At 42.4% G+C, this 288,358-nt stretch overlaps 2 protein-coding genes and 1 long non-coding RNA gene across 6 annotated transcripts; 2 read left to right on the top strand and 1 right to left on the bottom strand.

The window, feature by feature from the left end:
• Positions 1-33,766: 33,766 nt before the first annotated feature.
• Positions 33,767-36,984, top strand: AVPR1A (arginine vasopressin receptor 1A). The gene is made up of 2 exons (XM_055712156.1): positions 33,767-34,770; positions 36,562-36,984. The coding sequence occupies exons 1-2, from the start codon at positions 33,768-33,770 to the stop codon at positions 36,843-36,845; spliced, it is 1,287 nt and encodes a 428-aa protein (XP_055568131.1). The 5' UTR covers position 33,767; the 3' UTR covers positions 36,846-36,984.
• Positions 36,985-130,055: 93,071 nt separating this feature from the next.
• PPM1H (protein phosphatase, Mg2+/Mn2+ dependent 1H) lies at positions 130,056-274,560 on the top strand. 3 transcript variants are annotated; one of them, XM_055711691.1, is made up of 10 exons: positions 130,056-130,606; positions 196,330-196,495; positions 205,240-205,584; positions 213,597-213,709; positions 229,301-229,385; positions 236,470-236,588; positions 249,690-249,753; positions 251,719-251,826; positions 259,432-259,583; positions 271,209-274,560. In XM_055711691.1, the coding sequence occupies exons 1-10, from the start codon at positions 130,371-130,373 to the stop codon at positions 271,228-271,230; spliced, it is 1,410 nt and encodes a 469-aa protein (XP_055567666.1). In that variant the 5' UTR covers positions 130,056-130,370; the 3' UTR covers positions 271,231-274,560. The 3 variants fall into 3 exon arrangements, with proteins under 3 accessions (XP_055567666.1, XP_055567665.1, XP_055567663.1); XM_055711690.1 differs by lacking the exon at positions 271,209-274,560 and adding an exon at positions 263,288-263,747; XM_055711688.1 differs by lacking the exon at positions 271,209-274,560 and adding an exon at positions 265,726-267,981 and having other exon boundaries at positions 130,059-130,606.
• On the bottom strand, positions 268,126-285,857 carry LOC114017228 (uncharacterized). Of its 2 annotated transcripts, XR_003562140.2 has the most exons (4): positions 280,803-285,857; positions 280,403-280,520; positions 275,523-275,702; positions 268,126-269,736 (listed from the first exon to the last, which is right to left on the bottom strand). It is a non-coding gene; the product is annotated as an uncharacterized LOC114017228 (long non-coding RNA). The 2 variants fall into 2 exon arrangements; XR_003562139.2 differs by having other exon boundaries at positions 280,403-285,857.
• Positions 285,858-288,358: the final 2,501 nt, after the last annotated feature.

The following is a 288,358-nucleotide window of genomic DNA, read 5'->3' as shown; positions in this document are numbered from 1 at the left end:
CATCAAGAAGTGTCTAGCAAGTGCCTGAGATTTGAAAGTTGCAAGCAAGGGTATGGAAAGGCATTGTTCACATGCTCGCCATGGCATCTTTACTGCCATGGTAGATAAAAAAAATCTTACCTGTCCTTTCATTTAGGACAGATTTTTTTATGCTGAGTGATTTTCTGTAAAATTCACTATAACTTGTAAAAGTTGTTCCTTTCCATTTCCCCACAACAGCTTATGATCAGAGATATTACGGCTGCTGTCTTATCTTAGTCTTTAATTATAAAGATAACAGCAATCTAAATCTGCTGTAATGAGGAACAGGAACAAAATATTTTCAGCATGAAGATTTAGGGAAAGAAGGGAAGGGAGAGCTCCTTTTTTTTTAAATTTTTAAATGTGCTTTTTTAAATGGAGCATACTGTGTCATCCTGAAGCATGTCAGTGTTCTGCAGGGCAGGTGATGCTTGTGCATATTCAGTATGGAGCTGTAACAAGTTCATTTGCCCTGTATAAGAGATTTTTTAAAACCCTTCTAAAATCTCTAACATACAGTCCCATACAGATGGAAGGTAGGTTTTACCTGTGAAATGAAATTAAGACTTTTGGCTTTTTACATGGTTTGTGGTTTAATAAAGAAGCCTGATTCAGTATTAATATATTCGGTGATACTACTAACAAATACATTTGTATCTCTATAGTCTGACATCTAACAATGTCTAGACAAACTTTTATGTCCTGATTAACTTTCTCTCATATAATGACTGGAATTTTATATTTATACTGTATTAATTTTAAACTAGTTGTAGCCTGTCATAACTCAGCTGTATTTGCTGATAGCTTCTTGTACGATACATACCATCATTTTTTATTGCTTCTAATAAAACTTCTAATTTCCACTTTTAATAGTTCTGAGTGACTAGCTGGTTTTGCCTGGGCCAAGGAGAGAGAGATGCCTGGGGGATACTGAGGACGGCTTGGAGTCTGAATAGTTCTGGGGTCCTGCAGCAAGCGAGGGGGGGCCTGAGGCTGACTCAGATATCTACCAGGGGTGCAGCACAACCAGGAGGAGACAGGACCATGGGACCAGCTCTTCCCTGTGCACTGGTTAATGGGATGCTTACTGGCACGGTGCAGCTCATGCTATTGTCATTGACTGTTGTCAAAGGGATGGGAGAAAGGATGAGGAGGGGCAGGTGAATAGTCTCTGATGCTTCCTTTAAGCTCCCATCAGCATTTCAGATTTCAGTGTTCTGCTTGTCTCCCATCTGTCAAAAGCCAGGTGGGAGTTTGCTGAACAAGGGAGATGACAGGAGCAAACCCAGTTTGCTTCTTCCACTTGAATACAACGTGTACTGCAGGAGCTGATATTTTGTCATGTTTCTGCAAGCTGTGGCAGCTCTGGAGGAGTGTACATGCTGGTGTACTTCTTGCCTCCATGGCCGAAACCTGAATTCAGTGCAGGCAAGGCAGACTGGGCTAACGCTGGCAGCCCAGACCATCATGGCATCTTGCAGTGGGTGCTTTCTCCCTGGCATTTCCCAGGAAACAGATGTCAGAAGGATTATCAATTCAGCCACACAACTACAGTCCAAGTTCTGAGTCTTGACAAACTTAATGACTAATCCATAGGGCTTCCCAATGGCTTCTGGCTGGGAGTCATCTGCCCTAACTTAGGTACTCAGAGATGGCTCCTTTAAACTGGTCCTCTGCATTTCTCTGCTGTGTGCCCTGGGATCAACAGCAATTCCTCCACGTGTTCACAGAGACCCGTCCCAGATCCTCATGCCTCTGACACAACTCCCTTCAGCATTATCTGGGCCAAGCTAACCTATTATGCCTGCAAGTGATACTACTCACAGTTCATGATAGTATAGGTCAGCAAAAGCTGCTCTTCACCCAGACCAAAGATACTTGCTTCACAGAAAAATCAGGGAGGGGTTGAATTCTTGGAGAGGACCAGCAGCCTAGGCTGTATCAGTGTAGTGCAGTCTTGGGAAGTGCTCAGGAGATACTTCTGCAGCATCACAGACTGCAATTCATCATTAAAACCCTTGTTGTGTGATTGAGGTTGGACACAAGAGTAGTTGAGGCAAAGGATATGAGCCTTGTCTAGCTTCAACTAATTGCATGAAACTCTTTCCAGAATAAAACATAACCGGTTCATTGTTTGTGTCTGCACTTGCCTTCTTACAGCTACTGCTCTAAAACTGCCAGCAGCAAAGTGAGCCTCTTTCCTTGGATGATGGCAGCCTGCTTGGTTTTGCGACCCTGGATATCTTCTTAGGGGTTTTTCCATTCAGAAGGTTTGACTCTCGGGACCCCACCTCTCTCTCAGTGGTCTCCATTCTCATTTTCCTTTTGTCCCTTGGTATTGTCCATGGACAGAGGGATTTCCCAGATGCCCCACAGAGTGTTTGTTGTTTGTTGTACGCCTATGTCTTGGCTGAGGATGTGACTGAGCTCTTTGTGGCAGCTACATCACACCCTGTGGTATTGGTCATGCCCTCAGGGCACTAGCCACAAACCTGCCTGTTCATAGATCTCTATAAGAGGTCTCCATTTGCACTGAAGTACTACAGTAAGTAGAATCTTAATTACGCAAGTAAAACTTGCATGAAAGTTGCTTACCTTAGAGTCTGAGTATTCCCATTACTCCTAGATGTCGGTGGGAATACAGAAGGCACTGTCTGGGAAAGATGATCTCTGAGAAAGCATTTGCTAATTGACAGTGCCATGCTGTTGTTTGGTTTGATTAAATTACACTGTTTGGTGCTAAGATGGTTGAGCCAGGTAATTGGAAAGCAAGTAAAGACATGCTCAACTGTGGTGAACACTGAAATTAAAGAGTTTGTATGTAGCCCGTAATCGTGTATGAGAAATTATAGTAGCATTCAGGGAAGGAAGCTGGCATGGAGACTCACAGATCAGCTAAGGGAGGTTGAGTCAAAAAGCAGGGAGGATGTTCAGTACCTATTTTGGTATGAACCACATTGGACTAATTATCTCCCTTCAAAATGAGAGCTTCTACTCTGTATTACGACACTGAACTCATAAAAATCTTGGTACAACCTCATGCCCTGGTTCCACTACTGGCAGCTTTATGAGAACACTCCTTTCTTCCTTGCATCAACTTCAATATTTCTTGGATGATTTAGGGAGGTGGTCAGTGCTCCAGTGATTGTTTGAACTTCTACATGCTGTATGACGACTGTGCAATGGCATCTATTTTTAAACTGCATTTCTCATACATTTCGCAGGAAAGCAGTATTCTGTGGCTATCTGCCCCATTCAGAAACACTTTGGTGGCGTTAGCTGCAGTAATTCCTGTGTTACCTAGGTGATTTGTACACAGACTGCTCTGCTACCATAAGTGGGAGATCCTTGGCTAGAAGGACCGGAGAGGGTGAAGCTGCCCCTTTTGATGGCAGACTGTTTCAAGACAGGGTACAGTTTCATCATTTCCCTAAGCTTAATTGCACACATGAGAAGAGCAGACTTACCGTCTTTGGCATAATTTATTCCATCATTCATAGTTGAAGCATGAGAGGATTTCTTTGACATTCTGCTCTATAGACATAAAAATAATGTGCACAATTTTTTTGTTCTTTTTGTCTACCAGGACTTCAAGTAGAAATCAATTTTATTATAATCAGCATGATCGATGTAATAGCTTGATATTCTTCTGCCTTGGTCTATGTCCCAAAGGTTCTTGTCTGAACAAAATTCTGCATAATATAAGCATACTTTTATCTGTTTACTACTTATCACACCTGATGGAGTTCCTGTTTAATTAAATACAGTAGTTATGTCACTTAATAGACTTTAACCATTTTCCCTCTGAGGGTAGCTTTTACATTTATCTTGTGCGTAAAAAATCCTATGCTAGGTATTACGGCTATGTGATGAGAACAGACTATGTGATCATACAGACTTGTTTATATCTTATGTGTCATATAGATTTCAGTCCTTTTTTTTTAAAATATGTCAATATCTTACACTTCAGAATTTAAAATACTGGAACTGCAGCTGAATGATAAAATAGGGCAGACAAAACTGTTTGCAAATGTCTATTTTTGCATTAACATAGGCAAAAGTTTGACTCATTCATCAATGACCCGGATGAAGGGACGGAGTGTACCCCCAGCAGGTTTGCTAATGATGCAAAACTGGGAGCAGTGGCTGATACACCCGAAGGCTGCGCTGCCATTCAGTGAGACCTGGGCAGGCTGGAGAGTTGGGTGGAGAGGAACCTAAAGTTCAACAAAGTCAATTGTAAGTAAGGTCCTGCACCTGGGGAGGAACAGCCCCAGGCACCAGTACAGGCTGGGGGCTGACCTGCTGGGAGGCAGCTCTGCAGAGAAGGACCTGGGAGTTCTGGTGGACAGCAAGTTGCCCAGGAGCCAGCAGTGTGCCCGTGTGGCCACGAAGGCCAATGGGATCCTAGGGTGCATTAGGGGGAGCATGGCCAGTAGGTCGAGAGAAGTGATCCTGCCCCTCTGCTGTGCCCTGGTGAGGCCGCATCTGGAGTGCTGTGTCCAGTTCTGGGCTCCCCAGTTCAAGGAGACAGGGAACTACTGGAGAGGGTCCAGCAGAGGGCTACAAAGGTGATGAGGGGATTGGAGCATCCTTATGAGGGAAGGCTGAGAGAGCTGGGGCTGTTTAGCCTGGAGAAGACTGAGAGGGATCTTATCAACGTCTACAAATATCTTAATGGTGAGTGTCAAGAGGACGGGGCCAGGCTCTTTTCAGTGGTGCCCAGTGACAGGAAAGGGGCAACAGGCACAAGCTGCAATATAAGAAGTTCCTTCTGAATATGAGGAAAAACTTCTTTACTTTGAGTGTGACACAGCAGTGGAAGAGGCTGCCTGGAGAAGTAGCAGAGTCTCCTTCTCTGGAGATATTCAAAACCCACCTGGTCACAATTCTGTGCAACCTGCTCTAGGAGAACCTGCTTTAGCAGCGGATAGGACTAGATGATCTCCAGAGTCCCTTCCAACCCTGACCATTCTGTGAAAAGTACTTAATACTTGTCTATGTTGCTTAAAGGTGAAGGTTTGCATGATTGCCTTTTTTTACTTTCTTATAAAAGATATTCTTGTGAAAGTATTTTGTATATTGAGTTTGTATACTGTTTATTTTTCCCCAGTGTTGATTTCCTATTGTTTTTCTGAGAGAACTGACTAAAGCCACTGCTAAAGCAGAAAAAGAGAGCAAAGTTGTATGTTAGCTATTACAAAAACTTGATTTGAAGAAGAGAGTTTTTATATTTTTTAAGGCATGATTAAATTTTTTGTGACTCTTTTTCAGCCTGAAGCTTTTTAACCAGACCAATGTGGAGTCTCACTGAATGCTTTCAGTCTTTCTCCTTGTAGGATAAAATAGCATCTCTAACAAATGTGATATAGGTCATCTGGAGCCGTCCTGCCCATCTCCTGCAGAACACCTGTGTTAAACAGGAGCTGGTTTCACTGCATTGACCCAAACCCAAGATAAAGCCTTGCTATAAGGTCAAAGCCCAATTATAAATAAATTCCCTATTTTAGTAGGAAGTTATGTTTGGGAGGGAGAGTTAACTTTTATTAATTATTTTTTTTTCATGGAGGTCCTGCTAATCTAATTCCAAGCATTTTGATATAACAAGTGTTAAGAGAAGCTGTTGGCTCCAAGCTGGTTAGCCAGGATTAGTAAGCAAGGCATACACAAAGGGACAATACATATAAGCCTGAAAGACCTCTGTAGGTGAAGAACATTTTTCTAATAATTTAGCATTTTCTTGCTAATGAAGAACAGTGTTTTCCACACATCTCATTTTTCAGCCTACATGTCTGATTACCCATGGTAATCCCAAGGATCTAAGAAATTATGAAAACAAGGAATGCCTGTGTTCTGTTTCCAGTCATGCCTTAATTGAGAGATTGTATGGTTGTTTTTAAAGCTTGATTTAAGTGTATTCACAGAGGTGCACACAGTTAAATAACCAAGGTTGTTTCCAATGACCCAAAGTTTTCTTCCTCCGTAGACTGCCGCAGTTGTCTGAAAGACTTAAATGCTGAGCCATAATGATCTCCTTAAACTGTGGGAACCCTTGGCTGTTGGCTCTGCGCACTGGTGACTGGAGGAGCGGTTCTTACATACATTGCCAATGGCTACCAATTATTTGCCAGACACTGGAGTGGACAGGGAAATCAGCATGAAGGTTATGAACCAGAGGGAATATCTTGTGTATTCAGCCTGAAAGGCAACCTAGATGTGTGCAAGTTGAGTGTGTCCTCCTCTGGGTGCCATTCTTAACTTCCAAAAAAATAAGCTTGTGTATCTTCTGATAGCCACCGTAGCTTATAAACTGTTATACAGATGGAGTTCTAAGATTATGGCTGTCCAAATATACGACAAGATGTATTCTCCTGGCACTATGCACTTTGCCTGAATTACAGGTTATTGGGATGACAAGCCATCCTATGTCTGTTTTCTTTTGCACAACAAATATGTACACATTGTGCATGGTATACTTACTTCTCTGACATGCAAGATGAAATAACACTTTTTTGTTATGAGTAGTTTAAGTTTTACAGCACATCCACATAATGAGCTGTAGTTTTACATCTGTGTGAGTTTTGGCTTTACAAAGTGGAGGCCTCTCAAGCTGAGCCCATAATTGACCTAGTACTGCACTGTAGGATGTTCAGTCTTGACAATATATTGCAGAATTTCAGTGCTGCAAAGACATTAATACCTGGTGCAACAAGGATTATTTAGGCTTGAGTTCACTTAAATTCCTTTCCTTAGGGCATATCAAGGGAATGAATTTAATAACTCACTGGTAGGCAACTATCAATAAATACTAATGGAAAAATACAACAGTGATTGGAAGAACAAACAAAAGACCCTTTTTAGGAATGTGAGTTGCTAAATGACAGAATATTTTTCAATAGACAGCCAGCTTTAAAGTGATGCTGATTCCCAAGTGAAAGAGAGTGTACACGAGAGCTGCTGGATTAAATGACAGGTCTCAGCTTTAGGTCACGGTAATGCATTTGTAGCAATATAGCAGGCGTATGCATTCACACAATCTAGAATTACAGTGTTATGAAACTTTCTTGGTTTGGTTTAATTAGGAAACGTATTAGATTAAAAAAGTAAAAGACTATAGGATGCAGGATGCAGACTGCCTGCAACTATAGGTCTCCTCTCCAAAGGGACATGTCTCCAAATTCAAGGTCTCCCAGTCCTTGAAGGGGATCCTTACTGGATCCCATCTCTAGCTACAGAGGTCTTTGGCCATGCTGTCTACAACAGACTTCTACCAGATCTACCCTGTCCCTCATGGCCGTGCCTTGCCAAACTCGTTATCTCTAGGCTTCCAGTCACTATATTAAATCATCGCTGATGATGCACAGAACCCCTAACCTGGGGGCTCAAAGGGATGTAGCTATTCACTTGTTTGTTATGTAGACTTTCTGACCCAGTTGTTGCAAGAATGGATCTTACGGCTTTTAAACATACCTTGCAAGATTCTCACCAAGAGGGAAAAAGTCTCTTATAATGCTTTGCCTGCCCATGATTATGGCTGTCTTTGTACTCACCACTCAATTTTCTTTCTATAACCCAGGACCTGACCCCTTGATACAGCTGAACAAGCCAGGAACACCCTTTTTCCTTTGAGAAATCCGTCCATCACAGCTTCTTTAAATGGCTCCTAGAAGGAAGCTAACATACCAGCAGCTCCCCTCCTGTGCTTCTTGCAACGCTGATGTATTTTTCAGCTCCTCCTGCTATTCCAGTTTTGAGAGGTTGTTGCAACAGCCACAGTTGAGGTGCCTCCAGAGTCTGGGGCATTTTCATTTGGATACTCTTAGTTGCCTCTCCCTGAGCATGTCCTGACTTCACCCAAAACCATTCTTGACCAGTTACTTCCAGCCAGGTGGGAAAGAGAAAATACCTTGTACTCACTGCACTCCTCTCTAATAGCACTGCCTCATCCTTGTAGGACTCTTCCTCCTGGTGTAGCAACCCTTGCACACTGTCCCAGCCTTCTCTTGTCTCCATGAACCAGCCAAAAAAATTTCAGGAGTGTCTTCCTTCAGTGACCAGACTGTGTCTGCAGTTGTTACCACAGTAACTTGATCTGTCCTGGCATCGCATTTTCCCCAGAGTAGGCAGCAAAATGCATGGACAGGCAAAGAGGTCCACATTCCTTCATTGACAGATGAGGCCAAAGAAGGCCTTGTACATGTCACTTGAACAGCAAGGAAAATGGTTGTACACTTTTTCTTAAGAACTTTTCTCTTTCAGGTTGGTTGAGTCCCTCCTGAATAGTTGCCCTTTTATCATTAATACTTTTAGTCTTGATGATCCTTTATGATGACATACTGGAGTCTGACAAATACAGGCTCTGGAGCAACCCAGCTGGATTAGGATTTATTTGGTTCTTAGATCTGGAGGCAAACGGCTGAGGCTGGAGCTGAAGTTAAGCAAATGCCACCTGGGTGAAGATATAGTGGTTGATTCAACTAGGACTGGATTACCTGAACACTGGGGGATCACTACAGATGTTTCACCTACTTTAATCTCGGTTGGTGAGAGAAAGTCCATGCTTACCCCAGCAGGCAGAATTTTTTCTGGAATACACAAGCAGGGCAATGGCAAAGTCATTACAGTGAATACTGGTGAAAGCAAAACTGCAGAAAAAGAAAAACTCACCTGCCAGTGACAGATGGTACCAGTACACAGCACTGGGGGACTAAAAGGACTTCTGCAGTGCCTCGTGGCTTGGCTGGATCTCAACAAGATAAACATTTGTGCTGTTGCTGCATGCCTGATATAACAAAATGCTGCTGAAATGCAAAAGGGAAGAATTACTGACCAGGCAAAGAGTAAAGTGGAATATGTCTGGCTGTTCAAGGTCAGCAGACAGACACAGCAATTTCAAGTATGGCTGAGGAAAGCACTGAAAGCATCTTTAACAATGGGCCACAGAACTGACTGTTTTTCCCGGTGCCTTGTCTGGGGAGCGGGGTTTGATTTAAATACCTTTTTATGATAACCATTTACCGCCTCTTCAGAAGCTGTAGCATTCACCAATAAATCTGTTGTGAAGTTGAACATTGTTGCTGTGTACAGATAAAAGGGAAAGGAAATGGAGAGGGTAATAAGTGTTCTGGGGCATTAGGCATCATCAAAAGTGAAAGGTGCTTGTTGACTCTGTGCTTAGAACTCCTACATGTACTGTGCTTTCCATCTTTACACAGAGGATTCTTAAGGATATCTGACATGGTCCTGCCTTGTGTCAAGGAGAATGTACAGCTCTCTGAAAACTGACTTGCTCATGGGGTACAAAATGTGCTGGGAAGGGGAGGTGTTTACTCCAGTGTGGTCAGTTTTCTGTTCACACCGGTGGGCACTTGTGCAAGGGGAACTCAAAGCTCAGTCCTTTACAGAGCTATGATATGCTATGTCCTGACCATCCCTGACATCTCCAGAACATGTGAAAGAGAGCTCATGTGATACACCATGGTTCAAGCTTTCTCTTTGACGTTCCCCCCTTCTTCTGGACCTTGGTTTAAGTTTGTATCAGAGCAGACTCGTAGGGGCAGGTATAGGTTTGGGAGTGGGTTAAGTGCCATTGTTGACCCCGCTACCACCACTTCCAACAGCGGAGTTCAAGCTAGCATCACAGTGGTCATCACTTCATGAAGCAGGACATAATGGCCTGGCTGCTGAAAGGCTGTTACAACCAACATGACTAATCCTGCCCTTTCCATCCTCCACACGTGTGGCTGAGGCCTTGTGCCTTTCTAGGAGGGAGTCTTGCAGGATGTTAAAGATATTTCTACAAGCCTAAATCAGATTTATGTGTCTGCCTGTGATCACCATAGTTTCATCTATTTCCTATGCCCTTTGATGAAGATAAGGCCTGTGAAAATGCAAAAGATTCTTATATTTTTGTATGTTGCAACCCTAAAACCTAGCAATTGTTTTATAATAAAGTTACTAAAGCTTCTGTAGCTCTTACAAAATTTGTAGCTGCTGGGTGATTAGAATAATAATAAAAAATGGTTAATTTTAGCCAAAGCTTTTTCCTCATAAATTAAATAGGTTTTTTTCAATGCTATGTTTCTGTCAATCTATTTTGAGGCTTTTGTATGGTATTTTTTTAATTCAGTACCCTTTCAGCAGAAACCACTGAAAGCATTCCCCCTGCCTCCTCCAATTTCCTCATGTTTTAGGCTGATCTTCCTTTCTGAACCTTCTTTTTACTGATTGAAATAATTGAAACACTTCAGTGGGAAGCTTACTGTGTCTGTAGCTCTCACCTCCATTTCTTCCCATCACAAATATCCTTTGCATATCATATAAAAATAGACCTTTTGTCAAGAATGGCTTTAGGTAGAATATGTCACTTATAAACATAAATGCCATCAGTACATCAAAAATCCTTGTCTAGTGAGTGGAGATGGGAGGAAAAACTGTAATGAACAAAAAACTAAATGCAAAAATGTCATTTACTTTACTGAAATGGTGAATGGCATAATAATTGGACGGAAGATAAAGCAGTTGATGTAAGAATATTCCAAAGAAATGCTTCTCTTCTTTCCAGTGCCCCACACACCCACTCCAGCACTGACTTATGCAGCACCAGGTCAGGAATGACAGAGCATCCAGCTGCTGATAAACAGCATGACTCATGTCTGAGCTCATACTTCTCTTCATTTTGGTCATTTGGGTACTGCCATGCATAAGCAGTTGCAGGACAAGGACTGTGTACTCCAGATTCGGTGACAATTTTTCCTCTGTGATTTCTGTATCTTCATTGCAAACTTCAAGATTTTCCTCCCATTCTGATCAGCTTCCCACAGGCTTTTGGGGAGGTCCCCAGCTAGTGAAGAGAGAAGGGGGAAAAGAGGAAGAGTACATTAATTCATGGAATTACACCAGAACAGATGTTAAGGACAGGACTAGTTAAGGAGAAATGAGGGCTGTAGATGGGAGGTATGGGGAAAGGAAAGAACAGGAACAGGAAAGAGCTTGCGGGGAGCATCTTACCCCTGGGAGCTCCAGTAAAAAGACCAAAAGGTGCTACTCACTGGAGGTATCTCCAGAGGCCAAACCTACTACAAAGCATTGCAGCAGTGAAGGTAGGACACCGTATGAGATAGTCTGCTGGGTCCAAGTGATCACAGAAGTTTGAAGAGTTTTTGCATGCTGGGCACTTACTCAGACTACTGCTGTATGGTCCAAAGCTCCCTGGAGGAAAAATAGTGGGAACAAAGCTCAGAAAAGATGACTGTTCTGCATTCTCTGCCTTTTATTTCAATTCACCTGCCATGTGCCAGGAAGGATCTGGTCCAACCACCACAAAGGACTTGACAAATGCAGTGTCCACTTTTGATGGCCAGCTCCTCCATCCACCTAGGCTGCTGTGCCTCCCTCTTGCACAGCGGTGACCGTGGCCTTTCTTACCCCAGGCTGCGGGCCCCATCCCTCCTATGGAGGTCTTGATGACCTGAGGTCCTTCCACACCCCAGTGCTCAACTTCTGATATGATACATGCTGAGCTTTTGGGCCCCTGGCATGACCTAGAAGGGGTAAATTCCCAAATAAATGGGAAAGATTCTGAACACCTCCCTGCCCTTGTCACTTGCTTTGCAGCAAGCTGCCCTCCAGGTGCTGCTGGCAGTGGCTAGACATAGAAGTCATGGCTGGAGGTGGAGATACCTGGTGATATCTTAGCACTGTGTATCTAGTCCCAGTTTTTATATCCTATGCTGGTTGTGTTTGAATGTCATGAATTTACTACCTATTATTCTGAACACATTATTCCCTTGCTAGTCACAGAGTTTTACGTAGTTTTGTCCACTTCCTTGATTTCCAGTTTAAATGTCTAGGGGTTTTGTTAATTTCACAGCAACACAGGGAAGGTCCTGTTCCTGACCCAGCTGCACGTGCCCAGTACACATTGTCATTGGCATTCATAAAAACACACACAATCAACACGCAATTGATTGGGATAAAATCAAATCCAGAGGAAAAAATATCCTTTGCTGTTTCTGTTGAATGGCGCTATTGTCTTCTGCAGGCTGGCAGGAACTTAGTGACAAGTTGTGCTTCCAAAAGGATATAAAATTAAGACACTGAGAAATAAAAGGGGAGGTTATCACATGGGTAAGTGTTTGGTTAAAAATAAGAATCAGGGGATTGGAATAAGTAGTCAGTTTTCACAGTAAGTTACTATTGCAGGCCCATTGGTATTTTTATTGTCTCAGGTATTCACAGTGATCTAGAAAAAAATCAAAGTAGTGAAGTGGCAAAGGCCTCTGAAGACATTATACAGGACAGCCACTGCACAGAGATGGGCTAAATGTGAGGAATTACAGAAGAACATTGTGATATTGAATGACTGAGTGATAAAAAGGCAGATGAAATTCAATGTAGATGCACATAATAAAAAACAGTCATGAATTTTCATACATGGTGGTGGTCTATGAACTGGAAAAAGGTTTTGGTCTTACAGTGTTTCTAGAAAACTATTAGCTTAGCAGTCAGGAACAGTCAAAAACACTTGAATGTGTTCATTCAATCAACTAGGGGTGATTAGAAAACGAACAGAACAAAGCAGTTACATCACTATGTAAATTGATAGTGTGCTCTTCTCTGAGATGCTATGTTATGTTTCTGTTCTCCCATTTGAAAATGGGTGATACAAGTGGAAAAGCTATAGATGTAGGCCACAAGAATGATCTAAGTACAGAATACATTCTGTACAAAGAATGACCAAAGTGACTGGAAAAGAGTATCCAGGGGGATGAGATATCACAGAAATTTCTGAAATCAAGAGTAGCACTGGGGAAACAGTCCTTTAGTGTCTTAGTACAAAATCGAAAGGCACTGAAAGAAACTAGTTGGTAGTATGTTCAATATAAAAGAGAGTCCTGGGGTTTGGTTCTTCCCACATAAGCAAGTGGCAGACACCTGGCCACCTTAGAAGTTTCTGGAGTTCAAATGGCAACTGAACAAAACTCACAGAAGTCAGAACCACTGACAGCCGTTAAACATGTTCGTCCCCTCTGGGTCAGCAAGTCCTTAATCCTCAAACTGCTGGAGAGTGGAAACATGTCTGAAAAGCATGATTACATGCTTTTGCTCTTCTTTGGGTGTTGGCAACTCATGGTGATAGGGTACGGACCCAGGTAGCCCCTTGTTTTGACCAGTAGAGCCACGCTGACATTAGCTTTTTGCAAAGGGGGGCTGTGAGAGGAGCAGAAAGAGAGGACCTGGTCCATCAGGGTGCAGGATAAGCCACTGAAAAGGAAACTAGCCAGCTAGCTTGGAGTAATTTTATTTTGAGAAATCAGCAGAGGTCCTTTGGACATCCAGTGTAGGAGAAATTAATCTGGAATGAAAATGGGAAGGTATGTCCCATCTTTCCACAGAATAACCACAAATTAAAAAATAAAAAAGGTAAAAAGAGCAAGTTGCCACAAAATATGTCCTTTAACTTGAATGACTCTTCCCTTTCTCAGCTTATGTGAAAGATACAGCACTTCAGTCATGGCAGCAATCTGTTCTTTTTAGCACGATAGAAGTCTCCACTTCATAAGCTGCTTGTGCAGAGGACAAGGTGTTTTGTGAACATTAGACCATTTATCATTGCAAATGCCATGAAGAGGAATTAAAAAAAAAATCACTTAAAATTTTAATATTGTGAAAAGGAAGAGCAGAATTGTTGGGAATGATGAATGTTCAGAAGAACATTGTGTATTTGCAGAGCAACAACAAGTTATTTTATAGTTTCTGTTTAAGGTGCTTGCAAACTTTGCTTAAAATTCTTTCAGGTCTGAGTCATGTACAATGGAAATGAAAAGTAGTTACTGGGGAAAAGATTGTTACAAAATGTGCTTTTAGCCAAATGCTACCCAGCCTTGTAAGTAGTGAAGGGAACCTGAAAACAGTAAGCAAAGGCCAGCAAACCTGAAGGATAAGAGAAGACTCAATCTCTCTGTCACTAAACTGCTATCAGAAAATGTCTTTTCAGTATTAGAGTTTGGGGCTTCCAAATTTCTGGAAAAAAAGGCTGACGTTAGGTATGGTAATTAATGCTTCTTTGACCCATCATCTATATACTGCTTCTGTGTCTAGCCTGGGAACAGCAGGTGAGAAAATTTGTGACATGTTCATTGTAAGCAAAGAGAATTTGCAGCTGGCCTGACCAACACAGCAGCAGCAAATGAAAGAATTTAGCTTCTTTTTGACGCAGACCATACTTCAGCATGCTCCCTCCTATCCTGCACAGTACTGCGGCTGCACACACTCCCCACATGAAGTATTTGCAGTGAGGAAAATCTGTTGCGTTGCCTTTAATTCACAGGATTTTTACAGTCAGTGCAAAAACTGGGGGAAGAATTAGTAAGGTAAATGGGCAGACAAAGGCAGAAGGCTAAGGTATTTTAGCCTATTTTTATAATATGCCTTATAATCTGTGCAAGTGGTTACCTGGAACTCATAGACTATTGATCTGCATGAACTCCTGTTGAGCTTTCACACAGGAGAGCAGAAGCCATTGAGGGTAGACTTGGCATGACATGGGAACCTACTACCCTTCTAAATGAACTGCATGTATAATACAAATGAATCAGAAGCCTTTAGGTTGAAAGAGATCTTTTGAGATTATCTGGTCCAACCCACCCAGCCAAGCACGGTCACCTAGAGCAGGTTGCCCAGGACCATGTCCAATCAGGTTTTGAACCTCTTCAAGGATGGTGACTCCACAACCTCTCTGGGTAACCTGTTTGACCACACTCACAGTAAAAAGTGTTTTCTTATGTTCAGAACACTCTCAGATTGCAGCTCGTGGTGCCATGTCACGGGGTTCTCTGTGTTTTGTGTGTGTTTTGCTGCAATGCATTTGTTTTGTATCCAGCTGTGCCAGTGTTTCAAACATAAACACTTATGACTGCGATATATTTAGTTTTTGCATGCTTCCTCCCACAAGAAGTCAGCAGGTAACTGCTCTGCTGGCAGACAGCACAGGGAGCAGGTGTTCTTGAGAAAAGGCTTTCCGAATTTTCATGCCAGGTATATATATATACATACATACAGACATACATACAGACAGACAGACAGATAGATAGATAGATAGATAGATGGATAGATAGAGCTTACCACTGTATTTCCAAACTTCCCTTGAATCATCCCTTCAGTACAGGCAGGTATCTGAGCAGGTTCATTCCTCTGAAATGTGGATTTATTGCTCCTTTCACTCTTCTCCTTTGCCCTTCCACCCCATGAGGAGTTTCTCTGAGAGTCTCCTGGTGCTGTACACTGTCTGGGGAGAAGCATTGCCCAGCTCTTCCCCCTCAGCATGGCACAAAGACTGCCTGCTTTTGGAGGCACTCCTGGGGGTGCAGAAATCTCCATCTCCAGTCCATAGAAGTTGTAATGTTTAGTGAGATGTTTTTTACTGAGACCTCCAGCAGATTTTCTGTGCTCTGTGATTTAAACATGTCTTGTGCCTAAAATTAGATGCTGGGAGATTTCTTCTTCTGGCAGTGGTGCCAGTCACAGCTTAAGCTCCATTTTTCTTAGGGACAAGCATGAGAGCCAGCCCTTGTGCATGCTATCTCCAAATACACAAGTGATGGATTTAAACTTCTGTTTATCACTTGTTTCCTGGGCCCTAGCAAACAGTTCAGGAAAATTGTTATTACTACCTGACAGCAGAAGAACCGGCAGAAGAGGGCAATAGGTGATTTAGCCAGGATCTATAGGCCAAGGAAATACAAGGCGTGAGATATTAATTTCTCCAATAAGTATTACTAGCAGAAAACTGAAAGTTACCTCTGGTGGTGGAGGAGAAATGAGAAAGACTATTTATTGGAAGCAAATGTAAAAATTTTTGTGTGAAACAATCTGCATTTCAGTAATAAACCATTGTGTATCTGGTATTAGTACTATGAAATTTCACTCAAAATCTTGTAAGTGAAGTCATGTATGAAGTGTTAATAGTCTAGAAACTGCAGGTGCCTCTCAAACCCCAGGAATCTGGGTTGGGGGTGCTCATGCAGAACTAGAAGATGACCAGGAAGACTGATAAGGGGATTAAATTATTACTTAGTGCTTGTCTGCAAAGTTATTTGGATAATGGATGGACATGCCTCCCTTTACTGTGGCAGTTATCAATCTTTTATAACAAAGCATTTGGGTGTCATTGAATCTGTTGAAAATCTGTGTAAGAATTTGGGACATGGCAAGCATTGGCTTTGATATATTTATTGATGTCGAGAGCAGTTTCTACACACAAAGGGCAAATTTGATCTCAGCTCTTCTCTACCTAGAGCACTGACAAATATTGTTTTATTCCACGGTGCATGAGCATAACATTGATTTTAATTTAGAAAGCACTTGCTTGAAGTATTTCAGCTTATTTTGATGCTGAGAAACTATCTTAATCCTACTTGAATAGCAAAGGAAGAAGACTAAATGTCCTTGACATAAGCATGTCTCCTCTGACGTGGCAGAGTTGCTCCCTGTGAGCTGAGTGCTGCACAGATTTCCATGATCAATTGGTCAAGCAGAAGAGACAAGAACTTGAAAGAAAGTGTGTGGGTGTGTGTTATGTGCCTGTGCCCTTGCCCTTCACCTGTCATTTGCAAAGTATCTTCTTTTTTTTTTTTCTCTCTCCTCTTCTTCCTTGCTTTTCAAAGGATCTGAAAGGGTAATCCGGAGTAATGCTTTCTGCTGAGGTTGCTGCTACAGTAGTGCAACTCCATATGTACATGCATTGCTGTCACTTTCTTTCCAAGCTCTATGCTGACACAAAGGGGATATAGAGTAGAGCTCACAGTCACTACACTGTAGCTAAACTTAACCCCATTGCCACTCCTGGGGGGTCAAGGGACAAAGGTGATGAGAAGTTCAAGGCAACACTTTGTCATAGGCGATGACAGAAGTTGTGAGCCAGCAGAGTGAGCTTATATACAGGTAGATCAATGCAGGGATCTGCTGAGAGGAGCTAAAATCAGCCAGGTGGTGGAGCAGAGGGTGATTCTTCCCTAGATAAACTCAGCTGCATGTAAGGGGACCTTGTCTATAACAACATTAGTAATCAGACAGAGCCTGACAGTGATTTCTGACCATATGGCCAAGAGGCAAAGCTTGGAAGCCCCTCATAGCAGAAGCATCACTAACACCTTCCATGCCCTGTGCACCTACCCTGGCCTGGCTTTCCTCCCTTTTCTCAGCAACAGACACCACCAAGAGGTACATGAAGCCACCTGTTGCCATCACAGCCCTAGCAAACACTGTGACAGAAGCCACAATACCCTTTATGCCTTACCCTAAGAACAGTCAGGAAACAAATCTGTTTTCTCTCCCTTTATCCATAATTCCTGATGTGTGTGACCTCAACCTCTCCTCACCCTGCTGTGTCCTACTTCTGCTGCACTTTTGACAGGCAGTTTCTTGCTGCCCACCATGGTCCCTGCTACTTTTAACTGCTTCCAGCAGTTTCTCCCCCCTACTATTTGCTCTCCTCCTACACTTTCTGTGATGCCTCTCTGAACTACACAGCAAGAGCAAACTCACAAAATATTTCCTGTCCCTTCCACACAAGACATGATTTGTTTCGGCTAGTGTCATCACCAGCCTGCTGAGTTACTTTGTGCCTTCACGGCCCCCCAGGATCCTTTGAGGTCTGCACCTCTGCGATCCCTGCATTGCACCTCCTGATGGCTATTGCAGCCACCTCTTCAGCTTGTCCTACCTCAAAGGCTCTGCCACAGCAACCAACAATTTTGCATGCCCTCTGCACAGGAGTTTCAGCCGAGGGAAGGGGACAAGGGAGAAGGGCAGCAGAACAAGAACAAAGTACTCCAGACTCACTTTGTGTCCTCCATGGGTCCCTCTCCCTTGTTGGGATAGGGCACGTGAGGGCAGTAGTGCTGTCTTGCCTGCTGGTAGGAGAGTTTAACTGCCTGGTGCTGTGCAGACATGCTTCCTCTGACAGGTGGAAGTGGTCAAGCAGGAAAGGACATCAAAAGAGCTCCCTGAGAAGTTCCTGCCCCTCTTGCCTTTCCCAGCAATGCTCCCTGTCTTGCTGGAGGGCTGCTGTGTGGGCAGCCCGGCATGCCTCAGACACAGCCCAGTAAGCTCTGCTCGGGACAGGTACGCCTGGAGGAGGTACCAGTGTGGGGCTGTCATTTTTTGCCCTCTGCCATGTCTCACCAGGAAAGCTTCTGTCTAATTAGGCTGTGGCTTTCCACAAGGACCCTTTTTAGAGGCCTCTTGTAGGCAGATGTTTCCGAGGAGACATGTCACTCCAAGACAGTGTCTGTAGGCATAGAGGACAGCATGCTGAACCTTTATTTATTCTTTATTTCCCAAAGCAAAAGGGGGCCAAAGTGTCCCAGTGGATAGAGAGTGGTTCAGGGAAACCCAGTTCTAAGCCCTGTCCTCCCTGGGCTGTGAGCCTGCCACATCATCCACAGGGAACCCCATCTTGGTCCAGGATAACAGATCATGTGTAGATGTTCCCTCCTTGGTATGCCGGTCTAGATAAAGCTGATTTTGACCCTGAGTAGCATTGGAGGATAGCTGGGGCTTAGAAGAACCCCAGCCCCAACTGCAGAAGAGATGAGAAGTAATCTCCTGCCTTTGGGGTAACCCTGAGCAAAGTAGGGGTGCCTGATGGGTTCAGTCTTGTTGCACCATCTGTGTTTGTTCCCTGTATGTAGTGGGGACAGGATCTTGGTGGCATATCTGGTCGCTGTTTGAAATACTCCTCAGCAGCTGTTACTTCATCTGCTGTATTTGCTGTAAGAGACTTTGTAAAGCTGCAGTGCAGCTCCCGCCAGCGGGACCCCTATCACATCGCTCTCAGGGTATGTTTAGTGTGATTCCCCTTCCTCTACACCTTTTTCTCTTTGTCTTCTGAGGCAGTGGTAGGAAATAGTTACAAATTAGTTCAGCAGTTAGGCAATAAGAAGAGAAGCTGTTGTGAGCCAGGGCAGTTCTTTTAGGTAGAAAATATCTCCGTTGTTTCAGTGAAGTTAGTTGCTGATACTTTAATCGTTCAGCTTCATAATATTGTCATGTTCAATAACACTCAGTGGAAAATTGCATGTATTAAAATTATTCAGGAAAAGGGGACGTTAACTTTCAGTGATGTTTTTTGCTGCTAGCAGTGTTAAGTTTTCCACAGGAAAATGAAAAGTTGGAGGGGTTTTTGTTAAAGGATTTTCCACAAAATTCTGAAAAAGTAGAGGTGAACATTTCCTTCATATACTCGCAATAAACAAAAGCAAATGGAGAAAAAACCAAGCCAGCCAAACTTTCTTATGGAAAACTTTCAGCTACCTCTGGTGGTTGTCAGTACAAGAAGCCACATTGGTAGGCAAAGGTAATATAATTTATTCGACCAACTGATATAAATCATTATTAATGATATCACCTACAAATCTTGCCTCTCCTCTATCCTTTGACTGTTACTGCTACAAAAACATAGCTATTTTATCATTATGGGCAATGTCCTCTATTTGTGTTTGATCTGCCCTAATTTCCCTTAATCTTTTTGCCTCCTTCTTGCCTGTTTCTTCTCTCCTGTCACCCCTGCATTTCTTTTGCTGCAGTACTTTTCGTTCCCTCTGTGAAATGGATTTCAGCAGAAACAGCTTGTTATCCCTTGTTAAAATGATCAACAGTGAAATACTTGCATATTGCCTTTTAATGTCATAAATGGGCTTCAGATTTGGGGTTTTTAAAGAGAAAGTCTCCTCTCAACTCCACTGTTATACACTGTCTCCAGACTCAGTTTATTAGGTAACTCCCATGCCTGAATGGAATACATTCTCATACCTACAAAACCTATGATTTTTTAATTTGAAAATCAAATCCTGATTTCTGCAAACTGCACATTACAAACAGGACAGATTTTACTTGCTTATATAAGTGACACAAGTTAATGCATTAGGTACAAGAAAGGAATTAGGACATTATATTTGTAAATTTGGTTCAGTCCCCAAAATGCTAGGCATATGTCATTCTGGCAAACAGTTCACACCTCTGAAAGTGCATTTCATCTCTACAGTGTTGCTTTTCTACTGCATGGTGTTGGTTTATAAAATAAACAGCATTTATGTAGGGGTTGGCTATCAGAGTTCCTAACTTGGCAAAGCATCTCTGTTCTACAGGAGCATTTAGACACCTGCCCCACTGCCTTCATGAATCAGTGCACAAATGATAACAGATAACTATTCAAAATTCTTGGTCTGTGCTACATACTTTTCTGCAAAATGCATGCGCACAGGGAGGCTGCCTCTGTGGCACCTGCAACGCACATATAAATTGCTCCAAGCCCTTGTACTTTTTTTACAAACCCAGAAAGATAGGAAATCTATGCAAGAGAAGCAAAGGGAAAATGCTGCAGGCATTTTTTTGGAATGTTTGTACACATTTATTGATTTCATTTGTGGAGTTTAATTTCCTCGAGAGAGCTCATACAAAACATTTGGATGTGGTCACTGTATCACAAGAAAATCTGCAATGTTCCTTAGCAAATGTTAGATAGCACATACATGGGATGGCTCAGTCTGCCTAGCTTTGTATCTTGTGCAATCACCTGTTACGTGAATGTTCTCTTTGTATCCATGGATCCCAATTCTCTTAGAAAAAATTCAATTCATATTCAAGGAAGTGAAACAAAACCACCAAGACTTCATCTTATATTAAAACGTGTTCTGATTCTTCCTATTGCCCTGCATATCTGCTTGTTTCACAGCAATGTGTGATACGCACAACAGTTCCTTGGAGATTATCTTATCTTTGGTTCCAGAAAGTCTAAAAAGATCTGTATGATCCAACATAATTTTTATCTATGTTTATTCTTACTGCAGAAGAAATAGCCTCCTTCTACAGATAAACCAAATCCCTTCAGAAAAATGCTTTTGTTACTAAGCGAACCTGGTAACAGACACCTAAGAGAGAATTTTCCTCTTCATGTGGAGCAATCAGGCAATGTTTTTGCATGATGCACTTCAAAATCAAATTTCTTGCATATTGATGAACTGAACTGGATAAAAGAAAAATGCATAATAATGCTGTGGAGGACTGTATTGCTTAATTAATCTTCAAGCCAATACTAATTTGGCTATCTATCATCTTGAAAGAACATCTACAGTATAATCAAAGAAGGTAAAATTTATGAAGACTAAGTACTTCAAATTCTGAATTTATCTGGAGTTCTTCTGTGCTAATTTCAATAGGAATTGTATTAATCTGCCAGAAAGATGGGGTTGTGTTAATGCAGTGCAGAGTCATTTTATTCAAAGCACATGCAGCAGCAGCATCCAGAGAACCAAGAAAGAGCAGGCCAAATCTTAATCACCTCTCTGAATTCAGGCACATGTCTGTCACTTTGCTAGTTATAACTAATGATCTCCAAAGCATCTATGGAATTGTGTAAGGCAGTCACTCCAAAGGAGACATTCAAAGAGCTTATTCAGCAGATTAATAGCTGCTAAGAATTTCTGCTGAGTTTAGTCCATATCAGCTTTCAAAATATAATTTTGTTAATGGGCATTTCTATTCATGCTTAAATTAAAGTGGCATCTTCTACATCATACCACAGTTATTAAAGGGAGTTCTTTAACATAATTGCTGTACTGTGTTTTGGCAAACTCATCTGGGATGTTGCAGTCTGATACCTCTGAGCCAAAGAAGTAGTGCCAGCTTAGGTATTTGGCTCATCTTGATGCTCTGTAGTTGCCCTTCCTTCTTTTCCTGCCTTCCTTACAGAAACAGGTTGAGTAAAAGGGAGAAAGTGTAATGAAGAATCACTTCTTTAGCTCTGGAGTTCCTATACCTTTTCTTGTCACAGTACTTTGGGAATGGAAAGCTTGTATTGAACTTCTCACTTGGCTTAATTTTAAAAAACACCTTATTGTCCTTCTTTCCATAGTTTGGTACGTCCATGGGAAGCCCATGAATATACTGAATTACTATCTATTCACCAGACTTGTCATTTTAGCTCAGGTTAATGGTTATACTGCCTTTATCCTTGCAATAGGAAATTCCTATGATGCTTTAAGCTTCACATTTTCTTTATTTCAGTCTTTTGCAGTTCCGCTGAAAACTATTAAAACTTAATATTCTGGCTTAAATTAGTTCAAACACTTCTAGATTCTTCAGAAAATATAGTAACTGCAGAATAATCTTCCATTAGTAATCAAGTTCTCAGAGTTTTAAACTGGAGTAGTTGGTCTGAATTTGTAAAGCCTTTCAGAATGCGGCTCTGGCTCTTATGTCTTTGAGTCTGGCAAAAAACTTTGTTCCTATCATATTTTAAAATGTAAAGACTTTCCTAAAAGTCTTTCCATTCCCTATCACATTTTCTTGACATAAGCAGATAATATTATCTTAAAAAAACAGAAAAAGAGCCAGATATGCCTCTTGTCTAAGACCAAGAGTAACTACAACCTACTATTTGCAGATTGCTTTCCATTTTTCATGAAGGAAATGTTCTCTACTAATATATCTTTCTAAACAAATCATAAAGAAGTATGATATGGAAAGTAGCAACAAAATGTGTCACAAAAGCAAAGTTTTCAAGTCTGTATATATCAATGAATTTTATGGGAAAATGAAATGTTACCTCCCCACTACTTAGCCTGTCCCAGTACAATACAAAGCTAAAACTTTTTTGAATTAGTTGGAATAAAATAAGCAATCAAAAAACATGTAAATGCAAGTTATTATAATGCCCAAGCATCAGAATATTTTAGTACAGGATCATGGAAATGTAGAGCTGGGAAAATGTAAAGAGTTTATATTTCCTAGTAAATGGACCAGTCAAACCACAGAATAATGTTAAAAAAAGGTCACAGTTCCTTGCTACAGAGAGATTTTCCCAAACTGTACATGGGGATTTGCTATATCTAAATCTCTATCTTGCAATGTAGTCATGACAAACATGAATTTGCTGCAGGAAACACGCAAGTTGCAAACATTTTGGATGGTAATGTGGACAGGGTGCTATAAACCTTGAATGCTTTTTCTGATGACACTATGGAATGGCATATGAGGGTGAGGAGTAGATGGCATGATGGACCATGAAAAGCTGTGTGGTGTTTTAAGACTGATTGTTGCCAGTTCTAGAGGATGGGAAGAAACTGAGATGAAGATTTCTCAGTATTTCAGGTAGCCTTTTCCACAATTTCTTGTATCCAAACTATGTGACCAGTTTTTTGTCCAGCATCATTCACTAGTGATGAATTTCTTTGCAGCATACATACATGTGAGTTACCAATCACATCTCTAGCTAGTATTTTAGGGTCTCATTGATGAGTGAGACAGCACTGAAGCCTTGGGAGACTTCCTGAATTTAGGATTACACTCCCCTTGCCTTTTTTATTCCTGAACTTGTTGCATATACCACATAACTTGTGAGTTGGCTGATCAAACGTTTTTATGAAATTACCAGGTAAATTCGTGTGCACCTTTTGCATTTCCAGCTCTCAGTTCTTTAGTTTGCTACATTTAGCTCTAATTTCAGAGAGCTGTTCAAGGCTTCCGCCTGAGAGCTTGAAAGCTGCTCCAATTCAGTTTTTTTAAAAAATCTTCTAAAGCCCCTTCACTAACTATCAAGCCAACAGAATATAAATTTAAAAGGTTTAAGTACTTGTTGTGTGAATATTTTTTGGTTTACTAACTCAAAATTAGTTTGGGCCATGACTACTTTATTGCTTCAGTCCATAATGTGACAGCTTGACAGTTCTACATTCCTTGAAAACCATTTTGAAGCAACTTATCCTTTCTAGTTGTTGATTTTGTTATCTTCTGTACCTACCCTAAAACCTTGGAGTTTTTCTAGTGAGTGGACCAGAACAGACTTCTCTACAAAGCTTCTGATTCCTGCTGGTAGGGCACCTGCTAGTTCCATAACTCAGAAATGTTCGTTATGCAGAAGCAGCAGAAAGGGAGGGCCCATTAAAAGGATGCTGCACTAAGTCACACTCCAGCAGGAGCTGCATTCTTACAATGGCTGAAGACATCGTATCATGTCCAGGAACTGAAAATGGAGCTCTACTCATCTTAATCAATTCAAGAAATTAATAAGTAAGTGACATTAGTACAAATCAACATGAATATTAACCAGAAATACACAATAACTATTAATTGAAAGTACTAATTTAATAGACATTTTAATTACTTTACTAGCAATAGGCAAGAGAATAGGTGTGTTCTGTGGCAGCTGTAGGGATACACCTGCCCCTCGAAATAACAGTCTCAGCCTGCCAGGGAAGTGCAGATCACCTCTCTTTAACTGAATATCTTCTCAGACCAGGGCTGCTGGTGGTGACAGTGGCAGAAACAGATGAAAGATGCTGACTTGTTCAAAACAGGGACAAGCATTTCCTTGAACTCACTTGAGATAATAAGATAGTGATAACCCATATTATTCAGGGTGAAAGTAGAGAAAATCAAGATTCCCACAAGTAGGGGTATAAATATCAAAAATATAAGTCTCTAGCACAACATTGTAGACAGAAAACAAGGACTGAAATAAAGCAACAGCAGCTAGTTTAAACATGAAGTCCATAAAGTTAAAGAATTTTCTTTCATATGGCGTATTCAACTTATTCAAGCTCTGACCTTCCTAAGAACTTGAGCACAAATGTGTGTTATATCACACATTCTACTACCATTCCTGTGGTTGTAATGTCTTGAAATTAACTAGTGCAATGTTTCAAGGCTTGTTCTGGATGCTGCTGCTATGGTGTTTGTACACAAACTACCCTCTTCCTTATACATACTCTTTTGGCAATTCCCAGGGCTTCCCTGGATGAAATATGTAATGCAGTGATTCCCATCCCAGTTAGAGAAGATTCAGAGAAAATCACAACCAGTGTGAACTAGTGCCATTTACTCTTCAGAAAATGATACAGGCATTCATGAGATGCCACTGGGAGCAAACACTGATGGAAGCCTTCTGTAAGGATCAGTTCTAGGAAGATCTAATTTTTAGTTTTGGACAAATGCAATTAAAAGGTTTTTTTCTCCTTTCCTTTTGAAAAGGTTCATATATAAATCCTCCAAGAAGCCTAAGAAAATTTCAGGAAATCTCTGTGTGCTGGCTTCTAACTCCAGAATTCTGTTTCAAATTCTTTTTCCTCCTCTGCTCTATCTGTATGCAGTCTCAGTCTAGCTACTCTACTATAATCACTTCTGTTCCGCCCAGTACAGCTGTCAGAAAAATAAAATTACAAACCCTATTTTCTGTAGTCCAAACAAGCCATTTCACACGGTTTACTAATCCTGCTCTTGGCAAATTAAGCATAAGCAACGTAATGGCAAAACTTACCAAGAAACCATTATAAAATGTTTATTCACTGGACATAAAACTAGAGACTTTGGCTTATAGCTTGGCTGTATCTCCTGGGAGTGCTTTTCCTCTCTTGCCATGCTAGTCAGTTCATTAGTATCTCCTATCCCCTAAAATTTATTGCTTTATTATCTTTCTTTATCCTAGAAGCACACAAGTTTTCCTCTGGTGATAAAAGGAACAAGTAAAATGTTATGTGATGTACAGCTGCTGAATATGATGATGAGGGAAATGCAAAGGAAGACTGCTTAAAACTGTCAGGCAGACAACTTGTTTGGAATGAAAATGATAATCTGTACTAGTTTGAAGTATAAAGCCATAATACTTCAAAGGGCCCTGAAGCTGCAGTAATTAACACCAGAAAGTTCTTCCCGTCTAAGTACATGCAACAATACAATTTAAAGTACATGCAACAATACAATTTAACTTACAGCCATTTCCACACCTACACAAAAGTCTTTGTCATGTTTGACCTAGGGCTGCTAGGTACCATTCTCTACCCATATGGATTTTAAAAAGCCAAGAAAATCAGCCGCCAGGATACTCAATATATCATCTAAATTCTGATTAATCAGTCCCTCTTTTCCTCTTTGCTTCTTTCGGTCTTCTTCAACCCCCAAATCTACCTCATCAGTGTGAGAAACGAAGGTAAAGGCACGAGGGCTCTGCCGTGCCCAAAACACAGGGCTGTCTCTCACCACCCTGCTCGGATTCTCCTTTCACATTCTCACATGTCACTCTACAGACTCTGCGCCAAGATCCATCTACCTCCCTGATATGTATTTCAGCTTTCTTCTCTCTGACTTTCAATGTCTGATCCTTCTCTGCCCTCCTCACTACCACTATTTATTTTGTTTTATCTCTGGAGAGGCCTGAGCTAAGGAGACTCTGCTGTCTGCATTGCCAGCTCGTTGCTGGCTCAGATAGGGACAGCAGCTGTGATAAGAGAAGACACACTGGACCCAGGTAGGGAATGTGCCCTCTGGTTCTTCTGCATGTTGAACGTGCTGCATGCCACAGCTTGGATTAAAGAGCATACATCTGCAGCTTTCAGGATTCTAAAGCTGTGCGTTAGGGCAATGATGAAATATACTCTGTATTGCCAGGTCTCATCCATTCTGGGCATTTAGCACACAGCTGCAAGGACTAGAACAGCTTATACATTACACATTATATCTGGATTTTAAGAAGCCTGTGCCAGTCTGTGCAGTTATCAAGGTTTTGTGTAAAGCTGTGGAAATCATGGATTGGAGTCCTTTTCTTTTGGAGACCCACTAGGAGGCACAATGATCACCATGAGCAAAATCTGGGTAACATCAAGTGTGAGCACTACTGAGCCAGTTGGACTGCATGCCCTGTTCCTCCCTAGAGGTTTCCTCAGGCAGCAATGCAAAGCACCGTGCCACTAAAGTAGCATCAGAAAATTCCTCCTACAATGTGGACGTGATAAAAATTTACCCTTGGGCATATCAGTACCTCTTTCCATGTCCCTCAGCCTTTTACATTTTGACCAGCAATATGTGTTGAGATGAAGAAAATGTTTTTCCCAAAGCCTTATACAGACACCTATGAAAAATTGCGGTTTTGCAAACTGGCATTCTAATGAAAAAGCATTTTTAGGAAAACATTTTTAGCCAGCTTTGTTCCAGAGAGGACTGGGCTTTATGCAGAGAGGACAGTCCCATAGAAACTGGAACAATGAAAGTCCCATAAGCATCCATAAAGCTACCTGACATCTGGACCTCCTCCAGTCTGTTAGAAAGACTGGATCCTATTTCTTGATAATGCAATGATAGAATGATTGTGATGAGCTACCATGCTTGTGAGAATGCATCAGCCATAGTATTTTCAGTACAGAGTGGTGTTTTCTTTACATTAATGTTTGCATCAATGTTCTGCATCAATCACCAATATTCCTTATCGGCAGACTCTTCTAAATGATCACCACAAGAATACTGACATACACGGTTTTAAAACCTGCTAATTTTAAAATGCTTTAGAATGTGTTTCTTAAGGATAGCTACTAAAATAAATTTTGTCGTAATCAGAAGCATTATTCCCTTTATTCTGTAAATGTTAAGTGTCTCTGTCTTTCAATTAGAATTACAAGGCAGTAACACTCTGCCAGTGTATTCTCAAATACAGTATGCTTTCAGTTCTTGGCATAGTTCGGGGATAAATAAGGCAATTTTGTACAATGACTAGCTTTTACACAAATGGACTTTTTCCTAGAATCATTGGTAGTGTCATCGTCATTTGCAGTTAAATCCCTGAGAAAAATTATGTTGTACATAGATTGTCTGTGTTCCTTCCTACTACTTTAAACGCCTGAAGAGAACTTTTACTAGTATTAAATATTTTTGTAAAAGAGTCACATCTTACTATGTCAAATGTTTTCTAAGAAATCACATGAATAACCATAAATGTTCATTTAACTTTGTTTTTACTGATTACTCTTACCACCGAACTTTATAAAATATTTTCCTTTGGTTTGGCTTAGTGTATGTTAACTAGGAAAGAAGACAAAAATCATTATTAAATTGCCTCTAGATGAATCAAAACTTGTAAAAGGCATAAGGAAGCGTAAGGTAGGTGTTGACACGGTAATAGAAACAGTAGGTTACAGATGGAATGGAACTCTGGATAGGAGTAATTTTAAAACTGGCTTAAGGCATACTAAAGTTCATCAATGAGAGCCTTTAGCATCTCTGAAATAAGAGAACTGAGAGACAAAACCACTGAAGCAGTATGTGTAGAAGTGCAAAATGTATATTAACTCTTTCATGGGTCTGGAATGTCTGAGATTATACTATTTCACAAGGTGGATGTAACATGAGGAAGCTCAGTTCTAAATTTTTTCCTTTTCTGCCAGTGACAGCAGTGAATGAGTCTGTGGATTTATGCTCCCATGATTTTAATCCTTCAGATTAAATGAGAGATTGCTAGCTGAGGCTGTCATTAAACTGTCTCAGACAGGTTTTATTGTGCCTTGGATGTGCTGAAAGTCTGACAACATGATGCAATGGGGAAAGGCAGGAGCTTTCACCATGGGTGTTTGGTGTGTTCCTTCTGCAAGGTTATAAACATACAAAGGCCTATCGTCCCTCCAAATGCTCAATGTTTCCTTCACTGCCTTAGAATCCGGACAGGCTGGAAGCTGCCTGGTTAACATTTCTGCAAGGGAAGGGCTGAACTCCTGAAGGCCCTGATTGCTATCAACCAGGTCAGCAAGGCTGCAACAAAGGAGGCAAAGGGAGAAGAAGGGCAGCATGCTGCTGCTTCTGGTGACATGTAGCTGTGCAGGCTGCGCTGCGGTGCTGCATTGAGTATCACACTCAACTTCCATGTGCTGGTTTTGGCTCGGGTAGAGTTAATTTTCTTCCTGGTAGCTAGTATGCGGCTATGTTTTGGATTTGTGCTGAAAACAGTGTGATAACACAGGGATGTTTTCATTATCACAGAGCAGTGCTTGCACAGAGCCCAGGCCTTCTCCACCTCTCACCCCACCCCAGCAGCAAGCAGGCTGAGGGGGCACAAGCAGTTGGAAGGGGACACAGCCGGGACAGCTGCCCCCAGCTGCCCCCAGGGATATTCCAAACCATACAACATCATGCTCAGCACTACGTCTGGGGGAAGAAGAAGGAAGGGGGAGGGGAGCATTCACAGTTACAGCGTTTGTCTTCCCAAGTAATTGTTACTTGTGATGGAGCCCTGCTGGGGACGGCTGAACACCTGCCGGCCAATGGCAAGCAGTGAATGGATTCCTCGATTTGCTTTGATTGTGAGCACAGCTTTTGCTTTACCTATTAAACTGCCTTTATCTCAGCCCACAAGTTTTCTCCCTTGTACCCTTCCGGTTCTCTCCCCCATCCCACCGTGGGGGAGTGAGCAAGTGGCTGGGGGATCTGAGCTGCCAGCTGGGATTAGACCATGACAGTCCGTCATGGAAAGAAACACAGCATGACAGGGATGGTCAGACATGATTTCCTATGTGTACAAATAAGAGAATCTGGATCTGGATGTGGCTTCAGTTAATACGCAAAGGAAAACTTGGGCCATAACCTCAAGGCGCTGTGTTTCCTGGCCACTTCTAGACATTTCCAGACCATGAACCAGGCCTTTGCAAACAGAATCCTGAGGGCTAATCCTGAAGGCCTATCTCATACAGCAGGTTTCTTAATTCCATGTTTTCCAGAGTGGAAGCTTGTCCTCAGACTTAGTTGTTTCTTGGTCTCGTACTTCAGCCTTTTCAGAACCCTGAATTCAGACTTGTAATCTGTTTTGAAGGCAGTTCGGGGGCAATTCTCTGCTCACTTTTGCTCTGGTAGCTAAAAAGCTAGACCAATAGAGGTTGTAAACAAGGCATTTTTTCAAGAGGCTACCTTGAGTCCCAGATGTCCTCCAGCCTGCCTTCAGATGACATTTCCTTGCCGGCAATGGTAAATGGATGGAGCATCTGCTTGCCTCCCTGGTGACCCCAGCTTTTAGCGGTCCCTCACTCAGCACATGGGGTTTCCCCCATGCTTGGTTCCCATAGCTGTGATTTTAAAGGTTGGGAACTGCCGTATCAAAGTCTTGTGGGTCTCTGGGAAGGGCTATCAAACTCAGCCTTGCTTACTAAATAGTGTCTGTGGAAGGGAGCAGTACAGATACTTTGAACATGGAGACAGATCACAGGAGCCAGCTGTTAGTATCTATGTAGATGTTTTATGTGCTATTTAACAAGACAGCTGAGTTCTCTACAAATAAACAGGCCTCCTTTTTTTAGCAGTGCTTTAACCCTCATCCTGCATGAGGGTTTTTATTTGATAAATATATTTGATAATATTTATTTGATAAAGTAACTTCACCTTTTTTTGTTTATATTGCTTTTTTGCAACTCTAATAACTAGAGCAACTCTTTACAAAACCTGGCTATAAAAACAGATAATTGTGTTTTGACTATGAGTAGCTGAAGAAGTTTATGCTGAAAGCTCCCTACTTTTTAGTGAAAAGTTATCTTGCAGAATAAAAATTATCACCAGTTTCCCAGGATTAAAATCCTAAGCCTTTGACTTTCTCATAACATTTGTTTAGCCATGGAAGAAGAGGCTAAGGCTGTCTAAAGGCAGCAAAAGTCACCACCACAACAGCAAGGGATAAACAGAAAACAGCTGCATTTAGCAAGAAACCAGGTCATGTCCGAAGTAGGTTTTTGAGTATTTTGTGGAAGCCATTCAGTCATCAGTGAATCCAACATACAGAAGGATGGGTACCTGGCAACCTTTAAGCACTTTTACAGAAACCTGTGCACCAGCAGAATACACTAGAAACCCTTGTCATCCTTAGACATTTTTATAGAAAGCTGTGTGCCTAGCGAGAACAAAAAAAGGCTTCTTGTAACAGCAATCTCAATTTCCTTTACTGAGACTTTAGTTCTAAGCTGAGCTCCAGGTGAATCACAGGGCAAAGATGATAATTTTCTTTAACAGCCTTCCCAGTGACAACTTTTCTCTTTAGAAGTGTATTCCACAAGTTTTCTGTTAACTGCTTTTTCCCTCAGGTTGCACTCTGTGTTACAGCTTTCTGTGAGCAGAGGAACCCTCTCCATGTCTGGTCAGATGATAGGAAAGCATTACTCGTTCAGCTTGATGAAGGACAACTACTTCGAAAACTGAAAACTATACCGATTAATTTGAGCAATAGCATCTTAGCTGAGGACTTCCTCATCTACACACAAATACTGTTAGAATTAAGCAAACAAGATCAGACTAAATGCTGATTAAACTAGTATAGAAGCCTCAAGAGTCCTGGATTTACTTAATATCTAGAGCAAGAGGACATTTTTAAAGTACTAGATAAAAATAAAACTCTCCACTGAATTACCTCCGTCTGTTGAAAGAAACAAATTTGCAACAGCCTGTTTAGATATATTACCTATAAAAACATCAATATTGACTAATTTTGGGAATGTAAAAAAAAAGGCATAAAGACTAGCCCTAGGTTACTTCTGTCTGATGGAGTGCAGTGCAACAAGAATTAGTATCAATCTCATGTTTAACACTGTATATAATCACTAGGTGCAGCTTTGTGCAATGTCGTTGAGGCAAGTTTCCAGCCCTTTGCTCTGGAAACATTCCTACAAACACTATTCAGAGGATCTCAGTACAGGTTGGAAAGGAGTATTTCTGAGATGATGTGGGCTTGACGAACTCTCAGTACTCTGGACTAGCACAACCACCCTTATCTTATTGTCTAGCTGTTATAAATATGTCTTTCTCACACCTGAAGTTTCACCTCTTCTATTAATGGATGACATAGCCAGTACTGAATAGAGCTTTATGATCCTTGCATGGTTTGCTCAGCAGAAAACCTGTTAGCAGAGGTCCCTGAGTAATACTGTTCATTCACATAGTCCTGTAAAGCATATCAGAGAGACAGGCAAGGAATTCTCATGGCACAGTATGATGCTGTGGATGTGAAAGACACCATGGTAGCTCTGTGGTATTGTGAGATTTGTGACATACGGCTTTAACTTACCTGTGTATTTGACCTGAAACCTAGTCACACACACTGATGTGTTGCATGGTGCAAACGATGAACAGCTAAGACAGTATTATGGGCCTGTTGTTGAAAAGCTGGGAAAGTCTGTGTGTGTGTGTCTGTGTCTGTGTCTGTGTCTGTGTGTCTGTGTCTGTGTGTCTGTGTCTGTGTGTGAACAATGCATTTGAACTGTTCATAAAAATTAGGCTTTGGAGCAAAGGCACCTTCAAAGAAATAAGTTTACCAGAAATTTAGGACAGCCACATTTTTTGTCTGTATCCCAGGTTTTGGGGTTTTTTTTGCAGCTTTGTACAGAAAAGCTAATGCCAATTTGCACTGTTGGAGCAGGTGTCCTAGACTACTGCCACCAATCCAAGGAAGGGTAGTGGCAGGCTGGCGTGGGTGCCCATACCCTCTCACAGGCTAACAGGACCAGGAAAAGGCAAAAAGCCTGGGATAAAGCCTTGCACAATTCTAGCATGCTGGGAAGCACATCATCTTCTTGTATTTTAAGCTGGAAGACTCTTCTAGAGTAAAAACTTTTGGAAATATCTTTTTAATTGAAGAAGTCAGATTTACTCTTTGATTCTTCACCCTTTTTCCTTCTCCCTGTAAAACCAGTAGGGCAAAGTTCACATATTTTTGGCAACTAAATTTAGCTGCAGTCACATATGAGTGAAACCAGAGAGTTTTATTAAAAGCAAAGTAGGATTGGCATGTAATGCCTTATTTCTTTGTCATAATCTTACGCATTTTCGTGTGGCTTCAGGAAGGAGTTTCTAAACAAAGGGTCAAGTTCAGGTTCTGGTGAAAGCAGGGTGTAAATCCACAGACATGACAACGGGGACAGAATTTGCACAAGTCCCTCTATCAACAGGAAGAAAACTCTTCGGCTCAAACGTGTTTAAAACTGAGATTTAATGGACCTGCTGCCAGGAACCACCAAGGAAATGAGGAAATTTTGATCTGCTTGCAGAAACGTTTTTAGACCTATATGCTAAACGTCCGGATGACATTTATCATCCTAGATGAAATCCTGAAACCTTTAAAGTGATTGGGTTTAGCGCGGTGCTTTCAAACTCTGCAGTTTTTTCTCATCATTCCCTTTGCTAGGGTTTATTGCACGACCGTGAAATGCCAAAGGGCCGGCTGGGCTGGATGTCTCCCAGAGCCGAGACGGCACTGCTCACCGACCAGCTCCCCCCCCCGCCTCGGTGGCAGCGGGCTCGGGGGCCCGCAGGCTGACACCGGCAGCCCTGCCTCTGCTCTGCACGGTCACGGCAACGCTTTTATTCTCCATGAAAGTTTTCAGCGCCGCTTTATCCGGCCTTGAGGGAGCGCCCCGGGCGCGCCGCGGCGACCCCAGCAGCATTCCCCGCCGCCCCTTTTCGCCTCCCCGCCCGGCCGGGCTCCGCGCAGGCGGGGCGCGGGTGGCGGGGCGCGGGTGGCGGGGCGCGGGTGGCGGGGCGCGGGTGGCGGGGCGCGGGTGGCGGGGCGCGGGTGGCGGGGCGCGGGTGGCGGGGCGCGGGTGGCGGGGCCCGGCCCCGCTCGGAGCGACACTTGTGGGGCGGAGCGGCCCCGGCCCCGAAGCGAGCGCTCCCGGGGCGGCGGGGGCGGGCGGCGCGGGGCGCGGACGGGGCGGTGGCGGCAGCGGGGGAAGGAGGCGGCTGGCGTCAGGGGCCGGGCAGCCACTGGCACGGGAGCTCCCCCCGCCTCGCCTCCCGCGGCGGGGATAAAGGCACCTGGCCCGGCGCTCCTCGCCGCCGGAGCGGGGAGGCGGCGGCGGCTGCGGCGGCCGAGCGGGCGTGCGGGGGCCGGGCCGGGCCGGGTCGGGTCGAGTCGGGCCGGGCCGGGCCGGGCCGGGCCCCGCCGCGCAGCCCCCTCCATGCGGCTGGGCGGGAGCGCCGGCTCCCCCCGGGCGGCGCCCTCCCCCGGGAACGGCAGCCGGTGGCGGGCGGCGGAGCCCGACGGCGGCAGCAGCCCCAGCCCCGAGGCGTGGTCGGGGTCGCCCAACGGCAGCCTGGGCGGCTGGGACCCCTTCGGGCGGGACGAGGAGCTGGCGAAGCTGGAAATCGCCGTGCTGGCCGTCACCTTCGCCGTGGCGGTGGTGGGCAACGGCAGCGTGCTGCTGGCCCTGCGGCGCACGCCGCGCAAGGCGTCCCGCATGCACCTCTTCATCCGGCACCTCAGCCTGGCCGACCTGGTGGTGGCCTTCTTCCAGGTGTTGCCCCAGCTCTGCTGGGAGGTGACCCACCGCTTCCACGGCCCCGACGGGCTCTGCCGCGTCGTCAAGCACCTGCAGGTCTTCGGCATGTTCGCCTCGGCGTACATGCTGGTGGCCATGACCGCCGACCGCTACATCGCCGTCTGCCACCCGCTGAAGACGCTGCAGCAGCCCACCAAACGCTCCTACGGGATGATCGCGGCGGCCTGGGCGCTCAGCCTGCTGCTCAGCACCCCGCAGTACTTCATCTTCTCCCTCAGCGAGGTGGAGCGCGGCTCGCAGGTCTACGACTGCTGGGCGCACTTCATCATGCCCTGGGGGCCCCGCGCCTACATCACCTGGATCACAGGCGGCATCTTCGTCGCGCCCGTCTTCATCCTCGTCACCTGCTACGGCTTCATCTGCTACCACATCTGGCGCAACGTCAGGGGCAAGACGCGCCCGGGGGAGGCGGCGGCGGGCGGCGGGCGGCGGGCGGGCGGCGGCGGCCCGAGGCGGGGGCTGCTGCTCGCCCCCTGTGTCAGCAGCGTCAAGACCATCTCCCGTGCCAAGATCCGCACCGTCAAGATGACCTTCGTCATCGTCTCGGCGTACGTCGTCTGCTGGGCGCCCTTCTTCACCATCCAGATGTGGTCCGTCTGGGACCAGCGCTTCCCCTGGGTCGGTAGGTGACGGGGAGGCTCCGGCGGGCACCGAGAAGGCACCGGCTCGCACCGGCACGCGTTGGGGTCCCCCGGGGGCGCGGCCGCCGTTCGCGGGGCGCCGCGCGGTCCTGAGCCGAGCCTGGGGCAGGTGCTGGCGCTCGCTCCCCGCGGGGAACAGCGGCTCCGCCGCAGCGCAAGGAGCGAGCGGGCCCTCGGGGCCGCCCCGCCGGCACCGCCCGCGCTGCCGGGCCGCTGCCGGGCCGCTGCCGGGCCATTGCCGGGCGGGGCGGGCGGGGAGCGGCGGCGCTGGGCCCGCCCCGTCGCGGCAGCCGGCGGAGCGGCGCGGCCGCAGGTGCCGGCGGGGCCCTGGGATGGAGCAGTCGCCGCCGCGTCCTCTCCCGGAGCCAGCTCCGCCAGTGGCAGCTGACACGGACGCAGCGATCGTTTGAGCCAGCAACGCGTTCTTCCATGCGATTAATAAATCCACCGCCGATTAATAAAACTTTGGAAACGATTTGTGTTATTATTAAGCGGACGCACCTCTATGTCACGCGTAATTACACGAGCAGGGATCTTACTAAGCCTTCTTTCCTGCAACTGCCTTGCACGTTCAGTCCTTGCTGTCTAATAATGGGGCTGAGCACACCCTGAACCCTTCCTCTCAACGAGGTGGCCACCTCTCAGGAGCTCCCTTAGTCAGCCACCAGTTCCCCTGGAACAGGGGCAGTTTGGTATTTTGGAGATACCTGACCTGCCGTTCCACCTGGCTGGAAATTGTTGGTGAGCTTAAAAGTTATTACACAGGGAACGGCAGGCAACATAGTAACATGTACCCTTTTTCCTCATAACAAGAAAGCAGCAAATCAAAATACTGGAATTCATAATTTCTTAATTTTTTAAAATATCCCCAAATTATCACTTACTGTAGTGAGAGCATTGATTGGCCCTAATATGGGACCAAAGTCAAGCCTAAAATGCAGGTCCCTACAGAGAAAAAAAGGCTTGCAGTAGATAAATAGTTTTTTGGTTGTTTTTTGTTTGTTTGTTTGTTTGTTTTTTACTTCAAAAGAAATTGAACAGATGGCTATTAGCTAGGTTTGTTTGAAGAGATTCTTTAAATCTGCGGAACTTCATGACACAGCAGTTATACTTCCTTGGAGATTCAATATTTACAAGGAAAGGCCACTAATAATTGATTAGACTACATACGTATTTAGAGTATTTGATAATTTAACTAGTTGTTGGAGGTAGAAGACCATAACTATTTTATGGCATAGTGCTAACTTCCATTTTTCCTGTAAGTAAAATTTGTCTGAAATCCAGATGTGATTCACAAGCCAGTAGTTACTTGAGCATTCAATACTTCTCAGCATGCAGATGTATACAGCAAAATTCAGTACTATTGAGAGCGGTGGGAAATCAGTGGGAATTTTGCCATCGCCTCCCAGGGTAACCAGTTTTAAAACAAAAGTCTGAATAAAAACTGTTCAGTATTTAAAGCATGAACTTAGCAACATACGGATAAAACATCAGTGGAACCAGGACTAAAGCATTATTTTGGATGGATTGCCCCATAACTTCTGTCACTGCTTTTTGAAGTCTGTTCAGACAAACTCCCGTTGACTTCAATGGCAGCCTTACATAAATAAGAGCTTTTCCGATTATGTCCGTGTTACTAATTTCACATGCTGCCGCTCAACATTTAGAACTAGAATTATTCAGGCAAATAAATCCAACAGTTAATGAAGCAATTGACTGAATGGTGCAAATGTTCTTTTGATGATTAAACTGCTTTCTTCTCCTCTCCCCAGATTCTGAAAACACAGCGACTACTGTCACAGCTCTGCTGGCCAGTCTGAACAGTTGTTGTAACCCATGGATCTACATGTTCTTCAGTGGGCATCTCCTGCAAGACTGCATACAGAGCTTCCCTTGCTGCCAAAAAATAAAGCAAACACTGAGTAAAGATGATTCAAACAGCAACAGCAGGCGACAGACTTCTTTTACCAACAACAGAAGCCCAACCCACAGCCTGAACACCTGGAGAGAGTCGCCCCACTCCAAATCAACCAGCTTCATCCCCATTCCAACCTGAGACAGGCACCGGGGCAGGCAGGGCTGGCAGCCCCCTAACAGTGCTTGGGAAGGGTACGGCATAGCACTTTACGCTGCTCAAAGGCACCGGTCATGGTAACAAGGAACGACTAAGATGGCCATAAGACAAAAGACTGCATTGCTCGATAAACTAGTCTGCAGCATGTAAATTATTTTCTGAAAGGTGTTTAGGACTTGGACAACTGATCAGGAAGGCGTGACAACACGAAAGCAATTATTTTTCTAAATAGAATTTATTATAATTATAGGGGTTTTTTGTTTTTAAAATACTACGTGCATTGTTTGCTTGTGAAAGCAGTAAAAATAGTGGAGTTGGCAAGTGCTGGGGTAACTCCGCTCTCTAGTGTTAATGCCTGAAACTTCTCATGTTTGTCCAATGAAGTCACAGGGAAAGAAGATGATATGAGCAAGATCACAATTTAGTCTTGAACACGAAAAGAAAAGACTTGGGAGAAAGTTCTGACTGTCCAGATAAGGAGCATGGTTAGACAGGCTCTGAGGTATTGGGAATTTAATTGATCTACTGCTTTTTCTTGTAAAGCTCTAGCAATTTTTGGTTAATAAAATTTAACAGCCCTTGTGAAGGCAAATCCTTCAGTGCTGTCAATGTCTGTATGTGTATCGTGGGGTTTCATATTTAGGATGAGACTTTTTCTCTTCTCTTCATGTTGATGGAACGTATATAGCATATTTATTTTGTATTGTTGCACCCAGCTTGATTTTTTAAAATTAATTTTTAAAAAATGATAAGTATGATAAGCTATGACTAGCTCAGCACTGTTACAAACAGATACACCAAGAAAACCTGTAAGTACCAGAACCGCTTGCTTTATGGGTAAGAAATGTATCTTTTTTTTTTTTTTCCCTTCACTAAGACAGCTAGGATCAAGCCACATTTGGGTATCAAGCAAATAGCCCCATAAATTTGGATGAATGTGGCTGTTTGGTAAGAGCTGAAGAATCAGTATATTCCAAGACAGAGATCTAAGAATCGACTTACAGGTTTTCTGGGAACATATACAATTTATCAATGTTGTTGGTTTGGGTTGGGGCTTTTTATCAGATCATGACAATATAGTTGTTGAAATTGGCAGTAAACTGCAATAAAAAGTAATCGCAACACATTTACTAATTATAAATCAAGGTACGCTTGTTTTCACTACAATGCATGCTAAGTCAAATGTAATTTCTATAGCTGGTAAATAGTCCTGTTATATCTTTCCATGGAGTCTGTCTTCTACCTGGAGATGGATGTTTGAAGCTCCTTGAGTAAGTTTTGCTTGGTTTTAAAGTCCAGAGGATCTCTTTGAGAAGCACAGCTGCCTGCCTACACCATTTTCCTGAGCTCTCTGGGTCCTGAAATCCAGCCGTTCTGCTGGCACCATGCAGGACTTCTGGTAGTCCTGCTGGCTTGCTAGAGCAGTGGGACATGTGCACGGCTGCATAATGTGCATGCTTATGTTTGCAAGGAGGAACCTCAACAGCAGGTTTCTGTCTTTCCTGCCAAAACCAGACAAACAAGATTGTTTTTCTAATTGCTTGAGGAGAGAAGAAACTGGGGCTGCAACTGTAGCTTTCACTGAGGATGGTGCCAGCCCCATGTCTGTCACCATAACAGTAGCAAAAAATAATAGAGCTAGATGCAGGATAAGATCATATTCAACTTGTCGTCTACTCCAGAAGCTCCCAGACACATCACTGACTATTCTGGACAAAGAATAGGGAAGATTATAGCTTAAAAAAATAATTAAAAAAAAAAAAAAAAGGTTTTATTGTCACTACAGAAAATTTTAGCTCTTCTCTCTACATTTCTTGTTATTGTTTTCTGCTCTTCAGGAGAGCAATCCAGTCTAATGTTTTGTTGTTGTTCAAAACACTAGAACCCAAAGGACAGTATCGTAGAATGGCTTGTATTTAACGCACTATCTTTTTGACCACCTTTAGTACAAGATGTGACTACAACCCTCACCAGTTCTGGGTGAAGGTTTGTGAACTTGCAGTTATATTCTAGTCCCAAAAAAATGCATGCAGTGGTGTTGGGTGTGTGTGTATTTGTGCACATGATATGTACTGCATATATTTCACAAGCAGGTAATTCACGGTTACTGAAATAGCAAATGTTTTAAGTTAAGTACACTAGCCTTCGCCTATTTGTGTCACTACTTTCTTTGTACATAAAATCTATATTAAAAAGCAATTAGCTGTATGAACAGAATTTTCATTTTTGCAGAATTTAATTATTTTTCTATTATACTTTATATTCAAACAAAGAAGACAATGAGAAAACAAATGTAGAATAATGTTGGTAATAAAACTAAGCTGGGTAATGAACTATATATATAAAAAAAGTAAACAGACTAAAAATTATAATTTTAAATTTCTTCCAAATATGCTACAAAATCTAGGCTTACACTTGGGGCTTATCAGCATGAATATACCCTGTGAGTCTTCTACAGTTTCTATTATTAAATTGACAACACTATTTAGAAGTATGTGGATTCCAGCATTTTTTGGTAAATACTGAGTTTTGTTTTTTCACATAATTGTAACATTGGAAGATACAGCCCATATTTTTAAATTGTTCATCTGTGAAGATGCGGGGGTTTTTTTAACAGCTGCTTTGGGTTATCATGAGGACACACTAATGAAAAAAGAAGGAAGCAAGAAACTGTAAAACCATTGCACATTTTAAACGTGGAAACATGCTCTAATAAACCTATTTGTTTGATGAGAAGCATTTTGTTTGTTTCGCTTGACTAGATTTTGCAGGGACAGAAACATTTGGTGATACTCGACATATTTTACAAAATGTAAAGTTTCATTAATTTTAATGAATTGTTTCCATGAAAAGCTTTAAGGAGTGAACAAACTAAAATGTTTTTCTACTATACATAGTGTGTGAAGGACGCATGCGGAGAAGGAACATGCAGTCAATTTTCCTATGCTGCTAGTATTGTTAAAACATAGAACATAGCATTTAATCATGTTGTAGAGGGGTTATTGTGATATTTTTGTTTTAATTTTGGGGAACTAAATATTTAGCTTCTAATTTAAAACATATTTGGATGGATGAGCCTGCATTCTGTTGTTTGTGCTGGTGTTACTAGAATTGCAGCATTTTAAAGACGATTAGACGGCAGAAGTGGAGCACATGAGATGATACAGAAGAGGAAAGGATTTTGTTCTTTTAAATACAAAACATAAGCTGCCAAAGAGCTTTTTTTCATTAATTTAATTTTAAATGTGTAGGTAAACATGTTGGCTCAGAAAAAAGGTTTGGTTTTTTTCTGTATTACAACATCAAGACCAAAGTACACAAGAAGATACAACTTCATGTGTCCCCAATCCTGCAAAGACAAAGGTTTTGTCTACGATAAATCTCATAGTCAGTTCCAAATTGTCCACACTGAAGGACCTTATTGAAACGCATACATGTTCCTTTTCGATTTTTGTATGTGGAAACCAGGGCAGAAGAAGGAAAGGAGCTGCAGGGCTGGATGTTGTCCCAGGGCATGTACCAGTGACCCAGCTTTGGAAAGTGAACCCAGATATTAGAGTAGAGCTATCGCTGACGCGTAGTTACTTGCTGCATAGAGGAAGCTTTTACAGGGTTGTCATGGACTGAGTTCCCCACCTACAGAAAATACTAATTAAGCACAAAGTCCTCTTCTAAAAAGCGCCTGCATGAGTTTGATGGGAAGAAGTCCCTTCTGTACATGGAAGACTGGGGAAGCAGAAAGGAGTTGGTGCACTTAAACACCAGCCTGGAGCTTTAGTTACTGTTGCAGATAGTTTTTTGTGTTTTTCTTTAGAAATGGGCTTTACTGGAAAATGCAGCACTTGCTACTTGGGTAAAGGAATTACAGTGTACATAAATGAACAAGTTTCAAGGTCCATGAATAGGTCACAGCTGCTCCACAGGGAGCAGTCCCAGCTGATTCAGGTAACAGTCCGTCACACAAAGGTAGGTCCAGGTAGTCTTGAAAAAGGCATGGAACTCTCGAAGGTAATTTAAGTCACGCAGAATGGTTTGTGCAGGTATGTAAAAAGCAAGCAAACAACAGTCATGACTAGTCCCTGCTGAGCTTCGTTAGAGCCAGCCAGCATGGGTCTGCCTCTCTCAGGACTAGTCCTGCAGAAAGTCCTGGATCAGTATTGTGTTAATAGATTAATACTGTTTCGCTGTTTTGGTACAGCTGCTCAGTAATTTGCCATGTCTTAGTGTAAACTTGCTTGGAGTAACAGTTTACATGCAAATTAGCTGCAGGTCTTCATAATGACATTTTTAGCTAAATTCCTGATACAGTCCACTGGGTTACTCCATTTCAGAAAAGCCAGGCTGGGGCAGCATCGGGAGCACAAAGCTCTCTTCCCAGCTGTGTGGTGAGGAGACCAGCAAGTGTCTCTACTTCCAAGTGGACCAAAATGTTGCTGGGTAAAGGTGGACTTTCTTCTAATCAGAGAAGAACCATTTGCACATTTCCAGGATTTAGCACGTTTCCAAGCCATTGCCCATTTTCAATATTATTTCAGGGGAGTGGGTGGGGGAGGCGGATTAGGGATGTTGCACTTTCTCCACGCTCTGCAAGCAAAGGATGGTTTTCAGAAAAAAATGTCAGGCTCAGTGGAAGGACATCTATGAATTTCCTGCCTCCTCACTGGCTTAGGTTCTTTTAACTGATGAAGTGAATGCAAAAGTGCCTTCCCTTCCATTTCATGCCAAATTAAGGAATTCCCAAGAATGGTTTTGAAATGCTGTAGTTCATTATAGGTGTCTGTAAGGTGTTAACACTATTAACAATTGCATAAGCAGGAATTAAGATTTAATGCTTTCTGATTGCAGAAGTAAGGACTTCCATTTCATGACTGTCTATTGTTAAATTGATTGTGCTTCTACTTTGCAATAGGACAAAGTGCTATTGAAATCACAGTCCTCCTTCCATGGCATTATTTTATATACTTAGGACTATAACATTTTATTTTTCCTGCTCAAATGTGGTAGGCCTGTGAGACCTGCTTCACCAGATTTATGAGCTTTACTTCTGCCACTGGTCAAAAAGTACAGTCTTAGCAGAACTGAAGAAAATGAACCCACATGGTATGGATCCCATTTTGACTTATGAATGACTTGTTAGGATATGTTTCTTCTGCATTGTCCCATTTAACATGAATCATTCCAGGCTGTGGCACTTGAACGAAGGGGTTTTCAGTCTAACTCAGAAAAAAACCCCACAAACCAATAGCTGAGCCTTAGAACTGGGCTAGAGAAGATTGCTTCTGTAGGGCATGAATATCCTGGGCAATGACATCATACGGACAAAACTTTACTGCAGAAGCCATCCAGCCGTTCCTGCTCCTCTTTGTGTTCCCCTGTGTCATTCCTCTTCAGCCCGGCTGGCAGACGCAGGGAGGGAGCTGCTGCAGCCCCATGTTCACTGTTGTCTAACCCCCCTTACAAAGGCTCAGGTGCTGGCAGGACACTGAGAGACCTGGATTGTACCTCCAAGTGACAGTGGCCACATATTTAGTACGGGTCAAGTTAATTTACTGGTGCCTGATTTATCCATTCGTAGTTCAGGGTAATGATGTTTATCTTCCTCCATAAGTTCTTCTTATAGGACACATGGGTAAGAAGTGCTATGTATGAGTTCAAGCAAAGCACTGGCAATGCAGGCTGTAGCTGGCCATCAGCTTTTACACCTTTGAAGCAAAACATGACAAGACTGGCATTACAAACTACTTGGCTCTCCAGGGCATGAAGCCCATTCTGGAAGATAAGGAATAGGTAGCCAGAGACTGGCATGGTGGCTGCCCCAGCCTCTTGCACCACTACTGCTGTGATTGCTCCTGCCATAGTCTCTCCTGTCCCTGGTAACGATGGCTGCACAAAGAATGGGGACAGGAACCACAGGAGCAGCATCATACAGGGTTGTCATTAAAACATATTCATTTTAAACTCCTTCTGGAGGGAGGAATGTGGAACCTACCAAATAAACAACCCACAGTGAGTGTTGGGAGAGAGATGAACTGGTGACTCAGAGTGCAAATAAATCTTGTCTTAGCCCAAAGATGACCTGAAAGTATCAAGATGCTTTCCATTTTGCAATCGTAAGATATGCTTTATATATTTAGAAAAGGAGCCTTGTCTCATGGAACTGTAACTTGACAAAGCTCCTTACAAATCAAGTAGGTGTTTCTGCTGAGATGGCTAGCTACATGGCAATGTCTAAAAAAGGACAATGATCTCTTCAAGTTAAGCATTCAACATGTGACTTGTAGGGTCTTGGCCCCCACAATACAGACATGTCCTGTGGGAAATGTGGGCAGCCATGGAACTTTCAGGGAGGAGAAAGGAAGAAGCCTAAATACCAATCCCCTTTTTGGAAAGAGGTGATAAAGTCAGGCTAAATGTCATAATACATGCCTAAGTCTTCAAGCTGAAAGGCAACAGTCTGCCTAGTATTTGGTTGGAGATGATGTGGAAGTGAGGAGCAGTGGGTGAGGAACTGGAAGGATTAGGAGGCATTTACCATTGTAACATTCTTATCAAAAGGAGAAACTTGCTTAGGGACTGCCCAAATGTTTTTCTAAGAACAGTAACTGCACAAAATAGTGGCAAAAGTAACAAAACATTGGATAGCAAATGTCCTCTCCTGGCTCACTGTAAAGCAGGCAGAGTTATGCAGTAGACATCTGTGAACTGGAGTAGGCACAGACAAACGCATCCTCTGAAATACTGCAGGTGTGGGTCACCTCAGAGGAAACCACTGCTAAGAATTCACTCTATTGTTGGCTGAGATCAGAAAACCAAGGAACTCAAATCATCAGACTAATTTGCTATGCACTTAATCTGAATAATTATCTTCCAGAGAGGGAGCAAACATTATTAAATGTCCACCATAATATTTTCTAAACATGATACATTCCAGTGCTTCCATGGGAGCAAAGGAGGGTTTCCAGTGAGGCGCTAGAGCTAAGGTCTGAGTTCAGAAGACACTTGGGCACTCGTGTGGATTTCAGTCCTTCTGGAGTCCTGTTACATCCAGTACTCCATACATTGTGAAGGCAGTCAGGGCAATAAGTAATTATATGCAGTAAATAATAAACAAAAGATACATTTGTGTGTCTACATTTCATCTCATTTCCAAAACCAAACTGTAGTTGCCTTTTTCAAGAGAAATGAGCAGGGATTTAGTTACCTATCTCTGATCACCTAGTACACCATGAAGCTGATACTCAGAGGCTCAAGAATCCTAAGTTCTGCTGTATGGTTACAGATGTTCCTTATTAAATTGATAGGTTTGAGGCTTATCAATTAGCAACATGTTATTAAATTGAATAGAAGCTGGGAAATTAGGAAAGAGCTCTGCTTTTGTTCTCTCTCTCTTTTTTTTTCTTTTTTTTTACATCTATTATGGCAATTTCCTTAAAAATCTGTATTTTAAATATGCCATACTGGAGATGAGATGATCCAAAGCACTATGAAGAATCCCAGCTTGGCTTGCTCTTCTAGCCTAAGATTTATCATTAGCACTTGCTCCTCTGTCTCACAGAGATCACAGTATGAGGCATAGTGTAATTAGAAAACAGATTATCATTTCTTCCCAGACTTATGACCCAAGTGCCTCAATATAAGCTCTCAAAGCAGGTGAACACAAAGGTGGAATTCGTCCACATGAATGTACCAACAGTGCGGGTGTATCCATCTGAGCAAGAGTGATTATTTTTGTAGCCAAGGCAGAGCTGGTTTTTGGAGTCCAGGAAGTCATCAGATGGAGGATGTCAACATCTGATCAGAAGAACACTACCCTTATCCCCATTGATATATGCACCAGAAGACTATCCACTGGTTCTAATGGCAGGCAGACAACTAGCTCAAATTGGCACACCTGTACTGCAGATCAGATGCTGTCGGGTTTATTGTCAGATCTCAGCAGAGACTGCCATGTTAACAAGTTCAGGATTTTACTTACTTTCAGGACAACTACAAAATGTTACCATCTAATAACATCATATTAATTTGTATGGAGCTGATGGTGCTGTCTCGGTAGCTAACAAAGGGTGGCTTATATTGCAAAGGTTCTGCCAGCTGGGTGCCTTTGTTAGTTGTGTCACCACAAAGACTGAAACCAAATGAGCCTGGAGATCAATTTACCTCCTCACACCCTGGTGACATCTCTGGCCTTAGAAAGAGGGAATGATCTCTACATCTAATCTCTCCATGTGTCCCATCTGTGCATGCTGAACCTTTTCAGGTTTCACCTCCGTTGTGCTTAAAGGTGGATTTGCGAGAAAATCCTTAATTAGGCAGAACTCTCGAGATACTTGGATAATACAATCCTAAGGGTCAATGTACAACACAGAAGGATGTATCATATTACACAAAGAGTTAGGACTGGAGAAAAATGTCAGGATAATACCTAAAATTCTTCGTAATATTGTGTGGAGAAAAAAAGCAATAATAAAGAAAGTAAGAGTGGCATCTTAGGTATCTCTGCCATATACAGCATGTGAAGTCCTGCTTTCCTAAGAAACTGCAGAATTATAAAAACTTTGAGAATATAATCAGTGTAAAATAATTTGCACCTGATGCCATCAATGACTGTTTTCAGCATGAGCAGAAGCACTGTAAGAAAAAAGGAAGCAATGATTCTGGTCAACAACTTTCCCCCCTAAGTGTTTAAATGAAAAGTGAAAATGACCTAACGGTTTAAGGGAAAAACCAGATTTGACCTCTTTGATGAAAAATGTCCTTTTCCTGCTGAAGATGTCAGGTTCATGTTAAATAAGAAACAAATTCTGTGTGCCTCCGTGTACCCTGTGGTCTTCGGGGGGCGGGGGGGGGGGGAGGCGGGCAGGGATGGCTTCCTGCGTGCATTTTTGTATCTTTGTCAACATCTTTGTCCATGACATGGACAGTGGGATCAAATGCAGCCTCAGCAAGTTTGTTAATGACACCAAGCTGTGTGATATGGTTGACACAATGGTGAAAAGGGATGCCATCCAGAGGGACCTTGATAGGCTTGAGAGGTGGGCCCGTGCATATCTCATGAAGTTGAACGAGGCCAAGTGCAAGGTCTTGCAAGTTGGTCAGGGCAACCCCAAGTGCAAATACAGGCTGCGTGGAGAATGGATTGAGAGCAGCCCTGAGGAGAAGGACTTGGGGGTGCTGCTAAACAGAAAGCTCAACATTGTATGACACTGTACGTTTGCAGCCCAGAAGGCCAACTGTACCCTGGGCTGTATTAAAAGAAGTGTGACCGACAGTTCAAGGGAGGTGGTTTGAACTCTCTACTCTGCTCTCATAAGACTTGGAGTACTGTGTTCAGCTCTGGAGCCCCCAATGTCAGAATGACATAGACCTGTTGGAGCGAGTCCAGAGGAGGGCCACAAGGATGGTCAGAGGGCCGGAGCACCTCTCCTCTGAAGACAGGCTGAGAGCTGAGGTTGTTCAGCCTGGAGAAGAGAAGGCTCTGGGGAGACATTACAGCAGCCTTTCCACACTTACAGGGGGCTCATAGGAAAGATGGGGACAGACTTTTTAGTAGGGCCTGTAGCAACAGGACAAGGGGTAATGGTTTTAAACTTAAAGAGGGTAGATTTAGATTAGATATTAGGAAGAAATTATTTTCTGTGAGGGTGGTGAGGCACTAGAACAGGTTGCCCAGAGAAGCTGTGGATGCCCCATCCTGGGAAGTGTTCAAGGCCAGGTTGGATGGGGCTTTGAGCAACCTGGTCTAGTGGAAGGTGGCCCTGCCCATGGCAGGGGGGCTGGAACTGGATGATCTTTAAGGTCCTTCCAACACAACCCATTCTGTGATTCTATGGTTTTATGATTTCCTGAGTGTAGGAAAAACAGGGAGCATGAATCGGCTGCCACAGAAGCCTCCTCAGTACACTCCAGCTCTGGCTGGGAAGACACTCTGGTTTGACAGTATTAACTCTGCATATACCAACATGATTAGGTTCCTGAGTGTATCTTTCTGTTACAATTTTTAAACCCTCCTGAAGGCAAGGATACAAGGGAGCGCAGAGATTCACTGGTACACTTGCACTTGATGTCTTTCTTCATGGGCCCAGGAGGAGAGTACAAGCAGGGGTTACCTGCACAACTGCTGGGCTGGCAGCAGGGTAGACGACCCATGTTTTCTTGCACTTCTCCAGCTCCAAGTTGGCAGGATTTGGGAAACCAAGCAGGCTCTCTCCCTACGCTGGGAGTATGCTGGAGTACCTTCAAGTAAGGTCTTCCAGACCACAAATGTAGGTACCCATCCTCCCTTGCTTCTGCATGGGCCTGAAGGGAATCTAGGTGGCTTTTGGGACACAAGTGGTTAAAATCCTTTTTCATGTGCTGCTAGCTGGGATGGGAGCATTTCCAAAAATGGGGGCTGAACTTCCGCAACAATGAGAAGCCAGATCATCATGGAGAGATAGGTGTATAAAGCAGAAAAATGTCTTGGAGATGACAACTAACAGGAGTTTCTTCCTGTTTGTTTTGGTGGGTTTTTTTTCATAGCACATGTAGTAGCTGAAACTCCTTTCAGTGAGTTTGTTAGCAGGAGCTGGGAAATACAGCTGTAGTAGGTCTATCTCTTTATGTCTGGTGTTTTATGGGTAAATAGCAATTTTTCTGGTTCAAATCATAACACTAACATATCAGTATTGCTGAGCTCTGGGCTTGACCCAACACTATGATACTACCACCAGTTTCTCACATTAAAAGCTGGCTAAAAATGAGTCAATATATCTACATATATTTTGACTTTAACCTTTTTTTACCAGCTCTAATCATGACATTTTCAATGTAAAGTTTTAAAGCATCATTTTTCATGACAGAGGTTTAGAATAGAATAATTAGTTAAGACAGGAATATAAACTATTCGTTTATTAATATTTGCCTTTAGTGTTAGTGGTTTATGTCTAACCACATTTTAGTGATGTGGTTATTTCTTCCTTTATTTAGACCTCTCCAACTTGATCTGGGAGTATAGTTTCCAGCAGGTTTTGAAATGTTTCTTTGACAAAACTGCAAGATAGAATAGCTGGTGTTTTATCTGGTATGAATCTCAGATGCCTGCTTTCAGTGAAAAAGCCAGAGCAAAGGAACATATTTCTAATTAGCAGAAAAAACGATAACAGGTGCCAAACATTTGGATTAATTGGTTCTAAAACATAAATGTTTTAAAATGCACTTTCTTCAGACTCTGATTTATAGGTATTACACCACAGACAGAGGGTACTTATTTTTCAAAATTTAATTAATCTGAAATGAAAAGCATTTGACAGTGTTTATTCTTTATCTTTTTATTAATCTTCTTAACTTGAAGTTCTTTTCTGTCTTCCAGTCCTGTACTAAGCATGACAGAATACTTCCATCATATTACAGAAGTATTTTCCAAGCATAATACAATGATCTTTATGCTTATCTGTCCTGTAAATTACATAATCCTGTGTGTATTTGAGATAGTGATTATAAGAATTAAGCTGTGCAAGCATGCCTTCAATTAATTTACCTTTGATCTTTTGTGTAACTCTGTCATCAGAAAGGATTCATCGCTTCAATTCAGTGCTTTTCAGTGAAAGCATTTTCACAAAGAAGGCAACTCACGCACGAGACAGATGCAGCTCTGCTATCTCTCGTAGGCAGCCTTGTCTGCCTTCACTGCATGTCCCAACGTTACGTGCAATGAGGCAACAGCAGCGAAGGGGTGAGAAATCACAAACACACACTCTTTCTCACAAAAGGAAATGGCTGCAATTCTGTTGCTTTAATAGTGGGAGAAGAGACGTGAGACACAAATAACACCAGCTTTGACCCTTCTGCAAGGACTAGAGAAGGCCAGCATGTGGCTCTTCCCTACAGCAGGCTGTGTCCGAGGAGCCAGCCCTAGGGTTCCTGGCTTTCAGGACCTATGCTGTTCTGGTTTCAGGTAGCTCGTGTAGCTCTGGAGAGCAATACTAACCAACTAAAGCCATGGCTTTATGTAGTGATGCCTTAGGCTTCCAGGACAGGCATCTGCCACATCTCTGGGCAGGCTGTCCCAGCACAGTTTGTGGCTGTTGCTCCTTTGCTGCGAGTGTGGCAATCCTGAGATGAGCTGGGTTTCATCCTCTCTGCAGCTGCCCTTTCAAGGATGGCAGGCTGCTACTGCAGCACCCTGTGGCTCCTCTTTGCCAGAAGAAACAAAGCAAATCCCTCAGCCTTTCCTGACACCACTGAGTATCTTGGCAGCCTGCCACTGGACCCTCTCCAGTTCCTCCACGTCCCTCTTCAGCAGGGAGCCCAAACAGGACACCATTCCAGCTGTGGAAGCAGAGCAAGCAAAGTTTGATCTGCAGACCAGTCTTCCTAACTTAGCCCAGTTCCCTGTTTCTGTTTGTTCCCAGTCAGCGTGCTGTTGGCTTGTGCTGGCCTGGGCACCCCTGGTCTGCACAGGTCCTCTTGGCAGGGCTGACCACCCCAGGTAGCATTCTGCACCTCTCCCTCTTGAACTTGCCTTCTGCTTGCCAGGTTCATGGCAGCCCTGTTCCCCAGCAGGTTTAGGTAGCCATGATGGCACCTCCCAGAGACTGGACATGGCCCACCACCACAGCTGAAGGTTTCCCCATCAACACTGCTCTCCCACTGAGCAGCTTTGCCCGCTCCACAGTCACATTGTCAGCCACAACCCACAGTCGCAACCCAACTTGTCGCAAGCAGGGCTTCCTCAGCCCACCTCTGTCTTGTCTTTCATGCTGGGACATCCATGCTCTCCCACAGCTTTACTACCTGTCCTGCTTGAAGGCTGGGGGAAGGGTAAAGGGCTGCTCACCCTCACAGCAGCATGTATGGCTATGCTATAGCTTGGGGTGATGGGACAAGGAGCATGGTGTAGGTCATCTCATGCAGATTTTCACCGTGAAAGTGCTGCTGCTCAGCTCTGGTTCTACTTGGTGCCTTCAGCACTTGCAAGTCATGGTATAAGTAATGAGGTTACTGGGACTACTAGAAAAGACCAGAGATGTGGCAAGCAGGTGATCTGCTTTTCTGGCTTCCTCTGTGTCAGTTAAAAAAAAACAAAAAACAAACAAAAAACCCCAAACAAAACAGAGCAGGTATATCTCACCAGTCCTAAGCCCTGAGGCACGGTGAAGTTCATACTTGGGAGTGGGTAACACCGAGTCACTGCTCAGCCCAGGGGTGTTTCTCAGTGCAGGCTTCCCCCTCACCCCCGCCCTGCTAAGGGATACTAAATACGAATAGCTGGGGCACATAAAAGAGCGCTGCAGCACTGGGAGGAAAAGTAAGTCCTTGCCAGAAATGTGCAGAGAGTCTGTGCCTGTGCTGGAAACCAAACCAAAGCATCCACTTCCCAGTACAGTGCTTTAACCATCAGATGATCTCCCCTCCAGAGAACTAATCTGTTGCTGGAAGAGAAAATGTCCGAGAAGCTACAAATAAGCATTGAAGGATATTCTTGATGTTTTTCTCCAGAGGTTGATAATTTTATTTTTTATAAAATGCTGACACTCTGAAGACAAAATTATCTTTCTCCTGTGATGTGCACTCTCAGGGGTAAGTAAAACTTCAGTTTTGACAGCCTGACAATTAAAGGGATGTGATATCTATGGGGTTTTCATTTGTTCTCAGAACTGTTCTCAAATGGGTGTAATTTGAAGTGATGCAGTAGGTAAATATATAACTAGCAGGCCAAAGGGCTTTCCAGTCTAGTGTGTACCTACAGCAAGGACAGCATGAAAATTCATGCTTACCCGCTGACCCCTGACACTCGTGATAAAGCTGTGGCAGTGGTATGAAGCACAGCCTTCCCAACAGGGACTTCTCTGTTTCAATTTGACTGCCTGGGTGCTGTCTTTTAAAAACATTTTAAAGAATCTTTTACAGAATGCTCTTCATGTTACTTTTTATTGTCCTTATTCTTCTAGCCAGGCTTGGCTGGAGAGCTGAGTAAGAATATACAGCCAAATGCAGCATTTCACTTACTGGTTCCAGCATGATGCATTTTTATGAGCCTTTGCTCAGCTGTAGCTTTGAATTAATCACTGAATTTCGGTGTTTTTCTTAGTCATCTGAATCCAGATGTGGTTTTATATGACCTTTGGCTTACCTTACATTTAATGGGGGGTAATTTCCCTACCTATATCTTGTATGTCTGGCCTGTATGCTGTACACAGGCCTCTTCCTGAAGAGTGTTCCAAAACCAGCAAATCATTCTCATACAGGCTTCCATATTAAAGCAATTGGGGATTAAAGATAAGAGATAATAGATTAAATAAAAGAGACATTCAAAGATCACAGAAATGCTCCTTGCTTCCTGCTGATGAGTGTGTGGGAGTTTGCTCAGAATGTCCCTTCTGAAGTGAAATTTGTGGCCAGGCAGAGCTGTACTACACAGTTCCTTCATCAACCAGGGTTCACCAGGGCACAAGGCGATGTGGTGACATGCTGCAAACAGCATCTGGCTTCGGTCCTGGACAGGACATAGCAGCATTATTGCAATACTGCAATCAAGTGCATTTGTAGAGATTTGTAACAGAAATATTAAGATTGATATGAATTAATTATGGATTGAAATGTTTGTATGAAAGCCACAGGTGAAACAGTAGAACAAAAGTTTAGAAGGAGAGGTAAGATTAATAGCTCTATGTGTGTGATTTCATTCAAAGGAAGAGGAGGAACAAACTGACCTTGAGATAAGGTGACAAGAAGATGAAGAACAGGACTGGAGCCATAAAATAACCAGATGAGGAAAGCAAGACTTCTGAGGGCTTAGACCATACTGAGGTAAATGATCCCAAACAGTGTCTACTTCTAAAGGACCTGAAGGCAAACCAAGACCAGTTCCTCATTGCTAGCCCTGGACATACATGTCTTAGTTCTGAGCACATGCATGTGAACATGCGAATGGGTAAAAACCAACCTGGAGATTTTCTAAGTTAAAACCACCTTTCTTACTGACAAGATCTCACAGTGAATTAGTGTTACAGTAATTTGCTACAAATTGGCCTTGCTGAGATGCAGGAGGAAAAAGCCCAGCAAAGCATTTGATGACACAGTAGTTCTGCTTTCAGAAGGATCTCTCTGGACCTACATCACAGATGAAGGTGCAGCAAATTGACAGGTGTCACCTCAAAGGTCTGGACACTATATCGCACTGAGTTTGATACCTGTGACCTGAAATATTTGAAATAAGGTTTAAAAGACTTTTGGACAGTATCTGAATTTTCTGCTGGCTTACTGAATATTAACAGTAATGAAAGCATACTGATGTCAAAACAGGAAGAGATGCACCATACCCAGTCTTACATAAAACCAGGAACAAAACCATTTTAGACTTGAGAAATAACAAAGACACATTGACAACAGAATTTCCAGTAAACTGCAACTGTTCTGTGTCAAATTTAATTCAATTCAGCTAAGCACAGGCCAAATTCTGATTTTAGCTATATATGTTCTAATTTTGCTGAAACCTGCAATGATTTTGCTCCCTTAGCTCCAAATTTTAGGCTTGCCTTAATTTATAAGCAAACTGGAAATGTTAGGAAGCAGTCCTTTAAGTGATATCCATTGCCGAAAAGGGAAGACTCTGTGGACAGGAAGAGGCAGGGCAGGAAGATTCTGGGCCATGTGACTTACAAATAAACCCCTACAATGGAAGAAGGCCCAGAGGAGATGGTCAAGGGCAAGGTACACATGAAGTTCAGGGAATAATGTAGGATGCGACTGACCACAGCTGTTGCAAAGAAGTTGACTTTTGCAAAGGACTTCTTTGAAAAGGAGGGTGGCCTTTGTTTTACGTGAACAGCTATACGTTTCTCCCTGAGTTCATTAAAAGAGTGTGAATGTCTCCCTGACTTAGCCAGAATCACGGCTGGGGTGTGGCGGGGGGCAGGCAGTGGTGGTGAATATGTGGCTCAGCCAAACACAGAGTATAAAAACAAGACAACCAGCAAAAGTATTTTGAAAGGAACAATGGGCTTGAGCTGGTGTCAACCCCTGTGTTCCTTCCCAGTGAATGGGGATGTCTAGTGTCATGACAATGAACATATTATAGAGACTGATAATTGGGAATCACATTGGTATTGTGATTAAACTGTTTATTGCAATTGCTATATATATTTTGCTAAGTGTAACTTACAATGGTATTGTGTATTACTCCCCTAAATCAGAAATCCCATGTAATATCAATTATCTTTAAATATGTAAATTTGATATTTAAACATTACACCCTTTACATGTGGAGTATCTAAAATAGCATGGTCAGGGAATATTGGACTATTGACAGGCCATTCTTGTCTTCCCCCTGTACTGGGTTGCCCTGGGGACACTGCTGTTCTCTGAGGAAGTGATTAGAAACAACATTAGCTTGCCAAAGCTGCAGCAACTTTGCTGTGAATGCAGTCCTGCACCCTCCTCTGTCTCGATAACCCTTGTGCATGTAGCAAGTCAGAGAAATTATCATGTGCTTGCTAATGCATATATATGACTTTTAAAGGGATTTTTTTTTTTTTTGCCATTGTAATAATTCTTGCAGTACAGTAATAACAACAATAGTAATAATACAATGAAGTATTTAGTGCTTCTCTTTTCAAATTGATGACATTTAATGTTTGGGCTCCTGGGAAATCCTGGGACAGTGTATTTGGAGGTGCCTACTTCCTAAATTTTCTTGGTTGCTTTGAAAATTCCTTCTCATGAGTACACTAAAAGCAATTCTTTTGTTAAAAGTTTACTGGAATGTAATCAAACCCTTACTCCCAGGTATTTCTCCAAATCCAGAGGTTAGTGGCCCTTATAAGTTGATGACAGAGATGGAGTGCTGCATAACTTTTCTGATACCAGCCGCAGCACAGCTCGTTGCACGCTGTTCATTGCTGTATTCCTTAGGAGAAGGGGCAGACTTTTGCATGTCTGATCCTTCACATTTCAGAACAAGAGAGTTTCAAATAATGTGTTTCTTTAGAAAGGGGCCTATATACCTTTCAGACTATATAGTATTTCATTTTTTATTCTTAGCATGCACTGCAATAAACATTATGCAGCAAAGCATTATGAGTGAGTTTTGCAGTTCCTGTGATGAGTAGTGTGACTCCCATAACCTCACAGAGTGCTGAAAGGATTTGCCAGTGGAAGGCATAGGGGCTGTTTTCCTCTGTCTGTAGCTCCTTTATGACCAATTCCCTCTTCAGTGGGGATAAATTAGAGAGAAAAGACTATTTTGAATACTGTTTTCATAAAGCCTCTCAGTCCTTCTACCTCTGGGCCAAATTATGACTCCCAGTTGCACTATATCTTTGCAATATCAATAAAGTCAGTGCTCTCTTCCCGTCCATTTTTCTCTTTAGGATGCAAAAACTGGGGTAGAGTTGCTGAATTTAATCAGGTGTTTGTATGCATAAATCTAGAGGTAGGTTTTCCTTCCTTACATTTTTTAGAAGTGAGTTTCCTTTAGAAATAGCAATCCAGTAGTCCCAGTTGAACCAGCACTGTTTGACAAATTACAAATGCCATAAAAGCAAGTCATAATCCACTAGGGAACTCCCCTCTCCTCCCTGCTGTAAGGATATTTATAGCTAGAAACGAAAAATGTATACACAAAAGGACGATATAAATGGCAAATGATAAACAAATGCTCAAGAATTGAATATCAGTAGAAAATTTTAGATGACCCAAAATGATTTCCCCTTTTTTAAAAGAATGCTCTGTCCACTTCATGACTTGACCAAGGTAAGACAAAATAAAGAACGAGGCAAGTGCTTTTATGGCACGTGTCAAAAACCGGGAAAGGAATGTGTGTGAACTTTTAGGGGGTTTTGCTATTAAGAATTAATATCTCTTAGTTAAAATATGTCAGTCATGGGGGGTGGGGGTTTGAAATTTATGGCCTACAGATATCTGCTGGGGAGGGATGCAAATGAGAAATGGCCTGCAAGTCACTTAACTGCTGGTACAGAAAACACTGTAAAAAATTGAATTTAGTGACATCTATGCTCTCATGCTGTTTTTGTTAACAAGGATAAATAGATACTCCCTGTGTTGTTTGTAGTGAAGCCGGAAAAGGCTGCTTCCTAAACAAACTCAACAGTCAGGAAACTGTGGAGCAGGTATTTCTTCATTCAGCGCTAGGCACTAGGAGGATAGTTCCTCCTAGCATGTGCACGCTCTGGTTCTGAAGTTACTTCTTTGTATACACACTGTTGCATCAATATCCAATACATTTCCTAGAACAGGCGGTGCTTATGTAAATTATTTACATTGTGCACAACAGTCTCTATTGCTCATGCACAATCTTTTTTGGGTGGTTGTTCTCAAACTCCTGGTTGTCAATAGGGATGAAGGTCGTATGTCTTCCTCATCTTGATCTTTTCACCTCTACTTCCTTGAGCATGCTCTCTACTCATTTTCACTGTCGCTAAACCGCAAAACTGGTTAAGGCTGGTGCACATCCCGACAGCTGCTTCACATCCCGATAGCTGTTTCACATCCCTATAGCTGCTTTCCTTAAGCTCTCTGATTGGCTGTTCAGTTACCTATTTGCTCACAGTTACAGAACTTAAAATGTTTTTGTTTTTTTTTTTACTGAAATGAGCTTCTACTTTCCCTGTTATCAATTTACTGCAAAAAGTTTTTACTTTCTTTGTTATCAATAGGAACCAGGGACCCACGTGTTGTGCAATATCTGACAAGCTTTAGACGCCCTGGGAAGGCTCAGAGGTAGATCTGTACATGGGAAAACTGCAACACTTGGTGTAAACCCCTTAGACTTACAAAGATTTAAACGTTTAACAGCTAAGTGCTTGATTCAGAGATCAACCCTTACTGTAAGATAGTGCAGGAGGAAAGAAAAGCTCAATGCTCAGGTTGCCTCCTCCTGTCTTCTGCAGTTACTGGCATGGAAATGGAAAGAAGAAGGAAGGGAAGGAGGGACATTTGTTACCACAGCAGCACAGGCAAAGGGAAGGGCAGCAGTAGAAGGATGCAGCCCTGAAAACACACTGTGCCAGGTGTGCCAAATATTGGGGTGAAGTGAGCTTGTACCCAGTGAGTGTGGCACTACCCAGGGCACAGGGTCAGCATGGCAGCAAATGTTTTTACACTGTGCTTGGAAATAAATAGTCTCTTACATGTGTTTTAAGTGCACGCTACAGAAATCAGTGCAATTTCTTGGTGCTGTACAGCACTGAGCTGAGGACTACGCGGTGGGCAGTGCTCTGTAGTGTAGGCTGCAGCCTGCTACCTGGACTAGGGTGGCTAGGGACTGACCTGCTGCCTCTGGAGGATCTCAGGCTCTGGGAATGCCCCTGCCAGCTGTAGTCCTAGTACGAGACTTAATTTTTCCACTAGCTTCTGCCTTCTACTGCCTCCTATGATGCTGTATCCTGGTGCAGTACCAAAATATTTGAGGCAGGATCTAGTAGGAGAAAGATGGTTATGTCCTCTTTGGGTTTTACTCAGTAGAACTGTGTCTTCTCTGCAAGAAAGGGATGGCATTCACCAGCAAATGACTTGGGATACAGGTGCCATGGAGCAAGTCACTGGGGACCAGTGAAGGTTTTCTGAGAATTACCTGCTCTGTTCACTATTGGCACACCAACTGTGAGTGCGTCAAATGGTTAAGGGTTGGACATATGTACACGTGTGAAAGGGGGGAAAAAATCCCACCAGCCAGTGCTTTGCCACAGCAGGTCGTGGGGCTGCTGGCTCACTGCAGAGGTAAGCGAAGCTTATGTGCTCCCTGGTTAACAGAAGCAGCCTTTGGGCTATGAGATAATACTCTTTTCAGGGCCCTTACACAAGTGAAGAACCTTGAGGGAACAAGCCCATCCAAACAAGTGTGAGACTTAAGAGGAATTCATCTATTTTTGAAGCTGGAGATCTAAGCAAACCTAAAAGCCCTGCTCTTTTTATATCACTGTTGTATTTATTATTTTTTTTCTGTTTAGTTTCCCTTTTAATGTAAATATTAAATTAACTGACTCTCCCTTGGGTCATGACTCGTAATAGGAAGAAGACCACAGCACAAACATGAACTTTGTAAACTCTCATCATGAGCTCTCCCTCTACTCTTCACCCTAGGGACCATTCATCTCTGACTTATGAGTACAGTTCTCAGCAGACAGCTAATTTGTTCTATAAACAAACTGATTTTTATTCCCTTGGAAAAAACAACAACAAATAAATGTACAATCTATGAAATCAATGTTCCAATCCAAAGAAGAAGCAAACAGCCAACACTTGGCATTGGGTTTCTCTACTTTTATGTGCTCCTGATGACATCTCTGCAAACTACCAGCTGTTTCAACGAAAGGCCATGCACCATTTTTTTTTCCCATAAAGGAAAATGAAACCGTTACATTTGCTGTTTGAGAATCCAGGAGAGTTACAGCTTATTTAAGGGCTGCATTTATATCTATTCTAGTCAGTGGGAATGTTGGAAAGGAGCAAGGAAAACTCCATGAGTAGTACTTTTCACATGAATAAAAGACATGATTTAGTCCTACTGCATGAAAGCCAGTAGAATAATTATTTTATCAATGACTACAGCAACCAAAGTCTCCTGCGCTGAAGTCGTCCCTAGCTACAAGGACTTCTAAATTCTGTTTTGATCTGGAATTCCCCCTCACATTCTGCCACCTGCCCAAGGACTACAAACGGGGATTCAGTGGTGTCCTTTGTTGTAGAGGAATGAAGCTGGGTTGATTACCATTGATAATATACAACTGTTGGGTTGGCCGATGTAGAAAAGGTGCAGGTGTGGCTGGTTAAGTTAAGATGTTGGGCAGCCAATGAAGAGAGAGCAGCTGAGTAAGAAGCAGAGAGAGGAAGAAGTAAGAGAAGAGAGTTGGCCCTGGATAAGGTGAGAAGGCAGCAGAGGGACTGTATGAAGAGTATGATGGTATGAGATGGTAAAAGACATTGTTGCAGCTTGATAGTTTGGAGAGTGCTGTGACACTTTGTAGGTGAGATACGTCAGATAATCCCCATCAAATCATCCTTGGCACTCCACTAGCCATTTGGCTATCAAGGATGTAGGCACCCCACAGTTTCCACAAAAGCTCAGAGGTGCTGGCATGTGAGCTGCACCATCAGAACTGTTTCCACCCTCCTCACTAACTACTATAATTTTCAGGACCATAGATATTCCCCTGAACAGTATGGCTAATCCATCAATTTGGCATAATATGATCATGCTGTATTAATGTTGATATAATATTTGATATAAGATTGAGTCTGCTGAGCTAGATGAGCTGCTTTTTCTCATACAGGGAACTTTTCTGAAGCTTTCAGCCCACTACTATGCTATGCTCTTGATAATGAAGCATGATGCTAAACAAGTTTTTTGTTTAATTCATAGAAAAGGCTATGGAAAAAACTACTTTGTTAGATTTATAATTCTATTTCAGCAAAGATTAACTAAATGTAGAAAGAATACTCCATGGAAGACTATGAATCATCATACACTCATGATTATCTGGGTAGTAACCTAAGGCCTAAGGGGTTTAACCCAGTTCTTTGATCCACAGATTCTGCTATGACTCCAACACCTTCACCTGAAAAGCTGCATCAAGATCCTGGTCTTTGTCCCAGGACCACACAGTACAATTCAGTGAAAGTGACAGGATGTGATTTGTCCTGTGTAATCTCTTATGCCCCCTGCACTGAACCAGCTGTTACCAGGGCTGTAGCCCACCCCACACCCAGCACTGCGTTTCTCGCCCAGGAAGGGTGTTACAGCCTGCCTTAGAGCACAGATCAGGACCTTCCAGTAGAGGACTGGTTGCAGAACTCTAGGTCTTCCCTAGCAGTGATGGGGTGAGACATTTAACTTGGATGTGAACAGACTTGAAATGGCTTAATGATTACTCAGGTCTCAGCACCACTCCCAGAAGTCCCAAGCTCGTGTTGTATGTTTCTGAGAAGTGTGTAACATGAAGGGGGGGGAACAGATTTCCACACTATGCTACCAAGATCCTGTGTCTATGGTTCACTTCCTAGGATATCTTGCAAAGAAAATACCATGTCTGCGAATGTGCTGCTTAGGGACATGTGGATCACAGCTTCTGCCCAGCCCATGTTTGGAGGTGACAGAAGTAAATTATAGGGCCTTGTACATATGAGCCAATCTGCAGGTTCAGATGCTCAGTTTACAGAGACAGGTCTGAATATCAAGACAGAGTATATTCACCCCAAATATGCTCTATCAGATGAGAAGGTGATTCTGAGGATCTGGAGACAGTGCTGCATGTTTTGAGCTACAAACTGCATGGCCAGGGGCAGATAACAGGGTGAAAATGTTGGTCCATTTTGGAGCTAGTGACAGGTCAGTGAAATCCAGACTTACTGTCTTCTCTCTAAAATCTTTCCAATACTGGATTAGTCCTCTGCAGGTACTTTTCAAAGACTCTGGCTAGAAATATATAATGTTGTAGACAAAAAACCCTCAACAAGCTGACAAAAAAACCCCACAAACCAACAAAAAGCCAGGTCATGAGATACTGTATTTTCTATATGTGAACATTCAAGAGGAATCAGGAGGAAAGACAGAATATTTTCCTGCTAATAAAAGGAACATACTTTAAGCAACACGGAGTTTTTAATCAGAGGAGACATCAAATCTTATTTAGATTTGTTTTGAATTAAGCTGGCACAGGCTGGCCTTGAGAAAAGTTGACATATGAAACATCCCTTTCTCTATTGGCATTAAACAAATCTCTCGGGATTTTTATGTAATGGGAATGGCATGGACTAGGTGGATCTTAATTGCATGTCACTGTATCTTTGTTACAAAAACAAAAAAACAGACTGAAGGAAGGAAGAGGGATAGATAGATTAAATAGGTGGAGAAGCTTGCAAACTATCAATCTGGATTTTCAGTCATTTTCATGACACCTAAGGAGATATTTTCACAGGACAGAGAAATTTCTATTTACATGTATACTTACAACTATAAAAGTACGAAACTGTAAATTTACTGAGTAGGTCACCATTCATTTTTCTGCCTGTTTCATGAAACTGTCCCCAAGTAACCGATTTGAGCAAGGAGGGTCATCATGTGAAGATAAGAGAGCTCAATCTGGAGGGCTCCTCAGATGAAGTTCTGCATCGGTAGGAGTTAATAACCAGTCCTTTGTAAGGGGAGATTCCTGCTGTCATCCTGAGAAGAAAGTTGTCTATGCTAACCCATTTTACTGAATGTTAGCACCTGGGATTTCAAAATAGGAAAGCAAAGCTTTTACTTAGGAAGCTGATGTTATGACAGTCACAAAGTCTGTTTCTTTAGAAAGAAAGAGAGTTAATTTTCCTTTATCACCCTGCTTTATACATGTCAGATACTTTGAGGCATGGGGAATAAAATGTAGCTGTCAAGCTTCTTTTATTTGTCTTCTGCAGAGCATCCTACACCTCAGCAGCAAACAAGGAAATTTCTGTGAGTCTAACATTTTCCTCCTCTGGAGAAGGGCTTTTTATGCTCCATTTGATGATTCAGCATCAGTACTTTTTTGGGTTTTGGTTGGGGGGGGGGGGGGGGGGGGGGCGTTCAGTTCTGAATTAAATTACTACTTAGCCAAAACACAGTGATCAGAGTAATAGCTAACTGGTCCAGTAATTCTCCTCAGACTCTTACCAGCTGTTTCTCTCTTTTAAAAGCCTTGATGTTCTACTCAGGCTTTTTATGAGTTATGCCACTTCTTCAGGACCCCGATTTGCAACTAGTCTAAAGGATATTTCCTTTTAAGGTATTGAGGCTACTTCTGAAAGGGCTGCTGCTAAATCATGTGAAGCAGAGCACAGCATGGCTTTCCTCAGTTGCAGGGAGGACTGGATAGGGCACTTGAAGAGGTATTTTTCCTTTTCAGTTTAGCTGCTTGTGTTTTCTTTGAAAAGGTTCTGCTACTACATCATCTCATTTTAGAATTGTTATTTGGGCTTTTTTTTTCTAAATACGTACTGCAGCCTAATGCAGAGGGGAAAAAAGCCCTGTGCTTAATCAAAAAGCATCTGATGTGGAGCATTTTGGTCCTACACTGAGGATCATCATGGCAGCACCTGCAGAGAAAGCAAGTTGCTACTTGTATATAGCTAATTTATCAGATTTGCAACCTATGCTTTATTTCAAGTGTTTTAAAGCAGAACCATATACTCTGAGTTTCCTATGCGGGCCTTTTCATCCCAACAGAATACACATGATATTCCTGTCCTTGTGGTGCATGGACTTAAAGCTTTCTCAATATAATTCCTTTCAAAGGCAGAATCCATTAAACAAGCTATAACAGCACAATTTATCCTACTACTTAAAATCAGTTGTCCAACAGTATGAGCAATAGGTAAACCTTCCACAAAAGTGGGATTTACCAAGAATTTCTTTATGCAGAGGTTGCCAACAACTGCATCACTGCACACTGATCACAGTTGCAGTTGCTCAGTATTACAAAATACTTTTTCTGGTTTCCTTTTTAAAATTAACTTGCTTCTATCTCTGTTGCTGGACCCTGTGAGAACTAGAGAAGAGTGCAGTTCCTAACTCTGTTGATTTTCCAAAGTTTTGGGGGCAACGATTGAACACTTCTGTGACACTTGTATAAACAAAACCTTAGGAAAACAGTTGATGTGGCCACTAACAGTGAAGGAAGCCATTCACATGACTTTGCAGAACTACTTCTAGGGTACAAGCTCAGGCTTGCCTAGGAACATTGCCATGCAGTGGGATGCTGTGGCCTATGCTGGAAAACTTTCCGAAGGTACCTGGCTCTGACTGTGGCCTGTCACAGCTAACATGGCTTCACATGGCTTTCTGGCATGCTGTGGCAGGCACCGTGCCCAGCTGGGCCTTGCGGGCAGCTGCACTCTTTGCTGGTGCAGGCAGATTGCTAGCATTCCTGCAGCTTTGAAGATGGCCCAACATTAAGCAGGGGTTTGGACAAGATGCCCTCCAGGAGTCCCTCCCAATCCCTGTTTTTCTGCAGTTGTATGAGCTGAGTCTTTTCACATTCCCAGATTCAGTGCCTGGCAAACTGAATTATTAGTATGGACATACCTATGGGGCCTATGAAATAGACTAGAAACCAAGTGAGTTTTTTTCCCAACAGTTGGCCATTTTCAGCATATTCCCCTTGGGAAAGATCTTTAAGATCATCAAGTCCAACCATTAATGCAAGACTGCCAAGTCCACCACTAAACTGTGCCTCCAAGCACCATATCTATGCATTTTTTGAATACTTCCAGGGATGGTGATTCGAACATGCCCCTGGGCAGCCTGTTCCAATGCTTGACCACCATCCTGACAGCAGGCCTCCACCTGTTTTTAGACCAGCTGACACAGACTGTAGGATGTATTGGGCCTGCTGAGATCTGAGTTCCAAACAGCTGTGGAGAAGGGTCTGCTGTCCCCTGCTTTACATGGGGAGCATGGAGGCAGTGGTATGGTCCAGGCAAGCATATAATGACCTGTGCAGCAGACTGTGTATTGCAAGTAAGCCTTAGCAATGGTGAAAAAGACCATTGTCTTTTAATTTTCAATTAATTAAATCACAACTTTGTCCCTGAATGTCTTAACAAAGCTGAACAGATACTCTTTGCCCTTAAATTCTCAAGATTTTTTTCTGCTTCTGATGTTGTGTTTTAGGCTCATTGCAAAACAAATAAATGAGACGGACATGTTCTTTTTGCTTTACATAATGGTAAAGATCATACTTTAACACTTTAGTATCTTTAATTTGGAACGTAAAACAAAGGTGGTGGTACACAGAGAAAAGCTCAATACTATTTAGAGCAGTTTCATATTTGTCATTTCTGTCCATGCAAGAGTTTTTTAACTCAATTAATATCATGTGTATTCTGTTGGGATGAAAAGGCCCGTACAGGAAACTCAGAGTATATGGTTCTGCTTTAAAACACTTGAAATAAGGCATAGGTTGCAAATCTGATAAATTAGCTATATACAAGTAGCAACTTGCTTTCTCTGCAGGTGCTGCCATGATGATCCTCAGTGTAGGACCAAAATGCTCCACATCAGATGCTTTTTGATTAAGCACAGGGCTTTTTTTTCTCTGCATTAGGCTGCAGTACATATTTAGAAAAAAAAGCCCAAATAAAAATTAAAATTTTTGTAATGCCGGAGTATATGTAAATAGTCTTTGGCAGGTTTTCAAGACATGCTGGCTGTTGCCATCAGCAAAGCTGCATACTGAAACTTCACAACCTAGGGATCTTGATAGAGTAACTCATGGTTCCTCTCAGTACTTATATTATTAAAGCTTGTACCTTGGTCTAACTTAACTCACAAAGAATTTGAAAATATTTTAGCAGTTCAACATTTTGTGGATTACCCTGCTCTCACAGTCACGGTAATGCACTTCCTTGCGGGCAGAAGGTCATAACACTGTCCTTCTTTTTCCTTGGGAAACCAAACAAGTGTCTTCAAGTTTCATGCATCTGGTACAGACAAAATTTTTTGTTCTCTGAAAAGTGTATTTTTATATTTTCCTTTCAAAATGCCAGTGGTTGAGGATTTTAAACAATCTAGGTCCTTTTCACTATAAACTCTGCTAATCCAGGTTCCCAGACTGCTTTTCTGTGGTTCTGTAGTTATATGTCTCCTTCTGCCTTGTTTTCTCATGCTGTGGTGAAGTGGGAAAGCAGGTTTCCATTCAAAATGCCAAGAATGTGAAAAAGGGTCCATATTAGGAGCATGGTTTTGCTCAGATAGTTCCAAAGTTAACTGGGAGGGAAGCTAATTTCAGAGTCCAATATTTTATATCTTGGTGGTTTTGTTTACAAAATACATGGTTGTGTAAAATTGTAATAACAGTTTCTTCACCAAGTTTAAGTTTTTAATACCAGGCAGATGGCACTAACCAAAGAAGCATTGCAAAGACCAAAAAAAAAGAAATAAAATAACCATTGCTCTTATCTTTTTCATTTTCCTAGCAAATATTGAATTCTACACCACCTTTTCCAATTAAGAGACAGCCAACACAAAATAGCCAATAGTATCTAAAATTGTATGTTATGGGTGTTTTACTTCAGAACTTTGTCCCTGAATGTCTTAACAAAACTGAACAGATACTCTTTGCCCTTAAATTCTCAAGATTTTTTTCTGCTTCTGATGTTGTGTTTTAGGCTCATTGCAAAACAAATAAATGAGACGGACATGTTCTTTTTGCTTTACATAATGGTAAAGATCATACTTTAACACTTTAGTATCTTTAATTTGGAACGTAAAACAAAGGTGGTGGTACACAGAGAAAAGCTCAATACTATTTAGAGCAGTTTCATATTTGTCATTTCTGTCCATGCAAGAGTTTTTTAGCTCAAGTTCAACCTGTTCATCAGCAGCCTGAGCTGCACTTACATACCTGTGGATAAACAATACAGTCTACGAGCAGGACATTCCTGCAGCAGTTCAAGCTAGTCCAACTTGCATTCAAACAGAAATGGGACTTGAATTTGTGAACAGACTACAGCTCTATCATGTCTGAATAAACTCAAACCTCTCTCTCCAAGCAACTTTTTCAGATCCAGAATTCCATAATAATGTTCAATGTGCAGAGAATTAAGAAGGATTGGGATACATTAAGATGATGTGTTCAGATCTATGTGAGCACTATAAACATTGGTACCACAAATTGACAGCATCTCCTTTAGAACTGATCATCCTAATTTCTTATGCAACCAGATTTTCTTCTCCCTCAGTTTCTAAAGGAAATGGGAAGGAGTGAGAAAGGGTGATGTCCCCAAGGAATCATCAGGACACAACCAGGTTGAGTATCCACACCAGGGAGCTGGGACACATTCTCACATCACATAGTATAGTCATTACCACTGGTAGCCAGTTCTGTATTCTTGACTTTTTAACCTACAAATAATTTCCTTTCCAAGACTCTCAGTCAACAGGTTTTACTCAGTTTTCAGAAAACTTCTCATTTCCTTGGCAGAAGTTATTCTCACTCCAACCCTGAATTACTTAGACCTCCCACCAGTCAAGTAAGCAAGTCTGCTTAAGACTTTTCTTTTTCCCCTGAAGAAGAAAAACATTTTCCATTTTCATATGTATTTCTTTTCACCAGCGTAAAAAGCTTCTTCTTGTGGGGTGTGGAAGTGCTGACACATTAAAGACAGCATTTGGCAAAACGGAATGGCAGTTTTCACATTTTGCAAAAATAATAGCAAGGCATCTCTGCACCTTCAAGCATGTGGCGCGTAGCATCCTTTCCAACAGTTTATGAGTTATCATGACTCTGTTTTTTATTCATGGCCTCTGAAATCAAGCTGTGGATGTTTTCATGGCCAGCTGCTGCTTTCCTGATTCCCTTGCATATTGGTGCGCCTGTGGACAGGAGTCTCTGGGAAGGTTTCTGGCAGAACTTCCAGATGTTGTCCAGCAGCAGAATCAAAAGTTTTAGTGGTGTTTTTCCTTCTCTGATCTGTTCTTGTGCATGTGTGTGTGCTGTGTGAGTGTAAGGTGTGGGTGTGTATACATACATGAATGAAGCATATGAAAATATTAAAGCTGAATGGACTGCAGTGTTGCCAGAACTGCAGTGATTATCTTACTATGTATAAGTAGCCTGCAAATAAAAAAACATATAGAGTATTATAAACTGTCCAACTGGAAAGAAAACCTTCACAAGCCCTCACATTATTCACTACCCAGTCCTCAACAGAAACGGGAATGTAAAAACATTGGAACAAAATGTATCATCAGTATTTACACCTTTACAGAAATGCATGTAACTGTCTTCTTTTCCCCTCTGTTAAAGCACCCATGCACATTTCATGCATTTTACCTCTTATTATGGGTTTAGGACTAGCCTTCCTTCCAGTTTTCCTCCTCTTATTTAAATCTTTTTGTTAATAAACAGATTCATTGTGAGCCATATCAGGTTAATTTACTGTAATTTTTCAAGTAGCATCAAAATGCTTGGTAGTTTAAAAACATAATTGCAAAGTGGAGTTTCTTGTAAAGTCTGTTATGGGGAAATTTATCTGTCCTGCATGACTTACAAGAGGTCACTGGCTTTCATTGTGATGCAAAGAATTATGTAAGGCACAGATCACAATTATTAAAAGGCATGTGGCCAAAACAGAAAAATGCAGACATGCTTATTTACAGTTATAAAATAATTTATATGCACTTCAGGTCTGTAATTGCCACTCTTTCCAGGAACCCAAGGGCTTCTGAGCAGGGGGGTGGGGGGGAAGCAGTTTATTGCAATTAAACCTTAACATCACACCATCTCTTCCACCATATGCAACACGAAAAAGAACCATTTTTCAACACGATAATGAAATGAATGTTCCTCCAACAACCCTCTTACACCAACATACAACTGAATATGTACAACAATTTTTTCTTTTCCTTTCAAACCGTAGGTTTCCTTTCCTATAACTTCTAAAAGCAAACATGAAAATACAGTTTTTAGAAATGAGCCTCATGTTTTGTTCAGGTGTTGTGAGACTGGATTTTCACTGTCATCATGAGAGCTTGAATCTTTCTTTAAGAAAGGAAAATTGAGGTGCTTGAAGTCACAGGTGTCCTGAACATTTGGCAAAGGAAAAAGCCATTGATGTAAACAACACACTCTGTATCAAAATTTTAGTGGTAAAGTGGTGGCAAATGGCAGTCCAGCAGATGCTCTCTAATCACCCCTGCTAGTTACCCGGGGGGATGGCTTTGTGCTTTGAGCCATACCACAAAGCTCACAGCATCCTAATATGCCATGCAGCGTCTGTGACAATGGGTTTTACATTTCCGATCAGCAGAAGACACACTAGAAGAGATCCCTGTGTGGCTTCCATTATAGATGCAAGATGCTTCACCATCAGTCCTGGAAAAGGATTCCAAGGCCTTGTCAGACAAAGAAAAATGACAATTTAGATCAGTGATTGATGAGAACTCTTTAAATTACCAAAGCCATTAGAGTCCCTATATCTCATATGCTCACAGCTGTCTGCTTTCAGCTGGTTTTTTCCAAACATAGAATTTTAATTTCTATCAGAGTTCTTCTACAAAGATTTCAGTTCCTACTTCTGCAAAGCTCTTTCTGCACTGGAATTCCTTCATGTTACGCACACTGCTTTATTGTTAAACTGTTCTTCTTCACTTTTTCCTACAGCCAACATTCATCCATGCCTTTTATTAGGGCTGCATACAGATTTTGTTGTTTTACCACATACACCTTAATAATTTACACAATGTTACAATATTCTACCTATAATCTTCACATATTTAAGAGCCTTGATCTAAAATGTATTATCAGACCTGAGTTGTGAACGATACAGACTCATTTCTGGCAGACTTTAAATACTCAGGCATTTATTATTCCTTAAAGAAAACCTTCATGCAGCTACCCAAGTAACAAAAATATAGATAGTCATACAGTAGATGTCTTCAAGTGATGATGTATTACTGCAGACACTTTTTATTATGTTACAGCTTGCATGAATTCCTTGTTACATTACAATTTTTATTTTTATTTTTATAAACAGCTGTTTAGTTTAGAAATATGTTGCAATCTATGTCACAAATCATTAATTCTTCACATTGTACTGAGGGGTTATCAGTCTTCTGGGTTACACATCAAAAATCATGAGACTTTTAGAGACTCTTACATTACATTTAATAGGGAAATGCCATGCACTAGATATTTTGGGGCCAAGCAGACAGAGTGTATTGTGTCTGTAGTAATAACAAATGAATTTTCCAAATACACATCTGTGTGTGAGGTGGGGCAATGATTTACACTGTATAGTGAAGATCTGGGAGACAGGGGTGTAAGTCAGCCTTTGCTAGTTACTAAAGGCAACAACCTCCTAAAGACAAATAGCATTCATTAGCATTGCTTAAGGTACTGTCTACAGAGCATTATATTAGCTCAGGAAAAACAAGCTGGGACTCTTTGCTCTATGGCTGTTTAATTCACTGTCAAGGAACCTCCAGAAAAGCTCATTCAGATCTGAACACAACTTGAACGAGAAATACCAGTAAGTAATTTACCCCTAGTTTGTTCTAGTCCTCGATGCAGCAGGTTGTGACAGTCCATCCAGGCTCCATCGCCATGATTTGGCTCTACAGAAGGTTTTCTGCACCCTTAAGGACAACTTTCCTTTAGTAAAAGAAACAGAAGATGTTCTGCAGCTCCCAGGTGCCTCTCCACCTGCTTTTCCCTTTAGACCTGCTGCCAAAGTATCCTTAGGTAAAAAGTCTGTCACTGGCAGGATGCTCCTCAAACCACAGTTGAGTTTGGATTACCTGCCTGTCCACCTCATTGGGTACATGTCAGTGAAAACAGACATTGTTTTCAGACAAAACTGTGGCTTTCCACAGAAGGCCTAAACTTCTAAAAGGCAAAAGTATTTAGAAGCACATTTTGCCATCATAAAGAGAGAACTCACACCCCACTCTCCTCTGTTTCTCTTGCAGTTGCTGGTGGGAGCGAGCCTGGGGGAGGCCCGTGTGTCCATCATCTTCCATGGGTCTTGGACTCAAGCTTTCCACCGATGCTGATCCTGCTAAAGGACACTAGTACCCAGTTGAGGTGTTTGAGCCGTACTGGTCTAGGAAAACGTCACACTGGGAGAGCAGAGACAAGTGGCCCTGAAAGAGACACACCTTGAACTGTGTCAGTATTTGGACATCCTGGAGAGGAAGACTGTGTTTGCCTCAGTGTTTAAAAAAATAAATCAGGCACTGGCTCTTCTCAGAAGCTGCCGCCATTGCGCTGAGGAGGCCCAGATCGCCACTACACTGGCACCACGCTGTGGACATTTGCTACTACTGCAAAAGCACTTGTGCTTTGAGACATAATTTATCCTCTGAGGTAAAACATTTTTTTAAACCGTATTTACCCTATGGGATAAAATAATCCAGGGGTTCTGAAATGTCAGTTGCCACCTGACCCCCCCGTAACGGGCAGTGGGTGACACTTTAGGCGCCGGGCCTGGGAAGGGGTGGGAGGCCGGTGGCACCCTGCCATCGCCCGCCTTCCCCCCAGAGTGGGACAAAAGCGGGGAGGCGCTGAGAGGGGCGAGACAGCTCCAGGAATGAAGCGCTTCCTTCCCTCCCCGGTGGAGGAGCTTGTCCCGGCACCTTCCCGGGAGCGGGGCTAGCTCTGCGAGGCGGGTCCCAGCGGCGGCCGTGGCGCGCCCCGACCCGCTGCCCGCGCCCCGTGCTGCCCCGGCACCGCACAGCCGGCGGCGCAGGGCCGGGACCCGCGGTGCCGCTGCTCCCCGCCGGGAAACACGCCTGGCAGTGCCCGCGCTTTTGTGTTCACACTCCGGCAGAGCAGAGCCATGATTTCTGGAAACGAACTTGCAAAGATCTTCCTCGCCTTTTGCGATCTAAATACAGCTTTTAGGGCAGGGCATAGCAGTACATACATACATACTACATTTTCTGTCGTGTAGCTTTATGTGTGTGAAGTCTTAACTATCCCCAAAAGCACACTCGCATTTTTGACTGGGCAAATATTTGCCATCAAGCTCTTTGGGACCTATGCAGAGTGTTAGCCATTTTGCAGGTTTGAACCTTCTGCTTTCCTGGGTCAGTGTACACAGACCCTTCCTAGCAACAAATGGAGGTAGGCGCTGGTAAGCCTTGGTTCTGGAATCCTCTGCTCTGCGTGGCACGCTCTGGGAAGGCAGGCCTGAGTGTGCGTTAGCAGCTGGGTTTGAGTCACCTTGCCAGCTGGGCAGCGAGGCTGGGTGAGGTGCGGCTGGCCTCGGTCTCTCTGTCGGCCCAAGGAGCTGGGTGACAGCTGCGGCCTTCGGCATCAGCACCTGACCCCGCAGCAGCCTGCCGGGGCTGCGCTGAGCTGGGCTGCACGCTTGCTGACTCACCACTACCAACAACATTCAGGATCTCTAAAAACTTGGGCACTTATTTGGAAATATAAATATGCATTCAGACGTCAGGCTGACAAGGCTGTCTTCTTAGTTTATGTTAGTAAATAAAGAACATTAATAATGCTGATTTTTGTGAACTTTTTTTGGTAAGACGCTGTTCTTTACTCTCCAGTGTAAATTGCCACAATAGAACATTTTTGACCATAGCATGATAAGGGTAACATGAAAGAAAAATAGGAGAAGCAGATGACAGATCAAATCCCATCAAATTCTAAACATCTCACCTACCTGTGTTTAGAGCATATGGCCCCCCCTCCTTTCCCCCTCTCCCCAGGAAAGCACTCCCAAGTGCCCCAAAAGCAGCGGAGAACAACGGGCACCTTGCCAGCTGCCTCTGTGGGGCTGGCAGATGAGAGCTGGCTCAGCAGCAGCTGCAGGGGAAGCTAAAAGTAGCAAACCCCAGAGCCAGAAGTTTCCAGGAGTGTTATTCAAAAGGCCTGCAGGCAGCTGGCTTTCCAAATGAAGGTTTTCTCAATGAACAGAGAGAGAGAGCTCTTTGCCATTCATAGCATTTTCTGGGCACAGCTGGAATCACAATGATTCCTAATTCTTATGCCATGTGGCACATGCTCGCCTGCTACCATATGCACATGGCACTGGACCATGACTTCAGCTGTCCATACAATAACTGCCCACTCTCTGTAGTCTTTATGTATCTCACAAACAGCGCATGTAAATAGCATATTGATGTTATCCCACACACTACCAACAAACAATAAATCTATCAAGCATGAGCTGTTGATGAGTTTCCTTTCTGTCTAAGGCTTGTCTTCCTCAGATTCCTGTTATTGGCACTGTCCCTAGAAGAGAGTGATAGGCTCCTTAATGTCAAAGCCTGATCTTTTAAGTTCAAAGTCTTTTCTTATTTCAGTAAAATTTATTAAAATTCATTGCTGAAAACTCTTGACAGTTTAAGAAATATCAATCTATTGTAATTAAACACCAGCTGGCTGCTTGTAATTTAGAAAAATGGTAACTGTTTCAGATCACATATTGTAACTAACTGTGATTCACAGGGCCTTTTTAAACATCATTTTCCAGTGGCTGATCTTGCCAAGTGCTGCAAGAGCCTTTTTGTGAAACTGCAGGTATGTGAAACGGTATGTGAAACACTTGAAGTTTATATATGCTGTACTGCTTTCTGGTGGAGTAGATGTTTTATTGGTTAAGTTCTATACAACTGAGTTCTTATTTTCTGTAGTTCCCATTTACTCTATATTATCCAAATATTGATTTAAATAATGCAATGTAAGTAAGTATAATGATGACCCCCAGGCTGGTAACATCTGATTCACCAGCAAACCTGATATCTCTGCATTTTACGGTTGGGGGGATGGAAGTGCAACCAATGTAAAAGGACATCTCAGTGTGTGTTAGTAAATGTGTGAGCATGGACAAACATCTAATTATTTTATCAATTTATTAAGCATAAACTGAGGAATGAATTCTTGCTATTTGAGCAATTGCTGGTCAAGTTCAGGGACAAAACATGGAGAAATTTCCTAGGATGCTGCTTTTCCTTTATTGATGATTCGTTACATTTAAGGGCTGCCTTTGCAAATTTGAATGAGTCACAGATTTTTTTCAAAAGCTGAAGATTTATTTTTTTTTATGTGGACACTGAAAATGTCTGGGTTGCTTTAAAAATGAAAGCTAAATGCGTGGAATAAGCAGGTTTAGAAAGCAGGTTAAATTATATCAAGTGAAACTTGCTGTCCTCTTCAGTGATCCCTTGCTCAGCCATGTCATAGGAGCAAAAACCGAGACATGCACAGATCTGATCTACTCCAGCGCCCTGTTCTGGGCAATAGCAATGGTAGATAACTGGGATGAATGAATCAGAAGAGCAGGCAAACATGTAATGATCTCTTCCCAATGTGATCCCACAGCTTCCCTCAGCCTGTAGCTTGTGGGCCTCTTCACTTGGTCTCATTATAATGATTTATCTTTTTGCTTACACTTGTTGTCTCTTGCTAATGTGGTTATGTTCATTCGATGCACCTGGCTCATTTCAGCTCCCTGCCCCTGCCAGGCAACACTCCCACGGATTAATAAACAAACAGTAGCAGGAAGAAGACAAGGAGGAAGGAGAAGGAGGAAAAGGTCTCATAACATAATGAGGAGAAGCTTTCAACTCATAATTGTTCATTCAGAGCCCTTGTAACAGGATTTAAATATTAAAGCTCATTACAATGATATTGATAGAAAGCTGCTCCACCAAAATCCCATTCCCAAAGGGGTCTGTTGGTTATGATGAAGTACAGGGAAAACATGCATTGATTCATCTTCATGTTCTTGTTCCAGTTCCAAACTGTCCACATAATTATTATTGCTGAATCAAAAATGCTAAAAACATTTTGGAGGGGGCTATAGAGAAAAATTGTATGCGAACTATGATGAGCAGAAAGAAATAGTGGTATTTAGTTAAAGAATTATAGTTTGCTTGTCTCCAAACTACTTACTGAATTACTTCTTTCCAATTAAATACTGTCATTTGTTTCATATGGATTAGTAATAATCTTTTGTTTTTGTCTATGTGAAAATATTTGTATAAATGCAAGCAAGATCAATGAAGTTTTAGGTGATATTTCTTTGTTAATCTATAAACTGCTTTATTTGTCTGTGACACACACTGAGATAAGGCTCACAGTTGATATGGAGATGTTATACCTAAATTCAGAAAAAAAGTGGTCCCAACATGAAAATGGCTGAAATAGCAGTTCTTTACTGCTTGCTTGTATTCCTTTTTACTCAGTTATTAAAAAATCTTAAAACAGTAATAGCCAATAATGGTGTTGTTCTCACACTGTTTTTTGGGTTTGGGTTTGGTTTTTGGGTTGGTTTTTTTTTTTTGCAAGGTCATGGCATAGTAAGGACCCCATGATTAAATAAGGGAGGACACATACCTGACTTGACAAAAGGAAAAAGCAGACTTTCCCCACCATTTCTTGTTAATTATGTGATCCTGATTTAATAGTATTTGGAATAAAATGCCTTGGTGGTTTTGTTTGTAAATTCCCCTTTCTTTCTTTCTTACATAGACAATCCTTGTGCCAAAAATGTTTTGCTGCTTAAAGAAGAGCAAATGGAATCGAAGATTGTGGTCTGGAATAATTGTGTCAGTCAGCAGGGAATAGACTCCTTCTGCTCTTCCCTCTTGAGATTGCCCTTAAAAGCTGCTTATAGTCCTAACCACTTAAGTAGAAGAAAGATGTAAGTACCCTGAAAGTAATGGAAAGAGCAACAGGGATTAAGGGGCTGCAGGGATTCATCTACAAAGAACTATTTTTAAAGCATTGCACTTCATAGACAGATGATTTTGTCCTGGGTTGAAGTGCTTTACATAACCACCACCACTGTAGTCAGCCAAGGAAAACCACTTCTCTCACCATCTTCTCTAACCTGTAGGTGATCCTCCCATTAGATTTTCATCAATTTTTTTCCCTCACTTTGCTGCGTCTCTGAAGTGTATCATATTTGTAGACCATAAACATCAAGGTGAGTGACAAATTGCTGGAGCTACAGGGCAAAGTGCACACATGAAAATGTGCCTGGCTATCTCAGGAACTGCCTGGCACAGAGATTTATTAGACTGTGATACAGCCTCCCAAAGGAAGCGGTGTAAATTTTATAATTTAGGATATTTTAAATAAGACCAGACAGTGCTTGAGGGAAGGTACTCCAGCTGTTAACGTTTATATAGTATCCTTCACAGTCAAGCCTCAGAGTGCTGCACTGGTAACTAAAACATAAAATTGTTAGTACTTACTCTACAGGGAACCAGTATTTCTTCAGTTGTTTTTTTTTTTTATAAGTGCCAAGATACAGACTGAACGGTGATCTTCATAACTTAATTCAGAGCACAGAGTTGCCACATGCCTCTGTCTCCAACTGACCTGAGTTAGTAACTGAGGCAAAACAAACATGGCATCCTGCTGCTTCAGCCCTTAATGCACTGCCCTCAGGAACATAACCAAAGAACGGATTAGCTGGAGACTGCTTTGAAGCCCTGGCTCAGGACTTTGAATGTGGATGAAGCAGACTGTGAAATCAGTATGTAATCTGATGGTAAACCAATGGAAAACCAACAGGACTAATGGTACATGTCTGGTAAAAGAAAAGCTGTTGTATTTTGACTGAAGATGCATCTTAGGCACAGTGCAAAGTGGAAATACGGTAAATAAGCATTACAGCTACTTCAACATACCCCAAATAAATTCTTTTTAGGGTCACAGCTCTTCTCCTGAGAAGTTCACTCAGCACTGGATGGTTTTGTAGGCAATAAAAAAGGACTCCTTAGAAATGGACTAATGCATCAAAAATCCGAGAATCATAATCAAAAAACCCCAAACATTTTCTTCTTGGTGATGTAGGCAGTGAAACATAGTTGAACTACAGGAGAAGAGACCACCTGGCCTGAATTTATTTTATTTTTTACTAATATGAGTGATATAATGAATCTACTGTTTGACCAGTATCACTCCAGGTACATGTTTGTGTGAATGCAAGTACCTCATTGGAGCACAAAATGAAGAGACCCTGCTTTTAAATCCAGTAACTGTGGAGAGTCTGCAATAGGCAATCTCCAACATGCAGAGGCTTAGCAACCATGCCATGATCACAGGTAACCAGAGTTGGTCATTGTTTAGAAGTGTTAAAACTGCACAAAGAGCTAAAGAAAAATCATTGTTTCTGTACTATGGTACTGGTCTCCAGGTGCTGATCATCTTTTGCTTTTCATCGTGCAGCAGACTGGGACTGACCTGAAGGAAAAGAGCAGAGTGAGGAAGTACAGTGGGCTTTGTTGTGCTTGAAAACCCACACTGTTGCACATCTTGCTGTTGACCAGCTTATCATTTTGCTTCATCCAGGTCTACGTTCCCAGCACAGTAACTAAAAGGAGAGAGAAACACCGTATAGGTGTCAACTGCTGGCTTCATAAGCTTTACTCCTATGGCTCTGATTGTGTCCCATCGGCAGTATCATACAGGGAAAATTGGTACTACTGAAAACATGAAGCACTGAAATGGGCAAGCCCAGGAGAAGCTGTTTCTCTTCAGCAGTTTGACGAGCACTTTTAGAAACCATGGGCAAACTTCCACGCTGCTGACCAGAAGGAAGGTCAAGAAAATCAGCTATATTGTCTTGCCAGAAAAGAAGACCTCTTTCCCGTCAGTCTTTGAGGCTGTCAGAGGCCTTGACAGTTGGCTGAGCTGATGCCAGGCCCTGTGGTAGCACTGTTCTGCACCAGGGGGGACACGGCTTTAGTACAGTTTAAAAATGAAGTGACACATTTGGTGCTTGAGAACCCATTGCAACACCAAAAGGACATTCAACTTGTCAACACGGCATGGGGACGTGGAGACAGGCTTATTCCAGTGCAGCCATTATCACACCGCAATGTGGACATAGCAAAGGTTCAGTGCTCACAGCATGCATGGCTGGTCTTTCACCACCTCCAAACACTTGAGACTAAAAGTAGACATTTACAGAGCAGAGCTTCCCTCCCCCTCAGAGGAGCTCATGTAGTCTGTGCTACCAAACAGGTGAGAAACCTGCACTCTTTTTAGGTCAACACCTTTTGTTGACTGCAACAAAATCCTAAGGACCTGCTCAGTTACATAAGTCTGTACTGTAGGTTTTTACAAGCTCTGTGAGACACCCCCCCCCCCACCCCCCCCCCACCCCACCCCCCACCCCCATATGTTCACAAGGAAATTATAGCCCAATGAATGGCCTTGAGGGCCCTTGCTAATGAACAGGTATTAGTTTACCTGTGGGGTCTGATGTGGGTAGGCAGAGCTGTGTGAAATCACTCACATGTGAAAATCTGCTGCTCAGAGATGGGCAAAATTCAAAACACATGATCCTTTGCTCCCCTTCTTTCCATGAGGATGACAGAGGATTTCCAGAAGTACAAGGCTACCAGCATATTGCTGACTCTAGAAAGCAGTCTTAAATAACTCATAATTTGGATGTATGATGTATGATATTTTGATAAAAGCAGAGGATTTTAATCCCTGTGCTAAACTAGTTTATCATATGATCACAATTTTTGCCACTCTAACTTGTTAATATACCGATATTTTAAGACACCAGTATATTACATAGAAAAAATGAAAAAAATGTTGTTAATACTTTGAAGAGCTTTGTCATTAAAACCAGTAAAAGCACATTGATAGTTGAAGGTAATCTATGATTGATTGGCTCATTCTCACTATGCAGTTAAACCTTCAAAAGGAAACACAATGCTTTTCTTGAAAAATGATGGTACACATTAGATGGCATCCAGCAATGGTGCGTAATTTGGTATCCTATTTTCAATAATATTTATCCATCTATTTTGTAATCTTTTCTGCCTGCTTCCCTGGCAACAGGATAATATGTTACGAGCCATCACCATAAACACAGACTATAACTTGTGATTCTTTGGGCTAAGCGGCATTAGACCGCGGATGAATGGTGGTCCCATCGGTGGCTGTTTTTTTGCAGAGGGTGGAAATGGTAGACAAGGGCTGACCTGCCCTTTGCCTGACATTGATTGAGAAAATGCAGCTTGCACTCAAAGTACTCGCAGCTATCTACATCCTATAATGATATCAAGCCTTATTTTTAATCTATTTTAATCCAAGCAGGTTAAAATGCCTCCAGCCTCCCACTAGCCTTCTCCTTTGCCTGCGGCCAGGGGTCAGCGGGATGCAGGAGCTGGCAAGGCACAGCACCGAGCTGTCTGGGATTTAGTTTTGCATCTTTGGTCACCAGAGGTCAGAATAAACCAAAGTGAAGACAAATCCTGCTCATGATGCAAAACTCACCTCTTCCATTCTTTTGTGAAACAGTCCAGGAAATGTGTTTCTACAGTGAACGTAATCTGTCCATAGGTTTAGAATTGGTGAGGGAAACTGCTTCTTTCCCATTAGCAGAGCATGCAAAACTGATTAAAAACCACTAGAGACAGGCATCCCAGCTTCTTGTCTTCCCCTTATCACGCTAATTACAGGGAATGGGAAAGTGACTGATAATTTACCTACATCATCCAAAAAATGTTATTCATCCCAGTTGAAAGAATAAGTGATTCTTTACCACCAGAAGGAGGAGACGTGTTTTTGAAGCTGGAGTGTCTTGACTCAAAAAAGCAGCAGGTCCTGAATGTATTTTTTCATTTTAGTGGCGCATTTAAACAGAAGGTGGAAGATTTTAATTTAGCCGTTAGAGGTCAGTAAATCCCAGGTTATTCATCGGTTTGTTGAATTCAATTATTGGGAAAAAAAATAGAAACAAAGGAAAGATAAAAATAATTACAGCATTTCTGAAGCTTTGGGGTTAAATGCTGGGTGAAATAGAGTCCTGAAACAGAGATTTTAAGAGTAAAATTTTAATTTTCAGCTAAAAATGAGCACAGCTGAAAAATAGTCCACATCCTTCAGAATTTGTTGGTGTTCTCTTTGTAAGTATTATTTCAATCACTTAAAAACTTAAACAGATGACTATCCAATACAAGATGCAGAATCAATCCAGGGAGCAAAGGGCTGGAATTGGAGAATGCTTTTCTCATGCTGCAGAGTTACATTCTTGTATGCTGCTGCCCTCTTGGCCCAGGGATTAATCTCTCCTGCTCTACAGCTGTCCAGCTGCAGTGAGAAAAGTGCAAGGAAATACTGACTTCCACACACATGCTGGGGGAAAAGAAAGTTATATTATTCCTCTTATACTACTGCCACTATTAGGAAATTGTCTTAATCTAAATAAGGCAACTGCACATGATTTAATAATGCCTGATCCTAACTGATGCAACTTAAATAAGGTATCTGTTGACCAGCTAAAACTAAGCTTGCTTTCTGATCCCTGCCAGAGAAAAACTTGGGCTCGTTTCTCTCCTGAACCTTCTCCCTCCAATGTTTTTCTGCTGTCTAATTTCCTTTTAGCCTATCTGAAAGTAACTTGATGTATACTGCTTCTAATGATTGCTTGGATTTGCTAAACAGCTCTTCATATTTTACTGATCCTGGATGCCCAGGTGCTAACCTGCAGCCTGGAGGCATCTCCCTGCTCCATGCAAGCACATCTGTCTTGACCATACAAGGCTGCCATGCTACCTAGTATGAATCTTAACCTTGATGCCTAACTCTCCAAATATTTGAAATAGAGGGAATGTGACCGTCAGCCTGGTGAAGCACATTCCGTCATGTGTGCACTCACTGTCATTATGGGAACAAGCTGGGAGATGAGACAGAACAGGTCTCTTAATCAGTTACAGGAAGACTATTAGGTTGCCTGTGTGATGTCCCTGTCAAAAAGACAAAAGCCAACCTGAATGGAATATTCTCAATAAAAAAAGAGAAAAAGTGTTTATAACATGGTATAAGGCCAAGGTGAAACTTCTGTTGGAGTTGCTTACAGTCCCATGTCAGACAGTCTGACTTCTGGGCAAGGAAGACCACCGAAAAGACTAATGGACACGGGCAGGCCCACAGTGATGATCAACAGAAAAGCAAAGAAACTAGAACAGCAGTTTGTCTAGCCTGGAAAAATGAAGTCTGGGGATAGCTATGACAGTTGACTATAAATACATTGAGGGGTGACTGTAGAGGAGGGAGACAAGCTATTCACGATGAAGAATATACTTGGCACAAAACCAGATGGGTATAAATTGCCTGTGAATAAAATTTAGGCTGGAACTCAGGAAAAGATTTCCAGGTCTCTCAAATGCCTCTATTTCTCATGAGCAACAAATGATTCATTTAAATGTAGATCCTTGTTAATTAAAGAAATTACAAGACATGATTTGCCATAACAGGAGGGGACTAGAACTGGTGATCCAGCAGGCCTGTAAGGATTGTTAGCTAGCCAGACCCCTTTAAAAGTGCTTTACAAATAGCTCCATGGGGTCGCAGTTCTACTGCCTGTGCTTGCAGCATTTCATGGGAGTCCCTCACAGTGATGAAATTAAGGTTTCCAGATGCTAACTGACAGGTGACTGCCAAGGCCTGTATGCAAGATGATATGAGGTGACAGTCTGCAGGTCATGCAAGCTTTACGTCCACAAGGAACATCGACCTTGGATGGGTGAAGAAGTCCCTTGATTAATGACTGTCAGATATTTGCATTGAAACCTATGGCCCTTCAATGAAAAAGAAAAAAAAAAAAAAGGATGTCTTCTCTAAACTCCAAAAGCAGATAGGCACAGAGCAAGGTTTCTGCTGAGCCTGTGCTCAGCACAGAAGGGAAAGACATTGAGGATATGTTCAGCTTGTGTTCAGAAGCTTCTTCCTTTATTCTGAAGAAATAAAACTGAAGCAGTAAAGTAAAAGGAACTGAATCCTGTGGTTGGGGATTTGAACTCGGGCTGGTGAGTCAGCCCTGTGGCATCCAGAAATAGTCTTCTGCTTCGAAACAAAATGTGTGTCAGCAAGAGGTTCTCCCTTCTGAGGAGAGACTGGGCCACCCAGCTGCATTGGTGCTTGTGGTGTTGGTGAAACAAGGAAAGACTTTGCCATCACCCCAAGGGAAGCCAAAGGGAAGGTAGGAACTTCCACAGTCCTGCAATGTCAGGTTGTGCAAAGATTAGAGAATCATGTTGTTGGTCTCGCAGAGTTACTGTGCAGCCCCTGTCTCTCAAGGACAGCATGCTAACAGATTTTGTTCTTCAAAAGTGGAAGCTGAACTTAATGCTCTTCTGTCCAGGTTCAGGAACTGTTTGATTTATGCAAGTCAATTGCATAAATGAGCATTCAATATCTTCTTTTAATTTCAGTGGTGCATTTTTTGTTTTGTTTTGTTTTAATAATGCATCATTCTTTGTTAATAGAGAAGAATGGTGCAAGACTGTCAAAATAATAAACAGCTTGGTGTGTGTGACATTTTAATAATTCTCCTCCTTAAGTATCATGGCCCTTATCATCATCCTAACTCAATGACAAATGATTTGATCTCTTATTTTCTCTAATCAAGAGCTCTGGAACTAAATCATTTTACTTAATGGGAACAGCAAAGTCACTTGAATAATACAGATTCAGAACTCAAGTCAGATGTGAGTTTTAGGCAATGTGCTATCTGGGTCAAACTGTGGATAAAAAAGGAAGAGTGGAGACTAAGATGGAAAAGACAGAAAAATAACCAGAGACAAGCAAAAAATTCATCTGTTTTAGTTTAGAAGGTAACACATTGCATTAAAAGGCTAGACGATAAACACATCATCAGCTTTGTTTTCATCACTTAGAGCAGATATTTTAAGAAACTTCATCAGCTAAGTAGGAAGCTGCTATGGGGCTAATAAGGAAGATTGCATGAGATAACAACACAAACAGCCTCAGGAAAAACCCAGAGATATAAACTGATGACTACAGCTAAAAGCTGCTGTTTAAACATTTTTTTATTGATGTAAGAGCTATCATGTGTTTTTCATGCTGCAGTGTCTGCTGTGAAGGTCATATTTGAAACAGTGCATGTCGATCTGAGCCTGTGTAAGAGAGAATAACGATTTGGTCCATGCACCGTGCTCTCGTGTGCTGAGACTCTATGTACGGGCACAATGCAAACCACTTCTGACATTTCTCTGCAAACTGTCCAGCCCTTCTCCCAGCACTGTGAAATGAGGTGGGCTGATGGCCCTGCAGGAAGAAACTTTCTACTGCGGGTGTGCAGCAGATGTGATTCTCCAGGTATGGCTTGTGTTCAGCTCTCACTGTGCTGGGGTGTAAGAAGTCCCCCAGTACAATGTAAAGCAATATGAGCAGACCTTAGCAGCAAGAGCTGAAAGCTACTATTCATACCAGCCTCCCTATTGACTTAACAGCAATAATTTGCCTGAGCAAGCCCAGCTCATCTGAGAAAGGGATTACAAAGTCATGGCCAGAGGCTTCTGAAAAGCTCCTGTCAGTCCCAGATATGGGGGGCGGGCGCTCCGTTTTCATCAGGTGCTTACAGTCCTGAGTCTTTAACCAAGTCTATTGTTCCCTCCTGTTTTGAAGTTATTCTACATGGCCATAGCATTCCTTGGTGTCTTTTAGAAAGACTTGAGATGTGACTAAATTTAGCAAGCTTTCTGGGTGGTCCTGAAATACATAGCCCTGCCAAGCGTCTTTGCTACTAGCCAGCCATTGACTTGGTCTCCCTAATCCAGCTTGGACTTGAGAGGGGCTGAGGGCAGGACAGCCTTGTGTCCAGCTTGGTTGCAGTTCCCCAGAGATGGACCAGCCCTTTTCCAGAGTGCTAGAAGAGGGTCATGAGCTGAGAGGATTTCCCGTTTCTGGACTATGTGGTCTGCACCATGTATCAGAACTGCTTGAAGGTAGAGATGGAGGAGACAGCAACAGCCTGGATGCAGAGAGAGGGATTTCTAAAGAGACAGCCCATGAACTGGCTGTAATAACAGCAGCCTTCTCAGACAGACGTGTCGAAGTTGCATCCAGCTCAGCTTCTGGCCACATTTTAACCCAACTGCACTGCAGCTGGACGGCAGCTGGCTATCAGTTTGTCCATCCCTTACTGCCTACAGAGTGGAAAGGGCAACAATAAACATTTTGCTCCAAACAGTAATGAATCTTTGCTCTAAGAGGGAAAGTCCTGAGAAGCAACTTCCAGCATATGATTCCTAAAACTCTACATCTGTGGAGAGGCTGGGTGACTCAGTGGACTAAGATTATGCAGGCAATAAAAATTAATTGTATTCAGCTTCTGGTTTAGTACATAACTTTTGGTCAGCCATTTAATCTTTCCCGCTCTCCCTTATGTGTAATACTGCAGTGGTAGGCCCCAGTTCAGGGCATGCTTTGATATTCTCTGGAGCTGTAAAAGTAATATAATTGCTGAGCATCACTTGTGTCATGTCAGTTATATACCTTAGAATATGGTAGCTTAAATGGCAGCACTTAAATGGTAGTGCTGACAGACCCTTAGTAATAGCAGTGTTACAGGCATTAGCACACCTGTATAGGTAAAGCTCCTCTTCATGTTTATTTTGTCCTCAACTGGATCACCAAAATCAGTCTCTTGCTTCACACACATTAAATAACCTGTCCTGAATCTTACAAATTTGTGGCTTTCTGTAGCACAAATCCTCTGCCAGAGTTTGCAGATGGCATGAATTAAGGATGATCTGATTTGCTTTCTTTCCATTTCTTTTCAGGGGTACAGGTCTATATGTCGAAATCATGAAGCCACATTCTCCTGTTGCCCACTTTTTCCTTTTTTTCATATACTGCGTGCATTGGGTGCCATCAACATTTAAAGTACTATGAGTACATTCAGTCAGTAATGCAAGACTTCACAGCTTTCTCAGCTACTGTCCATCATCTAAGTAGTTCTGAAATACGAAGAACACATACTGCTTGAGCTTTGCCATTAGTTTTTAGAAAATGTTGGTTCTCAAACAGCGTGATGGAAAACTCTGTAGGATCTGTATCTTGGGTGATACGTAGAAAGACAACGGTCATGTGGTCCTCCAGCACCTTTTGTCCAGCTGCTGAAACTGAGATGCTGATTTTTGTCTCTATAACACAGATCATGAAAGAGGACAGAAGAAATGGCCTTGATGGTAGCAGAATAAGAGTAATAATAACAAAATCACTTAGGATTTATCTGCATTCTGGATACATTTGAGAAGCCCGTAATAAACTCTTTCCACTAGAATGCTTGGGGTTTTGTTAAGCATGAAGTGAGTGGAGATAAGGAATTTGTGGCTGATGCAAAGAAAACACTAGCTTTTCTCACAGATTAATTGCAATCCCACCACTGCAGATCATAAAAAAGCAATTAATCTGTCATCATAATGTTCTTGAACTCTATTATTTAATTCTCAACATTATGTGAAAACTAAGTATGCAATGTGATACTTTGAATTTAGGAAGGGACTTTGAGTGGTCTTTAGCAAGACCAGCTCTGTTAAATAACTGCTGACAGACATGTTTCTCATCTGCTGTTGAAAATCTTCATAAATATTCTCCACCTTTCCACTATAATCTTAGATTTGTTTTCCACAAATAGAAATTTAGCAGTCTGGACCCATTTCACTTGAACACCAACTTTCATCAGAAAAAGTTTCCTAGCAGTGGTTGGTGCTCTTTCACTCCACTTTGCTGAAGGAACTGCTTGCCTTCAAGAAATTTCCCAACCTCAAAAACCCAAATATTGTCGATCCTAGCACTGGAAAGCCTCTTGACCAAAGTAGCCACATAATCAAGAGTTATGATCTAGAAGCCTACAGCCAATCAAGATCTATACTGAATGGAACCCCAAAACAGATATTCCAGGTGTTTAGACCCCACTCCCCTCGCCAGCATGCTGTTTGTTACAAACTCAAAACACTTTTCCTCCTTTTGCTTTGTCTACAAAGGCTTTACTCCTTCCTTACTTAACTCACTCACATTGATAAAACTTCCCTTCTTCATGGTCCCCGCCCCACTGTAACCCACCTGTGATATTTCTAGATGAGATTTTGTGAAAGGCAGCTGAACACTGAGGGGGATATTCCAATGTACTCAAGTATTCCTTCGATACCTCAGAATCTCCTCTGCCTATGCAGAACATGGAGGGGTAGCAGGTTAGATATGTCCCTCTGGACATGGCATTCCTCATGACCACAGCTAGTCCAACAGTCAGACGAAGAAACTGCCTGTTCATTTTATAATTTAGGCTGACACAGTGCGATTTTTCCTCCTGTGACAGTGATTTTGCAGTGACTATCATATGCCACTGGCCCCCCAAGTCGTCTGAGAGCCAACAGATAGACCAGCCTCACTATGCTTTCGTGGAAGGAGCAGTCTGTGCCCAGCCTCTGTGAGAAGAAGCTGCTGCAATGGACCTAATCCTCACAGGCAGAGGGGTGCCAACACGTACGGGACTGCAGAGAGCCCCATTTTCAGACCATGCTTTTGCTTTCTGAATGGGAACAGCTGTCAATAGCCATTTTCTTATGTTTTTGCTTTTAGGATGTTGAAAATTCCATCCAGGAGCCCTAAAGCAGTCCATTGGTATGGCTGACTGAGAAAGCCAAAGTTTCTGAGCTCTGATGTCCATCATGCTTATTTATGAGTTGTCCCACACTAGGCCCTCGTATCTAAAATCTGGCCCACATATTGCAAGTCCTCATCATCCATTAATCCCTTGATTTTTTTTCTAGACATCAAGGCATAAGACATTTCCTCTTCTCTTATTTCTCCCCTAAGATTCATGCTGGGATGGAAAAAATGATGCATTTTCTCCTGACACGTAAGCATTACAGCTGACTCACAGGTGTTCCTGCTCCTCCAGAGCTACGGCTGCTCTGTCCTATTTTGCCTTGGAAATACAGCAAGGTTTAGGAATGAACCTTCCTTATATATTTAAGTAACATAACATGCTAACTTTAAAATTCTCACCCTTGTATCGTGTTCCCCCAACATTTATTTAATTCCTTCCCTTTTTCACTCCCACAATTTCTGTATCATGAAAGACTCGCAAACACAAATCCCTCAGGCCACATTCAAAATACTGGCCTGTATCAAGGCTATTTATTCTGCCGATACATCTTTTCTCTCATTCTGTTTCTCCTTTCCTAGCTCCTCTAGGCCAAGTCTGTGTGAAGGAGGAGGAATGCATTTTCCTCCTGTGGCCCTCTGAAGACTTTACAGATGGCCCTGGAATCACTGTGCTGTAAAACATCCTTACAGGGAGAGGGCCAGGGACCATTTTGCTTGGGACTCCCTGCGCTTCCCTCCTATTCCTCCCTATCCCCTTTCCTTAAGGCAGTCACAGTCCTTTCTGTCTCCTTTACGGTGTTTTACCTCTGCTCCCTTGCCCAGCTGATATGCCTCTGCTTTGATCTGCCTCAGACCCCCCACACCCCTCCTCTCCCTGCTTTCTCCATTAGCACTTTCTTTCCCTCACGGGCACCCAGAGAAATTCTCGGCTGCCGCTGCACTGGTAAATTTACTCAAGGCCCGGGAAGACAATGACTGTAGTTACACCGCCAGTGAAAAGCCTGCAAAAAGCACCAGTGTCCCAGGTCCGCTCCATGGGGACCCCACTGACTCCTGTGTGTTATGGTTGGCCTTGGGCCAGGCCAGCCCAGCCCGTGGGCTCACTGGCAGTGCTTGTTCTGGTTGCTGCAGCTGGATGAAGGATCCCCCTCAGGAAAACCTGGGGACTAGAGGAGCAGTGTGCCTGCGTGCCTGCGTGCACACGTGTCCATCGCTGCCCAGCAGCAGCCCTGGCTCCTTGTGCAGGCTCCCGCATAATTTTTATTGCTAAATTTCCGTTTTCCTGCTACCCTGAAAGGGCCTCCGGCTCCTGCGTATCCGGCCAGAGCTCACTGGAGTCTCCTCCGGCATTCCTCCATGTTTCCTCACTAGTTCAGGGTGAAGAATAGAGCTTACTGAATGGCCCATTCATGGCCTGGTAGAATTAGAAACCACACAGAAAACAGCGGAGGCTACGCTGCCGGGCTGGCTCGGGTGGGAGCACCCAAGTCAGCAGGAAATGCAAGGCAACCTCTGCTCCTGCTCTGGACTGAGTGGGCACCACGGAACATGGGGTGGCACAGCAGGCTGGGCTGGGGTGGCCCTGCGCCGTGATGACGCCATCGTCACCATCGCTCACTGCAGACCTGGGAGCAAATTAACAGGCGGCAATGGCCTCCAAAAGGAGGCTTGGGCTTTTCCTTCAGATCCAAGCAAGGAGCTGGATCATTTCCAAAGGCAATGTTATGTGTACTCATCTGGAGACTGTGTAAATAAATCAGTTCAAGGAATTAACAGGGGGTTCTGAGTAGCTGCAGCTTCTTCCCACTGAACCAGCTGAAGGCAGCGATCAGCTGCCCTGGCTGCGGCACCGACCGCCACGCTCCCTGTGCTGGCCCCAGCGCAGGCACAGCTCTCTGCCACCCAGGAAGAGCTGTTGGCGGGACCAGTGCTTCCAGTCATTCATGATATCTGTACCTTGTTTCATGCAGGATTCTTTTGTACTTGGTTGTATGTAAGGACTTTGCAGACTTGAGAATGGCTGGGAGTAATTTTCAGCCTCTCTAGACAAAAGTTATGTGATAGGCCTTTAATTGCATTTTCTGCTGGCACTGCTGTTGATGGCCCTGGTACCTGAGCTCTTACTGTGTTACTGGTCTCCAGAATCCATATTACCTTACATTTTAAAAGGTGCTTTGGGAAATTCCCAACATAAGAAAACAGCTGAACATAGCAATGGTGCCAGTATACTGGGCCCAGTATCCCATGCTGTACAAACAGCTGCCTTGTCGGCCTGTTTTGACAACAGAACCATTGAGGAAACATAATCCTGAGTCTGGTTGGTGTAGTGTTCATCTCCAGAGTTCTACATGTTATACTTTCATGTCACACACTATTTCTTAATTTAATTGAACTTCAACTTTTGACAAAGGAAAATAGCGGTTTAGATACGATCCATCACAAGAGTGGAATGAGGAACTTTCCTTTCCAAACCTGACTGGACTTCTGTAAATTTTAGTAAAAATCCCTTTTCACATGTTCACTTTTAAAACTGAAACAAGGTTGCTTGGGTAGCCACCTCACAAGGGATCAGGAGGTGCCTCAAAGAGCTTTTCAGACTGAAAGTACCTTCCTACTCTCCAGTTCTCATGCCCGCTTACATATTGCTTGGAGGCTCAGACCATCAGAGACATCGGGGTGACCCTTGCTACTAGCAGGGGTTAAGCTGGACAGGAGTAACCCAGGGGATCAGGGGGTGGTCCTAGGTTTATAATGCTCCTGAAGCTATCAGCAGTTAACTTCATCTTGGCTGTAACTGTTCCCTGCGCATGCAGCTCAGCAAGGGTGCGGGTGCATCCAACACACAGATTCAAGAGTTGCATGAATGACTAGCTGCATAGATATGAAAGTAAAAGGGATTTTGGCATACCCAAGATATTGCTGTTGTCCCTCTAGAGTAAAAAACAAATTAGAAGGTTCATCTTGCTGTCATTACATAGGTAAGAAATTCATTAAATCAGCGTGACTAAACCTGTGATTAAGGACTGCAGACCAGATTTGGGACTTAATCTCTTCTGACACAATCCCAGTTTAACAGGAGTAAAATGATCCTAGTATCAGGTTATGAGGCCTGGTGTTTTGAGCATGTGGAAGAAGTTATAACTAATTTTCAGTTTGGAGGGATATTTTCATGTTTAGGTAATTATATGATACATGTGAAGCAATTGTGTGTTTGACTGCAGCTGTAAAATAATGACAGTTTTTATTAGAAAATTAAGGTCATTGAACACAAGCCTTTTTCAGGAAAAAGTAATTTTGAAGCATGAAAGGAAGAACATGGTTGTTCGCAGAAAATGCAATGACAGGGAGGGGATGCAGTGTTCTTTTTCAGGAGTCACATTTAAAGGGTAAGATTAGAAGTGCATTATCTTGATGCGGGATTACAGAAAGCACACTTGCACAGCTGGTGCAACTGGCGCTGAGAGGAAGACAATCTGCCTGCTCTTCAGTTTCTAAGCAGCAATAACATCATGATGTTTTCAATGTAGGGTAACACTGGGGAAGGGTCTTACTGAATTTTAAAATAGTTGCTATATATGTCTCTGTGTATGGCTAGCCATTGTCTTTTGCTATTTCCAGTTTCTTACATATCACCAGAGCTGTTTAATTCAGTTCAACATTTTTTTAAATTTCCTTCAACTCTTATTTTTCAATGCCCTTCTTTCAGTGTGCTTTCCAGGAAGGGAGGGAAGAGAGAGCAGAATAAACATCCATAGCTAGGCCTTGTTTTCAGAGCAGTTCAGTACATTCCTGCAGGCCGGATAGAAGAGGAAGAGTGTCTGCTGTGTTTTCTCAAAGTCACAGGCAATCCAGCCATTTCAGAGGTTATTTATCTGGGGAAGGGCAGCACATTTGGCCCATCCACATATACTGAGTGGGCCCAGAAGACAACAAGCGTGCAGACAGATGCAGCCAGCACAACTTCCAGGTGGGATGGGGGGATATATGTACCGAGCCATTAGGCAGCACAGTTTGCCCCCACGGTTTTATGAGAGCATTATGTGCTACTTAAAGGCTGAGACAGAGACCTTTGCAAGTTATTTCTACAGATAGCCTGAAACTTGTAACCAAAGAGTTTATAGTCTTTGTCTCTACAACTATTGTGCTTGCAGGTACTTAAACAGCTCAAATACAAGTTGGGTCTGTGATTAAGCATTTGCAGGTTCAGAGCTTCAAAGGTCAGGTGGTACCTGAGCTAAATTCTTACCCTGGTTAGCCTGTGCCACCCATCCCTAAATATACACATAGAAAACACAAATGTTCAGAAACTAAGGAATCTGTTTTTGTAGAAATGTCCACAGTGTTGAAACCTATCTTTTTTAAATGGGTGGATTTGAAGCATTTGTTGGAGGTTTTCTAAAGCATCACTGCGCCTTTGTCACAGCGCAGGTCTCCTGTGATGCTGCAATGTCAGCAGCAAGTCCAAGCTGGCTGCTCAGGCAGAAGGACTTTTGGCCTGCTGCAGAAGGTAACTAATAAACCAGCACTGGCAAAGTAAGAGCTGGCAAGACAGTTCAGGTAGACATCTGCTCCTCCTTTTGTCATATAAAATGTTTTCCCTTTTGTAGACCCTTAGTATGTGCATTACATTATCAAGGTGGGTGTTGGTTTCTTCTACCAAGTAACAAGTGATAGGATGAGAGGAAAGAGTCTCAAGTTGCGCCAGGGAAGGTTTAGATTGGATATTAAGAAAAATTTCTTCACTGAAAGGGTTATCAAGCACTGGGACAGGCTGCCCAGGGAAGTGGTTGAGTTACCATCCCTAGAGGTATTTAAAAAATCTGTAGATGTGGCACTTAGCAACACAGTTTAGTGGGACTTTGCAGTGCTGAGTTAACAGTTGGACTCAATGATCTTAAAAGTCTTTTCCAACCTAAATGATTCTATAGTTCTGTTATTATTTTTATTCCATGCAACCAAACAATCTGAAGATACCATTAGCAGTGACAGCATGTTAGAGCTGGTAGCCTGTCACTGCTCAACTTCCTTGCTGTTGGTTGGGTTGCCCACAGACAGGGTCCCAGCACGCTTATAACCAATAAAGGGAGCTCAAAGAGATCAGAAGTCATACTCATAATCACTTATTACTTGGTGACAACTGGGAACATAATAAAAGCTGCAAAGAGGGAGGCCATTGGTTTCTTATTGCATTCAGTGAGTTACTGAGAAATCAACCCAAAAGTCGTACCCCTGTAACAGCGAATGTCTGCTGAGCTCCAAGCTTATTTCATGCTCACAATTTTGCTGAAACTGACTGGCTCAAATAATTATCTAATGAGTCAGGCCTCTGAGGAGAAGCATTTGACATCCTAGTGGGGGAAATATAGCTTTAATTGTCAACATTTCATAATCTGAAATTTCAAATGCTAAGCGATCATTTTGAAGCTGCTGATCCATCCTGATAAGATACATTTTTTCCGTATGCATGGTATTTCTTTTGATCTTTAGGTTTTCCCTGATGTATCTCTGGCTGCAATTAGCAGGGGTTATCACTCACTTGCTCTATTATTTTTTCTGGAGTGCTCCAGCTGACTTAATTCTTATCATCTTCTTTCCTCTTGAAAATATAACTTGTATTTCTTTAATTGTTGGCCCACAATAAGCTTCCTCATTATCCATCTATCACTATCATCAAGCAAAGCAGAAAAGAAAAAAACCCAAACAACCGAAATATATCTTTACTGCCATTTGATGTGTCTGAGTCTAGTTATAAATGAAGACACAAGAGGGAAATATTTTGTGTAAAGAACCTGCAAATGGCATAGCATTGCACAGATCCTATTGTATATATCTGGCAGAAATCCCTTCTCTAACTCTGGGGCTTTGTTATGGAGAAGAGGGAGTGAATTTGCTTTTCTGTATTCTGTCTCTTTTCTTCCTTAAATTAAATACTTTGGGTTGCTTTTTCTTCCCTGAGAAGAATTACTGGCTGCCCCAAACCTCCCTGATTTGTTCCACTTTACTTGACACACAATATCATTAGCATTTGTCCTTTGGCTGTTAAGCAAAATCTATCAATTACCACAAGCAGTTTTTGCTAGTTTGGGCAGAAGAAATGCCCGAGTCCTTTCGTCTCAGTTTTTAGAAGACTACCACAGAAAACATAGCTCATTTCAGTGTAAAGTATTAAAGATGAATTTTGAGCTTTTCAGCACACCCAAGGCAGGGTGAGGACCTAGCTGCACCATCCAGGAACAGGCCAGGTCAGGGAACAAAACTCATCTGTCAAATTCAGGGCAGGTTTGAAAGCAAGGCCATGTGCACCAAAGCTCATTGTGTGATGGTTGCAGAGCTGAAGGCTGGGGTCAAAGCCTCACATCCATGCTCCAGGAGAGCTGGGTTCAGGGATCTACTGGATGTGCAGGTGTCTGTTCCCAGCTCCTGTGGCACCAGCGGGACTGGCATCTGTCCAGCAGTACCAAGCACTCATCTGTTCTCCCCACAATGCCTCCAAGCTCCGCTGCAGCATGCCCTTGAGCACGTGGCTGCACACAAATGATGTAAGAGAGAAGTGGGTCAGGCTTGGCCTCACACAAGCTGCAACTTAGGTGGACATAGCTGTGACTCATCCCTTGGACTCCCCTTGCTGTAGGGCATCAAGTGCTCTGTAGCCGGCCCATAGCTGGTGCCCTGGCAAACCATTTGGGGGCATTATGGCCAATGAGAGCTATTTGAAACCTACCTAATGAAAAAATCCCGAGTCCCAGGGGACAAACTGGTTGTCACACAGCTCTCAGCAACAGTAATTGGGAGCATGCATGCTCTGCCTTCAAAAGCAAGTGCCTCTGCAGCCCCACCAAAGGGATGCTTCTTCTCTCCATGGTACCACTTACCTCTGACAACCATCAGCAGGTGCCCAGGACAAAGTAGCTACCTAAAATACTACAGTAATCGATCAGGATCCACTGAGTGGCTAGAAAAGTTAATTCATTCTAAATGTAAAGTGAAAGCATCCTTACACCTGAGCAGGAGCTCTGATTTAACATGTCATCAGAATGCAAGGCGCCATTCGAGGGGTAACCAAGCACTGACTATTTCTGGTTTTCACAATTGGAAGGAAGAGCCTTATTAGTCTGGTCACTTTAATAAGATGGCAGAGGTATTATTTCAACAAAATAAATTGCACAGGTATATAAATTTAATCCACCAGTCAGGGCACAAGAAAGCAAAAAGAAGATGCTCATAAATGATTCCTCTCTCAGAGATGTCTTAGTCCTCCTGGTGACAACAGCTGCTCATGGAAAAGGCAAGTTTTGGCCTCCTAGCTCATCACATGGACTCGCTGTGGGTAGTCTGAGGAGCAGCTAACTCCTCACAGGCATTTTACTCACTGCAATTACATTTAAAGTGTTTTATCCACTCTGCTAATGAAAAGTTCACCAGACCTGCCACTCTTGAAACATGTGTTTATTGTCCATAGGTAAATTGCAAGCTTGAACCTGGTATGACAATTCTGAGCTCTAGTCGTTCACTTCTTGCCAGTGGGCAGTCTTGTGGAAATGCTGACATCTGATGTCTTGGAAGAAACAGCGTCTATAGCTGAAATCACATTTTGGCAATAATTAACTTGAGAAGCTAAAAATTACCTCCCAGTAAGTGTGAATGGTGAGGATGTAGCCCAGAGCATGGCGCTGTAAAAAAGCATCTAGAAATGCAGCAGGATACAGTTTAATTCCAAACTGTTCATCACCATCTGTTAAGAGCTACATCTTAGAGAAGAAAAAAGGCACCACAGTGTAAATGCTTTTTATTTAGAAATACTAAATTTAGGATCTAGAAGGGATTTGTATTTCTCCCCAGAGACTTTTGTGCTTGTTTGTGTCTGGATGTGGCAGCTTTACCTCTCTGCCTTTGCAGGTGCTGCTGTGGGAGGTAAGGCGAGGAGGTCAGCGGTGCTAAATTACAGCACCCATGCTGTGCTCACCTGCATCATCTGCGCCTGCAGCAAGCAGTGTGTGGCTGTCTGCTGCCATGGTCACTCTGACATCCCTACTGTCACCGCAAATGAGGATGGAGAAAGGCATTCCTGTTTTAGCTTTAACTTCAAGTGCACCAAAGAAGTCACTCAATTCTTGTAGCTTGGCCTGAGTGTTCAGCTATGGCATGTTGAGGCAACAGCAATACTGTAATGAGAATCCTATTTTCTTATTAAAATATGGAAGAAACATCTTTCTCTGTGTAAGAAAATCTCTCCAGCTGCTTTTCTGTACTTAGTGAAACTGTTTAGAAGATTAAATACCAAACTCTAACCCAGTAGGTGTTTGCTAGTCACTGCATTAAATGACCTAGTGTTTCTGAATGTTGTATGCCAAGTGTCTTTTGAAACAAGAATCCAAATCTGAGTTGACTTTACCTATTTCCCAGTGCTATTCAGCTGTTCAGAGGTTCGACCTCGCTTTGCCAGGTGGCAACAGTTTTGACTTCCAGCGGTTTGCTCCGTATCTTTGCAAAAAAGAAGCTAGCACAGTTGTCTCCTTAACATCAGTTTGTGGTATCTCACCCTTATCCCACCTGCTTAGCATGGACACAAGTGGCTGTCAGTTCAATGCCTTAAACAGGCCTGCAATCTGCCTTGCTCAGATAAATAATTTTAAAAAGCACAGTAGATGATAAAAGAGGCAGGCTATATGGCAAATCTCAATTTTTGGTGAATATCCTGAGTTTCTGGGGACTGTCCTTGGGTCCCAGTTTCCTTCAGCCCAAACAAGAATCACCCAGTAGCAGGAGGCAGTTTTGTAACCTTCTTACTTGCACCAGCAGTGGTGAGATTCAGCTGCTGCCAGAGCAGATGCTGCACCCAAACCAGGATGTTAGTGTCAAAAGCTGTAAGAAACAACTCCACTGTCAGTGGGGACAGACCAGTGTAAAATCAATGAAAAGGTAAGAATTAGAACCCTTTGCTCATGTGAGGAATCCCAGACCGTGAGAAGTCTCCAAACACAATTTTTACAATGCAGAGCAATTGTTCTTGGGAGAGCTGGTTATCACACCAAGCTGGTGCTTCTCCTTGATTGAGTGGCTAAGTCACCATAAAAGCTACAACTTTATTAGTGAGTACTTTGTAATAGTATTATCCCACTTAAACAACTCCTGCAGCTGCCACAGAGATTTTTATAATTTTATATGATAGCTGTGCCAAGCTCTGAGCTTGCACCTGAGGGAGCCGTTGGCTGCGTCCACTTGGGAGAAGCAATTCCTCCCAGGGTTGCTCTTTGTGATCTGCTCTGCTCTGTTCCTTTTCCAGCCAAGTAGAGCAGAGATGGAAAGGACCGGCCAGTTCCTCTTTTCTGCGTCGTGCTCTTATCCAGTGGGAACAAGAGACAACCCATGAAAATGTGAACAAGTTGAGTCATCTCCCTCCACAGTCCTCCCCTGCAACTGATAGGTGCTCTTAGTGTTTATCTTGCAGACATCCAGGCCTTAGAGCTCCATATCTAGTTCATAGGTTGCCTGTTTGCTTATGAGGTCCATGTCTGTTATCACTGAAACAAAAAGGAAGCCCCTCCACCTATTAACTGGTTCCTCCTATCTCCTCAGAAAAGGAAACCTAATTTAAAGTACTGAACACCTCCACATTGCCCAAAAAGCTTTCTTCATGCAGAGCAAAAAGCAAGTGAACATCTCCGGTAGTCATTTCATCATAGTGAAACAAAGAACAAAACAAAAAACAATTAAAATTAATTTTTAAATTGTAGCTAGTTAACCCTCACTTTGAAATACTGGAGTAATATTTTGGTGCAATAGCCCTTCCCTTTGGAGATTTCTGGGACTTGGGGAAATTTAGGAACCTACCAGAGGGTCATTTTCTTTCACTTCAATATAGTGGATTACTCCTGAGCATGGCCTTTGGTTTGTGTAAGGTATGAGAAGACTGCTACTGGCTGATATAACAGTGAGCCAGGCAGCAGTAAAAATGTCTCTTTTTTATTTGACTAACAATCTAAATAACTTAATACAGTAGCTTAATACTTTCCAAGTGAGAATAAGGATGATGATGGATTATGGTGAGAAATGCTTTTCTGCAGTATATACAGTTTAATGATGGCCCCAATTCAGTGCTATGACTAATCTGAATTACTTCTGCTCATATCATTACATTAAATCCCCACTGAGGGATTCTGCTTTCACAGCCAGCTGTCCAGTAAGTGGCTACCAAGATGCATTTAGCTTCACAACACTGACATTTGGCTGGGTTATTCATTGCTCTTATTTTGTTTCTCTATTTGTCTCAGGCAGGCAGGTAAGAAAATATGACAGAAGGGGCTGCTTCAGCTCATGATCTCAATCCCGCAAACATTTGCCACACTTACTTGGTACTGTGGCAAGTCCAAATGGTTCAAAATCATTAGTCACAGAATTCTCTTTCAAATCTCAGGGTTATGAAAAAAAACCCATTAAAAAAATGACAAATCATAGCTCTTTCAACTTGCCAGTTTGCTGCTGAACTACGACGGTGCACGTTTCCAAGTCCCTCTCTGCAATCATAAGGAATTGCTCAATTTTTAATAAAATTTTGGATTCTCACATAATAGATTTCTCAGAAACAGCATCAAAAAGAAAAACTCTTCAATACTATGCAAATTGGAATGAAATTTAGACTTGGTAATAGGAAAAATTTTGTTCTCAACTGTGAGTTTCAGGGTATTTAGTGGTGCAGATTATTTTTTAATAAAAGTAATTCTACACATTGCCATTTGTCTAGACTCAGATGAACAGCAGGCATAAGTTCATCATTTAGGCATTAATTTTTGGCTTTGGTAGTTCAGTTGCAATGATTTGTGTTTGTAGTTAGACATGCTGCTGAATCAGGGACATAGAAGTGTCCCCTGTTATAAAAATACTCAAGTGACATGACCGTTGGCAAGAAAAGACTCTTGTGTTGATGAAAGCTGGAAGGATACAGTGTGGTTGTGGTGTTACTGCATTGTATTTTGATAAGGTTCTTGTGCACAATGTACATACTTATTAAGCCTCTGCCCTGGTAGAGAGTGAGTAATCATCACTAGTAAGGTTTGAGGACAGTCACATTTTTTAGTCTAAGATGTACAAAACCAGCAGTCTGCCGAGGAAAGAGGCTGAAGGGGACAGAGACGTTCGTTTGTAGATCTAACTCGACATCCCAGCAAGCACAGTGCCTGTCGAGAGCCTGAATCGGAGCTGTTAGAAAACCCTTCCCATTAAACAAGCCCCTGGAAAAGCTGAAAGCGAGCACTTTGCTGCAGGACTTGGGGAGCAGGCGTGAGGATGACTTTCCCTGGCACCTCCAGCTGAGGGCGAAGGCTGGGGCAGGAGCCAGTGTCTGTAGGGGCAAGGGGGCAGGACTCGGCAAGGACTGCAGCTTCCCAGTGTGGTGTCAAAAATACTTAAGAAAGTCTGTCTCAGGCAGAGAAGTAAGAATGTTACCAGGCACAGACTGAGCAAACTAGTAAAGAGGTGGATAATGCATGTCCTGAAAATAGGCTACTGAAGCTCTACACCCTCCCACTCCTCTTCAGCCCCAGAATGAAAAGGGACAAGAAAGAAAATAGTGGGATGGCTGCCTTGGAGGTCTGGATGCTAATATAAGAAACATGAAAAACAAATTGGAAGAATTCCATTCACAATCAGAATTATTACTTACCTAATTTGATAAGTTAAAGGACATAATATGTTTATGTTTTATTTTGGGCAGGAGGAGATGAAGAGGCATGTTTCCAAGATGTGCATGGTACCTGCTGTCAACACCAGCAGTTGGAGGCAACAGAGCTCCTGAAAGTCTTTGAGCATAAAAGGGGAGGGAAAGCAGCTCTGCTGCAATGGAAATTATTATCTGGTTCTTGGAGAAGGGAAGGCTCCTTTGGATCTTGTTTCTGCCGAGTGAAGAGGAGCTGGTCCAGAGGGTGAAGGGAGAAGGCAAACTCTGTGTCAGGGATCATAAAGAATGGTATTCCTGATATTAGCAAGGGAAGAAAGCAAAGCAGTAAAATAAAAATAAAGGATATGAAGAAAGGGAGCATCACTCCATTTGGAGAATTGAGAGAGAAGCAAGGCAGGAAGAAAAAGGGAGTTTAAAGGAAGTTCCTAAAAAGGCAGCCTCGAAAAGAAAAGCACAAATTATTCCACACAGAGGAGATACAGGAAGCGTAGTAAAAAACCACTTTTGCTAACTCAGGAGTCTTTTAGTGACCTGAAAATTATTCGGTGTGAAAAGTAGGTCAAGTTACTAAGAAGATGTATGTAAGACTAGCACAAACCTACAAGGACAAAATCAGAAAGGCCACACTATAGAATATAATAGAATTAACACAGGAGGTAACAAGAAAAAAGAACAGAAAAAAATGCCTTGATAGAACATGAAGGCAAGGGAAAAAGTGGTTTACTGCTAAGGGCAAACAAGGTTAATATCATATATAGATAGGAAATGAGGGAAGAAGCAGTAGGCTTCTTTATATTGGCTGTAGTGCTGCTTTTGACTTTGCTTCCCAGGGGAGTCTCATAAGCAAGTTAAGGAAACAGTTTTATTGAAACCACTGTGAAATTGTCGTACAACTGGCTGAAAAACCATACTTCTAGAGAAAAGGACAAGTAAAGCTGTGTTAGTATTTCTCCAGGGTCTGGTATTATTCAGTGTTTAATGGTTTGGATACTAGGCAATGCAGCTCTCTTGTACAGGACACAAGCTGGAGGACAAGACTGGAATTCAAAATTATTCTGAAAAATTGAAGTGGTCAGAAATTAATAGTTTAGGTAGTGAAATTCATTGTATGGATACATGATGGGAAATGTGGACTGAACAATTGCTTTTTAGTAAAGGCTCTGGGGTGCACAAGAGCATGTGGGGTATATGACCTTAGTGATGTTGCGCAGCTGTGAAAATGCAACTCCACAGTAAGATGCACAAAGGAGCTGTATGGAAGATATGTTCTGCCTTATTTGTTACTAGTAACGTCTCAGTTCTAGTTTAAGAAATATTGGGTTAGTTTGAGTGAAACCAGGGCAGAAGCAGACAGATTAAAGGCCAAGAGTCCGCAGTCTTGGAGGTGAGATGGAGAGCACTGGGACTACTTAGTCAAGAGAAAACTGAGAAGAAATATGATAACAGCTTCGACATTTGCAAAGTTGTTCTGCAGACCATGGATCACAGGATGAGAAGAAATGGTCTTGAAAAGTGCCACATGGAGGATTTAGGTTAAACAATACAGGTTTTGAAAAACTTAGCACCAGGGCTGGCTGTCTGCCAGGGGAACTGTGAGTTGTGGGCATGGGCATGGGAGGGTCTCAGAGGCAGGTTAGACCAAGCTCTGCCAGGGCTGAACTGGCAGAGCTGAGCCTGCCTTGGGGCAGGGAGTGGACTACATGACCTCTCAAATACCCTGCCAGGGCTGTTTTCCATTTCTGTGGTGACTTAAACATTCCCTGCAATGAGAATGGTTGTCACAGAGAGATTTCACAGAATTGATATTTTCCCTGTGAAAATCATAACTGCATCTGTAAAAGGAGTGACCAGAATGCCTAATGACTCATCCAGTTAAAAATATCCGAAGGAACAGAAAAATGAAAGCACTTAACATCATCTAATGTAGCCTTGAGAGGGCATAGGAGCAGATTTATTTTTCAAACACGACACATTAAAATGGCCGATTTCAGACACAAGCAATTCTGCTACACTGCTATTTCAAAGATGAGAAAACATTTATCAGAACATAATTTTAAAATTAAAGTATTGACTCATCAGGGTTTATTCCAATTAAGTATAGGCAATAATTAGAAAATACAATACTCAAAGTATCTGTTTGACATGGCTTTTAGATCTGTAACGATCTAAAAGTGGGGCTTCTGACTCTGCTGCATCAAACCCACCTCAAAACAGCGCTGCCTTTGAGCACTGAGCCAGGCCTGTCTCTTGTTTAGGACCAGGTGGGATGGTGGTAGGCAAGTACCAGAAATGAGCTAGTTGGTTTTGTGCTTTGTTTTTGACTGAAATTATATTTTACTCTCATATTGAAGATTGACTGGAGTAAGATATTTGTTCTGATGTCCTGTTTACTATCTATATGAGAAAGGAAAAAAATCCCCTCTGCCTCTTCCCAGTTATGCAGTATATATGCACATATTGGCACTTAAATGCTAACACAAAATATTTTCACAACTCTGTAATAAAGATTCACCCGAGTGTAGGGAAGACAAGCGACTGAATGATCAAAATCAGTAAACTAAAGCTGAAAATGTGTCTTGGACTTCATTCGTGTGAGTGGCTACTATCTGAAAGAAGGGATTTTTTTTTTTTTTTTGTAAAAAAAGGCTGAGAAAGACAGATGGAAATCATGTTCCTGCCTTACTACAGCATTTTGCTACAGGCAGATATTATTATCATGATTATCTATACCAAAGCAAAATGGAATAGCTTATGTAGTTGCAAGAACTCGGCCAGAATTCCTCATTAGGAAATTATCTGGAGAGTTATTTTAGGAGATGAAAGCCATCATCTTCACCATTTATCCTCATTCTCTTTTTCTTGTCAGCTGTGTAGATGGATAACTTCAAAGATAATCTCTTGAACTCTATCTCCTGCAAGTCCAGATCTGTTAAAGGCACGATGCATTTGTAAGTTTAGGCACAGCAAGTATTCCCATTGATTTCAGTGGACTGTCTAGTATATAAGGATAAGCATAACAAACATGACTCCTGGTATGATGAGAGGCATATAATGGTCCTCAGCCTTACTGGAAAGGAGAATAAGGCATTTTCGTCCCAAAGGGTTTATCACTGGCCATAAATAACAAGTTAGCCTTTTATTGCCTTCTAGATTCCCTGGCAAAAGATATGATCAAAGGCTAACAAAGGGCCAGGAGGCACTATTTATAGCCATGGACATTATTTATAACGTACACACGTGAGTAACCTAACAAGAGTCCCCCACTAAGGAGAGATTCACTGTTTTTTTCTGAAGCTCTGGATGGGAAATTATTCCCAGCAGATAGCCCTTAAACTCAATAAAACCCCCAGATTTCCTTATAAAACACCGACTTGCACCTTGATGCCTGGCTAGGAGCAACCTCACACAATAACCCTCATTTATCAGACATGGAGGAGATGCTGGCAGCTTCTTGGGAAGGCAGCAGGGATGAGGGGGCACAGGGCAGGCAGCGTGACATGGGGCTGCTGGCTGCCTGAGGAGCTGAGTCCCAGGAGGTCCTTGGCAGAGCCACAGCTGACCCGATCACCTCAGCTTGGCACTCCTGCCTCAAGTGGGGGGTGGCTGTGTGACACCTGAGGCCCTTTCAGCCTACATTGCTGTCATTTTGTGATGAATAGCAGAGCAAGAAAGGTAGTTTGAACCAGATCCATAATGGACGTTACCTTTGCACTTGCAAAGGGTTATGTGTTTGTGCGCTTAACAAGATTATCAGCTTCCCAGGATGGCTGTGGATGTATCTGAACTTTGAATAAATGCAATGGGACTATTACTCTGTGCCCTTAAATATAAGAAAACATTTGCTGGTTGTCATGCAGAGTCTAAGGACCTTGGACAGCAGGACATATTTTGATGATTGTTTGCTTCTGCATCACCTGTGGTGCTGCCAGCATCATTGCTCGGTTGGGTCTGTCCTCTTGCCAGGTAGTCAGTAGGAGAGGATAAAGCAGTGGCCAATGTTATCTTGGCTTCTTGCACTGCTTGCAAGGAAAAGAAGCAATAGTAAGCCAGGAAAGTTTGGATATCTATTGAGGCTGATAATACCCCAATGAAACACATGGATTAATTATTAATACAAATGGCATCAGATAACAAAAAAAATCATGCATATAAAATTGACTTACATTTACACTTGAAATATTTTTTTTTCTCCACTATGGAAGTTTGTCTTTAGTGGCCTATTAGTGTTTAGTTAATACTACATTAGCTGATTTTTAATGTACTGAACTAGCAACAAAGAAATCACAATCCAGACATTACTTCAGGAAGAAAATGCAGAAGGAATCATGCATGGGAAAGAGGTGCTTACCTTTTTTTCTTTTCACTGTCTGTCTCATCAGACAAAATTCATCAGAAATACAGTCTATAAAATAATGCTCAGCATATTACCAAAGATCGTGTCAAGGGTAATTTTGATAGCAAGGGAATTAAAGCAGTCATTCACATTAACAATAACAAGTATTCAACATCTAATCACCTATGTACTACCTGAAAATTTTCCTCTAGATGAGCATGTCGATGTTTTACCCCTTTTTTGTAAGGAGTTTGCCCACTTAGGAGAGGAAAAGAATTCTAATGAAATGCTAATAAAGTACGTGTAGCTTTATTTGCTATTTTACATGATTTTTTAAAAATTATTTATTTGAGAGCTATAGATAGGTGATACAGTAAACATTTATTTAATCAGTGGATAGCTGATAGCCTCTTGCATTGAACCATACAGGTCTTCATAGAGATGGTTACATTAAGTTTATGTGATATAACAGCCTAGAGTGATATAACTCATGCTAATAGGAATTTGCATAACAGGAAACTGTAAGTGGCAAATAATGTCAGAGGTAATAGTTATGAAGAGACTTCCCTCTGCAAAGCCTGGTAGAAGATATCAATCACAGATTATCAATCCAGGTAAACTGCTAATGGTGTGTGTGCTGAGACAGTGGCAGAGTTGACATTAAGACACTGGCTGAGGTGCTCCTGCGGAGGCATGAGTGCCAGGAGCAGAGAGAGGTGCTGGAACACCACAACCGCCTCCACAACCACACCCTGGGTTGTAGAGGAATGAAGCTGGGTTAATTACCATTGATAATACACAACTGTGGGCTGGCTTCAGGGGTGTCAGGTTGGCCGATGTAGATAAGGCACAGGTGTGGCTGGTTAAGTTAAGAGGTTGAGAGCAAATGAAGAGAGAACAGCCAAGGAAAAAGCAGAGAGAACACACACTCTGGATGAGGTGAGACTAGGAGAAGGCAGCAGAGGGACCGTATGAAGAATATGCTGGCATGAGATGGTAAAAGACCTTGTTGCAGCTTGATAGGTTGGAGAGTGCTGTGCCACTGGGTGGGTGGCTTCAGGCCAGTGACTGAGCAAACTAAGAAAGCAGAATCCATTGGAAGGCGTTCTTCTATCATACTAAAAAACTGTTTAGATAAAGAGTTTATGTATATGTACTTTTTACTCCTTACTTGCATGCTTTACCTTTTATTTACTTAATGAGCTTTATGCTCAAGATTTTTATTAACAGACTTTTAAGTACATTACTTCTTAATATTTGTTTCTCTGGGGAAAGGCCCTTGATTTCTCCTCATTTATATTTCATTTTCCTTGTATGTCTATATTATGTCTTAAATAATTTCCACTAAAACACAACCTTAATTCATGAAAGGTAGGATTTCTGTCACTTAAGTTTAGCCTCGTGGAGTTTAGCACCTTTTCTGTGCTTGTTGCTGGGTTCCTTCTGTCACCAGTGGAGAAGCTCTCAGGGGGCCACTCATTTGATTTGTCTCGGGTGCCTTCTTCAGACCATGATGAACCATGCAGTCATGGGAGGGCTTATATCTCTCTGCTCTGATTTTAGAGAACGCCTGTCTAACCCCTTTATACCCAGTGCCTACCTTTTAGATGACTGAAGTCAGAAGAGCTGCATTTCATCTCTTCCTGCTATAATGATGTTCCTCTACAGAAACGGTTGCTTTAGAGGGTCATCCCACGCAGCTGCTGAAATAAGCCATGATATGTATTTGCTCAGGAGAGGACATAGAGCTAATTTGGTCTCCTTGATTTTTCCCTAGCTGGATTGGCTTAATAAAATCTGTGTCAAAATCCTACAGCGGCAGGGCTAAGATCATATTTAAAGGACTTCTCCACAGCCCTGACTACTAATGCTGGCAAGCATAGAGCCACGTGCCAATGCAACACAACCTGCAGAGCTGTCAGGGCAGTAAGTTGTTTCTGTAGCAACTGTTTCTTTTCGGAGAGGCTCTGTGAGGTGCTGGGTGGGATCTCCCTTGACCCAAAGCTTTCCCAAATGCTTCAGTTTCACCACCCTGCCGCACGCACAGTAACACACCTCACAGCCTTTTCTGGAAGGGAAGATAGTAGTTAAGATTATAACCTAACCCGTATAATGAATGGGCTCCCCTGACTGATAAACAAGCACAAGTGAGTCGCAATTATGCGATGATCCTTCTTACAGTGACTTCTGCCTGGCAATAGCAAAGTATTTCATGAACTTCAGGGAAAAAATCATTCTGTGCCAGGGTGTAATGTAAGGTCTATGTACTGTTTAATTTTCACTTCATGCTTTCTAAATAACACTTAAGAAGCTCTTCAGACGTGCAACAGTCCTGGCCTGGTGGCTTGACTTTCACTGACTGGTTTAGGATCAACCTGCTAAATGGGGGCTTTTCAGGTCATTGCAAAGTACAAGGAAGATCTGAGAATAGAAGCCAGTTCTCAGTTCCTAAATCCCAAGACCTGAGGTGCCCTTATACATAAAGATACTCACTTCCTATGCCGAAAGTGTTAAACATCTCCTATAAAAGTTTTTCAGACCTTTTTTTGGTTTTTTAAAGCGCTTTTACAGATTTCAGGAGTTTCTCAATACCTTGTTATCATTTTTGCAAATTGATCTTTGATGACTTTCTCCCTGATTATATATTCCACAGCTGCTGTCTTGACAAGGCAAACAGCAGGAATCTGCTCATCTTTGGGCTCCCTTTACTCTTACAAGGTGTATTTCATTCATACAGAGATGTAATTATTAGCCTTATGTCTTCTCCACACAAGCACACCTTCTAACTGATCATTACCAGAGACAACAGGGTGTTCTCTCTAACAACAACTTCATTTGCATTTAATTACACTGTACTAGGTGGTATTGAAGGTGACATTAAAAAAGGTAAAATAGTTCTGTGTTGATTCAGTAAGATGGTAGCAGTTCAGTTGTTTTTGATGAGGTAGCTTGTGCTACACGGTTGTTTCCAATCGTGTATATAGTGCCTCTCCTGAGAAGTGGGAAGTTGGCTGGTTTTCACTTCCAATGTAACCAAGATATTCTAAATTTTTTCATTTGCAGGGATTTGCTTCATTTACCTTCCTCTAACTCCAGGCAGGGTATTTTTTCCCAGCCTATCTCCTACTTTCCTAAGCAAACATTTCTGTGTAACTCTATAGGAAACAGCCTTCATGCTAACTTTCAGCTGATGGTGGTTTTGGTAAGATAACTTTCTTCATTAGAGATGTAAGGTTCCTTTAAAGCAGTTTCTCTCTTACCTTCCCTTAATGATCCAACATCTCTCCTCTTTTGGTGTCTCCTCCAAAGTCTGTTAAAGTCAGTGAGTCTTACCATTGGTGTCAGTGGTCTTTGTCCCCCTTGGCTAATGACTCAAGTCATTCAGTACTTAGAAATTCATTGATTTCATGAGTTTTTATCAGCGAGTCAACCCTATTATTTGCTTATTAGAGTGTAAAAGACCTAGAGATCCCAGGTGATCTGGAAGCAGCATCCTGCCAGGCTGCTGGAGTCTGTCTGCACCACGACACAGGAGCAGTCCCTCGCCACTGCTCCCTCCCAGAGTTCCAGCAGAACTCACCTTACTGATAGACATTTACCCCACCAAAGCCACAGAGCTGGTTCTTGGCTTTGATGCCATTCATGCATGGTATGGTGTATGTGTAGTAGAAGGAGAAGCAGAACTGTACCCAAGGGTGTACGAGCACTGAATGCAGCTGTAGAGGTATAGCAAATTTGCAGGATCTACTGTTTTCTGCTATTTCTCAAACACTGCTTGTTATGTATTAGTCCCCATTCCCAAAGATAATAAAATGGCAAATGTAGCTCTACTGAGTATTGCTCTTGCAAGAATAATTTTTAAATGTATCAGAAAGGTTGGGAACCAAAAAAAAGTCTGCATTTTAAATTATATGAATATGAATGAGAACTCAGGAACACAGAAGTGTATTATGAATATTCAAGCAGGAAAACTCAGTATAGTAAGTGAAATGGAAAATATTTTCCCGTGTGAAACAAAGAAGAATTCTTTCACAGTTTATAATCCTCTTCTCTTTACTAAAGTCCACGGTCAAGTACATGACTGAGTATTACTCTATACATAAGCTTTGAACTCTTCATACCATTTGCAGGGTAACCAGGAGTGCATCACTTAGAAATGTGTTATCCTTTTGCTTTTTTATGAACTGTGGTGGCTCAACAAAGGAATTGGGAATAAATTCTATAGCTTCTTTCACACAATGTAAGTAGAAACTTTCTTCCAGCTAGTTCTGGCCTGACACTTACTTCAAGAAAGTACTTATCTCTGGGATAATACCAGGAAGGAAACTATAAAAATACATTTGAGGATCTTGTCAAGATAGAAGTGGGCAACAAAGAATAAGCCTCTGCTGATACTTCAGTGCATTCCAGAACCTCACCCTGTTGGCCAGTTGTGTGTTCACCAGAAACAGAGAGATTATTCCTAACTCTTCTCTTCAAATTTATGCATCTATTTTCCTCGTAGCTTTCCTGCCGCTGCACTTTTCTGTAAGGTTCAGAAAGAGAACTTCACCATGTATTTCAAGAGAAAAAAAGAAAATCCATCCAGTTCATTCTTAGGAAATACCTGTTGACTTCCAGTTGGCCCAGAAGTGTGTGTATAGAAGAAGCAGGGTTTACAGTGCAGGAAGTCAAATCAATAGAGAGCCTGTTTCAGAATCAGCCAACAAAGATTTAACTCATAAATTTCAGTTCTAGAGGCATTTGTAGAAAGGAAATGGAAATTACTAGACAGTTTTAATGACAACAGAAACTACTGTTTTATTTACAGTCTTTGTACCATAATCACATGCTTATATTTATATACTTCATATTCTTGCTCACTTACGTTATTCTTTGTGTGGAAAGAGAATGACACATGTTAACAACACTCCGTTGCAACAGCAATGTGTGAAAGAGTAAAATCTGCAGTGTAGTAACCACTCTGTGGCAAGCAGCTAGAAAGCTGTGACCCAGACAGACTTGGTGAATACAGCAGACCTGAAGGATCTGGGAGATGTGCTCTGCATCACCTGGACTGACTTGGTACCCTCTGGCCAGATGCAGCCCAGCTCTGACATTAGAGGGAAGGTTCTGGACAGCTTCTAAAGAGGCTGATGGTGAGATAAGAAAATACAATCCAAGCACCTAGATGTCCACTTTAGGGTGACTGAATTTCTCTCTAGGCCTTCTCTCTTCTGCATGAATAAATGTTCACTGACTTCAGCGGGAACTTACATACCTACAGGTTGATTCAGTTGCTTAAACATAGGTATCAAATGTAACTCATGTGAGGTGCACTGGGTTATCCCACCCAGCTTCCCACCACCACTCCAGAGGGATGTGTGGCTCCCATGGGTCACATCTGCCCAGCCTGCCTGAGTGGGTGGCTTGGGTAACCACAGCTCAGCAGATGAGCAAATCTGGTTGTTCCAGAAACATGTAGACAAGCAACTGCATTGTGTTCTTAACTCACATGCAGATACTTAAATTTGGAAGTCGTAAGTTTGGTGTGAATTAGGTGAATTTCATATTTTGTTACAATAAACCATACCCAACTCAGCCTGTTCCTGCACTGTAGCCAGGGAAGTGCCAGAGCACTGGTAGCTAATGATAAGTTTTCATTTCAGTGCCTCCTGTGCAGAACTAGATTGGGTTTACTGATGTTTCAATGCAAACCAAATGTAGGTGCCATACAGACTTCTGGAATGACTGCTGAGCTTTGTGGATAATGGGTTTTATTCATTTTGTAGAGTAGAATGGTTATGACATGATATTTTACAGGGACTTGGAGACAAATCCCTGCCCCAAGAAGCTTAAATGATGTAAGGAGTTTAAAATGGATTAATGTCTATCACTTGCGGGAACCTCAAGGTGTATAGCTTTTGCTTCTCTGTTCATTTTCTACCCAACTAACCCTTATCTTTCTCTGAGAGCTGACATATAATGCACGACCGGCTCCTGGAGAGCAGAAGCTAGCTGCAGCCTGCATTGCTGAAATCTAGTGTGTTGAGCTAAGCTGCCTTTTAAACACATGCCAGGGGGTGCAAGGTTGTGGGAAAAGATGTAAAGCAAAAACTGAACCTTTAGTAGAAAACAATCCTGAAAGTGACTGGAAAGAACTGCAGCTGGGAGCTCTCACGTGCTCATGCAGGCTGCAGTGGAATCCCTTCCTGTGCCGAGCTGACAGTCCTCTGCAGTGTCTGCAACCTCTGTTACTTAACAGCTTAGCGTGTGCAGAGCCACAGGAGAAAAGTAGTACTCTCTTCACCTGAACAGCTACAGAGGGCTTCAGCACACAGCATGTTGCTGCAAGGTCTGGGTAGCAGTCAGCTTTTTAAAGCACTCCATAAATAGATGGGCTCATCAAAGCCATGAAAAATGTACGATGTGGAGGTATAGTGCATACAGAGATTCAAGTCAGGTACACGGGGAGGGGGGGAAGCTTTGGCCAGCAACAACCAGTCACACAACCACTTCTCAGATTTTCCAAAATGGCAAGATTATTGTAATTAAAATGCGAATTTTCAGTTTTGTCATGCTCATCATTCAGACCTATATTTAAATAAGTGACGCAAGCAATATGTACCTCTACCTCATGGCAACTACCTGTCCTCTCTCCTCTCCCTCTTGAAGCAAAAGTAGCCAAGAGCAGACTGAAGGAAGCATTAAAAAATATCTCTCAAGTATTCAAATGTCTTTATAAGTTAATTTGATTAACACCTATTTTAAGCCACTTGCTGTTCAAGAACTCAGGGTTTTATCCCACAAAATGCTTGTTTGAGGTGAATTGGAACCTTTCATGCTTCAATAGAAATAGAAAGCAAGTGTTAGGAGACCAGCAAACCTCACAAGCATCTGACAGCACGCTTCAGAACTGGAAATTGCCTACCGTCACCCTCACAATAATCTTGAGAGAAATTTGCAAGCTGATGACAACTGTACTTTCAGAATATTCTGTATGGAGAAACATACCTTTCACCAAAGCCCAAGGTAATAATGACCTAAGCTATAGGACACTCCTACCAGGACTACAAGCACCTACCTTATACCAATTACCTTGTGTGTAAGTTATCATAATAAATTAAAAACTGATTAGTAAATAAAAGAAATCTGACAATAATCTTTATTTCAGAAATTATTTTTAGAAAAACTCTTTCATCTAGCCAGGATTTCAGGGGAAAATGTTTCAATTTTTTTTTTGTATCTCCCTAAATTTTCATCCCCTGAGCAAAATTGTCATGATGTTTTTCAGCATCTTCTGTCAACTGAAAAGGGAAAATATGATGTGCCTTTATCTATGTACACAACAAAATAATGGCCCTAGAAGTGGAGTACTGCATACCAAATACTCACATAAAATTGCTCATAATCAATCCCCCAAAGTCATTAACATTTTGAATAATTAATAAATTCAAGAAAATTACAATCTGTTCAAAGGCAATCCATGAAAAAAGCCTAAGACTGCCAAATAAGTTATTAATCATAAATCATTGCTTTGCTGATGTAGTTTCATCACACAAAATGAAGCACTCAACCCTTCAAGAACCAAATGTTTCACTACCCTGCCTAATGGGTGGCAAACAGCTGAAATGAAGCACGCAGAGAGAACTAACAGAGGAGAAACCTTACCGTGATGGGAAATTATCGTCAACATATATGGCATTTAATGTATCAGGAGTGCTGAGGTTCCTTATAAGTAGAATAATTAAAAAATAACAACACCAGACCAAAGGGGATGCTGAGACGAGAATGAGTGTCAGTATGAATTTTCATTAGGCACATCTGGAAGGTCTGAGAATGTATTGTGCAACCAAGTCTATTAAAATTAACCAGTGTGATAACTGCTGACACAGCAACTGAGCTGCTTATACCAAAGACAACCCCACAGTTGGGGTAAAACAGCACACATCCCCACACAGACCAGTGAACACCAGTTGATTCAGAAGCATTTTTTAAAGAATCTTCAGGCGCTGAAAAATGGGCAACGCTGAGAATTACCACTAGGTTTATAAACTGCTGCCAAATCCTTTGTGGTATATGAATGATAGACTTTAATGAAATGTGGCATTTTCTTCCACAATATACTCTCAAAAATATGTGTTACAATAAAGATGATATCTGAGAAGCTTTCATCCTCCCAGTCTTCTGTTAATAAAACACAGACACTAATCAGATGTTGCCTTTTAAGTGCAAATCAGAGCAAAGATTCACATTCTTAAGGGTATTTTTACAGTGCTTTGTCCTGCTGTCAGATATGAAATGTGTGCAGGCTGTAAATGGGTAACTGAAGATACTTCTTCCCTGGGATAACTTCAGTGTGTTTCTATTATTCAGACCAGATTCCAGACATACCGAGCTATCCTCCCCACGATGGCTTTATGCATGAGAAAAGTAGGTATTTGCAGAGAGGATCAACGTGTTAGGGGTGGCCAAAGGGCCTTGTCCTCTTCTTCACTGCCTGGTGAAGCTGCAGTTCTGGAAGGCTCATCTGGTTTCTACTGCTGAGAGAGGGTGGAGAAGTGTTGGGGTAGCTGCTACTCCCACTCCTTCTATGTCTTCAGTGACAGCAAACCCATCTCCCAAAGGCTCTTCCCCCAACCCAGTTCACCTTCCACATGAGGTTTATCCACTAGCTTGTCCATCCTTCTCCCCTGAGAGATGCCCTGGCCCTGCTCAGATCACCACTCCTCCATTGTGCCTGGGCTGCTGAGGAGCCTTCAGCACGCTGTGCTGTTCACCTGGACCACAAAACAGAGTGGGAAGAGGTCTTTACAACTCCACTTCTGCTTCCAAATCTTTGAAAAATGTACATTAACATCTACTTTTCATTTCTAAAGCATAAGACATCATTTATACAGTGGAATTTACCCATGACTAATAAGATTTCACCTACAGTAATTTCTCCGGAACAGCATCAAATGCATTAAAACTAAGAAAGATCCCTGGCTTCTTTCCCATCAAATGTCAGTAGTAAAAAAAAAAATTACAATTTTTTATAAAATTTTGCATGGTTGTAAGATAAATGGTTGTTTCTTCCAAAGGAAGAGAGCACTGTGAGGGTTATGCCTCCAAATGAAGGGAAACTGAAGTCACAGCTCAATGATTTTCATTCCTGATAGCCATGTCTGTACTGTGTGGGACCAGAGGACCCACTGCCATCCATCATGGCTCCCTCCTTGTCGGTGTAACCAGATTTCTTTCCAAAAGAACTACTGGGCACCGAGGGGATAGTGCATACCAGCACAGGATGCCACCGTACAGGCCAGATATTGTCCCCACATGCACCTCAGCACCTCACTGAGGACCACCCTGTACAGCAGGAGGGATGCAGCCAATGTACCTGTCCTACATCTGGAAGCAGCAGCCACATAAAGTAGCACACAGAGATAAAGGTGTACTTCAGAAGTTACCAAATCAGAGATTTCAAAGAGCTCCAGCAACCAGGCTGGGCAGCAAAGAGGAGCAGGCAGCATCTGAACATACCACAGACCCAGTGGTGCTGTAATGTGGGTACTGGTTAGTAAGCTAATTACCTTACTATCTATAAAAACGAAACCTCTTTACCTCAGAGTATTCTTTATGTTAGCAGCTTCCCTCGGCACCTGTCAGCATCAGGTAGTAGGTGCCTCCACGGCCCAGAGACAGCCCAGTGTTGCTGCTGGAAGCTCCAAACCTAAACCTTTCCTGTTTGCACATCTCACAGAAAGGGATTTTCCACTCTTCACTCACCCCAACCATTTAGCACTGAGATGATAAACTCATACACAAATAACCTTGAGGAATATACATGTTCAAGTATATCCTCACACAAACATTTTCGAGGATTTTAAATTATAAGGAAGCGATTTACCAGGCTGTGGTAAAGGAGGTATTGGGCTGTGAAAAGAAGGAAATAATCAGGGAAAGAAAGGTTTTGTTCTGCTGTACATCTCTCTCTTCATACATTGCAAAGAGAGAGTAATAAGCAGTGAGTCATAAGCAGAGTTTCACTGGAATGAAAAAGGGCAGAAATAGACCAGAAAGTACAGCCGATCCTTTCAAGATCCCCCACTGCATAAATATCCAGATCTTCATTAATTAAGGCTGTGATGTAAATTATTGTGATTATTACAAATTAATGCTGGGAACCAATCCAACAGAGTGGTCCAATAGATATCACTGAAATGTGGAGGCACATATGCTTTTCCTCACAATGCCACTGGGAGCCTCGTCTCCTTCCATGGCTCCCCAGTATGTACATGCTCCTGGCGAGGCATTTAACATCATGCTTCCAGCAGCTCTGAGGCCTTAAGGTGTAGAAAGAATGAGGTGAAGCAATTCTTAGGTTTATTCCAAATTTAGCAGATTTTCAGAGCCTTAGAAATAGTCATTTGACATTTGGTAAAACCTTTTCCATGGATACAGAAGACTCAGACAAAATACTAGGGAAAATGTTGTCTGATAATTGTTGAAAGAATAACTTACAGAAGGGTCTCTGCTGCAGTAAAATATCCTCTCTTTGTAGTCTCACCCATGTAGTTCTTGTGTGGATGAAGTCCTGTCTCTAGGGGATAACAGCAACTACAAAGGCCCACCAGAGTTTTTTTCCAATTTCCTCTTGTCATTAACACTGATACTATCCAGACGGGAATGCTGTGACTATCTGAGTAACACTGAATGGCGTGTTACTCACGACTTCTAACAGTGCTTGGTTGTAAGTCTCCAGCTAGGTATTCCAGGAGAATTTCAGGTTAAGTGAAAGCATCAGCACCTGAAGTTATTCTATTATTTGTGATATGATAGCAACAAGAGGACAGTGATCCAGGATACCAGAGACTGAAAGAATAAACAGACTGTCCCTTTTCCACAGCTTTTCTTCCTGCAAGAAACAAAATGTACTGAGGTCATTGCGTTAAGATCCTGTTCTGTCTGCAAGGCCAGGAGTACAGAGGAGACTGGGAAGCCTGGCCGGAGAGCCGCTTGCTTCTCAAGCCCAAGGTGTTAGAGCAGATCATCCTAGTTTGGAAAGAGGCCCGTACTTCCAGAACTCAGGTATTTTCTTGAAAATGACACACTGATCCTTGAGAACTGGTCACATCCGATGTGTTCTTCGGGCCACTGTGGGAGAAGAGGGAAGACTGGACCTTCCCCTTTCCCTCTGTTCTGCATTCTTTACGTTAACTCATTTAGCAGCAAGTTTTTCTCTGTTCATGACAATCTTTCTATCGCCAGGGAAACCTGACATCTGGTTATCACCTGATTTAAAAGGAACATACAAGACATCCAGCCTACCTTACGTTGCCATATGCATGTATTTTAGTTCAAGTACATCACTGACAGGACAGTTAAGTAACTCGAGTTTTCCACAATGTATCTTCCAAGTACGCTCATCACCCTGTAAGGCATCCTTCTGTTGCAAGTGCCTGCAAAATCTTCCCATTCTAAATCTGTCAATGTCAGCTTTCCTGATTGCTTAGGTGGCAATCTATTTTGTCTTATCAGGACCCAGCCCCACATCTCTATCTATGTCACTAACTCTTTCCCACCTCTTGCACCTGAGTGCCCCCATCTGAACTCTGTATTCTTTCATTCCTCCTCCTTTACCTGCATTTCCAACAACCAGGATCCTTCTCATTCATGAAAGGCAAGCTGCAAGTCCTCAAGCCATCCTCCCCTCCATCCAAGCCATCCTGAGCTGACCCACGTCTGGCATCCAGAACCAGAAGCACAAATCCAGGCCTCAAAGCAATGCATGTGCGAGGTAACACCAGCACAATGGGAGCTCAGAGCTCTGGATGCACCCTTCTGCCAGTGGGTGGAGGTGCCTGTGTCATGTCTCCTGAAAAGCTCCCCCACAGTGAGCTGGGAGAAGTTGTGGCTGCTGCTTCCCATTCAAACATCTCATACAATGCTTGAGCAAGGTCTGGTCAAGTGTCATAGTTGGAAGAGCCACCAGCATGTGGTCTGTATTTCCTTGTCTGCAATGAACATCTGGATGTGATCTGAGAGGAACCTCTGCTTAACTCTGCGAAGTGATCGCTGCCACCTCTGAAGGGGCAGGCTGAGAAATTCCACTCTGCAGCTGACCTGCTGGTCACCAGCACAAGCGATCTTATGTGCTCATGGCAGATGGCCACTGTGAAAACACAACGTATTTAATGAAGTTTTACAAATCTCCAGGGAATTAACAGAATGATGTGAAGAAACATGCCAGCTTTGACCTATGCTCTGGATTCAGCAGATCGCTGACTGTGAGCAGCTGGTGGGATCACTTCAACATCTTGGGGCTGGTCCTCTACACAGGACGCAGCCTGACGTGCGGATGATGCAGTGGCAGAGAAGTATAACCTGTGGCTCACATCTCACTGGGGCTGCCAAAAGCCAGGATCTTAGAGCAGGGCTTGATCCCAATGCCATGATATGTCCAGGAATATTCTTCAGTCATCCCAAATAGACATCTTTGGCATCTAAATTTCCAGCTGAGACACTGTCTGGAGACACAACTGAGAAAAACGGGTAACTGAGGTAGCAGAGAAAGGCCAGCTCTCACAGAATCAGACAAGAATTTCCTTTTTTGTGTGTTGTGCTCTGTACCGTTGCCTTTCTGAGATCAAGCCCACACCTCCCCATGCTCACTGGTTGGCCCAAGAGACCTTCTCCTCCTCACGGCCTTCTCAGCAGCACATCCTGACTGCAGGCATGAGGCATCTGCAAGATGAAAGGCTTCGAAGCCGCTCTTGAAGATGAAGAGAGGGAAGATGAAGTGCTTGTTTACCTAGTCCTGCATTTTAAGCTCAGCTAGGTCACTTACAGCAGTGGACAGAGTATATATCTTCAGTGCTGCCACTTTTTAACATGTTGTACAATTTTTTTAAAAAAATCTCTTTTAGCCTTCAGATCTTAATTTTATATTACTTTTGGTCTTTTCATACACCTTACCTATAAGTCTTGCACCTTAGATTCATGATTTTGGGGAAGGTTTAATCCCAAACTTTTGCAGAACTATTTACAAACTGATTAAAACCTGGAACAAGAGGCAAGCTGGTGAAATAGCACACACCAAAAGGCAGCCATTTGGTGTGACACAGGAAATGCAGATTCTTTCAAACCCACTTTGCTTCATCATTTTGGCCCATTTGATCCTACAATTATGATTATTTTAATGTTATTTTGGAAAAAAATAACTTCAAAGAAAGCTACTTCATTGTGCTAATTCTCGGTGTTTCTAACAGTTTGGTTACAGTCATGGATTATGATAGCATGTACACACTGAGCAGCAATCACAGTTGCAACAAATTTAAGTTTTTAACCGCACTGTTCCAAGTGTTCATTAATCAATATGCTTATCAAGTTGGGTTTTAATGTGCTCTTATTCTTCTGGCAGCAAGCGCAGTTTACTTGCATATGGAGTGAAAGATTTATCACTGTTATCTAATATAAAAATAAGTGAATGACCTCCATCACCATAACAGCAGAACAGCCAGTTTGGCTTGCAGTCCTTGTGTAGGACTGTGATGGAGCAATACATACTATAGCTACAAAGTACATACCTAAACGTGTAACACAGAACCTGGAGCGCTGAGATTGCCACACAGGTTTTGGTATGTGAAACAACTGTGCGCAGCCTTGCACTTTTGTGCTTGCTGAGTATCTGCAAGCAGATCCAGTCTCTCAGCATAAATGCAAAGTAACTTTAAGGCTGCTGTAATTTTCATCTGCATTGAACAAGAGCAGGAAAACCTGTAGAGTAGATGTTGTGGGGTTTCTAATACAGGTAGGTTTTCCCAGAAGAAATAACAGAAGCTTGAATCTAGGACCAAGTCCCTTGCCAAACCTCATATTCCTCCTCTGAACTGGAGGGTTGCTACAAGTACTTTATGGTGGAAAAAATACTAGGTATTGAGAAATCTGCCTGCTATTTCTAGTATTCCTTTCAACTGCAGCTGAACTTTTTGAAATCACATTTGACATTAAAATTCAGTGTGAGGTAGACATCAGAGAGAAAGTATGGTTGAATCAGTTGAAGTTTCTCCACGAAAAGCAATTGAAAAAGGAGATAATATAAAAGGCTTAGACAGTCCTAATAAAGGCATCTAAAAAGCACAGTTTCAATAAATAGATAAATGCATGATGTTCTCAGTACAAAATTCTGTACCACTCATGCCATAATAATCAGTTTTCATTTTAATGTAACAAAACGCAACACTCCCACCATTGCCTTTAATTCCCATGTAACACAAGATCAATTACACTTTTTTTCAGACAGCTGTTCTTTTTCTTCACATTCTGCTTCAGAAGAAATCATTAATATCTTTAATATAGGCATAAGCTTGGTACTGTTGTAATGTTGCTATCCAAAAGAGATTACAGAAGCAGGTTCATCAGCTGAAAAATCTTGGCTTCGTAATATATTTTTCAGTCTAGGAGAAAATGGTCTGGTTTATTAATGGCTGCTGTTTACTCAGAATTTTTCTGCAGAAAAAAATAATGCAGCTATATTGCTGTCTCTGTGGCAATATACGTATTTTTTCATGGAGATATTAAAGGAAAAGTACTGTTCTTATCATTTATTGTATCTCTACTATCAAGTCCCAGCTGAAGTAAGGACCTCGGTGTACTGGATTACAACCGTGCAATATTATCTGTCTCTCATGTATTATACCCACCTGTCATGTATTTTCCCTTGCAGAATTAGTATTGAAAGAATAGAAAATGAGGATGCATTCAGTAACTCTATTCAAAAGGGAGATGTATAAAAGAATAGCTATCCCATTAAGTAGTTGTTTATTTTGAAGGGATAAAGATGAGTTTGCTTCACAGATACTTCTGATTTTCTTTGTTACCACTCTATTTAGGCAGAGACAATAGCTTCTAGTAGTTTTTATAGTTAACATTACAAAAGCTTCTATTTTGGTTTGAAACGTTCATTTGACAGTAACATTTAATAACATACCTTGATGACCAAAAATAATTTATTCTAAGCAAGTAAAAATAATGTGTTTTATTTCCTGATAATCACTGAAAGGTGGTGGCCAGATCTTACAAAGCTGCATTCAGTTCAAGGTGGACTTTGTACAGCAAAGATCACTTCAGACCACTTCTATAGTCCCTTTGTGTGAACACAGCAGTTCCCAACAGAAATTAAAACAGATTTAAGAAAAATGTTGAAAAATATTGTAAATAGACACTGGTGTTCTCTTCAGTCTTCTAAGTCATACTTGTCCTGATGCTATTCCTCTTTCCACAAATTTTATTTACAGTTTCATTGTATAGATATTTGCAGGAAGGAGAGCTGAACAAACAGTATTTTCATTATGGGGTGATTCAGCTATTTTCATATTTGTTCTAAATCAGATTGGAACCAATTTTTATGGGAAGAAAACACACGAAGAATTTCAGTTGAGAAATGCTGAAGTGTTTGCTGGATATGCAGTCATGTAACAGCCAGGATTTATTATGGACTCTGCAGAAGGGATGCCCTGGTGCATGGTAACAAGGCAACTTATTCCAAGGATCTGAAGCACTAAGGTTATAGTTCAGATTAAGCAAGTCCAATGCAATCTATTTTGTTTCTGTTCTCTAGTGCAACAAGTTTGTAAATTTAAGATTTTCTTGTGAAAATTTGCTATTTTGCAGAACTTTATTAATGGTTAAAACTCTGATTTTCTGGGAAAATCCCTAGTCAGGTCCAGAAGAAAGTGGATCTTAGAGCTGCATGCTGACATATTAAAGGTGAATTAAGTTTTAAATAAACCCAAGCAGGTTAAGTACGCACTCATCCAGGCAATTGTAACTGTGACTCCCCCCAGCAATGTCAGCTACTCAGCAAGGTGTGAGAAGTTGATATTTCACTATGAGAACTCTTGTCATCCACTCTATGGGACAAGGCAATTTGCAGAATAAAAAACAATTCAAGAGGTTTCACCAAACAAATTTGAGGAAATCATGATATGCTCATAAAAAAATTGTGAAACAAAAGAAAGGCTGACTGTCACAGAATATATATTGCTTCTGTTCCCTTGGATATATAGTAGTTTCAACTACAAGTTATCAAGAGTGTCATTAAACCCCCTTTCAGAACAGAAGTTGCTCTTCCTCAGCTCATTCAACTGTTTTTGTATTATCATTTAGGAATTCCAACATAAATATTTAGCCATAAGGAACTGTTGCAAGCAAAATAAGACTTGTGCACAAAATGCTTCAATTTAAAATAGAAACAGTCCTCCTTTGACAAGGTTAAATGCAACTTCTAACACTCTAGGGATGCCAGCAGATAAAACATAGAAATAAAAAGCAGGGAGCCAAAGACACATATGGAGTTAACAATGCTCTTTAGAACCTCAGCAGAGGGCTGAGAAGCACATTTTTAAAATAGTTAAGCCTGAGAGTGCATATCAATGTGAGCATCTTGTGAAATCAGGGCTGTCTTGTGAAATCAGGGCTGGTGTTCTCCCACAAGGGAGCGCCTTGCGTGAGCCCTGCAGGGGACAGGGCCACAGCTCAGGTTTGTGGGATGGGAAAGAGCAGCTCCTCTGCCCTGCCTCTACCAGAGGTCCTCCCTTCGCGTACGTTGCTCCTAGGCAGCCTGTGGGCATTGGGATTTGTCCTTGAGGCTGCTGTGATGGGTGCTCCTGCACCCAGCCAGCTATGTGAGCGATGATTGTGCTGAGCCTTGTGCGACATCGTGGGATGATACAGATCACTCTGCACACCAAAATCTCGGCCAGCACTCAGTGAGGCAGTACTCTGACCTCCGCTCTTCACCTTTGCAATTATTTGCATTCCAGCAGGGCATGGTTCAGCATTCAGCTGGCTTGGGAATTTGGGGGCTGAACACAGTTACAAGAAACTTTTGACATCTTTTGATCTCAAAAGTCTCCTTTGTAATTACAACTGAGTTGTTGCCTTTCCACTCTGGGGGATGTTATCCTACCTGTAACTGAATGACAAAGGAAGAAGATGGATAGGTACTACAAGGAGCTGGGAGCAGACCCAATCTTTTTCACAATGCAACAGCTGTGATTTTCGTGACAGCCCACGCTTTTGGTAACTTCCCCTGCAAAACATGCCGCTCTGCTGGCAATGACGCCAGGGGAAATCAAAAAGTATGCCTGATTTTGACCTGCTCTACACTTGTGCACCCACGCATCAATCCGCTTGCATTGCTGGATTTATACTACATCCAGTTAGAGGAGAATTGGGCTACTTATTCAAGAGCAAGCTCTCTCCAACGCAATGTATACACCATGACAATGCCCGGACTGATCCAGTTACACACCGAACGGGCATCTCCATACCATCTGGCAAGAGGCAGCACTGGGGTGCAGCCATGTCCCGTCCCGTCCCCGTCCCGTCCCCGTGTCGTCCCCCCCCTCCCCCCGTGCACAGCAGTAGGGGGCCACAGGCAGCCTGGAAGGCAGCTGTACCAGCGCAGGGGCAGGATGCTGCACGCGGAGATCACTTGTTTAGACCAGGACAGACTCAGTCATACCACCCAGACGGGACACCTCCTTCTGTATGTTATAATGTCATATACCACCTACAAAAGCTTAAAGTGTTTTATAGTTCATATATGTACAGGCACATGAATGCATGTGCATAATACAGCTATTTCAGTTTTCCTATGGGGAGAATTCTTTCCCGGTACTGGATAAGACGAAGCTGCCAACCTTGGGCAGCTTTTTTTTCTTTCTTATACCACATAAAAACTTAGCTATTTAGATTGAATTTTAGTGTGAATCATATGATCACATTGATGCTTCAGAATGTAAGTGCAGAATTCCCTTTTGGCATTAATGGTATTTATGAAAGAAACCAGAAAAACTTGTTCAGATTTAAAGTGTGGTGATGTTTTTCCTTCTGGCTGTTTTTAAATTTTTATATTGTTTCTGCTAAAGGAAAAGAAAAAGCAGTCTGAAGAGCTTTACATGAAAAAATATCAAAAGATCCATGACCCTGAAGAAGATTCTCACATCAAGTTTCTGTTGTAACAGCAAAAGTTTTCCACATAGATTTTGTTGTTGATGTCAAATTAACCTCTGTTTTATTAAGAGCACTGTGAGCTCACATGCACTTTTCATTATACAAGATATGCAACTACTCTGTTGATGGCTGGCAAGGAATGATACGCAGAGACACTGAGAACTTGTTTGGAAGAGACTGAAGAGGAGGAACCCATGACTCATGCAAAAATTTATTTTTGCATTGTGTTTCTACAACAGGTAACTGTCTACAAGCCTGAGGAGCCCAAGCTGCTGGGATTTCATGTTCTCTGCCACAGAGAGCCCGTGCTGGCTCTGCATCTGGGCGGTATGATTTCATCGGGGCAGCCCTCACTGAGAGTCTACCAGGGAGAAGCAATGGCCTGGGCTTGTGGGCAGGTTGTGGGGAGATTATCAGGAATAATGCTGGATATTTCCTCTGGCACTTCTGCCATGCTGACACCTGCATTATTTCATTTTGCTGTGACCATTACTGTTACACAAGCCATCAAAACTAAAATACATGCACTGCAGCTCCCCTTCACTGCTATCTTCGGTATAACGATTATCACCAAAAAAAGGACAGAAAATATGATTAAGTTCTAATCCTGCCAGTGTTGGCACATGACTAATTTTACATGGGTGAGCAATTCCAGCAAATGGTCCTATAAAAATCTATTTGGGTTTATGCGTTCTTGCAGTATTGCTATTATGAGTAAGTTTATTTTTCTGAATCAGATACAGTTGATGATGTGTGCATGAGGAAACAACAGGAAAAGGTGAGTGTTGAAGGCAGCAATACGAAAACCTATTTTTGATGAATTACAATCACTGTGACTTTTTATACAAATTACTATTTAGCCAGAAATTTTGCCTAAGCTAAAAGGTGGCTGTGAAGCCAAGTGGAAGAACTTTCTGAAAATCAGGTTTGCTTTCCTTGGCAGCTTCAGAACTAGTTGGAAACGAGTTCTAACCCTATAGTTTCCATGAAGCATTCATGGCTGTGTTGTGCAGAATAACAACATCAAAGTGGCTTAAATGGCTATGAATTTCCTGCAGGAAGGTCTCCACAACAATGTTTAATATATGGCTATAAATTTACAGACGATGTTGTTTACATCAATAGCATTTACTATGACCCACAAAATTACTTTTTATTCATTAAATCAATAGTTTCCAAACTTCATTTTCACCAAGGACTGGAGTCTTTGCTGCAATATTATGATGGAACTAATAATGTTGTTATTATGATAATAGTCAAAAAAAATCATAATCCATATTACTGAATTAATAACTTTATGATTCCTGGATGCTTTTTCCCACCTTACCCAGACACCTCTTTTATTCCTGCCTTGCTTCAACCCTCTGCTGCCCCATCTTAAAATCTCAACCATTTTTCCCTACAGGGTAGCTGGTACTCCCCACAAACCCCTCCTCACCATGTCCTTTCCCAGGAGGTACAGGGACTTGTGACCCCATAGGGGCACTATTCCCTGTGTCCATCCTGAGGAGGATATCTGGTCATTTGAGTGTTTGCGCTCTGGGAAGAGGGCCCCACTTGGGACAAACCCCTCCAGGCAGAGGTACCAGATGAAAATCCTGGGGCAGGGGTGCTCCGCTTGGGTGAACCCCTGTGTGCTACCAGAGATGGGCAGTAAGCTCAGCATACTGCAGTGCCAAAGACCAGCTTCAGTTTCGTGTTAAAAACCCTGGATGTAAACTCTCACTGAATGGCTTTAGGGCATCTAGGATGAAACAATAATTGTACGTGTGAGCTATAATCCCACGTCACAAAATCCCTCGTGAGGAGCACATGAAAACAACCAGGGGAACAGAGCAACACAGTGCTTGTACTGTTGTTTTCCTTAAACATTTGCTTAAACTTCAGGGGAGTGGCTGGTTTTGACTGAGAGCACTGACAGATCAAACCTTCCTAAGAAACTTCTCTCAAAGAACTTCATCCTTGAAAACCTGCTACATCAATGTAGCTGGCAATAGGATCAGAGAGGTACCTGCTTATCAGCATTTTTAAATGCTTTCTATGCAGTTTATGCAAGCCTTTCCTACCAGCTTTGAATTTCAGGCTTCATCAGATTTAATGAAGCACCATAGCTGTCCTTGTGGTATCAACACTTTTCTTCAGTCTCTTCTTGAGCTGCAGACTCTCTCCCTGCTATCACGCCAGGAAACTTTTTGACCCTGACTTCCAGGCCTGCATTTCTCAGTAATGGCTGCTGAAATGGGGATCTGCCCAGAGGGGGGTCGTTTTGAGCAAACTGTCAAGGGGAATATCTTACGGTGCTCCCCATCCACCTAAATACTTCGTTATTAAATAATGCATAAATATAGACAATACGTTTCCAGATTTTTCTTAACCGCAGGTCTTTTTATGGGACTGCAAATTCTTGTAGCTCGGTAAGTTCTGTTATAAAACTGCAAACGGAGATACACTGAAATCCACAGAGGAAACCATGGTTTGGCTTGGGACAGCAAAGTACAGGCACAAAGGACAAAGGACAAGTGAGTGTACCTGTGACTGCGGTTCCTGGGTTTTGGTGCAGGTAATGGTTGTCTGAGGGCTGGAGCTGCTAAGCCTGGGCTGAGCAGCCCCCAAAACTGCCCCACCACCTTCACTATCAGCCCCTTGATGTGCACAGCAGGAAAAGGCGGTGAGCAGCAGCAGAGTTATTTTACTCTCATCTTCACGGAGACCGAAGTCAGTTTTACCTAGGCTGGTGACAAGTTTTGGACAAGCCGTAGTGTACCACAATTGCACCACAGCCTTGGAGGCCATGGGGTTTGCAGAGGGCTGGCGTGCCAGCCGTGGGCAGTGAGCCCTCAGCACCTCCCTGCTTCAGGCAGGACTTCAGGCAAGGGCTCAAGTGGAGGGGAAAGGAGTCTGAAAACATGAAGCAAAGGGAACTCCCCTGCACCACAGTGAGAATTGTTTCCAGTGGCTAAGCTGGGAGACGATTGGCAATAACCAGCATTAGGTTATGGCATGCTAATTCTTTACTCTCTTTACTTAAATGTAATTGAGATGCATGTATCACTCTCAAAAGGGGCTACAGCTTCATAGAAATATATTTTTTTAAAAACCCCACAGTTTATATATGTAAAAAAAGTGTAATGTAAACACAGGTGTTAAATCACAAACAGTTATATTTCCAGAAGGTCAGCATATTTATATGATGTCAGCTATTTGGTGGAAGATTATGATGCTTGCTTTATTGCTTTAAATCTTTTAAAACGATTTAAGCTTTTCTATCTGGCTTCTTAGGCTGTTGCACACAATAGTTGAAAGGCCATGACCCATGAAAGTCAAAGGTTAATTTGATTTTTAGATAAATCAGCTGTAGCAAGCAGAAGGTTGTGCAGATTGCCTATTGTTGTAGCAATGTGTTTGCTCAGGGCCTTTCCTGTGGCTGCCTCCGCCGCGGAAGCAGAGAGATGTTCAGAAAATCCTGTTTGCACTTTTGCTCCATCAGCCCGCTCAAGAGCTGGACTAACTTCTACCTGACACAACCTTTTCAAACTGATTCTAGGCTTCCAGTTTGGTGTTTTTGGGGGTTTGGGGTTTGGGTTTTTTTGAGAATATCTGAAGAAGCCACAGTTTCTGTGATCTCAGAAGAGCCTTTAAGATAGCCTTATGGGTACATTGCAACACCACTGAAATAGCGCAGTTCCAAATCATTGAAACTCCTCAGTGTCGCTATATGCAGGATGGCCAGCACTGGCATATTGCTAATGTTCTCTTACATGTCCGTCCCTCGGCTAGCAGCGCTTTAACACTGAACGAAGTCCTGGGTTTTCGTCACTAATTCAGTTCAAATGGGGAGAAATGAAGCAGATATAACTGTCACATTTTTGTGCCTTGGGCAATCTGTTTTAGGAAGAAGCATGAAAAAGTTATTCCTTTTCTATTATTTTTATTTTTAAATCCAGTCTGCAGAAGACTGTCAAAAGCCTTAGCTTCTAGTCCATAAAAGAGGAAGTAAAAAGCAAAGACAAATCAAGCTAAAAACTCCTCAATAAATAAAACAAGGTGAGGAAGAATCCATTTAAATAAAACTGTCATAAGCATTAATGAAAGAGAGTGGTCAAGTTATAAAACAAGTGTGGGAGAGAAGAAAAGCAATGTGCTTGTCAAACCTAAAAATGGTTTAGGTCCCACACTATGGACACAGGTCTTTGCAGAAAATGCAGCAGATACTATAATAAGAGACCTTTGAAGGATGCTGTAGAAGGACAAAATTTATAGTATCATCTTATAAAACTAAACCAGGAGAGCTCTTTCACTGTAACACAACTTAACAAATATTTATATACACACTTTTACTTCTTAGTAGGACCTTTGGAAGTCCCAATAAATTCTAAATAAAACAAAATTATTCTGAAGTAAAAACTTGCTTTTACCTTGTTCGTTCTTCTTTCTTTGGCTATTGACAAGATTCTGCATATTAGTTGTAGCAATCTGAATGACAGCATATTAATATCAGAATCTCATGTCTTTGGGAAAGCAGATAGCCAGGCTGACTACACAGGGCCACAGGCATCTCCTGAGGAATAGTGCAAAGAAAAAAAAAAAAAAAAAAAAAAAAAGCATGGGGAAAACAGTTTCCCTATTCCTGCTTACAGAAGATGAGCAGAAATCTGAGAGCTAAATACAAAAGTAGCATAAATTCTTTAACTTTCTCTGCCATCATTCAGTATAGCTGGGACTATCGTTTCTGACAGCATAAAACATCTTGTAAACTCAGCCTGAAGTCTAGGAACCTGGAGTTTTGACAACTTGCTCAAAAATCCCACTTCCTTCCTTGGCAAGGCTGGCTGAGAATGAGTGCCACGTAAGGCACCTGGGATTTTTTATGCCCAGGCTGACATTCAAATCTTGAAGTTCTGCCAGAAATGTTCATTTAATTAATATTAAAAAAATTAAAAAGAAAAGACAAGACGAAAAAGAAAAGATGAAAAAACCCACCAACAACAGACGGACTGCCTAACTCTAAGCAGAGCATGGTGGTTTAGGCTTAACTGCGCTGCAGACAAGACCCCAGCTGACACACGGTTGAAAGCTGGTGCCTGGCTGGCCTGAGCTGCAGGAAAGCTTGTGCAGCAGAAGCCACAGCCCAGATGTAAGGAGAGGATCCCTCTTCTTGTTTGCCATCTGCTCCTGAGCTGCCGTAGGCAAACAAGAAGCCCCTCACGCACCCATCACACTTAATCTTGAAACAGCCCCATGTAAGGAGCCTCTGCAGTGGAGGCAGCCAGCAGGTTACTCAAAATTTCCCCACCATTTCGTATATACAGATCACTTCCCTGTGTGCTTAACCCATGCGTAACTCAGGCACTAGTCAAGACCATTTTATATTCTGAAATACTCCTATTTCAACCCAAAATGTTGAGGCAGTTGAAACACATGTGCCTGCGCTCAGCCAAGCTGTTAGTGCTGTCCCATAGCTCTAAACATCTGCAAACACCCACGTGTCCTTTTACCTGCTCATTTTCCCGTTGTCTCTGCATTGCAACCTATTTGATTACTTTCTGGGTTTTTTGCTGAGACTGCCAGCAAAAGTGTTGCCACTGCTGACGTTTTGAAGCATCTCACAACATCATCAGGGCAAGATGTTCTTTCACAGGAGCCAGGGCGAAGAAGCCTCAGAGAGGATATAATCATTTTGCTCCACCTCCCTTATGAAAAGACGCCAACAGGAGCACATAAACAAGCTAATCCCTATTCCATCCCATTATTAGCAGATTTAGCTACAGGTATTAAAAAGGAAGAGATAACGGAAAGTAAGAAAAGGCTGTGGAAGCAAAATCATGATGATGATGCTTATTGTGAAATTAGAAGTTTATTTTCAGAATACTTGCTGATAGATTCTTGCAGAAGTAATTCTGTAGTTTTTGGCAAATGTGAAATTCTTACAGGCTTATGGGCAGCTTACGCTGAAGAATTTGTTTATATTTCTAGAGATTTCAAGCAGTTACAAGATTCTGTGACATCTTTTACTGTGATTGGCAGTGAGTTAAGATCCCTCCTCAGGGCCTTTTTCCTGCCTGGGTACCTAAGTCAAGGCTGCTCTCACACAGCTCAGGATATTGCATTTATTAGTCCTTCACTGTGAAAAGGAATATGAACCCACTTTTCTGGTATGAATGCTTTCATCACTCAGGTGTACAGCGTATTTTGGAGTAAGGACAGGGCTGGGACAGGGCTCTGCTTTGTGTAATCTCTTAAATATGCAGAAAGAACGAGTCTGCAAAAGCAGGAGGGAGAGACCCTGCTGAGGAACAGGACACCTGTGTTCCAGCCCCTGCTTTGTTAAAGCCCATTCTGATTCAGTACAACTGCTGCTCTGAAAATGCCTTCTAGGTTAAGTCCTGCTGGTGAGAGGAATCTCTAGCTTTCGGATCCCTAAAAGCATAGGTTTTTAACTGTTCAGCATGACCAAGGAAAAAGGTAGTTCTCCATGTAGGTTGACTTAGGGGAGCAGGTAGACAACCTCTGGCTCCAAATCCTACCTACCACCACAGGGCTCCTGGCACATCCACATTGCATATCAGCATGAAACCCGTGCATACAACAGTTTTATCCCTTGTTTTACCCTAGTCTAAAAGAAACTTTGGATGTTTGCTTGCCCCTCCCATGCCTCCAACCCACACTGGTCTCTGATACAGGCAATGCTCAAAGGAAGACCCGCGGACTAAAAGCACCATGCCACGAAAAGTGAACCTAACTATAGCCCCTGCAACCTGTCAAAGCAAAAATACTTACAGGTTTTGGTTAGCTTATGGCTAGGACAGCAATGGAAAAAGAACAGTTTGCCCTAAATTTTCTGCTTGAGAATGAACTATATGGGGATTCGGCCCTGATACTATTTTGTAGATTTGGCCTCTTTGGGTAGCCTGCAGCACTCAGCAGCACTGCCTGACTCGTGCTTCATGAGGGACTGAATTAGACTGTGAAGCCTTGGGACCACCACACTAACCATATTCTTCTGGAGATGCTCTCTCTGAACTTCAGTCCCAGAAGTCTCTCACCAGGAAATCCGTGTGTGAAATTAGTAGACTAGAGAATGGAGCAGTAGAAATCAGGTATAGCAGAGGAAACATATAACTCCAAGTATTGCTAGTATTTATTTATTTTTAAATTTTGTTGGTGCTCCTGTTTGCAAACTGGCAAAGAGCTTGATCTTGTCAGCTCTGATAAGCGTAGAAATGCTGGGGGTTGGTGCCGGCATGGACAGGAGATCTGGTATTGCAGGAAGTAGGGTTGATATCTTAATAAGTGGCATTTTGTCCTCCAGATCACTATGCTGCCTCAGGCACTGTGATTCTGAAGGGCCTTTTTATGGAGAGAAAGAGCTTCCTCATGCTTATCAAAGGTTGCACAGTACATTTGAAAAGGTAAGAATAACTTCATTGATGACCATATGACATGGTCATCTTCCTAAGCAGAGTCATGTGCAAAACGAGGCTCTAAGTATTTTTTGTTTGGGGGATTAAAAGAGAAAAACAACCAATTCTTCCTTCAAAACTGCTTTTTCCCCTGAAGATACAGTTTCCTCACCATAATGTCAGACATCTATTCTGATATACTGCCCGAACTAATGTGGCAGCTGAGTTCACAACTATGGATATTCTGCACATCTGTGGTAATATGACACAGAAATTCATGCCCACAGAAATGGTGCATTCATCTCACATTAGAGCTACTTCTTCTCTCACCAAAGTCTTCGGGAGTTTTCCCATTACTTTTGTTCAGAGCATGAAAAGCACAGGAAACAAAACAAGCAAGCAGGTAACATAAGGTATAAACAAGTTATAATGAAAGTTAGACAGCTAAAATAAATTTGATATGCTTATGAGGCAGAGCCCCAAGTATTTCCATGTTCTGCAACAGAAACAAAAAAAGGGTCTGCACTAGAAATAATTTTTATGATCAGAAAATGTGTAAACATGTTGAGTCAAGCACTTTCATTTGATACGCTTCCAGCTACTCCACATAATATAGCCTCTGTTCAAGTACTCAAGAGCCAGAACCAGAGTCCTCACAGCCAAGTGGATATTTCATCTTGCAAATTTTTCCTTTATTTTAAAGTGAATTTTGCTTCAGTTCTTTAAAAAGTGGATAGAAAAGCAGAAATAGAACATGAGGAAATGGAATGAAGCTGCATCAGGGGAAATTCAGATTGGACGTTAGGAAAAATTCCTCTTCGAGAGGGTGGTCGATCACTGGAACAGGCTGCTTAGGGAAGCAGTCATGGCACAAAGCCTGTCAGACAGAGTTCAAGGAGTGTCCAGATGATGCTCTTAGTCATATAATGTAGTTTTAGGTAGTTTTGCCAGGACCAGGGAGGTGGACTCCATGGTCCTTATGGGTCCCTTCCAGCTTGAGGCTGGATTCTATATATAAATAGTACCTACAGAGAGGTTATGATACCTGTAAGTTTGCTGCTGACTGTAAGTATTTGTCTGCTTTCCCCCAGGTTGTGGGGGATAAGTTGACAGCTGGAGGTCAGGGCTGAGACTCAGAGGGATCTCAGTGGGCTGCAGAAATGGGCTGTCAGGAACTCCTGAAGTTTACCAAGAACATACGCAGAGTGCTGCAACTGGGATGGAGTAAACCCACAGTGACGGCTGACTGTCAAGAAGGCATCTTTGCAGGAAAGGGCTTGAGGGTCCTGGTAGATAACAAAGCGAATATGAGCCACCAGTGTGCCTTTGCAGGGATGAAGGCTAACCACATATTGGGGTATATCAGCAATAGTCAATGGAAGTGACCCCTCTAAATGGCATTTGTGAGAGTATCATGTCCGGTTTGGGGCTCCCCAGCCGACCTACTGGAACGAGTCCAGCAGTGGACCACCAAGATTGTTGCAAGAAGATGCTGAGAGAAATGGATTTGTTGAGCCTTTAGAAGGCAACACTAAGTGGGAGAAACATTACTGCTGTCTCCAACTACCTAATAGGAGGGTATAGAGAGGAAAGAGTCATATTCTTCTTGGATGTGAATGGTAATGAGAGGCAACACACAAAGTGCAACAACAGAAATCCCAAATAGGTACCAGGAGAAAAATTTTCACGTGTGGGTGGTTGAAGATTGGAACTGGTGCTCAGAGAGGCTGTGGTATCTCCATCCTTGGAAATACTGAAAACTCGATCAGACAAGGTTCTAGACAAAGTAATATAACTTTAAAGTTGGTCCTGCTTTGACAAAGAAGTTGGAGCACATGATCTTCAGAAGTCATCTCCAATCAGAATTGTTCTATCATTGTATAAAAGTTTATTCTCTGTGTAAATCTGTTTTATTGTAAATAAAATGCTCTTGAATTTGTTGAATGCTGAATATGATGCATGGCAAGGTGGCATAACATAATTCAGAGGCTTCAAAGAGCTCATATGAATGTGTTTCTGGCCCACATGCAGCTTCACTAGTTCCACAGCATGGTTAGCTATTCAGAGAGAAAAGTACATTTATCTCAATATCACAAATAATTTTACATTTTTTAAAATCCAGCCTGTCATCCTTCCTTTGCGTTAGTCATGGGATTGCAGGAGAACACAGAGTCAATTTTCAAACATTTGTATAGAGAATTCAGCCTCAAAATTTTATTTGATTGGGTCAATACCCAAACCTTTAGAGGTCTACCCACCACCAAAGAAAAAATGTCTGGCTTGGACCAGATGGACTGCAGGCCAGGAAATTTGAGGAACTTGCTGAGATCTGCCAGGCCTGACCATTATTTCCTTTGAGAAGTGGGGCTTCAAAAAGTGACTCAAAAGTGAACATGATCCTCTTTCCCAAAGAGAACTGAAATCAAAGCGTATCTACACTTTCCAGTATAAAGAGACCAGCCACATCATACCTGTTGTATCCTTGCAGCATTCTTGTGCCAGAGGCAAGCATCCACAGAATTTCAAACAGCACACAGATTTGTTTTGAGTGGTGAGGTGTTAAGCTGTCTCCCCATATGTCTGATCTGAGCTTTTCCTTGTCATCTTGCAGAGATAATAATTTAAACTCTAACAAGCCTACATATACTCCCTACATATACATATTTGTGCAAAATAATGACTGCAGGTGGGGCAGGAAGACAAACACTGTACCCTCTCTGTTCCGAGTTTCAGTCAATTATATTTCTCAAGGTCTTTATGTCAAATAAACTGCAAAGTTTAGTCTGCTGGCATAGCCTCTCCAGGAGTATATTTGATAACCTGTGAGGGGATCTACCTTTACAAAGAAAAAAATGAGCCTCTCCAGGATACATGTCCAGTCTGCTCATGCCCCTGTATTCTCCAGGTGGCAGGTCCATTGAAGCATTAGTGAGGGAAATGGGTGCTGGAGTGCCCGCCTGATGAAAAACACTGGCCGTCTAGCAGGCAAAAGATAGTGTGAAGGGATTGTCCTTGGGTGGCAGGGACTGTGAATGAACTTGGACTAGACAAAGCAGTTACGGTTCAGGCCACTAAACAGAGTAGCCACGGGGCTTTGGGAATCCCAACACCTCAGGCTTGCCTTCCCTGTAACAGCTGAATGTGGATGAATGGTTGCCTGTTAGGACACCCAGACCAGGGCCTGTGGAAAAAAACCCTGAATTTTAACAAGCTTTTGTTTCTTTTTATTTTTCTTTTTCTTTAAAGTAATGACCTCTGCAATGTAACCAGGAAGCAAAGCAAAGCAAACGCAAATGCATGAAAGGAAAAACTACAAGGTTTTCATTATATTGTAATCAAATGATGAGTTATTAATGTCACGTATTTTTTTGACCTAAGAGAGTCTTCCTCAAAACATCTATAGTATCAGCCCTAGAAATGACTAAACAAGAGATAGGAAAAATAACTACTTCCTCACAAAGGAGATATATCTGTAATGTTTCATTCGGGGTGGGTATTTTTCCAACTCTACTTCAAGTAGCACTTAACACACTCTTAGCATCCCTCTTCACCAACCTACTTTTGGCTCTGTAGACTTGATTAATAGACAGCTTTATCATAAAAACTGGTGTCACAACATCTTTGCATTTCTCTTGTCTGTATACAAGGAACCTGGTCAAAACCACAGGTATTGTTGGAAATCAGCTCTTAGGATATCATTTAATAACCAGAAATTGAACAAGCTCACAGGCCTTGCTCTCCAAAACTGTGTAACTGCGTGTTCAGCGGTATGCCAGCTGGTTCCTACTATGAGCCAGCTAGATGACAGCCGATCATCCCCACTAGCCACATCTGATGACTAACCGGCTTTTCCCTGCTAAGTCCCAGTACTGTGCTACTCTCATGGCTTGCCATACCTACCTGCTCCATTTTGCAGGTCGCTACGCCTTTCAGTGAGGGAGGCTTATAGCTCTCAGGAGTAGTGCAGCATCAGAGGGCACAGACACAGCCTTGCCACAGAGGACCGGCTTCTCACATGCTCTGGCTATGCTCCCCTCACGCCTGTCTTCCCGAAGGCTGGCACGTGCAAACCTGCAACCTTCCCACGCATTTGGGCAACCACCACTTGCAGCAGACCTCCCAATTTTTTTTGGTAAAAGAGTATATGACACAGTCAATATGACACAGCCAGCGAAGGGGGTGTTAAAACATCTGTGACCTCAAATTTGAAGATATTCAGGCTTGTCCTTTCACTTTTGCCCCGTGACAGCACCCTAAACGCCTGGCTGCGCGTGGAGGCACCGGGGCCGGCCACGCCACCGCTGCCGGCCGGCGGGCGGGCGGGCACGTCCCGGCCCCCCCAGGCAGCCAGGGGCACCCGCGGCCGCAGGACTCGCTCTAGGCCGCTGCCGCTGGGCCGCCCCCCGGGCAGGGCGCTAGTGGTTCGTTTTTCCTAGCAAAAAGTTGTGTAGGAAAAACATCCTTGACACGTTTCAGGAGGAGAAGGATGGCCAACCCTTGCAGCGGAAGCGCAGTCCCACGGCCCGTGAGACCCGAGGGCTCTGCCGGGCGCTGGGATGGAGCGTCCCGCCCGGGCGGCGCTGGCTCAGCCCCAGGGCAGCAGGGGCGGGCGCGCTGTGGGCGGCGACCTCCAGCCCGCCGGTAACGGCACCCGCAGCGCGCCAGGACCGCCGAACGGCTCCCCGTGAACGGCCTTGCGGACAACTCCTCTCGGCGGCGGCCGCGGGCAGGACTGACCGCCCGCCCCTCCGCCGGCCACAGCCACGGCCACGGCCCCGGCCCCCGCCGCACCGCCGCAGGCAGCCGGGGGCGGCCCCGCCAGGCCCCGCCCCACGCCGCGCACCTGCCGCGGGCCGCCCCCCCGGCGCGGGAGGCGGGCGGGAGGCAGGGCGGGGGGGCGGCCGCCCGTGCCCGGCGTGTGCCAGGAGCCCGCCGGTGCCGCAGGAGGAGCAGGAAGCGCCCGGGCAAATCCAGCCTCGCTATCACATGACTCAGCAGCCGCCGCCGGGCTGAGTTCACCCAGCGCTGCGCCGGGAGGGGGGAACCTGCCGCCGCCGCTGCTGCGATGAGGCCGCGGCCCCGCGGCTGCCCCTGAGCCCGCCGTTCCCCCACCCGGCTCCGCGCGGCCCGGCGCCCCCATTGCGGAAGCGCGGCGGGGACTGCCGGAGCCGCCGCCGCAGCGCTGCCCGCGGGCGCGCCCCGCTCCCCGCCCTGCGCGGCGGCCCCGGCGCTGCCGCCTCCGGCGGGGGTACTATGCTCACGCGGGTGAAGTCCGCCGTGGCCAATTTCATGGGCGGCATCATGGCTGGCAGCGCGGGCGCCGACCACGGCAGCGGCGCGGACTTGCCCCTCCGCTTCCCCTACGGGAGACCCGAGTTCCTGGGACTGTCCCCGGACGAGGTGGAGTGCTCCGCCGACCACATCGCCCGCCCCATCCTCATCCTCAACAAGGAGACCCGGCGCCTGCCCTGGACCACGGGCTACGCGGAGTGAGTACGGGTCCCGGCCGCGGCGGGCAGGTGGAGCGCGGCCGGGCCCGCCGCCCCGCCGGGCTGACCCCGCTGCTGGGCGCACCGGCGGCGGGAGGCGGCGGTGCCGGGTGCCCCCCCCGCGGCGGGTGCCGGCGTTGCCGGAGGTGGCGGGGGCGCCGTCCCGGGCCTGCGCGGCGCCGCGGGCAGCGGGAGCCGGCGGGGGGCGGGGGGCGGTATCAGCGGCGCCGGTGCCCGGCCCCGGCCGTAGCTTTGCACCTGGACAGCTCGTTTGTGGGGGGCCGAGGATGCGGGCGGTCACCTGCCCTTGTGAGTCCCCGCGGAAGCGGCCGGTTACCGGACGGGCGAAGGGTGGCAAACGGGCAGCACCGGGGCTCCTCTATCCGCCGCGACGGCTCCGGGGGTGCAGGGGCCGACGATGAGGTCCCCGCCGGTGAACAGCTGCGTCTCTTCGCGACTCGGGAGCTAAAAGGGCTTTGATGGAAGCCCGGGATGGCGCGTGCCGCTCCCTGCCGCTGCCCAGCCGCCGGGAAAGGTGCGGGGTTTGGGCACCGTCCTGCGGAGCTGGCAGCGTCGCGCTCGCTGGTGGTGGCTGGTCGCTTATTCCCCCAGTGCTTTCATGCTTGGGGAGACACTTGAACACGAGCTCCAAGCTGAGAGAAAAATCCGTTGGCGAACCCTAGCACCGGGCGTTCCCAGCAGTTCGTTGCCCTGACCCTCTCATGTCGTGGTATTTACTTTAGAGGGTGTCAGGTCGCGACCTGGTTGTAGCCTTGAGCGCGACCAAACTAAACGATTGCACGCAGCGCCTTACATACCGGCCCGGCAACGGGCAGCGTCCGTTTGGATGCAGATCCCCGTCCCACAGGCTGTGGGAGTAGCTGCGGGGCCAAGGCATGTCCTTGCACTTGATTCCTTTATCGGTAGATGCGTTGTTTTCTTCGATGATACTGGGAGCGGGATTCAGTATTTGGTTTCTCTTTGCTGCTGTCTCTGAGTCTGGAGCCTGCCTGGCCATCCACGTTGCTGCCAGCTCACAGATTACACAAGTTCCACTAAACTCGCCCTTCCAACCTACGAGCTGTTTTGCTGTAGTGCGCTGGCTCTTCAGGCATGTATGAATGCCTAACAAAACTACTGCAGAAAGTACGGTGAAGGCTTCACATTGTTAACGAGCAATCACTAGCTTTATTTAAAAGGCTGTTACATCATTGAGGACACTGAAATGGGAAGAGAGATTTAAAGAATTTAAAATTGGTTTGTTCTCCTCAGATTATTAAAGAATTAAATAGACTACTGAGCAAATTCCCCAGGAACTATAACTTTAAATGTTTAAAAGTAAGCTATAATAGTTCTGCTACTATAATAGTCCTTTAAAAAGCAATTATTTACCAAAACAAGTAAGTGCTGCTATTTTTATCTTGCGTAAGGTGCTGTGGCTTTCAGCAAGTGAGTGCAATTGCATATTGGTGACAAAAGTGGGAAGGAGGTTCTCTGGCTCCCAGGTATGCGCGTCCACTGCTGCCTGCAAGCTTTGCCTGAGACTGTCAGGGAAGAAAAATGGGAGTGCTGGAAAGCTAAAACCCAGGTTGACCCTGTGGATGAAACCTTCCGTGAGGGAGTGTTTGGAGGTAAAATACATGGCTCTGGTGATCGTGAAGGGAGAAGACATGCAGAGATTGTTTTCATATACTTGTTATTCTTCTGAGCTTTCAGCAGTTCGGTTAATTGGGAGGTGTAAAAAGGTTACTGGCTTTCTCAGTTCCTATTGTTATCTATGTGAAAATAGGTTGGCCTTTTGCTTTATCTCTTGGTTTTGTTTTTGGTTTATTTGGGGTTTTTGTGGTTTCTTTTTTTCTTTCTTTTGTCTCATCCCCTTCCAGTGCAGTTACTGGTTCTAGTGCTGGTGGAGCGGAGTTCAGTGAAAGAAAGAGAAAGAAAATTCCTCCTTAGAGAGAGAGAACTAGTTAACATGTTAACAGGCTCTTCCCAGAAACATCTATATGATCTCCCTAAATGGGCTTTGGTTGTGATCAGATGTCAAAATGCTCACTCTGCAGAAGCTAAGAGGAAAGAGTGCTACCAAAATTGCATTGTCCTCCAAAGGCAAGGCAGTGCAACAGCCATTAATGAATAAAGAAAAAGAAGGAAATAAGGACAAACTTGGGGTTTGCAAAGTATGACTTCTTTTTTTTTTTCCTTTTTTTTTTTTTCTTATTCCTACTGAGCTATTACTAGACTTTCTGAAAATAATTGCAAGACTGGCTTGGAGGTTTATGTTCAAAATATCTTGTTTTTCTTTTGGAACTCATTTGAGGTATGTAGAGAAAAGGAATGGAAAAATACCAGGAGGGTCAAATTACTATTATGTATATTTTGAAATTTGTTTTCTTGGGGGAATCGGGGTGAAGTACTCCTATGCTATTATTTAGCATTGTGTTAGCGTCTACATTAGGGAAACTATCAAGAGCAGTGCTTGCCTTTTGATACAGTACAAGTGAGCACTTGCAAGAATGTTAGGAGGAGGTTTGGTGTCCTCACAAGGAACTTGTAACATAATTCAAAGGTGAGCCATTTAACTGACATTTTAGTAGTTTGCTTTGGTGTGAAGGAGTCAGAAAATACGTGCCATATCTGCATTGCTGTGAGGTCTAACTTCCCTGAGCTGTTGCCTTTCCCATGTTTTCATGTTTTAGCAAATCAGCAAAAGTGTTTCCAGTGTTTTCTTGGCAGAAGGTGCCTTTGGGCACTGCGATTTTTACTTCTTGGAGTTAAGGAACGGTTGTTGTAGACTTAGAAGGTGGGGATTGGGTGCAGAAGGTGTAAGGAGAGAGTGCGTGCTACCTTTATTGTGACTGCCCTGATGTCATGGGTTGTTGGCAGAGCGGGGTCTGAGTTGGTGGATTTATGCTTCATGCCCAGTGCCAGCATCTGTCTCACTGTGTTTAGTAAGAAATTTTGGCTCTGAGAACAGGTTATCTGGAGGCTTTGGCTCAGGAAAGCCTTTGCAATGTTCATGTTCTTTAGATGTAAAACGTGTCAGCTTAGAGATGATACTGGAGCTCCTTAATGTTGACATGTCGATGTTTCATTCAAGCTGGAGAGGGTATCTCGGGGTTAGACCTGGTTCCCATACGGAACTAAAGCAGTCTGAGTGCGCGAACTCTGTAGTATTTTCAGGGACTTCCTCTTGTTCCTTTTATTCCTGAGGACAAGGGTTTCTTAGTAACTTTGGTAGCGATAAAGGAGCTCACCCTGTTCAGTATTTCTCCTCCTTAGCATCTGTGGTATATTCCTGTTCATCTGACATGTTCCCCTGTAACGAGCACTTCTCCTCCCCTTTTTCTTGCTTCTCTTGTACTGAACTTTTTATAATGGATATTTTTTGCAATATTGCTCATCCAAGTCATATTTTAACTTATTTTTAAAATTACATACTTATCTCTGGTATTATGCAGTGAAATGTAAATTAGCCTTTATTTTTTATTATTAGCTTCCTCTCTTTTAATAGTGTGAGCATTATGCAAAGCATGTAGGCAGGCAAATGAAATCTTCAAAAACATACTTGATGCTGGCATAAAGCATCATTGCTTCCTGAAATGTTAGTGGGAATCCCATAGAGACGTGGCTTCCTTAGTTGGTGAGCAACCTGAAAATTGTCTTCTGAAATGACTGTCCTGCTGTCTCTTCCTTCATGGGAGACCCGAGACCGTGAATTTCAGTTTACCTCATACTACAGAATGGCAAAAGTCTGGTAGATGTTTCAAAGAGATACTCTTACCACAGACCCTTGGTCTAATGGTCATCAAACTCCGTAGAAGCAAAATGAAAATTGTATCCCACATCCAGTAAGCTTTTAAAGTGTCTTTTAAAGGTATCAGTTTATTTAGAAATACCCTTGATTAAAAATAAAAGTTTGTCTCTAACATAGTTTTACTGCATGTATTTAGCTGATGAGCATCAGGAATGATCCAGGGAGAGGGCAGTGTTATCAAACATTCCTTTAAGTCTGCCTTTAATCTAGGAGGGGTAAGGAGATTTGCTGCTCTCTGAAAAGTTAAGTGATTTATTTGAGTAAAAGGGGTGGATGGATCCTGCCTGACACTTTATTTAGTTGTTGCCCTCCCTCCCCTATACAGGCAGCTGCGCTCCCAAGGCCACGGGGCTCTCCCAGACATTACCCTGTCTGAGCCTGAGCTGGCTTCTGAGCTTCTGCTTGGGTTGCCTTATTACTGTGAGGGAAATGTCTTCCCTAGCCCCTTTCTGGGCTGTTTTCAGTGTTTTATGACCTCTTCCCTGCAAAGTTTCTACTAAGCTGCCCTCAGCCCCTCCACTGAACTCTGAAAGTAACTGGCAGAGTAGATAGAGGCAGTAGCATAGATGGAGTATATAACATGAAACGACTTGAATGGTGTTCACCTGCATCCAAACTCTGCTCAGAACATTATTTTCCATCTTTTGCTCTGTTGCTTTATCTTGTTCCCCCCATGAAGATAGAGGGTGGACAGGCTGGAGAAGTGCCTTTCTTTCCTGGTTGAATTCCCTGGACTATATATGGCATGACAAAATAGATGCTAAATTTGCAGATGACAAAGGACTAGCGTGATGTTAGTGCTGGTGGAGTTGCAGGGAAACTGCAACTGAGTAGCGTGTTGTGGCAGAAAAACACAGCTAGTCAGTTTCCATCTATCTTGAATGTGGATTCCTGGTAGTTCAGGATTCAGTAATGTAATTGCTGTCCTAAATTGTATGAATCTTGGGGATGGTACCATAGACCTGCTTCTGTATAGCATACTTTCCTCTCTTTACTCTTACCTTTCTGCCATCTCTTTGGAGACTATCAAAAGGTACTATTAAATACACGTAAGGGAAATGAGGAAAGTCTGAATTGTGTGTTGCATGTGTCCTTATGTGAAAGACAGTTTTGCCTGCCTTTTTAAATTCATTTTTTAAAACTTTCTAAATGACACTTTAGGTATCTCGCAGTTCCAAGTTATAATAGGTATCCAGAAACTTGACGTTTGTGGGGTGTGTGTTTCTTGGCTTATAAAGTCAATTTATTGTCCCAGCAGTGCCTTTCATTTGATGAGACACGAAGTCCCCAGCTCTTTTTCCATAATGTTACATTTGAGGGAGACTGTGGTTTCTCTGCTCTGCAGGCCTGCAGTAGCAATTACATTTTCTCTGTGGTGTGGTGGCTACTGACCCGTAATGAATGCAGAGTTGTAGGTGAGGGATGATGGCTGTGTCCTGCAGCATTATTACGGTAGTATATTGTTACAGCAATGACTTAAGTTCAAAATGAGGAGGGGGGGTGTGGAAGCTTATGGATTCCGCCCCCCCCCCCCTTAAGTACTGATTGTTTCATAAGGCTGATGATGTCGCATCATGCTGTGTTACTTAGCTTGTAGGAAATTAATGTACGTGAGAACTGACGGGAGGTTTTCATTAAAATAATTTCTGGCCTTTCTCAGTGATCATAAATTTTAGGTTGTCACAATCAACATAATTTGCTGATTTTGTGAGTTAAGATAACACAGAGGTATTTTTCCACCTGAAGTGCTGTTTGCAGACCAAACTATTTATACAAACATTAAGTGTTGTATTAACAATCTGAAGCAGGTGAAAGCTTACCAGATCTGTGAGATGAGGTAAACCAAAGCACAGAAATTGCTTGTTCTGAGTTGGCAGTGTGTTGATGTCAGAGGATAGCGTAGGGCCTGCAACTACCAATCACTTATTCTAGTCCTTGTTGTCTCCTATTAACAGAAGGTAACCATGCTCCTATGAATTGAAAGTTACATTTTCATTTCTGGGAGCTAGTCTTTCAAACCATCAGCTGGGAGCATGACTCATACCCTGTTGGTAAACACATTTCTTGTACATATTCTGTTTGGTACAGATTTCAGGAGGATGGTACACCTGGGAAAAGGAATGCCTTTTTTCTTATCTTGTTCTGTTTGGCTGGCTTAGGTTAAGTACACAGAAATAATGAATTACTTTCCTTTTTAAACTGAACTTTTAAAAAATTTGTTTACACTTCTTTTTGGCTAAAATTATGTTCTGTTATTCTTTCTGTAGTTCAGAACATAAGACTGAGTAGGACCTGATGAATGAGCTAAAAATTCAAATACCGTATCTGTACCTAAAGATGACTAAATATTCTTCCTGTGTCTGAATTATTCTTCTGTGCTTAATGTAATGTTAACTTTAATGTACATTGCCAGACTCTTGTTTAAGCCTGGGCTAATATAAAACAGCCCAGAGAAACCAATGATAGTTCTAAGAGCTTCAGAAATTCTTTTCCTTGTGTAAGAGCTTATATTATAGCATCTGATATTTATGTAATGCCTCTAATCTGCCCAGTTTCTTGCAAATAATAATTTCAGTATAACCTTGGAGAAAAATGTACATGTGTAAATGTTCTCATTCCTCAGGTGAAGAAACTGAGGCAGTGAGGATTTGGCAAGAGTTTTGATACAAATGTGAGGAATGAATCCTGAGTCAAGTTTCTGTGCTTCAGTTGGTTTTCCTGCTGTTGTGTGCTTGGGATTTTCCTATGTGTTCTCTGATTTCTTAGAACTAATGGGGGTAAAAGGAGAAAAACAGTTAAAAAAAATAAAAATCATATGCTGTGGTATTTTTAGTGCAGTCTAAGTTGCACACACGTGATTCCTAACAAGGCAAGTATGAAATTCATCGCTCTGAGCTGTCTTGTATTGCTCTAGTCCCCTGGAGACTTAAGACTAGTGCTGCCTCGTGTTTCTGAAAAGCTTGCTTGAGCATGGTCCTAGCTTCTGAAGCCAAAGGGTGACTGTGTCCTCCCAGGCAGTCTTCCTTTGTCCCCTTCTGCCTTGGCACTGGTGGCAATCAGCAGATGTTACCTGCAAACACTCCAGCTTTGTTCGTTTGCCTTAGATGCAGCAGCATCGCTTGGGAAACAGTGGTAAGTGTAAGTGGGAACAGCTTGGCAGAGTTAATGTCATGCTATAAAGTAATTGACAGGACTATGCTCCTTAGGGTGAACTGCTTTGAGCCTGTGAATGGGAGCAAATGAAACGTGCTCAGTTGGACCTTGAAAGGAAGCAGTGCTGCAAAGCAGAGGTCATTCCTGCAGTGGGGGTCCGTGTTTCACATGAAGAAGAAATAACCTGTCCTTAAGCCCACAAACCTTAAGTCAGGTCTGTGTTGAGCTGCATCCTGAGTAGGACTTGAAGTAGGTGGATGCCCTGTGAGAGGAGGGAGACGTCTTTGGGTGGATTTGGGCAGAGCAGACACAGTAACTTTGCTGTGGCATGGGGCTGGAGCAGGAAGGTGCTCCATGTGTGCTGCGGCAGTGTTTGCAGGGGAGATAGAAGCTCCTGGATCATGTCTACCGTGGATCTTTATCCCCTCACTTTTGGATTTCTCTTCTGATTGAACTCAGTGCTCTAAAATGCAAGAGGCCCCGCTAGGCAGCAGCAGCTCAGTATTAATTGTGCATTTAGTTGTCTCTTAGCTGTCTAAGTATTTTTTTTTCCCCTTCCTCCTCCTTAAACAGAAGGAAGAAGGTAACTTGAAAGACTTGGTTCCCATTTGGACAGTTATGTTTACCTGGTAGGGTGATACATTTGGGGTGGCTGGCTACAATACGCTGTATTATCCAGAGTGATTTTCCTGCTCATGGGTTAAGTAGAGTAGAAGGGGTTGTGATTTCAAGTGCTCAGAATGCAAAATAGTCAGCATAGCTGGTGAGGAATCCCAGCTTGTGTTGAGCCCATCCACCCCCCAAATCCAACAGACATGGGGTGGGGTGTTTTATTGCAAGGCAGTTATGGAGGTTCAAGCATATGGGAGGTGGCCAGCAGGTCCATTGCAGCTGTTTGGCCAGCTTCACCAGTAGTGCCTTCTGCCCAGCACCCCCATCCAGCAGCATGCTTGCTATCTAGTAGGTGCTGCCAACTATACTTGTGATGCTAAGTGGCGAGGTGCTAAATGGTTGATGCTGTGTGAGCTGTTCAACAGATGAAGCTCATAAAATGGCTGGAGGCAGGTAAGATTCCTTCTCCCAATACCATACGCAAGGCAAGCGTTTGCCTGCAGAGTTCAATGTTCTCTAAATAAATAAATAAAATATAAATACCGCATCCAGTATTTCTTTAGGAGGAAGCTGTGCTGGGGTAAAACCTGTCGAAGGGACATCTCTGGTTCTTGATCACAGCATGATTTAATTGCTGGAGTCTGAGAGTGTGAAGGAGAAAAAATACCCCAGGCTGAGGCAGCCAGCGTTGGCAAGTGCAGTGGTTAGAGCAAGAGGGGGCAATGCATAGTTGGGAAATGCCAAAATGTGGACCCTGTACGTGATTCAGCACTTACTCTGATTAAAAAAAAAACCCCAAACCCACAAAACCCCCAAAAAACCCAACCCCCAACCTTAAATAAAAAGAGGTTATCTGTGTGCTGTGGCTGGCAGGCCTTTCTGGCATGAAGCAGGGTGGCAAATCTAGAGCTTCACTTGTTCTTTGGGATCTGTATGCAACATAGTGAGGCTTAACGGAAAGAGAGTCTGCTGGGGGAGTCCAGGTCTGCTGAGGTACAGGGGTATGGGCAGTGCTGTGTCCTCGGGTACTCCCTGGCTTGACAGAGCTGAAAATATGTACATGTTTTAAAAAAGGAAAAAAAATATGCTGTAAGCTGTCAGTGCTATTCACTGGAGTGATTATCACCAATGTTTACCTTCAGTTAATTTCCTTCTCTTTTTTTCTTTGGTACCAAGGGTTGCATGAACACCTTGAATCTTGTGTGACCCTGGTTTTGGTGGTCATGGCAAATGCTCCTCCTAAATGGTCCCCATTCCCAAGACGAGCAGGAGTTGAATGGGTGTTGTCCCCCCTAAGGAAAGATAGTGGCATTGTCGGCCTCTCCCTCCTCTGGTGTGGAGAGGTCTATCTGTCCATTGGTTTCACTTGTCCAAATGCCATATATTTTTAACTGTACTGGGCATCTCCTCTGCTGGAGGAGGAAAGACGTCAGATCCTGTAGGCTTCCTTTTCTTCTCGTGAAAGCAAGGTCTAGGTCCTTGTGGACCATGGTCCTTGAGCATGGCTTAAAAGGTGAGTAAGCATTTCTAGTCTCAGCGCCCTGCCCCCATTCTTTTTGAAGTGCTGCCATAAGGTGTAGTCAATCTTGACTGATTTTGATGCTCTTCAGGCTCCTTTGCAGGCAGAGATAATGGCACTGATACCATGATTCAGGGTGGTCAACTTCGCCTGACTTCAGGGAGAGAGGGTGGGGAAAAGAGTGAGAAACCATGTACCGTTGCCTCTGCTTTCCATGGTGGTTTTCTGCTACAGTAAGAGAAGAAACAGACTGAGCTTTGATTGCATCTTTTGCTACTTTTATTTTGCACCATAAGCAATTGGGTTGTTTAAGGGGGGGACAACACAGCAGCATATGTGTGAGTTTGAGTGGATGAGGAGCATGTGCTGTTTGGGTGTTAGGCTGCAGTGGTTTTGTGGATCATGCTCTGAGTTCCTGCATGCCACTGCTTCAGAAATCCTGCGGCAAAGTGTCCTTGGATTGGCATTAGAGGTCTGTCAGATTGTGTAGGGATCCTTTCATAGGTATAGCTCTATTTCCAAAGTCTTCCCAGTTATTTTCTCCTTCTATTAAATCTGCTAGTCTCATAGCTAAGTGCCCTTTGTGCTATCCTGTCCTGTCAGTGTATCTGCCCCATTGCTTAAAGCTACCAACAGAGGTAAGATCTCTGCTCCCCCCTGTGAGTCCTTTTGAATTTCCCTGTTTTGTTCTTCTACCCTTTAGGGCCTGTTATGATAATTTCTACCCTCCAAACTCCCTGCAGAGACACAAAAGAGATCCAGCTCCAGCCAAACTCTGCAGCAGATCTTTCTTTTTTTTTTTTTTTGGTCAACACTGATTCATTCAGGCCAAGTATGATTTGTCTATCTTTAGGTATGTGTTAGAGACCTCCTCAGAAACAGATGATGCATAGCGCGTGTTTGTAATGCCGTAAAATACGTGTCAGCCAGAACTAACAATCTGGTCCTTGCTGGAGTCATACATTGGAAGTTGGACTGAAGACAGGTCTCCAGCTCTTACAGCTCGAACAGTGGTCCATTTTGTAGAGAAGTCTGGCAAAGAAAATAAAATCTTACACTGCTGTTTCTCAAAGACATCTGTATTTTTCAGATTAGCAGGTCACTATGTGAACAGACATGCTGTGAGCTCTCATCCTTCAGTTCTTTCCAAAAAAGCAGTTTCGGCCAGTTACCCAGCCATGAAACACTTGATACCCTTTCCCTGGGGTAGAAAAGGTTCCTTTCCTTAGCAAACTACCTGGGCAAGGGTTTTGTCCTTCTGTTCAGGTGTGATGTTTAAAGACACAGCTCTTTGGAGGCTAAGAAGATACCATAGACACTGCTGCTTTGATTTCAGATGGGTTTTGTTAGATTTCAAAACAGTTTGTATGAAAGGGAGGTTAGTGCTGGAGAAAGAAGTTGCCCAAAATGCCGCTGGTTTATTTTTTGTTTTGACAATTATTATTTTTAATGATTTTTTTGTTTCTTTTACGCTTCTCTCTTGAGGGAAGTTGGTTTTTATCGTTGGTTGTGGACTTTTTTCTTTTTGATTCATAATCTGTGCTGCCTGTCTGTGAGGAGGAGAAAGCAAGAAGCTGCAAGACCTAGTAGTGGGAGCAAGCCTTTCTTTACTTTCTGGATGGGAAGAGCATTCCTGAAATCATTTCAGGCCCAAGCGTTGTAACTGAAAGCGAGGTCCTCTCTAGTGGGTTCTGGGTTGCATTGGATGATGCATTTCAAAGGCAAAGAGCTGCTGTGTAAAACCCACCACATCTCTGCCTTGCTGATCGGGCTCATGAAGCAGCCAAGCAACTCTGCTCATACCCGGGAATGCAAAGTGTTGCAACTCTGTTGGTTTTGGTAGCTGTGCAGGGAGCCTGGTGCCTCTATACGTGTCCTGTCCCATACCTCTGCTGTTAATTCCACTGGCTCTGTATCTGTGCAAGCGCCTTGGCAGGCTGAGTGTGGGTCTTGGTTTTTTCACATGTTCAGCAGTATGCAGTGCTTTGCAGAAGCCTGTGCAGTAAAACTGTGTTCTTTAAATTGCTCGTTATAAGTGTTTCTTAAAACAGCATTTTTGAGAAGTGCTTTTCCTTCCGAATCTGCATTAAGGGTCTTTGTTTCATGAGTGAATGCTAAATTTTGGATTAGAAATTAGATTTCAAAAACTGGTTTTTGTTTCTCTTTGCTGAATTTATTTGTAGGTCTCTTGACTGAAAAAGGAAATGAAAGGTTGGGTTTTTTTCCCCATTTCTTGCCAAGGACTTGATCTAAGTTCAAACTTGCAATGCTTATAATTTAAAAAATTTAAGAGCTGTACAGTGGAACCTGCATTGTATGTGTGGTGCTGCTGGGGATGGTGTATGCCTTTAGATTCGGGTATTTGGTTAGGCATTTAGAAATGGAAAATAGTTATCATAAAGCTAACCTCACTGAATGTTGTTGCTTACATAGATCGTAAAGTTCTGTGGGTAGTTGGTCTGAAATGAGTGATTTCTATTTTGCAGAACGTAAATAAAATTTTCTCTCCTCTGTCGTCTTCCTGCCAAAATAATTGTTTTTCAGCCATTTTCACATGTCATGGGAAAGTGAGTACTTAAATGAGTCACATAGGCTCTTGACCATAATGCAGGAATTGGTAAGACATCAAAACTTACATTGATTTTTTGTTTGTTTGTTTGTTTTTATAAATAAAGGTAGATCAACATCAGACTTGGAGGGCAATTCCCTCTCCCTTACCTTGTTACCTCTCTCATTAATCACATCTCCAGTCCCATGCTTTCAGTTCATTTCTTTATTCTTCTCAATAAACTTTAATTAAGATCAGTGTCTCTACAGTCCTTGCGAAATGTAGATGAAAACTTCTTTAGACTGGGACTCCCTCTGGCGTACTTCATAATGTCATTTTAAGGTGTTTCTGCCTGTCTCCAGTAGTGCAGAGCTGGGAATCACAGTCCAGTGAGTTCTTTTGCCAACATCTCCAGAGTAATCCCTGAAAATACTAGGTCTGTGGATGGTAATTCTATTAGCTGTTCAGCAAGCTGAGTCTGGAAGAATGCAGCTGGTGTACAGGAACGTGGGAAGTTCCCCATCTCTGCCTTTAATCCTGCTTTTAGAGGGGAAAAAAGTTATAGGCTAATGTGATTAGCTGTAATCCCATTCTTGCTTGGTTTTAGAAACATGTCTGATTCCTAAATCGCAAGCTAGTTCTGTGAAGTGCTTTCATGGAGAGGATGGGGAATTACTTTGGTACTCAGCTCATTTGTCTTTGAAAAAACACTGGAAGCAAGAGAAAAAGAAACTCTCATAGCTGGGAAATGAGAGTTGTAGTTTATGTTGCACAGTGTAATTCAGAAATCTGAAACCAAGAGCATGTAAATGGAAACACATGAGCACAATCCTTTCAGGTATCTAGGTATATGTATAAACACAGGCAAGGAACGACTTATGTGTACACTGCAAATTGCTCTTCAGGGCTTTGTAGGCCCAAAGGTTTACGTTGGGATCTTGTTATTTGCTGATACGCTGCTGCTGAATCTGGTGGTGTGGTTGGTTTGGTGTGGATTGGGGACAGAGCGTGTTCTAACAAAATCTGCAGCTTCTACCTGAAGTGAATGATCTGGGGACTGTTTTTTTTCCCCATGGAGGCAGTTGTTTTCTCTTTTAGTGATAAGGGAACGAAAGCGCTACTGTCTGTGGAAGTGCTTGTGTGAAGCGTTCGAAATGCTGTTGGCTGCTGCAGAGGGGCAGGACCCTCCGTGACGAGAGTGAAACACGTGGGGCCTGCTCCTGTGTGTGAGCACAAACAATGCAGCGCTCTGGGGACGAAGGGCATCATCTTCTTGTGGGAAAGGCAAAGTGCGGCCTGAGATCAAGGTCTTTCCATGCCATCATTTTCTTATAGCAAATTAGTTGTGTTCAAAGGCTCGGTGCTCCTCATGGGCCCTGTTTGGATAGGAGGGAGCGCTGCCCTCACAGGCCCGGCCTGTGTTCTGTTTCTGGGGGAGAGGAGGGAGAAGTCGGATAAATACCTTGTTCATATCTTTTTTGTTTGCTGAAGAGATTGGAAATAAGAGTGGCTGGTCTTGGAGTCAAATGCTGCCTGAACCCTCTGGAGTGAATGGCTCTGGGGAGGGATGAGCTCAGAGGACTGAACTTGTTGCTTTTTTTGTTCAAGCAGCAAATTTGAGATAGTGCAATTTAGAGACATTGTGTGAACTGAGGCTTTCCTTTGCCTTCCCATCAGGTTCCCCTGCCTCTTGTACCCTTTCTTGCTGGTGTGGTGTGGTGGCATCAGGACTGTGGGCAGGGTGGCCCCGGTGGCAGCTGCCCCGGGAGTCCCAGGGAAGGGAGGGAGCACGCAGGCACCGCTGGAAGGGCCACCTGGCCGCAGCTGTAACACAGCTTTGTAGTTCAGCTCCTGAAGGATGACAAGGTGGGAACGGATTTACTGAAAAGCAGTATTACTCCTTTTAGTTTCCTTTGTGAAGTTGGCCTTGGGTATTTGTCCTGTCACAGTAGTTCAAATGCTTGGGAGTGGTAGGAGAGAAACAATGCTGTAGCGATAAAATGCTGCGATACTAATCCTGTAAATTTACAGGCTTAGTCAAGCTGGTTTTGAGAGGTTGTGTGGGACTGCCTTGTTTACAAATAAAAACCATCACTTAGTTTAATTACAGTGTAAGGCATGCTGCCTCTCTTCCTCTTTCTTACAGTCCTGATGTTTTGGTATGTGGTATAACTACTGTGCTCCCTCAGGGCATTCTCTAAGGCCAGAAGATTTCTTTAGGCTATCAAATAAATAACTGAGTGCCTTTAAAACAACAAGAACAGAAACCCCGTCAAACCTCCCCCCACTATCAAATAATTGAAGGGAAAATTTTTGTTCTTTTTTCCCCTTTGAAATTGTATCATGCTCCATGGAGAACTTGGAAACACTAGATGAGTAACTAGATTAATTTAATCTTGGAGAAATGTAGTGGGGGTGTTTGGCAAAGATACTTTGAATTAGTGTTACACAGATATGTTTCGAAATTACTGTAACCCCTCTAGTATCCTTTCGCAGAGCGTGCCAAAATAGTTGCTCGGTGTGTAGTCAAAAAGTCAAAGAAAGTGTTAGCGTACAAAGGAAATGGGATATGATAGTGGAAAATTGATTGTCTCTGTAAAAAGTCTACATTTAAAACACTGCTGAGGAGACTGTGTTCACCCTTAATTACAGACAAAACTAAAGAGGAGTAATGACTAAGGGGAAAAAACAAGTTGGAAATGGAGGAGCTGGAAGAGAGGGAACAAAAAATGAAATGTACAAAACCAGGAGAGAGAATGCTGAAGGCAGGCTAAGTATTTTTGTACTGGGAGGGAAAAGTTTAACAGGAATAGGAAACCCCTATGACAGAAAATGAAAAACTGTAAACAGTGATAAAAGATAACTTCCCTGTGTAACTTAAGAGCATATGGGCAGAATTCATTGCATGAGGACATATCAAAGAAGCCTTTCACAAATGTAGGTCACGGTCTTCTGTTTCAGGAAGCCTTGGACCAAAGGGTATTTAGAGATAGGTGTTGTGAGAACCTAGAAATTATTTTTTTCCTTCTTTAAAGTAGAGGGAATTTCTCATGCTTTGCTGCATGACAGAGGTCTCTGCTGGGCATTAAGGGGATCACTCTGCTATGGTTGGATTTATTCCTGAAGTAACCTGGTATTTCTTACACTTCCACCTGGAATACCTGGACTCACCTCTGCAGCAGAAAGCAGTGCTATTAATGGGGCACAAATGGAGCTGCTGAGAAAATTCTTCCAAAGGTGGGTTTGGTTTTTTTTGTTGTTGTTTGGAAAGATAATCAATCTGCAGTGTCATGGCTTAACCCCAGCCAGCAACTAAGCCCCCACCCCAGCCAGTTGCTCACTCCCCCGCAGTGGGATGGGGGAGAGATTGGAAGAGTACAAGGGAGAAGACTCGTAGATTGAGGTAAAGACAGTTTAATAGGTAAAGCAAAAGCTGTGCACACAAGCAAAGCAAAATAAGAAATTCATTCACTGTGTCCCATCAGCAGGCTGGTGTTCAGCCATCTCCAGGAAAGCAGGGCTCCATCACACATGCCAGTTACTCAGGAGTGCCATAACCCTGAACATCCCTGCCTTCCTCCTTCTTCCCCATCTTTATATGCTGAGCGTGATGTCGTATGGTATGGAATATCCCTTTGGTTTGTTGGGGTCAGCTGTCCTGGCTGTGTCCCCTCCCAACTGCCTGTGCCCCCCCAGCCTACTCGCTGGTGGGATGGTGAAGCAGAGGAGGCCTTGCCTCAGTGTTAGCACTGCTGAGCAATAGCTAAAACATCCCTATGTTATCAACACTGTTTCCAGCACAAATCCAAAACTAGCTATTATGAAGAACATTAACTCTTATCCCAGTCCAAAAAGTACACAGAAGAAATACTGAAATGTGGGAGAAGGCCTCTTCATGGTAATAGCAATGACAATTGAAAGTGGCAGCACAAACTGTACTAAAAAGTGTAGATTTTCTGCATGGGGAGGAAATTCCTTTTAAAGCAAAAGCTCTTTTAAGGATGAAGAGTCTCTTCATTTTATGAGTCCATGTTTAAGTACTGCAGAAAGCAACTTTATTTGTTCAAGGTTAGATGTGCTTATTTTATGGTATTCCACGGTAAGAGCTTTTCCCCAGCTAAGAATTGAGGAAGGCGACCTCACCAAGCAGAAAAATAATTATGACTGGCCGTTAGTGTCATAGAACATCTTATTCTTCATCAGTTCCTGTGTAATGTTTTAGCCCACATTCATGAAAAATGAAGACAGAAGAAATATATGCAGGTAACTTTTCTTCTCTGCATCTCTTGTTGAGAGTCCAGCCCTCCAGAAGCATCACTAAGCTGTGCAGCTCTGTACTGCCTTCCTCAGCATTTGCAGGAGTACCGTTTGGAAAAGATTTCACAAAAATCAAATTAACATACTGCCACAGTAAACAGTAGAGCATTGTTTCAGAGAGGTTATAAGGCACAAAAGATCCGTAAGTAGCGAATGAATTAGTCATAATCATTGAACAAATAGCTCAATCTAGAGGAACGGCAAGGTGGTCTTGACTTTGAGAATAAGAATGGCATTTGGAAATTTTCCCATGTGGGGTTTTAACAACACCTGAAGGAACTAAAATATCTGAAGTGAAATAGTCATACTTGCAAGGGATGTGGAATGGGTGGGATTTGTTCTCAATGCAGAGAAAGGCACTTGCAGTACAAAAGCACCTTGTGTTCACAATAGTGTCACACAGCGTAGTGAGGGGCGTAAGTTGCACATGGAGCTAACATAACATAGCCTTTTGCAGGAGGGGTTATCTTAACCAAAATTAAAAGGGTGTTTGTGAATGTGTAGACAGAGATGGGGGGTTTCATACTGGAGACGCAAAGTAAAGTTGTCTGGGAACACTGCTTAAAACATTTTCAGGAGCTATTACTCTCCTATATCTGAATCAGTGAAACAGGCATTACGCATACCTGCAGATAGCTTATGCAGTATTCTTCAGGAAACTCAGTTGTAAATCAGGCAGCGTAAACTTGGTAAGCTGTGTGAGTTTAGCTTTGTAAAAAGTAAATCTGTGGGGATACGGGAGGAAGTGTGATTGGAGACTCAAAAGTGAAGGTGAAATTAAAGAGTTCCAACTTGTTTTAGGAAACAGTGTGAAACCTGAACAAGTACCTGAGGTGTAAGAAATAATGTGCTTCCAAGTAGCTGTGTAAGCTGTGTGTACCCCTTGCACAGGACTTGATGGTCTTTGCATGGGTTGTAGGAGAGGTCCTCCCTGTTTCCTGTGTCCGTTCACCTGGTGGTCGGCTGCCCTGCAGCAATGGGAGGTGCAGATCTACAAAAGCTTTAATTTTGCAGCAGCAATGTTAATTTTGGTGGACAAGGGAGCCAGTGGTAGCATGGCTGTGGAGAGGGGGACTAGACCTGTCTGTGGTACTCAGCAGCCGACTGGAAGAAGGATTTGCTATGGAAAGCATTGGCTTCTCACAGTCTCTCCATGCAGTATGTAGGATGTCTTCAGATCCCGTTCCAGTGTGAAGGGGTGATGTGGCTACAAAGCTCACTTCTATCCATCTTGTCCCCCGTGTTTCATGGGTGCATTTCACAGTAGTGAAATGTGGCCACTGAATGACGGAGTAGTCTGACAAGGCACTTAAGAAAATACATTTCCTTTTGATGGGCTCTGAATAGGAATTTGGTCTAGAAATCCAAAAATAAGAATTAGATGACTCTAGGAATTGAAGTCTAGGACCAATCACTGGTGTTGCCCCATTACAAACAGAAGCTTTGTGTGTGAGCAGCTGCCTTACCTGGTGTTTAGCAGCTGGGGGACATGTACCACAGCTGAGGGTATAGGTTTCATCTGTACGTGTTGGCAGTGACCTATTAGATTATGTTTTGAGGAAAGCTGTTTTAGACAGGTTTTTAAAGAAAACAAACCCATGAGCTTTCTCTGAAACAAAGCCTTTCCTCATTGAGAGTGAGCCCAGCAGGCTGCTGTACTAGGAGTCAATTGTGTTCTTCAAAGTATTTTGTTTTCTTTTGCTTATTACTTTTCTTTGGCCCTTCCCATCAAATTGCTCACTTGAAATCCCCTGCTGTTTGTTTGTACCAATTGAATGAAATGGAAAACTGCTAATTATATCCTTATCTAAGAGTGCTGCCACTCTTTACTTAAGTGCTATTTGAGATAAAAAAGCCATGTTGTTGTACTTTTCAGTTGGACTAGTCTTGCAGTACAACAGATATATTTTGTGAATTATGTTTCTCTGTAAGCATTTATCCTTTTAATTAAATGTGTGGCAAATCAGCATGAAACAGAAGAGTTATGGCTGAAGAGAGCCAATATTATTATTTTTCTCTGCCAGTGTGGCTGTGTTGTGTATTTGACCTGTGGAGTGTTAGGGGACAAGAAAGTTGTCATCGCGCTTTGATTCCTTGGACCTTGCCAAACTTCTGAGGTCTAGCCTACAGACTAAGAAACACCCATCCCCAAAACCAGCAGGTGGCTGAAACACACACAGTGTTGAAGGCAACTCAAGAGCCAGTGTAGCACTCTTGGGAGAGCCCTGTTGTATCTGAAGAACACTCTTTGTTTCTCTGGACAAGCTGTGCCCCTGTCTCCTAAAACACTGGGAACAAAAATTCTCTTTAATTGTTCATGCCTTTATTTACTATCCTATTCTGTGACCACGATAAATCAGTATGTATTTTACAGCCAGGACTGGAATACCAAACCTTGAAAGAAGTTTTTCATTATCTTCAACCTGTGTTCCTTTTTTGCCCTCACTTCTTGAGCCTTCAGAATAGTCATTAGCCTTACCAAAGTCTTAACAAGGAACAAACTTCCAATGGACTAAAAAAATACCAACGGAAACCAAGCTGTGCTAGAATAGTACGTGTTTCTAATAAATGCTTTGGAGGACAGAGCTGTAGGAATTCCTGAAAACTACATATGCTTTGAAAGTAGTAGACTCTGTCCAGAGCAGTAGTGCCATTATGGGAATTGTGTGGGTTACTTTATACCCAGATGTGTTCCTGCAGACAACTGGTGAAGTGCTAGAACACTGTTTTTAGCAGGAACATCTTTCATGTCTTCCCATCATCTTCCTAGCCTTGGTCCTTCTGAGTTATTTTAAAACAAGCCCCCCCCCCCCCCCCCCCCCCCCCAAATTCCAGAACAAAAACAAAACAAAAAAAGCTTTACAAAGATGAACTTGGGAAATCAAACTTGTTTTAATTCTCTTGGATATGGATAATGGTAGAGATACACATATGCATAATGGTAGGGATATCCCTCGATGTGTGTAATGGCTTTATGGCCTGGTTTGTAATTATACCCTGCTCTCCTGTTTCACCCCTCTTGTTCCTAGTGTGCCCTTTCTCCCATCGTCTCATCAGCTAGGGCCCTTCTTGTCTTATGACATGTCCCATGTTCTACCAGTAACTTGGTTCTTTATGGTGTGTCTGCATTTAGTTTGAAGTTTTCTGCATTTGTTAATTTCTGAAGAAGTATGTGCATACCTCGTGAAAACACTGGGCAATGTTTCAGCTCTGTCAGCTAGTCTCGTAAAAGATGCCATTGCTCTCTGGAGACCTGATCTCACTAATATTATTTTGATAGTGGGCTATTTTAAGCCACAATCAAAAATGAAATAACCCGCTTGTTTGGTTGTTAAAAGAAAGGCATACCACAGACTTACTGTAAGTCTCTTGGAAAAAAGCCAGTAGGATTAAGTGCTGTCTGTGTACTCCCAGATGGTGCAGCTAGCAAAAGATTACACTTAGAGATTCTGTGAAACAATCCTAGTTGCCCAGAAATAGTTATAATATGTGGGATGCTTGAACAATATTAAAACAACTTTTTTCTTAATACTGTAGCTCCCACTGTCAAATGTAATTGTCGTATCTCCAAATTTTTATGATCCTTATTTATGCTGCATTTTTAAGATCCTGTTAAAACCATCAGAATTTACTAATTTCACAATATGGTGGTATTTGTTGGGAGTGGAACACTGATGTGGTTCTTACAGGTTCTGTTTCTGCTACACAAAGAAAATGGGTATTTTCCTCTTTTATTCCAGTTTCAGAGTCAATTTCCAACCATTGCTATCGTACCTTCTGTTTGTCTCAGGACCTGGCAGAGGGATGGGAAGTGTAGGAGGACAAGCAATTGATGTTTAATCCTTCATATGTTTTCTAATTTATACTAGGGCTGATTATACATGCATCTAGAGCAAATAGGCATGCATACATATTCTAAACGGAGATACATTATGATTTTCCTGCTACAGACACACACTGTATCGTCTTCCATGGCCTCCGTGGTTTGGGCCTGGTAAAATTCCTTATTATGCATTTTCACTTCTGCACTGTTCTTGCAGATGAGAAAGCTTTGATCAAGATTCAGTGCTTGAGAAGTCTTGTTTTCGTAGGAGATTTTGTCAAACTGTCACTCCTTAGGTCAAATTTGGGCATTTCTTATACTGAGTAATTAAAAATGCTGTGTAAACTGCAGAATTCCCTTAAGTGGTTTTGATAATTGAGCAGCTGAGTGATCATTTTCTATGAAGGTTGTGATGTACCAAATGCTCTGTTTAAAAAACAGAAATAAAAACCCCTGCGGTGTTGTGAGAGCTTTGTTGTCACTAATGCAAGAGCATTGCTGCTGCTTTGTTACAGGTCTCAGTTTGGCCCTTGTGTCTTTTTGGTCCCTGTAGGCAAGGTATCTGCTTTGCAGAATTGCCCTTTATTCCAGGATCGAATGCCTGGACAAGTCTGATAGCTGCTCCCAAAGGGTGCTTTGGAGGTTGCCCGACTCACTGGTGGCATTTGCCAGCGGTGGGGAGTACTGTATGCAGTTCTTTTGTTTGGGGTGAAGGTTTCTTGTTTTTCTTTTTGGTATATTAAGAAAAGGTTAAAAGAAACATCTCCGTCTTCACATGAAAGATGTGTATCTGTAATGACAGCGAATTATTTCCGTACTGTTGAGTGTTTCCTGCTTTGGTAATTATTGTGTACCAATGCTGTCAATGGAGTTGCTGCCAAATTGGTTTGTAAATCTGCAGAGACTGCAGCTAGCAAGGGAAGTCTATTAAAATAACACAGACTTGGTTTACAGGGTTTCTTTCACATTTTGAAATTTCCAGGTTGCAGAGTACAGACACAGAGCTTACTACTTCATGCTGTATTTTGAAGTCATAAACCATTCTTATCACTGCAACAAAATTCAAGGTGGCCATCGTGCTCCCTGTGATGAGAAGGGAAAACTACAGGGCCATGCCCTGTCCTGCATCCACTCCCATTGGGTAAGTCACTTCCAGAGCATGCTTCTGCAAAGCTGAAAAGTCTCAAGTTATCAAGCTGGTGTGCTCTGAAAGAGAAGAGAGTAAAAGACGAGACGGTGCAGCAGGTTTTAAGAGATGAATCACTGCTCAGTGTAAGTGGGCAGAGTGGAAGGCTTTAGGGTTTTGATAGTTTGGGCCCTGTTTTTAGGTTGAGATGTCTATGAAAAGATACCCTGTGCTTTACAGGCAGCCTGGCCATATCTCTTCGTTGCATCTATAACATGCCCTAGAACTGTAGGGTGGGTAGGATTTTGCCTCCACATATCACATGGCGGGGGCACTCGACAATGTTCTGGTGTCAGCATCCTTTAAAGGATGTTGGAAGAGCTGCAGGGTGAAGACAGCCATGGAAGTTATTCCAAAGATGGAGAAAGTGCCTTACAGCAGGAGACTTGAAAGTAATCTATCTAGTTGACAAAAAAAGGTTGAGAAATTATCTGATTAGAGTTATGAAAATATTTATGGGGGAAATATGTTATGAAGGAGCTCTTTTTATCTAGTGAAGAAAACCAGAAAAAGAGCTGAGGCCTATAAGCTAAAACTGTGCATTCAAATGAGAAGTGAAGCACAGCTCTTCTGTGGGGTGGTGGGTAGTTCAAGGCTCTGTCAGGGAAAAGGGTGAAGCACCTGTCTTGCAGTCCTAACTTGACAAGTGAATACTCCAGGGAGTAAATGTTTTTACAAACACAAATGATTTGGGTTGATCCTGAGATATTTCAGTCACATATTGATCAGTGGTAGATTAGATAATTGACGTCTGGCTGCAGAACTTTTTGCAAATACACTTTTTAGAATGCCTTTATTAAACAACACTATTCTCATAGCAATTGGCTATATAGTTTATAGCACTTGGCTAAAATCTTTTATGTATAACTACTTGGTGTTGCTTACACTACTCTGATTAGAGAGTCTGGCAGCCTTATTAGTAGCTATGGAGATGGTCTGCACTTTCCCCCATTTAGAAAAGATTATCTCAGATGGGATTGTAATTAAGCAGGTAGCCAATTAGCTGAGCAGTGGCTGAACCCCTAAATGCTGTGTGTGTACATACAAAAATAGGTGTGCTGGGCAGTCCTGGTACCTGGTGATAAAGCTGTAAAAGTCTGAGTTGTAGAATAGCATTGGAGAACCAGCTGGGGAGTGATGTGGTGGCAGTGATGCTTGCAAGGTTGCCACTTGCAAAGGGGCAGCCTTCTCAGTTCAGAGGAACAGCAGCCCACAGTTTCAGACGAACAAGGCTGAGATTTAACTGTGGTTCTTGAAGATGGTTTCTTCCAACTGGTCTGCAAAATACCTGAAAGGATTCTGCAAAAGCATATCTTTGACGGTTTACAGTCTTGAAAAAAAAAATCTTAATTAGGGGGAGCCTGTACTTGGAGCATTTATATTGCTCCTGGGGTATTTACTGTGTCTTCACATTTACCCTGGTGCTGCTTTGACTGCTAGAAGAACACTGACTTGTATTTTGATTAATTCTGATTAATCAAAGGCGAGCGTTTGCGTCACCACATTTCCTTCTCCCTTTGATTTCATTTTATTTGGCCTCCAAGGAGTTATAAAATATCTACCAGCTTTCTGCAGTATCTACATAAATACTTAATTGTGAAGTGACTGTATTAATATAATTTCTTATTCCTTCTTTTAGTTTAATGTAGATATGTCGTTTGCTACCATGTGCAATGAAAAGAAAAGCCTGCTAAATTTCATATATAAAGAAAGCAACGATCCCCATGAGAAAAAATGTGTAGGGATCTTTGTGTCTCCCTCTCTCTAAACATATATATGTAACCATAACTGTATGAGTATAGATATATAAAAGACGTATCTCTGTGTGAATGTCTGTATGTGTGTATTTATATATGTAGATACACACATGTTTTAGAACAAGTTTCCATCAAGATGTGACAGACCGTGCGAATCAGCTATTTGGAGACCTCACATGTGCTGAGCGCGGAGAGAAGCCTTTCAGGACAGCTAGCTGGAGTCAGGGCTGACGTTTTAACTTGCCTGCTCTGCTTAGTCATACCTTTGTGCTGTCATTGTAAAGATCAGTATTTTACCTTACTCTAGAGAATGGGGGTTGGAAATAGCATGAATGGGGTGAAGAGATCCAAGTGCAGTATTCCTTGCTTGTTTCAAGATCTGTATTAAAAGGAAACTGATTTTATGAAACAAACAAAAAAAACCCACCTAGCTTTATGGGCAAGATGAAGCCCAGTGATTTGAAGGACAGATGCATACTTGTTTATCCTGTCTCTCAGGGGTTGATCCATGGCTTGAAGTTCTGTAGAGGAAATTTTCAGCCAAACTTGTCCATGGAGCAGGGCTCTGAGTTGAATACTCGCAGATTTCTTGAAAATATCTTCATTCATCTGTTTTCTTTGGCCAGGCCTGATTGTCAGTCAGGATGGGCATATTGGCCAGTGAGTCAGCTTAGCTGGAAATTGGGCGTAACACAAGCTGACTCTTCCCCTGCAAGGAAGGATGTGCAGAAGTACCTGGAAATAATCTCAGAAGATTAAGTGTTGTTTCATGAGAGAAAGGGAGAACACAGGGAAGCTATAGTGATAGCTGAGACAGACAGGTATGGTGTTACTGTGCTTCAGGATGCGTAAGGATGTGAGAAACCAAGTTTCATTAGCTCTGCTGCTATTATTCCAGTCCTCTGAAATGCAGAGGAGACAATGAAGCCATTTATTGACCTTCACAGGAGCATCAATGCCCTGGTTCATAACTATTGATGTGTTAAAGCGAGGGCCAGTTGATACCACAGAGCAGAAATAAAACATCAGAAATATGCTTTTTTAGCATTATGTTGAAGTGTAATCTGTTCTTAATGGACTTATTTTTATAACTTGCAAGGATGTGGATTTAAAAATATTGATTATCGGACTTCAGTGGGTTTAAATGAAAAGATTCTTTATATGCTACAAGGTAAGGAAGAAAGAATACACATTTTGTGTCCTGATTTGTTTTACGGTGATAAGAAAATGCAGAGATTGCTGCTTGCCTTCATTTCTAAGGTGGTTTTTTTTTTACAATGAACAGAAGTTATAAATAGGGAAAAATAACGCTGAAAAACAACTCCACAGAAGTAAAAAGTTAGTAATAATTGCTTATAATTACTTCTATTAAAATACTTTGTTCCAAAATGCTCTTTGGAGCATTTATTTCTGAACTTAGACATCAGCTAACTAGAAGCTTAAACAGTTTTGCTAAGGGTGTTTTTTCTTTTTATTTGTAGTACTTATTTCTTGTGGGGTCCGTAGATAATTTTGAACACTGATGTTTCAGTTGGTTTCAAAAACCATTGTCTTATGCAGCACCCAGCACTTCCAGCTTTTAAAAGCAAGTTAGCAAAATATGCAATAAAATCCATATTGTCTGTGCTAGTCTTTTTATGAAAATTTACCAAAGTTGATGACATCCATCATCTAATACAACAGTAGTAAGGATTTGAAAGTTTCATGCTGCCAGTCTTTGAAGTCTGAACACCAGGGATGTTAGGTTAAATCTGATCTCCAGTGGGATTTGGCATTCGTGGCATGTCTAAATTTCAGATAAGCTGCAGTTCTAATGTTGCCTTTTAGAAATTCATTTACAACAATGGAGTTGGTTGTATGATCTAAGGCAAAGATGTTGCTGTGTTTTTCTGCATTGTCTTGCTATTCTTTGCCTCACACAGAAGGCTGGGATGTGACTTTTTGGGGGTTGACGGGGATTTTTTCTGATAAATTACTGAGTATCAGAGTTTGCAATCCAGATGAAATATTGATTATTCATATGAGTTGTTACCTTAGGGTTTAATTCTGCTTCTGTTAAAGTTAGTGAAGTGGCTCTCCTTTGGGTTTGCTGTTTGAGAAAGTGAGTCTTTGGGAATATATATGACTTGAAGGGGGAGGTTCTGAAATAATGAATCTCTCCTGTGTGTATATCATTAGTCCGGTGTAAAGGTGGTTTGACTTTCAAATAAGATAATTCTCTAGATATGTATTTATCTATTTGATCCATGTAAGGAAAATTTTTATGAACATGGGGAAACCTGGGGATAAGTATTTTATACCTGTATTATGTGAAAAATCAGTGTTATACATGTAGTAGCATCTGTTCTAGTCACTGTACATGAATCCTCAGTGTTTCTGTTGGTTTTTTTTTCTTCTTCTTCCCCTAATGGATTGCTATTATAAAGCGAGTGTTTAATAGTGAATTTGGAAAGGATGTATGTGGCCTAATATTAAAGTCTGAAAGCTATACAGAAGCATAATGTTAATTGCTCTCTCTATAAGTGATTCTCTGTCTTGTGTCATTGGCTTGGCTCATGTGAGGCTGCTTTTGTTCTTTAGGGACCTTCCCTGTTGTTGGGGTGGTGTCTTCCAGTGTGGGCTTGAAACCAGCCTGCTGTGCATGCTAAATTACAGTCTGGTACACAGCGTGACATTTGATGTGCGAACGTGGGGTGTGTTATGTTGCTGGAGGGCTAACTGTAGAAAGTCAGAAGCCCACCCTTTTTGTTTTGTTTGTCCTTAGATCTCTTTTGTTTTAGTAAAAGTGGTAGAGTCTCTTGAGTTGTGACCAGAAGAGCCACAACTGACTTGGAAAGGGCGGCATAAGGGAATTAGTGCTAGGAGGTGTTTGGGAGGACTTGGGTGACAGACAGCACCGTTGTAGCTGTTGGTGGCTGAGGACTGACTCGTGGCTGTCAGGGGCTGGAAACCCTCCGGGTAAGGTAGGTGTATGTGTTGGTTCTGCTGTCATGTGCTGGGGTTTTCCCTCGTAATGCTTTGTCCTTACTGCCGAAGTAAATGCTACCCTGATGTGAATGTGAGGGTTTCTCCTGGGGGCTGGAGAAGGTGGAAGGCCCTGGCCAGCTCAAGCGTCGTGCTCTGGTTGTGCTCTTAGAACTGGTGAGAGGAAAAGCTTCTCATCGAAGGCAAAACATGCCTAAAATCTTAACTGTTGGTGCCAGAGACCAGGAAAGGATTGCAGTTGAGACTAGTGCTGTGGTTATAGTGGGGAATGTGGCAGGCCTGACGGAGTGAGAGGAGGTGATGAAAAGTGTGGCTTGAAGGGGTGAAGCTCCCCCTCCAGGCTCCCCAGGTTGTGTGGCTGCGTGGTCCCCACATGTGCGTGGAGGCTGTTAGCCCCTGGGATCCAGCACCAAGCAAGTACTGTGGTAACCATCTGATAAACTGTAGGGTTGGAGGCTAGAGTTTAAAAACAAACCCATGCTGGGAAGTATTCTCTTTTCTTTCCACTGCACATCCAGCTAACCTGGTATTTTGTGTCAGAGCGGAGACGCGTTTTGAAGATGCTTCAGAATGCATGGGTGAGCCATGCCCGGCCCAAAATGTGTTCATGTCACCTCTTCAGCTGGAGTGAGAGCTCTGACCAGGGCTGTGGGGTGCTATACGTAACTGAACAGGAGGAGGAAGGGGAAAAATTTTCCTAGAAGAAATGGGCCATGTTTCTCCTAATACAGAATGAAGACAAATAATTAATAATAACTAATAATATATGTAGATGCAAGTAGTAAAAAGAGAAAACTGGGCAGCTGCAGATGTAGGAGGTAAATGGAGTGGCTCATGGAAGCCTTGCTTTGGTCAGTAGTGTCTGAGGCTTGGGTGATGGCCATGGGAAGGGGAAGGAATGTGATGACCATGAGCAGCGGTGGTGGCTGACAGAAAGGTGTTGGTAAGTGTAGCAAGCAGCTGTTCTGTGGGGGTGATCAGCAAGCTGGGTGGATGGCCCGGTGATTGCTAGACTGGTTTGCTAATCACCCTGTTTGTTCAGTCTGTGCTGGAAAAGTATGTTTCAGAGCTGCAGCAATCTGTTACTTTAACAGCAAATAAACTGGTTTGTCCCTTAAGGGTTCCTCTGTAGAACCTTGCAGGAGCTGTGCCAGCTGAAAGGAGAGGTCTTGCTGCAAAGAAGTTGCATCTGCTTATTCCGCCTTGTTTTGGGGTGAAGGGGTTGTCCTTCATATTGCAATGCACAAGTTAAACACCTTGCCTGACAACAGATGTGTGATGAGATAGCAAAAGCAGAAAGACAGAGAGGAGAGCAGTACGATGCAGAGCTACAGGAGCAAAATTAGAAATGATCTGACTGAGGTGAGGTGCTAAAAACTTAAGTCTGTTAATGCTATTGCAAGTCTGCAAGGCAGACTGGATGGAGGAAGAGACTGGGTTTGCTGTCATTAAAGAGCCGGGGAGAGAAGAAGAGGAAGCAAATGGATGCAGAGTGGGGAAAGAATGAGCGGCCATGTGGTATGCATTAAAATAACTTGAAGGTGATGCACACAAATGGGGAGGCAGCCTGGTGACTGGCACAACCAAGTCAGCAGTGATGCCTTGCAGGCACAAGGCTTTTGCTGTAGGCAGTTCATGCTGTTGAGTGGTGCCATGGCATGGGCTCCAACCCAAATGCTGCGGTTGTTCGGGCTCACTGGGAGGTTTGGGACATGCCATCTGGTGCTCTCAGGCAATGCCTTGGTGCAGGTCTCCAAGTCTCTTCTAGGCTGTTTATGAGAAGATGACTATGCACCACTACAACAGCTGCTAAGTCTGCCATGCTTTGCGATTTGCCCTCTTCTGGGTTTAGTTCAGAACAGCCATATCCTCCTCATGACTTGTTCTTGCCTTGAAATCCCCATAAAGCTTAAGAGCTTTGAGGTCAGAACAACTGCTGTGAAAACATGTCTAGGTGACTGGGGTAGTGGTGGCAAATGAGTTGACAAATGGAGTGGAGGGCCTCAGAAGTCTGTGTTGGTCTCACATGAAGTTGGGGGGAAAAGTATTCTTTCATACCTTAGAAGTCCAGAACCCAATAGGATTTATAACTTACATTGCAGAGAGCTGTGACAGGAATTTCTGATTTATGTAGTACTTAGTCACTTGATTTCAGTCTAGTTTTAGAAAGTCTTAAAGAACAGATGTCTTTACTCATTCAAGATACAGAAAATAATCTCAAATTCTTGTTAAGAAGAATACAGGCCACAGATAAACATTCATCAAGCCGTGAATTAATTGTTTTTTGTGTAAGTCTAATAAATGCTTGAGGGAACTGACCTGAACACTTTTCTGGCTATTAGTAGAACTCAGATCATTAGCTGGTCCATGGAAGCAGGAATAGACTTAGAGTACACCACAGAAGTAAATCCTTGAGTGGGGACTGTTTATTATGAAGAGGCCCCTGTTAGATGACTTGATTTGTAAATATCTGTAGTAACTACTTAAAAAAAAATAAAATTCTTTGTTTAAACTTGAGCAGACTCATAGTCGACACTAAATCTGTATCTGAGAGTTCAGTTCCTCCAAAAGAGTAATTTCTGTATCTTCTCCAACTGAAAAATTTGAAAGACAGTATTTTTCTGTCTTTGAAATGCTGTTAATCTCAAGTAGGAATAAGTCTGAGACAAAGAACTGTAACAACTTTTAGTCTCACGAAGCAGACTAGTTATGATAATCGGTTGTAAACACTGATAAAAACATCAAAACTTTAGCTTAATACTGTACTTGGGCCCATCTGATGACTTGCAGGGCTCATGCCGCCTCTTTGCATTATCCATACAGACAGTTCTCTGCAACAGTCAGGCACTTGTCCAAGGATCATCAATTGAGGTTCACCAGCGGTTTCCACTGAATTTGCTTGTGTTTCCTTACATATATTTAACTAGTATTGTTAGTTTGTTCTTTGACTAGAGTTTCTGTGCTTTCTTCTATAAAAATAGTTTTTCAGTTGTTGAGTGTAAGGAAGCTTGGCCATTTGTTTCAATGGAAGCAGGATATGGCCAAGACTAGCTGTGCGTGTCCAGAATGTCAGTCTGCACATGCAGTTGTTGCATCTGAATGTCAATTTATGTAGTCAGCTAAAAACGTAACCTAATTACATGGTTCAGTGAGAGATTGTGTAGTACAGCTGTAGCTAGTGAAATCCTATGTGAAAGGAACATGCAATTTGAAAACAGAATCATCATCTGTAAACCCAAAGAAAAAAAGAGCTAAGTAAGGATATTTTTTCCCCAAAAAACTGCAAATACAATGATACGGCACTTCAATGTAGACTCTACGTACATGATGTGAGGGTGGGTTTTTTTTGGTTGTTGGTTTTGGTGGTTTGGGGTTTTTTTTTGGCTAGAGAGCAGTGACTGGCTTATAGGTACTGTCTCTTTGCTGGAAAAACTTTGGTCCAGTATTTCAGTTTGAGTGTATAGCATTTCTGGGAGTCAAAACTCTGGAACCGGTGCTTTGTAAAGAGCCTGGTATAAGGTCTTACAGGAACTCAGTTTTTCAGATATTTAGGCAGTATTACAGGGGAAAGATGAGTAGTTTTGGAGATTTTGGGGACATCTTCTTTGCCGGTTGGTGTGTCGTGGGAAAAATCTTTGTAGGATCAGTGTTTCTGTGTAGCAGCTGTAGAGAAACTGGTATCGCTTCTAGAAAAGAGATGCCTTGTTAGATAAATTTTCAGCTTAGTATGTGATGTCTTTTGGAATCTCTTGAATAAATTGTTTTTTAAAGCTCACTCTATTAGCCCACTGGTCTCCAAAATGGGGTGTGCAAGATGATCCTATGGGGTGCAGGAATTAAAACACTAGAACTTCAGTGATACGTGTATATGATTTATAAATAAATACACATATATTGTGGGTGCATAGTCAGTTTTTTTTTTTTTATTGATGGGATGTACAATCAGGGTAGAGACCACTGTTCTGGACAATAATGTATTGCCTCAAAAAAATACACAGATTAAAAAAATGAAGTCTTGTCAAGGACTTTTTCCTCCTTGTGGGTAGTTCGCATGTTGTCCATCAGCTTGGTAGTCAGTTGACAGAGTATGTGCTGTAGTTACAGCAGTAGCTACCATTTTGTTCTTCCTATAATAGACAAGCTCTGAATTAGAGTTTTATCACTAGCAACAAAAGTTGAATTCAAAGGAAGACTTTAGTAGAAATTGTTTAGGTTTTCTTCAGTTTTATTTCCCTTATTCAGGACTGATCACATAGTGTGTGGCTCAATAGCATCGGTGCGCTCCAGCATCAGTTATAGCATATAGAGAAAATGTCTTTGGTCAAAAGCATTTCAGTGTTGGTTGTGATAACTGGAAAGCCCTGGTGGAGAGGGGAATGGTGCTTCCTCTGCACTCTGTGTGTGGGTGCTGCTGAGCCTCTGTAACATCTGGGCCTGAATTATGTAGACATTTTAAATAAAAACCCAAAGAAACCAAAATGGCTATGCAGGGTTCAGTAGAGGTGCTGGTAAAAAAAATATATTTGTATTTTTTTATTATTTAATTTTAAAATACTTTCATTTACTGGACCTGACAGGGTCGCTTCTTCCCTTCTTGCTCTGAGGGTGTGCACCTTCTGTGCAACCATCATTCTCGGTCTTCTTTGCGTGGATGGAGTGTCTCGGCTACTTCAGGTGGCTGTCACCTCTACACACATTTATGTTCTAACCCAAGAACTTAAAGCCTTATGTTATGTTTCAGCATGTTATTGGGTTAACAGAAAAGTGCTGCTTTCTCTGTCAAGGATGAATCATTCTGACCCCCTTTCTGTTGCACCAGCTAAGGCTATCGTCATATCAGGGCCACTCTTCTTCCTGCATATTTGCTCTTCCCCAGATCTTTCTGTGGTCAAGAATGGCAGGTGTGAGAGAGGGAGGCCGGGATTAATTGCATTGTTTCACTTGCACATTGTCCTTTGGAAAAGTGGGTGAATAAGCCAAATCCTTTCTCTTCTAAAGCTCCCGTTGTGACTTGAGGCAATGTTGTGAGCATCCTGATCACAGGTGGCAATCCCATTACAAGTGGAAATTCCCTTGTTTTGCAGAGTGCTTGTAGTTAATGAAAGTCCTAGTTCTTGGGGTTTATTTTGTTTTATTAAGGTTATTTCCTTTACAAACTCAGCACCTTCAAAATAAAGAGTTTCTGATCTAGCTCTTGTTGCAGAGAATTTGAGAGTGTCACAGAAAAAGACGTTACTTCAAAGCAGGTGCATCTTTGTACTTCTGAACATTTTTTTAAGGTGTGGGAAACATCCATTTTCACAGCCCTTTCTGTGGGTAGTTGCTTACTTTATCTAATGCACATTTTTTCTTTTATGTTGCTCTATCCCTCCTTGTCCTGTAGCCACAGGTACCCAGTGTTTGCAGCTAGCTTACATCCCTGCATCCTCCCTGTCAGTGTGGGAAGTCACAGCCAGTGAGCGGTGGTACGCTATCACTGGCTGCGTTTGTGATACTAAGGAAGCTCAGATAATATCCTTGGTAGTTTGTTTGATCTCTTTTGCCTAGGACTTGTTAATAATGATTAATTACACTGCTTCTTCAGATCCCTAGACTATGTATTACTTTTCCCCTTATGCTGGAGAGTGAGCGTAATAGCGGCATTTGAGACTGAACGGTCTACTCTATTAGTGTTAGACACTGATTAAAGAAATCTTAATCTGGGGGTTGTGAAATGGTTAGAAAGATGAGGTTTTATCAGGAATTTGTGTGCTAACAGGTGTTAGGACTGGCAGTAGGACTGTGGCTGTAGATCAGTCTTTACTGTGCTCTCGAGGGAATACTTGTATGGTTATTTCAGAAATCCTACATTTCCTAGGGAGGAACCTGTTACCCTAACTGACATCTAGTAGTTCATTTAAGAAAACAAAAAAGGATGTGGGACAAACTAATGTATGTCAGTACTTTTTAAACACCTATTTTAAAGGCTACATTAAAAAAAAAAAAAAAAAGAAAATGAAAGGAAACTTTACGAATTTATCTGAACTTTTTATTCATAGCTGGCTGAGTAATTATGCTGTGACCCAGCTTTTGTATTGTAGATTTGACCTGATTATTGAATATTTTTTCTTTAATTCTACAAAGCATCCCTACTAGCTATCTACTGACTTCACTAACGACATTCCTCTTCTCCTCCCATTTTTTGTGAAGTCTGGATAACTGATCTCTGGCAAAAATTGGCTGTAAGTTCCAGTTGTGACTGTCGCTGACCTTGCCAGAGTTATTCTGTAGGATTTCCCTGGATGTGTCTGTCTTGTACTACCACAGCACTCTGGTATTAATAGGTAGGTAACCAGGCCAGAAAAACATTGCAAAGGTGGAGATTTATTTTAACCTGCACAACTAGCATTTTTATGAGTTGGCACTGGCAGTTCAGTATTGGTTTTAATACAGCTGAGTTCTTCACTTACCTTATATCTTTTAACTGGCTTAAACTTGTTTAACTGTATGGTGAAAGACCCATCAGAAGAACCGGAAAGCCTTGTTCAGAGAGTCTCTGGCTGATGTAATACGCTGAGCTGGGACCAGCTGGGCTGAAACATGGGCCACTACCTGAGGTTGCTGGCCTGCATTTCTGCAGAAATCCAGATTTTGCTGCTGCTGCTTGTTTGACTGTTACTGCTTTTCTTGACTAGCTGGCATCAAGTAGTCTTCGTTGTTGCTGTCTGCTTTATGTTGATTACTAGTAATGATACTAATTTAGCTTTGAAACTCAGCATTTCTTTTTATAGCCTAACACCATTGTTTTTGGAACAGAGGCAGCTTAAAAAAAAAACAAAACGTAGAGAGAAAACAAAAACCTTCTTCCCCCAGCATTTGTTTTCAATCGGAAATTTGCAGATGTCCTCCAGGATAGCTCTTCCCCAGCATGAAGCAGTGCCATGCAAAGCGTGAAGATTGCCTCCTGTGTTTGGCCTTAGCTCCTGCTTATAGCCAGCTGCAGGCTTCCTAAACTGGAGTGAAATTCAAAGGGAATTAAGAGGCTTAGTGACAGATCCAGATCATGTCAACCCTCAAGGCATGTCCTGAGTCTATACTGAAAAGCCCAGTTGGCAGAACTAACGTGTCATGACTGTGCATCTCCAGTGAGCAAATAAAAAAGTTGATTCAGCTGTTTGGCTGGGCATGGCGAGGATAGATGGATAAACTCTGTGTAGACCAAACTTGAAAGAGTAAGTTCCATGTATCTATTTTTATGTAGCTGATGACGTCAGCTTCCTCACTGGTCATGCCTACCTGCATCTGAGATTCTGTAGGATTTGGTATTTTTATACTAGGAGGCAGTTCGTGTTGTGTGCTGCTTTGCAGAAATGCTGATAGTGACAGGTGAAGTGCTTAAGTGTCAGTTGCTGGCTGCTCTGGTGTATTCCCATGTCCCTAGCACCAATTGTTATATGGCAGTTGGCATATTTTCAAAGGGCGTTTTCCAGTCAATTTTACATGTTCAGAGCGGTAATGTATTCCAGCAGGAAGAAGTAATTGTAGTGAAGGAAGTTTCCGGCAGCTCTACACTTGCATCGTGCCCAGGCCTGTGTGTGGGATGGAGGGGCAGTGGCACATATTCCCAACATATTCCCAGGCACAGCTTGTGGACTGGTCCAGGGAACTCGCAGCTACTTTCTTCTTCCCCAACAGATACAGAAGGGATCCTAAAACCCAGCACTGAAGTTCGTGGCTTGGAAGAAAAGGACCATGATTCTAAATAAATCTGATTTATTTGTTTATTGTTTTATTTTTACCTCTGTTTTGCTTGCTGTCCTTACAGGTGGAAACAGTCCTGAAAACTTTTTGCTTGGCTTTATGTAGCTACTGCATGGGTATTGCTGGGAGGGACAGAAACATGGAAGGGGAGAAATGAGCCACAAATGGTTTTTTAAGATAGTAGTTTGTATTGTTTGGATGGTTTGGGGACAGATGTGTGTGTGTACATTGATTTTTTTTTTTTTTTTTTTTTTTCCCAACCTGCTTACATAGTATCTCTATGCTGATCTGCTTTTAGTCTGTAAATGCATCTAAGTATTTACGCTTGTCATATATAGTTTATTTCTTGAAATATCTTGCCTAACTTCATTATTTGAATAATACGAAAGATAAAGTTCCCTTTTCAAGTCTTTGTCCATGGCTTATTATGGAAGCATTTACATGTAAGCATCAGAGTGTGTATGTGTGTTGGGGGTTAGGGGGAAGGAGGCTTTTTTCTTCAATAACAAGAATACACCTGCAAACAGGTACGGAGATCTGAGTGCTTCCCTGTCTGAGCTCAGACCAGGGGTCCTCAAACTACAGCCCGTGGGCTGGATATGGCCCCCCCAGGGTCCTCAATCCGGCCCCTGGTATTTACAGACCCCCCCGCCGGGGGCTGGGGGGAGAACCAAGCAGCCGCAGATGACTGCCTGCCACTGCATCCGCGCGCCGCCCCCCTGGTTAAAAAGTCTGAGGACCCCTGGCTCAGACAGTCATGGATGAAAGCATTACTTCTGCAAAGTGTGGGAAGGAGCAAGCATTCGTACAATAATTGGCAAGGAGAGGCTGTGTCGGCAGCTTCCATTAATTCTGCTTAAACTAATGAAATCCTTCGCAGAGGACCTCTTGATATTTCAATATAAAGTAAAAGCTAAAAGGCCTCTGTTCGTTAATTTTCAACAGCCTAAATGCCTTCCAGGCTTTTGATTTTTAAGGCAAATCATAAAGCAGTAATTCACACAGGGAAAAAGATGTCAGGTTTAAGCAACAGCAGAATCTTCTGGGACTTTGCAGAGGAACACATTTCCTGATGTTTGACTTATTAGTGTTAGGTGGCGTGGATTTCACTCTCACACTGCATAAACCTAGGACACCATCATCAAGGTATGTGTTTAGAGACTGGAAAATGCTTTATAATCATACTAGATACAATGCAATGGTGGTGAAATGAGGTGGCTGCACTTTAAAGGTTTGTAAAGGTATAATTTTTCAGGAAAAAATGCTTTTAGTTTTTGGCTAGGCTGTTTATCCTGAAGGCTTTGTGAGATAGCTGTCCTATTAAGTGAGGCTTTGGTGGTATAACCTCATGTTGTTTTCTAGTCCTCTAATGTTTGTCCAGAAGCGACCCTGGGACTGTGAAACCCAAATTCCCTATAGTATGGGGCAGTGAGAAGAAGGAGAGCCAGCTGCAAGGATAATTTTGTATCTCTTGGACATAAGCACTGGAGATGAACTGCCAGGGTATGTCATTCTCTACTGAATGTTTTCTATTCAGTGACATACTTAAGCTATTAATCAAGCAGTAACATATTTTGTATAATCCAATATTCAATTCTACTAGAATTATATTCCTTCCTAATTTCTTACATGGTTACTTAGTGCCAGCAAGGAATAGTTTGAATTTTGTGCTTGTCTCTGTAGCTTTAGATAAAGTCTTTCTCCTTCTCTGTGTAAAATGTCTTTAATTGCTAGGATTTTTCTCATTATGACTTTAACAAATATAGATTTAAAGTCAGAAGGCTTTGTCTTGTGTTTTCTTCACTCCTTGAATGTAGAGAGGAGAAAAATTCAAATGATGAGAGATGGTATATAGTTGGGTGATGAAAAGCAGCACAAATTGATAACCTCTTAAATGTTTGCTTCAATAACTTCAAATCTTTTAAAAGAAACTGGTATAATCAGACGATTCCCCATAGTTAGACAAAGCAGAAGTGATAACCTATTGAATCACTAAGTATGCTCATGAAGTAGTTCACAACTTTTCAAAAGCCATCAGAGATGACTCCTGTGAAAAGCTTGACACTTAGGTGACTTCAATTCTTAGTACTGTAATCTTACAAAGTTGTAAAGTCCACCTTAATTTTCTGCATGTGCAGTCTGAATGGGCATATATGTCTCCATCATCACTGGCCTTATAGAATCATAGAATTGTTTAGGTTGGAAAAGACATTTAAGATCATAGAGTTCAACTGTAAACGTAACAGTGCCAAGTCCCACTAAACCATGTCCCGAAGTGCCACATCTAACGTGTTTTTTAAATATTTCCAGGGATGGTGACTCAACCATTTCCCTGGGCAGCCTATTCCAATGCTAGACATCTCTTTCTTGGTGAAGAAATTTTTCCTAATCTCCAAACTAAACCTCCCCAGGCACAACTTGGGGCCATTTGTTCTTGTCCTGTTGCTTGTTACTTGGGAGAAGAGACTGACCCCCACCTGCCTACAGCCTCCTGTCAGGTAGATAAGGCCCCCCTCTGAGCCTCCTTGTCTCCCAGGCTAAACAACCCCAGTTCCCTCAGCTGCTCCTCATAAGACTTGTGCTCCAGACCCTTCTCCAGCTTCATTGCCCTTCTCTGGACATGCTCCAGCATCGTGTCCCTCCTGAAGTGAGAGGCCCAAAACTGAACCCAGTCTTTTGAGATGCAGCCTCACCAGTGCCGAGTACAGGGGGATGATCTCTTAGCCTTGTCCTACTGGCCTCACTGTTTTGGATACAAGCCAGGATGTTATTAGCCTTCTTGGTCACCTGGGCACTGTGCTGGCTCATGTTCTGCTGGCTGTTGACCAGGTGAGTTTTTGCTTCAAAGTTGTATCCTCCTCAGATTTAAAAAAGAAAAGACAGTTGTTTAAAAAGTGCTGGATCATGAAAGCATGAATAAGATGAGTCATTTACTTTGAGAAACATTGGGGTTTTTTTTGTAGCAAAACATGAGTTCACTTGTTACCTGCAATCCTTGGGTTAGAAGTTTGTTTTGGAATGAAATATGTGGTTATTATGCAGGGGTGTCACTATTGGAGTTAAATACGTGTAGACTCTGTGCACTGCTTGATTTTTGTTTTCTTTCCCATAATATTCATTGTTTGGTGCAAAGAAATTAATCTGTCATAGGGTTTTGACAACTCATGATCAGTAAATTATGTTAGCTGGATATATTTTTTTGACTTAATTGAAGAGCAGGTGATTGGAACATGTTCCTCCACTTAAGTGTTGTAAACAGGTATGGAGGCTTCTTACTGCTCTGGGTGTGGAAAGCTTGCATTTGTGTTTCCTCAGTTCAGCACAGGTTTGGGCTGAATGTTAAAAAGAGAAACCTAATCTCAAAGTATTAAAAATAACCTCCAAAAGAAGAAGCAGAATTCCTTTATTTCACTTTTATGCTATGACAAAACAATTAACAGGTAAATTCCCCCACATCCCTTGAACTCAATCTTCTTGCTTCATAGTCAAGCCCTCTGAGATGATTTTGCAAAGCCATTTGCTATTGCTCTGCTCTCCTTCCTTGTGTCTTAAAGCAGTGGGCTTTAAACATGCTTCCCACCCCCCCCACCCCCCCACCCCCCCCCCCAAAAAAAAAAAACAAAACAAAACTAAAAGTTGAGTGGTAGAGGCAGAGACAATTGGGGAACGGACTTCCCTTTTTGCTCCAAGACTTAAGCTTTTTCCTTGTATGCCCTCAGGTAATGCATATTCGCGTCATCTTCAGGACTGAGAGTGGAGTGTCAGTGGGGCTGTATTTGCTTGTCTTTTAACAGGTTTATAACAAAAAAGCCTTATTGCTGACAGGATAAAATGTGGTCTTACACTGGATTCATGTAAGCTTGTCAAATTATTTTTTCTACATGTTGTAGGAGCAGATCCTGCTTTCTGGGAACACTGAATATTGATACAATTTGCTTTACCATTTTTAAGTGGAAGTATATTATATAAAATAGTTTCATCCAGTACTACCTCTTATCTTTAAATTCACAGTCATTTGATTTATTCTGTGTTTTACCCATCTTCCACGCTTTGGAGCTACACTGTACTTCTTAAAATGCCAAAGTTGTGTTGTGACTCATGATACATCTGCTCAGGTATGTCTCATCTGCACCCTCTTCAAATGGCTGTTTTCTCACCCTGGAAGTGAGGATGGCTTTTCTGGATTTCTTCAGGGAGGGGGTCATCCCACTATGGACAGGATTAGACCTCTACTGACCTGACTCTGCCATGTAACACTGCAGCTTCCAAAGTTAGTATGTTTATCTTAAAACTGTTTCCAATGGAGAACAGAGGCAAGAGGTGATGTGATCCAAAATCCTAAAAATTTGACTTAATTTATAAATTAGAAATTCAGGGGAGCGTATCTGTCCACACCATTTTTCATGCTTCTCCACAGGCATGCTAGTCCTGCTAGGCTGGGTCTGAGGTGGGATGTGGTGAAAGGTGGCTGCTGTGATCACTGCCATTGGTCAGCTGGGTTTGTGCAGCTTGATAGTTCTGTTTCCCTCCAGCCCCAGCTGTGTTTGCTTTATTTGATTTAACTAGGGGGTGGGGGAGGAAGGTGGAGGAACATTTGTAAATTAAACTGGTGCTCTTCTGGATCTGAGCATAGTTTCAGTGAGTTCCCAAGAGCTCATGGTAGAAAGGGGTTGTGTTTAAAGTAAGCCTTCCTCGTGTTTGGATCATGGTGATAGTTTTACCTCTTGTTTTGCTTGCTGTAGATGAGGAAAAAGCAAACACAGTGTCCAGGGTAAGTGCATATTTCAATGCTGTCTGTTGGATGCTGTGAATTCTTGCTTGGGAGTTTGCTGTTCTGAACGTTTGGCAGGTGGATGATTATCTATTGCCTTTGAAAGTCCTGAGGTTTTTAGCTTCTCATCGATTGAATTCATTATGTCTTGATCTAACAGTGCTAATAGTTTCCCTTATCTGTCTGGTAGTGGGTTGTTTGTTTTAATGTGTTCTCATCAGTATTGTTAGGTGAGTTTGAATACTGGAACTTTTTTTCCCTTTTATTCCAGTACCAAATATATTTATGTGTTCTTAAGATGGAGGGTATGCATCAGAATTACAGCGCAGTATAAATAGCAAACACCTCTCAGCTGGTGAGTGAAAGTAATTCTAATTTATATTCTGCAATATGCAGTGTCTTAACGATTTGAAGCATCCTATTTTTACAGGACAGATTTCAGATATAGGTGACTGAAGCATTATGGCAAGTTCTCTTACTGGCCAAACAAAATCTTGGTTTAAAATAAACTTATATTGCTTTATGATTACTCCTCAGTTTTAAATGCTACTCCTGCAAAGAGTTTATATATGTTACTGTACATAATTTGTGTATTAGTAATTCTGTTGAATGCAGCTATGAGGCCAAGAAATAGGGAAATCTGAGAGTAAGATTATGTGCTTGGATAAATGGTGATTTTCTTAAGTTCTGACTGAAAAACCTATGTAGAGGAATTAGAATGAGATGCTCTAAAAAACTCTGGATTTTATCTTTCTTCTTCCTTGGGGATCTTGTGCCTTCTCTGATGAATATTTTCCTTGTTTGTATCAAATTAATGGGGCATTAACAGCCCTTTCTCAGGTTCTTTGGTATTGCTTGTGGGGCTCTGTAGACCAGGCCTTTGATAAGAAGTCATGTCTTTATGGTGGTATCTCTGTGGGGATTTGTGGCAGTCTGGAACTTCGGTTGTCCTAGTTATTTTACATGGCACTGGATATTAGCCTAGGTTCTTCTCACACTGATAAATACTAGAAAAATCTGCTTTAATCTTCATCCTGGGGCTTGCTTTAATGATGACCCTATTGCTTTTGTTTGGTTTTGTGTGCGCTTTGGATTTTTTCATTAAGGAATGGTAAATGGTCAACTCTTGACCTCCTAATTTGATGACTAGTGATTTTTTTCCTTTTTGATCTTTACCCTTTGTCCAGCTTGTATTGCTGTATGTCCAAGTTTTATAATTCCAGATGAAAATACCTTTCAAGGTCGCTGGGACAAGCCTTCCACCACATCAAGGTACAAGCATCAAAGGATGTTTTGACTAGCAGTGAGGGAATCTTCTTGGGGAGAGGAGGTATCTCCTCACCAGCTGGGATGTGAGTCTGCTGTCACTAACTGGTCACTGCTCACATGCACTGAGTGTGTTAAGTGAGTGTTAACGTGCTTGTTCTTTGCCAGGCATGTGGTACGGACCCTAAGAACAGAAGAATTTGGATAATTTCCACTTCTGGCAGATTTCAACCAGTCTACACAAAGTACTTGAACATTTGATGCCGACACCTGTTAAATTCTTCTAGAAAATGTTTGAGGTGTTATGGAGAGGAAGAGTATATGTGCTTGTTTTGTGTACCCCAGAAAGGAACTTGGTGCTGAAGACAAACATTGATCCAAATCATCAATAAAAAAACTTCTTGGAGGGGTAGGAAATCCTCCCTCAAGACTTCCTGCTGTTGTAATTGCTGTGCCATTCCCCGCAGCAAGCAATTTTAAACAAGCTTAAATACGACTAAGGAAAGTCATATCTGCATCTGTCTTATCAGTGTACATCAATGTACATTCATGTTTCTGAGTAGGCCCTAAGATGATTTTTTGCTACAATCCAAATTTTACCTCATAACAAAATGTTTCCATTTTCCCTTTTATTTTTTTCTAAACCGACCATCATTTCTGGACTATGGCAGCAACCTATTGCAAGCATAAAGGTATTCATGGTAAAACTGTTGTGGATTTTGGTGAAAAATAGCACAACTTGCTATGGTCGCCAAAGTAAAATGGCATCCCTGTCAGTTCAAATCAGGCTGTAGCTGAATTTAAAAGCTTACTCCTGCCTTGTGTTTTGATGACTCATATGCCAAATTCATGTTCATTGCAGAATTCCTTGAGGGCTCACGAGTTTTAGACATGCTTAGAGTAAACTGCTGAGTACCAAGGAGGTGGCCTGCCTGAGGCTTGTCACACAAACTCCTTCTCCACCCAGATCCCTGCAATGGACCCATGCAATCCCTGCATGACCCATACAGTTCAGTAAAGGAGCATGCTGTTATCCTTGAGAACTCTCAAACTCAAGTGGGACTTGAGCATCCCAAGAATCGTTTGTGTGCTTGGCAGTGGGATGCATTGTTGTGTACTGGATATCCTGAGGTCAGACTGGTTCTAAGTAAAGGTTTAGCATTAAAAATATGTCTATTTGATCCAATACAGGAAAAAAGTTTTTGTTCAAAGTTGTAAAAAGATGATGGATCAAAATGTGTTTTTAGAGTTATGCTTAGACATAAGTCGTTGGGTTGTTTGCTTTTTTGGGGGCATGTGTGTTTTGTTTGGCTGTTTTTTTGTTGTTTTTTTTTTTAACCGTAAGATTCTTTCTTGGCTACTTCAGCATCTTAACTAGCTTGTAGTGGTGGCTAATGAGCCCTGCAGCTGGGCTGGCATAACCCAGAGAGTCCCTAAAGTTGTATCTTCCTTCTGTATCCTGTATCCTTCTTCCAGGTCATACACCCATCTGAAGGCCCTTGCTAGAGCCAGTCAGAACAGCCGCTCTGAGTTATTTTCCCCTCCCTGCCTAAAACATGAGGAATGTCCTGATGTTCCCATCCTTGTTTCTTTCATTAGACACTGGCCAGTTATCTCACTGTGGGAGATGATGTAATTTTCCTCCATGTCCTTAGGCTCCTTTGATTAAAGTTTCCATTGAGCATCTTACCAAGTGCATCCTCCATTCTGGACCTCAGATGCTTACAAGGCACATAGTATATTTAATGGTTGTTATCATATGCTACATTTAACAGTATAGAATATAAACCGGTATGGCAGGTGTAGAGAAAGGTTGAATATATTAAATTCAGGTTAATATGCCTATAGCTGCTTTCTTCCTGACCATCATGTAAAACACAGATGTGTTACTTCAGAGCTGAATTTGAGTGTTTATATTAAGTAACCCCCTCTTCCTGCCATGTGTAGTGTTAGTTTTGAAAAGAGGAGTATCTTCAAAGATACTGTGAAGAGTTTGGTGTTTCGTTTTTTTGGGGGTTTCTTTGTTTTGTTTTTTTTAAAAAATGATAGTGTGAAAATGTGCAACATTCTGGCAGCTTTTCTTTAATGAATTATACAAATTTATTTTTGATTGGGCAATATTTCTACTTTAGTTAATTGATGTGCAAGATACTTTGTACTTGTTTAGGAGCATGTCTTCAACAAGGTGTGCAAACGAGTACCAGGATTGCATCATGCTGAATCTGTTGTAGTACTGCTTGTGTCTAGCTGTGTGTAGACACCAGATTTCTGATTAAAACCTTTTTAAGCTTCAAAGGAAGCTGAAAACAAAGCATTGAAACCTGGTGTTTTGGGCATTTTCTCTATTACACTGCACTGGAGTTACAGCGCAGCTTTATATGATTCTTAATTCTCTAGTTATCTACTGGGTAAAACCACATTGTTTCCCCTAGTCCTTAAAAAACAAAAAAAACCCACCACAAAGAACCCAACTTGCCATTCCTGTTGAGCTCTATAGTCTTGTGTGCACTAACTACTCATCTTTCTTATTTAATCTTTGTCATTGTTCTGATCAATTATTTACTGATTTTTCTGTGGAAACAAGGTCTGTGTGAATGCTCCATGTACATCCCTTCCTTGGTTGAAAACAGCCAATGGTTTTCAAACTAAGGTTGAAAGTTACTACATGTTTTGTAGAAATATTAATGGAGTAGGGATTGGTTATTGGTCTAACTGTCTGCGTATCAGGTGTTGGAGATGCCACATGTCTCTCAACTAGGGGCTTTCCATGGCACTTGCATTTTTAAATAATTTATTTTAAGCATCAGTACAGTGTTTTGGGGAGAGAGTATTGCTTGGGCTCTGCAGATGAAAGACCCCAGAAAACAGATGCTGGTTTACTCTGAGGACTTGTTCAAATCTCTTAGATTGCAAAATAGCAGAGACACTTGCTATACTGCCTCTCCTCAATCACCTCTTCTAAAAACTGAAAAGTACCTCTGAAAGAAGCTGCTGCTCATAGTGAGGGCCAGGAAGCTAGAAGACATTCTAACCAATTCAATATCTTATGTCTCAAACTTGTTTTCTCATGTGAGTATTGAAGAGTTTTGTCTTGAAATACCTTGAGAGTTGATTAATATCAAAGTTGTACACAAGAAATCTTGTATGGTACAAGATAGCTCTTTTATAACCATGTCTGATGTCTGCTGTGTGCTGCTGCAGAATCCAAACCTTCAGCCTGTGGTTTTTCTGAGCGGAGAAACCACATCAAGGTACATGTAGATCACATGCAGAGTGTGGCTGGCAGAAAGCTAACCAGGTAAATGCTTTGCTGTCACGGCAGCCTGCAGCTTAGTGCAAACTATAAAACCTGCCTGCAAAGCTGGGACAAGGCTGCTGACTTGAGCAAACCACCAAAGCACTGCTGGCAAACTGGAAAAAGCTCCTGTGCCTTTGCTGCTTTGATTTACACTGAACACCTTAGCATAGATTTACCTTCATAAGCCACCTACACTGAGCTGGATGTGAATGAGAGCAGCTGAGGTATGAGCTTGTGCTCCATTTTTTTGTGGATTGTTAGGTGGGAGATGGGATAGGGTTCAGGAAAGGGGTGCAATAAACCTGAGGCTGAAGTTTCAGCTTGGAGAAAACCCAACCAACCAAACCAAAATTAAAAAAGAACCTAACCTTCTTGTACTGCCCTTTTGTATCATCTTTAGTTTCTTTTTCTTCGTGCCTCTCTGCTTTTGGAATCTTTAATCAGATACTGAGTTAACATTATTAATAGCCTAGTTAGTTCATCTTCTCACATCCTGAGATCTACCAGAACAGCACAGGTGCTTTCTGCTACTGAGTGCAGCGGTAGAGAAACAGCTGTTGAGACAATACATGGACGTTGTAATTTCACTGCCAGAACTTCAAGGAGGAACAACAGTTTTAAACCACTTCCTTAATTCCCTCTTCCTGTTGTACCTACAAACATTAATGTCCAAACAGACAAAAAGAAAATGGCAAGCTGTTATGTTATCCTAATGTGAATTCCTAGGTGATGGAAAGGAAACTTGCGTTTGGTCATGTGACACTTAAAGATCTTAAGAGTTCTCACTGGGAGTGAGACTTCTCATAGCTGGTTTATCTAGGGCCTACTGATAGAGGGTTTGCCCGTATTTGCTAAGATTATAAATTGGAAACCTGTCCTGAGTAGAAGCAACTTTCTCAAAACCTCACAGCCAATGTATGAGTGAGTTGGGAATCGGAACAGCTTTCTGAACCCAGCCTGGCATTGTGCTCACATTGTGCTACTTTGTGCTTTGGTGAGTGAGGGAAAAGCTTTCAACCATCTCTCCCAGAAAAACTGGCATATCTAGCTAATGTAGTTTTAAGATGGCCTGCTTTGAGCTGCCTGCCTGTGCTATCCACCAGATTAACTCTTTTGTGGCGGTCATCAGGATAGCGTAGTGTCTGTGGCCCTGCTATGTTGGCTGGCAGTTTGGCACTGGTCACTGGAAGAGGTTGTTCTGGCTGTGGTTGAGCAGGCGGAGGGCTGGAGGAGGGTTGTGGAGAGTCAGCAGGAGCAGTAAACCCTGGTGGAGAAAGTGGTAGACACGCAGAGGGCAGTCAAGGCTCAGCTGTCTGTTTGCTTAGCTCAGGGGTCCTCAAACTTTTTAACCAGGGGGCCGGCGCGCGGATGCAGTGGCAGGCAGTCATCTGCGGCTGCTTGGTTCCCCCCCCAGCCCCCGGCAGGGGGGTCTGTAAATACCGGGGGCCGGACTGAGGACCCTGGGGGGCCGTATCTGGTCCGCGGGCTGTAGATTGAGGATCTCTGGAAACTAGTTGGGTTCACAAGACTGGCTTTGTGAGGGCTTATTGCTTAAGCTGAACCTCGAGCCTTTGGTTCAGCATAGTTATTTCTGGATTTGATGGGAGGGCAAAAGCCTGACATATGGGCTTTTATTGACCAGAAATTACAGTTTTCTGATTCAATACCTGGGTTATATCTTCTGCTGAGGCCAGAAAGGCAGTTGCCTAAGGCAACCGATATGTGCAGTGTGTAACTGCAGGTTGTGATTGGTAAACCTCTGTGGGCTTGACTGATATGACGTAAGAAATGGTGTTGCCTTTTTCAGTGCAGCACTGGTTGCAAATACATATGCATTTTGCTGATCTTATCCTGCTTTGCCAATGTATGTTAAGAACATCTGTGATATCCTAACAAATGAGACGCTGAGTGGGAGCCAGCTTTTCCTGTTTCAAAAACAATGCTAATACTGGTTTCTGCTGCTTTGGAATTTGTCCTGGGTATGCAAATAGAGCTAGATATTGAAAAAGTATGCTGTAATCTTTTCTACAGCGAAGACCAGAGGTGAAGAGGGTGAGGGGGTGACGAAAAGCACTATGTAAATCAACCGTGTGTCCTTTCTGGGGAGCAGGGTATGAACTCCCTGTTTTGAGGGATGGGGGGAAGCAGTTAACTCAGTTCACATGCTGGGGATGTGGAAAAGCACTTGCTTTTTGAGGTTTACTCTGAAGGTGGTCTTCCAGTTTCTTGCAGAAACAAGTCCATTTTGGGTACTAGAGACCCTTTGGAAGTTGGGGGTTCATTTTGTTAGTCCTTTGCCTAGAGGTGGTCCTTTTTGAGGTGATGAACTGTCCTACAAAATGGGATTATTTGAACCTGCCATTTATATTTGATGCTGTCTTTGTAAGTATTTTTAGTGATAGTCTGGAGAAGGGGAAGGTTTTGTAAATGGCTAAGCAGCTGTATACAAAGAATCACAAAAGATTGTTCCTACGTATTCTGTAGGAAAAAGGCCTAAATTGGAAATAGAAGTGTCCTGGTTCCCCCGCTTCTTGGCTTTTTCATGACTGCTTTTGAGGCTGTTGAGGGTTTACCCCACAGTCCTCAGCAGCTTCAGTCACAGAACTGTCCTTTAATGCTGATTTGTAGAACTGATTTTCCCTGTTCTGAAAGCAGCAAACCCCATGTTTGGTATTTGGGAAGCGGCCATGGGCTGAGCGTCAGCACCCCGTCACTGGCCCCCACGTGTCCTCGCTTAGCTGGGCGATACTGCCAAACACCAGAGGATGTCAGTGCCTAAGCCACTGAGGAGCAAAACTCCAGTTGCCCTCAAGCTCTTCTCCCAACTTGGCTTCACCAACAAACACTCAGGGAATAGGAGCAGCCAGTGGTGATCTTCAACATCAGAAGGTACGTTCCTGAAAGAGTGTGTTTGGCTAAACTGCTGGTCTAGAGGTCTTACCACATATGAGAGAAACTGCAGGTACTGTAAAGCAGCCTTGCTAGCTTTGTATGGGGTGGGAAGGGAGGAGAGGTGGGGCGGTGGGATTTAGAATAGGGGCATACTTTTCTGTCTCTTCACCTAGGCGGAATGACCTTTGTGTAGGTGAGGAAGGCTGTTTGTTAGTCTGAAAGAAATGTGCGTTTTTACAATTCTGTCTTGTCTGAGAGATGTGAACAAAGGGATTATCTTCTGATTAATACGATGTATTTCAAAAATAACAAAGAGATACAGGTTGTCAAATGCAAAATTGCAGATCTAGACATGTACTTTATTTAGATTTTACTGTAGCAAAATGGACTTGCGTATGTTCTGCTGCAGTTTGGCTGACAGGGAAGTTTTTGTTACCGTGCATGTTACAACTGAACCGTTGCTTCCCAGTGGAAACCCCTGTAGACGTTGTGTGCTATCAGTAAAGCTCATCTGTGGAGCATGAGCAAAGCTGACGGGGGACTGTCCCCGAGCTGCGACGTGAGCTCCCACAGGAGCTGCGCACTGTGACGGATAGTCTTGGTGTCAGCTGTGCTTGCAAGCTGTGTCCTCTGGTGTTCACCACCTTCTCTCAGCAATAAATAGAAATGAAGCTGCATTCTGATTTTATATGTGAGAAGTAGTTGGAATATATTCCGACACTGGGAATAAATTGGCATATTCTAATGAGCAGCAGTCTTGCCTGTGTCATTGCAACCTGCGCTTAGTCAAAGCACAGTGAATGTTTTGTAGACTATAGGCCTGCATTGCTGGGAGGTAGGTACAAATAAGCTACAATTGGAGAAGGGAAACATTTTACTTCTGGTTTTGTTTATGTAGCTTTTTGTGCATCTGTTCATTTATGTAATTGCCTGTGCCAGTTTGTGGGTTTTCATTATTTTTATTTAGCTCCCAAAGGCTTGGAAACTTCATTATTCTTGCAATCTGCCAGGGCTAGAAAGAAAAGCTTTTTGTTCTGTTAGGCTATGTCAGTCTTCTGTGCAGTTTTTGACTTGCTTTTAAAGATATGAAGAGCTGTGAGTATCAGACTACCTGAAAGGTGAGGAATAAGCACAACACAGAGGTGACTCAAGCTCTGTACGTATCTCTGAGCTGTTGCTTGTTTCCTGTAACTTCTGACGAAAGTGATAGTGCTTGAAAGCATGCCAACCCCATTCACTTGACAAGATGGAGTGTCCTTCCTCACATGGTGACAGACATAGTACTTTCTTTGATTAAACAGGCATCATAAAATATATTGAAAGTAAAGGTGATCTCCTTACTTTTCAGAGCGATTCTTCATGTAGATAAGTTTAGTAGAGCCTCAGTGTTTTTTGGATGCCCAAAATAAATTGAGTTGGAGTGTTCAGCTTCTGGCGTGTACCTAAATGTTATGCAAAACAGCCCCACAAACCGAATATTAACTTGAATGTGTTATAATCCATTGAGTCTCATAAATGCCTACAGGTTTATGGTGATGCAGGGAATATTCTTAAAGCAAATAAGCTGAGCGTGATCCTGGTCTCCGTGACTTCTTGTGCTGTTAATAAAGTGATACTACCTTTGTTACACAAGATAACCCTCTTTGTGTTTTGAAGACAGTAAAGGATGAAGCCTGAGATGATTAAACAATTTGGGGAGTATTGTTCCCATGTCCAAACAATGGATTTCTGTGTTAATACAGAGTAAAAATCATCAGTCTTTACCTTAGTCAAAGATATTTTTGAAACTCTGTGTACTATTAAGAATTAACTGTAACAGTGTTCTTGTTTAATTTTTTTCCCTGTGATATTTAAAGCCCAGTTGAAGGCCACTGTGGAGTCATAGGCAGATAAAGATGCTTGAAGCACAGAAGTCTGATGGATACAATTGTCATGGTAGTGTTCTTTGCAGTAGTTACTGAGACTATTCAAAATGTTAATTGGACACTAACTTCCATCTCTAGAGAAGATGTCTACTAAATGTTTGGGTCATGTTCAAAATATGCTAGATCCTAAGAGGATATTAGTTGCTACACTTCACAACACACTATACCAAAGATCTGTTATCTGATGAAGGAAATGCAAAATATTTTATATACAGTGATGCCAACTACCAAGTGGAATGTTTGATGGTTTTAATTAGGCATTTACATTTTTTTTTGTTTGCTTCCTTTCTTCCATATAGTTCAGTTTGTGCTGGTAGGCAGGAGATAAATCAGGAGTGGGGAAGTACAGTTGTTGTCATAGAGGTAAGAAAATACATTGTAGTGATGTTTTTGCATGTATATATAAATGGGAAAGATGGGATGCTTGTTGCTTAATCCTCTGGCCTCCCATTGATGCCTTCATGGCAGAAATTCAATTTATATTCAATGGGTAGTTATGGTCTAAAAAGTACAGTAAATTCAGAAGGCTGTGCAAAGTTTCATGCGTGTGGAAATAAGAGGATTAAACAATTTTAATACTTTTTTTTATCTTTCTGTAATTGAAAAGCTATGCTCCTTAGGTAGAAATACTGCTTGCAAAACCAAAAAAAGACAATTTCACTTTAGCATCCAACCCCCTGGAAAAGCCTCTTTTCTTCATAAAAGGCAAGAAGCGCCAGCCAAAACAACTTCCACAAGAAGGGAAAGAGTCGCATACGTGGGAGCTATATTTATTTAAGCTTAAGTGATAAAATGTGATTAACTGAGATTGGAGTAACCATCATACATGCTAGAAGACCATCAAGCAGGAAGTGGGCAATTCTTTTGGCAGTTACTTGGAAGTGTCTGGTCCTGGAACTATGGCAGAACAGTAATGTTCCTTTGTAAAATGTTCTTCTATTTAGTAAAGTGTGTAATGGCTCTACCTGCTTCCTGGTGTCTACTCCAAAATGCTGCCTCGGAGTCCTAAGACATGAGGGACAGCAGATCTGTGCTGAGGCAGTTCTGAAGATGAAACTGATTTTAAGAAAAAACAAACTTTTTTTTTTATTATTCCAGTTTATATGTATAAGTAGGTTATAAGGATGTGGGGCTATCATATCAAAGGTCTGCATCTTTCCTTTCCCCTTGACACCGCCATCCCCCAGTGGGTAGGGGAGCAGAATGACAGTCACTGCCATTGTCTGCTGCAGGCTTGTTTCTCCACAGACCCAAATGGGCAGCCTGCTCACCCCTGAGTGTGTAACACTGCTCTGGAGGAAGTCAGTTCATGTGGCTTCTGTTGGGTGCATTTCTTTCCTTGATCTGACACAGAGAGGCCATACAATTTTTAATTTATGCATTAAAGGAGGGAGGTGTATAACAGCAGGTAACGTAGTAGGAGATGCCTTTGCTCCTGCTTGCAGCCGTTGTCCATTCATCATTTACAAAAGGCTTTATTTCTTCTGTTCAGAAATGTATTGCTTAAAATCTTCTCTTTGTAAGATTGAATGTTGTGCTTACTGATATAATCAGTATTTCAGATGAATGGGGAATTTTTTGCCTTTTTGGTTTTTTGTTGTTGTTCCTCGTGGTAGAGGAGGACTCCTCTGTGTTTTAAATCCTTCTTTTCTAATTGCTACACTGATTACTCCTGAATTCTGTCGGGCATTTTATTTCAACACTCTTAAGAACTGCAGAGATTGGATTTCTTAATCTTTGCATAGTAAATAAAATATGTCCTAACCAGATAAGTGTTTATCCTTGTTTAAAATATACATTGAGGGGTGGGGGTGTGTATATATACATCTCCAAAGAAGATGGAGATACAGGAAGTATAGTGATTTAACTGGTTCCGAAAATACTATTTAAACTTGTACAGTAGGTGGTATAATCATATTTTGTGACTATTTGAGTCTGTGGAGTAAAGGATCTCCTTTTTATTAATTGAAATATTACCCCTATTCCCAAGACACATACTCTGATGGGAAAAGGTGAAAGAAAATTATACTAATATCGTGATCTCATCAGTTAAAAGTGAGAAATCCAATGTAAAGACAGAAGGTTCTAGCTGCTTCACTAGTTATTTTAAAGATATTTTTCTTTGTGTGTGTCTGTATATTTGTGTATAAGATACAATACAACTTCCTGGTTATACAAAGATGCAGTATTATATACAGATATAATTTTTTATTTAGCTGTTGTCTCTCATGCTTAAACTATTATTTTATTTTTGTTTTACTTTGTAGGTGCTTCCAACTTTTGTTTGATGTATACGTAAAAGCTGTTGGATGTTATATTATTCTACTGTATTGTACAATGCTTGAAGAAATTTTGAGGCAAGATATAATGCATTTTAAGCAGCTGTATTGCCTTAGACAGTCTTGCAGAGCTGGAGGATAATTTTGCGAATTAGTTGAAGAGTAATGTGTGTATTGGTTTGCTATGAAGTCAGCATTTACTGCTTGTTATACTACATGACTGGGTATTTTAATTTTTCTTTTAGTGGCAGTATCTTTGTTGTGTTGGCTGAAAGTAGGAAATACCACCTTCAGTTTCTCTTTAAGGAGGGTGGTGCAGGAATAGAGAGATGAGAAAAGAGAAACAATTTTTTTTGATGGTGGGATTAGAACCATCTAGAGAATGTTGAAGAATTGGGTCAGAAAGTTTGATACCATCCTGAGGACTGGGGGTCTGGCAGGAGCAGAGGAACCTGAGACAGTGAGTGTGTAAAGGAAGGGGGGGGGGGGGAAGAGGAAAAAAGGAAAACAGAAAAAAAGACTTGGCATAACATTGCAGTTGTATGTAGTGATGAGGAGAGCTCAGCAGGAATGTGCTTGAACCATGAAGAATTTGCTAGGGGACTTGTGAATGTGAAGCAGGGTTAGGCTTTATCAGGTTTGCTTTAGCTAATAGGCTTGGAGAATCCTTCAGGCTTAGATTATGTGGACACTTTAGCACTGTATGTCCCTGAGGAGGCAGCTTGGCCACAGAGCCAAGCAGCAGCCAGGAGAACACCTGCCAGCACCGGGTTGGCAACAACCAGGGCTTGGAGCTGGCCAAGATCAAAAGGTGTTTCAAGCATCTCTGCCAGTGTCTTTGCAATCCAAAAGGGTAAGACCTGTTCCTTTCCAAGCACTGCCATGACACTGTGATGCTGATGCTGTGCTGTTGTCTCCACACAGAGCTGGGACTTGCTAGTTCACTGTCCTTCTCAAGTCACTGGAACTCACCGTTACCAGCATCCCTGTTAGCTAGTTCAAAAACTATGGAGGCTTTTCTGCACCAAAAACAGTCTTTGTATTAGTGAATAGTATGCTGTGGAAGAATGGTTAACTTTATTTTTCCCTGAGTGCAGCACAAGCCTTTTCAATGAATAATGCAACATGTTTGAAGGTTCAGAGAAAGATCTTTTGAAGATGAATGATTTTTAATTACAGTGTTTGTGGTGCATAACAGCAGCTATCTATACTCATCTTTTATTGCAGAATTGTATTTCAGATGGATCATATATGGTGAAATAAGAGTTGGGTTTTGGTTTTCTTTTCCAGAGAAAGTGTGTAGGAAAAATGAATTTGTCTTTGTTTATGTGAGGTTCCTGAGAACTTCTCAACTGGAAAGGCAAAGTCGAATATCCCTGTTCTGTGTCTGGCACTGGAGACCTTACAGCACTATGCAGGATTCCCACATCTGCAGGTTGGAGTAAACTGCCCTTCATTGCAGGTCTTGTTCTGGCTGCCAGGACAACATTTGTAATGGGAAATACTATTGAAGCAAGTGTTGGTTTCAGTACTTGTGCATGTTAGTTTTCAGTATGTCCCCAGCACGGCTGTGGCCTGTGCAATCTGGCAATTTTTCAGATGGCACTTAGGAGCAGCCTGGACAGTTTGGATGCAGACGCTGAGTTCTGGGAGAGAACTGAGAGAGTAGCTCATGCTTCTTGGACCCTGGGCTGGAGAAGGGCCAGCTGTATGTAATAGTAGGGGTGTAACCCAGGAGCAGGCTTGCACAGTGGAGCAAGTGCAGAGTTTGCTGTCTGGCTGGGGAAGCTGTCGTGCTTCCACTTCACTGGGCTTGAGGTCTCCAGTGTTCTGCTGGGCTGACTGAACTTGTGTAACCATCAGGAAGTGGATCTGACCAAAAAAAAGAATGGTATTTTGGAGAGTGATGGTGTTTTCTGGTGGATGAATGAGCAAAAAGCTGGAATGATGGAGCTGGTGCACAAAAAGAGCAAAACTTTGAGGTGGAGGATGGGACCAAATGTGTTGACAGCTGCCTTTGAAGCCTTTTGCAGCGTGGTTTAGTCATAGGGATGGATGTAAATGTTGGCAAGGGAGCATTGGTACACCTTCCAGCCTGCAGTTAGGGGAAGTTTGCATTTCTTCTATCAGACCATTCTGTCAGAGTCCTAAACAGATTTTTATTATTTAAACTCCAGATTTAACTTTAAAAAAGATAATTTTTTTAATATTAACTTTTTGTAAAGGAGAAGATGGAAGCTACATGCAGACTTACTAAGCAGAAGACTTTTGGTCGCAGCCCCGCATCCAGGCCCATCCTTGGTCTGGGTTTTGCAGGTTTTCAGTCAGGAGAGGGGCATGTTCTTGGATGGGTTAGAGGATTTTATTCCACATTAACCCCCCCCTCCCCAGCGTCTTGAAAACAAATCTCTTGAGTGCTGCCTTTACTGCCGCCACCTCAGCTAGCATGAGCAGTGGTCCTCTTGGGATATGTTGATGAATGCAGGACAGCCAGTGCACTGCTTTGAAGATCATGGTGCCACCTCTTTGTAGCTTTTCCCAGTCTCACAGCCATCTCTTGATGCTGCTCTGGAGGTATTTTATCCTTGGCAAATGATTTGCAAATCCCTTGCAGCCACTTGTTGATCATTTTGAATTGAGAGTGATTAATGATTGTTTCTCTAGTGGCAGTGTTAGCCTCTTAATAACAGTTGCCCAGCTTTCTTGTGCCTGTCTACATATCATGTGCTCAGATGATTCCAAGGGAACATATCTGGGTAGTGCGCAAATGTCTAAATATAGCAGTAGTAATCTCTAGATTTCTTCTTTTCAGTCAGCAGGAGAAACTACTGGATACACTTCCATTTGTGCGGAGTGCACACTGAGATAAGTCTATGTTGACATCTGTTTGAATACTAATTTTTGACATCTCCCTGGTACTTCTGGAAGAGGATTTTTTTTTTTTCCCCCATAAAAATCTGTGAACTTGCCTTCAGTCTCTGGTTGTGGGTTGGGTTTTTTTCCATTATGCTAGAGAATTACACAGTTTTCAGCCCAGTTCCAAAATGCCAACTTTCTGCTCCACTGAAGTTACTTCTGGCTCCAATCCCAGTATTTTGTGGGAACAATAGATCCTATTTTAGCCTATACAGATTTAATTGCTGTGAATAAGGTTGACAATTATCTCCTTTTGTGTCTGAGAATCCCACCAGCTGTTTTAGATGCATTTAAATTGCTGCACCATGCTAAACTGGCTTGTCACATCAGGAGCTATAATGCCAAATTTCAGGCACCTGGTAATCTGTCCTTGGTCTTTATTTTTAAAATAAGTTTTTCTGCGTTTAATTCTATTTCTTCTACTTCCCCGCCAACCTTTGTTCTCTGCACTGGGTGGCATTAATAGTCATACCAAGGAACTTCTATACCAAAGATGCATTTTGAGAAAAATGCATTTCAGATAGGAAAAAAAAAAAACATTGAAGGAGAAGTTGGTGGGCAGTTTTGTTGGTGGGTTGTTTTTTGGTGTTTTTTTTTTTTTTTTTTGGTTGGTTGGGTTTTTGCTCCTTCTACTGCCCTAAGCTGGCACCTAAGGTGGGAATCATCTGACCACATGCTGACAACCTGCTGTGTAAGTGTCTAGGCTCAGTTTTATTGTCCACCAAGGGGAACAGACATTTCATGCTAATACAAACAACTAAAATAGGTCAGATGAATCATGCCCCCAAATGGCCTCTTTCTCTTTGCTGATAAAGTCTGGGTGATTACTTCTGACTTAGCAGTCCACCCTGTAGACATCTGACTAGATCTCACCTGTTGGGACCATACTTGTAGCAGCAGTCACATGTAGGTGACTGTAGATGCATGCAGACTCCTAAGATGATTAAAAGTACTTGGCTGCTTGATGAGAGCCACTGCAAGTGCCATGGTGAAGGTGCTCTGGGACTGAATTCTCAAAGCTGAAGGCAAACCTGAGTGGATTTTTCCAAGGAAAGACAGATCAGTATTTGATGTCTGCAGTTACATAGCACTAAACTGTAGTGCACCATGGCTTTTTCATTGCTGGCTTCCTGGACTTGTAACATACAACTTCATAACTTTTTTTTTTTTTCAGAAACGTTACTTTAGGCAGGACCTCTCCTCTCTATCATATGCTATTTTTGCTTCCATATTGTCTCTTCAGTCTTGCTGTGGCAATAGGTTGATTCGGGTTTCAAAAAAATAACAACTCCACTGCACATGTGTCCTTGTGGAATAGCACACTGGCACATGAAAGTGGAGGTTGCCGACATTGGGAGAGCCAAGAGGGGGGATACTTCTGAAAGTTCACCTTTTATCCTTGCCTGAGAAGCTGGCTGTCTTGCTAAATTTCTGAATTGTTCAACTGTTGAATTCTGCAGGCTTTTCTTTTCAGTCTGCATAAGCTCTGTTAAATGTTTATTTACAGTCTTTTCAAGGGGTTAATAAATTCAAACTTCCAGTTTCAGTCACTGCCTTAGTGCATATTTCGCATTTGTGCAACTGTAATTATAATTTCTGAAAACAAGTTGTTCCTTGATATAGCAGGGTGCAGGGACACACTAATAATTTATTATTTCCTGATATGTATTTTGACACAATTTTAATTTCCCAGTGGTCTGAGAGGAATGGGGAGGGTCATGTACAAGTTCACAGCAGTCAATTGGTTCTGGTGTTGACTTTGTTCTTGTTGAGACCTCTCTGGGATTGCGGGTGCCTTTGATCATGCCCTGCAGGATTCATCCCGTCAGTGCTGCTTAGGTCTGTTTTGGGCTGGGCTACTCCCATCTCCTGCGAGCCTCTTTGGACACAATTGATTCTCCTCAGTTATAGCTGCTCTTAAAATATTTGATGTTGGCCCTGCTTACCATGTTTGTGCTAAGTATTTGTCAGTCTGTAGGTTTTCCAATGTGCCTGGATATGTTTGCAAGTGAAGACTGGGATTGAAGTTTCCTAGGAGCCAGTGGTGGTTTTGCAATTGACTTCAGAAGGGGTAAGATTCATAATGGAGGGAGATTTGCAGCACAAGTAAAAGAAACAAAAGTGCTAGGGAAGCATGATCTGGTACTAGCTGTGCGGCTGCTCCCTCTCCCATTCCAACCAGAGCTGGGTTCTAGCTTGGAGCCATTCTGTGTTTCAGGCTTCACAGGGTGGCAGTGAGCAGCTCCTGGTCAGTGCCAGATCCCATGCATGCACCAGGTAAGGCAAGTCTCTGTTGCTTTGCTGCCTCTGCATTCCAGTATGGACGTGGTCCTGGACAACCATCTGTAGGTGACCCTGCTTGAGTGGGGGAGTTGGACCAGATGACCTCCAGAGGTCCCTTCTAAGCTCAACCATTCTGTGATTGTCTGGTATTGCATCTTGAAGAACTGCTCCTTAACCTTGCCGTACTGCCCCTGTTGTTGGGTTGGGGGCACATGCCTTCAGCAGCAGGAGCCTGTGGGGACAGTTTGCCCTGAGGTTCAGGCGCAGTGCCTACTCAGTGCTCAGGTTCGTGCCACCTGAGGTGCAGCAGGACTGGTTGCAGCACACCCCTAAGATATGTTGTGACATACCATGTAATAGGTAGTGTCCAGTCCCCTTAGCTTGAGTAGCTTCCCTCTGGATAAAGGTAGCAGATGGGACTGGAAAGGACACCCTTGTCTCCCAGCCCTGTGCACACGCACGAACACACACTAATTTGCTCACTGCTGTGTGCCTGTTCTTGGGTAGAAATTCTGCATTTGGCTGTGATTCTTCTTCTTACCGGTACTGATTTTGCCAGGGTCCCTACGTTTACTTTGTCTCCAAGTTATCACTGCACTTGACATTTTTGCATCTGTGATGCCTGAACAACTGAGCAAAGATATTAAGCACTTTAACCTATATTACATGAAAAACAGATGTTTTCTATGACACAACATTTAACAGAACTTTGAATAGCTTGCCTGAGAAATACCATAGTTTTTTGTACAGGGGTGTATATGTATATAAAATCTATGTAGAACTACTACAATATTTTCTTAATCCTGTTTTGCGTTAAATACTGTGACTTTTTTATATCTTAAATTTGAGAAAGCTAATTTTGGAGTTGGCTGTTACTCCCAAGCAGAATGAATGAACACTACTAAAATGTTTTGATGGATCTGGATCTATAAAGATTAAAGTAGCTGCCATTTTTCAGCAACTTTCTTTTTTCAGGCTTAGAATTACTGACATTTCATTGGCTTGCATTTAGTTTATATTTTAACAGCTTCAAAGATGGGGTCTAGGAAAGTAACTTTAATTACAGAAATAAAAGACTGGGGTTTGAGGCATGTTTCTATGGGAAAGAGTCTTTGTGGTGTTTTTTGCATGTGGCCCTTTCCTGCAGATCTGCCATTTAATGTTCTCCCAGAGGAAAAGTGATAGATATAACACTCCAGCAGCAGGGTGCGGTTTTTCTTTAAGCTGTTCTTAAAAATTACCAACATATGAGTGGCTTTGAATTAATTTTCTACTTGTGGATTCCTGGTAATAAAGCTGTATGTAATTTCTTTTTTCCTTGCCTTGCATTATGTGTGCTTTCATACATATACAGTTTGCTATAATGACTTTTTAAGAATAAATTAGCAGATTTACTTCCTTCAGGTTATAGGGGCTTCACAATACCTGCTGCAGTAGAGGGATATTGTGAAAAAGGCATTAGTGCTTAGCTGTGGAAACGTGTACAGTCTCTGTCACACTTGCAAAGATTAGCTTGGGGCTGATTTAAGTTGACAGCTGTATAAAAGGGATTAGTACCATCACCACAGAACTCCTGCAGTTAACTTTCACATGTGCTAAATGTGAGAGATAATTTTTTTAAAGCTTGAACCGGTTTTGCATAAGCCATTTATCTTGATTTCTCTTAACCCTGAGAGAGCTGAGACTGCAGCCTACAGCATCATAGCCTAATAGTGTGGGATTTACTGAAGTGCTTTAAACATGTAACTTGCTTCATTGTAAGCATAAGGATAGCTTTTATTTGCATGTAGTTAGCATTGTTCTTAAGAAAGGATTTATTTTGGTTGTGATTTCAAAAGTAGAACTTTGGGAAGGAAATTGAGGGAGGGAAGTGGCATTTTCTTTGTGCATCCTTGCCATGCGCAAACATGCTTGAGTCTACAATAAAACTAAAATACTTCAAATTGAGCCTTTGGTTGGTTGTATAATAGTAGTAGTTGGTATAGTAGTAATAATAGTCTTGAGCTTGTAAGCAAAGTGAAAATTTCTGATGCCCAGATGCCTCTTGCTGTCGAGATTGGGTCAGGCTGCTGCCTTTCATCATTTTAACTAGTGTGATTAGTGTATTTCTGTCACATACCTATGTGGGGACAACTGGACCTCATGCCACCATTCTTTCTTCTATTGACTTGGTTCATTACTGTGTCCTCTTTATGTGGGCTGCTCATGGTCAAGACTATCTTCAGCCTCACATGCACAAGGAGTTGTACAGCTCATGGGAACACGTGTGGAAGTAACTGTTTTCCCCCTTCGTTAGAGGGAAAAGAATGGCAGAACTTGGATTCCTGTCAAATGTGAGCTCAAGGATAGATCCAAGGATGTTTCTCATCTAAAAACTGCTCAAACCCAGTCAAAAGCCAAGTGTTGCTCATTAATGAGCTTTCAGGAGCCTTGAAGGCTAAGGCAGTGAAGTCCCATGCGTGATAAAATGGCTGGGAACAAAATAAAGAAAAGAACCACTACCATGATGTGCATAATGTATGTGTTTGGGTTTTCTTAAGATTGAACCAACTGCCTCAGTTTCAAGAGTCGTTAGTCCTAATGTGTAAAGTGATGTATAAAAATCTTAACTTTGTATATGCAATGAGTATATATGCAAATATACTAATCTGAAGGCTGACCTCACCAGACTGAGTATGTCCTATTCATATAAAAAGCATCATGTGAAGAACTTTCAAGGCAACTTCCTCCTTGTATACCATGGAAGTAAGTTCAGTCCAATTTTCCCCAGATTAGCAGGATTTGAAAATTTACCTATTAAGGAGAAGAAAAAGGTGTAAGACAGTGTGTTAGTGGAAATTAGACTAGAAGGACACTGGTCAACACAAAAGTTGTTTGTCCTCATTATCTTCTGGGTCTCTTAGTTTGTTCTGCAAGCTGTGAACAGATGGCCAGATAAAGTTGCTTTACATAGGATGATGAGTGATCTGACCTGGTGCTTTCTGCAACTTCACTGTCCTTTGTAGGAAGGAAATGGTGGTTCTCTCATAGTGTCAAGTTCATCTTTGCTTTTGCTACCTCTTCCCACCCCATGCGGATAGCTAATATGGAAGGAGTTAGGAAGGAGAATTTGGCAATAGGTTTTGCCAGCTGTGGCTGAGATTGCTCAGCCCTGAAGTGACATCATGCTTAACCGTATTTGTGTCCCACCAGTCTGGATCAGCATCTGCTCAGGGCTCATTGTCCATTGCTTTTCTCATATAATACCTGCATCCTAATTATCAAAAAGAGCTGCTCATCCCTGTGTAGTGATCACAAACTTGCTCCGTTACTGTGACTCGCAGCCATCTTGTTCCTTGTAGTCGCTTAGTATTTCATCTTTTTTAGAAAGTGTGGCTGGATGATGTGCCACGTGATAGCATTTTGGGAAGTCTGTACAAATAACATCAGAATGGATTTCCTTGCCAAGATGTCATTGACTTCAGTCCAAAGACAAGCTATGTCAACCAGTTTACGTTCATTTACACTGAACTTGTGACAGGAATTTTAAAAAACTTTTTTTGCATTATTTTTGATTTTTTTAATTTATTTTAAATTTCCCGCATAAATGGTATTCCACTTTTGGGCCTTGCCTATTTTAATCCCATATTTAGTCCTTGTCAGCTTGGCAGGTGTAGTAGCTTCTGACTAGGTCCTGAAGTGAGCTTGGGCCCAGTATACCCGTGTGATTGCTGACAGGAGAAACTGTATTTATATACTGGATCATTGTAAGACTTATCTTTGTTGCTAAACATTCACTTCTTCCTTGGTTAGTAAAATGAAAGTTTTATTCAGCCCTCATGGATTTAGAGAACTGATTCAGGGATGGTTTCAGTTTCTGCCTGCAGTGGACAATACTAGCGGGTGTTTTGGTTTTGATATGAGTGATACGACAGTTACAGTAAGGAATGAATGAAACTGTTTAGGCTGCTTGAAAAGCTGCCTTTCATCTGCAGGAGGAGGTGAACAGCTAGGAGGAAATCTCTTTCAAGTCGATTCCCAGTGCAGAAATAAATATTGTGTGGGTGAAGGAGGGGAAACAGCCACCTACCTGGAAAACTGACTGTAAATCAGATGTCACAGAAAAAATGCAGTGGTATCCACTCCCGTGCTAATCCATTAAGGGGGGGGGGGGGGGGGCAGGGGGAAGGATGAGGATGGAAGAAAAGCCAGCAATATGTGTATGAAAAGGTTTTCTATGGTATTTTTAACTGTCATTCTAAGACTGTTGAAATAATAGAGCAAAACTGTAGGAACATATTGCTTGTTTCTTATAGGTATGGTATTCATTCATCTGGGTTACTTCTGCGTTATTGGTGGGGTTGGATGCAAACCGGTGTCATACTTCGTGTTGTGGGGTAGCATATGTGTACCACAGCTGGAATGAGGATTGAGGCTGGCTGCGGCTCCTGTGAGTGGCTGGAGCCTGCCGGGCTGAGCTGGGCAGAGAAGGGCTCTGTGCTGCCTGACAAACTTGTGTTCGGTGTCAGCAACTGCAGGTGCCCACTGCTACTCTGAATCCCCAGCCTTAAATCGAGAATTGCAATATCAACTTACTTGCTGTGGATATATCTGGGGTTTTTTCTAACTCTTTTTTTCCTGCCCCTTAAGAAGGAGATGAAAAGCTTTTGTGTTTGCTTGGGGTTAACAAATTGAAGTTTTTGTGGATCAAATGAGACCAGTTTCCCCAAGTAAAGACATCTTGCAGGACATCCTGCAAGCAGTGCTCTTTCACCTCAGCTCATAGACTCTGCTTTAAGTTTCTGTTCTAGGCTATATTTTCCTCCAAGTATGTAAGGCAGCTGCGTTGGAGGTATTTTTGTTGGGGTTTTTGTGGGAGAGTGTGTGTGTGTGAGACGTTTTGCTGAAATCCTCTTTTCACTTTGTGAACGGCAGGCAGGTCATTAATGTATTTATTTCAGAAACTTGTATATGCCAAAATTAGCAGAAACTCACTTTCACACAGAGTGGATAAATGAAGCACCTAAACAACAGCCCTTGGTTATCATTGCTTAATTCTTGTGATTATTGACTACAGCCAGTATTTCCAAGAAAAAAGGATTGTTTACTTCCCCGATAAGTGGTATTACTCTCTGATATTGTTAGCAATCTGAAAAATTATAATAAAGAAACAAGGAGTGTGTTTGAAGTTGTATAGTTGAGTAAACGCTTAAGATTGTATGTCTGCCAATCAGCTAAATAGAGTTAGAAATTTCCTTGGGGAAGAATAATAAAGACATAGTTAGGAGAAAAAATCTGTTTTGGTGATTGAAACTTTTTTAAAGCTTATTTTTTGAAAGGCACGGATCATTTTGAAGCAGGTAACTTGTTTGCAGGGCTTTTCTTAATACATATTTGTAGCATAGGACTCTTCAGCTTTTATTTGAGCACAGCTGGAGTCTTACCTTTGCATTTACAGAGAAAAGCATTTGATAGCATCTTTTTGTAAGAGATCTCACTAAGGAAGCAGCAACTTGGGACCATCAACTGGTCTTTTGGTTATGGCTTTGCTTTCTGTTGCTTTATCAGAAGTGTTTGGGTCCTTGCAAGCTGGTTTTGTGCTCTTTCACTCAGCCTCTTCCACTTTCAGCTGACCTCTCCTGCTGGGAAGGCTTTCTGCCTGGCATGGGTGTTTCCTCACCCACAAACACAAGTTGGTGCATCTCCCCTTTTCTCTGCAGCACTTTCTTTTTAGAAACATTTGTAGGTATTTTGATGTTCCAGCATTAGACCCTGTGGGCTGCACAGACAATACACACAGCCTCAGCCTTAACCTTGCATGGTACAAGCGCAAGCCAGTCAGACCTTTGCTCTGGAAGTGCTTGTGTAGGATGTCTTGACCCTCGCAACGGGTCTTACAGAGGAGGTGAAACTGGGAATGCTCTCTACTGCTGTGGAGAGGCACTTTGCCTTGCTGGAGGAGGAGCAGATAGGATTTGGGGTGTCCTGTGATTGCAGGTGATTGTCACTTAGCCCACAGCTGAACTAAACTGAGTGGGAAGGTAAGCATCCCTGCTTACAGGTTTTATTTCTTAGCTCAGGCAGGTCTAGAGTGTATGTGCAGCCTGTTCCCATGCTTTTGCTGCTGCAGTGTAGCTCCCTAAGCTCGTAGCTGTCCTAGTCCTTAGATTTTAAAAAGCATTTTTGGTGCACACTGCTGTTGTCATGCATCATTCAGAATTTCTGCTGAGCTCTTTACCTTTACCCATTATTTTTATCTAGGTATGTTACATAGAGTATGTGTACTGATACTGATGTGAATAATAGAGGGCTGCATAGAAGTGCTGCGGAAGACTTGAAGTGGTTTTTTTTGTTTTTGTGGGTTTCTTTGGTTTTGGTTTGTGTTGTGTTTGTGTTTTTTTCTCAGGGAAACTATTATCAAAACTTGTTTTGGATTTCTTCAACTGACCTGTTTGGGTTCTTTTGAGATAAACTTAGGATTTTGTAATCAGTGACCTTGGCATGAGAGTTTCTGAGCTCTGCTAGTTGAATGAAGAATAGAAGCACAGTGTGACCTACATTTCCGTTCAGTCGGATGGGATTTGGGGTCTCGTGTGATACCAACAGAATGCTAATTGTGAGCCAAACAAACTATAGCAGGCTCTTATGTGGAGGGTTTCCTTTTAGCTAAGGACATGTTTGAGATTCATCTTGTGAAGTACTGAAGTGTCCATTAAGGTTGATGCAAGTACCTCTTCAGGTGTGACCGAACCCCACTGCTTCACTGTGCAGGCTTCGGGAAGCTCTTGTTTGCAAAGTAGGATATATTTTTACTAGTATACCGTGAACTAAACCTTAAGATTATTTATTTATTACTGAGCAGGTGACCCAATAAGCTAATTCTATAAAAGGAGGAGCTTCATCCAAATTAGGTTATTTGGATTGAACTTTGTAAAAGATTGAATAGGAGATAAATAGGTAATGGGGGAGAGGAGGGAGGGATGGAATGGAGTTGATCATGAAGAGATCTAATCAAACAGTTCCTTGAGGAATTATGGGGAGAGAAGACCAAAGCAAGAATTCCCTTGAAAACATGTCTCTGACTAAAAGCTAGAGAATGATACAGGCATAATTTTTTTTTTAATTAATCTTTTTCTGCATTTTATTATTATTGCATCCTTGATAAAATGGAAGTGAGGACAACTGTATGATTGGAGGGATTTTTTTGGTGGGGTAGGGGTTTTTTAATGATGCGTGGGAAGGTAGTTCTTTATCTCATTTTCTTTATTTCACTAGAGGATAACTTACATTTCAAGGCCGATGCAAAAAGATATGAAGGGGAACTGAAAATATTAGGAAGCTGAGGCACATTTCCTCTGTGGAAGGAGAGGGATGGTAGATTTTCCATAAAAATTTTCAGAGGTCTAATTAAGAGTTACCTCTTGGAGATATGAGTATCTTGTTAGTTCTGCTTTGTTATTTGTATAAGCAGCTTAGATGTGGTTTTTGTCCTGAAAAGTTACAGCCTGGGAGAGCAAGGGGGAAAGACAACAGTAAAATTGGCATTGGAAAGCTGGCTGAATTGCCTCGAGGAGGGATTTAAGAAGCTGCAGAAAGAAAAGGGATTTCAAAAGGCAGCAAAGACAGAGAAATGTTAGAAACTGGTAACACCTTCTACTCGGTTTCAGTGCTATACATCAGGCACCAACACATAGCTCAAGCCCTGAAATGAAAAATCACAGGGTTTCACTGCAGCCCTTTACCAAAGCCTATGAGATGCAGTGTGAGAGTGGAAGAGTGCCTATGTCAGGAGCGGGGCAGCTTTTGGCATCTAGACCATGCATTACCTGGTAGCACCCATAAGCACTGTTGCAACATTATGATTAGTTCAAATTTTCACAAGGATTTCCAGAATAAACTTAACCCTCTGCTGGAGAGATGAAAACTGGAATTTTGGGAGACAAAGTGAAATTCTGGGAGGAAACATTGTTCACAGCCCCAGTCCCCCCACCTCAATACACTGACACCCCAGCTGCTGTGTCACCTCATTATTCAGTCTTGTCGGGTTCCTTTTGCCCATATCCTCTTCTAGCAAGATGCTTGGTACACAGGTTCAACTCCAGGCATTTCACAGTAGCTGACTGCCAAGCCAGTCTGTTAGGTCACTTTGTTCTCGTAGCCTTTATAATGTATTCAGTGCCTTGACAAATTTTCTTGGCAAGAGCTTTATAAAATGATACCATATTGTGCATAACTTAACACACTGTTAAATGTCAGAACATCTCCTACCATATAAGTCCTGAAGTCCATCACTAAGCTCAGAAACCAGAGCAGCTCTGATACTTCAGTGATTTTTCATAAGGAATAATAAATGGTAAGAAGGCAGCGATTTTTGTAAGGAGTCACTTTTGTGACACTCTTCCACATTTTTTTTAATGGGTTTGCAAACAGCAGCATCAGTGGGGAGTCTTATCAGCTAAACCAACTATTGATTAGCTCCTAATATGACAAAACTACACTTTCTGTACTGCTGCAGTATTTTAATCATTCTGGTAGCTTTAAAAACTGAAGGGGTGTTGGCCAGGTGATTTAAATGCATTAGTGTTTGTACTCCCCCCCCCCCCCCCCCCCCATTTCCCTGTTTCTGAATATGTGTCCATTTTTCCTAGCGTCAAGAAAATGCTGTGTTTTCAGACTGGAACCTTACTGCATCTCAGTATTTGATCTCCAGTTGCTCAAAGGTTAGGCACTACAGGGGGTGAGTGGTTAAACTGCTCACAGGTGCCTTGCAACTAGATGCTTGTTCATCTCTGCTCTCTGTGTGTTTTACAAAGTAATTTTATCCACAGTTGGTGTTTATTTACAAGAAATACTTGTAAACAATTGGTGGTATTGTGCATACAGATGTCAGACTGCAGTGTGAGACATTTGGCACTGTAAGGAAACTTTTTTGTTTCTGTAAGAAGTTAATTGCAGTGGATGCACGTTTTCCTAAAAGAAGACTGTTTTTTTCTAATCAGAGGCAAGAATACTCATTTGCATGTCACAGTATCATGTTGCTCCTCGAAAATCAAAAGAATATATTACCTTTAAGTAAGGCTGACACAGAACTGGTGTTTCAGCAAGAGCAGGCAAGCTGGGGCAGTGTCCCCTGCAGGCCTGCCTTTGGGTTTTGTTTGCTTTTTGTTTCAACAACCTTTAGCAAGTGTTTTCCTGTTATGTAAAATTTTATGCTTTTGAAAACATGAGAGATCAAGAAGTCAGGTATGTCTTGAACTTGCCATAAGGATTATGATGTGTCTTCAAGCTGTTTTACTTTTGGGGGAGGCAGCAGTTGTTTTTAAAAGCATAGTGTGCCTGATGTGAAACTTTGTGTTTGTCCAATAGTGGAAACACTGTCTCTGACTAGTGGTCAACTTGTTAGGTGACTCAGACCTCATAGTAAAGAGGAGTGGTTGGATAGTGTTTGTGGAGGAAGATGTGCTTGCATCAGTGGCAATGTCTTTGCTGGGTTGGAACAAGACGTCCCAGCTTGCACAGGTTTTCCCCGTGTGAGCCCAGGACTGTCAAAGTCTTACTGAACGTGATATCAGCTGATGCAAAATTAGTCGATTTGACAAGGTTCTCATTTAGAAAATGGAAAACATGTTTGAACTTGGCTGTTCTGAGATGGACGATAGCAACCACAGTATCTTGGATAATGCAGACTTCTGATTAGGTTTTAAAATGGTGGTGGTGGAATAGCTGTGATTTTAGCTTCTTCATTAATGGAAGGAAGATGAGCAGTTGTGCAAGTTTCAGGATACCCTTGGCTGTCTGAAGCTTGTATGGAGCTCATACTGCTGGTTTGTGCATGCCTGCAGCTCTTGTTGCGAATCTTCTGCTCGCTATGCCACAGGTGGGACAGAGGTGTGAAGGTTGGAGGGTTTTTGGTTGTTGGTGAGGTTTTTTTGGAGGGGGTTGTATGGAGTATGCAGTGTATGTTTCTGTGCAGTACTAGAGGGATGTATTCAGTATGCATCTCTGTGTTGCTGTGGTATAAGCAAGCGTGACTTTGCATGTTGGAATATAAGGCAAAGCCTTTCCTTTGTATTTCTGTCACAGCATTTATGATGTGCTTTTTAAACAGACTAGTAGCAGTTGCATATTTTTCTGTGCCTTTAGCAGTAGCAGCTTTCTAGATTTATAGCAGGTATTTTCTTTGTGAAAGACTTGGAACTTGATAGAATGAACACCCTTAGCCAACAGATTCATTATTCACCATAACGGCGGGCAGGTAGAAGAGCAACTGAGGGTCTCATGTTTCAGCCAGGAGGCATAAGTGTTATCAGCCTTGACCATCAAGTAATCCCTTTAAAGAAAGGTATGGTATGCCTAAAGGTAAAATGTGCTCATGATGGCATTGGTTCTTATTCACAGAGTTCTGTGAAAAATGCTTGTTATTCCATGTGTAGGTGTATGGGAAACAAACAAGTATGCCTGTGCGTTTTTATGTATGTGCATGCATATGTACATTTGTAAAAGTCAGGTATTTTAATTCAATTGGTGTTTTCAATACTCCTGGACTATGGTTCCATACATCTTGAGTTACATATGAGATACAGATGGAGGCTTCTGTGCTTCACTAACTTGGACATGTCCCTCTTTTTCTCTTTTTTCTTTTTTTTTTTTTTTTCCTTAGGGTAATAAATGCAGGAAAGAGCACACACAATGAAGATCAAGCCAGCTGTGAAGTCCTCTTTGTCAAGAAGAAAGCTGGAGGCGCTAATTCTACACCAAACAAGAACTCAACAAAACGGAGGTCATCACTGCCCAATGGAGAAGGTTTCCAGCTGAAAGACAATTCAGTAAGCAGACTTCTATATCTTGTCCGTGGAGAAGCACAAAATAAGCATAAAAGAATGTGGCAATATGATACTAAAGGAAGTTAACTGAATGTTTTATATATTTTCAGTTACCTCTTACTAATTATCTCTGCTTAAATACAGAACACTTCACTATATTTTTCTTAGTTCTACATGATACTTGATTTCTTGCATTGAAAACTGCTTCTTGGATCTAAGACGTTTTAGTTTAAAGATAAGGAGGGGAATACTCCTTGGATTTTCCTATGTTTCATTTCCGAAAATGCAATCCTGACAAATTTATTGCTGCAGAATACTATGAGTTTAATGGCTGTGATTGACTTGTCCAGTGACAATCACTGCAAGCATAGCAGTACCACCGTTTATACAGTCATACAATTTTATTAAGAGTTAGACAGTCATTTGGGTTCTTTTTACTGAAGCAGTATTGCGTGTAGTAAGGTTGGTTTAAGCAAGTAGGGTGAGGTCATCCAACAACTGAATTCAGTGATTTTTGTGGACTCTTGGCTCCTCTCTTTGTGTGGCGAGTGACATACGTCATGCACTTGTCTACTGGCAATCATCTGTTGTTCTTCATTTGTCTTGTTTTCTGACTGGCTAATTACTTCATCTGCTCTTTAAGCATGAGCTCAGGCTCCAGCAGTGACTGATAGTGTGTGTTCGATTCAGACATTTAGCCATGTAATGCCGAATGCCTTATCTGAATGTTAAGAGGCAGACAACATGGATATGCAGTCTTTCAGCTGCTGGGAGAATACAAGTTTTCCCTAGGTGATAATTAGTCTTTCAGTGGACTTCACCCTTCTTTGGGTTTGGTTTTCTTTGTTGTTTTTATTTTAAACCAGATTGTGATTAGCAGTCTGCTTCAGTCTCTCTCCCAAACCCCCATGGCTTAGTACACCTGGTGGCTGCTGCAGCAGCCTGAGCAACAAGTGTTCCTCTTGCACTGTGTCCCTCCCCACCTCTTGCTCCTCCTGTTCGTTTTCACACTTCATGATTGCTGCAACATCTTCAGACTGACAGATTTTCCAGGTTTGCAAACAGCCCTTTCTTTCCTCTTTAAAATCTTTCCTTAGTTCACCTGTCCCAGTTACTGTGTGCTGATGTTCTTTGTTTTATTGGAACAGTCATGATTGATGTGGTTTTTTTTTCAAGTACATATTTGCACACTCCTGGGTAAAGAATTGTCCCTGTACTTTCCGGGACTATGAGTTGTGCTTATGTCATGCAAGGCAAAACAATTTAATAGTCTACTTTTTAAAATAAGTCTTTCCTAGAAAGTGTGTGCAACTGTCTGCTATTGGCTCATGCAGATGCTTGGTTGCATGAGTGTATTTAATTTTTGTATGCATTAATTATGTTTAATGAAGCAAGCATTTGGCCACAATACTTGTTTGTGTATATACAACACATCAAGATAAGCAATAGTGTGCTTGGTCCAAGTGGTTGTTTTTTTTGACACAAAGGACATCGCTGTGTCATGCACACAGAACACTGCAAAGACCGCTGTGCAGACACCAGCCTGGGTAGACACAGCTGGGTACTGTGCAGAGGTACTGGCTTCGGTCTGACACCACATTTAAGTTCCAGGCCTACAGTGTGAAATACTGGTCAGGGGCCTCTGCATGTGGAATGTGGGTGCATGTAGCTGTACTGAATTTGCCTCTATTTTCAAATTTTGGGGATGTGCATGGGATAGAAGCAGCTTTGTAGCATTATCCTGTTAACTTGCAGCTTTGAGTAGTATCAAATGCTTCTCGAGCAAAAGGCATGCTATGTTGTACATACAATACTGCATGGTTAATAATCTCCTTCATGTTTGTTTCCAATGTCTTTTTCCAAACATTACATAGCTACGATATTTAGATTACAATAAAAATAAAGGGATATAAAACTGTTTTATTACTGGAAAGGTGTCTTCAGTAGCCTTGATGGTATCTATCATTGTGGTCATCATGCTGTTATGACATTGTAATGGTAAGATCTAGAAACTGGCTGCATATTTTTGATAGCTGTTCTTTTTGTGCATTTAAAAATTAATGCTATTCAGCCTTGTTAAATATCCAGTTACACTGTGTTACATGAAGTATTTAACAGAATTTTCTAATTTCTCTTCCTCTCTTTACTAGTGTATTTCCTACTTTGATTCTGTGTCTTTGATCTTGATTTTTGAATAAACAGCCACTCCCTTTCAGGCTTCTTGGGGGAAATATTTTTATTTCAAAACTTCTGTTCTTTCTTTTATTTCTGACATGTTTTGACCAGAAATGAGCATAATGTCTGAAGTGAGGAGCCAGCTGATCTGTATAATATATAGTATGCTGGTTTCATCCTACTTGTTAGTGTTCTTTATATGTTCTTTTCTCATCTACAGTTTTACTTCTGTTTTTTTACATGAAATTTGAGTGAGTGTGATAGCACTCGTTATTTAGCTGTGTAAAACCTATTCTACCATGTTATTAGACCACAGCTTGTGAATTTAAATTTATAATATATTTTCCCAAAACAGGCAGCATATTTTTGGAGAAGGTTTTCTACTAGAGGGCAGTCTTACACTAGCAATTAGTAGGATTTTTTCCTTGGTATGATTTTTGCTGGTTGAATATGTCTTAAAAAAAAAGGTGTACACATTTCTATAATGTGTCCTGGTTTTATGTTTTCATATTTTTATACTGCAAAGTATAAAATTGTGGTTTGCCCTCATATGGCATTGTTAGGAAATATTTTTTTAAGGAGTGTATGAACTTGGTGTTAAATGTAACTTACTCTCTGTATCAATAAGATGTAGAAATACAGGCTTGAGACACTCCAGTGAATGGTATAATATTGAACTGGCAAGTATTTAGTTAGAAGGCCAGAGGCTGAATACTGCAGATGCCTCATAGGGAAATGCCACTGTAACACATGATCTGAAATTGTCTCAGAGTGGTGAAGCACCTTGCAGAAATACTGAAGGAAGAAGGGATGAGGGAAGAAGTTTATTGAGTACTTGTCCGATGAAAAGAAAAATGTCTTCTTTTCTTGTTTAGTTTTTTTAAAGGTGGAGCACAAGGGAAATAGGAACTGGAACTTAAACTGTCTTTTGATTTAACAGAGTCTATTTCATTGTCCTCAGATTTTTTTTTTTTCATACAGCCATTGAGAAGGCCATGTACCATCTTTGGTTTACCCTGCTTTCTGGGAAATTTGTGAAACTTAAATGTCAGCTGCACCTGAGGTCATGTGATTGTTGTTGTTTAATGCTAACACCACTGATGCAGCCCTGTGCTTTGGCAAGGTAGCGTAAGGGAGTCGTTGATCCATGGGTTGTCCACACGGACATGGCTGTCATGGCCTGGACTCTGCAGCTGGACTCTGCAGAGCTTCCAGGGGTGGGAAGGAAGTGATGGTGGGCCAGAAATGAAGAGATGGAGAAGTGAACATTTGTTTAGTCTCAACACACAAAAATCCAAGGAAACCTGTTAAACAGCATAAATAAGTTGGGTTTTTTTTCTTGAAAGAATGGTTGATAAACTGAGCAGAACAGTGAGAGGAAAGACTCTGCAGATTCAACCCTAAAATAATTCTACCCCCCCCCACCCCACTCCACTGCTGCTTGATTAATCATATTTGTCCTCTGTCCCCATTCAGGAGCATTCACTTAAAATTGTGCAGCTTTTTCACTGGTACGATTTTTAAATGCCTTTAACTATGGCGTACCTTAATGAGAAATACTGAAGACCATCAATGAATGAAATGGGAATCCTATCCCAGGATATTGTCATAGTGACAGGCAGGTTGCAGGACTTAATGTGATGCATCATTAATTGTCATTGTAATGTGAGGATACATGATTAATAATTCTGCAGTTTTCTTTGCCATAAAGACGGGATGGAGTATTTGTTTTGTGTGACATGAGGCTGGTTGCCTGCCACAGGTAGTTGAACATATTGGTAACGTTAGGAGAATTTTCTCTGAGTATGGGGTAGCAGTTGCCCACTCATTTCAGATTTTATGAGAACTAAAGGTGCGCTCTAATGCATTTTGTGAGTGTCGTTCATATTTGGAACAATAGAAGTTGTGATGAGTTGTGGTTTTTAGAATAGCTCTTTAGTGGCAACATGATTTATTTGCTTTTTTGAATTTGCTTCATTGAAAAAAAAAATCTGAAGCTTTGCAATGTAGAACTACTATCTAGCTTACCTGAAAAAATTGTCCCAAATTGATTGCTAAGGCAGCCTTTTTTCTTTTTTGCTATAACTTGGCACCAATTATGTGTGTGTGTGTATATATATATATATGCATTATCTTTCATGATTTCTCTTCCATTGCTTGACCCAAAACTTTGCATATCTTAGTTATGTTTTACAGTTACAAAACTCAGGAGACAACTGAACCTTCCTGAAAGCTAGGTCAGCAGTTGTGGAGCCTAAAGCTTATTAAATTTCCTAGTACATTCTGGAAATGGATTGTAAGGTCACTGCAGTGAAGGATCTGTTTGCTCTTCGTGTACTTGGTAGCCATTCAGAATGTTGTTAAGTCTGAATCTTTTGAAAGAAAATCTAAATCACTCTGACTGATCATACTCCTACTTGAGGGCTCTGTCCAGTTAAAAGAACAAATGGAGATTGGTGTTTGAAAGACTGCTTTTGACAGAATACCACCAGAGCTCATACAAATAGATGTCTTGTTCTTTGAGAGTCTGCAGAATGTCGATACTTTCAGGAGGAAGTTCAAGCTCCCAAATGTGAAAGAGAGAGAACAGCTATGCATATGCACACCAAAATAGGTCATCTCAGCTGTGGGAGGAAAAGCAAGGACCTTTTTGTGCTCTTTGTCTCATCTGTCTGCCCTGACTGCTGGCCCTTGTTCATTCTCTGAGTTGCTACTTTATTTGCACCATATAGTTAATTCTCATCAAATTGGTATGGTTTTGGAGAATTTGTTTCTTTCAAATGGACTCGCTCTTTTTATTCTCAGGGTGGGGGAAGGGTATTTGTTTGTTCCTTTTTTAGACAACTAATGGGTTATTTGTGGTTATACTCTCTTTGGTAGTTCAAAAGTAAATGAAGCTTCTTACGAATACATAAGGGTTTTTGGAGACTAATATTTAGGTGTCAGTAATGCCTGCAGAACCTGACTGAAGTTAAGGCCCTAGAGCATCTCACACAGAACATGTTTACAAGAACAGTATTGTGGTAGTCATCTCCCTTGACTGTATATGCTTATAATACAGACCTCTCGGTTATCTAGGGTACTTCTGCAATTGATAGGGAGAAATAAATCCACTTTGGAATGAGATGAGCATAGTCTGAAAGTGCAGGAGTGTTTTTCTCTCTGCTGAGAATAAGGGCAATTTAGAGAACTGTCTTGGAGGTGTGTGCTGTAGATGTCTGAACTTAGCTGAACTAATAGCAACACCCTCTTGTTTACAAATTACTAGTCCAAAAAGGACAAGATCAGTGAACTCCAGCAGAAACACTATAGCTGACATGGCCATGCCATGTTTATGTCAGTGACAGTCTCATAATATGGCTCAGACCCATGTGAGCTTCCCTGTCCTAATTTGTGCTGCCCATTAGCTTAGAGGAAATAAGCGGTAACATTTCAATTTCACTTTTTGTCACGGGCCATTGTTTTGCTCTGTTGTAAAGCTTCCCAGTCTCTGATGGCCCCTTATTTGGCTACCAAGTTCACATGAGGTTTGTTCGGTACAGGACGTATCCAGTGTTTTGCTCATAATAATGAGAGTGAATTGTGTTAATAACTGTCGTCTTTTAGCTTTTGAAAAGCTCTAATACAGACTTTGCTAGGTGTTTGCTTTAGAAAACTGAAGAAAATCAGTGTGTGTGGGAGGTTAAACTTGTTCTTAATTGTAAGTTTCTGTTGTAGTTTGGGTGCAGGGGGAGGGTGACAACAAAATATCTTCCTGCTCTAGGTGGAAGGTAAAACACCTCCATTTCAATCAGAAGCGTAATGCCTTTATGCTTTTCCCCCAAAAGGCAGCACATCTTCTAAGGAGTAGTACCTTTCAAATGACAGGAGGACATTAAGCTGTGGAAGCATTATCCATGTTGCATCATGAGGTGGATTTTGGCCAGGGAGCCAAACCCTAACAGAAGAATGGGAGCAGAGGTAGTTTGATCTACAGCTCTCAGGAGGCCCAGTGTTGCCATTTTGAATAAATGGTTTCAGTTTTCAGCTGAAATACATTTACTTTGGGGCACTTGTTTCTGTTGGCAAAATACTTTAGATTTTGCATGAATAGCAATCTGTTTTTACAAACAGGTGGTTTAGTAATCTGTTATCTGTTAAAAATGGCTTAAGAAGAATTTTACAGCCAACTGTTGTGTGAACTTGGATGGATTCTGAGCCCAAAGGAAGCTAGCGCAACTGCCAGTCATGCCTTCAGGGGTGAAGTTGCACAACAGTTTTTTGTGAATTTACCAGACTGGGCAAGTGGGTGGGTCTGGCTAAGGAGCCACATTTGGAAATGTATACATTTACTGGGTTTTCCACCATTATAAGATGTATCCTGTATGATCCTTACTGTGGTAAGTAATCCAGTACTGTAGGAAAATACTCCCCTTTTCTCAACATTTCAGCAATGAAATGAAGGGTACACAGTAGACAGCTGAATTCCTTTTCTTGGAGGAACTCTACTCTGTAGATGACTATTGTTAATGCACTGGTTAAGAGTGTGTTTGAACTTTATAACAGCAGCAGTGCTATAAACTAAAAAATAAAAAAGGACTTACGTAATTTTTATAATGACAGCTTTTAAATGTGCATTCGAACAAGGTAAGTTGTAAGTAGCAATGCTCATTCAGCAATGAACAGCATGAACTTGTAGTGATGGTCTATATACATGTTGCTAAAAGACATTTTGCATAAGGTTTTGGATTTTGTAACTCAGGGCAACGATGAATGATGTCTTTTGGATCTGCAAATGACAATTCATGGTGTTCTTATGCCAACCTGTCTGCCATGTCCTGCATCCAGTGGTTGGCACCTTTGTGGAGCACCTGGAACAGCAGAAAGTAAAATTGAGCTGCAGTTCACAGCCCTGTCCATAAGTTTGAAATAAGCAGTCATTTGGGCACGAGGTGCTGCTGGGATGCAGGTGGTGCCTAGACTATATGCTGATCTGTCGCGTAACGGAACAGTGTTTGGGTGAATGAAACAAACCATATCTGTTATCCTAAATTAGACCACAGTTAGTGTGACATCCAGATGTAATTTTAAGTTCTTTGCCTGCAGTGAGATCTAGGTTATGCTTTCTTAGTATGAGGTGTTTTGCAACAGTATTGCCTGATTCCAGTTCCTTGCAAAATGGTTTATTTCTAAATCTGTGTAAGTCCACCCACATCTGATTCATAAGGCCATCCCACAAACAGTTGTTTCAATATAGCTAGGAGAAGGTGCAAGATTAAGAAGAAATGGAGGGGAGAGACTGGAAAGACTCTTTCCACATACTGCTGCCAAATATGCTACCGTGTAAAGACAGATATGCTTTAAATGGTTCCCTGAGGATTTCTAAGTTAATTTCTCCCCAGAAACCTGAGGTTATCTAGGGTATGGCTCCTTGTTTTTTTCGGGCAGATAGGAGCTCGTGCTGCCCAGAACTTGGTCTGCCTCCAGCCCTGGGTTAATGTGTCCTATCGGAGTGATAGGGCACCTCGCCACAAAAACATGGTTTCTGCTCAAATCAGAACAATAGTGGAGCAGACTTACACCTGTCAGAGGAGACTGTGTGGAGCAGAGAGGGAGAAATATTTGAAAATCACGTCAATGATCAATAACTGCTGAACAAATATATAACATCACCGCACATACTTTAATTTTAATGACGAGGTCTACAAGATTTACTTTTCCAGATACTCTGTGTGTGTGAGAGAAAATGTGCTGACCGGCATGCTAGGAGTTGAGCTAAAATATAAGATCTAAAATCAACTATTATGCCAAGAGCTATATCAAAACACTTGCATAGCTCTTCTGGTCAGAGGGTATGTAACTCCAGTATTGCAGAGGAAACTTTTCAGAGGACTGGGAAGAACTAGGCAGTGAATGTGTAGGTTAGCACATGTGGAGTGCAGCTGATTCCACCTGTGTCAACCATCCTTGAGGACCACTGTGCTGGTTCCTGGGCTGGCACAGGCAAGGAAAGCCTGAGCTGTCCCATCTGTCCACACAGATTGACCTTTTTTACCAGTCATGGAAGTGGGGATCATGTCTTGTTACTAGATGTCAAACTGAGGTCCTTTGTCTCATGCCTGGTGAAAAACAAGATCTGTCACAGAAGTCTCAGGTGCTCTCTTGTTTAGAATTTTGGTCTCCATGGTGGTAGATCCATCATTTATCAATGATTTGATTTTTGAGTGCTTTTATTCCAATTACATAGAAATTAACTCGGTCTCATAGTGGTAGGCTGTGCTTGGTCAGTGCATCCTGCAACGGCTGGTAAAGTAAGAAAGATTGCAAGTTCAGCCTTTTTTAAAGTATTTTTTTGACGGGATTAAGGAAAAGGGGAAAAAATGGTGGGGATGTGTGGGGAAAAATAAGCATCGCTTCTTCCTGTCAGAGTTGTACTAAAACAGTAATTATTTCTCCATTTCAGAAAGAAGGTTACCTCTGGGAAGGTTACCTGTGTTTCACCTGCTGCACCTGTGCCACCAGTCACCTCACCTGTGGCTGTGTAACAGTGACCATTTCTCTTCTTTTCCTTTCTTCCCCTGCTGCTTCTCCAGGACACAGATGGGATCAACCTGTACTACTGGTCCCTGTTTGATGGACATGCTGGGTCGGGGGCAGCTGTGGTCGCTTCCAAACTGCTGCAGCACCATATCTTGGAGCAGCTGCAGGAGATTGTGGACATCCTGAAGAACACCGCTGTTCTCCCACCCACCTGCCTGGGAGAGGAGCCTGACAACCCGGCCACCAACAGCAGGACGCTGACACGGGCGGCCTCCCTGCGTGGTGGTGTGGGGGCCCCAGGCTCACCCAGCACCCCTCCAACGCGCTTCTTCACTGAGAAGAAGATCCCACATGAGTGCCTGGTTATTGGGGCCATAGAAAGTGCATTCAAGGAAATGGTACGTATATTTCAGAGCTCTGATGTTCTTGTTGCTTATGTTAATGAGTCGCATAGCCTGAGGAAGATGAACATTTAGGTATTTTTTCACTACCTTTTTTTTTTTTTTTCTTTCCCTACTTAAGTGTGGACAAAATTATTTAAGAGCCTCAACAGCATACCTGGTACATCCCTGTGAGGTAAGAACTGGATCTTAAGGCCCAGGCAGCACCAACGCCACATGAATTACTTGACTTTTAGCAGCTTGGTGCTCCTTTTCTCCCCCTCCCCACTCCTTTTTTTTTTTTAAGATAAAAATCAGTATTGCCTCACAGTAGCATTGTCTGTTACTATAAGGCTGTGTATATGGGCATGCACTTTACAAAGCCTTGTTGCCCTACCGGAGCAACAGCAAAGGCTCTCAGCATTCCTTGCACCACAGACCCTTGTTCGTGTTGCCCACAACTACACAAACAGGTCACATCAGGGACATGGATGAGGGGCAGCTTCCTTGATCCAATGACCTGTAGTTCACATTAGTGTTGGGGTGGTTCATAAAGCACAGTAGTGACTTGCTCTGGTTTAACCCCAGCCAGCAACGAAGTATCACACAGCTGCTTGCTCACTTCCCCACTCCGACCTCCAGTGGGTTGAGGAGGAGAATCAGAAAAAGGTAAAACCTGTGGGTTGAGATAGGAACAGCTTATATAATTGAAATAAAAATAATAACAATAATAACTGTGATGAAGGGGGGGGGGGGGGAAGAGAGGAATAAAATAAGATGAGGAGGGGAAAGTGATGCACAATGTAATTGCTCACCACTCACTGACTGATGCCCAGCCAGTCCCTGAGTAGCTGGCTCCCAGCCAGCTCCCCCCAGTTTTATACTGAGCATGACATTCTATGGTATGGAATATCCCTTTGGCTAGTTTGGGTCAGCTGTCCTGACTTTGCTTTCGCTCGGCTTCTTGTGCAGCTGCTCACTGGCAGACATGGGAAACCAAAAAGTCCTTGACCTTGCTAAGTAGTGCTTACTCTAATTAAGACATCAGTGTGCTATCAACCTTATTCTCATATTAAATCCAAAACACAGCACTGTACCAGCTACTAAGAAGAAAATTAACTCTATCCCAGCCAAAACCAGGACATGACTGTAGCGAGAGTGCATGCAGCTCTTGACTGAGGCAGGTTGGGTGTGGGTGAGTGGGACATGAAGTATGTTCTTACCGGAGGAAATCATGACCCTGAGGAAAAAGAATATCCATCAATTTCCCTAAGGAAGGCTGTTTTTTTCTCTTCTGTAATTGATGTAGCTGCTCTGTACCTTCCCCCTTCACTTCTCCCATGTTATTAAAAATAATTCTTGTCAGGCAGAGCAGAGGTTTGGCCTGCCAGTTGAGTACGTGTGGATCAGATCTTGGGAGGATCTGTTCTTGTTTGTTTTCTCCTTTTTTAAATTGTGGTGTTGTTGTTTTTAGAAAAGCCTCTTATTCGAGCAGAAGGGTTTTTAACTAATTGGTGTTTCTCAGAGGTTTTATTTGTTGTCTGAAAGTATTCGATCATTGTTTTTCGTGATGTAGGTGAATCTTGTTTAGTACCTGCGGCTAATTGGAGACCAGAGTTGTCATTATAACAAAGCAGTGCTTCGCTTTGAATTCTGAATAACAATTATCTTGCTGGATTGTCCTTTCTCCCCAAGGAAGTGCAAGCAAACAAACCTGCTAACTGGGTTTGGACTTCTAGGTGGGTAGGTCCAAGAGCAGGATGCACAGCCTTGGCATCCTGTGTGGGATAATAGCATTGTTATGTGGGGCAGGCGAGCAGGTTTTTTCACTGCAGCTGGTCGGCTCTGTTTCCTCTAGCTGAAAAGAAAGAGGAGGATGTATGAAAATCTTCTGTCAGTTTAGCATGCCTTTCTCAGAAAGGGAGGACTAGCTTTCTCCATTTGTTGAGAAAGAAGGGAAGAGATGACACTGCCCATCCCCTACATTCTAGTGGGTTCAGAGCGTGCTTAAGAGAGGAACACCAATTTCATGGTTAGTTGGGGCGACTTTCAGGCCAGAAGAGTGACATGACTCTTTCTCTCTCCTGTTGAAACTGCCTGCAAGTGCAGGAGGGATGAGAAATGGGAGTTTCATGGGACTGGAAAGCAAAGGTGAGAGGTAAAGAAGGGCCATTGCAGGTGCTCTGCCTTTCTTACGAGAGCAGCACATGCATTACCCATTGCTGCCTTCCTGAACATGTCTGAGTGAGCAGGGCTGTTAATTGCCCTGCTTTATTTTGAGTTCACACCTCTGTTTGGTAGGTGTTCACACCGAAGACAGTCTCAGCTTATGTCTGACTGCTTGGGAAGGATTTTATGGATTACGGTATGACAAATGCAAAAACCCTGGATAACTTGCTAGTTACGGTGTCTGGGTATTCCATGTACAGGTCATAGTAATCTGTCCTCCCTTTTTCTAAACTAAAGTCCAGAGAATATTTTATTTTCCTCCCTGTGTCTTTGTTCGTGCTACAGATCAGGTACCTTAATTCCCACTTCTGCTTTTTATCAGAGGGCTGAAGTTCATTATCTGGTCTTTTCTATATAAATGACTGTCTACCACAATGCAATGTAATTTGAGCATTAAGTTTTACATTAAAAGGAAGTCTTATAGTCAGATTAAAAAAAGCAATAGATAATTATATCTGAGCTTTTGGGGGAGTCTTGTGCTTATGATTCGTTTAGGCAAAAGAATATTTTCTTTTGTCCCTGTAAGGGAGCAGTTTGTAAGATCGACACTCCTGAGTTTCATCTATGCTTGCAATGACTGATCTTCCTCCTACCCCTGTCTAACTTCCTGCTAGTTTATACTCCTAGCAGTCTTTGGGTGAAGATTTTTGGGCCTCTTCCACAGCACATAGTTAATTCAGCCCTATTCTGTACTGGAACATCATGGATGTTGTTGAGTTAGGTCAATGCAGTTGAGTTGTGCTTAATGTACAAGAGTTTGTGCCATCATTTTACCTGGCGGTTCATGAAAGCTCAAGTTTCCTGGACACGTAGGCAGACCAGACTTCTTGGTGATGTTTCCTGTAATCCCTGTTGCTGCTAAGGGTGTTTGAACCTGGTGAAAATGTTGGGTAGATAGAGATGCTTGTGGTTTGTTTGTTTTTGTTTTGTTTTGTTTTTAACAGTGCGACCTGGCAGGTTTATTTAATGATGGGTTTGTCCCCTTTTTGTGGGAGCATTTAGCATACCATTACTTTTTTTCTCCCACTGCCTTTTGAATTTTAGTTGAGCTTTCCCTGTTTGTGCCTCAAGTCTCAAATAAAATACAATTCATCCTTTTCAAAAGGCTTTCAAAAATTATATTTCCTTTATTGGGTGTGGTTTCCTTTGGGCAGTGCTTGTCTGAGAGCTACATGAAGTAAAACACTGGAAAGCTGACACAGACCAAGTAGTTGCCTAACTTAGAAATATAACAATTAAGCTGTCCCCTTTCTGAAGTACTTCTAGGTAGTGTTCTCTGACTGTGTTGGAACTGGCATCAGCAAGTTTCTGTGTTGTCTTCTGAGATAAATTAGTGTCCTGTTTAAAAAATAAAAAATACTCAGTGTCAGTAATTGTCAGTGATACAATTATTCCAGTAAAAGGCAATACGTAAGCTCAAGTTCTGAAGGTATCGGAAGTCAAGTCCTCTAATTTTAATCTTATGAGTTTTAGAATGTACATTTATAGATTCAGTTCTAGGGTGCCAGGAGGGATGTTTCCAAATGTTGTTCTATACTGGATGGAAGCATCAAACTATAATCTCTTCCCTGTATTTAACCTTGTATGCATGTGTGTGATGCAGTGTTTTAAAGAAAGACTAAGGGGAGAGAGCACCTGTGCCACTCTGAACCCTGCTTAATTTTGGATGGGAAAAAATGGCACGGAACTAGTCTGTATGATTTATTGGGAGGTATAAGTTTGCATACGTTGCATCACTTTATTGAAATTTTTATTTTTGACTCAGATGAAATCTAGACAGGTGCTTTTGCAAGACTGGTGCCATTTTAATTTGAACAATCTTGAGTGCAACGCAACATCTGTTGTACAGTTCTCCTGAAATGCTATCTCTGATTAAATAGACGTAGGCATGAGGAGGGCTGGAACAATGTTCCACATTTGTGATGCCTTCTTAACAGAGGTAAAGCAGATTAAGGAGTTAAGTTGTGGTTATGCCTTGTGAATTATTTTTTTTTTTTTTTAAAGCAGATACCCGATGCTGTGCGTGTAGGGAGTAGAGCTGCTTTCTGTTGTAGCAAGATTGAGATCCTGGAGGAGAGGGCCCCTACTCTGAGGACAGATACTGATGAAAAATAGTTGTGTCGGTTGTTGGTGCGGTGCGGTAGCGCTAACGCTGCGCTTTGAATGCACCTCGTTCTCTTCTCAAGGCCCTAAATTTCTGAAACGTACCGTCGGGTGCAGCTGCGGCTGGCTGCCGGTGCGGCCGTGCTGCAGCGCCGGCCTCGCTGCTCAGACGAGCCGGCCGCTGGCGCCGCGGTGGCCTGGGCCGAGGCGCGGGGGGGCGGGCGGACCAGCCGGGGCCGCCGCGGGCTGCTGACCCGCCCGGTGCCCGGGCCCCGCCGCGGGGCCGCCGCCAGGGGGCGCGAGCGAGCCGCCGCCGAGCGGGTGGCGACGGCTCCGTGGGGCGGGTTCCTGCTCTCCCGCAGGCGGCCGTTAATGAGCGTGCCGAGCTCGGTGCTTCGGCGCTGGGAAGCCCGGGTCTGAGCTCGGCGGGGCCGGGCCGCGTTCCTCGGACCGCTTCGGTAACCGGTGGGGGGAGCAACCCCTGCTCCCCACCGCCTGCCCTGGGAACGGACCCCGCGGTGCGCTGCAGGCTTGGCTGCCTCCGGCCGCCGCCCCCGCACCCGGGGGGGAGCAGGGGGACCGGGCGTGAGGCAGCCCTGGTGGGCACCCCGTCCTACCTGCCAGGCCACGGCGTGTGTCCCGAAAAGGGCGCAGAGCACAGACTAAATTACCTGCTGCTTTGGCATGAAGCGATAGCCTTTTGAATAGAGAATATAGAAATGCCTCTTTTCTTTTTTTTTCCTTTTCCCCTGTCAGGGTCTGAGTGAGTGGCTGAGGCTGCCCTTTGGGCCAAAAAGTGTGTTGTTTGATTCTGCCCAGTGCTGCTCAGCTCTTCCCCTGCATGCAGATTCTATGTGAGGATGAGCTGCATGCTACAGAAAAGGAGACAAGAAAAAAAAAATGGGGTGGTGGTGAGAGCTTGCCCTGAAATCTTTCTTCAAGTGGAAAACAAGGAAGGTTTTGTATGTATTCCAATTTGTCTGGAATGAGCCCCTTTACACTCTTAAATTTCAGAGGTATTTTGGGGTTTCTGGCCCTGTTCATGCTGTATTACTCTCACCTTCCCAGCAGCACTGTTATAAAATATTTCATAGAAAGCTGCTGTCTCTACATCATAATGAGTTAGTAGCACAGGTGGGCTTTATTTTATTGTTGTGTCATATCCCCATCCTATCCCCCCACCCCCAAATCTTGTTGAGCTGTCAGAAAGCCTTCCCTTCTTTCCCCTGCCCTGCCCTGCCCCTCCCCCCCCCCCCCAAAAAAAAAAGGAAATGTCAAACAATGTGTTATCAAATTATACATGGCACTGAATGTACTCTGCCAAGTCATGGCAGTAAATTCACATTCTGAACAATGACTAGAGAGAATAGCCCGTGAACAGCAATGATTTGAAAAAATCCAGTACACAGATTTAGTTTAAGTAAAGGAAAACTCTGAAAATGAGGCCCTAAGGATTATCTGTCTTCTCTCCTATAATAGATGCCTATAATAGATGCTTCTGAATTCTGCACATTGAAAGAAATAAATTTTAGTTTAGGCATTCCAGCACTTGCAAAAGTGTACATATGACAAACTGAAACCAGGTGAGGAATTGTATATTGTCTGAAGGTTTCAGAGGGTACTCTGAACTGCAGAGGTGAAGGTTTCTTTAAAATTCCTGGCAGTGCCTGGAAAATCCACTGTAGTATTTGTATGTTTAAATTATTTTGATAGTTACAAACGTCTGCTTCCTTTGAACTGTTCTTTTCAGCTTTATTTAAAAATATATAGAAACCGTGGGGAGGAAGATCAGCTTCTCTATGGCAAGGTTACGATAGAGGCATTTATAACAGGCCCACGTCTGTGACCAGAGGTTCCACCAGTTTGATTTTTGGCTAGGTGGTGTTTTCCTCCTGGTTCTCAATTCCTGACCGCCCTGCTCCCCGCCTCAAAAGAAGAAAAAAAAAAAAAATTAAAAAGGAAAGCCACAACTCTGAGAGCATGGGAGCCAGCAGGAGAGCCCGAGTCTGGCAGCAGCAGGGTGCAGTTCCCGCCAGCAGCAGGGGATGGCCTTGTCGGGCAGCTGTTTCTTGCTGTCCCCGCCACACTTCCCACCTCTGTACTGTATTTATGGTACAAATTATATCAGGCCCTGTGTACACCAGCCAGCAAGGAGTCACGGCATTTGTGACAGACACCTCTGCCCAGCCTGCTTGGGACAGTGGCTGAGCATCCCAGCTGCTGCTCCCAGTCACATCCCCCTCCTAAAATCTCTAAGAAACAGTGTGGTCCCTGGCTGCCTCCAACTCTGCAGATTTTCAATCAAATTGCAGCTGTCATGGTTTGCATTTCTTGTGGTGCTTTTCCTCAGATAAATTTAGCTCTAAAATAAAGCTCTAAATCCTGTATCCCAAGGCGTGGACAATTTGTACTGTTTGTTGCTCAGTGCAAATATGAAAATGGCTGAAGTATAGCTTTGTCTGTGTATGCACACACACAGAGGCAAACAAATATATTCATAACAAAAAAACACATACAAGTAAGCAGGGTTTAGCTGGAAAAGATCTGCCTGTACTTGCAATAGCAATGTTCAACGATGTTCCCTGTTTGAATCCAGTATTACAAGGAAAGACCAGTTTGAAATTGGATTTGATTCTGGACACAGGAGAGGAGGGTAATTTGTAGCATGTTGTGTTATTACCCCGAAGTAAACTAAGAGGGCAGAATGAATTAATTGACATATACTTCAATTTTTGTTTAAAATGTATAGAGTACTGAAAAGTAGCTCATTTACTTGTCCTTTTAAATTCTCCAAGCTTTCCTGGGACACTATATATACACATACATAAATGTACATGTTTATATATTTTTTCCTTCCTGGACTTGATTGATTGATTGATTGATGATGGGTGTGATTGTTCTCCACTTCTGTTAAGCAGGAGGACTTTTTTATATATAATATTTCTTACGCTCAGAGTCAGTGGAAAGCTAAACACAGGAAGAACTATTTGAGCAGGCATGTGCCTCCGTAAATTTGGGCCTGTGCACACGCATAATAATTAAGCATTTTCAGGACCTCATAAAAATACTGAGGTGAGACACAGGGTTAAATACAGTGGTTCATCCTGGACAGTCAGTGAATGCCTGGTATTTTTCAGTAAATAATGTTCTACTGACCTTATACCCACCCACGCCCTTAAGTTTAGCATCCACCCATTCCCTGTGTTTCTGAGGGGAAAGCCTTGTGGCGTGAGCATGCCCTGCTGCTGTTTGTAAAGGTATATGCTCAGTGATCTTAGTGTCCCTTTTGAAGAGCAGGTAGTAATTCATGTCATAGCTAGGTCTCATTAATTATTTACTGTCTATATAAAGCACTCTCCAATTATACCACCAGGTACCTGTTGTTAAGCTACATTTATCTTTTTCTGTAGCAAATTCCCTTGCATCGCTCAGAGTTGCAATTTGTTCCTTGGTGCCTGATGTTTTACAGTCTCCTGTCCTGATTTGTCCCGAACATCTTTGTATCATAAGTAATAGGTACTTCTTGACTTTCTGTTCTTCTTCCTGAACATGTGGCCATAGCTGCAACAACAAAGAAAGCCAACGGGACATGCAGTTTAAGAAAGATGTTATTGGGGCGGGGAGGGGAGGGAACCTTCATTTTCTAAAACATTAATTGCAATGCCATCTTTATAAATCTGGTTCTCTTTTTCCCATAGGATTTGCAAATAGAACGAGAGAGGACCGTGTATAATATTTCTGGTGGCTGCACAGCCCTTGTGGTGGTGTATTTATTGGGGAAGCTTTACGTGGCAAATGCTGGTGACAGCAGGTGAGTAAGTGTGGTGTCTTCCCGCTTTATTCCTTCACCCCAAACTCCTCCAGGTCTGGTGTTACCAAGTTCCTTAGTTGCAGGCAGTATCACAAGAGGATTCTGTTTCTTGGCTGGACACTTAATGGCTCTCGCAGAAATTAATGCAAATGGCAGTGATAGGTTCCCAGTATCTTGTTGAGTGGTGGCTGCAGTCAGGGAGGCTGATGACGCTTCTGGCCCTGTAGCAGTTTCTGAATGACTTGATGGTGGCAGGGAAGTGGGAAGACACAAAAAAAGGCATTGAAACAGAAGAGCTGTTGGGTGTGTAGTAGAATTGTGTGTTGAACTCTGACAAGGTGACTGCATCTGGAACAGCTGGTGGGGCTGGACTGGTTCAGTAGGAAGTCCCGTGGCTCCTGATGCTACCCTCTACTGTTGATAAGCCACCTGGCTCTCAGGTTTTAATATCGTTGAAGATAGTCATCTGTAAGCAAATAGCTGCTACTTTTGCAATGGGGGAGGAGGGAAATAGATTACTGCGGGTTAGGATTTTTATTTTGTCTCATTGTGGCTAACGTACTTGTCCCTTTCTTGAAACTGAATGCTGTTATTCAGGAGTTGTTGCGTCGTTGTATTTTGAAGTTGGATGCCTGAAAAATTGTGATGAGAATGTTTTGCTTTATCCTTCTGATTTAACTAAAGCTTGGAGCTTATTGGAAATCTCTCACTTGCATTCTGTTCCACTTTCTCGCTCTTTGCCCATACCACCAGAGATGATGAGGCTATTCTTGCAAGACTTCAGACGTTCACAGCAGAGATCTGCATAAGCAGGCCAGGGAGAATAGTTCCCCACATGAGACAGGCTACTGTTGTGTTCTGTTAGTTCACAGCCGAGTAATTAAAGTCTGCAGAGGTACCAAACCACATTGTCCTTGGGTGAAGACTGCTACAATTACATATTTTTGTTTATGGTTTGTGCACACACAGTTTGTGTTTCTAGTGTGTACGGCCATGTGTTTACAGACACAGCACTCAAGCAAATAGGTTTGTAGTTTAAACCTAAAATTTTTATTGCCCCTTGCTGCTTTAAACTGTGTAAGAAGTCAAGAGAAATCCTTCGTGCATAAAGTTCCTATTCTTTTCATGTTCATGATTCTTCTTAAGATGCTGAACTTGCTGTATGTATTGCAAATTGCTCACCCAATTCCTCTTGACAGGTGACATATTTGAACCTTATTTTTGCATCAAATGTCAAGTGAATCCTCGTAGAGGGTAGCTGCGTACATGTTTGAGCAGACCACCTCTCCAATCATAAGAACCACTGCACTATATTCTACCTCTCTTGCCATTAAATTAGAAATAATCGTATTTTCTTGTGCTATTGCACTTGAAATACAGTTGAGTTTCTTCCATCGAGCTGGCTAAATTGCTTTATTGTCTCTTAGAAGTATGCTGTTTAAAACTGGCCTTGCAGGACCTACTTCTACGTAGTTGAGATCTTTGTTCTTAAATGACTGGGGCTGGCTGCTTCCAGTTCTCCCAGGATTCCTCCTCTGTTTCCCAAAAGCAGCCTCGGGTCTGTTGCAGTTTCTGATACCCAATGGGAAGAAATTGACGGTGATCTTGAGTTGGTGCCAGTGTCCACTGTAATTACAGACACTAAGTCTTCAAGAGGCTTTGAATGTTTATTAAGCCCATCCAAAGCATCTCTTTAGAACAAGAGGAAGAGCAGGAACTAGAAGGGAAGCCATCAGCAAGACTGGGTCTTGTCTGAACCAGGCCTCGAGTTTTTCTACTCATTACTCGCATCTTGTAGGTAAGAGTCCCTCCAGATCCAAAATAATTTGGGGGTGTACTTTCCAAATGGACCTCACAGAAACCTTCCTTGTGCTGAGAATTCCCTGAATTGCCAAGATACTTCACTTTCAAATAGCCCACTTCTAGATTTTCCTAGCTCAAGAAAATAAAAGCTTTAAAGCATAGATCCATCAGTTGATGATTTGGGCCTTTCTCCTACCAAATCCCCACTTTCCATGTTTCAGGGGGAAAAACAGTTATTGCAAAACACCTAAGTTGCTCCTCATCACTAAAAGGACATTTTAGGACTAGAACAGCAGCTCTGAGGTTGTCTGCCTACTGCCAGGGTGCACAATGCATTCCTGTGTTTTAAGAGCCCGGTCATGTAGCCAAGAAATTTTGTTTGTGTTAATTGGAAAAGTATGTTTCTTTTTGCTGTCTCATGCCTTGTGTGGTCAACTTCACAGTTTGTACAGATACAAATGAGGGCAGTGAGAAATACAATAAGGAAACTACTTAAAAAAAATAAGTTTGTAGGCTCTTGAGAAGAAGGGTGGGTTTGTCTTTTCACCCAAACAGGGGACTTTGCTTGTTGCTGTTGGAAGTAGATGCTAAAACCCTTAGTTCTTCAGCTGACCTTTAATTTCTTTGAGTTCACCTACTTGTTTGTGCCTCTTCTCTGTCTTCACTCTCCTTCTCCCTTCTCTGCACCACCACCCCCCACACCCCTGCAAAAAGCCTACAAATAAATCAAGTTACATTTCCCACAGACAGAAGATTTTGAGCTGCAGGGGTGGGAAATAAACATTCTGGGTTCACGCAAACCTCATTTGTACTGCCTCTGCTCAGAAGGTTAGGTCTTTTAATTCCAGGCAACTTCAAAACAGCAGAAGCTTTTAAAGGTGGGTTTTGAACAGCTTCTGCTGTCACAGGACCAAGGTATGTGTAACAAACTGTTACTGTCACAATGAGACTAAGGAAGTGCCAAGTGTGAGACTTGAATAATAATGTGCTATGCGGTGCCAGCTATACCTCAGACTTATGTCTGTGGTATTCAGTTTAACCACCAAAGCTTCTCAAATCTAATCATTTCATGCCACGTACCCTGGCAGTGTTGTATAGCAGCTGTCCTTTTGTAGTTGATGTGTAATTACATCATGAAAAGACTTTAATTACCATATTACTAAATTACCAGCCAGCAATCCTTTCAGGTTCAGCCCTAGCTCGCCTCTGTATGGACTATTAGGCTTCTCCAGGCTGAACACTTTGGTTGGTGTAAAAGGGAGGAAAAATTGTCCTAATTGTAGGTTTTGTTATGAACTATTATTGAGCTTGATGTTATGGCATCACTAATGTCAATGATATAATTAAACTGCTGCTAACGATGCAATCACAGTTCTCTAATAATTATATGTTAACTGCACATGATACCAGAACCCTGCTAAAAATGAGGTGATGTATTCAGAGCCTGATAAAAACAACTTGGAGGGAGCTGCTTTCGTTCTCTGATGGCTTGTCTGATCATTCTTGGACTCTGCCATAAATATACCTACTTCTACAGTCAAAATTCATGTCTGAATATTGGCCAAAGCTTTTTCTCATAGCATGCTCTCTCCACCCACTCATGGACCCCCCACCCCCCATGCAAGGTTACCTAATTAGGGACTGATAGCGCTATAGTCTGCTATCCAACATAGAGTGCTTTTCTGGTGAGCATTGAGGTGCTGTGCTTTGCTTACCAGTTTGACCTATACACTGTGGTAACTAGGCCAGGCTTTTGGAATAGCTGGTTTTTTTAATGAGGAACAGTAAATCTTCTCTGCTCATTCTTTTAAATAGTATTGTTCAATTTTATATTGCTAAAGTGACTTTTACTTCTAAGTTGCCATAACACGCCTTGTTAATCTCAGTTCTTCTTAGTTTTATGCTCTTTATTAGGATGTTGTTTTATACCTAGTGATGAAGCAGTAGTAAAACAGGGACTTTATGTTTTTACTGATTACTGCCCAATTATTGTATAGTGTCATGCAACATAACATTTGCCCAATATCTCTACAGTGACTGTAATACAATATGATCATATTTACTATCTTTGCCACGAGTGTTCTTCTGGTTTTCATGTTGTCTGGCTAAGGAGCTGCTCAAAGACTGCAGGCACTGCCATTTTGTGCTGTGCTTGGAGCCATGTAGGGTAGCTGTGCTTTTATCATTATATGACAAGCAGAACACCACAAGTTGATTTGACTTTTCCACAGGCCCTGAAACACTCACTAAATCTGCAGATGGGTTCTTGGGCTTTTTTGATTTAATGGCAGAACATGGGATCAAAGCAAAGAGCCTGATGTTTCAGAGGCTTCACAGACTTGAAGGGTCACTGGATTTTTTGCTTTGCTTCATCAGCTTTTTTTATCATCTCTTTGCTCCTTGCTTTTACTCCCCTGTGCTTTTGTTTTCAGGGCATATTCACCCTCTGCTTGAACATAAGTCCTCATGTCCAGAATAGGTTTTTTCCCTCCTTTTTGCAAGAGTAGAATTAATGCTAAGGCATTTGGTATTGTTAAATGGTGGGAGCTTACTTAGTGAATGTGGATTTTATTTTTTTTTGGTGGTTCTTCCATGTGGGTGCAGGTTAAGCAGCTTCAGTGGTGCTTCAGGTGCCCAGATGTGGGAGAGTGTTTGTAACACTGACTTCTCCCAGTGTAATAAAATAGTGAATTGAAAATTGAGTTCTACTTTGTTTATCATTTCAGTTGTTTCTGGATTTGCTGCTTGTCTTGAATCTCACTACGTTTTTACTTTCTCCTCTTTGTCATGGTGCTTGTCAGCTGCTTCCCTCCTGCATAGTTCTCATTGTGGGAAGTCAAATTTGGGAGATTAATCTGCTTCTATGGAGTAAATGAGAGAGGCATGGAAACAGCCACGTATCTGCTGACTGGCACTGTAGCTTAAATAGAATTTCTGAGAAGTCAGAATTTATGATTCTGACCCATTTTTGTGGTTCATTGTATCTGGCCTCTTCCTCAAGCCAGTCCAGCAGGGTGATTCTTTGCCAGAAGCGCTAACACTGTGTAAGGATGGAAACCAAAAAGTGTTCTAGTGCATTACTATTGTACAGCTATTTTGCTTTAGACTTTGATTTACAGTATTTTAAAGACATTCTAATTTTCTGGTTTTCTTAACTACCCATCTTCTGATCTAAATGGTGTATATTTTCCCTGTTTTCCTTGAATAGTCTGCTTAAGTCCTCTCTCTCCTTACATCTGTGTCTGCATAAACAACAATGCTTCATAAAGACTTAGAGGTCTCTAGAGGAAAGATTAACTCAGTTACTAAGCTTCTCCAGTCAGCAGTATTTGGAGAAGCACTCTTTTTTCCTGTGTCCTCCTAAAGATACGACAAAAATTGCCGCAGATCTCTGAACCATGTGCAGTGCCTTTTTCACCCTGGGACCATGGTAACTTGTCTTCATCCTCTGAAGTTCTTGTTTCTCCAGATACTAAAACGATGCTTCCCAAGAGGCAAGAGCAACGCTAAAGGATTGTGTTTTGGCCAATCTACGTGCACATCCCCTTTTAGATTATTATTCTTTGATGAAATCACTTGAAAATAGTAAATGTCTGATCATTTCAGGGCAACAGATAACTTAAGCCTGGTCTGCTCAGAAGCCTGTGTAGTAAGGAGAGACTGAATTCAAGATGAAGCAAGTCTCTCCCACACACATTCTCCTTCACTGACTGCAGTTTGGTAGGTAGAGAAGTCTGATCCTGTCTAGCCAAAAATGTTGGGAAAGATCATGACATCTTAGTCACACTCAGGAGATACGACCAAATCCCATCTTTCTCTTTCCCCTGCTTCTTTTCCTTAGAAGCCTGACTCGCAGGCCTCCAGAAAGCACTTCAGCTCCCCTTCTCCTGTCTGGCTTCCTTCCAGGCAGAAGCAAGAGCACAAGATGCATAGAAATAGCAGCAACCTCAGATATTGCAGGATTTTGTGTTTGGTAAAGATTTTGGAGGCATTTCAGGAAACACTTCAAGTGAAGTGTGGAGAAAAGGTGTTAGATCAGAAATAAGTCATGGCACTCAAAGTGCAGTGATGAGGAGGAACGTTCTCCAGTGATGCAATGGATGACAAGTTCCATGGAACTGGCACACTGTATCCAACACTGACTTGGCAGAAATTATTAATTTGGTAGTAAATGTTCATAGGCTTTTGAAGACAAAAAAAATGTCTTGCCTCTTCTCTGAACTCCTGTTTTTCCTGGGAGGGTGTGTGCTTTAGCAATGTCTATGGCAATCTAGCAGGTGTTGAAGCAGTTGTAAACATTTTCGGTGAGTGGTACATTCAGTTTAAGTCTTTGGTCCTAACCACACTCATACAGTCTTACCCACGATGTCCTTACATTCCAGATTATGAGAAAGGAGAGGAATTTTGGCTATCCAAGTACTATCAGTAAACTGGAAAGCCAGAGTTCATTGGTATTAGTTTCCAGGAGTCATGAATTCTATTAACTTTAATTCTGATAGGTTTTCAGCCTTTAAAAAAAGAAAAAAGCAAAACCAACAAAACCCATGCTGATCAAGCCAGACAAACAGACAAAAAAAAAAAAAAAAAAAAAGCTGGTTACTGCCACTGCAAGTAAAATTTCCCCTGCTGCCTATTTTTGTTGGTAAGTATAAGCACTGATCAAGGAAAAATTCCTACTGTAATAATTTTTAATTTGCCTGTATGTTGCGTGATGTTGAACATGCATGTTGCATGTATGTTGTATGTTGAATCTTAGAGCCATAGTGTCTGAGGCGAGATGGGCAAGGGGTGGTGAGGTGTGATTGTAATCACTTTTACCAGTATTTTATTGATGCATAAAGAGCCTATGACCTCTAATAGAGGCAGCTCATGGTATAAGCCAATATACCAGAATACAAATCTCCCAGTGCAGTGCATTAAGCTCCCAACCGTGACCACAGAGACACCTGCAGGTTCTTCATTTCAGTGTAAAAGGGCCAGGGCCAAGGCATGCCAAGCAGACGGGGTGTCTTGGCCCTCTAGCTCCCATCTGTGCTATGGGAGAACAGCCAGGGGGAGCACCTCAGGCTTTCTTGGTGAGTGTTTCAAGTCTGCTGTGGTCCGTCCTGTGTTGGAAAGCTTTTTCATCCTTTGAATTCCATGAGCTTGCCAGGAAGCCCAGGCTGTTCAATCTCAGCAGCAGCTATGCAATGCAGCTTGAGCCCTGCTCTTGGAGCTTTTAGCAGGGGCTTCCCTTGTCACTTCTGCATGGGTAAATGAAGCAGGGCTTGGGTAAAAATTCACTGATACAGAGTGAGCAGAGAATGCAACTTGCAATCAGCTTTTACTTCTTGGTCCAGCTTGCTCCAATATCCTGCAGTTGCCACTGAATTAAGCAGAAAAGCTGAGATCAAAGTAGATGTGATGCTTTAAGTGCTAAAAGTCATTCTGACTTCCTCAATGGTAAGACAGTGAAAAGCAGGGGGGGAAAAAATCCGTGCTTCTTCCACCTTACGTGGCCAGCCATATCCTAGCTATATTACTGGCAAAATAAACACTGACTTGCACAGCAATGCCTTCATCCACTACGCCCAGGTTTAGTTGCCATAGTAACTTGTCCTGGAGATGAACATGATATTCTGGACAGCAGGGAAAAAAGACTGATTCCACAGATACCAGTCCTGAAGCTCAGAGCTGGCCACAGAGACATGATTGCACTTCTTTGTTCATTTCTCTGGCACAGCCTGAGTAATTGGTGGCATGTTGTTCAGCCGTGATACACAAACATGGTGGTGCATCATTATTGCAACCCTGGACTTAGCTGTGTTCAAATTAAGAATACACTGAAATCATCACAGGCAAAATGAATACCATGATGGCAGCAAATCTCCAACCTGAGGGTGCTGGAACTGATGGTGGGCAGTTTTTGTGTGCTAGCAGTGTCACTATAAACTCACTATAAACTAGCTTGTAATAGCTTCCTAGCTGCCAACTGAAGTCCTCCCTGAAAGATCCCTGGGTTCACATGTAATCCAGCAGGAAACGACACACAATGAATTACAGAGCATATTTGTTTAGTTCATTGCTTTTGGTTTAGTGCTACCGGAACCAGAATTAGACAGTACTAGAAGCATATAGGTAAACTTATAAAGTCACCACTGGTTCAGTAGCAGAAGTTACTTCCTTGATTAAACAAACAGACAAACAAATCACATGCAGATAGCCAATGCTATCCCATTAGTGAGCAGATGGGAGTACAAAAAAAAAAGTATAATTAGCCCTAAAATGAAGTACTGTTGATAAAGCTAACTGCTAATAATAAGCCAACTGCTAATAATAATTTTATACTTAGATTGCATCAGACAAGCAGTTCACTTGAGGACCTAAACTAGAACTGGGAATTCATGGGAGAGTCCCATGGGTGTGGAGCTGCAGCCTGCCAAAGAGACACTGAGAACTAGAAGCATGCTGTGACTGGGCAATGTGTCTTCTTCAAGCTATTTCCTTTGTGGACAACCTGCAATCGCAGTATTATATTTAATTTAAAACTGTAGAGTGAGTAGTGATGCAGAAACAGCTAAGTAATTTAGTTAGTGTTGGTGATCGTCAAGTCCTTGTCACCATTGGATGCAATATATAGGGCAGAGGGAGACTGCCAGGAGTAGAAAATCCCTTTAACTGCTGCTTACTAAGTTGTTAGTTGAAGACGTGGGATGAAATGTGAAGTCAGTTCTAAAAATTCAGACTTTTATGATTTTTAGTGGCAGTAAGGAAGATGCTGACTAGCTCAGGTGCTACTGTAGATGAGAAGTAAACCCTTCCATGGAAATCTATGAATATTATTTTGCTTTGAGAAACAGCTTCTACTTGCCCATTCGTGATTCTTTAGTAAAAGTAATACAATTCATTTAGTTAAAACAGACCCCCAGGATAGTGGCTTTAGAGTGTATCAGCAGCCTCGTTTTGCCCAGAAGCCTTCTCCACAGGAATCACTAAATAAGTGATAGAAATGTAAATATGAATGAGTCAAGTAGCTGGGAACAACGTAAAGCTCTACACATGTGTGCATAGGAACAGTTAGCATGCTTGTAGGTGCCTCTGAAAAATGACTTTCAGGGTTTCTTGCAGGGATTGGATGTCATAATTTCTTTCCCTTGTTCTTTTCAAAGGCAGGAGGTCCTTGTGTTGCCATAGGAGAGGTGTAGCATGCTTTGGCTCTGTGCTGATGTGGGAATGTGAAAAAAGGCCCTTGAATGAAAACCTGGCATTGCCTGGTCGATGTGCTGCTGGAACAGGGCTGTACTTGGTGTATGTGTACTGCTGAGATGCTGACCCTTGGAGAAGCCAGGGTGGCTGGCAGTCTGCAAAAGACCTTAGCAGAAGTTTGGGAGGGTGTTTCATTGTTCCTGCAGGAAATGCCGAAGCACACTCCAGTAGGAAATTACTTTAATCCTGCCTTTGTCTAATAATTCACCAAAAGCAAGTTCTTGCACCTTTTATTGGCTTGAGAGAGCTGAAGTTCTGCCAAGTGATGAACGAATGCATTCAAGCAGCCTGCTTTAACCACAGAGTAGACAATGAGACTACGTTGTTGCAGGAAGAACCACAAGCAAGGAAAGCGTGTTCCCTCTTAACATTGGCTTTGTTCAGCTGAAAGAAAAATGGGGCAGTGTTTCTATTCTGTCACAGTATTCTTGTGGACAGCTTGATGTTTCCACTGAAAAATGTGAAGAAACCGGGGTGGCAGGACTGTTGAGTGGCAGTGGATGGAAAATGAAGACAGAGGCAATTTTCATTGGCTCTACCCCCTTCCCGGTTTGTTACTTGTTTTCTTCTTGGTAGCAATGCTGCGTAGGAGTTGGGGCATTTTTGAAACATCTCTTGGGTACTATGGGTGGGAGGCAGCCAGAGTGTTTTTTCCATTGGTGTTGCTGAGGGCTGCTGCTTTCACTTCTGAGTTTTATGGTGATGGATATGTCATCACTGGGACCTGTTTTAATGCCAGCTAAACATTATATAATGGTTTGTTTCACTATCCCCAGCCTGCCTTAATTCATAACATTAAGGAAATCATTTAAAGGCTTTGCACTATAGTTCCATGATTACTGCCAGTGCAGAGAGGTGTTTGTTCACCTGGTTTCTAAAGAAACATCGAGAAATGAGTCTGTGTGGGACTTAGAGTAATCCAGTTTGTAATAAGTAAAATCAAGGTGCCAGGGCTTAATATATTAAAATTCATCAGTAATCGTAATGACTGTAAGTTCCAGTACTTCATTTAGAGAGGAAACATATTTTTTAAAATTTTTTTATAATCTTCTTTCACTCTTTAGCAATTAAGAAAAGGTAAATAAAACTAGTTTGAAGCTCACCAGATATTATCATTGCTCTTCCTTGGCTTCTTTAGATATATCATTTAGTTACCATAGTAAACAAGTACTCATATAGACTCATTACGTAGTTACAGGATTTATTTTTTTTTTCTGAGCTATTTTGTGACACACCTAATTAAAATCTACTGCTTGGTTCACCTTTGAATGTAATAAAACCCTGCCTTATTCTTTCTGTCAGTTTAATCCCTCTTTCTTTTCCATTGACATATTTCTAATACATCTTCAGACAGGCCAGACACTCCTGCTTCATCTCTACCAAATCCGCAATGCTTAACACCTTTTGACAAAGTGGATACATCCTCCCTGTGGCTCAGAATTGATATACGTTGTCAAAAAGGGTTTTCCAAATGGTTTCTCTTTGTCACCTTTACCAGATTTTTATTTTCTGTCATAGAAATGTGCAGTTTAATGTCGCGTTTCAAATCATTTTTGGCTGAAAAAGTGTGTAATAGAATCAGGGTGTCCCCTGAATACTCCTAACAGTAGGAGGTGCCTCTTTGTTTTGAACACCAGAATCCCAATAGACCCATGACAGCAGTGAAATTACACTTTTGACTTTGTTCACTAAAGTGTTTCTTTCTCTGTATGATTAAATGAGAGCAATCAACAACAGCTTCCTCTAAAATGTATGAGTTTCCCCGTTTCTTTTTCATAAGAAACTCAGAAAGGATGCTGTGCAATTCTCAGCTGATTGTGTTTTCCACAAAAGAAAAGAAAAGAACCAAAAAAAAACCCAAGCCCTGCTTGATTCAAGGAGAGGTGGCGGTTTTATCCATATTAAAAATCCAAAAGCAATTGATATATTAATATTTTTCCTTAACCCAATGTTGTTGCAGCATCCCAAGCAAGGCAGCAATGGTACAACACAGTGGCAGATTTTTACCCTTTTGTTGCTTCATTCACCACATTTTTAAAGGGAATATATGCTAAAGCACCAAATATAAAGTATTGAATCTGAATATAGAAAATAACCATATACTTAAGGTTCTTTGTGAATTTAGCTGATCCTCATGGACTACATGGTTATGTCAATCCAAAAGATAAATGTAGTATTTTCTGTAGATTTATATGCAGCCTTTTAAGATTCTGGTGTTTCTTCTCATTTGCATGTGACTGAGGGGACATACCCTGTTGCAGGGTTTGCTGTGACTGCCGGTCCTGTTTTACACACAGAGGCACTGGCACATCTCTTGCTCCATATTTAGTTGTTCAGGGCACAGCTAGCTTCTGGCCGCTTCACTGAGTTTTTCTGATCCAGAAAAGAGACATACAAAATTCTTGTTTCTTCCATTTTAGGCTGTTTCAGCTGTATTTTGGGGACTCTTCCCCTCCCCCCCCCCCCCCCCCCCCCCAATATATTCCCATTTTCTGTGAATATTAACCAGCTCTGGATTAGTGAACATACATGCTCTGCACAACAAAGAAAGTATCTGTGAAATGCAAGGGCAAGTACAATCCTGTAGTTTGTCTGGGTGGGGAGTTAGGTAGCTGGGCTCAAAAGAGGGGAAAGGACTGGGGGAAATCCGTAGTTTGTTTTTAGAAGGGATCAAAATAAGTGACAAAATAAGGCCTCTGTGGCCTCAAGACTTTGGAGCAGTTTCTCCTGTTCGTTTGCTCACTGTAGATGATGCTGTGTGGAGAGGGCATCGGAGCTGTAGAGCATGGAGGGCAATGCACTGAGGGGGCTGCAGATGTGTGACTCACAATTTCCTATCCTGCCAAAAAAAACTTTCATTTTTTTTTAATTACTACTTCACTGGTGATAGAAGTTAATGACTGGTATAGGTCTGAAGCAGCCTTGTCATCAGAGAATATTTGGTTGGTGTTGACATACTTGTTCCATGCAAACGTGAATCATCAGTCTGCCTTTGGCAGGCTCGCCCTATGGCTCTGCTATAATATGTTTCACCAGTGTGGCTGAAATTAAAATGTCACTATTAAACATGGCAGAATCAGATGCTCTCTGGGCACTGCATCTCTTTGAGTTCTTCTTGCTTCCTATGTAGCTATTTCTGACAGTTTAATAGGACAGCTGTATTCTGGTATAAAATAATACATTCATATTTCCACAATGCATGAGGAGCTAAATGTTTTCAGAGTGCTCTTTCATGGCATGCATGCATCTTTCATGCATGGCAGAGGTAGTAATGCTCACGTAATGCCCTGTTGCTGCTTAGTTCAGTAGGAAATGTGAAGTCAAAATGAATTGTCCTGCAGGACTGTGTAGAGCGGGTCTTTAAAAGCAGCTGCCGGGCTGTTTGTGACTGCTGTGTCAGCCAGGCTCCCCCCCTGTGAGCAGTTACTGACTTTGGACGATTGAATTCAGGGCTCTGGAGGTTGCTTGGTGGGAAAAGCCTTCAGTCAGTGCTTGGCAGCTCTGTCACTGTGAGGTCACAGAAAGGGCAGTTCAGTCTTCAAACCCAATTAGGGCCTGATTCAGCACCTCTTCAATCACAGGGGAAAATCCTGCTGAGCAGGGTGACTCCCAGGCCAGGCTTTCACACCCAGGCTCTCCGGTGAGATGGCCAATGAATGTGCCTGTTTCTGTCACTTGGGCAGTCAGAAGTACCCTTCGCTGTCATGAAACGGCTAAGCAGCTGGTGTGGAAAGGTAAAGAGCCTGGTGAGAGGATAATGAGCCCACCACAGTTGAGTTCAGACCAGTGACCTGTACATGTACGTCTGCATCCCTCCTGTCACTCATATCTAGAGCTGTCTAATTCCTCGGATCACATCATTTGACTCTTATGAGCAGCTGTAACTTTAAAGTTGAATAAAGTCCAACTGCTGAAAACATTAATGAAAAACATAAAACTGAGACTATTATATCAGGTATCAACAGCATTGCTTTACTTCCCCCATTCCCCCCCCTCCAAGGATTTGTTTGGGTTTTGGGTGGGTTTTTGGTTTGTTTGGTGTTTGGTTTTTTTTTGGTGCTGGATTGTGCTTTTCATCCCAGGTGGCTGCAATTTCTAGTGAAAATAAGATGAGCCATGAAAGCTTGGTCCACTTGCTTCTGAATTGCTTTTTATATGATGCAAGTTCCTCAGGGCCCGATTCTACCCATAGAAAGTAAGAATGTTAGCTATCAACATCTATAGGAAGTATGTCAGTGTGCACAAAGGAAAAGGTGAACCCCAGACTGGTCTGAGTGGTCTTTAAAATATGGATTTCCTGTGAAATGGTGATTAAAGGGGAGGCAAAGGATAATTAGAAAATTAGCCTGATGTGCTAGCAGTTATATCAATGTGTGTTTTTATATTAGCTCTTTCAGACAAGCACAAGATCAGTAGATCCCTTAAGGCTCTCTTAAACTAGTGTGTAAATTTGGGTTAGTGCTGGATCAGCTCCTTTGATCACTCTGGTCTAGACTGTTGCCAGAGTACTTACGCTGTACTAAACCCACAGTCCCTTTAAATGGAGGCCTACTCAAGTGAGCCAAATTACATATGAAAAGGTTTTATAAACTGTTCACTGTCTTTGAGTAAATGTGTCTGGTTCAAAGCCAAATACCTTAGGAACTGGAGGGAAGAAAAAGAGCAAAGGTGTTGCAGAAAAGAGGTCATAGAGTTCTTAATTAATTTTTAAATTACCGTTTCAGAAATCCAAAAGAACAACTTTCAGCAAACCTTTACTGTTTTTAATTGGACCAGCACTTTTGTGAGCCTGTAATGTATTCAGATCCCATAAAGGGAGAAAAATTTTCCATCAAAAATTCTACGCAGATTTCTCTGAAGAAATTAATGAGTTACAACCACCGTGTCTGTCTGGCTTCAAGCACACAATATTGTTTTTGATTGTAGCAGTGGGGAGCCAGTGGGAGCCTTCAGTATGTAGGTTGCACTCTTGCCTCTTCTTAATTTCTACACAAGCTTATTTGCCAGGGAGTACTGGAAGTCCAGGAGCAGTAAATTTGTTATCTGTCAAAGCAGAGCTGTTTTCCCCTCATCATTAGAGCCTTTTCCCACCTCTGCCATTGGAGCACCATCCTGTACCTGTCTGTTCTTTGCTATGTGAATCTCAGAAATGTGAACAGTTCCTTTCCTCTGATAAGTGCTCTTTTCTTTTGCATAGTAGCAATAGTAAGATGATCATTTGGAAACAACTTTAGCCCAATATCATATCCAGAAGACTTGGAAAGTTACTCAATGCCGCTAATTTTACAAACTTGGCTTGTACTTGGGCTGGTTTTCTCAAGATGCCTGTGTTATGAATTTAGAAGTTAAGTTTTCATCTTCACGTGCCTACCCATGTTTGTTGGTCACATTGCAGTGCCATCAGAATACCTGGCATAGAAGTAATGCCAGCAAGTTTATCTGATTACCAAGAGAAGTAAGCTAGCACATAAAGATCACAGAAAGAAGACCAACTAAAACATGTAGAATCCAAGTGACAGTCGCTTATCTTATCTACACCAAATTCTGTGCAAATTCAAGAGGAGAACTGGTACACTGCTACTATCCAAACACTGAATTAATCTGTTGATGGTTGAGAAGCAGCTCCAAAACAGGCATTAAAGTCTTTGGGATGATACGTAGTTCATCCAGCTCTTTGAAAGCTCCAAGCGTTACTGTTCTTTCCATTATTTACACAGCTCTGTAAGATAAAAGAACGCAATTCTGTGAGTGAATGCATGACTGCAGAATGTGGTAGCAATACTGGGTACATTTTTCCCTTTTGTGACTTGTGTGTTTCAGACTCTGGAATTACACCAGGGAAGAATTAGACTGTATTTTGCATGTGGCATAGCAGATTGTTAAGAGGCAACAGGCAGGTGTTTGAGAGAATTTCCTCTGCTGTTTGTAGAGGTGTACATGAAATCTCCTGGCTGATCTATAGCTATTCCGTTACCTGTCATCTTTTGGCAGGTAACTAGTTAGATTTGTGTTAAACAGGATTTGCTTTGCCATTTCCATTTGCTGTTGGATCAGAAATGTTCTGACGTGACATATGACCAATCAATAACTGGAAAGTGCTTGCATGAGTCATTTGGAGCCAGTAGTTTAGACAGTGTCAGCCACAACTGGGATTAAAACCTGCAAAGAGTTGCTCCACAATCAGTGATTCTGCAGTATCTCCTCTGGGTGTCTGCATTTCACTTAATAAGAATACCCTGTGGACATTAGCTGAAATAACTCTTGCCTTTGTTGCTTGGATGTTTTTGTGAGCTCTGAAATGAACTTGGCATATACAAATATACTTTGTTATCCCGCCTAAAGGATGCAGGGGCAGGAATTATTATCCTGTTCTGCTGACAACTTCAGTAAAAACGAAATGGCTGTATTTTACTGTGACTCTGAAGAGAACAAGTGTGACTATACCCTCTGGTTTTCTGGGTATGTTTTACTTTTTTTTTTCTCTTTTTTTTTGTTTTTTTGTTTTTTTGTTTCTGTACTGATGATGCTTTATTACTATTACAGGGCTATAATAATCCGAAATGGCGAAGTCATTCCAATGTCTTCAGAGTTCACACCAGAGACCGAACGCCAGCGACTTCAGTATCTGGTAAGAGACTTGAGGACCAAATCACATGCTGCTGATGACAAGCATTGCCCAGTAATATCTAAGGTTTAGACGCATGCCACTGAGTTACTGTGGTTCAGTGAAGGATCATGTGTCCGCTGAACACTGGTGACTGACTATGTGTGTCTTTCAGCCATCGGGAAATGTGCAGAAAAGCCTGATGGTGCAAATCTTGATGAGAGAGGTCTTACCTCTCTGTGAAGGCCATTGATTAGCATGGCTGTGCTTGTGTACCTTGTTCGGCTGCAGACCTTCAGCAGCTCACTGGTGTTGGGTATACAGAACTAACAAGCCACAGAGGTATTTCAGTCCATCCCAGTGTTTGCTCTGTGACAGTATAAAACACCACAGAGTGCTGTTTGTGTGTGAATGATATTGCAGGGGTTTTTTCCATTTGCTCTAACACTATGCCAATAGTATCTTGATCAGTGAAAAGATACCCAACTTAGAGACGATCTCAGCATCAGTAGCTGCAGGATAGTACGGGTGAAGAAAGACTAGTTTTATTTAGCGTAGCAGCACACATACGGCTGGGACAGGGTGACAAGCTGAGGACATGTGGGATGCTTTATACACCAAGTTGCGTTGGCTGATGAGCTGCTGCCCAAGAAACGTAAGTCAGAATGCACAGTGTTGTTTTTCATGCAAACAATCCTGTTATTTCTTAAGTTTTTCATTGATGGTCAGATCAGTTGGTTGGCTGTTCATCAAAACGTCATTCCTAACGTGGCTGAGAGATTTCTTCTGTGCTTCTTGTGGTCTCCTGCTTTTTCCTCTTAGAAATTTCAGCTTATGCCAAGGCAGACTTGCTGTTAATTTTTCTTGGCATTAGGTGGACAGGCTAAGGCTAGTGGCATTCCCCAATCTTAAGGTGTTTCTTATCTTCAGCCTGGCCCAAACACTGTGGTTTGAAACTAGGCAAAATGCCGGTGGTTGAAGGTGGGGGTGGAAGGTTTTAAAGAAAAATTGTAAATGTTTCTGCGTTTGTTACCTTTGATTTTTTTGTTGGGTTCATTGGCGTGAAGCTGAAGATTTCAGAGGAAATACTGCTTTGGTAGTATTCATATTCGGAGAATCAAATGGAAAAGAGGCCTAATAAATATTTACAGTTCAGTTACATTTGAAATAATTTGTTTGCCTTTAAAGTAAAAGGTATCTTTAGTATCTGGAGAGTTTGCTACTTCTGTAGGAAACATGAGATAAAGCATTGCCTGCAAGGGATTTTTTTCTCTTTTGATGTCCTTTCTGGCTTATATTTGAAAACAGCAGCTGATCTGAAAAGCAGTTCTTCTGTTTCCTTTGGAAAATTCCTTTACCTTTGTTTGTTTATTTTAATTCTACATGGAACAAATATGCCAGGTCTGTGGGTATGTTCAAAGAAAATACATGCAAGACAGCAAGAGCGTGAAAAAAAATTAGAAATAGTTTCAAACATAACGGTCTGTAAGTAACATTTTTACTCCAGTGGTTAAAAAACCATCAAACAAAAAAAAAAATCCCCTAACAAATTTTTTACAAGGTTGGCATAAACATTACACTCCAAAGGTTGCATTTGTCTTGCTGATTATATCCCAAATAATTCTTACTCACCTTGACTGTCCCCTGATTCTATCAGTCTGTTGCACCATCAACATCTCTCTTCTGCCTTTATCTGAAAGTTACTTACTTTAGATTTATTTTCTTATTTGCAGTTAAAGCTGAGTTTCTTTGTTTCAAACATGTTGTGCTGTTCTTCCTGCACAATAGGAAGAAAATCACTTAATCATTTTAGCATTAATATTTTACTCGGTAAATGCAGAGATACTGTTTGCTGTGGGGAATTACTGTGCAGGCAAAGGGAGGGTATGGATTTACAGCCTGCAGGCTACAGTGTTGGTTCCCCGTGCAGCAGACACAGTTAGCACAGGCAGGGCAAAGGAGCTTTCCTTTGCCTTTAGCACCTACTGATTGCATTGGCTGCACAGGACGTTGGTTTAGGTCTCATTTTCTGGGTCCTAATTCCCATGTACAAAGAAATCTGTGGGATAATGAGTTGTTCAGGTCATGTGAACATCTCTGAAGTCCTCCGCCTAGACTTAGACAAAATTGTGCTTCAGCTACTACTGGTTGGATAACTGAGGGGGGAACAGCAAATGTTTTCCCTATCCAGCTCCTATTTTAATGCAGGTTTTTTGTCATGTATCCAAGAATGGCCTGGAGTGTAGGCCTCTGGCCTGGCAACCTCAAAAGAGCAAGCTGACTACCCAGTTGTTCTGCCCAGCAGCTCTGGGTATGGTCATCCCTCCAGCTCCACCTGCACCCCCTGTTTTTTGCAGTGGGAGGACAGCATACAACTGCAGATTTCAGGCAGGCTGTATGGCAGAGGCAGACTTCTGTGCCAGGTGACTTGTGAGAGTATTGCAGAAGGCAATCAAACCTTCAGTTGTCTTAGGATGTAAGGCGTGAAAGCCTTGCACCGGTATGCTCTTGGTCCTTCAGCTTCTGTAGAGGGTCAGTGCACCATACTGCTTCCCTTCCACTGACAGGTGTTCACAAGCCTCCTTTTCTTTTGAATTTTTGTGTCTGTCTTTTCCTTTTAGTATTGTGACAGGAGACCTCTGTGCAGCTCCTACTCCAGGAAAGCCCTGGCTTCCTGTGTTGGTGTGTCTTGAGGGAAAACAAAATCCAGTATTGATTGGGAACTGCTCTGGTAGATTCATCAGTTTTGCAGGCAACGACTGCCAGAGGCAATTTTCCTTTCATCTTCTGAGGAGACTATTAATTTCAGTCATAATAGTCTAAATTGCAACAGTAAATGGCGTAGATTTTGTTACTTACTCCCTCGGAAAATGTGTTTAAAATGAATGATGAGTGAGTGCTGCACCATATTGCAGATGGGTGTATTTCTGTTTGTTATCAAAGTTGCAATTTGAAGGTGTCCTGTGAGGTCAGCATGGCATTACTGCGTACTGTGTCCGTGCATGTAGCCAGACAGTGCCCCAAAGGTTTGGAGCTCAGCCCAAGGATGGTGCAGTGCTACTACCAGGGCAGGCTCTACTACTAGTAGAGACTGGGTGGCCATCAGTGGCAGTGAGTCATGGATGCTCCTCATGTTTGGCCCCGTTCAGAAAGAGGTTCATGAGCCCAGACAGGCATGGGTTCAAAGAGGACCTATTCTTATTTCATTATTCAGGTAAGAACTAAGTAATACTGACTTATCTGCTGAAGGATGCTTGGGGAACCCAAACCTGAAGAGGAAATTAACCTAGATATTCTAAATGGCCGTTCAGTGCTTCAATTACAAGTCAGATGAGTCTTAATTATTTTACAGTTTTTTGGCTCCCTGCATCACCTAGCATAGGATTGCTTTGGCAATCTGACACGTTGCTTGACGCTGTGGTAAAAGATACGTGGTTTTATGGAAAGGATCTGGCCTTTCATAAGATGAGACGCCAATCCAGAGCTGGATTTGATACTCACTTCCCTCTTTCCTTCTACCACCTCCCTTAGTTTTAATCTCTGTTTGGCTTAAACATGTCCACGTGATAATGGCTGAGTATTTTGCAAAACTTTGTGAATGGTAGTCCTGTATAGTAGAATATCCTACTGGAGAAAATGGCACAGTATTATTAGAGGATAAAGTTGTAAGAGATGACGTAGGAGAAAACACCAATTCTGAAAATGACACAATATAGTGAAACCACTAGTTTCAGTGATATCCCAGAGGAGCATGTACTGGAGGAGCTGGAAAAGGCATCAGCAGGCCTTGTGGAGGTACGGTAACATATATGCGGTGTTCCCTGCCACCTATGTAAGTCCAGGTTTATCTTAATTCCACGTTTGCTTTGCTGATCACCAGGAAACACAGCAGGAAGTAAATGGCCTTTTGAAAGAAATGTGACTAATATTTCCTTGAGTGGACTCCATTTTAAACAACTAATGTTGAATGTAATACATCCAGCCACAAAATACACCATTAAATGGCAGAGTACCAAAAACACATGGTACAGACTATGCCAGATTTTAGCCAAAAAAATGCAATAGCTCCTGAAAGAAAAATGATGGAAAATATTCCAGTTCCATTACACAGAATAACACTGAATATAACTCATAAGGATGTAGAGAAGTATTTGATAATCACTCTTTTTATTAAATTTTAAGTTCTCTGAATGGTGTTTCTGATCCAAGGTTCTTGCAAATCGGGACTAAACAAATGAAAAAATGGAAAATACGGTGCCTCATCACAGATGAAATTCTGGCAGTCAGCTCACTTACTGCTTTTGTTTCTTGTTTGATCACTTGATGGGAGTTCTGGTGCCTGCTTGCATATCTACATGAAAGATCTGTAGATTTTCAAAGCATTGTTTTATATATTTTCTGGTTCTTCTGCCCAGCACAGTTTGATTGGGGTGGAGAAGAAGAGTCCTGCCTTGTAAAAGGAGAACAGTTCTTGACAAACCCAACTGGAAGTTGCAGCTGAGTTTTATGTGCAGAAATACCATTGAAGTGTGAAAAAAAACTGTTAAAAAGGGTAAAAAAAAAAACACAAAAAAAACCCCTAACAAAAATCCACATTTCTTCACATAAGAATTCAGCTCTCAGGCACCAGAAGCTTCCAAATTGCGCTTTTCCCTCTGTTCCACTGATGCCAAAAATATTAGAATCGAGTTAAGATCCCTGGATTGTAAGTCAAGCATTGAGGCTTGGCTGCGGAAGAGAAATCTTATTTGAACATTAGCAGTCCACTAGTAACTCTGCCAGCTTTATTAATCTTATTTCACTTGTGACCTCAGACTTTCCATCTGAGTAAATCTTTATGAAATGCAGTCTCTCCCAATTGCTTTACCTTTTCAATAAAGGAAATTCTTGTTTTCAAGGGGAGAAATGCTAAAAGCTTGTAACTTTTTTCTTCTGGACCTGTGATCCAGCCTAATAAGTAATCTCATAATCTAAAGGCTAAATAACTTCATTTTGATGTCAGGTATGAGGGGGGTTTTGCTTTTAATAAGGCTTCTTTTTTTGTGAGCGGGCAACAGTAGTCGTTGGCTAGAAGTGGTTTGTAATGATTTAATCAAGAGGGGTTGTGCATTTTTAAAAGTGAACTGAATTGCACTTTCAAAGCAAATGGTCTTCATTATTTACAATATCATAGACTAGAAGGAATTAAAAAAATACCAAAAAACCTCCAGCTCCAGTTCTCTGCTGTTAATGTGTTGCAATGCATCAAATAAATCATTAGGGATGTTCCATCTTTTTTGTGACTAGAATGAAAATAAATAAAAAGTTTACGTGTACTCTCAGGTAAAGAATCCAGAGTTCTGGAAGTATGAAAAGCATCATCTAGACTAATACTGCTAGACCTCTCAAAAGTCACTAGTGCTCCTCAACCATTTCTGTAATGAAGAACAGTGATTAATGAGAGGGTCCTTGAAAACAGTATTTGGGTGGAGAAGGGGACCTTGGCTGACTGTAGACTGAAGGGAAAAAAATGTAATTCCATTAACTGTACACGAAGAGAGAATTTGATGGAGCTCCTGTTCCAGGAAGGGATCACAACGTCAAGATCACACTTGTGTGCTTGAAAGCTGCCTCTTGAAAGTAGAATCCAATCTTGTTGGCTACATACAGCAATCTCCCTCAGCCCTGTTTCAGCCAAGCTCGAGGTGTTTTCTGGAAGGATGTCTGGCGACCGGAACAGGGACAAGCTGATGGAGGGTTAGTGCTGTGATATGCTGAGCCTGATCCAACTCCTATTAAATTGAGTGGGAGCAGGCTCAGCCCTTAAATGCAGGAAATATTTTATTGTGAAGTATCTGCATGATAGCTGCCAGGTAGATCAATAAGGGTTTCCACTGCTTCCTGCCGCTCACCTTTGATGAGTGCTAGATTTATGACAAACCCGCAAACTAAAGCCAGCTCATTTGGTTTGCCCTGATGGCAGCTGCTCCTGGAGATAAGACAGACTTTATTGCCTTAACTGTCTGGATAAGGAAAGAGTTATTTGCAGAAAGGTTAAGAAACGTAACTTTTTTTCAGTTCCCTAGCCAATCTGTGTCTTCAGAAGAGCTTGCTCACAGTGAGGCTTTGGGGAGGGAACAAGAAAGGCTTATTTATACAAATACTAAAGAAAAGTGAGTGAGGTTTACTTCAGAAAGAAGACATACGGTATGTTTAGGATTACCCTATTGTGTCAGGTGAACTGTGTATAAATTCAAACCAAAAATTTGTGCTGTGGAAAAAGTGCCTCATGATGCTCTCGAGTACAGTCAACTCCGGAAAATACGAGCCTTGGGCATGGCTCTGGCAAAGAGGCCTCCCAGCATCTGCAGAGCAGCACACCAAAAAAGACAGCAGCAGCAGCAGCATTCAAACATTAACACCACGAAAAACGTTAGTTCTGGTTGTGACACAAAATTGCTGCTCCTTTTCTTGAAGTCTGTTCGGCATGGAGGAAGTAGTTTTTAGAAAACAAGAAAATAAATTGCTCTGCAGCTCATGTTTATTTGCAGTGTCGTGTGTGATGGGGTGCAGCACACTGAGCAGGTAAAAGGGACCATTTTTCTTGAGGCAGTGACAATTAAAGTGTGGTAGTAATATCAGGTTGTGTTCATTGTTGGCATAGCTGAGCTGGGAGTCAAAAGCTTGAGCTTCACTCCACACACACTCGTGCAAGTGCCTGCTTGCTCCATATCTTTATCCTTTGATTGTTCCCTTCTCTTAGGTTGCTGACTTGCAAAAGGAGATGTGGTCTTTTTACAAAGCCCTGCAGACTCCTTCAGGGTCAGTGGATGAGATGTACTTTAGCCATTCCAGATGCTGAGGAGCAGGGACAAGTGAAGGATTCTGGGGGCAAGAGGTCTGGTCCCTGTGAGGCTGCTGCCGGACAGTGGGGCAGTGTCAGAACTGGTGTATGTGCACATCATTTGCTGAAATGGAGCTCATCATCTGTTATTTAAAAATGGGGGGTGGGGGGGGAATGTGTGTGGGAAGGGAGCAGGAAGGGATGGTAATGCTATCTCATTAAAAATAGATGATGTCTTGTTCTATGACGTTTGTGTGGTATCTGTGGCTTGGTTTCTGCCCACAGGCTTACATGCAGCCCCACTTGCTGGGAAATGAGTTCACACATTTAGAGTTTCCACGGAGGGTGCAGCGCAAGGAAGTTGGAAAGAGGATGCTCTACCGTGACTTCAACATGACTGGCTGGTAAGAACATGTCCGTCTCAGCATGGGGTCAGCCTTCTTGCCAACCAACGACTGCTTTGTATGTGTCTTTGATCAGTGTAAACTGCATCAAACATGAAGGTGTATGCCTACATACTAAAGGGGAAGGTATTTCCTTCTTTCAGATGTACCTTTCCTTTAGAAGTTAACGTTTTAAATAAGTTGACCTCCCTCCAGAGCCAGTATCTAGGTTTGTTTTAACGTGCAGGCACTCAAAGCGGAGCAAGCATGTCAAGGGGAAGACATGCCAGGGGATCTTCCTGAAACGTTATCAACTTTCCTACCTTGGAAGCAGCTTTTTGTAGAATCTGGATCAGTAGGCTGTCATGCCTTTGCATGCCAAGGAACACTTGCAGAAAGGAAGAGCTGCCTCCCGTACTCTACTGCAGCTGACCCCTGATTTGGGTAACCCTTCAGGAACAGTTTTAGAGACAGGCCTATCTGAATAAGTCATAGCCAGCCTAAAATGAAAAGACTTCAATGAACAGCATTGACTTAATTGAAGTGAAGACAGAAAGAATGATGAGTTTTTTGTCTCTTGGCTAAATGTCTTCATTGTTTTGTGTCTGTTCAAGAGGCTGCTTCTCAAGTAATTCCCACTCACTTAGAGAAGCCCTAATCCTTGCTGTTGTGGGCTCTCTGTGTGACCTATAAAGGCAAAAGCCCTTTATATGCAAATGGTCTTCACTTCCATGCTGTTTGTGTTTTAGCATCCTTAGCAAATGTCCTTTCAGAAAGGGAAAGAATGGAGGGCGTTAAAAAGCCTGAACTCTTAGGTTTGAAGACTTGGATGCTCACATGCTTCTGATTTGTCCCATACTTTATAGACCATAAATATAATGATATCTTAATGGCAGAAAAAAGATCCAAGTTTAATATTAATCTGGAGTGTTTGTGCAAAACATGTTAATCTGGGTATAACCGTCATTGTCTGTCTTGAACAGCTGCTAGTAGAATATGCAGTCTCACCCTGAGAATGACAACTTCACATTTTAAAAAGGCTATAGGCATGAGCAAAAGCATAGGAACAGAATGAAAACATTGGATCAACTGAGGACTTAATGGCAAAACGTTTGGAAGATTATGAGACACTCTCCCAGTTTCTGCAAAGGGAGTTTTCTTACTGAAACTCCCAGATGACTCTGAAAGCATCAGTGAAGAATGGCATCATGTAGACTTTCAGAAGCTCTTTTCCAAGATGTGAGATGCTCAGGGGGTGGGGGAGAAAGAAAATGACAACAAAAAGAGCCTTCTAATCTGGGGGAGAGCTATGGAAGTATCATGGGCCAAGAACTTTCTGAGAGGGTAAGATCAGATTTCTTTCATGATGGTTGGAAGGCAAAAAGGGTTTCTCCAGGTTCAGGGGAGTTGTTCTGTGTTTCCCTGGTTGGTTAGTGGTCTGGAAAAGAAACGAGGTTAGGATGGCTGAAGTTGCAGCATTGGCAGGTGATGCTGCAGCTTTTTTCCGAATAAACAAGAAGGACCATGAGGAACTGAAAAGAATTCAGTGGTTTACATGAATGGGCATCACACTTATCAAATTTGTTGTTTATAAATACCAAGTAAATCATGAAGGGGGAAAAATAACTATTTGTGCACTCTAGAGGTTCCAAATGAACTTGAGAGCCATGTCAAAAAGCTCAGTGGAAGTCTGCTTACTGTGATTTTTTCCAGTCACGGTCACATATCACAGTGGGATATTGGGATCCATGCAGGGTTGGAATTGTTAAAAATTAAATGGAGAGGTAGTTCTCTGTATCAGTTTGTACCTTGTTTGTGAATCTGTGCATAACACTTCACCTTATTTGAAATGGTTATTGCATAGCTAATACTGTTTGGCATTAGAAGAAAGATGAATTAGAAAGAATGCAAGTTTTATATGTAAAATAATGAGTAAGATAGAAGATCTTGGATAAGTCTAAATGGATGGCAGATTTGATTCAATGTGTTATTTTTCAGTACTGGTGTGTGAACTCCGTTAACTCTAGCATAAGGCAGGAGGGAGAAGAGAGCTGATTTTCCTGTTGATTCTTCTGAATTTCCTGAAGTGTAGGACACATGTTGATCCAGTTACAGATTCTGATATGGTGAATGCAAAAATTACCATTGGTTTAGCACAAATACACCTAGCTGTAAGCAGTTATTCCAGAATAAAAATTTAAACTGTGACTTGAAAGCTCAAATTTGGATTCACTTCAGTGTTGTCCCAGAAAGAGGTAACATGTGGCAAGCAAAAATATGTAGAGACTGTGGTGAGGCTACCTCTCCCTGCTGTTTCTTTTGACTTCTGGCTGGAAGTGGAAAATGGGGGATACGTTTTTGTCCTGAATAAAAGAATCAGAATTTTTTAGCTGCTCTGTATCCCACAGCTAGTTACCTCTTTGTTTGCCTCAGGACAGTAAGATGGTGAGGGAATTGCTGTAACGCCATACATTTACCTAAATTAGAGCTTTTCTAAATAAGGATCCGTTTCTTTTTGCAGGGTGTTTGCTTAAGGGAGTCTTGTTTTCCATCAAATTGTGTGCAGTGATCTCCTAAGCAGAGAAGAAGCAATCTGTTTCTCTTTGTCCAAAAGTCTGGGTCAGTTTTAATGGTTGAGATTGTGGACAAGACATTAGATTTCCAGCTTGGTGGACCATCGGGGATGATGGTTTGAGGTGGCTGGTGTTTCACAGTGGTTGTTTTCCACTTCAAGCATTTTGCTTCTGTTTTCTTCTCTTTCTAATTCCTAGATTTAACTGATGCATCAGGACACAGTGGCCAAGGACGTGCCGATTCTGCATTTGTTTCTAAGGACAATATCTGGTATAAGGAACAGATTAGCATATAAATTCCTTCTCCAGAAAATGTCAGGTAGAGCTTTGACCAGCCAGAGCCTGATATGCTAAAACACTGCCAAACTTTTATCACTTACAACACAGAAGATCAATTGTTTGAACCTTTTTTTTGGTCAGTGACTTCACTGTATGTTGACATTTGCACATGCATGTAGAGAGGTGCAGGTGATGTAACAGCCACTCTTACACTTAATTACAGAATCCTTTAGTGAGAGGGCATAAAACTCAAAATCTCTCTGATCCGATGTTTCCTCAGGAAAAAAAGCTGTTTTATTTTAAAATTCAGGACACTTCCTGTGTTTTCCATTAGAAGCTGTATGATAATTTTTTTTCTTCATTTTTACCCTTCTCCTGTGCTCTGGAGCTTTTCAGATTCTCAACAATGGCTCAGCTTGCCCAGCTTGTTTGGATTACAAAAGGTTATTGTCTTTGGGTCTGTCATAATGCATTTGGCCTTTTTTTTCCTTTTTGCTTTTTCTTTCCTTTTTTTTTTTTTATGTGAAGTTTCCACGTCTCAACAGCCCACAGTGGTAGCAGAACTGCCAAGTTTCCCCACAGCATTAGGACAACTGCCGATCCAGCAATGTGTACCACATCACTAGTCCGGGCTGCGTGTAACTGCTTTGAGACCAGCCTTTCCCTTCTCCCTCCAGCTCTCCCACCCTTTCTCTGCAGTGGCAGTTGGGATAAGAAATCCACTGTATTAAATGTATCTAAAATAAATCCCACTTAGGAGGGAGCTGACCATGAGCTGCCCCTTCTGCACCCTTGCCCCATGTGCATTGTGGTTGAGCAATCATTGCAAAATGCGTACTGTAGCTGGCAAGGCATCTTAAGAGCTGTGTCTCCAGCAGAACAAGCCTCCGAGCTGTCGCGAGCCATAATTCACTGGCAGACATCTGTGTTACTGACAGTCTTTCACAGCTCAGTCTCTGGGCTGGGGTTTTCAGGCCCATGGCTTACAGAGGTTAAATTTGTATCAGAAAGAGGGTACCTCTGGTAGCTTTGGCAAGTCCTGGCAACAGAAGCATCAGGGAAGACTTGGTGGCCACTTACGCAAAGTGCTGCCAGCGCTAAAAGGGGGTGTGGGTAGCCTGAGGTAGAATTATATGGGGGGAAAAAAGCAGGCCTGATGATAACTGTTCCTTTAAAGGACTGCACAGAATTAGTATTCTCTGTCTCTGCCTTTTAAAGAAAAGTTAAGACATGGTTGGTTAGGTTTTCCTTACTCATGGGTGAATCCAGTGTCAACAATTTTGAAGTACTTTGCTGACTATATCCTAGACACCTTCCCGAAACCTGTTTTTCTCACTTACTGCATTCCTCAGTGGCTCCTTCCAGGGTTCCCCTCTCAGCCTGCCCTGGGAATGGAGGAGCCATACAGTGCTGCACTTAACCAAAGGCATCCAGAAGGCACTGTCCACTGGCATCAGCTTTGGTGGTTTCAAAGTTAATTTTATGTTCCTCCTTGGAAGGCAAACAGCGGCCTTTCTGCTGCTCACATGGAAGCAGAGGAGTTCTTTGCTTGTGTCCAGATCAAAGCTTTAGCTTTTTGACTTGATTTTAGGGTGGTGAAAGATCCTTAGATAACGAGTCTGGTTTTGACCTGGTTTGTTGGCGGCTTCCTTTGCTCTCCAGGAGTTCATGGAGTTGAGCTGCATCCCATCAGACACAGTCCAAGCTGGTGAGGTACCCACCGCACATTGCGGGATAAAGCCCAAGGCAGCAGCAAGCTGCCCTCTTTGCAGCGGCAGTGGAGCACTTGCCAGCTCAGTGTGTCTGGCAAGGGGGGGCTGTGGCACATAGCCACCCAGGGGTCAACCCATGCTGGGGAATCGCCCGCCCACGTGAATTATTCCAAAGCAGGGAGGCTGGTGCCCTGGGGCGAGCACTAAGCAAAACCCATTTTATTCTAGAGTCAATATTGTCCACTGCCTGGAAAGCTGCCAGCCTGCTCTGCGCTTGCCCTTTTCTTTCCAACAGGGAATGTCTTTCAGCCTCTAAGCATCTGATTAAAAAAGCAACTTCACTTTTCAAGCCGTTTTATTTTGTTTGGGATGGATGCCTTTTGCTTTCATTGTGCAGCCTGCCTTGCCGTCTGCGGTTCAGACTCCGGCTCACAAAAACCAGGCTCTCATTAATCACTTATTGGGCATCCAGAATACCCCAGTGAGAGCCAACGTACATGTTTTGCTTGGTAATGCGCAAGCTGATTTCAACAAATATTGCCAATGTGGCTTCTATCTTATTCTTTATTTCTGGGCTCGATGTCCTTTGACAGTGTGTTCAGGTAGCCTGCCCGAGGAGTGCCTGAGCAGATTGAGCAATGCCACAGAAATGCTTTATGGAGCAGGCACCCGCGCTGCACCCCCCTTTAATATAAATTGATTTATTGAATCAAGCGCAGAAGCCCTGCTACAGAAACCTCGGGCTATATTCTCTGGAGAACCACCTAATAAAACAGCCCCAACTGACACTCCTCATTAGCTTTTCCACGGATCCCAAGGCAGTATTTAAAGTGACAGTGTCCCTCTTTTCAGCCTGAATTTATCTGCTGGCTAATGCCTGTGGTTCTAATTAGCTTAGCATTATTAGTCTTATTCAGATAAGCTGCATTTCCTAACAGCTTGATTCCAACTTGTAAAAAGTAATTGGAAGTCGGCAAACCCTGTGCCGTAACCTGCTTGATTGCACCTTTTAGTCAAATTCATGTAATTTACAAAAAGTCATCCTTCCTCCCTCCCCTCCCCCCTGCCCCCCCTTTTTTAATTGAGCTTTTTTTGTCTAGTGAAACCTTCTGTGCTGCTTCTGTTGAAATCCTGGCTGTATTGTTGTGTTTGAGACCTCAGCCGTATCCTTTGTACAATCGCCAGGGAGAGATCAAATTTTAATTTCATAATTACTTCACAAGAAAGCAGCCTTTTCCCCAGTCATGCCTGGTATTAATTTCCTCCCAGCAACTTACATTTTCATAATTTAATGATTATGGGCCACCTTTGCAGCACTGGGCCTTTCTGGAGAAGAGAGAGATAGGATATAATTTGTGCAGCAGAAGCTGTAATCCACAGCCACTTGCCTTGCTTTTTGTGTCTTTGCTCTTGTCTCTCATTGCAAAGTAGCCAGGGATGGGACATGCCTTTTCGGTACACGCAACCAAAGCAGCTTGCTGGGTTGTGCCTGGGCGTTTGGGGCACAGCTCTGCGATGATGAATGGCTGTTTGCAATGTGCATGTTATGCATCTTTTCAAGATTTGCAGCCCTCGCTGCAGGAGCAGCGGGAGGTGAGAGCTGACCTGCTGTGTACAGCACGTCTCCTGACAGTGACGAATGGCTCTGTTTTCCCCAAGTGCACACATGCCACAGGAGCTGAGCCAGTGTCTTCGGGGCAGGAGAAAGTAGAAACAAGAAAGCAATAGTGCTGCAGCAAAACAGAATAACTTAAGTCTGGGGTAAAGCTCTTTGTAAACGGCCTCTCTGGGGCCAAGTGAGTGTGACAAGAATGGGATTGGTCTGAGCTGCATCCTGCAGGAGCATCTCCTTCTGGAAGCAGTGTGTCTAAGGCCTGTCCCTGCATGGCTGTTCATCTCTGCCTGGGCTTTGCCTTGGCACAAGATCAGGTGCCGCATATGCAAGGGCAAACAAAAGGCTCCCAGTCTGTTTTGTCAGAAAGAAATTAACTGAAATGAGGTAATCTTAAATCTGAAAACCCCATCAAAAACAACTCTTCCTCATTAAGGTGAAGTCTCTTCCCACGCCCCTGCTTTCTCTGGCTTCCCCAGCTGTACAAATTTGACATGAATGCAGCTGGGTCCCTAGGAGATCCCCTTTCTTTCCATTGCCACCCAGGACTGACTTACGGCTCTGTTCCTGGATGAGAGGAGGCCCCTTGCTCCTTGGAGGAGTTTCCAGCACTGCTGTGGGATGGTGAGGTCTCAGTCTGCTGTGTCTCACTGCGTGCCCCATCCTACGCTACAGTGATCTTTCCCAGCAGAGTTTGCTTCATGTTTCCTCGTTAACAGGAATCTCTCCTTCCACAGGATCCCAGCTAGCAAGTGTGGAGCAGGCACTGCGAGGTTATCATGCAGTCTTTCTCCCATCTGCCTCCCCACATCCTTTAACAAGTAATACAGCAAAATGTGAATTTACGAGTCGTTTTTCTGTCCATCACAGTACATTAAGCCCACAGGGTGTTAACAGCCCACTTCCCTTACCCCTCTACCTCCAGAGAAAATTGCTGACAAACCTTTCTGTTTGTCTTTTAAAAGTAGAAGAGATGAAGTAAATTGTGAAGTGTTCAAACCAGCAAATTTTCTGGGGGAGAAAAAGACTTAGCCTGGTGAGACTGTTGGAGAACATGGATCCGCTTGATTTGCAGCTGCAGTGTCTCCACACAGTTTCTGTCGCTCAGTAGTGGAAGCTCAACTGGTCACATGCAGTGAATGAAAACGCTCACAGTATGCTTGCTCTGTCCCTCCTAGCTTCCTCAGCACAAAAGCAGCAAGGGAGAGTGTTTATAAACACACTCGGTTGATTTTTTTTTTTCCCCGATTGTTTTTTTGGGGGGCAAGGATGCTTCTAGATCCTTGGCCACCCTCTCCCTGACTTCCCCTCCACCACTTTCTTCTAACACTCCGTTAGAGGTGAATGGACTAAAAACATCAGTCACATTCCAGGAAGTACCTGAGAGAAGATGCTGGTGCTTGAATCTTTAAAATGGGCTGTCCAAGATGGGTAGCGTTTGTTTTCCTTAGGAATTATTTCCGCAGAAGTACATGGTGCCGGGGGATACATCCTCTCCAAAGTCACAGCTCTGTCTTATGACTGTACACAACAGTGAAGGCTCCCTGGAGGTCCAGAGCTCATGTACCAGTCTGGTCTGACCAAGCCAGGGGGGATTTACAAGATGAGGCATTATACAGTTTCAGGTTCAAAAGAAAGGGTCTCTGAATTTTCTGGGGAAAACACATGGTTTAAAACCTGTATGTTTTCCTTTTTACTGAAATAAACCCTCTGGGAGTATCTTGGTTTAGAGTAGATCTTGCCCCTAAAAACTGTTTTGTGCATATGTGTTGTTTTTAATTGATTTGGGTTTGCCATCATCTTTTAACAAACATTACTATAGCTTGTGTGCTTTTGTTATCTTTGTTTATTGTAGTTTTGTCTCTATAAACTATATGTCAGATGAGTAATAGGGGAAAGATACTGAGGCACTGGAACATTAAAGCTTACCTACCTAGAGGGTACTTAGTATCAGGCAGTGCTGTCTGGATTTAGAGATCCTGACTCTGCAGAAGCACGTATGTTTGAGGACATTTTTTAAAAATTATGGTTGGATTGAGACATAAATTGCATAATTTTCAGTTGTTCTGTGCCTAACCTGCACTATGCATCTTTTCTTCTTGGTAGTAAGCATGCCTTTACACTGTTTGACACCTGTAGTTCAATAGACAGTACAGATAAACAGTTCCTTTTGGATTGGTGATTTAAGCTCTTGTTATCCAAAGGGTAAGCTCCAATCCACTGATTCCTCGTGGGGGTGGGGGTGAGAGGAAATTAATTTCTTTCAAGTTTTGTGTTGCTCAAAGATTAAAATCTTGTTTTCTATTGGTATGACCAATGAAGGTTGAGATGGAGGGAAGGGAGGTTGGTTAGCTGGGGTAGTTTTGTTGTGGGGTTTTCTTGAGCAGGTAGAGGGTGTTTGGGGATAGTTCTGGGTTTGTTATTTTTTACAGAGTGGTAGCAAAGCAGTGCTAGAATTACACTGAATCCACAGACCTGTCTTAAAGGAGAGCCTTCACCCTCATACTCGGCATGAACTGGGACACATCTGATGCCACAGTGCTTTTTCTTGCTTGCTTTACCACAGGTGGGTTTATTCTGTGCTTCAAGCTAAAGCCTTTTGATGATATTTTTTTTTTTTTCCCCCCCGCTCTTCCTTAGTTTTAATTCTCAGTTTACTGTCAGGTGTCGCTACCAGAGATGCGAAATACGGACAAACTTGCTCAAGCCAAGTGCTGTGGCAAAGCAGAGCACGGAGTCTGGATTCCCCTGTCGTGCTCAGGACTGAGCCTTTCAGGTCAGGGTAGATTGTGTTTTTGCCACCATCTGTTGTGCCTGGGGATGCCAACACAACGCTTCTTATGACCAGTAACCTTACATAGTTTGCTGTAAAAGAAAATATAATGTGGATTTTGGTTTTAGTCATCATCAGCTTCTACTCTGGTGTGAATTTGTGTGAGCTTTCAGAAAGCCAATTTTAGGAACAAATAGTATGGCAGGAGAATGCATAACACATGTAAGAGATTATCTAGGATTTTGGCTCTGAAATCGGTATTTGGGAACTGACCGTTTTTTCAAGTTCTGACCCAGTAATATACAGGTAACGTTGATAATCTTTTAGTTAAAGAGTGCCTAAAACACTGCTTATGACCTCAGCACTCTGGGAAACTTCTTCTGTAGATTGTCTTGTGCATTTAGCAGCTTCTGGTGATTTTTTGTCATGTATTTAGAGCAGATTCCAGTGAGCATATGAGTAACGTTGTGTCAGCCCTAGTTTTTTCATCCTGACGTCTGCTTTGGCTCCCGGTGCGATTTGGCCCGGTTTTCCAAAATGTTGATCCTGAGTCCAAATGTAACTTTGTGGGTGGTACGTATGTCAAGCCGTAGTTCAGTATTTTTGGACAGCAGTAACATTTCATAATTCTTTTGAAATTACAAGAAGAAACAAAGTTAACTGAAAAAAACACGGCTAGGTCTAGCTGAGCACAAGCTCGCCTTTTCGACTCCCCCCTCTGCCCCCCATTTTTCCATTTGGAAAAAATAGAGGTTTATGTGGCAGAAGCACTTGACAGGATTTAGGCTTGTTCAAAGCAGCAAGCAATAGCATAGCCTTGTCTTTATAAGCTGCCTTGTCATGCTGTGGCAGCCACTGAGACCTCTTGGGATGTGGACAAGGAAGATGGGAAGAGTGGAGAGTTGCAACCCTGTGTCTCTGTATGTTAAAACAGTGAGCTAGGCTGAATTACAGAGATGGCTGAATAAGGCCATGTGGGCACTAAAAAAGCTGAACCACCCCTTCAGGTTCTAAGTCTCTGTTTGATATACCTACTGCCATATTATATGTTTATATGCAGCACACTCTAAACAGCACAGGAAGGTATAAGTGTAACTTTGTTACATAAAATCAAGTGAAATAGTCCAGAAGGTTGTAGCCTGTGTGAAATAAACACATGTACAAAGTACAGGAGGTTTCACAGGGTATAAATCAAAATGAACTTCATAGCTTCCATCCTTCTCCCCAGTGCAGTTGCTGAGCTGCTAGCTGAAAAGCTGTCCTTCATCCTTCTCTTGCCGCAAACCACACGCTCATATATTATTAATTCTGTTTTACTAGTAATGCAGGACATAGGTACTTCTCTAGAGTGTCTCGGGTTGCTTTTCAGTGTGTCTGTGCCAGCTCCACTGCTGCAGTTGCAGTTCTGAGCATTGTTTTTCAAGCGCTGATAATTTTTCAGGCAATAGCAACATCAACAGAAAAAGCACGTTTGAGATGAGTTCTGACACCCAAGTTCTGAGCCCAGGAGGTCGTTTGCTGTGAGAAGCCGCAAAACCAATCACTGTAGCCCTCTGGGCCTCCCTCACTTAGTCACATTGCTTCAGGAGGTTGCAGGCTAGCCAGCTGCCCTTCCTAATCTGCTGATGAAACCAGTTAGCTTCAGCCCTTGCAATGCAGCCTCTTCCAGCGTCCTTACACCATTGTGTCACAGTTGAAGGCCACAGGGACAATGGGCTTTATAGTGGTTCCATAGAAGATGCTGGATTCGTCAGTGGGGACTATTACTTTCAAGGACTCAGGCCTGAATGATGGCTTTTTCACCCCTTCTTTTTTCTTTCTTCCAAAAGCGTAGTCAGTGTGAGGTGCTAGGCAGGAGAATATAAGGGAGGATGGGAGAGAGGGGAAAACTTGGTCCCGGTTCTTGGCTACCTACAGGACAGTGTAAAGTGAGGGCTTTAGTCTTAAGTATTTGTAGTTATCTTGCAGATAATATCATTTATGGGTAAAGAATGGGTTTGGGTTTTCCTTTAAAAAGTGGATTGCAAATATTTGAGTCACATCAACTTAGTCTTGTTTGCTATTTGTTACAAATATGTACAACAACTTGAAAATCCAGTAGGAGTGGTTGTCATGTCAGGCTTGTGGTTTGATTAGTCATTTGACTCTGATGCTCAGCATGGACTCGGCTGATACCCTTTTTCTTGGTGTCAGAGTACAGCTGGCTCTATGCAGGGAATAGAAAAAAGTTCAGACTCCTCCTCAAGGAGGTTTTGCTAGGGCTCCCAGCACTATAGGTCCAGCTGAAAGCTTTGGGACATGTTCATGAGCAGTCAGGGGTGGTAAAATTCTTCCTCCACCTTCAAACCAGGATGTCCAAGTTGCGAGGCAGAGACGTTAGCTATTCCCTGCTGGAAATAGAGGAAGGAATGAGAGTAGAGTCCATGACTGACTCATCCTTCCCAATAAAATGCTATTCCAGGATTTCAACATCAGGGAAGTATTGTCATGCTGGCTACTTGTAGTGATTTGTGCTTTTTTTGCTCGATTTAAGAGCTAATCCATTTGCCCTCCCCAGTACAAAATGCCATGTAAATGCCTTCACTGTATTGTTTCTTAAAAGATGCCCAAGTATCATGGTTATATACCCAAGATGTTCTTGACTGTGTGGTCTCCTATGAAGCACCCACCTGTTTTGCAAACCTCACCTGGTTCTGTTTGGGATTTCACACTAGTAATGTTTTGTAGTATGCGAGCAGAGTCCTCCACAGATGTTCCTTCTATGCATTTTGGTTGCTTTTCCTTTTTTCTTCCCCCTCCCCTTACTCCAAAACCCTAATATGGACCCTACCTGTGATTACTGGGACATGTGAAGGTGGGGCTTAAATGTCTATGTCACTCTTTTAAGTCTGAGGCTTGCCTGGGAGATGCAGCATGTGTAGCTGTGTAATACAGCACCACTTATTGATCCAAGGTCTATGCCATATTTTGGCGAAGCAGGGGACAGTTCGATTACAATATAGGATTTCAACCTTTAATTTTTAATTTCCTGCTGGTTTGTGTCACAGCCATAACATTGCTTAAACCTGATCAAATGTGACTTGCCAGAGCTCAAGCAGCCAGCATGGCTGGAGAGCTGTGCAGCAGAGCTTGGCGGTGGCTGGCAGGGGACCCGCTGCGGTGCCTTCCCTCCTCCTGCTTGTCCCTTCCACTTTGGCAGGGAGTGCTCACTCGTGTGCTCAGGGAATGTTTTTGGTGTTACCCCAAGGGCTCTGGGCATGGGCGGGCCAGGGGGAAGGGCGACATGCAGGGAAAGGGTAGGGGGACAATTTTGTGGTATGAGGAGAAGCATGACCTTCTGGGGCAATGTACTTTAACCAAAGAGGCTTTCCAGCACCCCACCTCGAGCATGTGTTACACAAACTGTGGGACTCTACAGCTTATAATAATGACAGCAATCTATTTATTTATTTTATTTCTCACTGGCAAAATTGCTCACCTTCTCACCTCATCAGTATCAACAGCTGGATGCATAGAAGGTGGAGTACGCAGGCATGTGGTAAACAGCATCAGAGCATGAGCATTTACTTCTCTTGGCCATGGGAAAGCTGCTGTGAAACGTGAAATCTCTGACAACCTTGAGTGTTCCAGTCAAGGTCAAATGATCACTAAATATCTTTCTAAGACTCTTCAGCACATGATGCTTCTCTTAGTTTAAGTGGTCCTGAAAGGTGAGAACAGGATCAGAGCACTGTTTCACACTTTGACTGTGTACATATTTTGTCATTGCTCACCATTTCATATTAGCAGAGTGCATCTAGTCATTGGTTAGCTTCTTGATGGGTTTGGGAGGCTTTTTGTTTGGTTCAGGGGGGTTTTGTGACGCTGTATTACTGTATACCTGCTGCCATAGCCAACGATACCTTACCTGATTAGGATGTCATTCCAGTCTACCTCTTCTTCCTTGCAAGCAATAGGAGCAGCTTGGCATGTTAAATATTTCCTTGTGTCCACTATTCTTTTTGGTGAAATGGGTAATTCTTTTGGGAAAATCTTTCCACAGAAAAAGAAAAAATAATGTTGTGGTTTTTTTTTAAAAAAATATTTTTATTTATATCACAGCTGCTTGTTTCAGGGCACTGGGTCACTAATTGAGTGCAAGCTTTATAAATGTTGTTTGTCCTCCCCCCACAGGGCATACAAAACCATTGAGGAAGATGACTTGAAGTTTCCCCTTATATACGGAGAAGGCAAGAAGGTGGGCACGTTTGCTTTCCTCAGACCAAAGGAAGAAGGAATTCTGTGCTGTTTACCACTTGGTTTAGCCTGTGGCAGTCCAGTGTTTTCCACTCAGTATCTCTTTATTTTATTGTTTTGACAGCTTGAAAGAATATCTTGGTCCTGTCATAAATCAGTCTCGTGTCTGGGGGGGTGGCAGGGAGAGCTCAACCTACTAAAAAGCATTCTTATAGCAAACATAGTCATTTGCTGTTCGGTTTGTTTTTGTTTTTCTTTCATTGTAAGTAGGCTGCAATGAGACCATCTTAAATAATTGATTTAAAATGTTCCTGGTTTCACTGTAAATATAACTAGGCTGGATGAAGATAGCAAAATACCTCACGTTTGCTGAAAACAAAGTAGAAGGATATTTAATAGTGCTCTGAGATGCAAAACTCTAATTTAGGAAGGGGAGGGATCAGGGCAGGATTTGCGAAGTGTAACACTCCTTAACTGCATCTTCTTCAGCTTGTGTATGTAAACTCACCGTTGAATTTTTCTGATGTGTGAATGCTGATAGTTTTTCTTGAAAGGAAAAACAAACTGTTCCAATTGGGTGTACTTTTCCAGCTCTGTGATTAAGAACAGTGAGATCATTAGTGCTGATCCCAGCAAGCTTAGCTGGATGCAGCAATAGGATCAATATAAGGATGCAGTGGTGTCAGTTTGCCGATATTGGTATGCTCGCTGTGTTTCTAAATAGTGCTCCCCTGCTGCATTAGGTTCTTATCTTAATGCAAAAATACACGCTTTTCAGAATTAGGCTGAGTTTTGAAGGTTCGGTCCCGCAGCTTATCTCTAAATTTGGTTAGGTTTATAATTATTTGGAAAATGTTTCATGCACATCTTTTCAGTTTACTTTTTTTGCCTTACGGAGCCAGGCGTTAGTGAGGTGAAATTATTTTGAGTCAGTTTCTTGGTGTTATTGATGCTGTGGGCTCACTTGGTCACAAGCTGCAGCTAAACTAGAGTTTGGGGGAAGAGATATGCAGACAGCAGAGAGCAAGGCTCCCCGTGAGGCTGCCTATCTGGTCAATCTTTGGAGAAGCATTAATGAAGAAGAGCCCAGCACCTCTTTGGAGACGGCTCATGCCATAGGGTCATAGAATCATTTAGGTTGGAAAACACCTTCAAGATCATTAAGTGCAACCATTAACCCAGGACTGCCAAGTCCACCACTAAACCACATCCCTAAGCACCACATCTACGTGGTTTTTAAACACTTCCAGGGATGGTGATTCCGCCACTTCCCTGGGCAGCCTGTTCCAATGCTTGACCACCCTTTCAGTGAAGAATTTTTTCCTAATATCTAATCTAAACCTCCCTTGGTGCAACTTGAGGCCGTTTCCTCTTGTCCTGTTGCTTGTTACTTGGGAGAAGAGGTAGGTGCTTGGGGAAGGAAGTGGTGGACCTGCCCTAGACTGACTGTCCACAGAGGAGAGCACTGCGGTCAGTGTCGCTGTCACTTGTGTGTTCAGCAATTTAAGGGTGCCTTTGGCACTTTTCCTTGGTGGAGGGAATATATGGCAATATGTTAATAGGAAGAGGCTGCAGGTTTTTTAGTTGAGTAATTAGGCTCCTCATCCTTTTTATAAAACCTGTTTATTAACAGTATTGTTTTCTGAAGGAATATTCTTGTAGATTGGCATGGAACAGTGAGGTGACTGGGTTAGGTTTCCATAGTCCCAGTCCCTTTACAGATGGTCACAGTCTAAGGTGGGTGTATGCAGACTGGGGTGTGGATGAACACAAAGCTTGGAATAATGAGGGAAATGGAGATGACGTGAGTGTGAAAATCTTTGAAATTGGTTAGCCACGATAAATCTAGAGTTCCTGGGACAGAAAAGGGAATTCATCCCTAACTGTTTTAGTTACAGAATAGTCTTTTCCTATTGACACAGTGTGTATAACAAGATTTAATCCCATTGCTTTTCTTTATTTCCAGGCTCGGGTTATGGCAACAATTGGAGTGACCCGAGGACTGGGAGACCATGACCTGAAAGTGCATGACTCCAATATATACATCAAACCTTTCCTGTCCTCATCTCCGGAGGTAAAACAGCTAAGGTTCAACTATCTGATTTGTGGGAGAAAAACAAATATGTTTAGTGTACTTAGTTATTCTTCCAAAACTGTCCATTCTGATTGCGGTTCAATCCAAGCAACATGCTGCTCTTCAAAGGTGCAGCATGTTAGTAACATTCATATAGTAGGAATGTTATAAGTTCCCCAGCTGCGTGCCTTGGCTCTGGTTCCTCCACATCCCTGGCACAGCATTGATGCCTTTTCACTCCCAGGTCTACATTTATCCCATAGCCTTGCCATTCAGTGTGACAGACACCCATCTGTCCCCACCTTCATGTGCTCCAGCTCCCCTTGAGGCCTAGATCATGCTGCCTTCACAGAAGCAGATGTAAATCTGTATTCTCCAGAAGGGAGCACTGGGTTATCTTTCTTGGTAGCATAGTATCCTGCATTACACAGAGGATACCAGATCAACTCTTAAGCAGGAAAATGCCAAGAGCGATTGGAAGAGTGCTTTATGTTTCCATCTGTCTGCCCATTGACCTCCAGTTCTTAATTCTTTATGATGGTTTTGTGCAAACACCAGATAATGGCAGAAATGGCAGTGTGCATTCTGAAATGATGGCATAATGGGGATTATGCAGTATTTGTGTTAGGGGTAATTTTAAATGCCTCCATCGTTTTTACTTGCTGTGCCACAAACAATTCCAGTTTTTGACCACCAGAGACCTTGCAGTGAAGGATATCAAGCCTGCCAAAGGGATTTTGAATGTATTTGCTAACAAGAAACATGCAAACCTCACTTTGGTTTTTTTTCCCCTCTGTAACTGCATTCCTGTTCCAACGTCAAGGAACAGATGACACATATTTTTCATAAAATATTAAGCAAGGGCAAACCATCTGATGACAGCACAAAAAGACGAGGTTTTGCTTCCATGGCCCAAATGCTGAGAGCCGTACACTGACAGCTGGCTCGCTGGAGTTTTAACCGTACCCAGTATTTGACCTTGAATTTATTGCTTGCTGTAGCAGTGCAAGAGAATGAAAATACACAAATTACATAATTCTGCTAGGAAGGAACCAAATTATTAAATTAACCTTGCTTAGAGCATCTTTGAGACCTTAAAAATATAAACAAAAAAAGTGCTGGGAGATTCTGGCCCTGAAGAAAAGGGGGAGATCTACAGACGGCCCCTCTTCACGTTTCCTTGCTGTCAGTCCAGTACCTTCCCTCTCTGCCCTTTTGAATGTGTTGTATCGCTCACTTGGGACCTGCTCCTGCTCTCCTCAGCCAGCCCAGGCAGCAGCTCTGCCCTCATCACTATGAAGGATTTGTTTAGTGCCAGCAAAATGATGCAATTCTACCTATTTATTTTTCTTTCTGGCATGCTGAGATCCGGTGTTTCTGGGGTATGTAATGGCTGCAGCACAGTATCTCAGCACTATCATCTCTGCCAATTGCTGCTGCAGTATTTGTCTGTGTGTATAAACCAAAGCTTCTCATGGGCTTTTCTGATTTGTGTGGAGTGTGTCTGTACGTGTTCAAATTCTGGAATATGACATCCAGTTCATATGCTATCCACGTTTCAGGATCTCTTAACTGCTTCGCAAAAGAGAAGCAAAATTGGCTTTGTTTCCACTTTCCTTTCACAGCTAAAATCAGCAGAAATGTACGAGGGCAGGAGGAGGAAAGGCAGAGCACCAGCCACCTCAATTTAGACATACTGGCAAAAAAAGCCCTGAATTTTATTAGGAAGTAACATATGCTCCAACTTGCTTTCCATTGAACCTCCTTCTCTTAATCATCTCTTCCTTCTCTTCCTAGAGAGCACCCCAGTGCTTTATCTCCTTGTGTTTTTCCCTGACTTGTTCTGTCCATATGTGGACAGTGTACCTTGCACAGAAACCAGCATTAAGAAACAATGTCTTTGTGCTGCCATCTGGGAAGCTTGGCACTTGGAAGTAAAGGCAGGGACGTCAGGCAGCAGTCATATTTGGCCCTTGTGCAGCATTGGATTTTGGAATTGTTTATATAGAGGTATGGAAGCACGTGGTTTCCAGACCTGGAAAGGGGGAGGCACAGGAAATTAAGGTACACAGTGAGTTGTGACAGAGGAAGGATCCAAGTCCTTTGGCTTCTGTTTGTGCTGCAGTTACAGCATCCTTTCCCAAGTTGGAGGCAACGTGGTGTGTTTTCAGAACATTTTACTTCCAGTGTGACAAAGCTGTGGTATGCCATGTCCACCAAAATTTAGCTAAAGGTAAGCATCCCTGAGACTACATCCAGAAATAGGCATATGAAAGTAATTTGAAGGTGGTGTGAAATGGTACTTTGATAGAGTGCCAGGCTATGGGAGGAGAAGTCATGTAGCCAAGACTGACAAATGTAATCAGGATTCAGTGGCTCAGCTGTTACAAGACCAGATTTGGAGGACTTCTGCAGTTTGGTGAGCTCTAGAGAATTGAGCCTTTTATAATGAACTGGAGTAGCACAAAGCAGGCAAGCCATGGCTGAGGCTGTCTGGCATGGAATTAAATATTTATTTTTCATAATGGAACAGTTCATTTGAAAGCTTTCAGCAGGAAATTCTGCATTTTAAAGCTCGGTAAGAGCCACCTTGTTGCAGCTGAAAAGCAGGATTTCATCCTGAAATTCTTCAAATGGCAGCCTAGCCGTTTGGTGGGGAGAGGTGTGGCTGTGACAGCAGCATTTGGCCCTCACCAGCAATGAACCTGAAACCAGCCACCACAGCAAATAAGGAGGTAATGAAGGAGAATTCTTCTCGTTCCATGATGTTAGTAAAATCTTTCTGACAACTCCACAAATATGTCAAAGGAGACTGTTTTAGATTCACATCTGCCTTGTGCAGAAATCTTTAGGAATTACACCACTGAAAGGAACAAGCAAGGCAAATACTTAAGAGGAGTACAGTATGATCAAAGACAGTCAAGGTGGTTTCAAAAAGCAAACATCACACTTTAGTGACTTGAAGTCCTTCAGAGTTATGTCTACCAGAGAATTAAAAAAAAATAATAATAAATGCAGTAAATGGTCTTGCATGAGCACTTTGATTTCTCAGAAAACGTTTGAGAACCTGCTCTGCATCACAGGTTATTAATATAAAAGATATGAAGCTACAGACTAAGTGGAAAGTTGGCACAGTCTACTGGAAATTGGCTAAAGGGCAGAAAACAAAGGGTGGCAGTAAAAAGCTAAAAGGAGATTAATTGGTGAGTGCTGCAGGGAGCAGTGTTGGGACCCGCTTTTTATTATTTACATATAAATTACTTGGAGGGTGGTATTGAAAGATCTTGTCATTTGCCAGCAAAGCTGCACTGGATAACACTGCGCATAAAAAGGGACGATACAATTAAGAAAGGGCTTAATTTATTGGAGTAGCAGAGTTGATCAATAGTGCAGCGAGTGAATGCAGGCTGTTGTTTTGGGTCGAATTCCCCTGGGGCTGGCTGCTGAGGAGCACCTCAGGTGGCTGCAGGCTCGCGTGTCACTGTTGTGGACAGTTTTCGAGCTGCAGGGACTCATGTTGGTTGGCTCTTAAAAACAAAACTGGCAGACAAGCTGCAGCGCCTTCGCAGAGCTGCTGTGGTTCTTTTTCGGCAGCTCAACATAGGTTTTGTCCAGTGGGTAGATCCCTTTGAAATATAAATATAAAACCAGCCCACCAGTTCGTTGCTTGCCCAGAGCATATTTTTCTGAGCACTCTTGACTGCATGTAGGTGAGAAATGTGAGAAACAAGTGTCTAGGTTGAAGAAAAGAGTTACGTGACAAACTGCATAACATGTGTTCAAAAAGATGGGCTCTAGCCGTGTGCATCCACTGTTACCTATCAGCAGAGATTTGCAAGTACCAGTCAAGATAAAATATAGTGTAACCCAATGTTTTTTGTCATGGATGTCTGTGCTACCAAGGTCCTGGTGCTCCTGCCTTGCAGTTGACTCTTCACATTTTCTGGTTACTAAAGCCAAGTTTAGCTAGTTAACAGGTCAGCTCTTCTACATCAGGACAGACATCAGTGGTTGGTAGAAGTATGGTGACCAAACTGGGCTCCATTGAAGGCTGCCCTGGTGCTACAGAGAGATGTTAAAGAGTGAGAAAGTTTGCTAGGGCAGTAAAGAAGGGGCTGGTGGGCTGGGGAGAGCTGCTGACAGGGCTCTCGGGACAGCACAGGAGGCAGAGGACAGAGCACAGGTAGCCCAGGGCATTTGGGGCAGGGGTCACAAGTTCTGTGGGGCACTATCAGGTTTGACATCTGGCTGCAGAAGCAACGAGTCACGAGGGAAAGATTGACGATCCGGGGTGGAATTGCTAGGAAATGTGTCAAGGGTGCAGCACCAGTTAAGGAGACCTCTGCACTGCCAGCCAGTATCTAGCCAACCATCATCTGCACTAGCTGGGCTCTGCAATACTGTTTTGCAGTGTGTGCAGCTTTGTGCAAACTTGTATCACATTGCTTAAACCTCACTGTTGTTTAGTTTCGTGAAGTACAGCTACAGGAAGGATGCAGTCATTGGAGAGGTTGGCTCCGGAATTAAAAACCAGAAGGGTAATATAATTTCCATTGGAGTCAATGAGCTGCTTTTGGTCACATTAGATTTACAGGGCTGCGGGGTTGCTTGCTGTTGGGTAACTCCCTGGATTGCTCCTCATCTTTTCCAAAACTCTGGTATATCACACTCCCTCACCTTTTCTGAACAGCATGTGTGGAGTAAGCTGTGGGGTGTTGCACAATGTGTGTGTGTGTGGATTGGATGTTCAGTGAGCCCTGCTGTTCTGAGCATCCATTACACATGCCTCGGTGATGTTGCCCAACCTGTGTGCCTCCAGGAGCTCTGCTGTCACACTCCTCCATGTCCAGCTGAAGGTATGTGTTGCTACTCCAAGAGACCATCATTTACCCTAGTAAGAACTAGAACAAAGCCACTAGCAAAAAAGCGAAGGGTTAGGAGCTGGCTTGTTTCTGCACCTGGGCAAGGTGGTCTGTGAGCATAACCTGAACGTATGATAGACTGGACCAACTCTAAATTAACCCATTTTTGTCAGCAACATAGTGAGTGCAGCTGTATTTTAGAAATCTGAGGAAAGGAAGAAAGAAAAAAATAAAGGAAGAAAGAAAGAGCGAGCTTGAGAAAAAAATTAAGTATTATATGGATGTGGCTATGCTAATGTGTTCCTGCTGTGGTAACTGGAAGGCAAAGCTGCATTTCAGTGAACATTTTGTTGCATGTCCAGCTGGTCCTTGTGTACAAGAATCTTACCTGAAGTTGCCCAAAGCTTGCCTCCTGTAAACATGGTGCTCTCTTTTCCTTAGCCTGGGTACCAGCCTGTCATCCCTTATTGCTCACTCCACTGCCCTTCTCTGCACCTCTTCTGACATCTAGTTCCTTCTCAGTGCCGCCCCTTTCTGGAGGTGCTCAGGTGACAAAGCTTTTGCTTTTAGGAACTACCTACCTTGTTCCCAGATTGCCCATGAAACCAGTGATTGCATTTTTTTTCTTTTCCCCAAAAACTAAACAAATTATTGGTAAAATGATCTGCTCTTGGTGTTGCTTTAGCTTTTTGACCTGTGGATTGGCTGTAGGTAGCCTTGGCAAGTTTCTTATCTGCCCCAGTGCTGCTTCCCAGTCAGACAAGAGTGTTCATTTCAGGAGGATTCAAATCAGTGATGCGTGGTCTTGGTTTCCTGCCTTCTCCCCCACCAACTCTGCAAAAAAGGCTCTTGTGGTATAATGTGTACTTTGCCTAGGTGGGAGAGGCATGGTAGTCGTGTATTTCCTAGCACTGACATTCAAAGCTTGGTTATTCCTACAAGGGGCTTGCTGCTGAGTGCATCCTTGAGCGTTAACCCTGATGCTCTCGAATACTTGCCTGTACCTGAGAGATCTGACCAGAACGTGTGCTGCTTATTGATGGCTGCATCGGCCAACTTACCCTCCACACCCCAGTGATTTCTGAGTTGAAACCATGGACTGTTAGTGGCTGAACTAGATTTTGGGAGATGGGGACTATGACAGCTACTGGTTTCTGTGCAATAGACTTGAGAGCTGTGCTGCATGTAGGTATCTTTTCTATAACACTACTCCCACTCAGTCTGAATAAGGAGATATGCTGTAATGAACAGAGTATCTTCTCTTGACTTTAATCCTCTCCAAAGTCCTTATTCAGCTGCTACCTTAGATAATGAAGTGAAGGTTACATTTTACAAATGACCTTCTTGTGCTTTTGAATGAAAGGCGAACAAGTAAGGATTAGCAGTCAAGTCTAGGTGATTTTTTTTTTTCCTCTGGTACTGGTTGCAGTCCCATAAAATCATAATTACATTAAAAGGTCCGGGCATTTTATGTGCATTGCCTGCTCCATGGCTCCTAAGGGGAGAATGAACCACGAGGGAGAATAAAACAGCTCATATTTTCTAGTTATGCCAAGTGCTTGTCCTGACAAATTTCCCGATTGCCACTGCTGTTAGTGTAGCCCGAGGCTGGAGCAGGGTGTGTGATGAGGTGCACCGCTTCCAAACTTCAGTACAGATGATCGTTCCCTCCTGTCTGCATTGCCAAGGTTGTCACGCTTCTTTCAAACTGTGGTTGTTGCTCTGGTAATTAAAGTGCTCCGTGAGTGCTCTGTAACGGCTCCCCATCGCAACCTGGGAATTGCAGGCGGTTTGTCAGCTGGAGTACAGCGTGTGCTGGAAGGAGAGTTACGCCAAACTAAAGGCTCGTTTTAAAACACCTGCCATGGCCTTTACTCATTCTAGCACAGCTGATGGCCCCCCAGTACCCACCATGTCTCCCCCCTCCACTCCTGGCTTTCTCTAGCCTTGTCAGAGAGGGGACAGTGACAGTTGTTTTAAAGGCAGGGTGTCACAGAGGTGCCAGCAGCAGTGGTCAGCCTGACTGTGGCTGCAGACTGATGAGGTGAAGCCAGTGGGCATTTTGATAGTGTGGATAAGCTTGGAAGTTCACTTTTGTGCAGACCTTGAATCGGTCTCTACCTATGGAACTTCGTACAGATAGGCGTAACTGAGCAGGTAAACAGTTTTTCTCTGTTTTGTGGAACTGCTCACTTACTCAGGTGTAATTCTTGAGTGCAGCAGCTGCCTCTGATCTGGAAAAGTAAATGTGATGTCTTCTGCCACACAGGCATTTCCAAACATGCAATTTATCTGGCAGAGTTAAATGGATCTGGGCAAATAGTGAAAACAATTATTTGTGAATATTTTATTAGGAAATATCAAAAATTAATCAAATAAATTATTCAGCTTCCATATGACTAGTCCTGCCAACGATAGGGAAGAGCCTCACATGCTGAAACCAAGCTGCCAGGCAGGGGAGGCTTCAAGCGCTGTTGGCAGCAGGCGGCACGGTGCTCTACAGCCTGGCTTGGGTGTGCTTGCATCCCTCCCAGCTGGGGTCAGCACTTGAGCTGTGCTGAGCTGGGGCACGAAGGGTTGCGGTCTCAAGGGCTAAGTTGGAGACAGACCCCAGCAGTGCTGCAGGAGAGGTATTTCAGTGCCCTGGCTGAACCTGCTAACTCACAGCCAAACTCAGCAATGTTTCACAAACAGGTCTGATGGTTTCCTCCTTTATGAGTGTTTCGGGGTTCTTTTGTTTTAGGTGAGAGTCTATGACCTCCTGCAATACGAGCATGGGCCAGATGATGTTCTGATCCTAGCTACTGATGGACTCTGGGATGTGCTGTTAAATGAAGAAGTGGCAGAAGCTGTCACCAACTTTCTACCAAACTGTGACCCCGATGATCCCCACAGGTTTGTGCTTATGCGTGATTTTCTAGCTTCTCTGCAGAAAAGTGCTTTCTGGTAATGTAGTTTTGTAGAATAATGTTCAGTAAATATGCAACACCTGCAAGAAGACACTTTTACAAGTTGGATGGAGCTTCTACAGCAAGTGTGGGGGTGTGGGAATCTATTGTAACTCAGAATTGCCTGCTTTCAAAGCAATGGTTGTGGGATCACGGCATCTTGGCATGGGATCCATTTTGTTTGCTGTATGAGGTCCTGTGGAAACTGTAGGAGGCTGAGCTTAGAAGAACGTAGTGACAGGTCTCTGTCTCCATCAGTCACAGGTTTTCACTTAACTGTCCTCTAGGTAGTCCCTTAACACTAAAGATTGTTTCTCACTAGGACATCGTCAATATCTCTCTCTCACTGTGTATGTACGTGTAAATACTACACAGTGTGGTTCCAACTTATTCCTGGTCATCCTGCAACCTTTAAACCCACCTTCAGTAGGGGATGCTCAGTGCTACAAGCTGCAGGACAGGTATGGTGACAAAATAGTTGGAAATAGATGAGAAGTCTTACTATTTCTTTAAGTTGGATTTTGTCTCATTTCACAATTTTAACCTACCTCATCCTCTTAATTTCTTTGTCTTTATTACCTCCTACTGATCAATTTGTGTGTTTAAAACATACCATCAAGCAAACAAAGAAGTTCCCAGACAACTAGCTAGTGCACTGCCTGCCTTGAGTGAGTCCATCAGTCTGTCTGCTGCAGAGTTCAGTGTCATCATGAATTAGAACATCACATTGTGGATCAGAAATCACTCACTTGTAAAAGGGAGGACTATGAAAGTGGAAAGTGCTTTATCCTTCTGTAGGGACTGTTCAAGAAGGGAAGTGTGTGTTGCTTCTGAATTCAGGCCTGGCCATCGCTGTCTTCTGCCCTCATCCTGGGCTGAGAGCAGGGAAAAGAGTTTTTATACATCCCCAGTTGGCCTGTGGAAAGCGGAACCTCAGAAATAAGCTCTGGGATATCTCAGCGGCCCAAGTGAAAACACATGGAACGGTCTGAGAGCTCAAGTTACATGTGACAGCTCTTGAGGGCTTGAGGAAACCCATCTCAAAATGCTTGGTGTTTCTCATAATTCTAACTGGTCATCTCCACAGGGTCAGCCCTTGCTTGCTCCATCAGCAAACAAGGAAAATAACTAGGTATGGACACCCTAACAGCCACTGGGGTTTTTTAAGTGAGAGCAGCTCCAAAGTAACTCGTGAGCAGTATTTTTTTGGCCTTGACACAAACATGGAATGCAAAACCAGGTTTTGTTGCAAGCACTCAGTCGTCGGGAGAATGGATGATTAGCATGAAGCTGCAGCTGCAGTATTTGGACCTTCCCCACAGTGCTCCGAAGAGGAGATGTGCTATGAGTGACATCCAGGACTGTCTCTACTTCAGCAAGACATGAAAGTGTCTCTGCCCTCTCTCTTGGAGGAGATCAGGCAGGATTAGCAAAGGGCACTTCCAGGGCGCTTGGCACTGTGCTATGCAGATATGCCGTTAATTTAAGGTAGGAGATGACACAGCCAATCTACTTGTGGTTATTCCCTAGCACTGTTCAGAGGTGCTAGGGAGCTTCTGAGTCTCCTCTTGCAAAGGCATCTGGTAAACGTAATATCTCAGCCCTGCTCTGCCTCCATTCTCATCTGGTAATTGAGAAAGGTTGGCACTTCCTACTGTCTCTGCTGGTCCTGTTGTAAATACAAGTCTGGACATACTGTGTCCCTCTTGTTCCTTTTGATCTTTCCAAAGCTGGTGATGGCCACCACTTTTGCTGTGGTAGGAATGGGAATTCTTTGTTCAATATTTTTTGACTTGTAAAATGAGCAATTTTTCATCCATTATTAAAACACTCACAGAAATCAGAGACACTAAAGGAAAAAAAGATATTTTCTGTATTTCGTTTTGATTGTTTGTCCTGGTTTAACCCCACTAACTGGGGGGGATTAGTCCCTGTTTGTGCCACTGTGAGTACAACATGCTTCAGAATTGGGCCTGTTGTATTATGAGTTAGAACAAACACATTTATTGGTGTTTGACCTACTGGTCTATGAATGGACATCTGAATGGAAAATTAATTTGTTCTTCTAAGTAACTTTGTGCCAGGTCATTTAGAGGCTTACAAATAGTGGTGGCAAGACGTTTCTCATGCCAGCTTGCAAAAGGTAATTAGAGCAGTCCCTCATACAGTTTACAGTGATATTTATGAAAATTGCCTTTGTGGAGTTGCTCTTGGTGCCTGGTTGTAAAGAATATTTAAAGGATTTAAAGTACTGTGTGAGAGGTTTTACGTAATTACTTCACAGTGCTCCAAATGAGGTATAACTAATGAATTTACAATAGCATAGCAGCTCAGACTGTGGAGCTGCGTTCATTCCTCTCACTAGTCAGTGACAGGAGAACTGTTTGCCGTATTATCAGTGTTATGTTTAAAGAAAATGTTATCCCAGAAAATGTCACGTTCCGTGATGGGTGTAGTGACATAGTCTGCGGTGAGGTGATCAGCTGGAAATGTAAAATCTCTAGGGATGTAGAAAACTTGTCAGAATGTAAGAGACTTGCCCCCTGTGTTTGGTAATGCTGTGGTCTTCAGGAGAACCTACCTGTGGAGTAGACCTTGGCTCCACCTGACCCAGTAGCCTACTTACTCCCTGACAGCAGCATATTTAAAAAAAAAAAAAAGCTAGGGAGGAAGATTTTAGAGCTGCACAGTGCTTATCTGTTATGTAATCAGCTCTTTGTAGGAGCAGTATCCCTCCCATTTTTAGAAGTCATTTTATAGCCTGATGGGTAAGAGCTTATAGCCTTCAACAATGCTCTTGGGACTCTCTCCTGCTGGTATTTACTGTCAGAACTGTGAGTGTTTGTTACCCACAGAAAAACATCTTTGAATCCTGTCAAACGTAGTGTGTGCCTGGGCATCTCCAGGCATAGGGAGAGCAAAGTCCTCAGGTCTGTCTTCACCCAGCCATGCAGACACAGCCTCAGGGGATTTGGGCAGTGGGTGATGGGCACAGACTTGATTAGAGAACAGTTCCTCTGTGAGGGTTACGATGGAGTGAAGAAGCTGGGGTGGAGCTGGATTTCTTAGCTAGCTTATTTCTTATGGGTCCTGTGGCAGACAAGAGCATGAAGGGGACCCTGAATGATGAACAGGTGGTAGCAACACACTGCTACTTTCCATACATCACCTCTCTGAAGAGCTATGAAGATAGAGAAGCTTGACTCTTTTCCTTCAGCTGCACTTATGCAGGCTTACCCATTGGCCTTGGGAATCTTTTATTTCTCGTCCTCCCTCCTGTCCTTTCTTGTTCCCTCTCACTCTCACACTAGCTAGAGATTTATGAGGATGCTGGGGAGTTGTTCCACCTCTGCTGGGTGTGAGAAGATAAGAAGCAGCGCAGACAGCAGCACGTTTCCCCCACTGTCACCATTTCTCCTGCAGTGCTTTCACTGATCAATACTGAAAGCTTCAGCAGAAGAAAAAGACCCATATATATTTATTCTTAAAACACAAAAGTTGTATTCCAGCAAGGCTGTTCATTAGGAGGAAGTGGATACTTTAAAACTACTTCAGCAGTTCTCTAATGCTGTCTCGACAGCTGAATCCCAAGTTCACAGCGCTGGAGAATAAAACATTCGGTAATGGACTGCTGCTGCTATTCATTTCCAGGTACAAGAGACTCACCCTATCTCCTCTAGTGCCAAGTTGAACAGCATCGCTTCGATTCAGCTCTACACAAGGAAAGGAATATGTTACCTTGCTGCTGCCTTCACCTGTTCATTTTCCTTTGCTTCCATGTGCTGGTTTTCTTGTGTATTTCACAGTCTATGAGAGAATTTCTGGCTTATTAAAATTCTTTTTTTTTTTTTTTTATCTTGCCCTCTCCAAACATAAAACAGCCAAAGCTTTACGCAACCAAGAGCAATACTCATTCCTTTGTATTCTTTAGATGTGGGGAGCCCTTGCTAATTAGAAAAAGGAGGAAGGCAAAGTTTTCTCGCAGAATAATGGGTGTTTTCTTCTCTTAGATTCTGACAATAGCTGAGAAATCCTTGGAAAAGATGTTCTAGCCAAAATTCACTCAGCATCAGACATGCTGTGAATAAATATTCCAGTTTCTTGCTTGCCACGTGGAGTCCTTTTGTTCCTTAGCCCTGCATCTGATTTGGGGATTTGGGAACCAGGGAGTGCAAGTATGTATGTTTGGGTTTTTCCCCATAGAAAATACAATTTCACGTTGTGTTAGGACCGTACAGGCAGTGCTGCTTGTTACATCCTGATGTTACAGCTCAAGGTTGCTGGTACAGACTTAGAATATGTGGACGGTGTGCACATGTGTGTGCAAGTGTGTGTTAGAGTTCGTGCCTTGTGCCCTTCTGTCTAAAAGTATATCTACTGTCAGAACTAGCGAGGGCTGGAAATTTTGTGACTCTGTCATTAGTAGCACAGGGGGTGCCTTGCTTCTGTACAACGCTACCTGGATTTAACCCATCAAACTATTTGGTAGTCAAATATTCGTTCATTTAGATTGAAGGAGTCTTTCTAGCAGAGCAAATAAATCTGTTCCTGGTTCAGAGAAATCATTTGAGTTTAAGGAACAAAAATTGTAGAAACAGAACATAACGTGTTTGGGTTTTTTTTTCCTTCTTTTGTCCTCAGAGAGTGAATAAAGTCTCTACTGATAGAAATTACCATTTAATAATGCATTCTGTCGTGAAAACTTCTGGGGTTACATCAGTCCTGGATACTCAATATGCTTCCCTCCCCACCCCCACTTCTGATCAATGGAGATACTGTTCTTTTCTGTTCCTCATATGGGATCTGGGCAGATCATTTCTGGCCAAGGATCCTCCTAGAACAGGGGGTCTTGAAACGCAAACCCTTCTTGTCCTTCCTTGTTTCTGCAAACTGCAGAGGTGCGCTTTGCTTCTGGTAGCTTGTGTGTTTGTCTTTGTAGAGCCCTGCATCATCTTGGAGGTTGATACACTTTAAATAAAACACAGGCAGACGCAATATTGAACTGGGTTGGGTTTTTTTCTTGTCAGTCTATTTGATTAATTATTAAATCATAGAAAGTTTGCCTCCACCCAACCAAATTCAAAACATCTCAGCCAGGTGTTGCACTGCTGAAGAAGAAACCTGTGACGATAGCTGTTGGCCCATAATGAGGTTTCTTTCAGAGGAAACTTCTAAGTGAGTACACAGATGTGTTTATCTAGTAATAGCAGATAAAACGATAAGGGAGCACATGATGGAGCAGTGCCTATGCACCACCTTTTGGACTCTGAAACCCTTCTGCACCCAAGCAGCATCTGTTGTTTTTTTCAGGACAGAAAAGAACTCCTATAAATCCAGTGCCACTCAGCCCAGCATGGGCTGGGAGTTGTGAAACAATGTAAAAGCTGGTATTTCACTAACTGAAGCACTTGACAACTTACATTGATGCAGTTCTCATTGAATAAATATTATGAAATTGTTTTCATTTAATTCATAAATGTGAAAGAACTGTGGGACTCTGTTAATTTGGCTGTATTAACTCTTAAATTTCCTTTTCCAGTTTCAGAACAAAAGAGATTTTACAATCATTCCCACGGTCAAGGAAAACAGAGAAATTAGTCTACTTGGTTACAAGTGTAATTTGGATTTTACTTTTAGTGCTCTATTACTTGTTTTCAAATTACTTTGTTGTAGTTTGTCTCTGAAATAGCCAAGCAATGTTTACCTTCAGATGTGTCAGTGAATAAAAGTGTAGTTTTCAACAGCAAGTAGTGTTATTTGGGGTCCTCAGCTTTTCAGACTGCTTGTAGAAAGCCAATTTGTTACAGCAAGTGTGTTTAATATTTTTCTGAAAACTGGTGGAGCCAGGCACCCAAAATGACCAGTGACTTTTTGATCGATTGGTGCCTGACAAATGCCTTTAGATTCCAATGCAGGAGCCATCACTGAATGGGAAGGGGAGTGTGCCATGGTTTGTGTTTCTCCTGCCTGCTTCTAAAACATTGGGAGGCTTGTCCTAGTAGCTCACAGTAGTACATCTGGCAGGCCGTGAAAACCCACTTACCTCACAAAGATGAGCACTCCCTGGCTGTATTCTGCCTTTTCCACAGGTACACGCTGGCAGCGCAGGACCTGGTGATGCGAGCCAGGGGAGTGCTGAAGGACCGGGGCTGGCGAATATCCAATGACAGGCTGGGCTCTGGAGATGACATCTCTGTCTACGTTATCCCTTTAATACACGGGAACAAACAGTCATGAAAGTAGCATCAAGAGTGGTTATAGGCTGGGGATCTTCTGGGGAAGGGCCTATAAGAGACAGTATGTTTTTGGTAATCTGACCAGGACACTTCCAATTGATGTAATTATTCCAAACTAATGCTGGAGGGGTATTTTTCTGCCCGAAAGGTAGGGCTCTGCACATATACTGTATATGATTAAAGATAACCCTTAAGATTACAATTTCCCTATAGAAATGGTTTTGGTGCTTAACAAGAATGGGATTTAAATGCTGCTAGCATATTATAGATTCTGTAATCCCTCCAGGTGGGGAATTAATTTTGTTTCTCAGTTTACCATGTAGCTTGGAAGAGCCATTTCAGTTGTGAACGTAGAAGTGGGTATCAGAAGCCAAGGAGGCTCCTGAAATCTACCCCCAAATATTCAGAAAGTGACTTGGGTCACATCTTATATAAAAATACCTATATATACATATATGAGACTCAAGATTTTTCTTCTTTCAAAAAGTTGCATTCATGACTTACCTATAGACAATTTCAAACTTGTGTAACCCTTCAAACCCCCATTTTCCTCTCCTGTCTCTTCTTCAGTAACTATACTGCTGTATTTTAGTAGGAAAACTGAAATTGTTTTCAGTGTGACTATGCTTGTTTACTGCAGCTAAAACAGCCGCCTGCAAAATTGTCCAGGAGGAATAGGCCATAGTCCTGTGTGGCAAGGTTTATTCTGGTGTGAGGAGTTATTTGTCAAGATTCCATGTTGTGTGTATGCCATGATTATACAGAGCATGCAAAGTCACTTTTATGCGATGTGGTTTCTTTGGGATCAGAGATTTGCATTCATGGAACGGTTCTGCCTGCTTTATCCTGTTGAAAAAGATCCCTGACCATACAGCTTTTGCATCAGTTGGGGTTCAGTAAATTTATTTGCGCTCCTGAGTGTATTTTTAGTTGGATTCCTACTTGAAGCGGTGGTATTGTTCTCATTAACGATTTGGTTACACAGATAGTGATCTATTTAAAAGAAGCTTCACTCCTTCCTGCCTCACTTATTATTCAGTATACCTCTGTCTGCTTGACCTGGTGATCAGAACGTGACAGCTTGTAACTTTCTGTCCTCTTGGTATTGAGGACTGTAGTCAAGGATCAAAAGATCACTGTGATATATAGAAGCCCTTGGCTAGCTTCAGCAGCTTTTTTCTTAGCAGTGATGAATAAATTTAAGTGAAGAAAATCTGAGTAAAACATTATCAAAGTGAAAGCAATAGTCGTAGAGGGAAACAAGTGAGCAAATCTGAGCTTAACCTGGCTGCCTACTCTTCAAGCAGTCAGCTCTCTTACTTCGTTGGTGGGAGCTGAAGGAAAAAACAAAATATAGGCAGGTATATTGGCTGGGGAGCCAAGTTCAACCTAATTTGCCCCCAGACCACATTCTTTTGGAGCTGCTCATCTGGTCTGTACTTCTCGGATAGCCAAAAGACAGCCAAAGGAGCCGACATAATTGTAAGGCACTGACTGGGCAGCTCACAAATGTTGTGTCCTTTTCAAAGGAGGAGGAGGATGCTGTGCCCTTTGCAGACTTTGTCCTGAACAGGCATGGCCTAGAGCTTGCCAGTTTTGTAATTTATAGTGTGCTATGTAAACACCACGCAGCGCGTGTGCAGTGTAGCTGCCCAGATGCTTTATTTGATTGCGTCTGGAAGTACATATCCAACAGTCTTGGTGGATTTAAACTACCCTTTCTCTAAATCTCTAGAGCCAGTAGGAGTTTCAGGTTGAGAGCAGGCAATGCAGAGTGTGAAATGGCTCAAACATGCAGCTAACTGCATGATTTTAGCCTGAAAACAGTCCATGCATTCCCAGTGCCTGCATGTGATAAAGCTGTGCAGAACATGGATGTTTTATATTCTAGAGCTTCAGCATAAATCAGTGGCATATCTGATTGGGTGTTGTCATGGTTTATCTATTCTTTCCTTTTTTTTTCCCCCCTTTACCTCTTTTTCTGGTGAAGAGAGAGGCTTGGTGTCTAGGATATTTTTCCATGGCCCCTCATATGTTTTAAAGTTTAAGCAAGAGATCTTCTCTTGCACTTCTTTTTTTGGCCTAATAAACTTGTAAACATGCTTTTCATGCTTTGTGTAACTCCTGTTGTCTCTTCGCAAATGCAGTTGCGTAGTCCTCTAGCAATTCAGATCCTCTTTTGCAAAGAAACTAATGCTGGCAATTCAGTGGAGTTGTCTGAACAGCAAAGAAGCTGCTGCTTGCTGGTACCAGCCTCGAGCCCGAGTCAAGTATTTCAGTGCTCATGCATTGTTAGTCTTCATTATTTGGTAACATGGTGTCAACACACATACCAATCATTATGAAACCACTGAGTACAATGCGGTGGAAATAAATTTCCAGTGTAGCATTAGCTGAAATTTAAAAGTGACGTTTTCAGGCAATGGAAGGTGCACCTTCCCATTCCAGGGGTGTTTTTAAAGGTACCACAGGAGAGATAGGTTAGTGGAGCGTGTGATTTTGGTGGGAGCAAACTGGGTGGTGACTTCTCAGAGCAGAATCTCACGGGCACTGGTATGACTTTGTGAATCAGCCTCCACTGTGTGTGTTGTTGATCTGAGGTGTTGCCATCAGCCATCCTGCTTTTCTGCAGCAACTGAGCCCAGGCTGAGTTGTGTTAGCTGTCAGCCACTCTCCTGGAAAGGGCAGAAGTACAGTATCAGTTATCAATATCAATTACCATCAAATAATAAATTCTGAGAACTTAAAAGAGTAATAAAAAGTTTCCTACTCGGATGTATGTGAATGAAACTATGCTCTGATGCTTTTTGGTTTGCTTTTTTGCAAAGTATCTGTTATACATTTACATGTTTGCCCCTGTAGAGTGGCTCTGGTGCGTCTTTGATACACTGCATTAGTACTTGGGCTTTCACTTCTATCTGCTTTCAGTAGGAGCTGCTTCTGTGCTTGCACTGTGGTCTGTGCTCTGCTTCAAGGTATGGTATAAATACATATACACACCCAAGCCTCATATAAATAGGAGGCGGGAGTCATTTGTTGGGGAGGTGTTACGTGAGAATAATTAAAAGCATTTCCAATTCCCTGTATAGGCTGAATTATTTTGGGAGTCACAGCATTACTAACCACTGATGGCAGGGAGGATCCAAGGTGCACAGTACCACTTTCCAGATAGACACAGGATGGATATTGCCATGGTCAGACTTGCAGCTGCTCTAGGGCTCAGCGAAGCTCCTGAGTTAGGAGAAGGCAGCTCAGCTCCTCCAACTGGAGCAAGTTAGGCACCAAGTCCAAATTTTAGACCCTTGGCATGTCATCTTGGTTACTGCCTGATGCCGGCAGCGCTGGGTTTTTTGCGTGTGAAGTTCCCGTAGTATCTGAAACTGTTCAAACCTTAGCAGCAAGGAACCTCAGTCCGGAGTTACTTGTGTATTCGTACAGCTGTTGCAGAGTGCCATGTCCTTGCCTGCACATAGGCACTGTTTAGAAAGTCAGGCAAGTCCTTGTCCTTCCTTGGACAACAGCAAGGGAAGGACGTAGTAGGCCACGTAGTTCAGGTTAGCTGACAGTGCAATGTAACGCTGTCTTCTGGTGCCTAGTCCAGTCCAATTTCTAGAAACTCAAACCCAAGAAGCTTCTGCCATTCTCTTGTGAATAGTGTTGCAGAAGGTAGTACAGCCATGTTGAACATTTTCTTTTGCACTGCAGCTTAAATCTTTGTTCAATTTGATGAAGAAAGTAGTTAGAAATTTAATTTACACCTTAGGTGAGGCAGACAACCATCATTTAGTACGTTGAGGCAATGACGCTTCCTTCATGAACACAAAAGCTTGTTGTCTGAGAGGGTTGGTGTTCAGTGGTCTTGTGCTGGGAAGAAAAAAAATTGTTTTAAAAATTTGTAAAAGAACATCAGGGCTAACAAGCTAAAGGGAGGGTGGTCAGTCTGCTGTTAGTTTTGGATTTCCATGTTAAAAGTTAATTCCATGTTAAAATACGACAAGAGACATCTGCGAGGTACAGTCAACTCTGCGCCTCCGGGATATTTTTGAAGAACTGCGCTTGATGTTTGGGCAGATTTTGGCTTTGAACTTTTGCTAGGTTTTTAAAGAACACTACACACTCCAAGCAGATCTGCTGTGTTTCTTCCTGTCCTCGGTGTTTTGCTTTTATTTTACATTTTATGTACAAATACTTGCAAAGTTTTTGTATCGAACATGAATTGCAAACTTTGTGGAGTTGTTGTTCCTCCCCAATATTTTTGGTGTGTAAATAGTTTTCCTCCATGTGTCTTAGATGAAGATACAGTGATGTGGCTACTATAGAGAGAGTGACCAAACGATGCTGTAACTGTGCTGCTGTATTTCTACCTGTGACGTACTTGAAGGAGGATGCCCTTGTCCACCTCCATTCTCACTCTTTTTTTCTTTTTCTCTCTCTCTTTTTTTAACCATTGCTGATGGTGTTCTTTCATAGGTGTCTTATTTTGGTTTGGGACTTTTTTTTTTTTTAATAGCTGCCACTTTTTTCTTTTCCTTCATTGGACAAGTCATCTTGTTTTGAGATCTGTACAACTGTCTAGGTTTTATAGTCCTGAAGAAATGGAGGACTGCTGGAGGAAGAGGTTTTGGACCAATGTACTTCTGCTTTGTGACTGTGAAATGTTAAATCTTTTTGTAACCTAAGAACAAAAAATGTTTAGTAAAGGGATATATTTTGTGGTTTTTGAAACTTTTCAGTGCAATGAACAAAAGAGGAGGATGCTAAAGAAGTGTATGCGCAAAGTTTTAAAATAAAATTTTAAATTATATATTATATATATCCTTTTATATCTATAATCATTATTATTCTGCCTTTGTCTTGAAGAATGCCTAAGTCTTTTTGTGTGTATTATGAATCGGGCAATGTGGACAAGTAGCATGCTCTGCTTTACAAGGGAATGAATGATTCACCGACAAAAAGTCTCACTCTGGATTTAATGAAGTAAATCCCTATGAGGTGCATTGGTGTATGGGTTGATCTGGAAGGGTTCAGCTGTAGGATAACTGTGAGAGTTGTGTGCTGCCGTCAGATTATGATTCATTGCTCAGACTGCCAGTTGCCACGTTCTGCCTCAATGAAGAGCTATGCAAAGTGATCAGCTATCAGCACTCTGTGGCATGAGACACTGGGTGTAATTTTTTAAAATGTCAATGTAAGTTTTTCCCTCATCCCCAGTTCCTCAGGAATCACTGTCTCAAATTCTGCTCTGACTTTATGTTAGAGTCAAACCGAGGGTGAATTCATAGATTCCACTGAAGCAAGCTGTCCTGGTTATTTAGTAACCAAAGATGTTTTTGAAGGTACTGCAGATGCAGGAACTAACACGGGCCTATTTGCATGGTACCAGCACAGAGCCACCACCAACGCCCATCAGAGGTGCCAGCAAGAGAATGAGAGCTGGGTATGTATCTACTGTTTATGTCTTTGAAATATTGCATTGTAGCACAAGCAGTTCTCCTGATTCCTATTTCACCTCATACTTTGTAGAAGAGCAGTGAAAACATTTTTTGTAGTATTACCCCAGTTTTCTAAATGGTCTCTATGCCTGTTGCATGTGTTACTTTCACTCTGCTGCTTCTCACTCTCCCCTTAAGTCCTACAGTTTATTACTGCAGTCCGACTGCTTTGTCAAGTTTAAAATTGCTGTGCAATTAAAACTTCAGCACAGCTTTTCCTGGCTTGATGGTGTCAGCTGACTAAAGAAGTGTTGGTAGCATGCAGTGACAGGGAACTGCTGCGTGTCAAGAGAACCTAAAGGAGCTTGCTCCACATCATCCTGTTGCTTTCGCATCTCTGATGCCCTAAATTCTATAAGCTTGTAGATCAGGTAAGGCTTGTTGTTTTCGTGGCTTTTTAGGTAATAGATAGAACTCTTCAAATCTGGACATCAGTTGCTAGAATTCCTGTAGGCAATACATCAGTGCTTAGCCAAAAAATATATTCATGGTATTCCACTGCATATACGGAGTTAACTAAAGCGACATAAGGGAACAATCCCAGTAATTTATTGTATTTTGTACAGTTTCTGTAAAACTGAGGACTGAAGTTTCATCTTCTTAATGTATCCTCATAGAGCAGTGTACCTTCACAAAAAGTTTACTTCATGCTATTACACTGCAGCTTTTATGGATTCCAGAGTTTCTTGCACACTTTCCAGGAAGGCTTATATAAACCAAAGTTACTGCACATCCTGTTCTTGTTAGAGGGAAGGATGAAGGCTTTTTGAAAGTCCTCTACTTTGGAAAACAAAGGATGACATAACGTTTAAAGGACATAAAATGATTTCAGGAGACACAGTGCTTTGAGGACAAGTTTAATAAAAAGAAGTATTAGCAAGGTAGACAAAATGCGTCTACAGGTAGATAAAGAACATATGATTTGGAGACTCAATAATTTAAGAAAAATTAATCATAAATTTGAAGCTGCAGAAATAGCCTACAGCACTCTGCCACAAAATAGTAAGAGGAGAGGGAGGAAGCTGCAGTAGAAAAAATAATTAGATCTTTACTGCAGCTAATTTAAGACTGATTATTTAGATGCATAGACAGATGAGATCTCTGAACCTTCATCAATTTGAGGCCACCTAAGATTAGAATTACATTATTTTTCTTTGGTGTATTAGCACATAGTTTCGCAGGCTTTAAAGAGTCAAAACATCCCTGACCTTTACCCCTGAGCATTTATTCCCTTAAGGGATTAAGGGATTGCCTTCTACTGCTTATGGTGGTGTTCTTTAAAGATGGTACTACAACCATCTGTAAAGGTTTAGCATCACATCATCCCTGAGCTTCAAGTGATCCTTGGATTTACCAATCTGTTGGTTGGGTTTTCTTCTTGTCTGTGGTAAATCAAGGCCTTTCCCAACAGGCTCTACTCAGACAGAGCACCTTTCCGGTTCAGTTATGCTGTGGGTAGCAGTTTTCTTTCCTTCTCCTTACTGCGCTCCTCTCTGATTTAAAGCATTTTGTAGAAGTTAATTGCTGTTTGAGATGTGCCACCAAGTCCTTGGCCATCCACCTCCCCCCCACCACCCCCTGTGGGTGAAGGGACACTGACAGCATCACCAGCAACGCAGGGATTGCTGGTAGCCAAAGGGAAGCCCCCTGGAAAGGGAAACGAGTTCTTTGTTAACCTAACATTGCTCATTACCTCAAAATGAGAACTTGCATGCGTGTAATACGTTAGTTTTCCTATTTGAAAGGGGACACTTTAAGGGGTTTAAGTTGATTTCAGAGGATTCAACTTTCTGAGCTGTTGTTACCCCAGTTCTTTGGCCCAGTTATTCCCTGGGGCAACTACTTTTCCTTGCCAAATTAAGAGCTGGCTGGGAGATCCAAAGGTTATCACACAAGCCAAGATGTAGCATTTAGCTTCTGATGTGACAGTTGTTGCTTATTTCTGTAATTATTGCTACAACTTTGGAGGGAATAAGCCAAAAAGCCTGCAAGTTTGCTATTTTTGCTTTAGGAAGGTAAGACTTCAGATTATGGAAATTCTGCAAGATATCCATGAGTAAAATTACAAGAAAAGATACTGTTTTTCCCATGAGAGTAACTGTTGAAGACAAATGACTAGGCAGCCACCCTCGTCAAGTAGCACAAATTGTTCCTAAACAGAGAACATTTCTCTGCGCAGTATAATACTCAATAAAGCTCAGGGATGTAAAAGCAGCTGACACACTAGCAGTCGTTTCAGTCTCTTCAGAAATTTAGACTGACTCTGCCCATCCAGATCTCTTAAATGTGTATCGGTTTAATTTTTAATCCTGCAGCCCTCTGCAGCTGGGGCACCTTGACAGATGTGGGTTGAGGCAGCTGTTTCACCGTACAGTGCAGTGTCACAGCACGTACTGGGATGGGGAAGGGGAGACAAGAAGAAGCCAAATCCACTTGCAGTTCTCCAGGATCTAGAAGCAGACAAATCAGTTACTCAAATACGGAATTGTCAAAGAATGTACAAAGAGTGGGGAACTGCTACATCTGCAAGCAGTTTAGACATTGATTCTGAAAGATCCTGTCGTCCCCGCGTTATGCCTGTTTACTTTTGTTCCTGGGTTGGCACTGCAGCTAATTGCACCAAATGTCTCATTTCTTACCATCCTCCAGCTTTCCCTAGAGCTTTGTCAGCCAAATGTCAACTGCATCTCATCTAGCTGAGATCAAGGTACTCCACGAACAAGCTCCTAATACAAACTTCTTATGCTGCATTTTCTGAGGATTGCATTCACTTTGCTCCCAATTTAAAAAAATAAATTTACTCTGCTGGTCTTTGCACCCCCTCTTAGTGCTTGTTTTTCACCAGCATTCATGCAATTGAATTTTACATCTGGGAATTCAGAATATGTTAGAAGAGCTGGAACATCATTCTTACCTTTCTCTACTTGAGCACCAGCATAGAAGCAGTTTAAATCAGCCAGACAAGAATCAAAACACACTCTTCAAACTAAGTCTCATGTCCAGACTTACAAGTATTTTATGAATGGGAAAAATATGAAACACAATGCTCAGACAGTAAATTTTGCTGTGGTTACATTTTTCTAAGAATGGTGTTTTAGCGAAGGTCTGTTTAGCACCAAAAAAAAAAAAAAAAAGAAGAAAGGAGTAAAAAAAAATAATTATGGTTATATAAAATTGCCCAGTAGTGCTTCTCTACTACCTCTCCTGCAAGATTTCCCTGGTGCTGTCTTCCCTAGGAAAGCAGGCAGCACGGGACTCAGGTACACAGTCAGTTATGAAATGGGAAAGGCAACACCCAGGCAGAGACCAAGTTCTAGTAAATAAGCTTTTGTAGAATAATTAAATTGAATTTATAACTTTATGTATGAAGTATGTATATAGGAAAAAATTGGCAAGGAACTCTTGAGTAGCAACTAAGATGTTGAAAGATGTGATCTCTTTGTGACTGTTCCAGGAGCTGAAAGCAAACAGTGGTCTGTAAATACACGTATTTTAGCTGTCAGTTACCCAGAATACAGTTAAGTACAGATTTGCACTTCTGTTAACAAACCCTCCACCTTTTAGGAGGATTAGTGGGGAGGAAATGGCAAGACACCCCTTTCTCAAGGTGTCTCATCCTCAACAGAAACAAAACTGAGTTCTAAAAATTGAACTGGGAATAACACAATTTTGTTCATCCTTTGGAGGATTCAGCAGCTACCTCTGCACTGAAAGCCTCCTGCATCCACAGGTCCTGGTGCTGCACCATCCTGTGGCCATCAGATGGGCCTGTGAAGCCACCTGCCCGGCCAGCAGCAGCCGGCATCCCAGTGATAGCGGAGACTACACTTCCTAGGGACCTGCAAGGGTAAGCAGTGGCTAAACAACGGTAGGACACAAACATCTACATAGATGGTTAAATCCTTCAATACAGCCCTTTTTTTTTTTTTTTTTTTTTTTTTTTTTTTTCCTTAAGAAAACTGGTATTTGCACACTACCCAAAACAAGGCTCAGGAGCGAGAACACCAGCTCCTGTAAACCTCACAGAGTCACTGCTCTTCCAGTTAGGAAAACAGAAAAGGGAGAGACTCCTCTCTTCGTCTGCCCTGGAAGGAAGCAAAGAGAAAGAAAAGCGTGGCTTTGCTAGCAGTCAAGAGCCTGCACTGCCGCTGGACTTACGGTCATGGTCTGCCTCACAAATGGAGTTTGGTAGCGGGGCTTGAGGTTCTGGGGTCTCCTCCTTGTGGTGCTGGGCTGTAGTTGGCACTCAGCGATGCTAGTTGTTGTCTCACAACAGCTGAGGTAGAGTTTGTTGCTTTTCACCAATCCTGAGTTACTCCTAAAGTAATCCTGAGGTTTCTGGAGAAACAGTTATGATTGATTTTTTTTTTTTTTTTTGATGCATTTAGAGCCATAACATGATGATTGCATAACAGCCTCACCCAGCAACTGTTCATACTCTCCCTTGCCCTCCCCCATAACATAAGATGCTATGTGCAACAAGCCACTTGCTACCAGGAAGGGGATTCATTTCTAAGAGGCATATATGTAAAGGAAAACAAATGCTTTGAGGATGTTGCTGGGGCTCTGTGTGACCTGCATCGGGGATGAAGTACAAACCTCAACGTTGCAGGCATATCCCAGGGTCGCGTTCACAAGGCACAGGGAAGCAACGGGGGAAGGACGTGAGCAGAGCATGAGCAGCTCTGTTGCTTCTTGTGAAAATAAACTCTAATAGCAATTAAGGGAAAGGAGTAGAAAGTTAATAAGGCAGTAAAGAGTTTTCCAAATTGGTCACAAACCATTGGTTTATCCCTTGTAAAGCTCAGCTGACAAGGATTCTCTCATCCCTTTGTCCCCCTATCTCTTTCAATGATCATCCTTCTTCATGCAAATGTAGATGGAAAGGGGGAACAGTGAAAGGTTAAAATGGAAGCAGGCTATCTTTCATCGACATGGTAATTTTGCTGCTTGGCTCCATGCCAAATGCTCACTGCAGCCACTAGCTGCCATTCCAACATGAGTGAAAGGATCTTTAATAAGAGTGTAAATAAAAGCCAGGCTGAGAAATGAGTTTTCCATCCCAGCAATCGCTGGCCTAACCTCTGCTGTAAATAGTCTCTCAGAGCAGCACAGATGGAGTACCAGCACCTGGGGATCAAGGCAATCTCTGCACAGTGCAATTTAAACAGCTGGGTACAATTGAAACATGAATTAGCAGGGATAGACGGAGGGGTTCCATTTTGTGCGCTAGGTAAAAACAAATAATTCAGTCCTTTTTCCCCTTTAAAAAAAGGAGGGGGGGGGAGAACTTTTGACATGATCTTGTGGGAGGTGCTCTTTGCTGCAGCTGTTAGATTAATTTAACCATGAGAATTTCCCACAAGGCGCTGTAAAAACAGAGCCCTAATTTATGATCATTGATTTAACAGCTTGAAAGTGATTTATCTGACCTCAGTAAAGATAGCGAGGACACCAGAAGAATGATCGGTCATTCTGGGCTTTGTGTGGCTGTGATTGGCCTTATTAATTTAGAGCAGAAGGTCTGTTTCAGTGTCTTATTGAGACAGTCAAAGGCAGTTGGCAACTGAACTATTTTAAATACTTTTTTTTTTTATTTTAAGCATTACTAATGCTGCTAAGTACTAAGAATTCATTCCACATGGAAAAGATCCTCATTAGTTAAGAAATGGTAAGGCTTCTTTTAGAACTGCACACAAACAGACGCCTGGTCTTGGATTTGCAAGTTGTTTTTTCTTAGGTATTTTTTTTTCTGTTGTTGGGAATCTAAAGCACACTGTGAAATGGAATTGTTAAGCATTACAGTAAATGAGAATAACTTTGGAAGAGATAAAAGAGGTTGGCATAAGGGATTGCTGTCTCTTGCTCTTTTTTAAAGGTAGATTTCAGAAACACCTAAACACATATTTTACTTTTTTTATCATTCGCTCCTCTTTATGGAAGTTATAGAGCGTTGACAAGTAAATAGATCTAGGTTTTGTTTTAGAAGAATATGCTTTTGGTTAAAATGAGTGTAGCATCCACTACTGAAATGTCACAACCGAGTGATGCAATTTCTTCACACAAATAAGAGGAGAAAGGATGAAAGGCAAAGGGAAAGGTGAGCGCTCTTGCTCTCTCTCTCAAAGAGTAATTGTTTTTAAGAGGAGCGTGAAATGACATACAGATGCTGTAATAGTTTACCTACACCAGAAAATTTGAATACAGAAAAAAGTGTGTCTGCACAAGCGTATACACATGTGCAGAAATCACACAGGAGGTGCCAAAACTCTTCCTTGTATTTAGAGCACTAACCAGGAAAATGGGCTGGGAGCAGTCGAGTGCCAATTTATCTTGCCACCTGGACTGATGTATGGTTGGGTTAAATGTCACTGATTTGGATGGTTCTGCATTTCATTCACTGCTGGATTATGCCCAGCTTTAAAGCCCATCTACAAGGATCTCAGTAATTGTCTTGCCACTTTTCAAGGTGGGAGACAGACATGCTGCAGGCTAGGATTTCATCCAGGGGGGATGAATGCTTACAGTCATTTTGCTATCCTGATGAAATGCTATCTGACCTGAAACTAAAGTAGTCCACTTAATCTCCGTCCAACAGGGGAAAAAAGCAGAAAACAATATTTCAACCCTCCGAAATATGAAATGATAACAGTTATTTAAAAAAATAAAAAGATTGAGCCAATAGAATAAATTATGAAATATGTAGAAAAGTCCCCGCAAAATCTCATACATGTTGTCAAGAGCGTAAAGGAGAAAATGCATAAACAGCAATCTATCTCACTAAAAGTTTTGAGGGACTGATGGTAACTATAAAAACAACCCCAAAGCCCCACACAAATAAAACAAAGCTGAAGCCCACGTTAGGGGCCTGAAAAATACAGAAAGCTATATGTCAGCCTGTACATCATCTTGCCATCATCCTATGTTGCCATCAATCTTACATTGTTCCCTATAGCACACTATAGAGACAGCAGGGAGAATTCAATAAATTATATGCAGTATTACTTTCCTTAAATTCAAATTTATGGGCAAAAAAATTAATAAGGTGAATAGCACACTAAAATGTTTCTACACACTCTTTAACCCATGACAACAGTCTCCTAAGTAAAAAAATCTTCAGAGTACTGACCTGCCTACTAACAAATCTTTGTTCCTCCCAAAATAACACTAGGTATTTTTTCCCACTTAAAGAAGCCCATTCTGGATGGCTTCAGATCTAATTCTGGAAAATGACAGATAAGCATCTTCAACAGCATAGATGTCACAAACACTTCTAAAGGAATGACTGCTTTTTAGCAAATGGATCACTTTTTTTTTTTTTAATGCCTTAATTTACCACTGACTTCATTCTAACACTTGACACTATGGCACACATAGATGTACATGAGACTTACAGGTTAGTTTAAAAGCACAAGTATTTTTCATTTATCATCACAGAAACAACAACTTAAAAGACATTCTCTTTTACGGGCTATATTCCACATGATATTCTGGAATACTGTTCATCTCGGAGCTCACATTTAATATTCCTAAGGATGGCTTAATTGGCATCTCAGGGTCTAAACTGTGCTGTGACTTTACTGCTGAAGCACATGCAGTTCAGGACCAGAATATATAGAATCCCATTTGGCTTCTATTAAAAGAAAAAAAAACACCAAAAAAACACCAAAAACCCAAACTAGCTTCAGTTACCATGTTCACAATATTCTTGCTTTAGCAAGAGCCAGAGAAACCATTTGAGATGACCAAATCTTTGAAAAAATTCTAATAACCGACGAGCCTGCTGAGGTGAGCCTTTACACATCTTCCTCCTCCTTTTCTTTGTACTTCTAATAACCATTTGCACGAAAGGTGCAAGAGGAATCTGCAGACAATATGCTGAAGTGCCAGCGCATTTACGATTCAAACAAGGAAAGAGACCACCCCTTCCTCTGGTGTTGCTTGACCTTCCCAGCTCTGGATCAATCCACAACCCTCCCAGTCCTGCTTATGGTGTGCGGGCTCCCAACAGCAAAGACCAGAAGCAGACTTCTCTTGGAAAACACTAGAAGGAAATCAGCCTAAGGCTGCAAATAAAGCCACTTCTAGACAGTTGCATATAAACCACAACAAAACATGGTGTTGCAAGTCTCTTAATATACCCATGGCTTAAGAAAGGACACTGCTTGGGGGTTTGCTGGACTCAAATTATCATAGAATCATAGAATAGTTTGGGCTGGGAGGGACCTAAACAACCAACTAGTTCCAGCCCCCCTGCCATGGGCAGGGACACCTTCCACTAGACCAGGTTGCTCACAGCCCCATCCAGCCTGGCCTTGAACACTTCCAGGGATGGGGCATCCACAGCTTCTCTGGGCAGCCTGTTCCAGTGCCTCACCAGCCTCACAGTCAATAATGTCTTCCTGACAACTTATCTACATCTACTCTCTTTTAGTTTAAAACCATTACCCCTGGTCCTATCAAATTACGTGGTGTGACCAGGAAAAGTCCAGTTCTTCCCGAGGAGCAGACAGCAGAAATAGAACTGGCTTTGTGAGCACCCCTCCGCAATCCTCTAGTCAAAATGCTACAGATCTTACAGCAAAATATCACATCCACAGAAACTCATAAAACGATGTGAGAGTTAAAATCACAAGCCTAAAGTACTGCATTCACCGAGGCAGCAAGGATTGCAGGCACGAGGAAGCATTTGGAGTAAGGTCAGTGTGCACTCAGGGACACCCACCGCTGCGGGAACACGAGACGTGGCACAAGCCCACCCACCGCTGCGGCGGCACGGGCAGATGCGCAGGCAAATGCCACCACAGGAGACCAGCCACCACCACAGGGGACATGGCACAGGCAGGAGAGGAACACAAACTCAAACCAAATCTGCCTGTTACGGCAGACTGGAGATACGCTGCTCTGCGTACGAAGCTCTAGAGCTAACTCCCGCAGCTGAAATGAACGCTGTGCTCATATTCATTTCAATGCTAGGAAAATTGCTAGAATGAAGCTTATGGAACTGAATTAAGATAGGGGTGGGTTTTGTTTTTTACCTTTGCAGAAGATTTAACGGTGCTTCAATTCTCCTGGACAAAGGATCAGTTCCAATAACCTACCCAGCCTGATTCGGTGTGCAGAGGTAAAAAAAAGCCTCCACGCTGAATCTTGAAGCTGTAGGACCACGATAAGGAAAATCATTTGCAAAGCTGAATTTTGCTTCACAGAATGCATCACCGAGTCACTGGGAATTTTGTTCAACATTGAGTGATGCTGTCAATAGATCTGTGAGAGGAGGGGTCACTGGGAGTTTTGCTGGAGAGAGTGTTTATATGTCATCAGTTGCTAGTGTGCAAATGCATCATGTTGCAACAGATGGAAAGCAGTACACAACTGGCTGGGGTTTATCAAAGTGAGGGTTTGTGAGATCAAATACGTATGATCAATCTTGTTTACCTTTAGGATGAAGGTGCTGACTCCACTTCATGTGCAAAGAGCTCTCTGGTGGATTATAGCTATTACCTACAGGTATAAAAGTGTTACAGAATATATGTGTGAGTTATGCATAAAAGCAGTCTTTTAGATGGGAAGAAGGAAATAGATTGTTTACGTGGAATGCATCTGTGTAACAGAAAAATGCTGAATACTGTATTTCCTGCTTTCACTGTCCTTCCTATGGAAAAGAACTAATTGCTCATTATCATCAGTGGTAAATATAGTCAGAGCTATTTAACTTAAATTTCAGTCTGTAATGGAAACATGCTCCACCTGTAACATCGTTATCCATACCATCATTGCAGTCACAGTCATTTCTGGTGGCTAGCATTAGGCCACCTTGCCTGTCAATACAGATGATGGAAAGGTAGACACACAGGTTTTCAAGAAATTACTCAGAAGAATAACATTCCCAAAGCCGTAACTTCAACATAATTACCTGATGTTCCTAAAAATTACGCTTCATGAAAGAACCACCATTCTTGTTCTCACTATCTTCTCATTTCTACTAACGGCAGAATTTTGACATACTGTTTTTAAATACTGTTTGGATACATGTTGATCATTCACTGTTGCTGAGAAACCCTAGGCTCGTTTTTAGCATTCTTTCTGCAGATACCTTCTTAGGTGGGGATGAGCAGTAGTCCTTTACAACTGGGATGGAGAATGATTCATGTATGCATCCCATTAGTTTAGCAATGAGATATCATAGCAATTTAGTTTCACATGTTTTTCACATTGTTTTTTGTGTCTTCATCATGTTTTCTCCCCTGTCAGACCAACTAAATCTGCAAACTACAGAACAGTGAAACCACCATTTGCCAGGAGACAGAAGAACATAAAAGAAAGAGTATTGTTATAGTGGCGACATTTTTTAAACCAGGAGATGAAAACCACCAGAATCGGGGGGACAATAGGGACAGAAACCATAGAACAGCCGAAGAAGGTAACAGACACTCAAAAGCCCAGTCACAAAGACTTCATTTATGCTAGCCATTTTCATTAGATGTCCCACCACTGCACGATGTCTACACTAGCATTACAGCAACAGTTAAGCCAGGCATCAGGTTCTCCCAGGCTAAAGTCCTACTCATGCCACCACCTGGTCAAGCCTGGTTTCCTCTGGATTTGTGCCTGTAGGATGACTTCTCATGTGGATTTCAAGGTAACTGGTAAGAGTGAGCTCTTACAGCCTTGCCACTATCGGGGTCTCTCCTTTATCCAGCTGTCTAGATAAAGGCATCATTTTTTCAGAAACTTAGTATTTCTGATTTTTCATCCTGTTGGTCAAATTTGGATGAAATAGGCCAATGGATTCAGGGGTCATAAGGAAAGGCTAGCAGATGCACAATCACGTAAACCTCGTTTTCTTAGAAAGTCAGGTGAAAAGTGTTCAGCCATAGCAGAGTAATTGGTAAAAAAAGCAAGTGGAATTACCTTATAAAGCAGAACGAGCTTTGAGAAAGAAAGAACAACAAAAGAGCACGTGACTATGATTTGCTTTACCTCTCTGTTTCAAGAGGCATGGGGAAAGCTGAAATGCTTAAAAACTGCTCGGCTGCCATGTGTAACAGCGGCTTGACACTACAAAACATGGTTAACAAAAAGAAGCTGTCTTAAGACAGGATCAAGAGAAAGTCAGAGACCATCTAGATAGATGTTTAAGAGCATACAACAGGAAGGGGATCTTGAAAACATAGATTTTATTCCTGCCTGCTTTTGCAAGTGTCTCGCATAAACCCTCTCGTGAGTTTACAAAGTGCTTTCTTAAAAATTGTCTTCTGTTTTTGTTTCCTGATCCCAGAAGTTTGTCTAGGCTGATTGTTACTCTACCAGCACTATGTCTGTCTTTCTCCATGCCATGCTTTGTGATGAGCCTTCATATCCTGGGCCCTTCCTCCTTCTTTCTGTTCATGTAGGCATGGGCTGTATAAAATATATCTTAATTGCCCCCTGCATGGGTCTAAATTGAATCTCAGAAAGTATCCATAATACTAGCATACCCATTACGAAATGTTCTCTTTCTGTACTGTTCTCAGTAATCCATCAATCTCAGCACCAATTCTTGAGTCATCTGTTGATCATCACACCTTTGCCCTTCCTTCTTCAGGAAATGGGAAAATTCCACTGAAGTTTCTAGGAAATCTGTACATTTCTGTTCACTGGATCATTATAGTTTTCAGATCTAAATCTATAATTTTTATCTTAGCAAACGTACTTCTGGATCCATTCGCATGTCAGCCTACCCATTTTTCTTCAGAAGGGAGTACCAGTTACAGGCAGGCCCTCTTTCTCATGCTAACCACATCTTCCTTAGCTTCCCCATGTTTTCTTTCTTCTGTCTGCAGACCATTCTGTCACCTGTTCTTTTTCACAGTCCATTTATCATGTTCACTGTTCCTTGAGCACCAGATACTACCTTCACAGTTTTTTCCTCTTTTTTGCTGATCCTGCCTTCTCTTCGCTGCTCGTCTGCTACTCTGTTTTCTCCTTTCTCCCTTTTCGCTCCTTCAGTTAATGAAACTTGATCTGCAACTTTCTTTTTCCTTCGCTAGCCAGTCTTGTAAATCTGAACTGTACATCAGTTATTCAAAAGGTCACTTGCACTATTTGCTTGCCTTTTTTCCCCAAGTGTTCTCTTTTGGTAAATACCTACAAAAAGTCACCCATCTTATCTTCTCCTTCACTTCCATCTTGCTGTTGTCTTCAAGACTCTATCTAAACCTGTGTTGTTGTCATAAGCTGTAGCTAGAGTTTCTCTTAGAATAGATCTCTGCTTATAGAGAAGGAAATAGCAACGTTTAACTGGAATTATCCACCCTCACGTCTACATGAACTGGTTAGATGAGGTGAGAGAGCTTGGGAAATGGCAAGTACATAAACTATTTCAAAATGCGTGTGTAAGAGCTTACAGTTTAGTATTTCTCATCAAATACTAAGCTTACTGCTGGAATTTCAAGCACCAGTAGGACAATAATCAAGTAGTAGTCAACTTGATAATCAGAGCTCAAGTGCAACTAATTAAACCTGCTTTCTTTGATGGGGAAATAAACCTAATGTAGAGAAGAAATGCACTGGTGTTAGTATTAACTGGAAGAAAATTTAGAAATGTGTTCTACTAGAATCCATTCCTGCAACACACTTCTCTGTGTGTTTATTAACAGTTGTGGGCCAGTGCAGGGAGAAAAGATTCTAACCAGCATCACTTGAAATGGAGAAGAGCAAAAGTCTAGTCACTATAAATTGAATATCATGTTGATAAATGAAGAAGTCACCTGAAATAAACAAAAGCTTTGTGAGAATTTGAAGTAGTCCTGACACGAAGAAGTTAACCAAACTCAGAAAACGAAGAAAGGGTTAAGTTATAGGAACATGGAATCAGGAGATATATTTTACATTCATTACATAGTAAGGTAATACTGTTCCAACAAAAATAAAAAACATGTATTTTATGCAAGACAAATGAGGTCATTAGTTTACGTTTGAAACTGGTCTGATTTCAGTCACAGTCCTAGGATTCTCTCTAGTACAGTGCATTTTTCGAAAAAGCTAATGAAAAAGGTCACTTGGGAATGGTCAAAATAATAATAATAAAAAAGGAAAATATCATCTTTCAGGCAAAGTTTTAAAAAAGTGCCTGAATAGACGTGTTCATTTTAAGAAAATTATTTTCCACATACATGTAAAGATCCGTCCTTTTTTCAAACTGCAAAATCACTTGAAGGAGAATGGAAGTTACTTTGTAAATACGAAAAGAAAAAAAACCAGCCAAAAGGGACACTCAATAAAGAAGTGAAAATATTGCTGGAAAAAATGATCGTACTTTTCATCTTACATTTCTGCATTAAAGACTGACTTACTTACTTGCTTCTTCATTTGAAATAGCATGTTCTTACATGACGCAGTATTCATTCACTATCAAGTCAAACAGTGTAAGAACTCTGATTTCTTTCCAATATCCAAGTATCAACCTAAATGCAAGGATTTCCAACCCATCCAGCAGCCCGCCAAACTCAGGTTACATTGGATAAAAAGAGGGAGGTGAGAGGGGGAGAAAACATAATCACATGTCCTGCTTTTCAAGCAGTTCCTTGTTTTTGTGGTTAACAAGCACAGGCATTTCTGATAACCTCAGGTATGACAGCGAGACAGTCTGTTTGCTCCTTTATCTTTTTCCTGTAGGTTTTAAGACAACTAGGGCTTCCCAGGCACTTCCTAGAAATACAAAGGCAGCTGAACAACTTGTATCACACAGCAACGCCCCCGAACTACAAACGAGAAACCATGTTCCGGGTCAGGTTCAATATCAGGATTGTTTCAGAGCACTGCCTAACAGTACAGCAATTGCACCAGGCTGTGGTTTAGGTGACAGTACCGCAGCAGGTGGCTGCAGGCTCCTCAAAAAAGTGCTTACAGGTTCAATAGAAAAGGTTAGTCACTCTTCAGAATAGCTTCAGACTCCTTCCAAACCACCAGACCCACCTGCGTACCGTTGTGTTTGAGTCCTAGTTCTGTCACTAGTTCCCCAAGTCCACCTGGGGCAGCTGAAAAATCTCAGCCTGTGTTTCCTGGAAAATTCTGTAAATGGCTCCTTTCAAGCGTTGAACAAGGCAGATGAAGTTTAGCTGGTTATGCTGCAGTAGCCCACAGAGGAGTGTCCTTGGAGAGGAAAAGCAGTTTCTCAGCACTAGCTTAAGAGAAAAAACTGTTGGCACAAACACAGATGCTTAAAAATAACTGTATCATCCATGTAAAAAGGAATAAGGAATCTAAGGAAATTAGCCTTTATCACAGCTTTTCTGATTTTTTTTTTTTTTTTTTTTTTATGGTGAGCAGCAGACCATAATGTAGACTGATCTGATGGCCCGGGTTAAGTGATAAGTTTTTTGCTGTAGCAGCAGCTCAGATGCTTCTGTAAATGGAGCATATGATCTGCGTTACTTGAAAGGGATACTGACCATACCAGCAGTGGGTCCAGCAATTCCCCAGTTACTTTCTATAGCCAAAAAAGAATTACATGGCATATACACTGTTGAATTAAGAATGCTTCTAATGTTTTCAGTAATTTGGAAAAAAAAAGTATCTCCTGGCATTAAAGGGGGGGGGGGGGGGGAAGTGTTTGAGAAGACTAACTTTTGTGGTGCAGAGATCTTGGTTTTGGTTGGGTTTTTTGTTGTTCCTGTCAGTAGTTTTTTTTTTCAAACCAAAGTTTAAAAATTAAGCAAAACCCTTTGCAGCAGCAGTAGCTGAACAAGCACCCAAAGAGAAGCAATGTGCTATTCACAACCAAAGCCAATGATGATAGCGAAGGAAGCATTCTGTCACAGCCATGACATAACACCAAAATGATTGTAATCCACTTGCAAACACAGTCCCACTGTCAAGCAAGCAAGCTTTTCTCATAGCATAGAAACTCTCCATTTGTAAGAAATAAGTTTTTAAATTTTAACACCAACAAGTATTTACACTAGGTATTTGCCACTGACTGCTTAAAAAACAAACAAAACCCAAACCCCCAACACCACCACCACACCAAAAAACCCCACTCTACCTACAGTACAATCAGTGGTGCAAAGACTGTGGCTTGCAGAGTTTTTCCGAGTAGCCCTTCTCCTTTAAGATGGCAGCAAAGCACCTCCTGCGTCTGTTCACACTCCAACATACAAAACCAGGCAAAAAATGCTGCAGGGCTATGTAAAAATGCACGGGAGGGATGCCTCTCAGCCTCAGCCACTGCTCCTCACCCTTCCCAGGCCACCACAGCACGGGGGGCAGTAGGTTTCACTCACTACCACCCTATCAGTATGGGCAAAGCCTGGCTTTTGGTGACAGGCAGAGGAAAATGAGTTCAGTAGCTGCTCAAGGAAGGAAGAAGATACCTACCTCTGTACAGATTAGGGTGGGTAGATGTTGCTACAGCTAGAAGGAAAGCAGACCAAAGGCCCCCAGGCTTCTGCAGACAAAGCTACGGGTGGGTGCCATTGCCAGTGGGAAGGCAGAAGGCTGCCCAGATGCAGGGAAGGAGGACACGACCCAGAAGTGCATTTGGTGGTCGGACAGTTCTGGGCACATTCTATGACTGACATCCCTGGCAGCTATGTTTCGGTAACCATCAGCAGAGCTACATCCAGCAGAAAGGACGATACTACAGATGACTCACTGTTGCTGCAGAATGAAACAACTTATTCCAAAGGCCAAAAGAATGTCCCTAAGCTAGAGGTGGACACGTGCCTTGTGAACCAGAATGAGGAACGCAAGTTCAGCATGATTTCTAGGAACAGCGAATGCAGCAGGATATGAAGCTAAGGAAACACTGGTGACAGGCACACAATAACTGTATTTCGTAGTGAAAAGTGGTGTACAATATGCAACAGTGCATTGTTAATGATTTTATTTTTCCTGGCTAGGAGGAGAAGAGGAAGGAAATCGCTGACGTTTGAGTTTTCAGTTAATAGCCATAGGCATTCTGCAGATTTTTGCACTACAGAAAGAAGAGAAGGACCATTACCATGGTTATTGTCCTCTTGGACTCAATGGAGCGGAGGAATTTAAGTACAGTAAGGGTGGCAGGATTACTGACTGCTAGGAAAGAGAGGTCCAGGGCCCACAGAACCAAGTAGAAGAGCCTGCCTGTTTTGATGACCAGGCTTTGAATCCTGCTTTGAAATCACTGCAAAAGCTTAGCTATTGAGTAGCCATGGAGTTCGATGCTGAAGACAGCCATTCCCAGGTACCATTTTGGCCTAGCAGTACTGTCATCACTCGCTCTATACAACAGCCATAATTTTTTTCAAATCTCTAACATCAAACATGGACCAGTGTGTGTTTTTTAAAGAAGTAGTTGTAATACCTATACCATGTTTCCGTTCTACCACTTTTCCCAGTCAGTTGTTCAAATGTTGAATCACTCCTAGCACTCACACCGTAGAAATTAATGGCATAAGATACAGCTGCATCTTCTGTGCCTCTATATATTATTAAAAGCTCCCCACAAATCCGTTTACTTTGCCATATATAAATGCTATGTTACCTTCCATCCTTTTCTTTGATCTGCTGCATACGTGTATGGCTTGCATCTTGAGACTTTTCCCCCAAACACTTCATTCTTTGAATTCTCTCCAATAGTCCCATTTTCTTTCTGAATTAAGATGATCAGTCCACCAATATACAATAATCAAGTGCTATATGATGGGAAGATCACCTTGTTCAGCTTAATAGCTTTCTTTCTGTATACTGAAGCTCTGTAGCAGAAGTCCACTTCAAGGGGGCTACAATGACACCAGCCCCTTTTCTCAGTCTTTGTTTAATGAGGTAAAGTCTCTGTGTTGACTGCCTTGGCCCAGGTATACTGCCAAAATCAGTACACAGTGGTTAACATGATGCTGTGTGGTACTGTATGGAATGTCAGGGATATGAGCCCAGCAATCTCACCCTGCTTAATTCTGTTACAGGCAACCATACTAGAAACGTGCAAGCCCTTTAAAAAGACTGTGGGGGAGGCAGTGGCAAAGCCTACC

This window comes from Falco cherrug, chromosome 5, assembly GCF_023634085.1.
Source record: "Falco cherrug isolate bFalChe1 chromosome 5, bFalChe1.pri, whole genome shotgun sequence".
In the NCBI taxonomy this organism is placed as follows: Eukaryota; Metazoa; Chordata; class Aves; order Falconiformes; family Falconidae; genus Falco; species Falco cherrug.
Note: the sequence above shows the minus strand (reverse complement) of the source record. Positions and strands in the feature narration are given on the sequence as shown.

Coding starts and splice junctions, on each gene's coding strand:
- AVPR1A (XM_055712156.1), top strand. CDS start 33,768: ATGCGGCTGGGCGGGAGCGCCGGCTCCCCCCGGGCGGCGCCCTCCCCC. Junction 34,771..36,561: donor CCAGCGCTTCCCCTGGGTCG/GTAGGTGACGGG, acceptor TCCTCTCCCCAG/ATTCTGAAAACACAGCGACT.
- PPM1H (XM_055711688.1), top strand. CDS start 130,371: ATGCTCACGCGGGTGAAGTCCGCCGTGGCCAATTTCATGGGCGGCATC. Junction 196,496..205,239: donor TCCAGCTGAAAGACAATTCA/GTAAGCAGACTT, acceptor CTGCTTCTCCAG/GACACAGATGGGATCAACCT. Junction 229,386..236,469: donor GCCAGCGACTTCAGTATCTG/GTAAGAGACTTG, acceptor TTCTGCCCACAG/GCTTACATGCAGCCCCACTT.